Source organism: Calonectris borealis, chromosome W (genome assembly GCF_964195595.1).
Source record: "Calonectris borealis chromosome W, bCalBor7.hap1.2, whole genome shotgun sequence".
In the NCBI taxonomy this organism is placed as follows: domain Eukaryota; kingdom Metazoa; phylum Chordata; class Aves; order Procellariiformes; family Procellariidae; genus Calonectris; species Calonectris borealis.
In genome coordinates this window covers 21504642-21792999 of record NC_134351.1, presented here as the reverse complement: position 1 = coordinate 21792999, position 288358 = coordinate 21504642, and the positions used below count along the sequence as shown (strand labels likewise).

Here is a 288358-nt window from a genome sequence, read left to right as displayed (position 1 = left end):
TTGCAGAGGTGAAAGCCATCCAGCTGGCCTTGGACATTGCTGAACGAGAAAAATGGCCAGTACTCTATCTCTATACTGACTCATGGATGGTGGCAAATGCCCTGTGGGGGTGGTTGCAGCAGTGGAAGCAGAACAACTGGCAGCGCAGAGGTAAACCCATCTGGGCTGCCGCATTGTGGCAAGATATTGCTGCCTGGGTAGAGAACCTGGTTGTAAGAGTATGTCACGTAGATGCTCACGTACCCAAGAGTCGGGCCACTGAAGAACATCAAAACAACCAGCAGGTGGACCAGGCTGCTAAGATTGAAGTGGCTCAGGTGGATCTGGACTGGCAACATAAGGGTGAACTGTTTATAGCCCGGTGGGCCCATGACACCTCAGGCTATCAAAGAAGAGATGCAACATATAGATGGGCTCGTGATCGAGGGGTGGACTTGACCATGGACGCGATTGCACAGGTTATCCATGAATGTGAAACATGCGCTACAATCAAGCAAGCCAAGTGAGTAAAGCTTCTTTGGTATGGAGGACGATGGTTGAAATTTAAATATGGGGAGGCCTGGCAGATTGATTATATCACACTCCCACAAACCCCTCAAGGCAAGCGCTATGTGCTCACCATGGTGGAAGCAACCACTGGATGGCTAGAAACATATCCTGTGCCCCATGCCACCGCCAGGAATACCATCCTGGGCCTTGAAAAACAAGTCCTATGGCGACATGGCACCCCAGAAAGAATTGAGTCAGACAACGGGACTCATTTCCGAAACACCCTCCTAGACACTGGGGCCAAAGAGCATGGCATTGAGTGGGTATATCACATCCCCTATCATGCACCAGCCTCCGGGAAAATTGAACAATACAATCAGCTGCTAAAGACTACGCTGAGAGCAATGGGTGGTGGGACATTCAAGCATTGGGATACACATTTAGCAAAAGCCACCTGGTTAGTCAACACTAGGGGGTCTGTTAATCGAGCTGGCCCTGCCCAATCAAGACTCTTACGTACTGTAGATGGAGATAAAGTCCCTGTCGTGCACATAAGAAATATGCTGGGGAAGACAGTGTGGAAGACTCCTGCCTCTGGGAAGGGAAAACCCATCCGTGGGATTTCTTTTGCTCAAGGACCTGGGTGCACTTGGTGGGTGATGCGAAAGGATGGGCAAGTCCGGTGTGTACCTCAAGGGGATTTGATTTTGGGTGAAAATAGCCAATGAACTGAATTGTATCATGGTAATTGCTATATAATATTGTATGTCATCACTTCTGTGGTTACCATATGCCATATCAACAGTATTGCAGTAAGAATCACCCAGATTAATGAAGAATGAACTCTGATGAAACCGAGCAAAGTGCAATGATGATAGAACCGGACGAGCGCAGCAACAATGTAACCAGAACTGGCTTCAGGATGCAACAGCCCAACACCACACACCATCTCTCCTGCCCTGAAAGACTGTTATGACAGATGGAGCCCAAAGTCATGGACTAAATGAACTCAATGGACATTTTAGAGGGATGGCCCATAGACTAAGGGAATGATATCTGTGTGTATATATCAAAAGGCAGGAAAAGTGGTGATGATTAATTGGAATATATTGGGAAATGTGAGACCTGGGCATGACGTAAATGGTATAGAATAAGGGGTGGATACTGTCCTTGTTCCGGCTGAGACAGAGTTAACTTTGTTCCCAGTAGCTGGGGGGGTGGGGTGCTGTGTTTTGGGTTTGGTATGAGAAGAACGTTGAATGCCCATTGTTGCTTTGGTTGTTGCTGGGTGGTACTTGCACTGGGGACTTTTCGGCCTCCCATGCTCTGCCAAGTGCACAAGAAGCTGGGTGGGGGGAGCATAGCTTAGGCGGTTGACTGTGCTGGCCAATGGAGTATTCTATACCATGTGACGTCATGCTCAGTTTAAAAACTAGGGAGGGGGGGTGGGCTCTCCCCCCATTCACGACATGCGTTTGGCGAGTGGTGAGCAATTGCATTGTGCATTGCCTGCTTTGTGTATTCTGTTGTTGTTGTTCTCATTGTTATTATTACTGATCTACTTTGTTTTATTTCCACTATTAAACTGTTTTTATCTCAACCTGGGAGTTTTCCTACTCGTGCCCTCCCAATTCTCTCCCCTATCCTACTGGAGGTGGGGGGTGAGCGATCAGCTGTATGGTGTTTAGTTGTTGGCTGGGGTTAAACCACGACAGGACCTCATACTAAATGCTAGTGGCGTACAGCACTTATTTCTTCCCTTATAGATACAAAGTCAGACAGATACAATGTATTTTAAAAGAACCAGAACATCTTCTTCCAACAAGGGATAGTAAGAAAGGAGTAATGTTTAAACTCTAGAGTACTCTTTTGCCACTTTGTTCCTGCAGACACCCTTTAATAATTAAAATATTTCACTTAACTTGCTGGACTCCAGTTTTCTCTTTCTTTTTTTTTGTTTTGTTTGGTGCGGTTTTTTTTTTTCCCCCAGTTATATTTGAATTATGCAGACAAAATTGATGTTATCGATGTCTGATAACGATACACAAAATAATTGAATAATGTCAGTTATATGTGGTAACCCACAGGGCTGCATTGAAGATACTCTGGGGTGTAATTAATATTTGCCACAACTGAAAAAAAAAAAGAACCTTAGATTTTTAAGCTTTTTATTATGGTGAAATGGAAAGTAGAAAGTATGCGTTAGCCTTAACTACCGCTTAGACATGTAGGAGGTCCCCACAAAAAAAAAAAAAAAAAAAAGCTTGCCACAAAGTGATGGCCCTTAAAATGTCATGGTCATAATTGGTATGAGGAGTCCTCACCCTGTGAGAGTAAAGGACATTTTGGGATCTATTTTTGGATATTTTCCCCTGTTCTGTTCTCTCATTAAATGTGGGGAAAGAATCACAAAAGTTTAATTAAAAAATGTTCCTTATACTATAGGTTCCTTACCTATCAAATTTTCTACACATTTTCATCAGCCACTATTGCTCCTGAGTACGCAGGAGGGGAGAAATGTCGGGGGGGAAGCTATTTTGTCTATTTGGAGGGGGGAAATTAATACCAAAGAGAAAATTAACTTCACTGGTCTGATGACTTGTCTGTGTCACAAATTACAGTTTATCCAGCATAAGGCAGCCTCTTTGATTTATTATTTTTGTCTTTCAGTGTCTAAATCACTATAAATCAAAACACAATAAATCAAATCAAAGAAAAAATGTTTTAATGGCCACATGGGGAATCAGACTAGTTCAATTTTACTTCTTAGTTTATAATTTTATGTGAATATAACTTCTCCATATAGATAAGTAAATCTCCTAAAGCCGGGGACACAGTGTGAAAGCAGAGTTTCCTGTGAGCTGCTTGCATGCTTGCTTTCCCACCTGCAAAGCACGACTATGAGAACATAACAACAAACCTCCAGTGTCATCTGGAGGTTTGCAGAGGCAGGTTAATCTTGAAACCGTGTTAAAATGTTTCTACATATTCAGTGGTGGATAGGGGCTTCTAAAGCTAAGCTACGTTTTTGCCTGTACATGCAAAGGACTCATGAAGAAACTGCTTTGTTCCATCCTTTTCTAATTAGAAGATAATCCCTTTTGCCCCCTCACGTGGGTTTGCCAGCGACCGCCTTTTTATACGCTGAATATGGTTTTGCAATATGCTGTAGAGGATACTACTACGTGAATTATAAATCTTCAAGATTTAAAATCTAGTATGAAGATCAAAGAGAAGAGCTTTCCATTTGTTTGGGGTCTAATGAAGAAATATGGGTATGAGGCACAAGCTAGGGGCAGAGCCTTAACTGGCTTAAATTGTTAAAACTCTGTGGAAATGAATATGGATGTGCAATTTACACCAGCTGCAGCTTGCCCTTTATATAGATGTAGAAGGAGAAAAGACATAAACTTGAATCAAGCTATGCAAATAAGAAGTTAGCCCATTGAATTCAACTGAGCTACAGTGGTTTGTACTTGAGCATTTTATCTTACCCAAGTGTATTTGTAACAATCTTCCTTAATTTGCAATATCATAAAATTGGCTTTAAATAGACATTAAATCCTGAATGACAGTGGGACAAACAGGAAGAGGAAAAAATCTAGTGAATGAGATTAAAAGGTTTAAAAAACATCATTGCTTCTTTTGCTATCTCGATATTGTTAGCAAGAATTTTGTAATCATTCTATTACTTTAATCTTTTTCTTCACATGAAGCCCATCAAACTGCTTAGGAAAGGATAAGACATGAGCTCTATTTTCTGCAGTCAAGAAATATTGGCAATGGAGTTACAAAAAAAGGAAGGTATAAAGAAACCATCACTGACTGAATGAAGTATCTTGGAAGTTGATCAGTGGCCGAATATGATAGATGAACCGGTCTGCACCAAAAATGACCAGATATTGGTTTGTCCATTTGATATTGCAAGAATCACTTGACCTGGTTTTTCTTATGTAAAAAAATCTCAGACTGTAAAAATGTCTGGCTCAGCAGCAGCTCAGAGACAGGTCAAGAACAGGTGCTGGTGGGCGTTTGGTTTAGAAGTTCTACAGTTTGAGACACTCAAATCCAGCTCATGAGCACTTTTTTAGCAGCTGGACAAACACATAAAATCAAATTAAGTTACTGGCAGCTCTGTACTACCAGTGGTCACTCTGAAGTAACACACAGGTCCTAGAGCAGACCTGCACAATGCCTGGCCCATGGGCAGCCACACACTGATGTTCTCAGATCTCCGAGTGCTACACAGTGGATGTAAAGCTGTAAGAGCCTGCACGCCGCATCTCCATCCAGTGATACAGAACAATCTGTGGGAGGATGCAGCTGCAGCTCAGGGCTTGTGTGCCTGTTTTGCAATGGAAGGCGCTAGGATCTGCTAGGGAGAGGGTTGTGCTGTAAGATTAAAAAGGCTGAGTCTTCAGAGGATGCAGGAAAGGAAATGAGGGGAAAAAGGTGACCCTACTAGCTGCAACTTAATCTACATAAATCAAAGTCCCTTAATGAGCCGTTCTTGAGATTTGTGTTCTGTGTCTCTATAATATAGCAACAAGCAAAAATAGGAAAAGTCCTTCCTCCTGCGTATAAAACTATCTGCCTCCTAGGAACCATGTCTCTTTGCCCTGGACCCTGTCAGAGGATCTGAGAAAATGTGAATGTGGCCAGAGCTCTGTTGAAAACCTAGCAGAATTTGGGATATCAGGAAGGATGGAGGACTTGAAACACAAGTGCAATGTGAAAGCATGGTTATTGCATTTTACACACATCTGTTCCCTTGGGAATCCAGCTGGCTCATGGGGTTGTTTGGGGAGGGCACTGGTGACATGGAGATCCTGTAAATACATGCTGGGCCATCTTGGACAACCTCACAGTGGTCCTGAGCCAAAACTGTCTGGTTCGGCCAATGTGACAGCAGAGACCATCAAGGTCCGGTGCCCAGGGACGTTTGTTCCCTGGCACTGTTCTAAGTGACTAGTATGGATGCAGCTATAGTGCCTAGGCTGCATTTGGTTATAGGCAGGGGGTGAATTGCCAAACTGCTCAGACTGGGACAATGCAGAGAGTAAGTCAAGCAAAGAGGACCCTAGTGTGTAAAGGCACCACTAGGTTTAGATAGATGCTCAATATTTTTTGTTGAACTTTTGAGCTAACTTTTTTGTTAGCTTTTTGATTAATTCCTTTTAGTCTCATGTTCACCAAGCATCTTGGAGAAAAAGCAAGGGGCAATTTACAGTTTGCTCCCCAGGGAGGCTGTTTCCACTGGATTTGCTTTTTGAGGTGTAATTGCTCTCCTGGCTGATGTGGTATATTCCTGAACGTACAGTGCATGGCAGAAAATGATGCAAGAGTAGCAATAAGCAGCATACTAAAGCAACAACAACCAGCTGCAAAATAACAGAATGTCAAGTGATGCAACAAGTCTTCCTGATTAACTGGGCAGGTTACTAACTAGATTGTTAATTAGTGCAACCTCACATTTAGGCACCCATTCATGTAAGATTTTTCACAGCATTCTGCACTGCATAATCCTATTGAAGCTGTGAAAAGCAACAGGTGTTGAGTCTGTGTATGGTTGGCATATTAATTAGACCTGAGAAAAAAAATCCTTTAAAAAACCCACAGCTGTTAAGTATTTCAGTCCAAATAAACTCCAGTAAGAGGACTGAAGCTATATGTAAGGATAATTTATCATCATCCGATTCAAAATCCTTATGGCAGCAGAAACTATTTTTTTTAAGTCTTCATGGTCCTTTTTTTGAAACTGAAGAAGCCCATTAACATTTTCTTTGGGCACTGGCTGACAAAGGCTGGCTAACATTTTAATAGCAATGCTGTTATACATCATGGTATCCATACTGAAATATTTGAATTTCTGAGATGCTCAGCAGTCAGTGGATATCATTAGAACAGGCTTCAGTCTCTTACACGGCTGGTAGCAAGTAGCTTGCTATGAACATTCCTGGCAGTACGGAAAGGAGCAGAAAAAGGGACGGGATAGAAAAGATTTTTTATTTTTTATTTAATTTAAGCTGGTAGTAGTAAGATTTACTTACATATAGCATCCCAACTTAAGTACTGAAAAAATCTCCACCAAATACTGAGGGCAGAAGGAAGGTATGTTTGGCCTAATTTAAATGCTATGGGATAAACAGCGTAGAACGCAAAATACAAGAATTGTAAGTCTTCTCAGTGGTTGAGTGAGTCATAAAACCTCTGCTAGTATCACCCACAGAGTTAGGAATCTTGCACAAAAAATGGGCATTTAAACAGAGCAGCTTTTAAAAATGAGATAAAAATGAAAGTGCCAGGGGCAGGAATGCAGAAGTAGGGGAACAGTTTAAAAGGATGAAAAGAGAAAGGAACAAGGAAGCAGAAAAGCAAAGGACAGAACACCATGGTCAGAGGATCAAGGAAAAGAGGAATAATTACAGTAAACGAGAAAGCAAGTAGAAGAGTACAGAGAACATCTCAAGCGGTGAAAGGAGGCAATGACAACAAAAAAAGGATGTCTCTGGATCAGTACAGAAGAAGAAACTGGGCTTACCTGTGCGAGCTGGAAAGTGTGTGATGGCATCATCCAGGGCAGGAGAACATGAAAGAAGCTGAGATGCGGGAGAAGGGAAGGGAGCTTGGCAGGGTGTCCCTTCTGTCAGCAAGAAAAGGGGACGGGAGCCCCGGATTCTGTGTCTGTGTTTTGTGTACATTTACCACCTGAAGTGCACCCACACGCAAATGAAGGAGCAGGCAGCTTTTCCTGCTAAGAACTTGAAAATCAGGAATCAGGCCAAAAAAAGCATTAAAAGGCAGGAAAAAAAGCCAGTGCTGATTTTTCTTTTCTTTGTCTGTCTCATGATGCTTGAGCTGTAGGATTTGGCAATATTACTGAAGTAACACAAATCATAGAGCGTTTCTTAAAACCCTTGATATCCATGTAATTGACATTTCACTCACGTTCGTGTTGACATTTTGCATACTTCCTTTTTGCCTAACAGTGAACATTTTAAGTTTAAGCAATATTTGTGTCTATGCATTAAGAAATAAAATAGTTTCCCATATTCTTTTCAACAAGGCCCACAATATAAAAAGCTTCGAGCAAGAAACTCTATACATTTAATAACAGCTTAATCCTCTTTCTCAAAGTGCTTTAGAAGGAGGCAAATAGAGATAATTTAACAAATTCTACATATGTTCAGGAGCCAGCTAGCTAGAATGAAACACAGAGAAGAAAGGCTTTGTGAGATCATTGTAATTTTGCTCCACCCAAGCAAAGAAGGGGACCTGGGGCTACCATGCTGCTGCTCTGCACAAGGCTACAACATGTTGCGGTGGCATTCTGCAGTACTGTGGCTAACCTGAGTGGCATGGAAATATCTTCCAGCTGGCTTGGATGCTGGAAACTGCTTAGGATGACCCTTCAGGTGGACTACTACCTTGTTTCTTAGACAGGTGTCGTGGTTTAACCCCAGCCAGCAACTAAACCCCACGCAGCCGCTCACTCACCCCCCACCTCCGGTGGGATGGGGGAGAGAATCGGGAGGGCACAAGTAAAAAAACTCACGGGTTGAGATAAAAACAGTTTAATAATGGAAATAAAACAAAGTAGAACAGTAATAGTAACAATGAGAACAACAACAATGTCAGAATATACAAAGCAGGCAATGCACAATGCAACTGCTCACCACCCGCCGACCGCGTGTCCGAAAAACGTGAGAGTGCCCCCCCTAGTTTTTATACTGAGCATGACATCACATGGTATAGAATACCCTATTGGCCAGCTGGGTCAACCGCCCTGGCTAGGGTCACCCGCCCCAGCTTCCCCTGCACTTGGCAGAGCATGGGAGGCCGAGGGGGGGGGGGGGGGAAGTCCCCGGTGCAAGCACCACCCAGTAACAACCAAAGCATCAATGGGCCATCAACGCTCCTCTCATACCAGACCCAAAACACAGCACCCCCTCCAGCTACTGGGAAGAAAGTTAACTCTGTCCCAGCCAGAACCAGGACAGCAGGCTAAGTAGTCGAGGTGGAGGACTACGCTGCTATTCTGGGTGAATGGCTTCTGATAAATAAGTTAATTCTTTCAGAACTGGTTTGGGTGTCTCAGCCTGGCATATCCCCAGATCATCTACACATAAACGTTTAATTCTGGCAAAAGCTGTAGACCTGACTCAAAACCATGCCAACAAACTTGTCAACATGGGAGTTGGGAGACAGCAAATGATGTAAATGGAGGGAATAATGTAGACCATTCAATTCTAGAATTTCTCCCCAGTTTTTATTAAGTTTCAGAATATCATCTAAACTATTATTTAAATTAAATTTTAATCAGTATCCCCTATCTGCCCCCTTTTTATTACTGTAAACATGGTGTATTTAAAATATACACTTTGGATGCTAATACTTTTTAAACACAAGTGCTTTCCCTCTTCTCTTTGTGTTAAACCACAAGTAGAGGCAAAGAAGAGGAAGCGAAAATAGTGAGGGTCCTAATCTAGGAAAGCACTAAAAATATCATTAATTTAGCTTTAGCAATTTGGTTTTGTACCCAGAATTAATGGATATGTTCCACAAATTGTGCTCTGTTAGTGCCTTCCTTTCATACATTAAAAATAGGAATAAAATATTTTCCTGTCTCACAAGATAAGTCCATTCCTATTCACGGGAATCTGAGATATCATTGTGATGAATGCCACGAGAAACTAATAATTCTGGGTGCAGCATAGGCTTGGGAAGATTTGCACTAAATAAAGGAGCGGCCAGAAACTGAATGAACAGGGCTGAACAACTGCCTTTTCTGTTAACTCTCATCCAGCACTAAACGAGGCGGGGATCCTGTGGGAAAAAATACTGAGCCATCATGTAATTATAGACTGCAGACACATTTAAAGACGCATCCACACAAGGAGGCAGAACTGAGGCTGTGCAAATACAAACTCCTTTCTTGCACCTCCTAGCATTTGAGTGTTTCACTCTCTAGTGAAGCTACATGTAAAAGCCTTTCCATGTAGGATGGTCTGGGGCTGCTATGCAGAAGTCATAAGGGTACCCTTTTATGGGTCCATTAGTTTCCTCAGTTGTCTTATTTGACATAAAATACACACACACACAGAGACGCACACATGCGTACACACACACATGCTTATACCTGTATCTGTCATGAAGTAATGTAGTGGTAAGGGCTAGTCTAATTCACACAGTGAATCTAGGTTCCTCCACTGAATTTCCTTCCCCTTCCTAAAGCACTGATCTTCACAGTTGAGGTGGATTATGCAACAAGATCGCTCATAGAGGAGGGTTTTGTTACCACCGTGGGAGGAGTAGCCAAGGGATCTGCAATTATGTGGATCAAGAATATAAACCTCTTACACAGGAATGCACAAGAGATCAGCTGCATTCCTGCAGTCCAGAGCCTGTGGTAACAGCAGAGAAATGCTCTAAAGCTCCTGAATTAGAGAAGTCTTTTTTGCCCTCCCAGTTTTTGTTTTGCTTAGCCTGTTTACTGGGACAGCATAGAGGTACAACACAGATAGAAACCAGCTCTATTTATCTTAACTGGGGTGTTCAGGCTGAAATCTAATTTTTATGTCAATATTTTGATGTTTTCACTGCTGAATGTTTTAGCAGGCACAGCCAAATACTCCAGGATTATAGACTGAGTTTGGAGAGGGAAAAATATCAGGAGAGAGAACAGCTTTTCTTTTCTTTCTTTATGACTCTTAAAAGATAATAGATTAAATTACAGGTGAGAAACCCTTAAAATACAGTCTTTATTAAACTGCCTAAGTATAGATTTTCCTGTCTGGAAGTCTTTCTGCTTATATTTCACTTTCTGAATAGTAATTACTGACAAACAAATGCCACATTGTAGTTGTGCTGCCATCGCAGCAATAATAAAGTTGATTTTCACTCTGTCTGTTGCTCAGTGATAATTTTCAGAAGTTATTTTTCAGCTACTGCTGTTCTACTTTGGCAGAAGATGGTATAACCACATTTCTTGTGAGAAAGCACACTTTTATTCAGAAGAAAGAAAAAATTTGTATCCAGTGAAAGGCATTGGTAAAATAATGAAAAGAAAAAATATATGATACCAGTAATTTTTCAGTGTGTAGTACCTTATAAATACATTTCAACATCCTGTAACAATCACATTATATTTGATCTGTGAAAACAATGCACAGATTTTTAGCTTAAAGTATCTTATGATTATTTCTTATGATGATTTAATGTATCATAAGACCAATACAGTCAGTATAATCAGTAAGGAAACACAGTACCTACATCACATCAAGATTAAGAAAATGGAAAAGCTATTAAAAATATATAACCAAAAAATTTCACAAAGAATAAAATTCACATCTGTGCAGGGGGACAAAAGAGATTTGTGTTCTACTGAAGTCCTTTAATACAAGATAAAGTATATATGAAAGGAAAGTTCCTTTGTTGGAAATGCTATGTTACTGCAACACATAAAGTTCTACTATCAGTTAAAACTAAAACAAGACTCGGCATATATGTTGGAATTTAACACAAACTCTTTTTGAGATAATTAACTGTGTAAAGGATGAAAATATTTATTGTATTGTTAACTGACAAGTGGTTGTATATTTCTAAATGTCCGAGTTCCCTCTCAGTTCTTTGGCATATCACTAATTTGATGCAGATACCCTCTTGAATGCCCCTGAAAAATAAATAAACCACCAGCAGCTACATAGCCAAATAGCCAGACACATTCATTGTACTTTATATATAAGGTTATGTTTTAAATTTGGGTGCTGGTGCTGATATTTACATATAAAATTGGTATTTGGTACATGGCTGTATGTCAGTGTAGCTAACACTATTACAGTTGGACTGGCAGGTCAGCAATGTATTGTTTTCTCTGATGCCCACTTTTGATTCCTGTTTTCACAATAGGATGTTATCACCAAAGAAGGCATTTCTTTTCAGGATACTATCCTCCCCGGAGTGGCAGTCTCTGGTGTTTAATAGACCCAAACCAGAGTAAAACCTGTTCCCAGGGTTTGTTATCCTCTATATCCTTCATAGACCTGAACTGGCCTCATTGGGTATAGCTAATTGAAGAACTGTTTTACATGGACTGTCACAAATGTGGGAAGGAAGTGGAAAATGATAACCTTAATTTTAGCTCATATTCCCTGAATTTTAATTGCTCTGATAAATGGCAATATGAATGTCATGCAAAGCAACTGATGACAAAATCCTGAAATCCTATAAAAGGTTAACCGAACGTTGTACATTTAGAAGAGTGTAACTGATTAACTTGTAATCAGCTTGTCCTGCTTTCGGCTGGGATAGAGTTAATTTTCTTTCTAGTAGCTGGTATAGTGCTGTGTTTTGGATTTAGTATGAGAAGAATGTTGATAACACACTGATGTTTTAGTTGTTGCTGAGCAGTGCTTACCCTAGTGAAGGACTTTTCAGCTTCCCGTGCTCTGCCAGGTGCACAAGAAGATGGGAGGGGGCACAGCCAAAACAGCTAACCCAAACTGGCCAACGGGGTATTCCATACCATATGATGTCATGCTCAGTATATAAACTGGGGGGAGTTGGCCGGGGGGCAGCGATCGCTGCTCAGGGACTGGCTGGGCATCGGTTGGCGGGTGGTGAGCGGTTGCAGCACTTGTTTTTCCGGGGTTTTGCCCCCCCCACCCCCCGTTGTTTTCCTCTTCATTACAATTTATTACTGTTGTTGTTGTTGTTGTTGTCATTGTTACTATTATTACCATTATTACTATTATTATTATTACTACTACTACTATATTTCAAGTATTAAACTGTTCTTATCTCAACCCACGAGTTTTCTTACTTCTGCCCTTCCGATTCTCTCCCCCATCCCACTGGTGGGGGAGAGGGTGAGCGAGCAGCTGTGTGGTGCTTAGTTGCCAACTGGGATTAAACCACGACACCATTCCATCTTCTGATTTAAGTTATTCTGGCCCTACACTGAAGCTCTTTTTTAAACCAGATTAGCAAAGGACTTTTATAAATTGTGACTTCCTCAAGGATCCATTCCTTTATGGTCGTGTTTTTTGTTTGTTTGGGTGGGGTGGGTGTTTAAGCTTTAAAACTCTTTTTGGCACAATTGTTACTCAAGCATATTGTCTCTTCTGTAAGAAACCAAGTGAGCTCATTTTAAGAAAAGAAATTGCACATCAAGCTTCCATATTTTCAACCTAAATATATATATATATATAAAAAAATACATATACACACAAAACAGATTAAACACACACAGTGCTCCTGGGGAACAATTCTTCCAACTACTTCAAACCTTACTTGAGTCTTTGGTAGTTTTTCCTAAGATGCTCAGTAGAAGTAGAAAAATCTAAGCAAGATAAAGAATAGCAAAGTCCAGTACAAAGGCAGAGTACTATATTGCCTGAAAAAAATAGCTTCAGTAGCTGTATATGACAATTTCTCTAGGATGAACTTGAAAATGCAACTACCACAGCTTCAAACATCTCACGTCCATGGGTACACAGTACAGTAACCACCGCAGACTAACTATGTCTTATCGTGTATCTGAGAAAAGAACTACAGATAGCATCAACCTCTATGGATAAAGCAATAAGGCTAGAAGCATTCCTTCAACTGATTATTCCAGCGATGGCAATTTGCCTCATTTCTCAAATGGCAGAAAATCTCCCATCCTTGATTTACAGATGCTTAAGCACACTACACAATAAAGTTAAATCATTAGATGAAACCTAATAATATGGTTCTTATACCCTTGCATTCATCATTTGAAAATTTTTTCCCAAATCTTGTCCAGTTTGATCTCTATCAAAGGAAAATTAGCAGGATTTTTCTAGCCCACTCAAGATTCTCAATGGTAAGAGATTAAAATCAAAACAAGTCTCAGCACTACCCCTCCTCCTCTCTTTTGAATTACCAGCTATAATTTCTTCTCCCATGATAAAGTAAGGTAAGGTATTAGAGACTATGTGAAAAAAAAACTGCTGATGGAGAAAACTTGGAGTCAGCACAGCTGACAAGACCATATGTAGTTAGATTTTACCTTTCTGACTAATCGAAGTGCTTGTGTTCTTTCTACTTCATTACTCTGCTGTATGTCAATGCACCTAAAATAAGTTAAAAAACATGTTTTGTTTATAACAGGTAAGGTGAAAGTTAGTGTTGTTAACATCTCGCATTAATATTTATGCAATTGAATAAACAGAAGAATATTATGACTGTTTAAAAACTCTGCCTTTCAGCAAGCATACTCATTATGATTGGTCAATTAGCTTCATTTTATATTTTTTCCCAGTTATCTTCATTGTAATTAAATCACTAGAACGTTCTCAAATATACAGTGACAAGGCATAATGGCTTCAACAAATATTTTCTGAGCTAGCTGCATTTGTCATTTCACAAGAAACTAAACAAAGTATTTGTAATGTTTCACGTCAACAAGTTTTGTGTGTGTTCTCAGATCAGAAAAGTCCTTTTGCTCCAACAAAATTAAACAGCACACTAAAATTTACTATGTGTGTATATTTATAAACAGAAACACACACACATATATCAGTATATTAAATCCAACAAGATTTTAACAAAGGAAGCACTAGAAATTATAATATTTAGATCTACTCATGATGCTGATCTTCTTATCTCATTATTAGTTTGTCCTTTGGTGTTCTTCTGTTGTGTCATGGGTTATACTTAGATTACAAATTCTTGGGCGTGAACTACTTTTTTCCCCTGACTTTGTACTAGAGGCTCCGAAGCACTGTGATAATACAAAGAATCAGAACAACTCCCATAAAACAAATTAAGACATGAAAATTACTGAGGTTTCAACCTTCTAATAACACCACAGATTAATTTATGATTAATGGCATTTACGATTCAAAAACATCTATAATTTGTCTAATTTTTTAATTACTCATAGTATATCATATATTAGGACAGCATTTTATTTGGATTAGCTGGTGTGATGTATTATCCCTCTATTTTTCAAGAGGGACATTATTCATATTGAAGAAAAATTACTTTTATAAAGCTACATATCAAGAACGTAAGAGGATATGAAAACACCTTTTCTCACCTGTCTCAACCACAAAAAAACAAGTGATTTACAATTGTATAATTTACAACAAGGAAGGAAGGGAAAATTACCTGGCTATCAAGTAATCCACTTTCAACTTTAGCACCTTCTGGAGAATACTGGAGTCTCGAATGAGATAGCGGAGGGCTCGCAATCCTGCTGCTCGCACCTCTTTTGCTTCATTTAGTAAAGCTAACCGCAGGCTACAATGAAGACGACAAGGGGAACAAACAATTATTTAGCAGCAGGTAGACTTTACCATCTGACATGCAGCTACTACCTACTCATTTAAAATAAAAAGGTTGATTTTTAAAGAGAAATATTTTGCATTAATTTTCTGTCTTTGAGATATTCACCTGTACAGCCTAGAAGGCAAACCTTCACCCTGCCAGCAGATGTAGACAATATATTAATCTGAAAAAGCCACAAACCAATATTTTTTTTTTTAAAGAACAGTTTATACATCCCTGAAATGATATATGACCAAGACTTGTATACGACTTGTTATTAGACAAAACAGCTGAGCACAATATTAGTCCTGAAAAGGTATTCTGGATTAGTTACAATTTTCAAGAAAATTAACAGGTGGAAAGTATTTCCTCCTCTGCTAGACTGCCAATCCATAAGCATGAGTCCTCAAAACAATGTCTTGACACCTAACAGAGACAAATTTGCACCTTAAGTAATTATATGCACCACTCACTAAAGATGTCATAGCACCAATATGTTTACATGAAATATGAACGTCATAACTTAAGCAGCCCCACACAGCACAGTTTTCTACAGATTTAATTTCAACATATAACCAAAATGTATTTCTCTTTAGACAGATTTTGAAAGCATTTTGCTTGCACGGAGGCGAGCTTTCCTAAACATAACTGTCATCATAATGTATTTTCCTAAATTTACTAGCTAGGTAAAAAGAAAGGAGATTTTGAAGACCTCCAGAGATGGGGTTTGAAAGTATTAAGTGACACACTGTCCTTTTGAAGGCCCTCAAAAGATTTGCCCCTCTTGCTCGACTACACAGGAAGAAAGGAAAAAAAAGCCAACCCAACAACAACAAAAAAACCCCACAAAACACCAAAGGAACCCCAACTCTCAGCCACATATTTTAGTAGGATTGTTTTTGTGGACCTCTAAGAATGTAAATACTTCAGCCAGTGAGACTGAATTTCAACCTATAGAAATTGATTATTTTTTTTCTTTTCTTATTCTAGGATGGTCATGCATGGTAATCAGCTATTCCAAGGCCAAAATCTTCTGAATCTTTCTGCAGATCAGCCAGCCTGTGTAAAAGTGACTATAACAGGAACCTACTTCCAGGCAATGTCTAGACAAAGTAGAAAGGCTGCAATACTATATGCAAATAAAGATGAACTGATTATTAATTTCAGCACCAAGTAGGGAATTACTTTAGGAAGACCATCATTGCTGTAAGCTAGAGGCAAAGAAGAAACAGATTCTCAATATTGTGAGGTTAAGAAAAATTCTTCCTCTAAAAAAGCTGAACTAGGAGAGATTTATTTCCAAGTCATTCAAGAAAAGCAGACAGAAGGAAAGACAAGTAACTCTTCAACTGTGTCGAGTAGATAATAGGTATTCTTTAGATCACGAATCATGCTTTGTTTCTAGTGTTGCAGATTTGCAGAGATGGAAGTCTGAGGGATGAGCACATGAGACTCAGTTGTTCTTAGTGATATTTTTCTATTTGGACTTTTACCTCGCAATTTGCAATTGGTTTGGATATGCCAGTTTAAGACACTTCAGTGGAATTTCCTTTTCGGACAGAAGTTACCCATTACTCATGAAAACAGCATCGTTGCTATCCATGACGTTTCTTATTAGGACAGCCAAATACTGAATCTGGATTTCCCCCCCCCCCATCAAGTACATTACTTTTATATTTGAGAGGAAAACATCTCTTGAATGGCAGAACAAAACAATCTTTAGACAAATAGTTTCTCAAAAGCAATTAATGCTTTGAAAGCTTGTTCTACAACTCACAAGAGGAGGATATTCTTAATTTGTAGACAGAAGTTAATTTAGAATTGGCAACAGTGAAACCACAACAAAGGACAACATTATCATGAGATCCAACATCCAAAAGCAGAAGGGACCAAAAAGGGATGTGTCACTATCTTTAAATAGTGAGAACGCAATGAAAATATATAGCTAGCCAGAAAGACATAGCCCTAAAATAAAGGCCATAAAAATCCATAAAGGTCCAATGAAAGCAATGACATATAGACATGTACAAGGCTGAACAAACACCTCTCCATTAAAAACAAAAACTAAACAAAAAAACCCCACCAGTCAATGACTGAACTGCAAAAAACCGAGAGCATGTAGCACGAGCAAAAAGAGAAACCTGACCTCATAAAGCCTATTAAGATATGCTACAGCAGGCAGAAAAAAAATGTAGGAAACCTACACACGTGTGTCCGTATGTGTCTGCGTGTTCTGACTTCTCAGCTGTACCACAAGCAAAAAACTTGAAAATTTAATCAGACCTACTGGATAACCCAAAAGGAAAGGGAGAAGAAATGAAGCAAATAAGAGAAAGAAGCACTTTCTTCGTACTAAGTCATTGCTTTAGAGGTCTGCATGAAGATTCCTATCCTAAAGTCTTTTTTATTATACTAAATATGAGTTAGAATAAGAAGTGAAAATGATGGAAGAACTGGAGGAAATTCATCAGTAAGTATTGTCACTGGCCCACCAAGCTTCACATCTAAGTGTTTGGAAAGAACATTAACATGAACGATCTGCATATATTTGCTAGCACCATATTATAAACGGTAGCGGCCAAGATGGAGAAAAGGCGATAAACAGGTCCATACAAAAAGGATTCCAAAGCGCATCCAGAGGACTGTTTATCATCTTAAAATCACCTTAAAATAAAACTGGTTAGCCATGTGAAGCACCCAAAAGAGTTTACACAAACTGTATTCTGCTAATCTTTTGAAAGACTTGAAAGGAGTTATTACAATAGTGTATAAAAAGGCATAAGGTGTTGGTGAAGATTATATTAAGGGATATAAAGAGGTTATAGGGTGATGAAAAGGAGTTTCACAAATCAAAATCTGAAAAGATGAATTCAAAGAGCGGAGGTGAATGGAAGATTTTTTTGTCCTGATTTTTATCCAGTTAAGTACTAGGTTCACGATCTCCTTTTGTAGACACTATTCAATATACAATTAATGATTTGAAGAAAGGAATGGGGGGGGCGGAATACAGAGGGCAACATTGTTTATATTAACGAGAATAGGATGGGGTTATGAGAAACTTCAAGGGGACTTAAAAAGTATCTGTATGCATAGTTAACAAGATGGTGAAGAAAATTCAAGATTGTTAGATGTGAGTTAACGCACATCAAGACAAAAAAAAAGTGTTATAAACCCATACTACGTGATTCTAAAATAGCCATCGGATCAAGAAAATGATTTTTATGCGCACTCCACGTGCATCTGTGGCTGAAAGAGCCAAAAAGACATCATGATTGAGTACGAGAAAAAGTAAGTAAGCGCAATACTACCTGCCCCAGTATTTTAAGTGTCACTGCAGAAATGAAAAGAACTTCCTAAGACAGCATTAAGGCTGATAAATATTAAGACTGATAAAAAGTCTGGAAGAACTAACAAAGGATGGAATAAGAAAGAATATTCATTACCTATTACAGGATCATTTTTTTACCTTTTTCTAAAGCATCTCATCTACTCACTACAGAAAGATAACAATAGTTTTGACAAATCCCCGTTTGATCCAGTCAGGTAATTGTGAAAATTCTGAATTTTGCTTTTATGGCCAAAGCCTCTCGGCACATTACTAAAAGACCTCAAAAGTTTCTGAGGCCTACCAACGCTCCATTTTCTTCATGGCTCAAGGCTTCCTCTCAGCTGTCAATGGTATGGTGCTCTGGGAACCAGGAAGACCTATCTACACTGGGAATGACAACAAAATGTGTCACTATTATCTCCATCTGCTGGCAGGAAGAAACTATAATCAGGCACCTGGACTAACAAAATACTAAAAAGAGAATGAGTTCTAAAAACCAGATCTTTAACTTGAGAATAATTGCAATTATTGCAGGCTACTATTGCAGACAATTGCAGACTAAAGACAACTGTCTTAAGTTTGGGTAAATATCCTATCAAGGTTACTGATCCCAAAACCTAGAACTTTATAGAAAATCTATAATTATTCTTGAAATCATTGATTCCCTTATAGTTTAATGCTTTAAGGTTAGCCATTCATACTTCAGAAATGCAGAAAACTCACACAGTATTTTTTGCATCCAAATAACTTTTCTTGTTTTCAAAGAAAAACAAGTTTGTTCTGTAGAACAAAAAGATTTCCCTATGGAAATTAAGATAACGCTGAGAACATCATCAGAGCAAATTACAGAACTTGCATGTTATTTCCAAAGGAATATATGTACTTAGCCTACCTCAAGGTCATTTCCTAAATTAATTAATTAAAAAGTTCAGTATTTGCAAGTTACTCAGAGTAGCTATATAGCAAAATAACCTGCAAACAGAATACTACTGCAGAATGGCTATAACCCTGTAGGGCAAATTTTTTAAAATTGCTTGAAAAGTCTGTATTTCATAAAAACAATCCATCCTATAAATATTTCTGAAGAACCACCAACCAGCACAATTATGGTTGTTAATATCTGAGTATTTGGGTTGTATGCTTGAGCTTGAAAATTATCACTATAGCAGAATAATCTACACATATGCGTAAAAAATTTGCTTCTCATGTACATACACAGAGGAATCACTGGACTGACCAAAGTAACATCGCTAACCAAGATAATTTTCCTGCTATCTGTCTTAAATTTTTTGAGAAACCATTTTTGGCATTTTTTTAAGTAGGGGGCTATTTTTCTTCATGTGTCTCCCGAGAACAACATTTTTATCTGTTCCTTATCAATATCCTTAACTGTGTTTGGATTAGCAGATCTTTCTGCAAACTTTTTCCTATAAAAAAACCCAATAGCATTTGCATAACCTTTTAAGACTTGTATTTAAAAATATTTGGTAAAGAACACTGAATTTTGAAGTTATACTTTTAAGTGATGTTTAGTCCCATCATAAAATGCTATAATAGATTACATAAATAAGATCAGAAGACAATAACCTATTAAAGCTCACAGCAAGATACGGATTCACAAAAACACTTATTAGCATTTTTTAGCTATAGCAAGGAAAATCAGTTCTATTTAAGAAAACAACTTACAATATTTCCACAAGAAAAAGTACACAAGTTTTCCCAAAATTTTACTTAAAGAGTGACTAGCTTTTCTAAGCTTTCTTTCTTAAGTCAGATAACTAAATTGAAAGAACACTAAATCATATTAAACACTAGATCTTAGTTGTTTCTGCCACCAATGCTGAGCCTCAGGACAAATTTACCAACGTCTGTGCAAAAACACAGAAGTTCTGGAAAAAAGCATGTAGTTACTTTTGACTGTCAGAAACGGCAACTGTCGTGGTTTAACCTGGCAGGCAGCCAAATACCACGCAGCCACTCACTCACTCCCCCCGCCCCCCCAGTGGGACGGGGAGAGAATCGGAAGGGTAGGAGTGAGAAAAACTCGTGGGTTGAGATAAAGACAGTTTAATAGAACAGAAAAGGGAGAATAATGATAATAAATAATGATAGAATATACAAAATGAGTGATGCACAATGCAATTGCTCACCACCCGCGCTGACCGATAACCAAGTAGCAATCGGCCCTTCCTGGATCACGCCTACCGTTCATATACTGAGCATGACGTCACATGGTATGGAATACCCCATTAGCCAGCTGGGCTGGCTGTCCTGATTATGTTCCCTCCCATCTTGTGTACCTAGCTCAGTCAGTAGGCACGGGAGCTGTCCTTGGACTAGGAGGGCACTTAGCAACAACTGAAAACATCAGTGTGTTATCAACATTCTCCTTGTACTAAATCCAAAACACAGCACTAGGAAGAAATTTAACCCTATCCCAGCCGAAACTAGGACAGCAACAAAATATAGGAAAATTCCCCTTGAAAGTACATACACAGGGTGTTTTAGCAGCAAAGAAAGCAATGCTACAAAGATATATATTCACACCAAATTCACACCAAATGTTTATCTTTAAATCCTGCTTCTACATCAAAAGTATACTCTAAATTCTGTAAGAGAACATTTTTACTAAAAGTGCTTTCTGCGAGTACTGAAATATTTAGAGGTATTTTTTACATTTATGAGGAATATAATAAAGAAACCTACACTTTAACTTTGGAGAGTGTGCTGGTTTTGGCTGGGATAGAGTTAATTTTGTTCATAGTAGCTAGTATGGGGCTATGTTTTGGATTTGCGCTGGAAACAGCGTTGATAACACAGGGATGTTTTCATTATGGCTGAGCAGTGCTTACACAGAGTCAAGGCCTTTTCTGCCTCTCACACCACCCCACCAGCGAGGAGGCTGGGGGTGCACAAGAAGTTGGGAGGGGACACAGCCGGGACAGCTGACCCCAACTGACCAAAGGGATATCCCGTACCATATGACGTCATGCTCAGCATATAAAGCTGGGCGAAGAAGAAGGAAGGGGAGAACGTTCGGAGTGATGGCGTTTTGTCTTCCCAAGTAACCGTTACGCGTGATGGAGCCCTGCTTTCCTGGAGATGGCTGAACACCTGCCTGCCAATGGGAAGCAGTGAATGAATTCCTTGTTTTGCTTTGCTTGCGTGCGCGGCTTTTGCTTTACCTATTAAACTGTCTTTATCTCAACCCACGAGTTTTCTCACTTTTACCCTCCCGATTCTCTCCCCCATCCCACTGTGGGGGGAGTGAGCGAGCAGCTGTGTGGTGCTTAGTTGCCGGCTGGGGTTAAACCACGACAGTCCTTTGTGGCGCCCAACATGGGGCTCGAAGGGTTCAAGATAACGACAGGTTTGATTGGAATGCACTAGATCGAATTTATAGCTGTTATTGCTGTTTAGCTATTAATCGGCAGGCTCCTGTGCTTGCCATGGGGCTTGCTTGCCTTACTGTATATTAGAGTCTAGTGCTTTTTAGTGGCTGCTTTTTGCTTTCGCTGTACTGCTGTACTGCTGATCATCTTACTCTGCTGTGCCTGGGAACATTTTGATAACAGCAATGGCCATGCGCCTGGGCTGGCAGATGGCCAGGACATCGCTGCTGTCTCTGTGCTGCTGTACTGGACAGGCTGGAATCCAGTGTGAACTCAAGTCGAAGGGACTGTGACATGTGGATGAGTCCATGTGGGAGCAGGACACCCCGAAGCATCTGTGTGGTGCTTAGTTGCCAACTGGGATTAAACCACGACAGTCCGTTTTGACACCCAACGTGGGGCACAAAGGGTTGAGATAACGACACATGTGACCAGAGTGTGTTAAAATAAATTTGTTATAAGCATTTAATAGTCGCTGATCACAATGTTGTTTTATTGTTCGCATGGTTGTATTCTGTAAATCCTTACTTGCAGTATGTATTCCCTGCGGCGCTGTTTATCACTTCTGGGAGATGGGTCAGGATTATCACTTTGCTGTACTGTGTAACATCGGCTTCTGATACGATAATATTATTGGTAAAAAGACTGATTTGGTATCTGTATTTGGTATTGCTGTCATCTCTGTACCTCGGGCGCCATCTCTCGGAAACTATTAATAATGACACTCTTCACCTTTTCTCCACGGAGAACCAATCTATGGGGAAGACAGAGGGGGATGCTTTTCCCCGTTCTTTCACCTTCCCTTTCTCCTTCAGGCTAGTTACACCAGCTCTTGAGAATTTTAAATACCCTTGGGATGTTCAAGCCATCATCCTCCTATTGCTATGTCTCCTGAATGTGTTTCAGGTCTTGTTTAGGGTTAAACAACTATTTAAAAAAATTACCCAGAGATCTGCCCTGAGGCTCGATGGTCATGGGTGGCACGGCATGTGGGAGAATACGGGCAGGTACTTAGAGAACTTCTCATGGCCAATGGTCTGGAACTTCACTCCTGAACAACTACAGGATCCTGATGAAGTGACAGAATGCTTGAAAAAAATTGCCGTCGTTATTCCAAAGAGGCACAACTTATCGCACTGTGCTGGGCCCTGGCTAGTATCTACCAAACACTGCTTGGTATTATGCTGCGACGAGCGAGGGAAGGCAGGCAGTCGACTCAATGTGAGTGATAAGGCCAGCTTCAACTTTATTGTAAAACCCTACACATATTTATACACTAAGTTCTACCTTATGCATACTTGTCTCACAATCATTGGCTTAGCTCTAAAAATTACATTATCATATTCCTCCTACTTTCGGTTACTGTTATGTGGTCCGGGTTCCATCCTGTTTTTCTTATACTGTACTTTCTCAAAGTTGCTTATCTGCACAGAGCAAGGTCAGCATGACTTTCTTTTCTCCCTTGTCAGCATGACTCAGAATTTTCCCACCGCGGCCTAGTCTGGCTAACTTTCTCCAACAATTTCCCCTTTTTCTTTTTGGACCACCAATACATTGTGGTTCATTTTTACAACATTATTTAAAATACAGTGATATGCTATTTTTACTATAACTATAATTGTTAATAAAATACCAAGCCAGTGCTTGCGCAGTGCCTATGTTAGGCACTAGGGAAGCAAATACATTGGCTGTGGTTGACCATAATTCTATATTGTCGTTACAATCTGCTTGCAATTGATGTATAGACCTTTTGTGTCGATTTGTCGCTACTGTAGTTATATTGAGCCAACTTTGTCGGCTAACTGTGAGCAGAGTTAATTTACCTACATAACAAGGCCCTCCAAAGGCGTTCTTTGGAATGCCAGGCCATGCTCGATCCCCACAGATCAAAAAATATCCGGGGGGAAGAGCTTTGGCCATATCATTGTTCCACAAAGAGTTATTGGTTCCCTTCATACTCCGTCCATAGGCACTGAGTGTTTTGGAAGCGTTATAATTCCCACAATATTGGCCTATTTCGAATCCTTTCGTAAAAGGTGAAACAACAGTCCAACAGGTGGTATTAACAAAAGGGTTGTTATCATCAGTGCGGCTGCTTATGCCGATCAATGACTGAAAGGTCTGGGCCTGTGCGGCAAAGCGGCTAAAGCTGCCAAACACAAAACATGTCTGAGTAGTAACATTTTCAGTTGCATTTCCAATTTTTTCTGACCCCAAAAGGTCAATTTCTTGGGGGTCCCAAGGGAGAGTGTGATTTAGGGCTCTTATTAGTTGTACCGAGCAATTTGCTACAGTAACATTTATACAATTAACTGTTACAGACGTCCAATTATCAAAATCTCTGGCAATAATTTCAGGAAAACCTATCAGACATGTTTTAAAGGGCTCAGTTGCCGTAGCTGAACTCAGGCAAAAGTCTGTCGTCCCAGTTTTATTCGCCCACGCCACCCATAAGTTCGCACGGCTGGGCAACGGCATCGCTGGGATCAGTACGGGCAGAGCTGCATTGATCATCATCAGCAACAGCAGCTTTGGTCCAGCGGCTTGGAATCCACTTCGGCCCTGTGGGAGTAAGTACACACATATAACCTCTACCCATATACTTCACTTCTGCTGGACCTTTCCACAGTCCGGTTGCTGGATCTCTATACATAACAAAAACTGGCTTGTCATCCTTATTTTCTTTAGGATAACCATGCACCCATGCTGGTGGCTCTTTCTGATCTGCAAAAATACATAAATGATTTAGCACAAAAGAGTCTTAACAAGTCTTTCTTGTACATCTGAGATTTCCCTAATTTTTTGCAAATATTGTTTCAGCGTTTGATGCGCCCTTTCAATGATAGCTTGTCCCGTGGGTGAGTGCGGAATACCAGTAGTATGTCGCACTCCCCATGTTTGGAAAAAATGTTTCACTTTGGCGCTTGTGTATGCAGGGCCATTGTCAGTTTTTATCGTTTGTGGCACTCCCATGACTGCAAAACAACTAGTCAAATGTCGCATTACGTGGAGTGCTCATTCTCCTGTTTGTGCCGTGGCCCATATAAATTTGCTATAGGTGTCAATCGTAACATGTATATATCTCAGTCTGCCAAAGTCAGCAACGTGAGTCACATCCACTTGCCACAATTCTCTGGCCTCGAGTCCCCTGGGATTCACACCGATTCCGAGACCAGGCCCATGGTGGCTACACGTAGGACAGGCCCGCACAATCCCCTGTAAAATGTCCATAAAATATCCATAAATGTACACAAAATGTCCACTGCGTTCATTTAGTCCATGACTTTGGGCTCCATCTGTTACGGTGGTCACTCAGGTCAGCAGAGGTGGTGTGTTGCGTGGAGTTACTGGGCACCAAAGCCGGCTCAGGTCGGGTCACTGCTGCACTTGCGCTGCTTCTTGTAAAGTTTGTCCTCCGTTGGTTCAGGTGGTTCCTGCTGCTTGGGCATGGGCTTATCCACAGTCACAGACGCCTCGGGGTGTCCTGTCCCGCATGGACTCAGCCACAGGTCACAGTCCCTTTGATTCGAGTTCACGCTGCAGTTCCAGCCTGTCCAGCACAGCAGCACAGAAGCAGCAGCGATGCCCTGGCCATCTGCCGGCCCAGGCGCATCCCTATTGCTGTTATCAGAATGTTCCCAGGCACAGCACAGTAAGACGATAAGCAGTGCAGCAGTACAGCAAGCAGCAAGAGCAAAAAAGCAGCCACTAACGAGCACAAGACTCTAATACACATTAAGGCAAGCAAGCCCCATGGCAAGCACAAGAGCCTGCGAATTAATAGCTAAACAGCAGTAACAGCTATAAATTCAATCTAGCACATTCCAATCAAACGTGTCGTTATCTTGAATTGTAGTCTTTGGTTGCATTCCGGTAAATATCCATTCTAATACTCTCAGAGTCTCCCCCTTTTTCTTTTTGCACTGCATGAGTGCACCAATAAAATGTGTGGGGCCGTGCAAAACGGTTAAGTCCACAGGTAAGTCAGGGTCAATACGATCCACTGCTCGGTCAACGATGTGGGTACTGAGTTTTTGAATCACAATCGATAAGTCCTGGTAATATAAAAAGTCCTTGGAGACCACTGGATGATCGCCCCAACAACAACGCTCCATGAGATTGTCCATTGATAACTATGGGCCCTTTAATTCCTGTAGCAATTTTTCGCGGCCGGTCGTCAATTAGCGTGACATCTACTGCTGTTGCCAGATCCAGTCCGAGGCTCCCTGTCCTAGTTTCGGCACGGATAGGGTTAAATTTCTTCCTAGTGCTGTGTTTTGGATTTAGTATGAGGAGAATGTTGATAACACAGAGATGTTTTCAGTTGTTGCTAAGTGCCCTCCTAGTCCAAGGACAGCTCCCGTGCCTACTGACTGAGCTAGGTACACAAGATGGGAGGGAACATAATCAGGACAGCCAGCCCAGCTGGCCAATGGGGTATTCCATACCATGTGACGTCATGTGCAGTATATGAACGGTAGGCGTGATCCAGGAAGTACCGATCGCTACTTGGTTATCGGTCAGCGCGGGTGGTGAGCAATTGCATTGTGTATCACTCATTTTGTATATTCTATCATTATTTATTATCATTATTCTCCCTTTTCTGTTCTATTAAACTGTCTTTATCTCAACCCACGAGTTTTTCTCACTCCTACCCTTCCGATTCTCTCCCCGTCCCACTGGGGGGGCGGGGGGAGTGAGTGAGCGGCTGCGTGGTATTTGGCTGCCTGCCAGGTTAAACCACGACAGTCCTTTTTGGCGCCCAACGTGGGGCTCGAAGGGTTGAGATAACGATAGATCTGACCAAAGTGTGTTAAGGCAAAATTGTTATAAGCATCCATTATATTGATTGGTCACAATGTTGATGTATTGGCTGTCAAAGTTGTGGGGTTGTTGAGGGTTGAAGAACAATAAGTACCAATCGCTACCACAACAGTGCATCGGCCACAATACCGCACCAACCGAGATTCCCTGATCCCTATCCATGAGCTGATTCGTCGACTGGAGAGCCAAGGAGTGATCAGCAAGACTCGCTCACCCTTCAACAGTCCCATATGGCCAGTGCGAAAGTCCAATGGAGAGTGGAGACTAACAGTAGACTACCGTGGCCTGAACGAAGTCACGCCGCCACTGAGTGCTGCCGTGCCGGACATGCTAGAACTTCAATACGAACTGGAGTCAAAGGCAGCCAAGTGGTACGCCACAATTGACATTGCTAATGCCTTCTTCTCCATCCCTTTGGCAGCAGAGTGCAGGCCACAGTTTGCTTTCACTTGGAGGGGCGTCCAGTACACCTGGAACCGACTGCCCCAGGGGTGGAAACACAGCCCTACCATTTGCCATGGACTAATTCACACCGCACTGGAACAGGGTGAGGCTCCAGAACACCTGCAATACATTGTTGACATCATCGTGTGGGGCAACACAGCAGAAGAAGTTTTTGAGAAAGGGGAGAGAATAATTCAAATCCTTCTGAAAGCCGGTTTTGCTATAAAACAAAGTAAGGTCAAGGGACCTGCACAGGAGATCCAGTTCTTAGGAATAAAATGGCAAGACGGACGTCGTCAGATTCCAATGGATGTGATCAACAAAATAACAGCCATGTCCCCACCAACTAGCAAAAGGGAAACACAAGCTTTCTTAGGCGTTGTGGGCTTTTGGAGAATGCATGTTCCAGATTACAGCCTGATTGTAAGCCCTCTCTATCAAGTGACCAGGAAGAAGAACGACTTCAGATGGGGCCCTGAGCAACAACAAGCCTTTGAACAAATTAAACAGGAGATAGTTCATGCAGTAGCCCTTGGGCCAGTCCGGGCAGGACAAGATGTGAAGAATGTGCTCTACACCGCAGCCGGGGAGAATGGCCCTACCTGGAGCCTCTGGCAGAAAGCACCAGGGGAGACTCGAGGTCGACCCTTAGGGTTCTGGAGTCGGGGATACAGAGGATCGGAGGCCCGCTACACTCCAACTGAGAAGGAGATATTGGCAGCATATGAAGGGGTTCGAGCTGCTTCCGAAGTGGTTGGTACTGAAGCACAGCTCCTCCTGGCACCCCGACTGCCGGTGCTGGGCTGGATGTTCAAGGGGAGGGTCCCCTCTACACATCATGCAACCGATGCTACGTGGAGTAAGTGGGTCGCACTGATCACACAATGGGCCCGAATAGGAAACCCCAGTCGCCCAGGAATCTTGGAGGTGATCACGAACTGGCCAGAAGGCAATGATTTTGGAATATCCCCAGAGGAGGAGGTGACACGTGCTGAAGAAGCCCCACTGTATAATAAACTACCAGAAAACGAGAAGCAATATGCCTTGTTCACTGATGGGTCCTGTCGCCTTGTGGGAAAGCATCGGGGGTGGAAAGCTGCTGTATGGAGTCCTATACGGCAAGTTGCAGAAACTGCTGAAGGAGAAGGTGAATCGAACCGGTTTGCAGAGGTGAAAGCCATCCAGCTGGCCTTGGATATTGCTGAACGAGAAAAATGGCCAGTACTCTATCTCTATACTGACTCATGGATGGTGGCAAATGCCCTGTGGGGGTGGTTGCAGCAGTGGAAGCAGAACAACTGGCAGCGCAGAGGTAAACCCATCTGGGCTGCCGCATTGTGGCAAGATATTGCTGCCCGAGTAGAGAACCTGGTTGTAAAAGTACGTCACGTAGATGCTCACGTACCCAAGAGTCGGGCCACTGAAGAACACCAAAACAACCAGCAGGTGGACCAGGCTGCTAAGATTGAAGTGGCCCAGGTGGATTTGGACTGGCAACATAAGGGTGAATTATTTATAGCTCGGTGGGCCCATGATGCCTCAGGCCATCAAGGAAGAGATGCAACATATAGATGGGCTCGTGATCGAGGGGTGGACTTGACCATGGACGCTATTGCACAGGTTATCCATGAATGTGAAACGTGCGCTGCAATCAAACAAGCCAAGCGAGTAAAGCCTCTTTGGTATGGGGGACGATGGTTGAAATATAAATATGGGGAGGCCTGGCAGATTGATTATATCACACTCCCACAAACCCGACACGGTAAGCGCTATGTGCTCACCATGGTGGAAGCAACCACAGGATGGCTAGAAACATACCCTGTGCCCCATGCCACTGCCCGGAACACCATCCTGGGCCTTGAAAAGCAAGTCCTATGGCGACATGGCACCCCAGAAAGAATTGAGTCAGACAACGGGACTCATTTCCGAAACACCCTCATAGACACCTGGGCCAAAGAGCACGGCATTGAGTGGGTCTATCACATCCCCTACCACGCACCAGCCTCCGGGAAAATCGAACGATACAACGGGCTGCTAAAGACAACACTGAGGGCAATGGGTGGTGGGACATTCAAGCATTGGGACACACATTTAGCAAAAGCCACCTGGTTAGTCAACACTAGGGGGTCTGTTAATCGAGCTGGCCCTGCCCAATCAAGACTTTTACGTACTGTAGATGGAGATAAAGTCCCTGTCGTGCACATAAGAAATATGCTGGGGAAGACAGTCTGGGTTACTCCTGCCTCTGGCAAGGGAAAACCCATCCGTGGGATTGCTTTTGCTCAAGGACCTGGGTACACTTGGTGGGTGATGCGAAAGGATGGGCAAGTCCGGTGTGTACCTCAAGGGGATTTGATTTTGGGTGAAAATAGCCAATGAACTGAATTTTATGATGTCAATTGTTATATGATATTGTATATCATTATTTCTATGGTTGCTATCAATGGTGTAGCAGTGAAAATCACCCAGATTAATGAAGAATGAACTAACTCCGATGAAACCGAGCAAAGTGCAACGATGATAGAACTGAACGAGTGCAGCAGTACCGAAATGAGAACTGGCTTCAGGATGCAACAGCCCAACACCACACACCATCCTTCTGGCCCTGAAAGACTGTTATGGCAGATGGAGCCCAAAGTTGTGGACTAAAAGAACTCAATGGACATTTATATATATTTATGTATATATATGTATGTATATGTATTATATGTATATATGTAGGTATATGTATTATATATGTATATATATAAAAAAGATAGTGGTGATTAATTGAAAGGTATCGAAAAATGTGAGACCTAAGCATAACGTAAATGGTATGGAATAAGGGGTGGATACTGTCCTAGTTTCGGCAGGGATAGGGTTAAATTTCTTCCTAGTGCTGTGTTTTGGATTTAGTATGAGGAGAATGTTGATAACACACTGATGTTTTCAGTTGTTTCTAAGTGCCCTCCTAGTCCAAGGACAGCTCCCGTGCCTACTGACTGAGCTAGGTACACAAGGTGGGAGGGAACATAATCAGGACAGCCAGCCCAGCTGGCCAATGGGGTATTCCATACCATGTGACGTCATGTGCAGTATATGAACGGTAGGCGTGATCCAGGAAGTGCCGATCGCTACTTGGTTATCGGTCAGCGCGGGTGGTGAGCAATTGCATTGTGTATCACTCATTTTGTATATTCTATCATTATTTATTATCATTATTCTCCCTTTTCTGTTCTATTAAACTGTCTTTATCTCAACCCACGAGTTTTTCTCACTCCTACCCTTCCGATTCTCTCCCCATCCCACTGGGGGGGCGGGGGGAGTGAGTGAGCGGCTGCGTGGTATTTGGCTGTCTGCCAGGTTAAACCACGACACTCCCCCTGGTTGCTGGTCGAAGTTGGGTTGCTGGTCGAAGCTGGGCAATGGCGTCTGGTATCTCTGCACTGTCGTTTGGTTGGGGGCTGCCGTTGGCCTGAAGGTGACCGGAGCCGCGATTGGTGTCGGCGTGCTGCGGCTCTTGGCGCTCGGTTTCCCGTTTCCCGAACGCCGGCAGACCGTAGTATTATGATTATTCATTTGACAGTTCTGGCAGCTCCCGACATTGTCGACGCAGATGTCCTGGGTAGCCACATCGGAAGCAGTTATACTCTCGTCGGCCAGTCGTCTTACTTTGGTGGGCATCCGGAGGCTTCAGTGGGGCAAGAGCTGCAAACGCCTGTCCCTGCGCCTTGACTAATTTTTCCCCTAGTTCTCTGGTTGTTTCAACTAACATGGCTTGAGCTCCTACAGGAACTCTACTCATTCGCTCTAACATGACTTCTATGGTGGCGTCTAAGGGTAAGGTGACAAGGATGCCCTTCGTATAAGTATTACAATTCTCTAATACACACTGTCTCAGCAAAGGTCCTTTCATAAAATCTGCCATATCTGCGTGGTCAATAGCGTCTGTGACTCTATCTACAAAAGATGCAAAAGGCTCCTCTCTTCCTTGTTTAATTGACATATATGAGGGAGGAGCTGGTGTAGTTTTAACTTTCTGCAAGGCTTCTCGTGCTAATTTCATAGATTCTAACAACACGTCTGGGCCAGTTTGCATCTGCATTTCTACAGAGGCAAAAGGACCTATACCCATTAGTTGTTCTACAGTTACTCCAGCTAAACGATCATTTGGGGCTCGGGGCGAGTGCGCAGATATTTCACAAAGTCTTTGCCAGTGAGCTTGCCAAAGTAATTGTTGTGATTGCTTCAAAATAAGCCTCATTATGTTCTTAATATCTTCTGGACATAGCATTCCGCTACCCCAGATATAGTTTAGCATTTGCCTTGCAGGCTCACTATGCACTCCCGACTCATTAACTGTGTTTCGCAATTGATTTAATATTTTCCAATCTAGGGCCTGATGCACCCCAGTCATAGCCCCCGCGTTATCTACCTGGTAGATTACCGGGAAGGCTTGAGGGCTAATTTGATCTAATAAATCAAAATCTTTTTGTTCAACAGCTTCTCGTGCTATTTTGTCCCAACTAACCCGCACTAAACGCGGCTGTTGATGAGCTTGGGACGGGGGAGGGGGGTTGGGGTGGGGGTGGGGGGGTGGGGGGGGTGAGGGGTGGGGGGTGGGGGGTGGGACCTTTAGAAGACTTTCAGCTTGAGCAGTCTCCTGTCCGCTACTGTCTACCCTCTCATTTTCACTTGGACCCTCCCCCTCCCTTTCCCCCGGCGGTGCGGAGGGACAAGCCCTTTCTGTCGGCGGATCAGGAGGGGGACGAGAGGGTCGGCGAACAACGGGAACAGGAATTCCCGAAGGCGGAGGTGAAAAGTAGTCACCCCCTGCTGTGAGACGTCCAGCGGCAGGATCGGACTGCTCAAGCCGATCTGAGGCGGCTGTAGCTATTCGCCTTTCAGTTTTATATCTTTTTATACAATTAATAACATCTCTCCAAGATTTCATTAATTTTCTTGCTGATTTATCATCATCAATTACTAGATCCCACAAACAATCTCCATAAGAACGCCACTCGTCTACTTCAAACATACTTTCAGGGTCTTTAAAAAACCCTTTCGCTTTCCCTAACGCAATTAACCCAGCCAGGTCTTTTAATTGGCTTACTCCCCGCTCTTCTAAAAAGCATTTTAAAATATCGAAGGCTACCTCTACTTCCATTGCGCGCTTCTCTTGACCCTCTTAATTATCCGGTCGTTTGCAGCCTTTTCCCACGGGTAGCCTTCTATCGGACGGCGAACCCCTTTTAATCATCCTGGGTTCAAGCACGGATCAGGCACGCCGCGACAGCGTCTACTGATCTTCTGCTCCCTGGTCGCTGCTACCAGTGCTTCTCCGATCTCGCTGTCCGGTGGAAAACAGGGATGGGGGGTCCCTGTTCGGGCGCCACTTGCGACGAGCGAGGGAAGGCAGGCAGTCGACTCAATGTGAGTGATAAGGCCAGCTTCAACTTTATTGTAAAACCCTACACATATTTATACACTAAGTTCTACCTTATGCATACTTGTCTCACAATCATTGGCTTAGCTCTAAAAATTACATTATCATATTCCTCCTACTTTCGGTTACTGTTATGTGGTCCGGGTTCCATCCTGTTTTTCTTATACTGTACTTTCTCAAAGTTGCTTATCTGCACAGAGCAAGGTCAGCATGACTTTCTTTTCTCCCTTGTCAGCATGACTCAGAATTTTCCCACCGCGGCCTAGTCTGGCTAACTTTCTCCAACATTATGCAGCACCCTCAGGGAGAAGAGAAGGAAAACAAACCAACAGGCACTGCGGCTACTCCAACCGTGACGACAGGCACTGCGGCTGCTCCAACCCCCGTGACAGGCACTAAAGCTAAACCAGAGAACCAACCCGTGCTGGTATCAGTAGCCCCTTTCCCTGGTTTCGGCTGGGATAGAGTTAATTTTCTTCCTAGTAGCTGGTATAGTGCTGTGTTTTGGATTTAGTATGAGAAGAATGTTGGTAACACACTGATGTTTGAGTTGTTGCTAAGTAGTGCTTATGGTAGTCAAGGACTTTTCAGCTTCCCATGCTCTACCAGGTGCATAAGAAGCTGGCAGGGAGCATAGCCAGGACAGCTAACCCAAGCTAGCCAAAGGGATATTCCATTCCATATGTTGTCATGCTCAGTATATAAACTGCGGGGAGTTGTCCGGGGAGGGTCAATCGCTGCTCGGGGACTGGCTGAGCATTGGTGAGCAATTGCATTGTGCATCACTCATTTCGTATATTCTATCATCATTATTATTATTATTATTTTCCCTTCCTTTTCTGTTCTATTAAACTGTCTTTATCTCAACCCACGAATTTTACTTTTTTTTCGATTCTCTCCCCCATCCCACTGTGTGTAGGGGGGAGTGAGCAAGTGGCTGTGTGGTGTTTGGGTGCCTGATGGGTTAATCCACAACAGTCTTTTTTGGTGCCCAACGTGGGCCCCAAAGGGTTCAGATTACAACAGATCTGACCAAAGCGTGTTAAGGCAAATTTGTTATAAGCATTCATTATATTGGTTTAATAGTCGCTGGTCACAATGTTGATTTATTGGCTCTCAAAGTTGTTGGGCTGGGTCTCAATGATGGGTTATGTAATACCTTACTTGCAGTATATGTTCCCTGTTGTGCTGTTTATCACCGCTCGGAACTGGGTCAAGGTTATAATTTTGCTGCACTGTGTAACACTGTTTTATGATATGATAAAATTATTGTTCGTGAGTCTCAGCATTGCCTTGATCTCTGTACCTTGGGAGCCACCTCTCGAAACTGTTAATAATTACACTCTTTAACTTTTCTCCTCAAAGAAAAATGGGAGAGACAGAGGGGGACACGTTCCTCCACTGCATCACCTTCCCTTTCATATCTACAGCAATTCTTTTTTCTTCTGTCCTCTTCATGAAGCCCTCCACAACAGCTCTTGAGAATTTTGAATATCCTTGGGATGTTCAAACAAGCATGTTCATATTGCTATGTCTCCTGAATGTGGTTCAGGTCTTGTTTAGGGTTAAACAACTATTTAGGAATACTGTCCAGAGATCAACCCCAGCGACAGGCACTGCGGCTACTCAAACCTCAGCGACAGGCACTAAAGCTAAAGCAGAGGACGAACCCTTGCTGGTATCCGTTGCCCCTATAGAAAATAAGAAATGCACAAAAAAATGAGCTTGTTTAGTAAGGGATGAAGATGAACCAGGGCCATCACGAGAACAGGAGGAGGAGGAGGCAGAAGCCATAAATGAGACTGAAACCACCTGATCCCTATCCCTGAGTGAGCTGCAAGATATGCAGAAAGATTTCAGTCGTCCTCCAGGCAAGCAGATTGTCACCTGGCTGCTCTGATGCTGGGATAAGGGGGCCAGTAGCCTGGAATTAGAGGGTAGGGAAGCCAAGCCGTTGGGATCCCTTTCCAGGGAAGGGGGCATTGACAAAGCAATTGGACAAGGGGCACAAGTCCTCAGCCTCTGGAGGCGACTGCTGTCAGGCATGAAGGAAAGGTATCCCTTCAAGGAAGATGTTATATGCCACCCAGGCAAGTGGACCACCATGGAGAGAGGTATCCAGTACCTGAGGGAATTAGCCGTGCTGGAAGTGATTTATGATAACCTGAACAATGAGCAGTTATCCAAATAACTCCAGACAGAGAAGAAGAAACAGTGGATGAATTTGCTGGCCAACTCCGGCAATAGGAAGAAAGTCTCTCTTCCTCCCTACGGGCCTGCATTTCGGCTGTGGAGAAACTGCCGAACAAGATAGCCGAGAAACTGTCCCAAGAGTTCCATCAATTCAAGGAGGATGTCCTACTCCCCACCTATATGGACCAGTATCTCATCCCTTAGGAGTAAGCGTCCCTCTGCTCAAGAGAGGAGATATCGTGGGATAAACACCATGGGGCACCCTGTGATTTTACCTGAGTGACCATGGAGAGGACATGAAGAAGTGGGATGGAAAATCTACCTCGACCCTAAGAAGCACAGGGTACGTGAGTTGAAAGGAAAAACAACCACGAAAGGGGGTTCTTCCAGGAAAACTGCTGCTCCAGTCTGCAGTGAGCAGCTCCCCAGACAGAGTAGAAGGGCTGATTTCACTTCCGATCTTAATAAAAAGACTTCTGATTCGTGTCTACAAGAAGTGGGTAGTGAATACGATGACCAGGACTAGAGGGGCCCTGCCTCCAGCCAGGTGGAGGAAAGGGACAACCGGGTTTACTGGACTGTGTGGATTCGATGGCCTGGCACATCAGACCCACAGGAGTATAAGGCTCTCGTAGACACTGGTGCACAGTGTACCCTGATGCCATCAAGTTATAAAGGGGCACAACCCATTTGTATTTCTGGAGTGACAGGGGGATCCCAAGAGTTAACTGTATTGGAGGCTGACGTGAGCCTAACCGGGAATGAGTGGCAGAAGCACCCCATTGTGACTGGCCCAGACGCTCCGTGCATCCTTGGCATAGACTACCTCAGGAGAGGGTATTTCAAGGACCCAAAAGGGTACCGGTGGGCTTTTGGTAGAGCTGCCCTGGAGACGGAGGAAATTAAACAGCTGTCCACCTTGCCTGGTCTCTCATAGGACCCTTCTGTTGTGGGGTTGCTGAGGGTCGAGGAAAAACAGGTGCTGATCGCTACCACAACAGTGCACTGGCACAAGCCACCTTAGGCATTGTGAGTTTTTGGAGAACGCATATCCCAAATTACAGTCAGATCGTAAGCCCGCTCTGTCACGTGACCAGGAAGAAGAATGATTTCAAATGGGGCCCTGAGCAACAAAAAGCCTTTGAACAAATTAAATGGGAGACAGTTCAGGCAGTAGCCCTTGGGCCAGCCCGGGCAGGACAAGATGTAAAGAATGTGCTCTACACCGCAGCCGGGGAGAATGGCCCTACCTGGAGCCTCTGGCAGAAAGCACCAGGGGAGACTCGAGGTCGACCCTTAGGGTTCTGTAGTTGGGGATACAGAGGATCCGAGGCCCGCTACACTCCAACTGAGAAGGAGATATTGGCAGCTTATGAAGGGGTTTGATCTGCTTCGGAAGTGTTTGGTACTGAAGCACAGCTCCTCCTGGCACCCCGACTGCTGGTGCTGGGCTGGATGTTCAAAGGGAGGGTCCCCTCTACACATCATGCAATTAATGCTACGTGGAGTAAGTGGGTCGCACTGATCACACAACGGGCCCGAATAGGAAACCCCAGTCGCCCAGGAATCTTGGAAGTGAACACGAACTGGCCAGAAGGCAAAGAGGTGACGCATGCTGAAGAGGCCCCACTGTATAAGAAACTACCAGAAAATAAGAAGCAATATGCCCTGTTCACTGATGGGTCCTGTCGCCTTGTGGGAAAGCATCGGAGGTGGAAGGCTGCTCTATGGAGTCCTATACGACAAGTTGCAGAAACTGCTGAAGGAGAAGGTGAATCGAGCCAGTTTGCAGAGGTGTGAAAGCCATCCAGCTGGCCTTGGATATTGCTGAACGAGAAAAATGGCCAGTACTCTATCTCTATACTGACTCATGGATGGTGGCAAATGCCCTGTGGGGGTGGTTGCAGCAATGGAAGCAGAAAAACTGGCAGCGCAGAGGTAAACCCATCTGGGCTGCCGCATTGTGGCAAGATATTGCTGCCCGGGTAGAGAACCTGGTTGAAAAAGTACATCATGTAGATGCTCACGTACCCAAGAGTCAGGCCCCTGAAGAACATCAAAACAACCAGCAGGTGGACCAGGCGGCTAGGATTGAAGTGGATCAAGTGGATCTGGACTGGCAACATAAGGGTGAATTATTTATAGCTCGGTGGGCCCATGATGCCTCAGACCATCAAGGAAGAGATGCAACATATAGATGGGGTCGTGATCGACGGGTGGACTTAACCATGGACGTGATTGCACATGTTATCCATGAATGTGAAACATGCGCTGCCATCAAGCAAGCCAAGCGAGTAAAGCCTCTCTGGTATGGAGGACGATGGTTGAAATATAAATATGGGGAGGCCTGGCAGATTGATTATATCACACTCCCACAAACCCGCCAAGGCAAGCGCTATGTGCTCACCATGGTGGAAGCAACCGCCGGATGGCTGGAAACATATCCTGTGCCCCATGCCACCGCCAGGATCACCATATTGGGCCTTTAAAAGCAAGTCCTATGGCGACATGGCACCCCAGAAAGAATTGAGTCAGACAACGGGACTCATTTCCGAAACACCCTCATAGACACCTGGGCCAAAGAGCATGGCATTGAGTGGGTCTATCACATCCCCTATCATGCACCAGCCTCCGGGAAAATCGAACGATACAATGGACTGCTAAAGACTACACTGAGAGCAATGGGTGGTGGGACATTCAAGCATTGGGATACACATTTAGCAAAAGCCACCTGGTTAGTCAACACCAGGGGATCTGCCAATCGAGCTGGCCCTGCCCAATCCAAACCCTTATATACTGTAGATGGAGATAAAGTCCCTGTCGTGCACATAAGAAATATGCTGGGGAAGACAGTCTGGGTTACTCCTGCCTCTGGCAAGGGAAAACCCATTCGTGGGTTTGCTTTTGCTCAAGGACCTGGGTGCACTTGGTGGGTGGTGCGAAAGGATGGGGAAGTCAGGTGTGTACCTCAAGGGGATTTGATTTTGGGTGAAAATAGCCAATTGACTGAATTGTATGATGTTAATTGTTATATAATACTGTATGTCATCACTTCTATGGTTACTGTCAATGGTATTGTAGTAAGAATCACTCAGGTTAATGAAGAATGAACTCTGTTGAAACCGAGCAAAGTGCAGCGGTAATGGAACCAGAACTGGCTTCAGGATGCAACAGTCCAACACCACACACCATCTCTCCTGCCCTGAAAGACTGTTATGACAGATGGAGCCCAAAGTCATGGACTAAATGAACTCAATGGACATTTTAGAGGGATGGCCCATAGACTAAGGGAATGATATCTGTGTGTACATATCAAAAGACAGGAAAAGTGGTGTTGGTCAGTTGGAATGTATTGGGAAATGTGAGACCTGGGTATGATCTAGATGGTATGGAATAAGGGGTGGATACTGTCCTGGTTTCACCTGGGATAGAGTTAACTTTCTTCCCAATAGCTGGTACAGTGCTGTGTTTTGGATTTAGTATGAGAAGAATGTTGATAACACACTGATGTTTGAGTTGTTGCTAAGTAGTGCTTAGGCTGGTCAAGGACTTTTCATCTTCCCATGTTCTGCCAGGTGCACAAGAAGCTCGGAGGGGGCACAGCCAAGGCAGCTGACCCGAACTGGCCAACAGGGTATTCCATACCATATGACTTCATGCTCAATATATAAGCTGGGGGGAGTTGGTCGGGGAGGGGCGATCGCTGCTTGGGGACTGGCTTGGGATCGGTTGGCGGTGGTGAGCGGTTGCATCGCTTGTTTTTCCTGGGTTTTGTTCCTCTCTCTCTCTCTCTTTCTCCTTGTTTTCCTCTTCATTACAATTCATTATTATTGTTGTTGTTATTGTTGTCATTGTTACTATTATTTCTATTATTATTATTATTACTATATTTCAAGTATTAAACTGTTCTTATCTCAACCCACGAGTTTTCTTACTTCTGCCCTTCTGATTCTCTCCCCCATCCCACTGGTGGGGGAGAGGGTGAGCGAGCGGCTGTGTGGTGCTTAGTTGCCGACTGGGATTAAACCACGACACAGCTTTAGTGACTCTCTTGCTTTGACAATTAGGAAGTTCAAAATAGATTTTGGTCTTCGATGAAGCTCTTGCATAGAATTCTGCATCAGACATTATCATAGATGCAATTTGAAATGGAAATAAAATGCAAAAATATTAGTATTTTGTAGTACTTTGACTCAAGGATAAAGTTTTTTGTTGTAATTGAATATAGTTATTGTATTGTTTGAAATGTTTGACATACCATCACCAATATCATCGTAAATCTCTCCATCACTGTAAATTAGAAAAAGAGAAAAATAATGTATTTAAAAACTGAGACATCAGATATATATTACTAATTGCATGCAGATACAAAATAGTGTAGCAGTATGGTGCAGACATTCTATCAAGCAATTCATTTCCTAATTTGGAAAGTGCAACCTTTGTGGTAACAGAACAGTGTTGAGCAAGATGGTCAGGTCAAAGGATTTTCAGTGAAGGCTAGAGCTGGATACATTTCTTTGTAACGTGAAAGGCTTGCTTTATTAAAAGTTGGGGTTTTTTAATTAAGTTTTTAAGTAGCTGTTCTAACAAACTCATAGAGACATTTCCATAAAAAATTAAATACTTACTGAATTTTAAAAATCAAAACCAGAAAAGATGAGTAAAAAAAATCAGTATGGCCGTGAAATTCTTATTTATTTCTGTACTTGGCAATGCCATAATTGTTTTGGAGGAGCAGCTTTTTAGATAACGATTTTAGGTAATATCTATAAATGATACATGCTCCATGAGTAGTAATTTTCAAAATATGTCACTTAGATACATGAACAGCCCCATGGAAGCCATTAAGGCTATTTATATATATGTTAAGCATGTACATAATTGTTTGCAGGCCTGAATTCTAAAAATGACATCTGATTTGATATTTAAGGGTCTAACATAAAGCCCATTGAAGGAAATGGAAAGGCTTTGTCTGACAAGGGTTTTGGATTAGAACCTAAATGCTGAACTCCACACAATTATTTGGAGCAACACTGAGCCAAAACTGCTCAATCCCAATAAGACTGAAATAAAAATAAACCTAAAGAAAAAATGGTCCATTTTAGTTAAACATTTGAAAATGGCATCAATACACTTAATCACATTAACGTGCAGTTCAGTAATATATTCTAGACCAATAATACTTATGTAATTTTTCATGGTTTAAACCAGAGTTTATGGTTAAGCAATGAGGAATGGGGCCCTGGAAAATTTCCAGCATGGATATATGTGACTAATTCTTGAGAAATCTAAACTCCATTAAAATAACTCAATTTACAGGACTAGAATGACATACTAAAATAACAACATTTCACTTTTATTTAACAAACAGTTTAGAACAAAACTGAGTGTTAAAACAAACTTTTCAAAAAGATAACTTTGTACTTACTTCTCAACTAAATTGCTTCTCAGAACATAGCCATCTGTAAAATTGAAATATATATGTATTTAAGTTAAATTTAAATGTTCATGTTATTTCTTCTGTTGCTAGCATTAGTGAAATGCAGTTTTTCTCTTTTAGATATTTCAGACAGAAAGACATATAGATGGATAAAAATGTGCAATAGATATGTACTCATGGAAAATGTTGATATGTCTAATTTTAGTTTTAATTATTCTTATCCACTTTTTTAGTATAACATGGTGCCTTAGATAGAGAATCAGAATATTACAGTAGCTCCAGTCAGATGTCTAATGTGTCAGGTAATTTACATATTCATACAATGTCATTTCTCTTGTTTCATTGCAATAGTTTCCATTGTGTACAAAACCAGTGCTGAAAGGAGAAAATAGTAATACAAGTTATGCAAGATTAGGTTTTCATCTTATATTTTAGTTTCCTGGTTGCACGAGAGGGGTGTGAAACAATAGCTAATAACACAAAATATAGCACAGTTCACAAAATATAGCACAAAAATGTGGTATAATAATAACCACAAAATAATATTTATAATAATAAATAACATGAATATGTATAGTTACAGGGACAAAAATGTCTTTCAAGACATATACACCAGTTAATTATCATTAACTGTAACTGTTTAAATTTTTTTAACTGTATGATATTGATAAGAACTCTTTATATAAGATAATGGAAATACCTTAGAGAAGCTACTCACTGGAGAATTATTCTATTACTCTGTGTCGTGGTTTAACCCCAGCCAGCAAATAAACCCCACGCAGCCGCTCACTCACCCCCCACCTCTGGTGGGATGGGGGAGAGAATCGGGAGGGCACAAGTAGGAAAACTCCCGAGTTGAGATAAAAACAGTTTAATAACTGAAATAAAATGAAGTAGAACAGTAATAATAACAATGAGAACAACAACAATAACAGAATACACAAAGCAGGTGATGCACAATGCAACTGCTCACCGACCGCCGACCGCGTGTCACAAACGGGGGGCAAGCCCCCCCACCCCCCTGGTTTTTATACTGAGCATGATGTCACATGGTATAGAATACCCCATTGGCCAGCTGGATCAACCAACCCGGCTGTGCTCCCCGCCCCCACAGGTTCCCCTGCATGTGGCAGGGCATGGGAGGCATAAAAGAGAAACCAAAAGTGTCCCTGGTGCAAGCACCACCCAGCAACAATCAAAGCATCAATGGGCCATCAATGCTCCTCTCATACCAAATCCAAAACACAGCACACCCCCCAAGCTACTGGGAAGAAAGTTAACTCTATCCCAGCCGGAACCAGGACACTCTGTTGCATTACTAATGAAATCAGAGAAAACTACAAATATTCTTTGATATATTTAATCTCTTGAAAAAAATTACTTCCTTCACATGAACATTTATTTTCTGATACACAAGACATGAAAGTTTTTCATTGTTTTATTTTTAAATGCACAGTAATGTCCAGCTAAAGAATCTCAAATTTTTGTTAAGCCTTTTTTACAATCCAGTCCCTAGTTTTATTCAAACTGAAATTGCCCTTTACAAGATCAGTAACTTTACTAGTAGGGGAAAACTTCCCTTGTCAACTGGCATCTGTGCTGGTTTTGGCTGGGATAGAGTTAATTTTGGTCGTAGTAGCTAGTATGGGGCTATGTTTTGGATTTGTGCTGAAAAAAGTGTTGATAATATAGAGATGTTTTCATTATTGCTGAGCAGTGCTTACACAGAGTCAAGGCCTTTTCAGCTTCTCATGCTCTACCGACTGAGAAGGCTGGAGATACACAAGAAGCTGCAAGGGGACACAGCCAGGACAGCTGACCCAAACTGGCCAAAGGGATATTCCATACCATATGATGTCATGCTCAGTATATAAACTAGGGGAAAGCTGGCCGGGGGGCCGCTGCTCGGGGACAGGCTGGGCATCGGTCAGTTGGTGTTGAGCAATTGTTTTTCATTTGCATCACTTGTCTTTCTTGGGTTTTATTTCTCTCTCTTTGTGTTACCTTCCTTTTCATTACTACTTCTTCTTCTTCTTCTTCTTCTTCTTCTTCTTCTTCTTCTTATTATTATTATTATTATTATTATTATTATTATTATTATTATATTTTATTTCAATTATTAAACTGTTCTTATCTCAACCCATAAGTGTTCTCATTTTTACTCTTCCGATTCTGTCCCCCATCCCACTAGGGGGGAAGTGAGCAAGCGGCTGTGTGATGTTTAGCTGCCTGCCAGGTTAAACCAATGTGGGGCTCGAAGGGTTGAGATAATGACAGATCTGGTCCGAGCATGTTAAAAAAAATTTGTGATAAGCATTCATTACATCAGTTTAATAGCTGTTGGTCACAATGTTGATTCATTTGCTCTCAGAGTTGTTATGCTTGTTCTCAGAGTTGTGCTATGTAACACCATACTTGCCGTACGCACTCCCTGTGGTGATGTTTATCACCTCGAGGAGCTGGATTAAAGTAACCGCTTTGCTGTACTGTGTGACACTGGCTTATGGTATGATAAAATTATTGGTCAGGAGACTGTACTCAGCATTGCCGTCATCCCCATACTTCAGGAGCCATCTCTCGGAAACTATTAATAATTACACTTTTTACCTCTTCTCCTTGGAGAGCCAATTTACGGGGGAGACAGCTTCCTATACCTTCCCCTTCTCCTCCAGGCTGATTACAACAACTCTTGAGAATTTTGAATATCCTTGGGATGTTCAAACCAGCATGTTCCTATTGCTATGTCTCCTCAATGTGTTTCAGGCCTTGTTTAAGGTTAAACAACTATTTAAGAATACCACCAAGAGATCTTCCCCAAGGCTGGATAGTTATGAGTGGCAGGGTGTGTGGGATAGTATGGGCAAGTGCCTAGGACAGTGGTCACCTCCTGTGTTTTGGAGCTTCACCCCTGAACAAGTGCAGAATCCTGAAAAACTAGTAAAATATTTGGAAAACGTATCCTGTCACCCTGGCAATTCCAGAGAGACCCAGATCACTGCAATGTGCTGGGGCCTGGCCCATGCCTACCGAGACCTGTTCAACACTATTCAGAACCCTCAAGGGAAAGAGAAGGTCTCTGGATCTGACGACAAAGTGACAGGCACTGCAGCTACTCCAACCCCAGTGACAGGCAATGTGGCTACCGAAACCCCGGCGACAGGCACTGCAGCTTAACAAGAGAACCAACCCATGCTGGTATCAGTTGCCCCCATACACAAGAAGAAATACTGGAAGCGGAAGTCAGCTCGTTTAGAAAGGGATGAAGAAGATTCTCCTAGGAGGGAGCAGGAGGAAGAAGCATACTGTCCCACTAGCGAGGAGGCAGACTACTCTAAAGTAGGGCCATCACGAGAAAAGGAGGAGGAAAAGGAAGAATTCACGCAAGGAAGAACTCGGCGGGTGAGTTCCTCCTCTTCCTCAGAAGGAGAGGAAGAACTCAAAAACAAGACGGTAACCACCCGATCTCTATCCCTGAGTGAGCTGCGAGACATGCGAAAGGATTTCAGCCGTCGTCCAGGCGAGCACATTGTCACCTGGCTGCTCCGATGCTGGGATAACGGGGCCAGTAGCCTGGAATTAGAGGGTAGGGAAGCCAAGCAGATGGGATCCCTTGCTAGGGAAGGAGGCATTGACAAAGCAATTGGACAAGGGGCACAAGTCCTCAGCCTCTGGAGGCAACTCCCGTCAGGCATGAAGGAAAGGTATCCCTTCAAGGAAGATGTTATATGCCACCCAGGCAAGTGGAGCACCATGGAGAGAGGTATCCAGTACCTGAGGGAATTAGGCATGCTGGAGGTGATTTATGATGACCTGAACAACGAGCAGTTATCCAAATAACTCCAGATGAAGTCAAGTGCACCCGACCCATGTGGCGGAAGTTTGTACGGAGCGCACCAGCGTCACATGCAAACTCATTGGCAATAATGACCTGGAAAGACGGAGAGGAACAAACGGTGTATGAATAGGCTGGCCAACTCCGGCAACAGGAAGAAAGTCTCTATACCTCCCTCGTCCCGGCTGTGGAAAAACTGGTCCAGCAACTCAAAGAGGACAGATCCTACTCCCCACCTGTACGGACCATTATCTCAGCCATTAGGAGTAAGAGTTCCTGTGCTCAGGAGAGAGGATATAGTGGATACACACCCTGGGGCACCCTGTGGTTTTACCTGCATGACCACGGAGAGGACATGAGGAAGTGGGATGGAAAATCTACCTCGACCCTAGAGGCACGGGTACGTGAGTTGCAAGGGAAAAACATCGCAAAAGGGGGTTCTTCCAGGAAAACTGCTGCTCCAGTCTGCAGTGGGCAGTTCCCCAGAGAGAGTAGAAGGGCTGATCTTACTCCTGATCTTAATAAAGGGAGTTCTGATTCGTACTTACAAGAAGTGAGTAGTGAACACAATGACCAGGACTAGTGGGGCACTGCCTCCAGCCAGGTGGAGGAAAGGGACAACCGGGTTTACTGGACTGTGTGGATTCGATGGCCTGGCACATCAGACCCACAGGAGTATAAGGCTCTCGTAGACACCGGTGCACAGTGTACCCTGATGCCATCAAGCTATAAAGGGGCAGAACCCATCTGTATTTCTGGAGTGACAGGGGGATCCCAAGAGTTAACTGTATTGGAGGCCGAAGTGAGCCTAACCGGGAATGAGTGGCAGAAGCACCCCATTGTGACTGGCCCAGAGGCTCCGTGCATCCTTGGCATAGACTACCTCAGGAGAGTGTATTTCAAGGACCCAAAAGGGTACCGGTGGGCTTTTGGTATAGCTGCCCTGGAGACGGAGGAAATTAAACAGCTGTCTACCTTGCCCGGTCTCTCCGAGGACCCTTCTGTTGTGGGGTTGCTGAGGGTTGAGGAACAGCATGTACCAATCACCACCACAACAGTGCACCGGCGGCACTATCACACCAACTGAGACTCCCTGATTCCCATCCATAAGCTGATTCGTTGACTGGAGAGCCAAGGAGTGATCAGCAAGACTCGCTCACCCTTTAACAGTCCCATATGGCCAGTGCGAAAGTCCAATGGAGAGTGGAGACTAACAGTAGACTATCGTGGCCTGAAAGAAGTCACGCCGCCACTGAGTGCTGCCGTGCCGGACATGCTGGAACTCCAATACGAACTGGAGTCAAAGGCAGCCAAGTGGTATGCCACAATGGATATCGCTAATGCGTTCTTCTCAATCCGTTTGGCGGCAGAGTGCAGGCCACGGTTTGCTTTCACTTGGAGGGGCGTCCAGTACACCTGGAACCGACTGCCCCAGGGGTGGAAACACAGCCCTACCATTTGCCATGGACTGATCCACACTGCACTGGAACAGGGTGAGGCTCCAGAACACCTGCAATACATTGATGACATCATCGTGTGGGGCAACACAGCAGAAGAAGTTTTTGAGAAAGGGGAGAAAATAATTCAAATCCTTCTGAAGGCCGGCTTTGCCATAAAACAAAGTCAGGTCAAGGGACCTGCACAGGAGATCCAGTTTTTAGGAATAAAATGGCAAGATGGACGTCATCAGATCCCAACAGATGTGATCAATGAAATAACAACTATGTCTCCACCAACTAGTAAAAGGGAAACACAAGCTTTCTTAGGCGTTGTGGGTTTTTGGAGAATGCGTATTCCAAATTACAGGCTGATTGAAGCCCTCTCTATCAAGTGACCAGGAAGAAGAGTGATTTCAAATGGGGCCCTGAGCAACGACAAGGATATAGTTCAGGCAGTAGCCCTTGGGCCAGCCCAGGCAGGACAAGATGTAAGGAATGTGCTCTACACCGCAGCCAGGGAGAATGGCCCTACCTGGAGCCTCTGGCAGAAAGCACCAGGGGAGACTCGAGGTCGACCCTTAGGGTTCTGGAGTCGGGGATACAGAGGATCCGAGGCCAGCTACACTCCAATTGAGAAGGAGATATTGGCAGCATATGAAGGCGTTTGAGCTGCTTCGGAACTGGTTGGTACTGAAGCACAGCTCCTCCTGGCACCCCGACTGCCGGTGCTGGGCTGGATGTTCAAAGGGAGGGTCCCCTCTACACATCATGCAACCGATGCTACGTGGAGTAAGTGGGTCGCACTGATCACACAACGGGCCCGAATAGGAAGCCCCAGTCGCCCAGGAATCTTGGAAGTGATCACGAACTGGCCAGAAGGCAAAGATTTTGGAATATCCCCAGAGGAGGAGGTGACGCATGCTGAAGAGGCCCCACTGTATAATAAACTACCAGAAAACGAGAAGCAATATGCCCTGTTCACTGATGGGTCCTGTCGTCTTGTGGGAAAGCATCGGAGGTGGAAAGCTGCTGTATGGAGTCCTATACGACAAGTTGCAGAAACTGCTGAAGGAGAAGGTGAGTCGAGCCAGTTTGCAGAGGTGAAAGCCATCCAGCTGGCCTTGGATATTGCTGAATGAGAAAAATGGCCAGTACTTTATACTGACTCATGGATGGTGGCAAATGCCCTGTGGGGGTGGTTGCAGCAGTGGAAGCAGAACAACTGGCAGCGCAGAGGTAAACCCATCTGGGCTGCCGCACTGTGGCAAGATATTGCTGCCCGAGTAGAGAACCTGGTTGTAAAAGTACGTCACGTAGATGCTCACATACAAAAGAGTCAGGCCCCTGAAGAACACCAAAACAACCAGCAGGTGGACCAGGCTGCTAAGATTTAAGTGGCTCAGGTGGATCTGGACTGGCAACATAAGGGTGAACTGTGTATAGCCCGCTGGGCCCATGACACCTCGGGCCATCAAGGAAGAGATGCAACATATAGATGGGCTCGTGATCGAGGGGTGGACTTGACCATGGACGCTATTGCACAGGTTATCCATGAATGTGAAACATGCGATGCCATCAAGCAAGCCAAGTGAGTAAAGCCTCTCTGGTATGGAGGACAATGGTTGAAATATAAATATGGGGAGGCCTGGCAGATTGATTATATCACACTCCCACAAACCCGCCACGGCAAGCGCTATGTGCTCACCATGTTGGAAGCAACCACCGGATGGCTAGAAACATACCCTGTGCCCCATGCCACCGCCTGGAACACTATCCTGGGCCTTGAAAAGCAAGTCCTATGGCGACATGGCACCCCAGAAAGAATTGAGTCAGACAACGGGACTCATTTCCGAAACACCCTCATAGACACCTGGGCCAAAGAGCATGGCATTGAGTGGGTCTATCACATCCCCTATCATGCACCAGCCTCTGGGAAAATCGAATGATACAACGGGCTGCTAAAGACTACACTGAGAGCAATGGGTGGTGGGACATTCAAGCATTGGGATACACATTTAGCAAAAGCCACCTGGTTAGTCAACATCAGGGGATCTGTCACTCGAGGTGGCCCTGCCCAATCCAAGCCTTACGTACTGTAGAGGAGCATAAAGTCCCTGTCGTGCACATAAGAAATATGCTGGGGAAGACAGTCTGGGTTACTCCTGCCTCTGGCAAGGGAAAACCCATCCGTGGGATTGCTTTTGCTCAAGGACCTGGGTGCACTTGGTGAGTAATGCGAAAGGATGGGCAAGTCCAGTGTGTACCTCAAAGGGATTTGAGTTTGGGTGAAAATAGCCAATGAACTGAGTTTTATTATGTTAATTGCTATATGATATTGTTTATCATTATTTCTATGGTTGCTATCAATGGTATAGCAGTAAAAATCAGCCAGGTTAATGAAGAATGAACTGCAATGAAACCGAGCAAAGTGCAACGATGATAGAACCAGACGAGCGCATCAAGAATGGAACCAGAACTGGCTTCAGGATGCAACAATCCAACAGCACACACCATCTCTCCTGCCCTGAAAGACTGTTATGACAGATGGAGCCCAAAGTCACGGACTAAATGAACTCAATGGACATTTTAGAGGGATGGCCCATAGACTAAGGGAATGATATCTCTGTCTGTGTGTATATATATATATATATAAAAGACAAGAAAGGTGGTGGTGATTAATTGGAACGTTTTGGAAAATGTGAGACCTAGGCATGACATAAATAGTATAGAATAAGGGGTGGATACTGTCCTGGTTTCGGCTGGGATAGAGTTAAATTTCTTCCTAGTGCTGTGTTTTGGATTTAGTATGAGAAGAATGTTGATAACACACTGATGTTTTCAGTTGTTGCTAAGTACCCTGCTTGTCAAGGACATTCAGCTTCCATGCTCTGGAAGATGCTGGGAGGGAGCATAGCTGGGACAGCTGGCCCAGCTGGCCAACAGGGTATTCCATACCATGTGACATCATGCTCAGTATATGAATGGTAGGCGTGATCCAGGAAGTAGCGATCTCTACTTGGTTATCGGTCAGCGCGGGTGGTGAGCAATTGCATTGTGCATCACTCATTTTGTATATTCTATCATTATTTATTATCATTATTTTCTCTTTTCTGTTCTATTAAACTGTCTTTATCTCAACCCACGAGTTTTTCTCACTCTTACCCTTCCAATTCTCTCCTCGTCCCACTGTGGCGTCGGGGGGAGTGAGCGAGCGGCTGTGTGGTGTTTGGCTGCCTGCCGGGATTAACCACGACACTCCCTCACTACAAGGAAGACATTGAGGTTCTGTATCGCGTCCAGAGAAGGACAATGAAGCTGGTGATGGGTCTAGAGCACAAGTCTTATGAGGAGCGGCTGAGGGAACTGGGGTTGTTTAGTCTGGAGAAAAGGAGGCCGAGGGGAGACCTTATCACCCTCTACAACTACCTGAAAGGAGGTTGTAGCGAGGTGGGTGTTGGTCTCTTCTCCCAGGTAACAAGTGATAGGATGAGAGGAAATGGCCTCAAGTTGCTCCAGGGGAGGTTTAGATTGGATATCAGGAGAAATTACTTCACCAAAAGGGTTATCAAGCACTGGAACAGGCTGCCCAGGGAAGTGGTTGAGTCCCCATCCCTGGAAGTATTTAAAAGACGTGTAGATGAGGTGCTTAGGGACATGGTTTAGTGGTGGACTTGGTAGTGCTAGGTTATTGGTTGGACTCGATGATCTTAGAGGTCTTTTCCAACCTAAACGATTCTGTGATTCTATGAAAGCAAAATTTCTTTACTTACAGTCTTGGTGTACAAACACAGCGTGCTTGCAAGCCAGACTTGCATGATGGTCCTTCTACCACTGCAAAGGGTAGTCTATTTTCTTCTGATGGTCCCTAGCCCCTACATATGTTGGAGATACAGCCCTTGCCGACCCCACACTCTTTCAAATTTACTAATCCAGGGAAGAGGGTCCGAAATTACACATCCAAATTTCAGTTTCTAATTAATTTATTGATATTTGTGTGGCTTCCATAACAGGGAACAAGGCAGCAGGTCAGCACACTCCATCTTGATTACTTAGCAGCTCTGAAAGCTATGACGCATCGGGCCAACTGCTCTCTGACAGTGTAAAGGAGGCTTCAAGAGGACACAACTTAAATTTTCAGGCACTGAAGTCCATCTATATCCTAACGTTTAAGCAAAATGTATGAAAGTGAATTGAAGGTTTTTGTGTATTTCTAAAGGTGTCTGGGTCAGACCAAGGCAACAGTAAGAAGGAATTTGAGAAGGTAAATGAGAATCTGTTCCTTGTGTCACTTCTGAAATTTCAAATAATTTTGTAACAATAAAAATAAGTGATAGCAGAATATGTTCCTAATATCATCAGCCCTTGCTTAACAAGGTGGGAAGATATTTTAACATAATTCCTAATTTTGTTTAACTGTCGGTAGAGGCATGAAGCTATGGAAGTGCTTTGTAAGTTAACAATCAAATGGAAGAATTAACATGCAAAAAAGTAACAAAAACATCTTTAATTGTTGATTTTCAGTCTATCTGGCCTTCAAAAGGTAAAATTATAACTTTAAGTTATGAGGAACTAGAGCAACTAGAGCAAATATCCAAAACTGTCATGTACTTAACTAAAGTAGGATTCGAACTTTATTAATTAATGTGAAAATTGAGAGAGATCTATTCAGAGGTTTTCAGGGAGGATATTTTTATTCATTTTGCTCTTTTATGCTTAGCAAAGCAGTAGCTCCTGTCACTATTTGAAAGGCTTTGAAGACTGTGAGGAAAACAGTCAACATGAACTACTTTCTACTTTGTTATTAGCTGATTCAAAAAATGCAGCATTGAAAGCTGCTCTTTGGGAAGTGGCTACACTAGTGCAATCCATATTTTGAAAAACATGTGTTGTTATGCAAGAAATTCTTTCTCACACTGCAGGCCTGCCAGGAAGAAGGCTACACTCCGGACTGTAACAGATGAGTACAGAGGGGAAAACAGTAGAAGGAAAGTGACTGTATCCCCTTCAGAGGTTTATGGCATTGGACTGTCTTCTACGTAGGCCAGTGGTAAAATGTAAAGGTGAGCGGAAGGATGCTGCTACTTTGAGCATAGTCTATTCCTACACAAAGTGCATTTTCATTAGGAGATTTGAAAAGTATTGTAAAAGAAGCACATTAAGAAATCGAAACCAACAGTAGATGGTCCAGATTTCTCAAAAAAAAGCAAAAACTTCTGCCAATGCACACCCTGGCCAAGGGTTTCAAAGAAACACTGAAAAGCCTCACACAGCTCCCAAAACAGGCAGGCATGCCAACGAGGACATATGCCTTGGATCAGACTCCTAGGTAGTTTTCCCCCTAGCCTGTTGAAAAGATTATACTCAAGCTCTGACAATCCAAAGTAAGAATATTGTCATTGATTTTCCCTTGGCTGCGATCAATGGACAAGTGCTTCGCAGAGGTGCAGTAAGGATTTTACTATTTTACTAGATTATGTGGGGTCTCATAGCTATAATCTTTTTGGCAAATGGAGGGAGACAGAAGCAACAAAAACATCTGCTAATCTTAGTTGATGCAAAGCAAGATTTACATAAATAAGTTGTCCTTTCTCTCACATTTGGTATCTCTTCCCTATTGGAGTTATAAGTTTTTTAAGGCAAGCCGCTCTTAAAACAGAATAATAAAATAGCAACAATCTACATCTTGTCAACCACCAGGCAAGGAAAATGACAAGTATTAGGCTCTGCTCTAATATGACAGGGAAGAGGGTTTTTTACACATCCTGACTCAAGTTATGTGCTAAACAATCATTCTCTGACAATTTGTTTTGTACTACAGCTTTTTAATAAAACTTACATTTTCCTTCTTCATTCCTGCACAGGACCTTGGTATCATCTGTACTTTCTATAATTTCAAGAGACTCCCCTGGTTTAACTTGTAAGTCTTTAGATCCCCATCTTCTCTGGGGCAAATTCTGGACTGTGGTGGTAAAGAACTTTAATTTTACCGTCAAACTGCAGAAATAAAATAAAGAGATGCTAGATAAAAACCATCAATGTAAAGCTTATGATCAGGCATTTTTTATAATAATATATCCCCATTTATTACTAAATTTTTGAAAATTAGGCAAATAATTGTTTATGCTATGTAGTATGTGCCCATGCTTACCATTTGCACTTACAAATGCTCAGATCACTAATTTACAAGGAGTACTACCTTACCTTTCTGTCGTGGTTTAACCTGGCAGGCAGCCAAATACCACGCAGCTGCTCACTCACTCCCCCCACCCCCCCCCCGCAGTGGGACGGGGAAAGAATCGGAAGGGTAAGAGTGAGAAAAACTCGTGGGTTGAGATAAAGACAGTTTAATAGAACAGAAAAAGGGAAAATAATAATGATAATGATAAAATATACAAAATGAGTGATGCACAATGCAATTGCTCACCACCCGCGCTGACCGATAACCAAGTAGCAATCGGTACTTCCTGGATCACGCCTACCATTCATATACTGAGCATGACGTCACATGGTATGGAACACCCCATTAGCCAGCTGGGCTGGCTGTCCTGACTATGTTCCCTCCCATCTTGTGCACCTATCTCAGTCGGTAGAGCATGGGAGCTGTCCTTGACTAGCAGGGTACTTAGCAACAACTGAAAACATCAGTGTGTTATCAACATTCTTCTCATACTAAATCCAAAACACAGCACTAGGAAGAAATTTAACTCTATCCCAGCTGAAACCAGGACACTTTCAAAGGCAAAATAATGGATTATTTACAAATTAGGGTGCAAATTAGAGGACACCATACAGATATTTTAGTCTTTATATTTTATGTGAACAAAACTTACTCTGAACAAAACTTACTGTGCTGGTTTTGGCTGGGATAGAGTTAAATTTCTTCATAGTAGCTAGTATGGGGCTATGTTTTGGATTTGCGCTGGAAACAGCGTTGATAACACAGGGATGTTTTAGTTACTGTTGAGCAGTGCTTACACAGAGTCAAGGCCTTTTCTGCCTCTCACCACCCCACCAGCGAGGAGGCTGGGGGTGCACAAGAAGGTGGGAGGGGACACAGCTGGGACAGCTGACCCCAACTGACCAAAGGGATATTCCATACCAGATGACGTCATGCTCAGCATATAAAGCTGGGCGAAGAAGAAGGAAGGGGGGAATGTTCGGAGTGATGGTGTTTTGTCTTCCCAAGTAACCGTTACGCGTGATGGAGCCCTGCTTTCCTGGAGATGGCTGAACACCTGCCTGCCAATGGGAAGTAGTGAATGAATTCCTTGTTTTGCTTTGCTTGCGTGCGCAGCTTTTGCTTTAGCTATTATGGAAAATTATGTGATCCTTGAGTAGTGAATACATTGTGTTACAATCTACGGTAGTGTAGCTAAGTTGACAAGAAATTGCGGCAAGTACTGTAGCTATTTACCGTCTATAGTAACTGTGAGTTTTCTGTTTTGCACAATCTACTATGCAAAACATACACCAGCCAACCTTTTCAGAATAAGACTCTTTATTTATAATAATAGGTATTCACTGATATTTTAATCTTCTTGAGCTGAAGCAAGTTTTAGTGCATGTTGGCTAATGCAATAGCCTTTAATCTTTGTTTTAATTAGTCCATTTCCCACTGGGTTGCATCAAAGTATATTTTTAGGGTTTAATTTTAATGTACACTCAGGCACTTCTATAGCACTCTGGTCAATGCAATGTTGCCTAGAAGCTCATATGAATCACATGTATGTTAGTTTTTAGGCCATATTGCAATGCCAAAGTAGTGAAAAGAATTCTTACCCCAAGAACATACTTTGAATCACATCCAGCATATTTGTAGAAAGGAAGCAATTGTTCAACTCATCAAATCCATGGCTAGAAAAATCACAGTAGGAGATAAAAGGTTTAGAATGCAGTTCAGGCAACAGCCTCAAAAATTGTGAGAACTTGCTTTTTATTCCATGGCTGAGCTGATATTTATGAGTATGTGTTATCTTACAAAGACATTGAAGTGATAAAAATAAGCAGCAGCTCTTTTTATTTTTGAAGTCTTGTATGAAGTGTTTCTTTCCAAGTGTATCTGTTCATACTTAATGTCAAATAAAATGAACTAGTGGAAATGTCACATAGAAAAATCACAACTTCTTAAAAAATACATTAAATTGTTTTCTAGAGAGCTTGCAATGTATTTGTATCTCCTTGTCTGTAGCCAAATTGGTCACAATATTTGAAATTTGTTTGCTGGAACTGGGTAAGCAATGGGAAATTCTGTTTCCTTCCTTGGATGTGTTTTTGTGACTAGCATGACAGAGAGTAATGTATACAGAAAAAAGGATCGGGAATCAATATGAAAACTAAACAATAGGCTATTAATTACCTTTTCCAAACTGCTTTGTTGAAGGAGACATGCTGGGAAAAAAAAAAGATGCTCATTAAGTATTTATATCACATTAATAGGCTTTTGCATCATTTAAATAATTTAAAAAACTTTTAACACAAGGGCTCCAAGTAATCTCCAGACATTTTGAAGCTCTGCTGACACCAACAATACTCATGGACTAAATGTATTTTTACCACTGAATCAAAGTAAACTGGTTCAGAACTGAATGAGAAGATGGTGGTAAAAACACCAGTTGCTGATCTAACCTCTAGGCAAGATGGGGAGAAGACAATCTTTGCATTTTTCTTTTTGGCATATTATTCCTAAAATTTGGATTAATGGGACTAGATTTACCAGTTTATCTCAGTGACATTGTACTGGTGAGCAAAGTATATTTTAACTGAGGTATAGCAAACATATATCACTGGAGTGGCACAAAGATGATGGATTATTTTGGTGCTCTTCAACAAAAAAAAAATTTGATATATTTTAATTACTAGACTTATGCAACAAATACAGCTTGTTAACAGAGTATTTATATTATGCATGTGAAAAGAAAGGAGGTTGATGTTTTTGCAGAAAAGTATCATCCTGAGTTGCAATTTGATTCGTGATTCATTAGGCTGCTGTGAGAACATGTTAGTAGCATGTGATCAATGCTTTATTAGAATTAGTTAATGTGCACTGTGATTTCCTGGCAGACTCTTACAACAAATCTCCATTATCTTCTGCCCCATTGACTTTGGTTGTTTTTTCTCGTACACTTCTCTTTTTGTCATCTTTGGCCTTTAGCCTCTTCAAGATTCCCCAGGACCAGATATCATTCTTATCTTCATCCTGCGATACAGACCTTTGGAGTATGCATGCAATTATCACAATGTAAAATGTAACATTCTTTTTAAAAGGTCCAGTTTAAATTCTCCATTGATGCTCATAATTCTCATTAATGCCAACAATGTATATACCACAAGGTGAGGACATATAATGTCTAAAATCCTAAACTGAAATATGGTTTTTAGGTCATTTATAGATATTAGATGTATTTGTAGGTATAGATATTCATCTACTGGCTTTCTGCTTTCATGTTGTTACTCAGCAAGCTAGCATTTTAGTTTGTTATTTACATTTCAGAGCTATTCTGTCTAATTGGGGATTTGGGGATTTTAATGATTGCAGCTTCTTTTGCTGATATACCAAAATTAATTACAAAGCAAAACTTCTCCAAAATACCAAAGAACGTTTTTTTTAGCTTCATGAATCCATCCTTGCTGATTATTATGCCTAATTCAAAAATACTAAAAAACCAAAATGTAAACACTCTGATAAAGCAGCAAATTATTTAAATGATATAAAAACATACCTAGTAACAGCATCTTCATCATCAATCCCATCATAAATTTCTTGATCAGAAGAAGGAGGTGGGAACATCTCTTTAACAGATCAAACAGTGAATTAATGCATTTATATTTAATGCTGGCCTCTTAAGTATGTCAGATGTGTGTGCAGTTTGTGCAATATCCTTGCAAATGGAATCTTTCTTTAAACCAGCACAGCCTATTTATTAAAACAGTGATTTAGACTTATCCCAGTTGGGAATGTCATCCACAGCATTTAAACATGACACTGCCAATAACAAGAATGTGAATACTGAAAACAAATGCATTTACACTGTATTTGATGAAATTCTAAATGGATGGGTTTGGCCCATTCATTATGATGACTGATGACTTTTAAATTTTTGTGTGTGACTAGTGATGATTGAAGATGTCAGATCAACACTCCCAGCAAGTGCAATGTAAGCTCCCCATTTTGGTATCAGTTCTGACCTTTGAGCCCCACCTTCTTCAGTGCAGGGTTAGCTCAGTTTCCATGTCCAGTTCTAGCCACTGGTCAGAGTGATCACTGAAATCTGTACTTAGCTGGCAGCAGCTTCATTCAGCATTGCTAGGGGATGCTTCTGCCATGACTAGTATCTAAACTCTAAGCTGAGAAGATGAGCTGTGCTCTTGTAATCGACGGAGAATGCTAAATAAATATATGTGCTTTCAAAGGGGAAACTGGTTTTGAATGTGTGTTCTTGACAGTGTGGAACTGCTGCAGTCGTATTGGTTAGGACTCAAGTTTCGCTGAAACTGAAGTTCCCCTTAACTTTGTCAGCAAAATGCAACTTTAATTGGTAGTATTAGAACTTGTATTAGTATTGGTAGAAATGGATTTCTCCTGCACAAAACCTCTTGGTCATGTTAACATTTTGCCAATTATATCTGTGCTGTTTTGTGATTTACCTTCACACAAAAAAAATTAAGGATCTGTAATCTTCTAGCATGCTTCTGATTCACAGTATCTGAAGACAAAACTTCTTTCTCGCCCAAGTTCCCATAGGTGGAAAGAAAGTTAATTTGGCCACTATAGTTGTTTGTTGCCCGTTAGCTAACATTTAGCATGCTTATGGATAATTACTGCATTATTTGGAAGCTGCAGAGGTCTGGATTTGAAGGTAAGGAGTACACAGAAACAACTCCCCCACAAAAGTATATGTAGAACTTACTTCCAGCTCCACTTTGACCACCACTCTGACTGGAAAAGCAAACATGAGAGACATATTAGAAAAAAACAGTCATCCTTTGGAAAAAGAAACACTATGATCACCCATCACTTGTGGTTATTAGTTCTAAACCCTTTGGCTTTGGCACTCATCTACATTGCCAGCTGAGCACTACAAATTCTGCACTGAAAGCTCAGGCACATGCTTGTGTGTTCTATATGGGCAACAACTAAATGTGCCAGTTCTTTTTTTTCTCTCTGTCTTCACCACGCTCACACCGATTTCTTACAGCCAAATAGTAGTTGCATTCTCACTAATGCTAAAGAAAATGTGTCATCTAATTCATGAGTGAATTAGCTCTTAGATGAGGAGAGATTAACTTTTAGTAGATTCAGGTAAAGCAGGAAAGAATACTGTTTTTTCCTTGGAAATAATTCATTACAAAACAGAAGAGAGTATTTTAAAATATCATTCACAATAATTCAAAGGGGAATAAGAGAGTTATCAATAACATCTTTAGTTAATGTAAAACAAAAAAGGAACACAGTATCTTATAATTAATGAGCAGAACATTCAGTCCTAATTGTTAGCAATTGTTAGCAACTTCCAATAAAGTGTCATTTTCAAGGAAATGCAAACTGATGCCTACAGCTATAATGATTTACTATATTTAGAATATATTTTATATTCTTGTTGATATCTTTAAAATAAAGTACAAAATATGACTTAGGATCATAGGATAATTCAGATTGGAAGGTATCTCAGGAGGTCATGTAGTCGAATTTGATGGGAATAAAAATATAATCTGACTGAACACTAGACGGTGCATCTACACCCTTTAGATTCATCCCTTATGAGGGGATTTTCATGAGATGAAATGGTAAACAAATGAATTTGTTGCTCAACTAGCTTTTATTGGGTGATGCTTTAAACCTCTAACTGCATGTTTCTAACATTTCAAGGATTCCATAATAGCCCAGTGTTCTAATAGTAATTGAAAAAAACCTGATAGGTTCATAGTAACTGAGATTATTTCCAGGTCAAAGCCTTACTTAAACTTACACATCAAAACAAAATATTTGTTAAACTCTTGTGCCAACAAATCCTGAAATACAACAGCCCTAGACACTTATTAATTTTGGAATATTAACAATACTACCAATAATGAGATAATACTATTTGGTCAAGAGGCTTTTTTTAGTATGGCATTCTTATAGTGGTTTCAAAACATGTTGATGTATGTCAGACCTTCCAACAATTCATGCTCATGAACTGAACAGAATGCTATTAATCACTAGAGAAGGTAAAAATGTCAAAATATAGCTTAAAGGATTAAACGAATCTGAGCTGTTCATTCATCCTTCCAAGTTCCTTATACTGTTATTTTAATACGCAACAGTGTAAGTATTCTTGTTTGCTTCTGAATTCAAGAAATTTTCTAAATTCCTTGCATTGAGGTGGTTAATTGTAACGCTTGCCATAGTGAAAAGGATTGGCCAAAGATACTTCTGCAATGAAGTACCTAATGCTCAGATTACCTAAAACCCAGAACAACTAAAGCAACTCTTCTGGCTAGGTTACGATGATATGAGACCAATGTGCAGGGAGGGAAACTGATATTGAGCAACCTGCAAAAATATCAGATGCAAAACTATATTGGTTGCTTAAAGAATGCCAGCCTGAAGGCAGATCTTTCCAAGCACTGTTTCTGGAGCTCATGGGGATGTTCTAGCAGCTGCGGTCCCTTTATTCCAGCCAGGCCTCTAAGTTAAGGTGCTGGGAAGCACTAAAAAACAGGTTTAATGGCTGAGTGTTGCAAGATAGTTGTCCTACACATTGAAATCCTCTACACCTATATGCAGATCTCTTATCTGAATCCCGGGGTATGTGTTTCTGCACATCAGGACATGTAATGTAGAATGAGTACTGGTTTGATGCATCACATGACAGAAGCAGACTTTTATGTGAGGTCAGGTAACAAAGGTATCATAGTCACGTTGGGTCACGTGATAGCCTTGACTCTTGTCACAAGATCACTAGGATATTTCCCTGCCAGCAAGTTTGATACCCTGCTGGAGATGGCACTTCCCTAGCTGCAGATCTATTTGACATGAAAAATATGGCACACTGAAGTAGAGAGTATGCAATGTAGCACTTCATTGCAAATCCATGTGAGGCTGTGCCATAGAGGAGAAGCTTCTGATGAAGTCAAAAAAGTATAGCTCATGCCCATCTCATGGGATTTTATAGGCCTTATTTACAGGACTAAACACATTAGCCACGCTCTCTTCTGAAGGGCCATCCTAGTCATGCTTCCAGACGGCCCTTCTCTTCAAAGGGAAAGAAGTAGTAAGGCTCATAGTCTGAGAGCAATGAGGGTGATAAGGAGTTCCCCAGTGCAGTGAGTGTTTCCATTGCTTTTAGTGTCTTTTATTCTTGCATGTTAGAAAAGGCAGTATGTGACTTCAAAAGAAAGAACAAGAACAGAGAGGGAGGGAAGAGAATTGCACTTCCTGCAGGTGATTTGTGTCGTGGTTTAACCTGGCAGGCAGCCAAATACAACGCAGCCGCTCACTCACTCCCCCCGCCCCCCCAGTGGAATGGGGAGAGAATCAGAAGGGTAAGAGTGAGAAAAACTCGTGGGTTGAGATAAAGACAGTTTAATAGAACAGAAAAAGGGAAAATAATAATGATAATGATAAAATATACAAAATGAGTGATGCACAATGCAATTGCTCACCACCCACGCTGACCGATAACCAAGTAGCGATTGCTACTTCCTGGAACACGCCTACCATTCATATACTGAGCATGACGTCACATGGTATGGAATACCCCATTAGCCAGCTGGGCTGGCTGTCCTGATTATGGTCCCTCCCATCTTGTGTACCTAGCTCAGTCAGTAGGCACGGGAGCTGTCCTTGGACTAGGAGGGCACTTAGCAACAACTGAAAACATCAGTGTGTTATCAACATTCTCCTCATACTAAATCCAAAACACAGGACTAGGAAGAAATTTAACCCTATCCCTGCCGAAACCAGGATATTTGTAATCCTGCATGTTTTGCATTTTGTTCTCTTTTGTGTTGCGATGCTATAGTTCCCTATCCTGGTTTCGGCTGGGATAGAGTAAATTTTCTTCCTAGTAGCTGGTATAGTGCTGTGTTTTGGATTTAGTATGTGAATCGACTGCCCCAGGGGTGAAAACACAGCCCTACCATTTGCCACGGACTGATCCACACTGCACTGGAACAGGGTGAGGCTCCCGAACACCTGCAATACATTGATGACCTCATCGTGTGCGGCAGCACAGCAGAAGTTTTCGAGAAAGGGGAGACAATAATAATTCAAATCCTTCTGAAGGCCGGTTCTGCCATAAAACAAAGTAAGGTCAAGGGACCTGCACAGGAGATCCAGTTTTTAGGAATAAAATGGCAAGATGGACGACGTCAGATCCCAATGGATGTGATCAACAAAATAACAGCCATGTCCCCACCAACTAGCAAAAAGGAAAGACAAGCTTTCTTAGGCGTTGTGGGCTTTTGGAGAATGCATATTCCAAATTACAGTCAGATCGTAAGCCCTCTCTATCACGTGACCAGGAAGAAGAACGACTTCAGATGGGGCCCTGAGCAAAAACAACCCTTTGAACAAATTAAACGGGAGATAGTTCAGGCAGTAGCCCTTGGGCCAGCCCAGGCAGGACAAGATGTGAAGAATATGCTCTACACCGCAGCCAGGGAGAATGGTCCTACCTGGAGCCTCTGGCAGAAAGCACCAGGGGAGACTCGAGTTCGACCCTTAGGGTTCTGGAGTCAGGAATACAGAGGATCCGAGTCCCGCTACACTCCAACTGAGAAGGAGATATTGGCAGCATATGAAGGGGTTCGAGCTGCTTCGGAAGTGGTTGGTACTGAAGCACAGCTCCTCCTGGCACCCCGACTGCCGGTGCTGGGCTGGATGTTCAAAGGGAGGGTCCCCTCTACACATCATGCAATTAATGCTACGTGGAGTAAGTGGGTCGCACTGATCACACAACGGGACGGAATAGGAAACCCCAGTCGCCCAGGAATCTTGGAAGTGATCACGGGCTGGCCAGAAGGCTAAGATTTTGGAATATCCCCAGAGGAGGAGGTGACGCGTGCTGAAGAGGCCCCACTGTATAATAAACTACCAGAAAACGAGAAGCAATATGCCCCATTCACTGATGGGTCCTGTCGCCTTGTGGGAAAGCATCGGAGGTGGAAAGCTGCTGTATGGAGTCCTATACGACAAGTTGCAGAATCTGCTGAAGGAGAAGGTGAGTCGAGCCAGTTTGCAGAGGTGAAAGCCATCCAGCTGGCCTTGGACATTGCTGAACGAGAAAAATGGCCAGTACTCTATCTCTATACTGACTCATGGATGGTGGCAAATGCCCTGTGGGGGTGGTTGCAGCAGTGGAAGCAGAACAACTGGCAGCGCAGAGGTAAACCCATCTGGGCTGCCGCACTGTGGCAAGATATTGCTGCCTGGGTCGAGAACCTGGTTGTAAAAGTACGTCACGTAGATGCTCACGTACAAAAGAGTCAGGCCCCTGAAGAACACCAAAACAACCAGCAGGTGGACCAGGCTGCTAAGATTGAAGTGGCTCAGGTGGATCTGGACTGGCAACATAAGGGTGAACTGTGTATAGCCCGCTGGGCCCATGACACTTCGGGCCATCAAGGAAGAGATGCAACATATAGATGGGCTCGTGATCGAGGGGTGGACTTGACCATGGATGCTATTGCACAGGTTATCCATGAACGTGAAACATGTGCTGCAATTAAGCAAGCCAAGCGAGTAAAGCCTCTTTGGTATGGAGGACGATGGTTGAAATATAAATATGGGGAGGCCTGGCAGATTGATTATATCACACTCCCACAAACCCGCCACAGCAAACGCTATGTGCTCACCATCGTGGAAGCAACCGCCGGATGGCTGGAAACAGATCCTGTGCCCCATGCTACTGCCCGGAACACCATCCTGGGCCTTGAAAAGCAAGTCCTATGGTGACATGGCACCCCAGAAAGAATTGAGTCAGACAACGGGACTCATTTCTTCAACACCCTCATAGACACCTGGGCCAAAGAGCATGGCATTGAGTGGGTATATCACATCCCCTATCATGCACCAGCCTCCGGGAAAATCAAACAATACAATGGGCTGCTAAAGACTGCACTGAGGGCAATGGGTGGTGGGACGTTCGAACACTGGGATACACATTTAGCAAAAGCCACCTGGTTAGTCAACACTAGGGGATCTGTCACTCGAGCTGGTCCTGCCCAATCCAAACCCTTACATACTGTAGCTGGAGATAAAGTCCCTGTCGTGCACATAAGAAATATGCTGGGGAAGACAGTCTGGGTTACTCCTGCCTCTGGCAAGGGAAAACCCATCCATGGGATTGCTTTTGCTCAAGGACCTGGGTGCACTTGGTGGGTGGTGCGAAAGGATGGGGAAGTCCGGTGTGTACCTCAAGGGGATTTGATTTTGGGTGAAAATAGCCAATGAACTGAATTGTATGATGTTAATTGCTATATAGTACTATATGTCATATCAACAGTATTGCAGTAGGAATCACCCAGATTAATGAAGAATGAACTTTGATGAAACCGAGTTTAAGTGCAGCGATAATGGAACCAGAACTGGCTTCAGCATGCAACAGTCCAACACCACACACCATCTCTCCTGCCCTGAAAGCCTGTTATGACAGATGGAGCCCAAAGTCATGGACTAAATGAACTCAATGGACATTTTAGAGGGATGGCCCATAGACTGAGGGAATGATATCTGTGTGTATATATCAAAAGGCAGGAAAAGTGGTGGTGATTAATTGGAATGTATTGGAAAATGTGAGACCTGGGCATGATGCAGATGGTATGGAATAAGGGGTGGATACTGTCCTGGTTTTGGCTGGGATAGAGTTAATTTTCTTCCTGGTAGCTGGTATAGTGCTGTGTTTTGGATTTAGTATGAGAAGAATGTTGATAACACACTGATGTTTGAGTTGTTGCTAAGTAGTGCTTACACAGAGTCAAGGACTTTTCAGCTTCCCATGCTCTGCTAGGTGTTCAAGAAGCTGGGAGGGAGCATAGCCAGGACAGCTAACCCAACTGGCTAACGGGGTATTCCATACCATATGACGTCATGCTCAGTATATAAATAAGAGGTGTGGTCCAGGATGTAGCGATTGCTGCTTTGTTATCGGTCGGCGGGTGGTGAGCAATTGCATTGTGCATCACTCATTTTGTATATTCTATCATTATTATTATTATTATTGTTATTATTATTATTTTCCCTTCCTTTTCTGTTCTATTAAACTGTCTTTATCTCAACCCATGAATTTTACTTTTTTTTCCGATTCTCTCCCCCATCCCACAGTGAGACGGCGGGGAGTGAGCGAGTGGGTGTGTGGTGTTTGGCTGCGTGCTGGGTTAAACCACTAAGAGGCAAATGATTTCAATCTCATCCCCCTGTTTGACAGTCAGCTCATTCTTCCCTCCCTTGTTGTCAATACAAGCTCATGCCTGATGAAGGACTTGGAGGGGTCCCGTTAACTGTAGAGAAGAAGCACCAAAAGAAATCACAGATGTGGAAAAATGGAGTTCTTTCCCAAACATTCAGACAAAAGAGAAAATAACTGTAATGATGATTATTCATTTAATTGACGTTTAAAATAGTCTAGGCAAATAAACAGAAAGGCATCACTCCTGTCTCCAACTACCCAGTTTAAATTAATAATCCAGAATGAAAAGAGAGGGCTATGGAATAGCAGTAGAGCAGCTGAAGGAGTGACTGGCAAAATCACAGAAATACTAAAACCAACAGGCTCAACTATGGAGCCTTTCACAGGTTCACAAAACAGACATGTATTTAATTCCAGTGGGCAGCTCCACATAGTTCCAGCAGAACTACTAATATGAATAAATGTTCATTAACATAAAAAGTCTACCAAATAATGTTCTGTGCTTACAATTCTACTCTATAAATGATCCTACAAGTACTCACAAGAGATGATCACACTGTTTACTGGAATTCAGGATTCTCTTTGTGAGATGTTTATTATATATGATGGAGAAACCACTTTGGATTTTAATATCTGTGGCTTTAAGATATATGTGGTCTTGCAGAAGCATGTGGCTGTCGACAATTATAGACTAGCTCAGGAGCAGGGAGGTGATCGTGCCCCTGTACTCGGCACTGGTGAGGCCGCACCTCGAATACTGTGTTCAGTTTTGGGCCCCTCACTACAAGAAGGATATTGAGGCGCTGGAGCGTGTCCAGAGAAGGGCAACGAAGCTGGTGAAGGGCCTGGAGCACAAGTCTTATGAGGAGCGGCTGAGGGAACTGGGACTGTTTAGTCTGGAGAAGAGGAAGCTCAGGGGAGACCTCATCGCGCTCTACAACTACCTGAAAGGAGGTTGTAGCGAGGTGGGGGTCGGTCTCTTCTCCCAAGTAACTAGTGATAGGACGAGAGGAAATGGCCTCAAGTTGCGCCAAGGGAGGTTTAGGCTGGACATTAGGAGAAATTTCTTTACTGAAAGAGTGGTCAAGCCTTGGAACAGGCTGCCCAGGGAAGTGGTTGAGTCCCCATCCCTGGAAGTATTTAAAAGACGTGTAGACAAGGTGCTTAGGGACATGGTTTAGTGGGCATGGTGGTGTTGGGTTGACGGTTGGACTCGATGATCTTAGAGGTCTTTTCCAACCTTAATGATTCTATGATTCTATGATTCTATATCTATCTCTGTATAGGTGGCAAAGAAACGGGAAAGAAAATATGCACTAAAATACATACTGTAATGTCCGCAAGAGAGCGGTCTGCAACCTGAAAGCATTCAGTGCACTAATGCCTACATTTCACAGGAGTGGTCTGAAAAGTAGACTTGGGGCTTGAGAAACGCCAGCTAACCCACTATTATTAACTATTATTATTTTCCTTTAATATTTGCTCCTCAACTCATGTCAGTCTCTCCACAGCAGACCAAGGCCATGATGTGAGAGAACCACTGTGGCTTTACTGTGTACAGAGCATAATAGGAAGAAAAACAAAGCTGCCCACTATGTACAATGACACTGAAAGAAGCACAGCGGAGCATTGTGAACAGACATTAGTTAACAGAACATGACTGGCAGATTTGTAACCTGTGGGAGCATGCTGACCACCAGCTATATAAAAATTATATAAACCAGAAAGAACTGTCTCGTTATTTAGCCCCTAGGCTTTGACAGTGACTATAGCTCCCCCTACATGTGCCCTATTCCTTTCCTCCCCATTTAGGCTGGAAGCCTCTTGAGCCTGGAGACCAAGGCAAGGGCAATGTGTTGCAATTTAATGTTGAAATCTCTTAAGGGCTGGATACTGTTGTACCTGACTCCAGTGAAGCAAACAACACTAAGTATATGGGATCCAATTCCCACTTTTATTAAGGACTTTTGATGCTATTCTAGTGACGTAAATGCATTTTAAACAGAAAAGTGAAAGGAAATATTTTTAAGGCTTTTTTACATAGAAAGAATGTGAGAAGGGAATTTAATGAAAACTATATAAGCACTGAAAAAATGTCTTTGCCCTCAGTACAGAGCCTGAAGTCAAGCATATGCCAAACATAAAAGGGTAGTTTAAACCTTTATTCAGAATTTATCCAGGTGCTTGAACTACCTACCACAACAAATAGTTTTGTAGCCAGCTGAAAAGTGTATTTTGAACTCGACAATGCTAAATAATGCTTCTTACATGTCTTTGGTCAGACAAAACAAAAAGCTTACTTTGAACTTCTTCCTTATTTCCTGCTCTTTCTTTTTTTTTTTCTTTTTGTTCTTTCTTCTCTTGGTCCATTCTTCTCTTTTCTTCCTTGTCCCGTTTATTCTCTTTTCCCCTTGATGATCTGAAAGTGCATTGCCAGGACTGAATGTAGTAGTGAAGCAAATCACACTAGAGCTTTCTTACCCAAGGTTAACAAAGAACCACATGTGATGGAAAAAGACTTCTCCCAGTGAAATGAAAGCTACATATTCTAAACCATAGTGTGGCTGCAACAGATAAAGTAAGCAGCCCTTTCTCGTATATTACATACATAATTTAAAGTGTCTGTCCTCAAGAGGACAGTATGCCAGAAAAGGTTATCTGGAGGTAAGAGACTCTGCATGTGCATGCCCAAACATCTGAGCTAATTTTAGCAAGCAAGCTTGGAAACTGGTAGCAGTCTAGGTGTTGTGGCACTGGCTGCAGCTGCTATGTATTTACCCAGGCCATCAGTGGTTGATGCAGCCTGAACTGAAGCCTGAGCTACCACTGGACTGCTGTTTTAAACCTAATTGAAAGCTATTCCAGCAGTCTACAAAAATGGCAGTGAGTCTTCTGCACTACATCATAAATATGCCTAACATGCCAGGGTACATTACCTGCTGTGCCTCATGTACTGGATGGTACAGACATCTGGGCCCTGGGATGTAATTAGGACTATAGCTACAGTTCTGCAGTTTGCTGCCAACAGTTTGGCTGGAAAAGCTATGCTTTACAAACCCTATGGAACTGATTGAGTGAGGCTCCCTCCTCTTCCTTTTTTGGTACTCTTGCTAAACTGATATGCTCAAATTATATAAAAAAAGAAGATTGAATGAGGATCACTTGTTTTGGTTATATAGTTTTAAAATTATCTATGTTCAAAGGGAATTCAACAATAAATTATTGCTGAAAGTCGTTCTACATCTGAAATAAGGTATTTTTGTGTAGGAACTTTAGACTGTTATTTATTCCAAAGGAATTAGAGCTTCTCTTTGGGTTTTGTCATACAGTGAATCCCATATATTAGCAGGGCGAGAGACTCCTCAAAGTGAGGGGCTAAATGGCAGAAGAATGAGCAGAGCTCACATTCTGGCTCTGTAGCTGTGCTAGGGGACTCAGGCCATAAGAACTGTAAATCCAGCCTCTCATAGGAGTTCTAAGTACATTTATCTAGAAAGCAAGAAAAACAACCACAACAAAAGAATCTATCTGGGACCACAGTACCTAGGGGCTGAGCTTATTTTTCTTCCTAGGCTGTAATTCCAAACAGCGATTCAGAAATGTTCCTTAGATCAGAAATCAGACTTCTGTTATCTAGATCACAGTAACCGCACAATTTTATTGCAGTTTTTCCAGCCCACTTAGCAGATCTAAGTGCAAAATAACCTGCAAACAACCTGACTTTCTCTAGGTGAAATGAATGAACACAATAATGTCTGGCAGGGACTGCAGTGGAATCACACTATTGTGCCAGATGAAGCATCTGTGTTAGCAAGCTTTTGGTAATAAAGATACAATAGGTTATAGAGTTTAAAATTACTATGATTACCTGATGTCATTTATGTCTTCATACATCTCTCCATCACTTTCTTGGCCCTATAAGAAAAATTTCAGTTTTCAATGGCCTAGATACATTTGGAAAGACATGAAGAAAATGGACCTGCTATGTAAATTTCATACAAACTATATAAAAACATTTACAGCAAAATGTAAATACAAATTCATTTAATCTTCCCAAACCAAGTTACTACATTATTCAAACCCACTATTTCTTTTTTCTGACTTTGTTTTTACAATACCACAACTATAAAGTCCTAGATTATTACAATCACACTAGCACATTGCTTGATTCAAAGTGGATGTTTTAATTGCAATGTTAGTCCTGGAAAGCCTTTATCTGTGTTGATGATTGCACTGCCATGATGAAGGTGCCAGGGTTAGCAGTAGTTAAACTGGAACGCTAGGGATATAAATGGGACTCAGATTAGGGTCCCAGAGACTGTTTTAGTCCTAATACAGCCCGGTACTTAAAGACACTGAGACAAACCTGTGCTTAACTGAAACAAGTGGTTTATTACTAGAACAGAACAGGGCCCAAGTTTCTGGAAAAAATCAGTGAAATTAAATGTCAGTGGAAATAGAAGGGGTGGTTGGGTTTTTTTTAAACCAATTTTTGGTGTCTAGCCAGCTTTGATAATTAGTTCCAGTTTGCTCTGCTTACCCGGTTTTGTTTCTGTCCTTCACAATAAGTAAGTGCTTCTACAATTTACTGTCAATATACTGGCTTCATTCTGCAATTAATTTTCTAATGTGTTGAAGGGATTTTGCTAAATTTGTAAGTTTGTGCTAAAAAGGATAGGTTTATCATGGAGAATAACACTTACCCCCTCTGTATTTCCATGACCTATATGACCAAAAATAAAAACAGGGTATTAATTTTTTGCTGTACAGAAGCCAATTCATTCTAGTGTTGACTATTTATGAACTGCTAATAATACCGGTGATATTAACTAGAAATATGTGCAGGCTCCTGGCTTTTAATGAGGATATGAATGCAAAAATCAGAGCTTTTCCAGGTTGCTTTTGTAGTACACTGTAAACTAGAAATATCTGGTGTAAACACTTTCACTTCATCTGCTATTTTCTACAAAATAGCATATTTCACCATGTATTTTTAAAAGTGGAAAATTTGTTTTAAAGATTCCTTAGTGACATTGATGAACTTACCTATGCTATTTGTTTTCAAAAATGCCTATTTATACAAGGAAGTCATTGTTAAAACCTAATAAATCCAAACAGACCTCAAAGAACTTGTTTGCACCAGCCCCACAGCTGAATAAGGAGGCCAAAGGCTCTTCTGCTAAGCCAGCCTCTACCCTGGGCTGCAGGAGAAGAAACTCGGTGAATCTCCTGCTTCCTCCTTACTCTGCAGGTAGTTAGGTAAGAAAAGAGCTTGGGCTCAGTTTCAGCTCCACAGCCCACATATTGCTGTATGGTGGCAATGGCTAGCACACTAAATGATGCATACTGTGCCTGGCACAGACCAAGTTCTCCCAAGGAGAGACCAGAAGGCAGATTGAAATTCTGTGTATCACAATCTGATTCTCTGGCTGCTCCTGGTACAACATAGCGACTCACTGCCACTTATTGAAGGCAGACCACAAAGTGACATTAAAAGCACAATCAACAAATTATTTATTTATCAAGTATAAAACAATGCCTGCTTCACCAGAGCACACAATTTCAACTCTGAAAGAGCAGCATTCATTTTGGTTCAGATTTGAAAATCTGGTAATTTACAGTCCCAGTATATTTCTAACAAGAAAAAAGGGAGGGAGAGGAGAGATATTTAAAGCAGTTCCTGAGAGTCTGTCATATTAATTATAGAACAGTTAGTGTTATGAGACAACTGTCTTCACCCATAAAACTGCAGAACCAGCATAATTAGTTACACAAGTCACTCATGAATACAATGTGCTTTTGCTTATCTTATAAATACATTATGCTTACAGCTTCATATAGCTGCCATTAATTAAAATGTATGCATCTTACCCTGTGAAACAAATTCATCATCATCATAATTTTCTTCATTGTCTGGACTTCTGTAAATATGAAAAAGGGGACATGTGAAACCTATGAAGATGGTTTTATGATTGCATTTTCATTCACCATTGTTCTGGTGCTTTTTTTGGTTATTTTATACAATGGCTGGACAGTCTGTTCAGCCCTATATGCTACTTAAGTACCCACAAGATTCCCTAAATTGTTCTTCCTGACTGTAACTTGTTTTTTCACATGGGGATACCTTGATCTTGAGCATAAAAGGAGAAAATGAGCCAAAGGCACTCAGATACTATGGAGATGAGTGTGGTATGAAAAATATAATAGGCAGATGGGCTGGCTGAATGGAAAGAATCTGTTGGGTTTTTTAACCATCTTCGCAGGTGCAGGCTTCTTACACAATGCACAAGCAGAATGCCAGACTTTTGCACAATGTTAAATATAGCTCTAAGACTTGCTCCTTGACTTGTAGAGCTTAAAGTCTAAATAAGGGACAAGAGAAACAGTGGTATAAGGTTAGGCCAGGTAAAAGATCTCTGATGTTGTTAGATTTAAAAGTGCTGTCAAACTGAGAGAAGCAAAAAATTGAGAATATAACTAATAATAACATCAGGGACTTTTAACTTTATAATACCTTATAATAGTTGAAAGAAAACTAGGGCTGACAGTCCTCATCAGAGAAGTGTAATCAAAGAAAGGACTTGAAAGCAGAAAGTGATCTTTTAAAATTGGCTTGATGGAGAAAGCCCCGAGACAGGGTAAAAGAAAATGTGTCAGCACCCAGGCACGTGTTTTCAGCAGAGGGGAGAGTCCAGAGGGCACGCAGGAACGGGAGAGCAGAAGGACAATCTGGAGGTAAATTTTGCAGGTCCCTGAAGGCAAAGAGGAGAAACCTGACTCCCAAGGATTTGGTAAGGAGGATATCCAGGAGAGCTTCTGCAGGGGCCGCGGGAGCTGCTGCCGGCGCCCGGCGCTCCGGCCACTAGATGGGGCAGTGATGGCAGTTTCCCGGGGCCGCCCCGCGACGGGGCTGGGGGAATGTTTCCCACAGCTCCGAGCACAGCAGTAGAGTTAGATTGATGTTGTCACACCATCCGTACCAAAATACAGTATGCGTGCTGACACACACCTCTCTAATGTCTAATATATTCTCCCTGTCTGCCGTTTGCTGCTATTTTCAGTAACTGCTGGCCAGAGAGCAGCTCATTATTCAGGCTCAGCTTGTTTCCGGTCAGTTTTGACACTAGACCAAAGTGCTTTTAACTCTTTGTCGCTGGAAGGTTCCCCTTTTGTATGCAGCTTTTTGAAGAAGGATAAAGAAAGGAGCCCCATATGTAACAGAGGCTTTTCAATGTTATCACAACAGGCTATGATGTGGCCCCTGGTACACTTTCACAGTCAGCACTGAGCTCAGTACCTCTGGCTTGCAAAGCTGTTTCCCGGGGTATCAACTGATAGACCTGACCCTCATGGCCCTCTTCCCCCAGAAAAATGCAGGGGAAAGCTTCAGTTATTGATACAACTGATTTTCTACCAGAGTATGAAGCATTTGAACCCCTCTGGAGTATAAAACCCAGCAGGGTGTCTGTCTGTTTCCCCCCTCCCTTACCAACAGGGCAGAAAAAAGTGTTCTTATAGATAAGACAATTTAGGGAATCAACTGAACAGATGGAGGTTTCAAGCTAATAAAAACTAATTTCAAACAGGCCATGGACAGGGTAGGACAAGGAAAGTGTTGTGGAACCTCACTCCCCCAGAAACCTGGGAGACAGTCTTCACCTGCTACTGCATGAGCAAAGTAATAGGCAGAAAAAGGTGAGAAAATAAAGACCATGGGTTTTATGTTCACTTACATTGTTTCAGAGCTGGGCTTGATGTTTCTGGGAGGCAGGCTGGGAGCTGCTGGGGCCTGCAGGGATGGGTGAGAGGCTGGTGAAGGAGGTGGCAACTGCATAGCAGAGTGTGGTGGAGGTACAGGTGGGGAGAGTGATTCTGAGGAAGGTGCTATATGTTTTAAACCTTCATTTTTAGGGCCTGAAAAAAGCAGAACAGACTAAATATATCAAGCAAACAGCTGAAGAAGGAACCTCACTGTTTACATGAAGTATTAGGATAAAATATCAGTACTGCACACTCCCCAGAGCAAATATATTTTGTTGAACCTGTTTCTTAGATATATTTGGTGCCTTATCTTACCAGAGTAGAGAGGTTCTGCCTAGAAGACCTTACTGCCTATAGAAGACCTTGAAAATGTCTTTGCCAAGACATGAACAAGACACAAAAGCATCAGTTCGTCCAGTATATAAACTCTTGTGCTTTAAAACTAAATTGTCATTTAATTCTACAATTTGCTTGCAAAGACCAGCTGCAAAGTGTCACATGAGCACTGATGCAGTCTTGCTGGAGTTTTCCTTGCTCAGAGACAGAGTTTAAAGGGAAGGGATGAGAGATTAAAAGATATTTTGGCATTGATTAAGAGCTGTACAGATCTCTCTACATCTTCAAATACATTTGTAACGTAAGTTGTAAAAGGCTGGACTTAATTTTCTAGCAAGCCCATACTAGAAAAGTGGCAGTTTGAGAAGCTACACAGAAGCTACACCCTCAACAAACAGGTGCAGTCTTAAAAACAAAATGATGCAGTGCACCAGGCGCAGAAACCATAATTACATGAGTAGGCTGGTGTGTGTGGTGGTGCATTTCCCCCCCCCAGGCCACTTGTTGATCTCAGAAATTCCCATGAAACCTTGGCCTTGGTGTACTGAGTCTGGCGGTTGAGCGCACCTTGACCAATCAGAAACTCTGCATAGCTGAGGCTGAGAACGTACTCCTACTGCCTGGCCCAGGTGTCCAGTAGAACAACACTGAAACCTTGAGGATTTTTTTAGTAATTACCACCTGGGACTGTGGCCAGGATGGAAATTTACAGATGACTAAAGCCAACCATCCTGTGAACCTATAAACGGTGGTCCTAAGTGAGGCCCTTTGAGCTCTCCTGGACCGCAGCGGGCTGCACCCTGTATCTCCCTCTGAGTGGGACGCCTCTCGGAGCTTGCAACGTCTTGAGCCGGCAATATTCGGAGGCCCGTCGTCCGACGGGACCTGGGCTGAAACTCTTCACTCCTCGAGGCTCAACCCTCGCCCGTTGAGAAATGCCGAGACATTTTACGTGAATATTTCTTCACCAAACTCGAGGGGAATTTTTAACAGGTACCTTTTGTACATTTTTATATATATATTTCTGTCTGTGTGTGTGGACTAATAGTAAGCATAATCTGTAATTAAGTCGTGATTGTAGTAGAATCTACTAACACTTACTTTGTAAATATTAAATTAATGATTAAGTGCTGCTAAAGTTTGTTAATGATTAGTTAATGATTAAGTGCTGCTAAAACTGTGAATGAACCCTAGACTGCTGCTAAACACATATAATCCCTAAGATATAAACCCTTAGACATAACATGATTTTTCTTTATATGTTTCATCCATATAGTAAGTAATAGAGTGGACTTTGCCATCAAACTCTGTTAAGTCGCACCTTTATAGGTCTCTATTAAAATCACTTTCTGCTAATACCTTTGACGGTGATTCTTTAAGCGGCCTCTAAACCACTCATTCGTGACTGTGTGTGTGCTGCACTGAATTCATGCTCCGTGTACAAGCCGCAACCAAACAATAGTAACCATTGCTTTGAGAGTTCACATTCAAAGAAGTTATTCAACACAACCAAATGAAATGACTGCTTGGATGCCATGATGTTAAACCTAGAATTTTGTTTCAAGTATCATGAGTGGATTAAAAGCTACCCAGAAAGAATTGTCCCCCACTGCATGGAGGGAAGTCCAACAAAATCTAAGGAAGAAGAGAGCAGAAAGAAAAAACAAATTCACAGTTCAGTTAAACCAATAACAATCAAAAAGAACCCCCTTGTCTTCTGGAGATTTTCTTCAAGTTCACACCTGTATAGTTGTCCTGGTTTCGGCTGGGATGGAGTTGATTTTCTTCCTATTAACTGGTATAGTGCTGTGTTTTGGATGTAGTATGGGAATAGTGTTGGTGGCACACTGATGTTTTAGTTGTTGCTAAGTAATGTTTACTCTAGTCAAGGACTTTTCATTTTCCTGTGCCCTGCCAGGTGCGCAGGGGGCTGGGAGGGAGCGTGGCCGGGACGGCTGGCCCAGCTGGCCAATGGGCTATTCCATACCATGTGACGTCATGCTCAGCATATAAGGCTGGGCAAAGAAGAAGGAGGGGGGACGTTTGGAGTGATGGTGTTTGTCTTCCCAAGTAACTGTTACACATGATGGAGCCCTGCTTTCCTGGGGATGGCTGAACACCTGCCTGCCGATGGGAAGTAGTGAATGAATTCCTTGTTTTGCTTTGCTTGCATGCGTGGCTTTTGCTTTCCCTATTAAACTGTCTTTATCTCAACCCACGAGTTTTCTTGCTTTTACCCTTCTGATTCTCTCCCCCATCCCACTGTGGGGGGAGTGAGCGAGCGGCTGCGTGGTGCTCGGTGGCCGGCTGGGGTTAAACCACGACAATAGTGGAGATTAAAATCTTGTCAAGAAAAAATAAACTTCACCACATTGGAAAAAAGTGGCTTAAACACAGGACAATGACAAATATTTAGTAATGCTTAATATCCAGACTGAAAGATAGAAAAACTACTGAAAGAGCTTTGGGAGTCTGAAATTCTGTCCTTGGGATAGACAGGAAAAGGGGAATCGATAACTATTAGAAGGACCTCTCACGTGTCACACAGAAATCAAACCAAAATTACCAAGCCTTGACATTTTTCTGCTTACTAACAAAGAACTCAAAAATTTATGGATAAATTGGGCTTCATGGCTCCTTGGAGCAACTTGTCAACATACATGTCAACAACAGTACATTTGAAACTTGTTAAGTTCCTCCATTACTTAAACAGCAAAGTACTAAAAGTCCCAACACTGCTAATTACACAGGTGAATTCATTGGTATTTCTGCTAAGGAACATTCATCTTGCAAAATCAGACCCTTACAATTTAACATATGCTAAGATTAAAGTTGTATGGTATCACATATTTTAAAGCCAAAAGCATCATTTTATTCAAAAGTATAGCCCAAAAGTCAAGTGAAATAAATAACCTTTTGTTTAGTACTGAAGAGGCTATATCAGGGATAATGTGTGCCAGCTGGAGAGAGCCCAAAGGAGAACAGTGAGAATGATTAGAGGTTTAGAAAACATGAATTCCTGGAGATATTGAACAAATTGTGGTTGTTCAGGCAAAGATGATAAGGCTGAGGGAGAACAAAATAAATACCTAAGTCTCTGTCAGAGAAGAAAGGGATAATTTTTTTTTTTTTCATTTCTGTGGTGGAGAAGGCAAGAAGTAATGTGCTTGAAGGCCAGCAACATTTGTTAGGAGACACTTTCTAATAGTGAGAGTGGAATTTCCATGGCTTGAGGTCCATTTTGAATAAGTTGGATAAACTTATGGCAAGAATAAGCTCTAGCACAGTTGTTCTTACCCTGCACATAGGGATGGACCAGACAACTTTACATCCCTTCCAATTTGATGATGTCATCCTCTGTTGTCCTATATTTTACAAGACATCACATTTAAAATACTTGCCCCTATATTGAGCCCAACAGCTAGAGATCAACTAAAACATCCTTTTGGCTAAAACTTGTCTTCCAGAAAGATGTCCTACTTGTTTGAAGACAAGAAGAGAGAAAGAATGTACCACTACAGAGTTTGCTTGGTTAAGTTCGCTCACTGTTAAATTCTTTTTTTTTTTTTTTCTAAGTTCATCAGGCTTCAGCTTCTATTACTTTTATTTCTACCTTTGCTTACTGGATCAAAAGCCTTTCTATATCCACTGTTTTCTACCCATAAGGTATTGATACCACTGAACTTAGCCAATACCTCAGATTTCTTTTTGATAAGTTTAAAGACTCAACTTTTTTAGTCTCATCTCAAGGCATTGTTTTTTTCCATCTCAATTAATTTGTAGCTATTTCTGTAACCTCTCCAACTTTTCCAGCATTGTATAAAATCTGGCACTGGAATTCTACACAGCATGCAGTTGTCTGCCACATGCAGTGATGAAAATTACAAGTCATTCTTCATCTGGCCATATCTCTACTGATTGCATCCAGGGGGATTCAGTATATTCTCTAATTGTTATTCCTCCTGCTGTTTTGGAAGTGCAGACACCTGAATATCAAACTAAGGCCCATTAGCAAAAAGCTTTTTTTCCAAAACTTTGTAACTATATGAAGATTCCTTATGGGTAAAACTCCAAGAATTTAGGGTTACAGAGTGAAAACCACTATGCATTAGACTTTTCTGTCACATCATTGTCCTTACTCAATTGTAGAGTTGTTTATCCTCTCTGATGTCTAGATTTTTTCCCAGGGCATTACACTACCTCGTTTCACAGGTATGGTTTACATTTCTTCACTCTACACGTATATTTGCATTTGAGTAAAGACAAACTTTGTTTAAATGAGCCAAGATTACAAATGATTGTGCTCTCCTTGTATCTGAGTCTCTGAGGACTGCGTGTTCGCATTTAACTCTTCACAGTCTTTATTCATCCACAGACTTTATCAGCTATAATCTCTTATTGTTCCAAAATCCCTGATAAAGATGAATAGCACTGACAATCTAAGCATGTATCTGCAGCTGAATTCTTTCAAGCAGATTCTAACCAAAGAATGAAGCCAGACACACTGTTAATTGGTATTAATTATACTCTCCAATTTTTGTGTTTTAACAGTGAATCCTATATCAGTTTTTCCATGGTTATATTTATGTTGCCCTAATACAGGTTGTGTATATGCACAAAAATTGCACGCATAATTGCATACATGCATTATGCCATCATACAGCATTACTTCATTGTGATTAGTTTGTAGGACTAAGGTAAAAATTCTGCCCAAGTTCCTGTGCATAATACTTCTTTCATCTGATGTCTCTTGAGAGCCAAATCCAGGCAATAGGAAACTGAGCCAGGAAAGGACACCAGATGCATTTTAGATTAAGTGCTTATTTTTAAGTATAAGGGCTGAACAACCTATCCCTTTTAATCTATGTACATTGCTGGAATCTAACAATAACTAAATGATCATCATATTAATGGAAACATTGCCTTTTTATTTTCTAACTATAGAACTGACTCTTCCCTGCCTTACACTGACTGAGACTGCTGTGGGTGTAAAATGCTGTAATTCTAATACTGAAAATAATGGGATGAGTTAGATAGGAAGGTGACACTTAGTATTAAAAAGCTGTTATAATCAGGCTCGCAGAGCCAAAGCTATCATAATGTTTCAGTAGTGTTTTGTTTCCTATTTTAATCTTTTTGTGTCTCTGAGACACTTGGTACTCTGAGGACATGGAAAGGCTCTGTGCTGGTAGTGGAACTGAAGTCAGCTCCGGATACTCAGAAAGAAGAAATCAAATTGAAACTACATCCTGGCTTCACATGCACCCAAAGCACTCTCATCACAGGAAACAGTGTTAAGGACCATCACTGTGTGGTAGCTTTGACCACTAACACCTCAGTTTCCAAATAACCTCTTCTCTTTTCTTGGGACTCAGCTTTTTCACATGCTGTGCTGCACTGAAGAAACAGATGCAGAAACTGAAGCTCTTAGCAAAGAAATGGAAGAAACCTGTGCAGCTGTATAGCGGCTAAGAGAAACTTGCCATAGAAACTTTCCATAGAAAGTACCAAATATCACATTACGCTGCTGCTTGTAGTATTAAACTTCTTTAATCATCCTCAGAGCTTTAGCACTTACAGCAGAACTGTGCACAAAACACTGCAAACACTTCTCTTGTGTTCTTGGGGAACCTTCTCAAACAACTTCCATACATGCAGCGACCAAAAGGTCACCTGCATTTTTGGAGAATGTTTGTTTATCAGGAAGTTCAGGACACTGAAGTTGTCTTGATGTAAAACTTCTGACTTTGACCCTTGCCATTCCTGGCTTGTGAAAGAGAAATACTGATACCTCTTTGGTGGCTAACATAACATCTAGAGAAAGAACCCATCTTCCCTTCATGCCCAGATATTTTGTGTTCAACAACCTCAGAAGAAATCAACCTGAGTATAACAGTTTTCAATAATGTCCATGCCTCTCCTCTGTGAACTCAAAGAGAAACTAGTAAAAAACCCAAAATAAGTCCAGCTATTTGGAACCCATGTACTCTATGTGGTCACAAGCAAGTTTCAGGGCAGGATGAGAAAAAGATATCCATTCTCACCTTGCTAAAATCTTCAGTGGCTGTCCTGAGATGCTAATGCCAGAAATGGGTGACAGACTCTGACGGGAAATCCCAGCAGTCCTTACTGGAGGAATACATGCAACAAGCAGCACTGAGGTGGGATAGGAATCTGATGGGAACCAGTACTTTGGCCAGGACAAGTTCTCCCCAGTCCTTTTCAAAATTGTAAGATAAATTGGACTCATGTGCAAGGGTGATATGGGCTCCAGTACTGACAAAGCTGAAATGACACATCTCTATTTATCCCCTCCCTAAATACCATGGTGTCTCACTGCTTGGATGAGAGATTGGCACATAGATGAAGAACAGTGTCTAATTATCAACCTGAGCAGAACAGAAGCAGTCAAAGAAAAAAACATTTTTAAGCAGTCACACCTGCAGTTCAACATCCATTGGTTGAAGATACAAACTCTGCTGATCAATTCAACCTGTATTGCAATAGAATGTGATTACTTGGCACAAAGCTTTTAATTGGCAACAATGACAAATAATTTTGATAATCTCCCTTGAAGTAGGAAACTATCCCATCCTGGCAGAGGGTGGCCTGGCTTCAGCTATTCATATTTTTCTCACACCTTGGCTGGACTGCAGCAATAATGTATACCTGCTCTCAAAGTCACTAGAGCTTAAAAAATTCCAGTTAGCTCAGAACAGCTGTATTGTATCTTCTCAGCAACACAGTCTCTTTCAAATGCATTAGCCTGGCCTCCATTCTCTACACAGTCCAGACTTAACTGCAAAGACTTAACTCTTAATTATGCTTAATGTATCAGGCTTTAGCATCTAAGGTGTCCATTGCCTTGACCCAGAAATTTCTAGTCCAAGATTGCATACTAAACAAAACTGGAACTCAACAGCAATGCATACCACACTACCTTCCATTTCAAGTTCACTCTGATCGCACCTACTTTACCATAAATACATAGTAATAGACAGATGTAAGAAAATCCCTTCCATAACAAGGCAGTCTCTTGGACGTACAGGGGAAAAACTGTTTCTTCACTTCATATCCTAAAAAAGCAGACCATCTCCCTCTTTCTTTGGCCTAGAATATGGCCTTTGGCAAGACCTTATTCCCTTTAATGTAAAGAAAAACTGACAATGATCAGCTACTGCAAGGAGACTCCAAACATTCTACAGGAAAAAATGCCTGGAATTTTACATTTCTTAATGAATTTCTTTAGTTTTTATAAAAAAGGACTTCAGGATTTTTCAAGCAGTTACACTGTTGGTCAAAAGTTTTGCATTTTGAAAGAAGCATTCCTTTTATAAAACAAAATGCTTTTGAGCTACTCTGTAAATGCAACATCGATTTTCAGTTTTACTGCAAAACAAGTCACCATTTCTACATGCAAGATCTGGGAAGCTTTCTGGGTTTGCAGCAGCTGATCACCCACTTCCTACTTTATTCATAATTTGCAGGGAGCTGTTCTCTGCTCTGCTTCCCTAACCTGCATATTCATTTAGATACAAGCCATGGTTTCAGGTTTCACAATTATGCTGCTTTGGAGCTGCTCAAAGTAAGCAGGTACACTTGCAACGTTACTGAAGCTCAGGGCATTTGATTATGCTGTTGTCAGACATATCATAACAGCAGAGACACAAAGATTATTGGAGACACTGCTCACACCTTGAAAACAAAAAACACAGAATGTTTTTAAATTATTGCCCTCCTTGAATCCAGACCCCACTTTAAGGAATGCCCGGGTACAATCTTTTCTTCATTTTTTTTTCTTTTATTCTCCTCATCTCTCCTGACTCTACTTCCAGTTAGATGGTAAAGCTGCTTTTTCAGCTTTGTACAAAGGAAATCACCTCCAAAAAAAAGGGGGGAATTTTGGAGGAGGGGAAAATAGAGACTTAGCACAGGTCTCCATCCATTTTAAGACTACTTTGCTGATATTTGCTCATACATCATGAACAACATGATCAGAGCAGATGGAGAATTTGCCCTTTTTTAAGCAGAACTTCTCATTGATCTCAACTGTGAAATCTTGTTTCAAGAGAAGATGTACAGACTACCTCAGTGGTATTTCATATAACACTTGACACCTATTCAATGCCTTATATTCTCAAAATGACATGGAGATGACATATTAAGTCCCAGACCACATATCTGGTAGAGAGTTTTTCCCATTCTGTGTGAGAATGTAGAGAAAAACAGATGAAGGATAAACAACACCTGAAAGGGAGCATCTAAATCTACATTTAAGGCTGACAGCTGAAAAATATTAAGCGTGCATGTAATCTTACTCCCAAAAGAAAACCCACAGGCTTCATCCAAAGTACTGTAGTATGTAAAAGCTTGCAGGACTGAGCCTTCTGGTGACTAAATATGAGGTTAGATATTCAGAACACTTAATCTGGGCAGCGCTGAGTAGCATGAGGGAAGTGATTTCAAACTACAGATGTGTAATCATATGCAGATGCCTATCCTTATCTAAAGGGGAACACAAAATTAATTCCCCTTTGGACTATAGGTGAAACTTTTCATTATCTGATGAAAAGCCTTAACGATTACTTCTGTTTTTAGTAAGAAATATTTATAAACCTGAGCCAGTTAATTTTATATTGCATGGTATCATTTCATATGCAAGAAAAAAGAACAGCAATTGGAAGTATTCAGAGATGGAGGACATGTAAGGTAGCAATATGTCCTGGTTTCGGCTGGGATAGGGTTAAATTTCTTCCTAGTGCTGTGTTTTGGATTTAGTATGAGGAGAATGTTGATAACACACTGATGTTTTCAGTTGTTGCTAAGTGCCCTCCTAGTCCAAGGACAGCTCCCATGCCTACTTGACTGAGCTAGGTACACAAGATGGGAGGGAACATAATCAGGACAGCCAGCCCAGCTGGCCAATGGGGTATTCCATACCATGTGACGTCATGCTCAGTATATGAATGGTAGGCGTGTTCCAGGAAGTAGCGATCACTACTTGGTTATCGGTCAGCGTGGGTGGTGAGCAATTGCAGTGTGCATCACTAATTTTGTATATTCTATTATTATTATTATTATTATTATTATTATTATTATTATTATTATTATTTTCCCTTTTCTGTTCTATTAAACTGTCTTTATCTCAACCCACGAGTTTTTCTCACTCTTACCCTTCCGATTCTCTCCCCGTCCCACTGTGGGTGGGGGAAGTGAGCAAGCGGCTGTGTGGGGTTTGGCTGCCTGCCAGGTTAAACCACGACACAATAGTTTAAAATAAATCTTTGGTAAATCATTTATATTTGAAAGAGAAGGCAAAAGAAAATGCATACATGGATGCAAAGGCAAGCAAAAGAAAATATACTGAAAGAAATTTGCTTAAAATGTGACTATTTATTTCCCAAATCAACAAATTGATGAACAAATTGATGCTATCATACATAGCATGCAATTCTAGTTAAAAAATTAATCATAGGATTATAAACACTGATATATAAAACATCAGTTGCGTAACAAATTCCCACGCAACAAAGCCTTGCATTCAAATAGCGGGGGTTTGCACATTTTCTCTTCAGGATTTGCAAACAAGGAACATCATTGTTCCAAATGCACACATTTTAGGAGGGTACAGTTTTGGGTGGAAATAATGAGATCAGAAATGTTCATTAATAAAATGAACCTTTTAGGATAAAATTAATTGTTAGTATACTGTTTGAAAAGCTTCCTAAAATCTTTACTATGAAATGCTTAATATTTTTTTTGTCTCTATCTGTATTGAATATTTACTTTAGTATTTAATAATTAAGATCAAAACTTTCAGGAATGACTAGCTGTTTCCTGTAATGAACTATTCAGATGACTAACTTAATTAGTCAACTTATTAACTTATTCATTGTGACCCATGTAATGCAACCAAATTATGAAGATTCATTAAAAGTGTTTCTTCCTGTGAACCAAAATAGGTCTAGGAAATAAAAAGATGGAAATAATTGCTCCAATTTTGTATATATTGTCTCAAATTCAAACATCATGCATGCTGCATAGGTTTTACATCTGTGAGCTACTAAGGAAATATTATTTAAACAATACAGAGAAATTAAGACCTCCCAGCTTAAAGAGAAACTTCAGTACGTATCAAGCTTCAAATACACAAGTATATGCCAAACATTCTTGTAATTATGAGTAAACAGAGTACAAAGCATTTTTTTGAAGCTAGCTAAACACAAGACCTTTAGGGTTCAAGGTCTCCAATAATTGTACCAGCAATATGTCCAGAACTTCATGACCACAATAGTTTTGCATATCTGGGAAAAAAGTTTTTTCCCCCAGCTTTACCATAAAGCTGCCTATAAAGTAATGCGATACATTTCATTGCTACAATTAGTTGCAAAGTAGATTTTCAGCAGAATATGTACCAACTTAAAGAATGGGAAAATTTCAGCCTGTTCATATCATTCTTATTGAACTCTAAGTTAAAATTATTAATATAATTTGTATTCACATTATTTTCTGGGATATGGACAGGTTTCAAAATACTTGCGGCTTTGGTACAACAGAACTACTTGTGTACTGTGACCCATGTAATGCAACCAAATGATGAAGGTTCATCAAAAGCGTTTCTTCATTTGAATCAAAATAAGTGTAGAAAATAACAAGATTTCAAAAACTAAAACAAGAAAACATAATTAAGCAGAGGGAATTACTCAGTTCCATCAGTTTTACTGTTTTTCTCTCTAGCAATTTCCTTTCTGTCACCTTCCATGAGAAAGTCGTAGCTGTCTTTTTTTTTTTTTCTCCTTATAAATTCTCCTTTCTAAGTAGTGTTCTCAACACTCCTTCACAAAGACTCCTTTTTTATGTGGTATAATCCCAAAGACATTGTGTTAAGCCCATCCAGCACTGACCCTGCTGGAGGGTGTACACTGGATTCTAATACAGCATAACATGTCATGCATTTCATTCAGTCCTTTGCAGAAGTCCAGACCTATTCAGAGAATATATTAGGCATATACTTTGATTCAAACCAGAAGCGGCCTCAAAACAATTCAAATTACACGCCAACATGTATTTGGAATTGCTAGTAAGTGATCGTTTAGGTTTACTCAACAGAATTAATAGGTGCATTTGCATGGTTTATCTTCAGAATCTTAAATTCTGTATCTTAGATTCTGAAGTCTCAGCTCAGGAATAATTATAGCTGACTCAATGGGATTTAGCATAGTCAACTGCAGGGATGACTATAATTCATACATAGACTATAACAAGTATATACGTGAGAAAAATATATTTCTGTGCCTCTATACTGTGATATAAACAATCCATATCTTTTAATTTTACTACAATCAGATCATCTGGAAGGGAACAAGTGTGCCACATAAGGTCTAGCAAACAAAAATGGAGATATTTAGGGGAAGATCTATGAATGTGCCAATTGCAGAAGCTATGACTATTCACAACTGAGAACTGTCCTCTGGTGGATGGATACATTTCATTCCTTTTTAACTAAAAATATACATTAAGTTATTTGAAAGATATTGCAGACTATTGTAGCTAAGGAAATAATCAAGGGCAATGAGTTTAAATACTGATTTGCAATGTTTTTTTGTGTACTTTTGCTTCCTAATACACAACAACAGCAAGTTGTACCCAGAACAATCTTCTGCAGGGAAATGCTAAATGTTGGTTTCCCTCAAGACTTATTTTATCTATAACTTGGATTAGATTTATCTGTTTCCTTAGGCAGATAAATAACTTGTCTCATTCATATTTCTATCAGGATGGTTGTATTCATTTTTAAATTGCAGTGATTTATCTTTTTCAGTGCTGTAAGCCATACTATCAGTTTAATCTGTAGTCTTGTCCACATATTTTAGCAGAATTATATGGTGAATCCTTGATCAATTAAAGGCAATGCTTCAAAAACTTCAGTGTGGCAGGATTTCCTCCACAGTATTAATACTTTGCTGTGGAGGCTCTTAAAAAATATGAAAATTTTTCTCTCTGACTGAAGCAGAATGAAAGCATGTGTCCACTCTTTGTTTATTGAAAAATTTAGTCTTAAATGCATATTCTATAATTATGGTGCATTTAATTATAGCCAGAGAATGAAGATGTGAGCAAAAAGATTGAGGGAAAATTAATTGAACTGGTCTTTTGGAACTGACAGGTTGAGCTATTGAAAGATGGCCAATGAAATAATATTGAAATTACAAAAGAGTTCAAACCTCTTTTTTGAAACTGACCTTATGCCAATCCCATGAGTGAGACAATTCCTTTGGGGTCAGACCCACATAGGTGATGTTATTGCATTTGTACCAAACTATGTACATTGTCTGGGATTTCATATGCTGTGGTCTGATTTTCATGGTAAATGCACAACTTTGACTATATTTCAGCTGAGCATCTTTCTTCAGTTCTAGGATGTTGTGGTTTAACCCGGCAGGCAGCTAAACACCACACAGCTGCTCGCTCACTCCTCCCCACACACAGTGGGATGGGGGAGAGAATCGGAAAAAAAAAAGTAAAATTCGTGGGTTGAGATAAAGACAGTTTAATAGGACAGAAAAGGAAGGGAAAATAATAATAATAATAATGATAAAAGAATATACAAAATAAGTGATGCACAATGCAATTGCTCACCACCCGCCGACCGATGCCCAGCCAGTCCCCGAGCAGCGGTCGCCACCCCCCCAGCCAACTCCCCCAGTTTATATACTGACCATGACATCATATGGTATGGAATATCCCTTTGGCCAGTTGGGCTAGCTGTCCTGGCTGTGTCCCCTCCCAGCTTCTTGTGCACATGGCAGAGCATGGGAAGCTGAAAAGTCCTTGACTAGCATAAGCACTACTTAGCAACAACTCAAACATCAGTGTGTTATCAACATTCTTCTCATACTAAATCCAAAACACAGCACTATACCAGCTACTAGGAAGAAAATTAACTTTTTTAACCAGCTGAAACCAGGACATAGGAACTTCAAAAATTTATTCTCCTGTTTCTCAGAGGTGTAAAATATTTCAGTATAACGCTGATGAAAGAAGAATCCTTTGGGTTCTCTCACTTTCAGAGAAGGAGAGAGGAATATCCTTAGAGGAAAGCTGAAGAGCTTTTATATTGGTTTCCGCTAAAAACTACATACAACTACTCGTCCAGATTTTGTAGTTGCTTTCAAGCAGATCCAGCAAAGTTAAGTTCTTGGCAGACTGTCGCGAATGAGTGGTTTAGAGGCCACTTAAAGAATCACCGTCAAAGGTATTAGCAGAAAGTGATTTTAATAGAGATTTATAAAAGCATGACTTAACAGAGTTCAATGGCAAGGTTCACTCTATCACTTACTACATGGATGAAGCATACAAAGGAAAATCGTGTAATTGAGCTAGAATGATTTGTACAGAGACTGAGGATGAAAAGGGTAAGGGGGACCCTCCCGTTGAGTCACGAGGTTCAGAGAAGACCCCCTTGCTTTCTAAACTCCTTCTCAGAGAGGAGTCTAGGTGCAGCTGGATCTACCCCTAGTCTCAGACTTGGTCAACGGTTTATGTCTAAGGGATTATATGTGTCTAGCAGCAGTCTAAGGTTCATTCACAGTTTTAAGGTGGATCACAAGATTTTAGCAGCATTTAATCATTAACTAATTTAACATTTACAAAGTAAGTTAGTAGCGTCTACTACAATCACGACAATAACTTAATTACAGATTATGCTTACTATTAGTTCACACACACACAGACAGAAATATATATATAAATGTACAAAAGGTATACCTGTTAAAAATTCCCCTCGAGTGCAGTGAAGAAATATTCACGTAAAATGTTTTGGCATTTCTCAACGGGCGAAGGGTTGAGCCTCGAGGAGTGTTTCAGCTGAGGAGTGTTTCAGCCCAGATCCCGTGGCAGTCGGCGACGGTCCTCCGAATATCACAAACTTGAGAGTTCGCGAGCTCTGAGGGGCATCCCACTCAGAGGGAGATACAGGGTGCAGCCCGCTGCGGTCCAGGAGATCCTGCTCAAAGGTTCTCACTTAGGACCACCGTTTATAGGCTCACAAGATGGTTGGCTTTAGTCATCTGTAAATGTCCATCCTGGCCACAGTCCCAGGTGGTAATTACTAAAATTCTCAAGGTTTCGGTATTGTTCCACTTGAGCTACGACTCAGATAAAGGTATCAGGGGATGACACCTGGGCCAGGCAGTAGGAGTATGTTCCCAGCCTCAGCTATGCAGAGTTTCTGATACGGTCAAGGTGTGCTTAACCGCCAGACTCAGTACACCAAGGCCAAGGTTTCACGGGAATTTCTGAGATCAACAAGCGGCCCAGATCAACAAGCGGCCCAGGAGAAGGGGGGAAATGCACCACCACACAGACCTGCATGATCATAATTTCAACTTCACTTCCATAGTTTTCAGGTAAATGTATGGGGGACCAATAATAATAGACATCAACATCATGAAATCTAATAAAAGACTAGATAAAAAGCCTTGAAGGTCTTCAAATCCCCACAAATAGTGTCACTTCAGTACATTTTTGGTATCACTTAGAATTCAACATTTTAGCTATGTATGCCAAAATCCAGGCATTATGTTGCACATAATTATCATGCTATTCTGAAATTATAATTTTGACACTTCCTTGAGCTGTACAAGGTTTTATGGCATCACATCACTACACACAGCTACCCCCACCCCACCCTGAACTGCGTTGTTTGATATCATCACCTACTTTTAGTTTCATCTGTCTTAGAAAGAGATGATTTAGCTCAAGTTACAATTCTTTTTATCCTCTTACATCTTAATACTGAGCTGTTGTGTAACTTTATCCAATCTAGCACTGAGGTAAAAAAAGAAAACCTACATTGACCTTTTAAGTTCAGATTCTGCTGTAAACAGCAGTGACATCCTGTGATAAAAAAATCCCCTGTTCTTCATAACTTTGGAAGCTGCTGTTTCATCTTGCCGTCAAGAGCAACAATCGGCTGGTTCTAAGGGGCTTTGCAAAGACAGTTAAGACATTTACCATCCTCGGGAGTGGTGCTTGATTGTTAATTACTTTGCCAACAGTGTGTTGCAACAACTTTGACAATGCACCTCAAATTTTAATTCCTCCTTTCCCTCTGGTTGTCTTATCCAACTCAAATAGCCGTGTCACTGTGTGGATACACAATCCATTGCAGAATAGAACCTCAACAGGGACTGCAGACATGACCACAACCCAAATTATAAATCGTGAGAATTTTCTTACATGTATTCTTTTGTCCTTGATTTAGTACAGTTTCCTTTTGTTTCTCCCAGTACAGCTCAGAATCTTCTCCCTAGCTGGAGCCCCAGTGTTGATCATTCACGAGGTATTCAGAGGTATTTAGAGCACTAGGGACTCTCAGCCTTCAACTGACTTTATGTGGGTGGCCATCTGTACACACACAATCCCACTGAAGTCAGCCCAGGTGCAGTTCTCCTCTGAAAGCAACAGTATGGTTGTGGCCTCACATGTCAGCAAAAATTACTTTTCTTCTCTTCTTTTTTTCTAACAAATCCCTGTTTGCAATTTGAGTGTTTATTATTAAACTGTATCATTAGTATTATTTTCTAAATCTAGAAAGCACGTGCATCTCACTGATTCTGCGCTGATGTAAATATGATCTACTCTCAGGGAAAATCACTGGAGTGGGACATAACACAGGAATTTACCAGAGTGCCATGTATTCACAGGCCCAGACAGGAATTTCTTAAAACCTGCCTTCACTGGAAAATAGTAATGCATCAATAGTCAAACTTTCCTCAGCAACACACTTGTATCTACAGAAATTTTATCAAGAAAAGTTTTTCAGGACCAGGTGAAAATTTCTAAACCAAAGCAAGGCCAACACCAAAACAGCATCCCTTAGTATTCATGCTGGCATGGTGGACAGTTTAAATCCTTCTCCCACACATGAATAAGACTGCTGCATCTAAGGTGAGTACTTCAGCCTCTAATGTTTAAAGTTATTTCATGCCCAGTGAATACTTGATTATGAAAAAACAGTAAAACAGCTTTCATGGGAAAGGATAACAATCAAAAAAAAGGGGTGAATTGATACTTCTGAGAAAGCCAAGTTCAAACTCCTGGTTCAAATCAGGCAATACAAGGTTTTCTGCACTCCAGGCACATGCCCTAACACAAGTATAACAACCGCCATGAGTGGAGGTTTTCTCTTCTCAAAGGACAACACAAATCCTAACTTTTGCCCTAGTACAGATCAAAAACTCCAAAGGTTAGATTTCAGAAAGCCTTGTTGGATGAGAAAACCATTTCCATTTGCTCGTTCTTCTTTTTACTCAGCAGCTGAATCACAGCAGCAAATTAAGCAACTATGGCAAGCTGCTGTTTATCGAGACAAAGTAATGAGCAGGAAGAATTTGTGCTGTGGGGTGGCATCTTCCTGACATGACTTTGATTCTTGAAATGACAATTAAAAACAAAGAAAGCAGTTCAGCTGAACTGCCTTTCCAAAGCAGGTAGGTTTTGTCATTTAAGTTTAACGTTCCAAGAAACCCAGCAGCGATGAATAACTTTGCTGAGCTGAAAATGAGCTTGTTCAGGATTTACTCTAGAACACCTGGTCTCTCCACCAAAACTATTCTACATAGAGTTCTGGCCACAAAGAAATGAGCTGCATTAATTAAAGCCAAACAGAACATCAAGATCTACATGACAAGTCTACAAGGGAAGGCTGAAGTTCAGGGCCGGTATGAACAGCTTTAGTATTGATGTGGTTTCTAAATCTTTCAGTCTTGCCCTGACCCAAAGAGTGTGAAGTAGAGAAGACCACGGCTGACCCCTCAGTTCTACTTAGTTGGGTGTGTATTTTGCAACATGTTTGGAGAACAACCTGTGCCACCACACTGGGCAGCTCCATCCTTAGCCCCTGTTCCCACTACGACTCATTGCGCTGGTTTTGGCTGGGATAGAGTTAATTTTGTTCATAGTAGCTAGTATGGGGCTATGTTTTGGATTTGTGCTGGAAACACTGTTGATAACACAGGGATGTTTTAGTTACTGCTGAGCAGTGCTTACACAGAGTCAAGGCCTTTTCTGCTTCTCACACCGCCCCACCAGCGAGTAGGCTGGGGGTGCACAAGAAGTTGGGAGGGGACACAGCTGGGACAGCTGACCCCAACTGACCAAAGGGATATTCCATACCAGATGATGTCATGCTCAGCATATAAAGCTGGGGGAAGAAGGAGGAAGGAGGGGACATTCGGAGCGATGGCGTTTGTCTTCCCAAGTAACCCTTACGCGTGATGGAGCCCTGCTTTCCTGGAGATGGCTGAACACCTGCCTGCGAATGGGACGTAGTGAATGAATTCCTTGTTTTGCTTTGCTTGCGTGCGTGGCTTTTGCTTTACCTATTAAACTGTCTTTATCTCAACCCACGAGTTTTCTCACTTTTACCCTTCTGATTCTCTCCCCCATCCCACTGTGGGGGGAGCGAGCGAGCGGCTGTATGGTGCTTAGTTGCCGGCTGGGGTTAAACCATGACAGTCCTTTTTGGCGCCCAACGTGGGGCTCAAAGGGTTCAAGATAACGACAGATTTCATTGGAATGCGCTAGATCGAATTTATAGCTGTTATTGCTGTTTAGCTATTAATTGGCAGGCTCCTGTGCTTGCCATGGGGCTTGCTTGCCTTACTGTATATTAGAGTCTAGTGCTCGTTAGTGGCTGCTTTTTGCTTTTGCTGCTTGCTGTACTGCTGGACTGCTTATCATCTTACTGTGCTGTGCATGGGAACATTTTGATAACAGCAATGGCCATGCGCCTGGGCTGGCAGATGGCCAGGACATCGCTGCTGTTTCTGTGCTGCTGTACTGGACAGGCTGGAACTCCAGTGTGAACTCGAGTCAAAGGGACTGTGGCCTGTGGATGAGTCCACGCGGGAGCAGGACACCCCGAAGCATCTGTGGCCATGGATAAACCCATGCCAGAGCAGGTACACCTCGCAGCATCTGTGGCCGTAGTTATGTCCGTGCCGCAGCAGGTATACCTCTGAAGGGATTGTGGCCCAAGGATAAGTCCACACTGGAGAAGGTGCACCTCAAAGGGACTGTGGCTGTGAATAAGTCTATGCCACAGCAGGTATACCCCTGGAGAGACTGTGGCTCATAGATGAGGCTCCACTTGGAGCAGGTACTCCCCTAAGGGACTGCAGTCTGTGGATAAATCCAAGCCGGAGCAGGGGCAAGGGGAGGAGTTCATTGCAATGTTAAACCCTATGGTCTGGTCCAGAGGGACCAGGGGTGGAGATTGTAATGGATATACCTTTAATATGTTGTAACCTGGGACTTGAGTTGCATGTTATAGGAATTACTATAGCAGGAACCACCTGAACCAATGGAGGACAAGCCTTACAAGAAGCAGTGCAAGCGCAGCAGTGACCCAACCTGAGCTGGCTTTGGTGCCCAATAACTCCACACAACACACCACCTCTCCTGTCCTGAGTGACCACCATAACAGATGGAGCCCAAAGCCATGGACTAAATGAACTCAATGGACATTTTCTGGACATTTGTGGACATTTTACAGAGATTTCACAGGGGTGGTCCATAGACTAAGGGAATGATATCTGTGTATTATATCAAAGGATGGAAAGGGTGGTGGTGGGTAATGAGAATATATTGGATAGTGTGGGACCTGAGCATGACATAAATGGTATGGAATAAGGGGTGGAGAATGTGCTGGTTTGGGCTGGGATAGAGGTAATTTTCTCCATAGTAGCTAGTATGGGGCTATGTTTTGGATTTGTGCTGGAAACAGTGTTGATAATACAGGGATGTTTTCGTTATTGCTGAGCAGTGCTTACACAGAGTCAAGGCCTTTTCTACTTCTCACACCACCCCACAACCACCTGGGACAGCTGACCCCAACTGACCAAAGGGATATTCCATACCAGATGACGTCATGCTCAGCAATAAAAAGCTGGGGGAAGAAGAAGGAAGGGGGGGGACATTCGGCGTGATGGCGTTTGTCTTCCCAAGTAACCCTTACACATGATGGAGCCCTGCTTTCCTGGAGATGGCTGAACACCTGCCTGCCGATGGGAAGTAGTGAATGAATTCCTTGTTTTGCTTTGCTTGTGTGCGCAGCTTTTGCTTTACCTATTAAACTGTCGTTATCTCAACCCATGAGTTTTCTCCCTTTTACTCTTCTGATTCTCTCCCACATCCCACTGTGGGGGGAGTGAGTGAGCAGCTGTATGGTGCTTAGTTGCTGGCTGCTTGTGGCTGCACTAGTGCTGGTTAGTGACAACTGGAGGTCCTCCTTCAAGCAAAAGTTCTAGTATTATCATTACAGCCCTGTTAACAGTATTCATTTTAAATGTATAGGATAAATATTTCTAACCCTCAATTTCAAAAAGAGGATGAAAAAATACTTTGCTACTATAACTGCATGGGAACCAGAAAAATAAAATAAATAATTAAATAATTGAATAAACAATAAATAAACAAATAAAATCATTCCTCCATTAATTACTTAAAAATAAAATAAAAAACATATTTTTAAAATATTAATTACAGTTTGGGGTGTTTTCAGCCTTCGTCAGGACTCCTCAGAGTTCTAGCTAGCAAAGCTCTTAATGTTTTTGTGTAATCAAAATATTTGCTGGTGTCATTTGCTGAAAATGCTGCCTTTACATTTTGGGAAGTATTGTGGTTTAACCTGGCAGGCAGCCAAATACCACGCAGCCGCTCGCTCACTCCCCCTGCCCCCCCCAGTGGGACGGGGAGAGAATCGGAAGGGTAAGAGTAAGAAAAACTTGTGGGTTGAGATAAAGACAGTTTAAAAGAACAGAAAAAGGAAAAAAAAATGATTATAATAATAATAATCATGATGATAATGACAGAATATACAAAATGAGTAATGCACAATGCAATTGCTCACCACCCGCACTGACTGATAACCAAGTAGCGATCGGTACTTCCTGGATCACACCTACCATTCATATACTGAGCATGACGTCACATGGTATGGAATACCTCGTTGGCCAGCTGGGCTAGCTGTCCTGGCTATGCTCCGTCCCAACGCTTGTTTTGTTTTGGTTTGGTTTGGTTTGTTTTTTTTCTGTTTTTTTTGGTTTTTTTTTTAAGCTGAATGTCCTTGACTAGCAGGGTACTTAGCAACAACTGAAAACATCAGTGTGTTGTCAACACTCTTCTCATACTAAATCCAAAACACAGCACTAGGAAGAAATTTAACTCTATCCCAGCCGAAACCAGGACAGTATCCACCCCTTATTCTATACCATTTACATCATGCTTAGATCTAACATTTTCAAATATATTCCACCACCATCTTTCTTGTCTTTTTATATATATATATATATATATATATATGTACACACACAGATATCATTCCCTTAGTCTATGGGCCATGCCTCTAAAATGTCCACTGAGTTCATTTAGTCCACGACTTTGGGCTCCATCTGTCATAACAGTATTTCAGTGCAGGAGAGATGGTGTGTGGTGTTGGACTGTTGCATCCTGAAGCCAGTTCTGGTTCCATTATTGCTGCGCTCATCTGGTTCTATCGTCATTGCACTTTGCTCGGTTTCATTGCAGTTCATTCTTCATTAATCTGGCTGATTTTTACTGCTATACCATTGATAGCAACCATAGAAATAATGATATACAATATCATGTAACAATTAACATCATCCAATTCAGTTCATTGGCTATTTTCACCCAAAATCAAATCCCCTTGAGGTACACACCAGACTTCCCCATCCTTTTGCATTACCCAGAGGCTGGTGCATGATAGGGGATGTGATAGACCCACTCAATGCCGTGCTCTTTGGCCCAGGTGTTTATGAGGGTGTTTCGGAAATGAGTCCCGTTGTCCGACTCAATTCATTCTGGGGTGCCATGTCGCTATAAGACTTGCTTTTCAAGGCCCAGGATGGTGTTCCAGGTGGTGGCATGGGGCACGGGATATGTTTCTAATCATCTGGTGGTTGCTTCCACCATGGTGAGCACATAGCGCTTGCCGTGGTGGGTTTGTGGGAGTGTGATATAATCAATCTGCCAGGTCTCCCCATATTTGTATTTCAACCATCGTCCTCCATACCAGAGAGGCTTTACTCGCTTGGCTTGCTTGATGGCATCGCATGTTTCACATTCATGGATAACCTGTGCAATAGCGTCCATGGTCAAGTCCACCCCTCGATCACGAGCCCATCTATATGTTGCATCTCTTCCTTGATGGCCTGAGGTGTCATGGGCCAACCAAGCTATATATAATTCACCCTTATGTTGCCAGTCCAGATCCACCTGAGCCACTTCAATCTTAGCAGCCTGGTCCACCTGCTGGTTGTTTTGATGTTCTTCAGGGGCCTGACTCTTGGGTACGTGAGCATCTACGTGACATACTTTTACAACCAGGTTCTCTACCTGGGCAGCAATATCTTGCCACAATGCGGCAGCCCAGATGGGTTTACCTCTGCGCTGCCAGTTGTTCTGCTTCCACTGCTGCAACCACCCCCACAGGGCATTTGCCACCATCCATGAGTCAGTATAGAGATAGAGTACTGGCCACTTTTCTCGTTCAGCAATGTCCAAGGCCAGCTGGATGGCTTTCAACTCTGCAAACTGGCTCGATTCACCTTCTCCTTCAGCAGTTTCTGAGACCTAGCGTATAGGACTCCATACAGCAGCCTTCCACCTCCGATGCTTTCCCACAAGGCGACAGGACCCATCAGTGAACAGGGCATATTGCTTCTCATTTTCTGGTAGTTTATTAGACAGTGGGGCCTCTTCAGCACGCGTCACCTCTTTGCTTTCTGGCCAGTTTGTGATCACTTCCAAGATTCCTGGGTGACTGGGGTTTCCTATTTGAGCCCGTTGTGTGATCAGTGCGACCCACTTACTCCACGTAGCATCGGTTGCATGATGTGTAGAGGGGACCCTCCCTTTGAACATCCAGCCCAGCACCAGCAGTCGGGGTGCCAGGAGGAGCTGTGCTTCAGTACCAACCAGTTCCGAAGCAGCTCAAACGCCTTCATATGCTGCCAATATCTCCTTCTCAGTTGGAGTGTAGTGGGCCTCGGATCCTCTGTATCCCCAACTCCAGAACCCTAAGGGTCGACCTCGAGTCTCCCCTGGTGCTTTCTGCCAGAGGCTCCAGGTAGGGCCATTCTCCCCGGCTGCGATGTAGAGCACATTCTTTACATCTTGTCCTGCCTGGACTGTCCCAAGGGCTACTGCCTGAACTATCTCCCATTTAATTTGTTCAAAGGCTTGTTGTTGCTCAGGGCCCCATTTGAAGTCGTTCTTCTTCCTGGTCACGTGATAGAGAGGGCTTACAATCAGGCTGTAATCTGGAATATGCATTCTCCAAAAGCCCACAACGCTTAAGAAAGCTTGTGTTTCCTTTTTACTAGTTGGTGGGGACATGGCTGTTATTTTGTTGATCACATCCATTGGGATCTGATGACGTCCATCTTGCCATTTTATTCCTAAAAACTGGATCTCCTGTGCAGGTCCCTTGACCTTACTTTGTTTTATGGCAAAACCAGCCTTCAGTAAGATTTGAATTATTTTCTCCCCTTTCTCAAAAACTTCTTCTGCTGTGTTGCCCCATACAATGATGTCATCAATGTATTGCAGGTGTTCCGGAGCCTCACCCTGTTCCAGTGCAGTGTGGATCAGTCCATGGCAAATGGTAGGGCTGTGTTTCCACCCCTGGGGCAGTCGGTTCCAGGTGTACTGGACGCCCCTCTAAGTGAAAGCAAACTGGCCTGCACTCTGCCGCCAAAGGGATTGAGAAGAACGCATTAGCGATGTCAGTTGTGGCGTACCACTTGGCTGCCTTTGACTCCAGTTCGTATTGAAGTTCTAGCATGTCCGGCACAGCAGCACTCAGTGGTGGTGTGACTTCGTTCAGGCCACGGTAGTCTACTGTTAGTCTCCACTCTCCATTGGACTTTCGCACTGGCCATATGGGACTGTTAAAGGGTGAGCGAGTCTTGCTGATCACTCCTTGGCTCTCCAGTCGACGTATCAGCTTATGGATGGGGATCAGGGAGTCTCGGTTGGAGCGATATTGCCGCCGGTGCACCGTTGTGGTAGCGATTGGCACCTGCTGTTCTTCAACCCTCAGCAACCCCACAACAGAAGGGTCCTCCGAGAGACCAGGCAAGGTAGACAGCTGTTTAATTTCCTCCGTCTCCAGGGCAGCTATACCAAAAGCCCACCGGTACCCTTTTGGGTCCTTGAAATACCCTCTCCTGAGGTAGTCTATGCCAAGGATGCACGGAGTCTCTGGGCCAGTCACAATGGGGTGCTTCTGCCACTCATTCCCAGTTAGGCTCACTTCGGCCTCCAATACAGTTAACTCTTGGGATCCCCCTGTCACTCCAGAAATACAAATGGGTTCTGCCCCTTTATAGCTTGATGGCATCAGGGTACACTGTGCACCGGTGTCTACGAGAGTCTTATACTCCTGTGGGTCTGATGTGCCAGGCCATCGAATACACACAGTCCAGTAAACCCGGTTGTCCCTTTCCTCCACCTGGCTGGAGGCAGGGCCCCTCTAGTCCTGGTCATAGTATCCATCTCTCACTTCTTGCAAACTTGAGTCAAGAATTTCTTCATCACAATTACAATCCAAAGTAAGATCAGCCCTTCTACTCCCAGCTGAAACCAGGACACAAGCCTGGATATTCTTGCCTGGATCACAACCATCAGAAAGTTCAGAGGCTTGGTTCTTCACAAAAATAGTGAGGCAGAGCCTCAGGTTCTACTAACTGCCACGCTACTGAAATCACGCAAATTTAGCAGAAAACACTAAGTCAAGGAGATTCTTTTGGAGTCTGGATTCAGATCTGGGCATAAAATTGACGCAGCTCCATGTGGGAACAATTGATTCTGTAACTTTGCATAGTGTTCAGCTTTCTAAACAAACATTGAAATACAGCAACTTATAGGGTCACGTTGTGGTTAGTCATTGTGAAAGGCAAAAAAGAAAAGAAAAAAAAAAGTGTGGTTACTACAGGTTGTAGTATATCATTTTAGTGGCCCTCAAGCTGTGCCCAGGAAGTTACTTTTAAGAACAGGACACAGAACATCAACACCTCATTTATAGGAAGTCAGGACTTAAACGTCTGTTGAGAAAAACACTTAAACTCTCTGATACAAGTTATAGCTACATCTAAGTAGTTTTGAAAAACAAATCCAATATAGAAAGCATTCACCCTACACTCTATCGCTGAGGGAGGGAGAATATAATTTTAATTTCTGTCCTCTACGGAAGAGACACAAGCATAGGTTAAAGCTTTAAGGGGTTGTCTGATGCACAGGTCTCATGTTATTTTTGAACAGAAGAGGGGATTCCACCTGAAATGGATTGGGTACTAAATGGGTAAAAAAGCAAATACCCAAGAAAGCAAGAACAGAGAGGACTCACTGTCTCTTGGGCTGCTCTTCTGGAACCTTCCCAGGTCCACACTGGGGGGTCTGCTGGGCTTCTGCAGGGGCTGGCCCAGCTTGAATAGTGGGGGCAAGGCCTTCCACTTGGGGGTTCCTGAGCTCCTGTCCCCACCCTCTTTCTCTTGTGATCCACCTGATGGCCTATCTGAAGCAAGCGCTGTGTTTGTCTTATAGAACTTAGGAGAAGAAGAACCTGATTCTTCCTGGCTGATCTTGTTGAGAAAGATGTTCTTAGCAGCACTCGCTCCCTTTTCTTCAGTCTTTTTCTCCATGTTTTTGAGGGTGCCTTGAGATGAGCTGGACCAGTGGCCAGTAGGCTTCAGAGCTTCTGCAGCACAGTTACTATTTTCATCCATTTCCTTTGCTGCTTTAAATGAGTGTATATTTGGTCTAGGGCCTGATAGTCCTTTATCCAGAAAAACATTTTTATTAGAAGTGTCTTCATTGTGGGAGACCTCATGGTTTAGAGAAGGTTTCTGTGCAAGAGGTGGTTTAGAGAAAGGAGGCTTGGGCTCATTTTCTTGTGTTGCAGACATGGAGTTTTCCTTAACTCCAGTTACTTTTGAAAATGCTGGTTTTGCCTCACTCTCCTGTGGTGCAAAATTCAAATTTGGTTTTGTTCCCAGAGGCTTTTTTTCTTTCTCATGAGGAACAGAGTTAAGGAACTTGTTCCCTGCAGGTTTTGGATATAGAGGCTTTGGCTCTTCTTTTACCAAGTCACTGGTTTTGGTGGGGGGGTTAGTGCATCCAGCTTTTCCATCATTTTCTTTGTTATTTGCCTGAAGCTGAACCCCAAACCTTTGTACCACTGGTTTCAAATACGGGGGCTTTGGATCCTTCTCTGTCTTATCATCAATTGAAGGCTTGACCCCCAGAGGAGGCTTAGGATGAACAGGTTTGTGAAAGGTACTGGGTCCTGAAGGAGAAGTTGCATTTCCTTGACTTGCAAATTTCTCAAGTGCTGCTTTCCTGTCTGTAATCCCGTATGGATAGGTTGTCCTGGGACTTTGAAGGGTCGACTGTTACCAGAAACATCCTCTGTGGGGCTGTTATCCGTGTTAAATTTCACCATGAGTGACTTCACATCTGCCTTGCCATCCTATGAGCACAAAGAAGAGAAAAAGAAAGAGCAGCAATGAGAAAGTCTCAGTTGCAATGTTCATGCGTACTGTACTTTTAAGAGTTTCCCGGTCTAAGGCTTGTAGTACTGCTGATTGGCTGTGGAGATATTGTAGCACATCTTCCTGTAGGGTTAGAGATGCTGAGCATTTTGTTATATATCTTTGCTGTTGTTGCACAATCTTTTAAAATTTTCAGTGCAGGTACTGCCTTTAGAAAGTGGTCATGCAGCTCCTTTTGTGCATACTATAATTTCTGTTTATTTCTGGAATTGGGAACTGAACACCTGATAAATATAAGAAAATACATACTACTTCAAAATGAAGGTATCCCTAAAAATATATGAGTGTCCTGTGGTGAGAAGCATAGACTGTACTGGAACCTGGATTATGTACCAGACTAGTGTTATTCCTGCCAGCTCTTTGGAGAACTGCAAGTTCCTTTGTGAAAACAGAAATTCTTCTGGTTTGGGGTGTGTGTGTCAGTTTTTCTTTCCCTTCTCAGCAATTTTCTTCCCTGCTGCTCCCCCTGCCCTCGCTTTGTCCTTGTTTCTCTTCTCCATTTTGTATCTGAAAAAAACTGTGCATGTGTGAATAGAAAATGAAAATATGTGGAGTAAAGAAGAAATGAAAATCAATACACCCAGATACTGTCAAAGATATTTAACTTCTGGGATGTGGGGGGGGGAAGTTGAACAATTCCAAGTGGATAAAACCCAGCTTCATTCAAAAATGTTTTAATTGGTCAGCCCTACTCAATACCTTTCAGGACCAGTCTTTAATATGAACTGAGAGCAAAAGCTCTTGCTCAGTACATTTGAATTCAGTACAATTACACAGCACAGTGAAGGATCGGGGCAAAAGGGAGTAAGCTGGTCCCACTGCCCTGGGCTGGGGCCACCTTTGGGTCCCAGGAGCCCTCAACAGCAGGGACTCCTTTCCCAGCTGACAGTGGCAGCAGGGGTGCAGCTACAGCAGATACACTGGCGTATCTGATTCACAACTTGTCTTAAGTGGGATCTGTTTTCTGTCGAGAAGTTAAAATGTAAGATTAATGGTATAAAACAGGGATGTTATAACTAGGAAGGGCTCTGAATCATTTGTTTGGAAACAAAGGAGTATCACTACAAAGCACAATAAATAAGGGTCTGAAAAAATTTTAGAAGGAGGTAGAAGACAGCTAAGACAGCTTCATCGGGGGCCCAACTTAAATGCCTCTATGCAAACGCACGTAGCGTGGGGAATAAACAAGAGGAGTTAGAGACATGCGCACGCCTGCAGGGCTACAATCTTATTGGCATCACGGAGACGTGGTGGGATGGCTCCTATGACTGGAGTGTTGGAATGGAAGGATACAGGCTCTTTAGGAAGGACAGGCAGGGGAGACGAGGAGGGGGTGTCACCCTCTATGTCAATGACCAGCTGGAGTGCATGGAGCTCCGCCTGGGGATGGATGAGGACCCGACTGAGAGCTTATGGGTCAGGATTAAAGGGAGGGCAGGGACAGGTGACATTATGGTGGGGGTCTGCTACAGGCCACCCGACCAGGAAGACCGAGCGGATGAGGCCCTCTATAGACAGATAGGAGCAGCCTCATGTCCACAAGCCCTGGTCCTCACGGGGGACTTCAACCACCCCGATACCTGTTGGAGGGACAACACGGCAGGGCATAAGCAATCCGGGAGGTTCCTAGAATGCATCAATGATAACTTCCTTCTCCAAGTGGTAGAGGAGCCAACGAAGAGAGGTGCTATGCTGGACCTTGTTCTCACCAACGAGGATGGGCTGGTGGAGAATGTGAAGCTCAAGGACAGCCTTGGCTGCAGTCACCATGAAATGGTGGAGTTCAAGATCCTTAGGGCACCGAGGAGGGCACAAAGCAAGCTCACTACCCTGGACTTCAGGAGAGCAGACTTTGGCCTCTTCAGGGATCTGCTTGGTAGAGTGCCATGGGACAAAGCCCTGGAGGGAAGAGGGGCCCAAGAAAGCTGGTTAATATTCAAGGATCACCTCCTCCAAGTTCAGGAGCGATGCATCCCAACAAAGAGGAAGTCAGACAAAAACGCCAGGAGGCCTGCATGGATGAAAAAGGAGCTCCTGGACAAACTCAAACACAAAAAGGAAGCCTACAGAGGGTAGAAGCAAGGACAGGTAGCCTGGGAGGAATACAGAGAAATTGTCCGAGCAGCCAGGGATCAGGTTAGGAAAGCTAAAGCCCTGATAGAATTAAATCTGGCCAGGGACGTCAACACTTTGGCCACAACAACCCCATGCAATGCTATAGGCTTGGGGAAGAGTGTCTGGAAAGCTGCCCAGAGGAAAAGGACCTGGGGGTGCTGGTTGACAGCCAGCTGAACATGAGTCGGCAGTGTGCCCAGGTGGCCAAGAAGGCCAATAGCATCCTGGCCTGTATCAGAAATAGTGTGGCCAGCAGGAGTAGGGAGGTGATCATGCCCCTGTACTCGGCACTGGTGAGGCCGCACCTCGAATACTGTGTTCCGTTTTGGGCCCCTCACTACAAGAAGGACATGGAGGTGCTGGAGCGTGTCCAGAGAAGGGCAACAAAGCTGGTGAAGGGCCTGGAGCACAAGTCTTATGAGGAGCAGCTGAGGGAACTGGGGCTGTTTAGCCTGGAGAAGAGGAGGCTGAGGGGAGACCTCATCGCGCTCTACAACTACCTGAAAGGAGGTTGTAGCGAGGTGGGTGTTGGTCTCTTCTGCCAAGTAACTAGCGATAGGACGAGAGGAAATGGCCTCAAGTTGCGCCAAGGGAGGTTTAGATTGGACATTAGGAAAAATTTCTTTACTGAAAGAGTGGTCAGGCCTTGGAACAGGCTGCCCAGGGAAGTGGTGGAGTCACCATCCCTGGAAGTATTTAAAAGACGTGTAGATGAGGTGCTTAGGGACATGGTTTAGTGGGCATGGTGGTGTTGGGTTGACGGTTGGACTCGATGATCTTAGAGGTCTTTTCCAACCTTAATGATTCTATGATTCTATGAAAGGGGGCTTGTAAGAAAGATGGCGACAAACTTTTTAGCAGGGCCTGTTGCGACAGGACAAGGGGGAATGGTTTTAAACTAAAAGAGGGCGGATTCAGACTAGATATAAGGAAGAAATTTTTAACAATGAGGGTGGTGAAACACTGGAACAGGTTGCCCAGAGAGGTGGTAGATGCCCCATCCCTGGAAACATTCAAGGTCAGGTTGGATGGGGCTCTGAGCAACGTGATCTAGTTGAAGATGTCCCTGCTCATTGCAGGGGGGTTGGACTAGATGACCTTTAAAGGTCCCTTCCAACGCAACTATTCTATGATTCTATGATTCTATAAGAATGAACTGTTTCTTCACTCGGTACAGTTCAGCGGGTGTTCAGTTGGTTTTTTTTTTACTTCATTAACAAGAGCTTCTGAAATGGGGTTTGCTCCTTTTGCTTTCCATTTGATTGTATCACATTACATGAATTGCCTGTTATGTTGGAATAGTTTTACCTGTGACTTCTGCAACTTAAAGTTAACTTTCCCAGTCTTTCAGTATCACCAAGAAATTCAGTCTTTCCAAACTGTTTGTATTATTCTACAAAATTACTTACAATAAATGCAGCCAAAACAAGATAGACATATATGAAACTTATCCCCAGAGCACCAAGTTGTTATCTCTTTTGCTCATGTAGGGAAGGGAGGAAGTACACATTTATTATGGAGATTATTAGGTTTGAGATATTGCTACTGCTACTGCTGGTTGATGCACATACACTCACACAGAGACACAATTAAACTGCAGAGATATGTATATGTATCACTAATCATTCAAGATTTCTCCCACGATACCTCACAAAGCACTGATTTTATCCACTTAAACAGAAAGTTAAGCTAATTGCAGTGCCAGAGAGAATAACAGACTTCTGTCTCTGCTCTCTTTTGATTCTGTACTAATGCATGCTTTTTTTTTTAACTTCTGTAACAAAATCTAAACCATCAGAGATACTATAACTTTCCCTCAGTGTCTGAAGTCTTCAGAACTTGTAAATGACAATCTGATCAGCTGCTTGGTCAACACAGCAGCTCATTTCTTTTGAAAGTTATAGGAATAAATTGATTCTTCTGCTACCTCTTCCATTTGAAATTTAAGAAAACATACTGTGTCAAACTACAGTAATGTGAATGTTCTGGACAAGAGACATTCAGCATGTAGACCTTTTGGAAGTTGGAAATATGGTTTTGAAGAAACATTTTTTGTTATGATATATGGTTTCTGAGAAGTTTTCTACATCTTTGCAATAGCAAGATCAATTACATTCATACATGCTTTCAAATGCACTGAACCATTCACTACTGCCATGTTAGGGCTGTCAATGGATTTCTTTTAATAAATTTTTTTCCCAGTACCGTGAACAAACCTTGCCCTAGTCATGCAGATTTACAAGCTCTTCAAGAGTAAAAAGCATAGCTCCTGGGGATGTGGAAGGGTTTACAATCAGCAATGTAGCCTCTCATTTACTTACAGTGAGTAGTAAGTGGTAAAGGTAACACTCTAAGAATCAGAAGAGAGTAAGAAATCTTTCTGCTTCTCTTTAATGTATGTCCCCAATTCCTGCTTTAATGAGCTTACGTTATACTAGAAGCCATATTGTGGATTCTAATGCGCAACCTGACTGGCCAGGTAGACAGATGGGGAATTGGGAAAAAGAGAGAATCTTTTATTTGTGGCTCTGCTCATAGAGTAATCCCCACAGTTTCTGCGTTTCCCTTTCCAGAAGCAACAGCAGTTACCTATTCCATTAGCACGTACAATAGGTTGTAATTCATGAAATGGGAACTTGAAAAGATTCTGAAGTTAGATTAAGTTCACTCCACCCTTCCCCCCTAAAGTGCAAAGTGCCTGTTGGACAGAGGAGTCTCATGCAAGAAGTACTTGAGTAATTTTCTGAACTTTCTGTTTGCACTCTATTGGGAAACTCAGTGCAAAATATTTTGGCTTTTCAGCTTCTGATCTGAACTGGAAGCAGCACATAAGGTGCACAGTAACCTTGCATTGGATGGTTGCATTATTCAAATGTGTTTGCTCAAATCTAGAACAGTACCCTGTTTTTGGTTCCCATGCCATAGATTCATCAAGGCGATTTGTATATGCAGTACTTTCCCAGCCTCCCACTGCCTTCAACAAGGACCCACACAGATACCAAGATACACTTGTACAGAATTCTTCCACGACTAGATCTTAGTTACGCTTCAGAGTAAACAAGTGCAATTCTCCAATATAACTGCACGTTTCTGTACAGAAGCACAGTATAATGAGAACACAATAAATATAAAGATTCCAACTCTATTCTTTCTGAATTTACTGTGAATATTTCAGTCTCAACTAGCAGCCTGATTGAAAAACATTTGTTTTGTTTTGTTTTGTTTTGGCACAAATATACTCTCATTATTTACTTTCTAGTCTTGGTGAAGCCAAAAGATCATTTCACTTCAACTTCCCCTTGTGGTTGCTCTTTCTTCAGACAAATAACAACACTGGATCAATGAAAGGAACAGCAGATGTGTGTGCATACAATCTTTAGTTAAGCAAATGAAATATATGTAACTGTTGACTGTACAAGGAATTGTGCAATTCTTCAAAATACATGCAGATCTCATTTATAAAGGAAAAAAAACATCTTTTCACTTCTCACCTGTAACTTTTTCCTTTCTATTCCCAAGTGATAGGGTCTAAACAGGCATTTTAAAAACTCATAATCTTCTAACAGAATCAGATCTTGATGAATTTGCTAGAAAGTAATGAAAGAAAGATTATAAAGCCATCATTTTAAGAAGAAAAGTGTGTATACTCATGAATTCTGTGTCAGTGAAAGAACCACAGAAGCTGGTAACCACTAAAGGAATTGAGCTCTAACCCATGGACAGGATATAAGGAATAAAGAACTGGAAAGAAAAGGCAAGGAAAATGACATATGAAAGTTATAGAAAAATACAGATCTGAAAATTATTTGGCAACATAAAGGCCTGATTTAGCTTCTACTAAAGTTAATGGATTTCAGGGAGTTTAGCTGCTTGCACAAGAAGCTGGTGCCATTCTGAATTCATGATAGATTATTGCTTGACTATTTCCTTTTCAGACAGAGACACTTCAGAATTATCATTATGCAACACTTTTTGTTGTTTCCAGAAGAGATAAATAATTTCCAAGTTGCTTTTCTTCCCCTTGAGTCTAGTTATAATTACTAGTTAAAGAAGACTCCCTCTAATAGCGAGTGCAGCATTTGGAAAGTGGAGTTAAGATGTTGCAATACTCTGTACCTATGAATGTAGGTAGTGGAAGTATGAAAAGAAGGCAGAAAGACAGCATCTGCCCAAACAAAAAGACTTGCTGGTATAATGATTGGTATACAAGAGAAATGAGCCCTCATCAGATACTAAATAATGAAGCAGCAGGCTATTCTGCTCTCTGGGTTTTTTTTCGAAAGACAGACCTCTAGGATGGAGAGGATAGACAGAAATCTAAGGGATTCCCTGGTGAGAGACTGACAGCCTCTATGTTATCCTGAGATCGTTTTTTTCAAACATCTCTCTAACACCAGCAAGACAAAACCAGCACACTCATGAGGACATGCGATGATTGTCAAAATTAGACAAGACAGTGTTCCAGCCTGATCATGCTGTATTCTATATCTTTTCCATTGTGCATTCCTCTACACCTTTGTTGTCCCTCTCTTGTCACTTTTTCTCATCTTTTACCTAATTATAAGACCAACTACATCATATTGCAGGAACATGAGAGGACAATACAGTTCATCCGCTCCAGGTCAGTCTGAGACCAGGACTAGTGAAGGCATAGGGCTTGACCGGAACAGCCAGAGGACATCCCAGCTTGGTCCCAAACTATTGCTGTCACAGCCTATGCACCAGGCCAAAGCATCTATCCATGCATGGCCATCTCTTCATCCTATGTCCTGATAAGTTCAACACAAAGTTTCACTTTTCTTTTCTTGCTTCTTTTTGGTAACTGTCTACATCAAAATCAGAAAAACTATCTACCATTGGCAACTCAGTCTTCAACAACAGAAGCCTGGGAGCTTCAATTTTCCTCCAAGAACTTCTGCCCAATAAAACCAGATTAACTAATATCCTTTTCTGAAAAAGGATTTATATAATGGCTTTATATAAGCACAGAGTTTCATGATACTTAATACATCAGGCTTTTAAAATTATTTTTCTCATATGCTAATCAACAGCTTTCAGAATAATGTAAATTTTCTAGTGAGTCTGCCCAGAAATGAAGCAGACAGATCCCTCTTCACTCAGAACCCTATTTATATAATAGTGTATACAGTGACTGCCTTATGAGTGTCTTTGATTTGACTCTGGTCATTCCACTAATGTAACATCTCCAATTCTCAAGGAAGAAAAACTTGAGTTCCTGCCACTGAAAAGTTCCTACCATTATTTCTAGAATTTCAAGATCCCATATGATTTTAAAGGAAATTTTGTGCCGTTTTAAGCCACTGAGTACCATTCTGACTCACCGCTGGAAAGAAAAATATTTTCCATGACCCACTACAAACAAAATACATACACTGATATCTCAATCAGAGTATGATATATTAAAAAATACCCCACCCACAAACCAATCAGCCACAAATAATGCAAAAGGAATTACTAGAAAATAATTGCCTCTAAGTGATACCATTTCTGTTATTCTTCAAAATGCAAAGGTAAATTAGGACTGCTGTTAGTAAAATCTCAGGAAACCAAACACAAAACTTTGAGAGAGAAAAGTCCATTTAATCCGCTTGACATCTTTTCAGCTCCACAACTAATTGCAAGTAAAATCTACAATTAAAATTTCCAGTTATATGAGGTTTTATGTAATACCTTGTGCTGATTCTATTTTCTCCTGGAAGTTTGCATTTTTATTTCGAAGACAAACATGTACAATGATTTACCCGGATTCCCCAAAGCTTTCCAATATTTTGATACAGGCAGAAAAACTGGCTCCCTCAATGAGACAATCCATGGGTTTATCACCTTAACAGCCTGGTCTGTTTGCTAAGAGGAGTTCTGCTTCTCAGCAAGGGTTTGCATAAGAATGTTGCTTGTGGGTTTCATTATCATGATCAGTAGAGAAAACTGCTCTCCTCAGGATATTAGGCAAGAAGTGGTGGGGAAAAGGGAACTATAATGTGTTCAGACTGTTTGGTTGCTGCCATCAGCAGTAAGCACCATGTGATATCTAAAAGCAAAGTGAGCTCCAATATTGCATTTACCCCATATTGCAGAGTCCTGTGAAGCTATATTGGTGCATACAAGCTTGAGTCTTTACAGAATAATGGCTAATGAAATGTGTGTGTGTCCTAGTTTCGGCTGGGATAGGGTTAAATTTCTTCCTAGTGCTGTGTTTTGGATTTAGTACGAGGACAATGTTGATAACACACTGATGTTTTCAGTTGTTGCTAAGTGCCCTCCTAGTCCAAGGACAGCTCCCGTGCCTACTGATTGAGCTAGGTACACAAGATGGGAGGGAACATAATCAGGACAGCCAGCCCAGCTGGCCAATGGGGTATTCCATACCATGTGACGTCATGCTCAGTATATGAATGGTAGGCGTGATCCAGGAAGTACTGATCGCTACTTGGTTATCGGTCAGCGCGAGTGGTGAGCAATTGCATTGTGTATCACTCATTTTGTATATTCTATCACTATTATTATTATTATTTTCCCTCTTCTGTTCTATTAAACTGTCTTTATCTCAACCCACGAGTTTTTCTCACTCTTACCCTTCCGATTCTCTCCCCATCCCACTGAGGGGGGGGCGGGGGGAGTGAGTGAGCGGCTGCGTGGTATTTGGCTGCCTGCCAGATTAAACCACGACAGTGTGGTAATTACAAGCTTAAAAACAGGAGTGGACCTCTTGGGTCATCAAGTCTAGTCCCCTGCTACCATCGAGAATCACCGCATGCATTCCCACTCATCAGGTGTCAGCTAACATGTTTGCTTGCTCCCACCTTTGCCAATAGGATCTCAAGAGATTCAGCTGGCCAGTTTTTTAAAGCTTTTGCTTTTTTAAACTATGATCATACATTTCTTCTACCCTTTTGCCTCTGAGTTTATTAGACAAATCAAAGACTTCAAAGGATGATATGGGATAGGAAAACCGATATTGAGAAAATAAGCTTCTAAACCTGTGTTTGTGCTGAAGGTAAATCCAAACCACGAAGGCAGAACCCTCTACTAAATACAGCTCAGTGAAGTTGCTGGAGCTCTGCATGGGGATGAGATTGCAGAAGAAAAATTGTGTGTCTTTGAGCTTCATAAAAGATTCTTTGAATCTTCCTCATTGTTTATCACTTTTCCTTCTGCACAACTTAGTATTTTTTGAAACTTTTTTTGATGTCAAAATAAAGCATTGGGAGTGCTTGATATTTCCAGCTTAATTTTAAAAAAACTTCTATCTTAGCTAGTCCAGAAGCTTATTAGAGTGTTGGATGGAGCTTATTTGAGTTAAAAACACTGCCACATGCTTTATATTTGCCACTTGCCAATGATAACTATTTTTTTGTTACATAACACAATGTTTTTTTCTTAGTGGGAGAAATGCAGTTCTGAGCAGAATTCTTTATGCTATTCATTCTGCTATACACTGTATTTGATTTATAAAATCATATTTATTTGTGAAAATAAACAATCGTCACCAGTGATGAAGCATTTATCATTAATATTAAGGCAGATAAGACTTTGTGACTGTTGCTATTCTAGCTGGCGGTCTCCGCAACTGTTTTGCAGTGCTAACTGTAGCAATATAATCATTTTGCACTGGCAAACACTGCTCAAAAGGGTTTGCACTAGGCAAATCATGCAATGATCAAAGAATGAGCTCTTCTTTGCAACTCTGAATGCTAGACAGTTCCTGTCGTCTTCTCTTTAATCCAATACACAGAAATAAATATATCCCTAACAGATAGAATGCTGCTAAGAATATAAATTGCAACAAACACAATGAAAATAACAGTTTATGCTGTGAAATTGCTGTGAAAGTTGCCCATCTGCAATATCTACCACATGCTTCATTTTACGCTTGCAGGTGCAACAGCTACCCAGATCCTCTCTGTTTTTTCCACATAGTCCTGTGGAGGATGTTTGTGAGTGATTTGGGGGAATTAGCTATTTTTAGCCAAAGAAAGAATCTGAAGGAATTAATATTTTAAGGAAAAGGACCCGCAAGCCTGAAAACACCTTATAGCTATTTTGCCATTTTTTATTTTTCACAAAAACAACAGCAGCAGCAGCAACAAAATCACAAAATTATAATCAAGCAAGACAAGCATATCAATAATGATAATGCCTTTTCACATACAAGCATGCCATTCCAGACTCTGTGTAAACCAAAACCTGCATCTAAATCCTAGCATAACAATGGTTTGCTAGTATTCCCATGTGCAGCATTTATGACTGCAGCCCTAGGTATTTTTTTGTATCAGAGCATTTATTCAGCTTTCTGTTTCCACATACCTTCAGGAAAAATGGCTGCTTAAAAATTAAATTTGTCAAAAATAGAGGAAAGATAAAAGGGGAAAAAAAAAAGGCCTCACTGTCTTTCTCTGCCGTAAGTGCTAGTCCATCTTTTTAAGGTAGCTTACTTCTATTGATGTCCTGAGCTCTGAAATGGTTTGAGAGGTTGGGCACTCCCATCTGAACACCTCTGGCTTTCCAATTCAATGCTCAAAAATAATATCATAGTCAGGATCTTGTTACCACCACAGCAATGTTGGTACCATTGTTGGAGGAGGTGTAAACTGAAGTGGTGAAATGATACAAAGAAAAAAAATCTTTTTTCTTTCCATGTTGTTTTTAACCCGCTTCATTTCACTGATCTTAGTCTATTACATGATCCCAAAATAGGTGAGACAGCATAAAAGAATTAGCGGTGAATGAGGGTGGGAGAATGTCGTGGTTTAACCCGGCAGGGAGCCAAACACCACACAGCCGCTCGCTCACTCCCCCCGCCCACAGTGGGACGGGGAGAGAATCAGAAGGGTAAGAGTGAGAAAACTCGTGGGTTGAGATAAAGACAGTTTAATAGAACAGAAAAGGGAAAATAATAATAATAATAATAATAATAGAATATACAAAATGAGTGTACCTGCCGAGCAATGCCCAAAAAAACTGCGATCGCTACTTCCGGGAACGCCTACCATTCATATACTGAGCATGACATCACATAGTATGGAATACCCCGTTGGCCAGCTGGGCCAGCTGTCATAGAATCATAGAATCATAGAATCATTAAGGTTGGAAAAGACCTCTAAGATCATCGAGTCCAACCATCAACCCAACACACCATGCCCACTACACCATGTCCCTAAGCACCTCATCTACACGTCTTTTAAATACTTCCAGGGATGGTGACTCAACCACTTCCCTGGGCAGCCTGTTCCAAGGCTTGACCACTCTTTCAGTAAAGAAATTTCTCCCAATGTCCAATCTAAACCTCCCTTGGCGCAACTTGAGGCCATTTCCTCTCGTCCTATTGCTAGTTACTTGGCAGAAGAGACTGACCCCCACCTCACTACAACCTCCTTTCAGGTAGTTGTAGAGCACGATGAGGTCTCCCCTCAGCCTCCTCTTCTCCAGACTAAACAACCCCAGTTCCCTCAGCCGCTCCTCATAAGACTTGTTCTCTAGACCCTTCAGCAGCTTTGTTGCCCTTCTCTGGACACACTCCAGCACCTCCATGTCCTTCTTGTAGCGAGGGGCCCAAAACGGAACACAGTATTCAAGGTGCAGCCTCACCAGTGCCGAGTACAGGGGCATGATCACCTCCCTGCTCCTGCTGGCCACACTATTTCTGATACAGGCCAGGATGCCGTTGGCCTTCTTGGCCACCTGGGCACACTGCCCGCTTATGTTCAGTTGGCTGTCAACCAACACCCCCAGGTCCTTTTCCTCTGGGCAGCTTTCCAGCCACTCTTCCCCAAGCCTGTAGCGTTGCCTGGGGTTGTTGTGGCCCAAGTGCAGGACCCGGCACTTGGCATTGTTGAATCTCATACAGTTGGCCTCGGCCCATCGATCCAGCCTGTCCAGGTCCCTCTGCAGAGCCTTCCTAGCCTCCAGCAGATCAACACTCCTGCCCAACTTTTTGTCATCTGCAAACTTACTGAGGGAGCACTCGATCCCCTCATCCAGATCATTGATAAAGATATTGAACAGGACCGGTCCCAAAACTGAGCCCTGGGGAACACCGCTCGTGACCGGCCGCCAATTGGATTTAACTCCGTTCACCACAACTCTCTGGGCCCGGCCGTCCAGCCAGTTTTTTACCCAGCGAAGAGTGTACCTGTCTAGGCCGTGAGCCACCAGCTTCTCTAGGAGAATGCTGTGGGAGACAGTGTCAAAGGCTTTACTGAAGTCCAGGTAGACCACATCCACAGCCTTTCCCTCATCCACTAGGCGGGTCACCTGGTCATAGAAGGTGATCAGGTTGGTCAAGCAGGACCTGCCTTCCATGAACCCGTGCTGGCTGGGCCTGATCCCCTGGTTGTCCCGCACATGGCTTGTGAGCGCCCTCAGGACGAACCGCTCCATAATCTTCCCTGGCACCGAGGTCAGGCTGACAGGCCTGTAGTTCCCCGGATCCTCCTTCCGGCCCTTCTTGTAGATGGGCGTCACATTGGCAAGCCTCCAGTCATCCGGGACCTCCCCTGTTAACCAGGACTGCTGGTAAATGATGGAGAGTGGCTTGGCAAGCTCCTCCGCCAGCTCCCTCAGTACCCTCGGGTGGATCCCATCCGGCCCCATACACTTGTGAACGTCCAGGTGGCATAGCAGGTCGTTAACTGCTTCCTCTTGGATTATGGGGGGTTTATCCTGCTCGCCGTCCCTGTCTTCCAGGTCAGGGGGCTGAATACCCTGAGGATAACTGCTCTGACTATTAAAGACTGAGGCAAAGAAGGCATTAAGTACCTCAGCCTTATCCTCGTCCTCGGTGGCAATGTTCCCCCCCGCATCCAATAAGGGATGGAGATTCTCCTTGGCTCTCTTTTTGTCATTAATATATTTGTAAAAACATTTTTTGTTGTCTCTTATGACAGTGGCCAGATTGCATTCTGGCTGGGCTTTTGCCTTTCTAATTTCCTCTCTGCATGACCTAACGAGATCCCTATACTCTTCTTGAGTTGCCTGCCCCTTCTTCCAGAAGCAATAAACTCTCCTTTTTTTCCTGAGTCCCAGCCAGAGCTCCCCGTTCAGCCAGGCCGGTCGTCTTCCCTGCCAGTTCTTCTTATGACACATGGGGACAGCCTGCCCCTGTGCCTTTAAGACTTCCTTCTTGAAGAACCTCCAGCCTTCCTGGACCCCTTTGCCCTTCAGGACCATCTCCCAAGGGACTCTCTCGACCAGCATCCTGAGCAGGCCAAAGTCCGCCCTCCGGAAGTCCATGGTAGCGGTTTTGCTGGCCCCCTTCCTTACTTCACCAAGTATCGAGAATTCTACCATTTCATGGTCGCTAAGCCCAAGACGGCCTCCGACCACCACATCTCCCACCAGTTCTTCTTTGTTTGTGAACAGCAGGTCAAGCGAGGCACCTCCCCTAGTGGGCTCGCTTACCAGCTGTGTCAGGAAGTTATCCTCCACACACTCCAGGAACCTCCTCGACTGTTTCCTCTCTGCCGTGTGGTATTTCCAGCAGACGTCCGGAAAGTTGAAGTCCCCCACGAGAACAAGGGCTAGCGACTGGGAGACTTCTGCCAGCCTCTGGTAGAATATTTCGTCTGCCTCCTCATCCTGGCTAGGTGGTCTATAACAGACTCCCAGCAGGATATCTGCCTTGTTGGCCTTCCCCCTCATCCTTACCCACAAGCACATGACCTCAGCATCACTAACATTGAGCTCTAGACAATCGAAGCACTCCCTAACATACAGGGCTACCCCACCGCCTCTCCTTCCTCGCCTGTCCCTTCTGAAGAGCTTATAGCCATCCATTGCAGCACTCCAATCGTGACAGTCATCCCACCATGTTTCTGTGATGGCGACTAAGTCATAGCTATCCCGCTGCACAATGGCTTCCAGCTCCTCCTGTTTGCCGCCCATGCTGCGTGCATTGGTATAGATGCACTTGAGCTGGGCTATTGATTTCACCCCCAACATTGGCGTGCCGCCCCTAGGCTCTTCTCTAGTGAGCCTGGTTTTATCCCCTTCCCCCTTCGAACCTAGTTTAAAGCCCTCTCGATGAGCCCTGCCAACTCATAAGCAAGAATCCTTTTCCCCCTGTGAGACAGCTGAACTCCGTCTGTCACCAGCAGGCCCGGTGCCGTGTAAACTTCCCCATGATCAAAGCAGCCAAAATTTCACCGATGGCACCAGCCCCTAAGCCACGTGTTGATCCGATGAGTTTTCCTGTTCCCTTCAGTATTCTTCCCTGCCACCAAAGGGATTGAGGAAAACACTACCTGTGCTCCTGATCCTTCCACCAATCGCCCCAGTGCCCTGAAGTCCCTTTTGATCCCTTCGGGACTTCTCTCTGCAACCTCCTCACTGCCAGCCTGTATAACCAATAGCGGGTAGTAATCGGAAGCCTGTACCAGGGAGTTTCCTAGTAATGATGTCCTTAACCCGGGCCCCAGGGAGGCAGCAGACTTCCCTGTGGGATGGGTCTGGCCGGCATATTGGGCCCTCTGTCCCCCTCAGAAGGGAATCACCTATGACAATTACCCTCCTTTTTTTCTTAGCAGAGGCAGTCGTAATGCGTGGGGCTGACTGACTCACCCTGGGCAACCCCCTGGATGGGCCTTCATCTACATCCTCATTTGCCTGGTCCTCAAGTTCCAGGGCCCCGTATCATGTCCTGGCTATGCTCCCTCCCCTCTTGTGCACGGGAAGCTGAAGAGTCCTTGACTAGCAGGGTACTTAGCAACAACTGAAAACATCAGTGTGTTATCAACATTCTTCTCATACTAAATCCAAAACACAGCACTAGGAAGAAATTTAACTCTATCCCAGCCGAAACCAGGACAGAGAAGAAAAAGACAGAAATGATTGGCTGGGGCAGGTAATCCTTAAACCATGTATAAAAAAAAAAAAATACATGGGAGATGACCTTTGGACAAGTACATTAATATCATTAAAGCAAGTTTGACAATCTCCTTCCTAAGTCAGAACAGTGTTGCTCCATCTGTAATATACAATACATGCAAATATGAGGAGTGCTCAGCAAGAGAAAGTCAATGTTAGCACAGTTTTTCACTGAAGCTTCTCTTCCTGCCTCCTCCTCACTCTCATAGGCCTTTTGCCTCCTAGTGGCAGACTAGGAGCAGCAGAAGACAAATATTTCTCTATTGATAATATCTTTGTACATACTTGTGCTCAGAGAGTTACAGTCTACCTGGTTTCATGCCGCTCCTGGGGGATAACATTTCAAGTATTTGAACCTTGTCAGAGGGCAAAGCAAAGAGTTAACAAGCCTGCTTAGTGCTGCTGCACCACTCCCTGGAGTCAGGAGTTCTGGGGAAAAGTGCCACCCAGCCACCTTCCAGGACAGGCAGCCACGATCCTGTTATGGCATCACTTTGGAAAGTACCTGATTTTCAGTAAAAAAATGATATTCCTGAACACTGTCAGGAACTTCTGCCTGCAATTGCTACAGCATGCTATGAGAACTAATGTTTCTTGTAGGGGTAGTCTATATTATCTTTGTGTCTGCAGACAGGGCTAGCTAGACTTCCTGAAAAATGTGCTGTTGCATTTCCATCAGGTTGCCATTTGAAAGTGGTTTTAGTATTTCTGACAGAAGTTTGATGTGGTCATGAGCGAATTAACAGAATTCTCTCTCTGCGTGCACTGTCATTCATACGGGAACAACTGGGCTTTCCAGATATTATTTGTGGAGAGCTGACACGTAGGATTCCCTGAAAGCTCCTCAGCTCAACGCTGTGGCTCTTTTAAATTGTCGTAATTCCATCCTTATAATCTTATAACTGTTGAATATTATTACTATATTTATATTTGTCTGAACAAGGAGTGCAGAAATCTGTTTCCACTATTTAGATTTTTTTATACAAGAGAAAGGTAGAATTTGCAAATTCAAGAAAGAAGTAAAAAGACGATGGCAGAGTCTCCTTACCCTGATTATGCTTTGTGAAGGATGTATTTCTGTCACGAAGGAAAGCCCAGTGTACTCCTGAGTGTCACGGTCATGTGCATGCCTTGCGTATGAAATGTTAAGCTCCTGGTTTTCTGCTTGGGTGCATGCACTATAATAAATCACTCCTTCCAGAGCACAGTCCTTCCAGTGAACATCTAAAGCTGATGCAAAGCACCTGCAGTACAAAACAATCTTGCATGCAAAAAAGCCAAAAGTCTTTCTTTTTTGTGACTTGACTGTAGTAGTGCTCTCTTGGCTCAAATCTTAAGCAGTTCTTCTTTTAATACAAAGCTTGTATTCAGATATTAACTGTCATATTCCACCAAATTACTCATCTTCACTGCCCTGCACCCCCCCCATGCTCTGTCCCAAACGCAGTGCCCCCGGACTGCCCCTCATTGTCCCTGCCATGTCACAGGCTCTTCCCTTCCCCTTTTGCTGCAAAGCTCACTCACACGGGGGGGCTCAGACTAAGCAGCTTTTGAATTAGTCTTCTTTGCTCTACAAGCTGTGCAGCTTTTGCCGATGTTGGTGCGCCTGGGTTTTGCCCGCATGGGTTCAGCAGCAGGAGTACAGTGGGAATCAAAAGTGGTGTGGCAGCAGAAAACACTCCACACAGGCCAGACGGGAATGCTGGACCTTTACTAAACCCTCCACAGGCACCATAAAACCCTCTTGAAAGTGCAGGGTTCACCGTGGTGGTCAGCAGCCCTGACACACAAGCACAACCCCATGAAGTACAGGTTGGGAGGACTCACAGAGCTGCAGCACAATCACTCGACACCTCCTGCCTCTCTGAGGGCCACAACTTATCACCAGTAGTAGTTTGATTAGATGATTTAATGGGCTAAATTGCAGGTGATGTGCATGTAGCTGTGATGGCTGAGTTCGCATGGCCAACTCCTGGCTTGAGGGAAGGGGGATGTGGAGATGACCTGACCTAGTAGCTGGCCATCTTGATAAGTTAGGCAGGTTGGGAAGTTGCTAGAAGCTGTGGATGAGGGGAAATCAGTAGAGACTGGGGTGAGAGGGAGGATGGAGGAGCACAGCAGGGCTAACGGGAGCTGGGCAGGGGCAGTTCGTGTGGGGAAAGGAGCTCTGGCAGCCTTTTGCCTACCCTCACGAGGTTGTGCTCCCTCAGCACCCCTCCCCCATGCCCCTCAGCAGCGGGCGTGCCCTGCCTTCCCCCGCCATTGGCTCATGGGGCTCTGCCTCGCTCCATGCCTCCCTGCTGGGCCTCAGCCTGTCAGGGAGGGCACGAGGGCTGGCTGGAGCCAGTGCAAGCCTGGGAGTATGGAGGTGGCCATCTTAGTAGCTGCTGTGTCAGCAGCATCCTGTCACCCAGGGAGAGGGAAACAGAGGGAGCCTGCACTGGGGGAAGGGGAGATTGGGCGGGAAGCAAGGGAGGAAACAACTTTCTCAAGGAAGAAGTCACTTCAGTTTCCTCCCCCATATACCTTAGTGTAAATGGTTGGACGGGGGATTATCCACTGGCCTGGCTTCCCCCTCAGCATCCCCCCCCAGCTGCTGATACCAGGAGGAGGAGGAGGAAGTGGAAAAGCAAGAGGAACAGACAGCTTTAGCAAAACACCCCTGACTTCCCTTTCTCCTCAACACATCCTTCCCTGCCTCCGCCTGGGAAGCGAACAAATGTGCAAGAACATGCAAATATCTCACCAGAAGTTCTGCAAACCCCGTGGGAGGGAGAGGGGGGGTGTCTCTCTGGACACCCCATGCTTTCACACTCAAACTTAACACCCTCCCTTCCTGCCCTCTCGCATGTTAAACCCCCACCAGCTCTTCAAGTTTCATCTGCTTTTAATGCAGAGAAGCAAAACAGAAACTCATGTTTCCTAAAAAGCATCCCAGCTCCAGGCAAGGTCCTGCTCTCACTGTTTGCCCTTTTGCTCTAGCTCACTGGAGCACAGAGGGCTCACAGCTGATGTCTGTGCCTCTTCAGGTATCACCTAGCTCAGTTACCATGAGCTTTCTCTGGGAGGTGGGTAGCAAAGGGCTTTTACCCTTCAAAATCTCCTCCTTAAACCTCTGAAGAAAAGGTTTCAGATCAGAGCAATTTAGGCTCTGTTAATGACATGTGATTTCTTATCAACAGCTCTTCAGTCTTTTCCTTAGCATTGAATTAAAAAGTACAAGATCAGACCATTTGGTAGCTATTGCCCAAGTCATACCAGAGGTGGTCAGGCTGCTTTTGCTTTAAAAAGATGTTTGCTTAAAAATAAATAAATAAATAAAATCTCAAAAACAGATTTTCATGGTCAGTTTTGATAAGTCAAGCACTCCCTGAAAAAGTTAAGACAAAAATGTTTTTTAATGAAATGCAATTGACATCTTTCTGTACTTTATGTGCTCTCAGAAAAGTACCTGTCACAAGTAGGGCCAAATTTGAAAACATATGGAACAGAGAAAATGAAGGTTCAAATTAAATTCTTAGTTGCTGCGAATCTCTCACCATTCTGCCTCTGCATCCTTTCATGGTGCTTCTGTGATAATTAGTAGTATTTAGTATAACTGCAGCTATTAATAATTTTAGAGTCTCTTCTCATAGTCTTGGATTTTAACTTTTTAGTTACCATATTGTCCTGGTTTCAGCTGGGATAGAGTTAAATTTCTTCCTAGTGCTGTGTTTTGGATTTAGTATGAGAAGAATGTTGATAACACACTGATGTTTTCAGTTGTTGCTAAGTACCCTGCTAGTCCAAGGACAGCTCCCATGCCTACTGACTGAGCTAGGTACACAAGATGGGAGGGAACATAATCAGGACAGCCAGCCCAGCTGGCTAATGGGGTATTCCATACCATGTGACGTCATGCTCAGTATATGAATGGTAAGCATGATCCAGGCAGTAGCGATCATTACTTGGTTATCGGTCAGCGCAGGTGGTGAGCAATTGCATTGTGCATCACTCATTTTGTATATTCTATCATTATTTATTATTATTATTATTTTCCCTTTTCTGTTCTATTAAACTGTCTTTATCTCAACCCACGAGTTTTTCTCACTCTTACCCTTCCGATTCTCTCCCCATCCCACTGGGGGGGCGGGGGGAGTGAGTGAGCGGCTGCGTGGTATTTGGCTGCCTGCCAGGTTAAACCACGACAGTCCTTTTTGGCGCCCAACGTGGGGCTCGAAGGGTTGAGATAACGATAGATCTGACCAAAGCGTGTTAAGGCAAGATTGTTATAAGCATTCATTATATTGATTGGTCACAATGTTGATGTACTGGCTGTCAAAGTTGTGGGGCTGGCTCTCAATGTTGGGTCATGTAATACCTTGCTTGCAGTATGTGTTCCCTTTTGTGCTGTTTATCATTAGTCGGAACTGGGCCAAGATTATCATTTTGCTGCTGGTTTATGAGGTGATGAAATCATTGGTTGTAAGTCTAATCTGGAATCTGTACTCGGCACTGCCGTCATTTCTGTACCTCGGGAATCACCTCTTAGAAATTATTAGTAATTGCACTTTTTTCTCTTTGGAGAATGAATTTAAGGGGGAGACAGGATGGGACACTCTCTCCCACTTGTTCATCTTACCTTCCATATCGTCAGAAACCCCTTTTTCTTCTATCCTCTTCACGAAGATGTCCACAATATTCCCTGAGTATTTTGAATATCCTTGGGATGTTCAAACAAGCATGTTCATATTGCTATGTCTCCTGAATGTGGTTCAGGTCTTGTTTAGGGTTAAACAACTATTCAGGAATACTGTCCAGAGATCAACCCTCAGGAACAAGAAAAGAGGGAGGGCAAGAAGCGGTGCCTCATCGGGCAGGCGGAGCGGTGAGTCCCGGGGGCGGTGGGCAGCAGGAGATCAACCCCGGCAACAGACACGGTGGCTACTCAAAACCCCATGACAGGCACTGTGGCTACTTCAACCCCCGCAACAACCCCTGTGGCTACTCAAACCCCGGCAACAGTCACCGTAGCTTCTCCAACCCCTGCAACAGGCACTGCAGCCACTCAAACTCCGGCAACAGGCACTACAGTTACTCCAACCCCCATGACAAGCACTGCAGCTACCCAAACCCCAGCAACAGGCACTACAGCTGAACCAGAGGACCAACCCTTGCTGGTATCCGTTGCCCCTGTACAGAAGAGGAAATCTTGGAAGCGGAGGTCAGGTCGTTTAGAAAGGGATGATGGAAGAGCAGGGCCATCACGAGGAGGGGAGGAGGAAGAGGAAGAACTCGTAAATGAGACGGAAACCACCCGATCCCTATCCCTGAGTGAGCTGCGAGATATGCGGAAAGATTTCAGCCGTCGTCCAGGCGAGCATATTGTTACCTGGCTGCTCTGATGCTGGGATAATGGGGCCAGTAGCCTAGAATTGGAGGGGAAAGAAGCCAAACAGCTGGGATCCCTTGCTAGGGAAGGAGGCATTGACAAAGCAATTGGAAAAGGGACACAGGTCCTCAGCCTCTGGAGGCGACTGCTGTCAGGCGTGAAGGAAAGGTATCCCTTCAAGGAAGATGTTATATATTGCCCAAGCAAATGGACGACTATGGAGAGAGGTATCCAGTACCTGAGAGAACTAGGCGTGCTGGAGGTAGTTTATAGTGACCTGGATGATGACCGAACACCCAAAGATCCAGATGAAGTCCAGTGCACGCGACCCATGTGGCGGAAATTAGTACGGAGCGCACCAGCGTCACATGCCAATTCGTTGGCAGTACTGTGCTGGAAAAGGAAGAAGCACCAACGGTAGATGTCGTGGTTAGCAATCTCCGGGATTTCGAAGAAACTTTCTCCTCCTCCCTTGTCTCGGCTGTGGAGAAACTGTCCCGGGAGGTCCAGCAACTCAAAACCGATAGGTCCTATTCCCCACCTGTATAGACCAGTATCTCAGCCATTAAGAGTGAGCGTTCTTCTGCTCAAGAGAGAGGATATCGAAAGTACACACCACGGGGCACCCTGTGGTTTTACCTGCGTGACCACGGAGAGGACATGAGGCAGTGGGATGGAAAACCTACCTTGACCCTAGAGGCACGTGTATGTGAGTTGCAAGGAAAAATAATCACACAAGGGGGTTCTCCCAGGAAAAATGCTGCTCCAGTTTTCAGGAAAACCCTGTCTCACGACGGTCCAGTTTCCAGTGAACAGTACCCCAGACAGAGTAGAAGGGCTGATCTTACTTTGGATTGTAAATGTGATGAAGAAATTCTGGATTCACGTTTGCAAGAAGTGAGAGATGGATACTATGACCAGGACTAGAGGGGCCCTGCCTCCGGCCAGGTGGAGGAAAGGGACAACCGGGTTTACTGGACTGTGTGGATTCGATGGCCTGGCACATCAGACCCACAGGAGTATAAGGCTCTAGTAGACACTGGTGCACAGTGTACCCTGATGCCATCAAGCTATAAAGGGGCAGAACCCATCTGTATTTCTGGAGTGACAGGGGGATCCCAAGAGTTAACTGCATTGGAGGCCGAAGTGAGCCTAACTGGGAATGAGTGGCAGAAGCACCCCATTGTGACTGGCCCAGAGGCTCCGTGCATCCTTGGCATAGACTACCTCAGGAGAGGGTATTTCAAGGGCCCAAAAGGGTACCGGTGGGCTTTTGGTATAGCTGCCCTGGAGACGGAGGAAATTGAACAGCTGTCCACCTTGCCCGGTCTCTCAGAGGACCCTTCTGTTGTGGGGCTGCTGAGGGTTGAAGAACAGCAGGTGCCAATCGCTACCACAACGGTGCACCGGCGGCAATATTGCACCAACCGAGACTCCCTGATCCCCATCCATAAGCTGATACGTCGACTGGAGAGCCAAGGAGTGATCAGCAAGACTCGCTTGTAGCGAGTAGCCCTTGGGCCAGTCCGGGCAGGACAAGATGTGAAGAATGTGCTCTACACCGCAGCTGGGGAGAATGGTCCTACCTGGAGCCCCTGGCAGAAAGCACCAGGGGAGACTCAAGGTCGACCCTTAGGGTTCTGGAGTCGGGGATACAGAGGATCCGAGGCCCACTACACTCCAACTGAGAAGGAGATATTGGCAGCATATGAAGGGGTTCGAGCTGCTTCGGACGTGGTTGGTACTGAAGCACAGCTCCTCCTGGCACCCCGACTGCCGGTGCTGGGCTGGATGTTCAAAGGGAGGGTCCCCTCTACACATCATGCAACCGATGCTACGTGGAGTAAGTGGGTCACACTGATCACACAACGGGCCCAAATAGGAAACCCCAGTCGCCCAGGCATCCTGGAAGCGATCACGAACTGGCCAGAAGGCAAAGATTTTGGAATATCCCCAGAGGAGGAGGTGACGCGTGCTGAAGAGGCCCCACTGTATAATCAACTACCAGAAAATGAGAAGCAATATGCCCTGTTCACTGATGGGTCCTGTCGCCTTGTGGGAAAGCATCGGAGATGGAAAGCTGCTATATGGAGTCCTATACGACAAGTCGCAGAAACTGCTGAAGGAGAAGGTGAGTCGAGCCAGTTTGACAGAGGTGAAAGCCATCCAGCTGGCCTTGGACATTGCTGAACGAGAAAAATGGCCAGTACTTTATCCCTATACTGACTCATGGATGGTGGCAAATGCCCTGTGGGGGTGGTTGCAGCAGTGCAAGCAGAACAACTGGCAGCGCAGAGGTAAACCCATCTGGGCTGCCGCATTGTTGCAAGATATTGCTGCCCGGGTAGAGAACTTGACTGTAAAAGTACGTCACGTAGATGCTCACGTACCCAAGAGTCAGGCCCCTGAAGAACATCAAAACAACCAGCAGGTGGACCAGGCTGCTAAGATTGAAGTGGCCCAGGTGGATTTGGACTGGCAACATAAAGGTGAATTATTTATAGCCTGGTGGGCCCATGATGCCTCAGGCCACCAAGGGAGAGATGCAACATATAGATAGGCTCGTGATCGAGGGGTGGACTTGCCCATGGACACTATTGCACAGGTTATCCATGAATGTGAAACATGCGCTGCCATCAAGCAAGCCAAGCAAGTAAAGCCTCTTTGGTATGGAGGACGATGGCTGAAATATAAATATGGGGAGGCCTGGCAGATTGATTATATCACACTCCCACAAACCTGCCACGGCAAGCGCTATGTGCTCACCATAGTGGAAGCAACCACCGGATGGCTAGAAACATACCCTGTGCCCCATGCCACTGCCCGGAACACCATCCTGGGCCTTGAAAAGCAAGTTCTATGGTGAACATGGCACCCCAGAAAGAATTGAGTCAGACAACGGGACTCATTTCCGAAACAACCTCATAGACACCTGGGCCAAAGGGCATGGCATTGAGTGGGTATATCACATCCCCTATCATGCACCAGCCTCTGGGAAAATCGAACGATACAATGGACTGCTAAAGACTACACTGAGAGCAATGGGTGGTGGGACATTCAAGCATTGGCATACACATTTAGCAAAAGCCACCTGGTTAGTCAACACTAGGGGGTCTGTTAATCGAGCTGGCCCTGCCCAATCAAGACTCTTACGTACTGTAGATGGAGATAAAGTCCCTGTTGTGCACATAAGAAATATGCTGGGGAAGACAGTCTGGGTTACTCCTGCCTCTGGCAAGGGAAAACCCATCCGTGGGATTGCTTTTGCTCAAGGACCTGAGTGCACTTGGTGGGTGATGCTAAAGGATGGGGAAGTCCGGTGTGTACCTCAAGGGGATTTGATTTTGGGTGAAAATAGCCAATGAACTGAATTTTATGATGTCAGATGTTATATGATATTGTATATCATTATTTCTATGGTTGCTATCAATGGTATAGCAGTGAAAATCACCCAGATTAACGAAGAATGAACTAACTCCGATGAAACCGAGCAAGTGCAATGATAGAACTGGACGAGCGCAGCAGTACCGAAATGAGAGCTGGCTTCAGGATGCAACAGCCCAACACCACGCACCATCTCTCCGGCCCTGAAAGACTGTTATGACAGATGGAGCCCAAAGTCACGGACTAAATGAACTCAATGGACATTTTAAAGAGATAGTCCATAGACTAAGGGAATGATATCTGTGTGTGCGCATATATATATATATATATATATATATATATAAAAGAAAGAAAGTGATGATTAATTGAAATTTATCGAAAAATGTGAGACCTAAGCACAACGTAAATGGTATAGAATACGGGGTGGATACTGTCCCGGTTTCGGCTGGGATAGGGTTAAATTTCTTCCTAGTGCTGTGTTTTGGATTTAGTATGAATGTTGATAACACACTGATGTTTTCAGTTGTTGCTAAGTACCCTCCTAGTCCAAGGACAGCTCCCGTGCCTACTTGACTGAGCTAGGTACACAAGATGGGAGGGAACATAATCAGGACAGCCAGCCCAGCTGGCTAATGGGGTATTCCATACCATGTGACGTCATGCTCAGTATATGAATGGTAGGCGTGATCCAGGAAGTACCGATCGCTACTTGGTTATCGGTCAGCGCGGGTGGTGAGCAATTGCATTGTGCATCACTCATTCTGTATATTCTATCATTATTTATTATTATTATTATTTTCCCTTTTCTGTTCTATTAAACTGTCTTTATCTCAACCCACGAGTTTTTCTCACTCTTACCCTTCCGATTCTCTCCCCGTCCCACTGCGGGGGGGGCGGGGGGAGTGAGTGAGCGGCTGCGTGGTATTTGGCTGCCTGCCAGATTAAACTACGACACATATATGCTGTATTACAAGTATTTTTATATTCTGAAACATGAAGGGGGAAAAGTCAAGTTAAAAAAACTCAGTGCTTTACAGTTTAACCTGATCCACACAGCACTGGAACAGGTTATCTCAAAAAAAAAAATAAACCAAACAAACAAAAAACCAAAACCAACCAACCAACCAACCAACCAACCAAAAACCAGTTTAATAGAACAGAAAAGGAAGGGGAAATAATAATAATAATAATGATAATGATGATAATGATAGAATATACAAAATGAGTGATGCACAATGCCATTGCTCACCACTTGCGCTGACCGATAACCAAGTAGCGATCGCTACTTCCTGGACCACGCCCACCATTGATATACTGAGCATGACGTCACATGGTATGGAATACCCCATTGGCCAGCTGGGCCAGCTGTCCCGGCTATGCTCCCTCACAGCCTCTTGTGCACTTGGCAGAGCATGGGAAGCTTAAAAGTCCTTGACTAGCAGGGTACTTAGCAACAACTGAAAACATCAGTGTGTTATCAACATTCTTCTCATACTAAATCCAAAACACAGCACTAGGAAGAAATTTAACTCTATGCAGCCGAAACCAGGACATTTATATAGTAGAAATTTTATGTATGTTGCAATGAAACCTTCTTGGCTTATTTTGTCAGGTCAGTTTTCCCAGGCAGTCACACAGCTAAAGAGTGTATTTTTGTCTGTGTATCATTAACGGGTTTCAGAAAATAGATGGTTACTTTCTCATGCAAGTCCCGTTGATTCACTGAAGAGCTGGATAAGGAAGGAAAATTTTATTCTTTCCAGGCTGGAGCTGCTTTTCTTCTGCTCATGTGCCAGGAATAACACAAGAAGTGTCCAACAAGGAGCTATACTGTAGAGCTCACCAAACGCCATGTTCACCTCGGTGAGATACCATGTAACACTGATCTCTGATATCATTCTGTAATGTCTCTTTTTTGCAACTAATATAGTACTTTGCACTGGGGAGTGTTTACAAAAAATTCTATTACATCCTTAATCTTTTAATGACAAACTTCTCAACAGATGAAAAATGCACACAACAGGAACTAATTTTAGCAGGGCTTCACAATTTCAAGTACAGTTAATCCAGCATCAGATATTTTTGTCTATTTCTTATGAAGTTTTTTCAGTTTCTTGTCCTTTGCATTGAGAAGTTTCTTGAAAAATATTGCTGATTCTAGTAGATCCAGCTTATTTGCAAAGGCCAGAAATGGAAAGGTGCTAAGCACTTGCATGGATTTTGTCCTTCGGTAGCATTTAATGACTTCTCTATAGATTCTCGGCTCTCGAAGTTCATAAGCAGTGCAAACTCATACAGAGCAGTTGGTGAAAAGTGATGTGTACTATTAGCACTATGTGATGAAGGGGAAATTCAAATTCTAACTGCTCAGCAGTGGTAATTTGTGACCAAGGAATGATCTGGCATGGAGGGCAAGAAGGCCCAACTGCAAGAAGGGGTTAAACTGGCTGGAAGCAGGAATGCCAGAGACAGACTCCCTGCAAGGGAGTGAAGTTTCCCTTGGTGATGAGATAAGAAACAGCCTCAGCATTGTCTTGTAGACCATCCTGAAATGCAACCGCTCAGGGGCCACCTTTGGGCAGCAGATCTGGGCTGGGGCATGGACCCAGGGCTGGGCTGAGGTGCCCCATGCAACTGCTCTCGGGATTGCTGCTGGTGCAAGTGTATATAAGGAATCTGCTTGTGACTCATCTTTGCAGACTCCTTGTAGAACCGCTTATTGTGGTAGGACTCTGCCCAATGCATTGTTCATTAAATTTTTCTTTTATATTTAAGCACAAACATGTGTTTAATTTGCCTCAAGGGGTACCATAAAAATTTCCCAACAGTGAACTACTTCAAAATGAGACATAGCATTAAGGGTAGGACCAGATGATCTTTTGAGGTCCCTTCCAACCTGGGCTGTTCTATGATTCTGTCATAGCAGTGACTCTCAGTTTTGCTTGCAGTTGGTTCTGTTCAAATGCTACCTCCTCCTCACCTGAACTGCAGGATAAAGTTCCTCCATGCAAGTAATTAGTTTGCTTATCACACTGCTGAAGAGAGCCTTCACACAGGCAGCTACCACCCATCAGCTGATCAGCTATAGCTTGCAGGACTCTGCATCTGGACCACCAGCTCCCTGTTTCCCGGTCTGTTCCATGAGTTCAGTCAGTGCAGAGACTCTGAGTGCTGGCTGAGAGTGCAGGATCAAGGCCAAAGCAGAGTGAAACAGAACTCTGACAGGATACAGTTAGGGTTCTTTTTTGTAGAGCTAAAGATACGTTGTAAGAAGGTAGGGAACAGACTGGGATCCCAGTTTGTGTGTAGTATCAGGTAGGAGGATGAGGATGTAGAATAAGAGTCTGAGTTGTGGAAGGGAGGATGTATGTAGAAGAGCGGAGGAAGGAAGACAAGAACACACTTCATGCCCAGCTACTGCCACTGTGCAAACAGAGTTTAGGAATCCCCTATGTAGGCCTTGCATGCATTCTTTCTTGCTGCAGACCCATTCTACTTATTTATAAATCATCATTCATGCATTTGCCACACATCCTATGCACGGTTTCTGCAACTCCTCCTGTAAGTCAACAGTTTAACCATATCAGTGGAAAATTCACAATAGAAAAAATGAGCCTATGCTGTCATGGTGTTCAGTCACCTCGACTAGTTGTACTTTCTGAGAAAGTAACATGTTCTCAGTGTTGATGTGGGGCATGGGACACCTAACAATTACACTTTTAAACTGTTTCCCCAAAAGGCTGGAATCCTGTGTAATGACCTCTACTATTTTTCACTGCAGTTTGTAAAGGTGCCTCACCCACCGCTCCCCCACTCCCCCCAGGTGTGATGCTATGGAAGTTGAAGACCGTTCTATATCACGTGTCACTGAAAAAATACAAATTAAAAATATTCAAGGAAAGAAAAGGAAAGAAACTGAGAGAAAAGGAAAGAGGGACTGGGGCATGGGAGGAGAGGTGCTTTTCAATCTAGATCATTTTACTGGTTGAGGTTACAGGACAGAGCATTTGTACCAGCAATACAAAGAAACACAGGATTAGAGTAACTGCATGAGAGGAGTGCTTGGGTGAGGAGTCACTAAACCACTGTTGCAGTGGAGGAGAAGGAAGGTAGGAACACACCCTTTGAACATAGCTTCGGGACAGCTTGGTTGGTTAGAGAGGAACAAGCAAAATACAAACATAAATTAATTTCTGTGCTGCACATGGGCAGAATCATTCTTGTTCCCATCTCCCAGCCAGTGCCTTACTGCAAGGTCTCTCATATGAGCCTTTTGTTCTTTTTGATACTTTTCTTACCGGACCATCTGCCCAGGCACAGAACTGGTCAAACCTCAGAATTGCTTTCATGTAAACAATCTCACATTTTCTAGTGCGAATTTTCTAGTGTGACCAACACATTTTCAAGGATTGTCAGACATGAAATCAGGCATCTGGAAAAATGTTAAATCTGGAATGTTAAAGTTTAATTAAAAATAAAACCAGCCCTTTATATGATTTCTTAGTTTAGTAAAATTCCTGACATCAGTAACAAAGACAATAATATGGCCTAAATAACAACAGTGAAGAGCATGCTCCCACAGCATAAACATTTCAAAACACAAAATGACTTCAGAAATGTTCCTGTGGGAGTTTTAATCAAAGACAATAAAGTTTAAAAATGAAAACCCAGTTTAATCCAAACAACTTCAAAAAGAACGTTTCAACAAAAATTTTCTTAAGCCCTTCTGCCTAGGATTTGCGTAATGCCTAACACCCTTTCTATGGCCCAATCCTTTGGGCTTTTAAAAAAGTTTATTTTGACTATCAATGAATTCTGATCCCTGAACCTTAGCAGGTGATAGCAGGTTGGTCACAAAGCCTGCTGGCTTTAAAGTGACTGGTTAACCTGTGATATAAACCCATAAAACAAAAGAAATGGAAAGTTAGGTTAAATAAGAGTACATTTGTCTGTGCCTCTGATAAGCACAGCAGAAAACCAGGATCAGTTTTCCATCTGCTGAAAGAGTCCTTTTGGTTTAGCCAGCTTACGCAGAGAATGTACACAAGCCCCACATTCGGAAGCCTTGCTGGTACACTCACAGTTTCTTCTTTCAAAAAGAATACTACTTCTTTCCTGTCCTACCCTCCTGTCTTTTTCCAAGACTACCCTCTTTTCTGCTAACCTCACTTTTTCCCTTTTTATCCCATAATTGGCATGTGCTACCTAGGAAGCTTGAGAGATGAGTGGGCCATGTGTCCCATCTTCCGTCATACATCTGCCCTGCAGCCGGATGGATCTCACCTTTCAGCTGTAGGACAAAAGGGAACCCTAATTCATGCAGCACTTTCTCTGTACAATTATTGTGTGCATATTTTTTCTGTGGTGTCATTCCCAAGTGCTTGCACAATAGTGACCTCTAATGGAGGAGCCACTCCCGTTACAAATCATAGCCTCACAGAATAATTTAGGTAGGGAGGGACCTCTGGAAGTCATCTTGTCCAACTCTCTGCTCAGAGCAGGGCCAACGTCTGCCAGATTGCTCAGAGCATTCTTCAGTTGGGTTTTGACTGCATGCAAGGATGGAGATTCTGCAGTCCCTCGAGGCTGTCCCAATATTTGATTTCCCTCACTGTAAAAAAAAATAATAAAAAAAAAAATCTAATTGGGATTTCCCTTTTTGCATCTTGTTTCCGATGCCTCTTGTTTCCATTGCCTCTCATTCTATCCCTGTGCATCACTGAGATGAGTCTGGCACCCTCCCATTAGATATCTGAAGACAGCAATAAAGTCTCCACTTTGCCTTCTTATCTCCAGGCTGAACAGGCCCAGTTCTCTCTGCTTCTTGTCTGTCATGTGTCCTAGTCCCCTGATCACCTACTGTGAGTACAATGAATTGGGTTATTGCTGTTATGTCTGATCAGTGCCTGCCTGCTGCCTTGCTTCAGACGCAGAGAAGTTATGGCTGCTTTCTTAACTTCAATCATGCAAATTTAGTAGCTTACCAAGTCTATTATTTGCAGGCACTTGAATCTGCTAGTTATATGGTATGTTCAAATGAGAAGAGAAAACCTAATTCAGCAGGGTCTCTTTCAGTTTTGCTGTCTCCTCACAGAGGCTACAGGCCATGACAGATAAGGAGGCAGCACGTAAAAGCCTTTCTGCTGCAAGGGCTAAAGTGTATGAGGAAAATCATATTTTCTATTTTGATGTTGTGCAGGATCACACTGCCAAATTTGTTGCTGAGCAGTGGCTAGATGGAAGTGTAAGGCCAGTCAGCTGGGCATCCATTAAAGGGTGGGCCATTGTGCACATCATCAATTGCACAGGATACTTGTATTGTGAAGGTGTTGTGGTTTAACCCCAGCCGGCAACTAATTACCACACAGCTGCTCGCTCACTCCCCGCCCAGTGGATGGGGGACAGAATTGGAAGAGGGAAAGTGAGAACACATATGGGTTGAGATAAGAACAGTTTAATAACTGAAATAAAATAATATAATAATAATAATAAGAAGAAGAAGTAATGAAAAGGAAGATAACAAAAAGAGAGAGAAATAAAACCCAAGAAAGACAAGTGATGCAAATGAAAAACAATTGCTCACCACCAACTGACCGATGCCCAGCCTGTCCCCGAGCAGCGGCCCCCCGGCCAGCTTTCCCCTAGTTTATATAATGAGCATGACATCATATGGTATGGAATATCCCCTTGGCCAGTTTGGGTCACCTGTCCTGGCTGTGTCCCCTCGCAGCTTCTTGTGTATCTCCAGCCTTCTCAGTCGGTAGAGCATGAGAAGCTGAAAAGGCCTTGACTCTGTGTAAGCACTGGTCAGCAATAATGAAAACATCTCTATGTTATCAACACTGTTTTCAGCACAACTCCAAAACATAGCCCCATACTAGCTACTACAAACAAAATTAACTCTATCCCAGTCAAAACCAGCTCATTCTCCACCCCTTATTCCATACTATTTACGTCATGCTCAGGTCCCACACTATCCAATACAACCTCATTAACCACCACCCCACTTCCCATCCTTTGATATAATACACAGATATCATTCCCTTAGTCTATGGACCACCCCTGTAAAAAGTCCATAAAATGCCCATAAAAAGTCCACAAATATCCACAAAATGTCCACTGAGTTCATTTAGTCCATGACTTCGGGCTCCATATGTCATAGTAGTCCTTCAAGGGCAGGAGAGAAGGAATGTGGTGTTGGATTGTTGCATGCTGAGGCCAGTTCTGGTTCCATCACCGCTGCGCTTCTCTGGTTCTATCACTGCTGCACTTTGCAGGGTTTTCATCAGAATTCATTCTTCATTAATCTGGGTGATATTTACTGTAATACTGTTGATTTGGCATATAGCAACCATAGGAGTGATGACATACAGTATTATATACTAATTAACATCATACAATTCAGTTCATTGGCTATTTTCAACCAAAATCAAATCCCCTTGAGGTACAAATCGGACTTCCTCATCCTTTCGCATTACCCACCAAGAGCACCCAGGTCCTTGAGCAAAACCAATCCCACGGATGGGTTTTCCCTTGCCAGAGGCAGGAGTAACCCAGACTGTCTTCCCCAGCATATTTCTTATGTGCACGACAGGGACTTTATCTACATCTACAGTACGTAGGGGTTTTGATTGGGCAGGGCCAGCTCAATTGAAAGATCCCCTGGTGTTGACTAACCAGGTGGCTTTTGCTAAATGTGTATCCCAATGTTTGAATGTCCCACCACCCATTGCTCTCAGCGTAGTCTTTAGCAGTCCATTGTATCGTTCGATTTTCCCGGAGGCTGGTGCATGGTAGGGGATGTGATAGACCCACTTAATGCCATGCTCTTTGGCTCAGGTGTCTAGGAGGGTGTTTTGGAAATGAGTCCTGTTGTCTGACTCAATTCTTTCTGGGGTGCCATGTCGCCATAGGACTTGCTTTTCAAGGCCCAGGATGGTGTTCCGAGCAATGGCAAGGGTCACGGGATATGTATCCAGCCATCCAGTAGTTACTTCCACCATGGTGAGCACATAGCACTTGCTGTGGTGGGTTTGTGGGAGTGTGATATAATCAATCTGCCAGGCCTCCCCATATTTATATTTCATCCATCGTCCTCCATACCAAAGAGGCTTTACTCGCTTGGCTTGCTTGATTGCAGCGCATGTTTCACATTCATGGATAACCTGTGCAATAGCGTCCATGGTCAAGTCCACCACTCAATCACGAGCCCATCTATATGTCGCATTTCTTCCTTGATGGCCTGAGGCATCATGGGCCCACTGAGCTATAAATAATTCACCCTTATGTTGCCAGTCCAGATCCACCTGAGCCACTTGGATCTTAGCCGCCTGGTCCACCTGCTGGTTGTTTTGATGGTCTTCAGGGGCCTGACTCTTGGGTACGTGAGCATCTACGTGACGTACTTTTACAACCAACTTCTCTACCCGGGCAGCAATATCTTGCCACAGTGCGGCAGCCCAGATGGGTTTACCTCTGCGCTGCCAGTTGTTCTGCTTCCACTGCTGCAACCACCCCCACAGGGCATTTGCCACCATCCATGAGATAAAGTACTGGCCATTTTTCTCATTCAGCAATATCCAAGGCCAGCTGGATGGCTTTCACCTCTGCAAACTGGCTCGACTCACCTTCTCCTTCAGCAGTTTCTGCGACTTGTCGTATAGGACTCCATACAGCAGCTTTCCATCTCCGATGCTTTCCCACAAGGCGACAGGACCCATCAGTGAACAGGGCATATTGCTTCTCGTTTTCTGGTAGTTTATTATACAGTGGGGCCTCTTCAGCACGCGTCACCTCCTCCTCTGGGGATATTCCAAAATCTTTGCCTTCTGGCCAGTTCGTGGTCACCTCCAAGATTCCTGGGCGACTGGGGTTTCCTATTCCGTCCCGTTGTGTGATCAGTGCGTCCCACTTACTCCCCGTAGCATCGGTTGCATGATGTGTAGAGGGGATCCTCCCTTTGAATATCCAGCCTAGCACTGGCAGTCGGGGTGCCAGGAGGAGCTGTGCGTCAGTACCAACCACTTCCGAAGCAGCTCGAATCCCTTCATATGCTGCCAATATCTCCTTCTCAGTTGGAGTATAACGGGTCCTCGGATCCTCTGTATCCCAGACTCCAGAACCCTAAGGGTCGACCTCGAGTCTCCCCTGGTGCTTTCTGCCAGAGGCTCCAGGTAGGGCCATTCTCCCCGGCTGCGGTGTAGAGCACATTCCTTACATCTTGTCCTGCCCGGACTGGCCCAAGGGCTTCTGCCTGAACTATCTCCTGTTTAATTTGTTCAAAGGCTTGTCGCTGCTCAGGGCCCCATTTGAAATTGTTCTTCTTCCTGGTCACGTGATAGAGAGGGCTTACGATCTGACTGTAATTTGGAATATGCATTCTCCAAAAGCCCACAACGCCTAAGAAAGCTTGTGTTTCCTTTTTGCTAGTTGGTGGGGACATGGCTGTTATTTTGTTGATGTCGCGAATGAGTGGTTTAGAGGCCGCTTAAAGAATCACCATCAAAGAAATTAGCAGAAAGTGATTTTAATAGAGATTTATAAGGGTGCGACCTAACAGAATTCGATGGCAAGGTTCACTCTATTACTTATTACATGGGTGAAACATATAAAGGAAAATCATCTAAGGGTTTATATTTCAGGGACAGTCTAGGTTTCATTCCCAATTTAGCAACACTTAATTATCAACTAATCATTAACAAACTTTAACGCTTAATCATTAACTAATTCAATATTTGCAAAGTGAGTTAGTAAGTCTACTACAATCATAACTTAATTACAGATTATGCTTACTATTAGTTCACACACACAGAGAAACATATATATATATAGAAATATACAGAAGGTACCTGTTAAAAATTCCCCTCGATTTCAGTGAAGAAATATTCACGTCGAATGTCTAGGCATTCCCTCTCAACGGGCAAAAGGGTTGAGCTTCGAAAGGGACTCACCCAGGACCCAGTGGTCCTCCGAATATCGCAGGCCTGAAAGATTGAAACCTCTGAGAGGCGTCCCAATCAGAGGGAGATGCTGGGTGCAGCCCGCTGCGGTCCAGGAGAGCTCAAAGGGCCTCACTTAGGACCACCGTTTATAGGTTCGCAATATGGTTGGCTTTAGTCATCTGTAAATTTCCATCCTGGCCACAGTCCCAGGTGGTAATTACTAAAAAATTCTCAAGGTTTCAGTGTTGTTCTACTGGACACCTGGGCCAGGCAGTAGGAGTATGTTCCCAGCCTCAGCTATGCGGAGTTTCTGATACAGTCAAGGAGCGCTCAACTGCCAGACTTCAATACACCAAGGCCGAGGTTTCATGGAAATTTCTGAGATCAACAAGCGGCCCAGATAAACAAGTGGCCCAGGGAAAAAAGGGGGGGTATGAATGCACCACCACAGTTGATCACATCCATTGGGATCTGACGACGTCCGTACTGCTATTTTATACCTAAAAACTGGATCTCCTGTGCAGGTCCCTTGACCTTACTTTGTTTTATGGCAAAACCGGCCTTCAGAGGCATTTGGACTATTCTCTCCCATTTCTCAAAAACAACTTCTGCTGTGCTGCCCCATACAATGATGTCATCAATGTATTGCAGGTGTTCTGGAGCCTCACCCTGTTCCAGTGCAGTGTGGATCAGTCCATGGCAAATGGCAGGGCTGTGTTTCCACCCCTGGGGCAGTCGATTCAGGTGTACTGGACGCCCCTCCGAGTGAAAGCAAACTGGCCTGCACTCTGCCACCAAAGGGATTGAGAAGAACGCATTAGCGATGTCAATCGTGGCATACCACTTGGCTGCCTTTGACTCCAGTTCGTATTGGAGTTCTAGCATGTCCGGCACGGCAGCACTCAGTGGCAGCGTGACTTCGTTCAGGCCACGACAGTCTACTGTTAGTCTCCACTCTCCATTGGACTTTCGCACTGGCCATATGGGACTGTTAAAGGGTGAGCGAGTCCTGCTGATCACTCCTGGGCTCTCCAGTTGACGAATCAGCTTATGGATGGGAAGCAGGGAATCTCGGTTGGTGCGATATTGCCGCCGCTGCACTGTTGTGGTAGCGATCGGCATCTGTTGATCTTCAACCCTCAGCAACCCCACAACAGAAGGGTCCTATGAGAGACCAGGCAAGGTAGACAGCTGATTAATTTCCTCCGTCTCCAGGGCAGCTCTACCAAAAGCCCACCGGTACCCTTTTGGGTCCTTGAAATACCCTCTCCTGAGGTAGTCTATGCCAAGGATGCACGGAGCCTCTGGGCCAGTCACAATGGGGTGCTTCTGCCACTCATTCCCAGTTAGGCTCACTTTGGCCTCCAATACAGTTAACTCTTGGGATCCCCCTGTCACTCCAGAAATAAAAATGGGTTCTGCCCCTTTATAGCTTGATTGCATCAGGGTACACTGTGCACCGGTGTCTACGAGAGCCTTATACTCCTGTGGATCTGATGTGCCAGGCCATCGAATCCACACAGTCCAGTAAACCCGGTTGTCCCTTTTCTCCACCTGGCCGGAGGCAGGGCCCCTCTAGTCCTGGTCATAGTATCCGCTTCTCACTTCTTGCAAACGTGAGTTAAGAATTTCTTCATCGCATTTACAATCCAAAGTAAGATCAGTCCTTCTACTCTGTCTGGGGAACTGTTCACTGGAAACTGGACCGTCGTGAGACAGGGTTTTCCTGAAAACTGGAGCAGCATTTTTCCTGGGAGAACCCCCTTGTGTGATTGTTTTTCCTTGCAACTCACGTACACGTGCCTCTAGGATGAAGGTAGGTTTTCCATCCCACTGCCTCATGTCCTCTCCGTGGTCACGCAGGTGAAACCACAGGGTGCCCCGTGGTGTGTACTTTCTATATCCTCTCTCTTGAGGAGAAAAACGCTGACTTCTAATGACTGAGATACTGGTCCGTACAGGTGGAGAGTAGGACATATCCTCTTTGAGTTGCTGGACCTCCCGGGACAGTTTCTCCACAGCTGAGACAAGGGAGGAGGAGACAGTTTCTTCATATTCCCGGAGTCTGCCAACCATGTCATCCACCGTTGGTGCTTCTTCCTCTTTCCAGCACAGTACTGCCAACAAATTGGCATGTGATGCTGGTGCGCTCCGTAGCAACTTCCGCCACATGGGTCACATGCACTGGACTTCATCTGGATCTTTGGGCTTTTGGTCGTTGTCCAGGTCACTATAAACCACCTCCAGCACGCCTAATTCTCTCAGGTACTGGATACCTCTCTCCATAGTGGTCCATTTGCCTAGGTGATGTATAACATCTTCCTTGAAGGGATACCTTTCCTTCACGCCTGACAGCAGTCGCCTCCAGAGGCTGAGGACCTGTGTCCCTTTTCCAATTGCTTTCTCAATGCCCCCTTCCCTAGAAAGGGATCCCAGCTGTTTGGCTTCCTTCCGCTCTAATTCCAGGCTACTGGCCCCATTATCCCAGCATCAGAGCAGCCAGGTAACAATATGCTCGCCTGGACGACGGCTGAAATCTTTCCGCATATCTCGCAGCTCACTCAGGGATAGGGATCGGGTGGTTTCCGTCTCGTTTACGAGTTCTTCCTCTTCCTCCTCCCCTCCTCGTGATGGCCCTGCTTTTCCATCATCCCTTTCTAAACGACCTGACTTTCGCTTCCATGTTTTCTTCTTCTGTACAGTGGCGATGAATACCAGCAAGGGTTGGTCCTCTGGTTCAGCTGTAGTACCTGTTGCAGGGGTTGGAGTAGTCGCAGTGCCTGTCATTTTTTCATCAGATCCGGAGACCACCTCTTTCCCTTGAGGTTTCTGAATAGTGTTGAACAGGGCTCGGTAGGCATGGGCCAGGCCCCAGCACGTTGCAGTGATCTGGGTCTCTCTGGAATTGCCAGGGTGACAGCATACGTTTTCCAAATATTTTACTAGTTTTTCAGGATTCTGCACTTGTTCAGGGGTGAAGCTCCAAAACACAGGAGGTGACCACTGTCCTAGGCGCTTGCCCATACTATCCCACACACCCTGCCACTCATAACTATCCAGCCTCAGGGCAGATCTCTGGATGACATTCTTAAATAGTTGTTTAACCTTAAACAAGGCCTGAAACACATTCAGGAGCCATAGCAATAGGATCATGCTGGTTTGAACATCCCAAGGATATTCAAAATCCTCAAGAGCTATTGCAATCAGCCTGGAGGAGAAGGGGAAGGTGAAGGAAGGTGTCTCCCCCATAAATTGGCTCTCCGAGGAGAAGAGGTAAAAAGTGTAATTACTAATAGTTTCCAAAAGATAGCTCCCAAAGAACAGGAATGATGGCAGTGCTGAGTACAATCCCATGCCCAATATTTTATCGTACCATAAGCCAGTGTTACACAGTGTAGCAAAACGATGACCTTAATCCATCTCCCAGAGATGACAGTCCCCACAAAAATATGGACAAACAGCAGTATATACAGCCAGTAGGGTGCTACATACCAAAACTTCAAGTACAGATCCGAAAACTCTGAGAGCAAATAAACCAACATTGTGACCAGCAACTACTAAACTGATATAATGAATGCTTATAACAATTTGTTTTAACCTGTTCGGGTCAGATGTGTCATTATCTCAACCCTTCGAGCCCTACATTGGGCGCCTAAAAGGACTGTCATGGTTTAACCTGGCAGGCAGCCAAACACCACACAGCCGCTCACTCACTCCCCTCCCCGCCACAGTGGGACGGAGAGAGAATCAGAAGGGTAAGAGTGAGAAAATTAGTGGGTTGAGATAAAGACAGTTTAATAGAACAGAAAAGGAAGGGGAAATAATAATAAAAATGATAACGATAGAATATACAAAATGAGTGATGCACATGCAATTGCTCACCACCCGCACTGACCGATAACCAAGTAGCGATCGCTACTTCCTGGAACACGCCTACCATTCATATACTGAGCATGACGTCACATGGTATGGAATACCCCGTTGGCCAGCTGGGCCAGCTGTCCCGGCTATGTTCCCTCCCAGCCTCTTGTGCATGGGAAGCTGAAAAAGTCCTTGACCAGCAGGGTACTTAGCAACAACTGAAAACATCAGTGTGTTATCAACATTTTTCTCATACTAAATCCAAAACACAGCACTAGGAAGAAATTTAACTCTATCCCAGTCGAAACCAGGACAACTATCAGGAAACATTCACAATATACTTACTTGAGACAGGTGCGGAATTAATTACTACAAAAAGGTCTCATATCAATATAAATATTCAAATGTCTGTTATCAAAAGAAAAAGGATATTAGGGCATTAGGGCATATGTTGCTAATTCCCACCTTTGAGTGAATGTAGAGAAAGGCAGTAGCTTTAATAAACGGTGACCAAACAAATTTTTAAGGAAAGGTATCAAGGTGTGCGAGCTTTTCCTTGAAAGCAAAGTGGTTTTTTTCCCCAATTCCTCCAAACACCTTTGGTACTTTTAAAAAAGCATATAGCTTGGCAGCACTGGAGAAAGTGAGCTGGGAGCCCTGCATTAACTTGTGTAACTTACTGTTTGTTAAACTAGGAGAAGCTGACACATAAAATCCAACACTTTTCATGTTATAGGTCAGGTGGCAAAGAGAAAGATTAGGGTCATTTTGTGTCTTAGTGTGAAATAAATAGACATAGTATGTTCTGTATCAGCTTCACATTTACATTTGTTCATGAATGTGATTTATCTTCCTCTAATCTACATACCTAACACATTTTCCTATCTTAGCCTTTTTTTTTTTTTTTTTCCCTCAGGAAGAGGAAAAACCCTAAGGGATGAACGTCTTATGAAGATTCATCAAAGGTATTGTTGTTCTCAATTTTAGGGGTCTCTACAAGTCTGTGTTTTGTCCAAGTTGCAAAGTACAGGGGTGGGGAAGGTTGGAATTCATTCCACTCCTCTTAAATAGCCCAAACTGTTGCCTGATTTTAGCATGGATGGGCTGAGCGCAGACATGGCTGGATGTAGCATGTCCCGGCTTGCCAGTAGTTTTTCTTAATAATGTCATGGGGCTCTCATTAATGTGTTGCAGTAATATCATGGGCCTCTCAATTTGGCAGCAAGACACTGTAGGATAACTGGGATGCCAGAGCTTGGGATGTTCTGAGTGCAGTTTGGCCCTCTGTGCCAATCTGGAGGCATCACTGGGCATTATGTATGCACAGAGCATTGCTGTCATTGAGTACTCTAGACAATCCACTACTGTTCCACTGCTTGACTAGCTTTACCATTACAATGTTTTCCCTGTACAGTGAGCAGGAAAGCATTTTTGGATTTCTTTGGGACAGATGTTCATTTATATTTATAGCGTTTTTGAAAGTAGCCTAAAGATCAGGAAAAAAATATTTTTTCTCTCTAAGTGTTTCTCTACTGCTTATGCTTCACTTGGGCTTCACAGACAGAAAATTGTGCCTGGCTCACAAAGACAATAGCATCCTGAACATTTTATTAATATTAGACCTGCGAGTTGTGTTTTGCACAAAGCAATTTCAAAATCTGCTATGTTCCCAGTTGTCGTGGTTTAATCTGGCAGGCAGTCAAATACCACGCAGCCGCTCACTCACTCCCCCCGCCCCTGTCGTGGTTTAACCTGGCAGGCAGCCATATACCACGCAGCCGCTCACTCACTCCCCCCACGCCCCCAGTGGGACGGGGAGAGAATCAGAAGGGTAAGAGTGAGAAAAACTCGTGGGTTGAGATAAAGACAGTTTAATAGAACAGAAAAGGGAAAATAATAATGATAATGATAAAATATACAAAATGAGTGATGCACAATGCAATTGCTCACCACCTGCGCTGACCGATAACCAAGTAGCAATCGGTACTTCCTGGATCACGCCTACCATTCATATACTGAGCATGACGTCACATGGTATGGAATACCCCATTAGCCAGCTGGACTGGCTGTCCTGATTATGTTCCCTCCCATCTTGTGTACCTAGCTCAGTCAGTAGGCATGGGAGCTGTCCTTGGACTAGGAGGGCACTTAGCAACAACTGAAAACATCAGTGTGTTATCAACATTCTTCTCATAATAAATCCAAAACGCAGCACTAGGAAGAAATTTAACCCTATCCCAGCCGAAACCAGGACAGTATACACCCCTTATTCCATACCATTTACGTCGTGCTTAGGTCTCACATCTTTTTTTAATACATTTCAATTAACCACCACTATCTTTCTTTATATATACACACATATATATATATGCACGCACAGATATCATTCCCTTGGTCTATGGACTATCCCTCTAAAATGTCCACTGACTTCATTTAGTCCATGACTTTGGGCTCCATCTGTCATAACAGTCTTTCAGGGCCGAAGAGATGGTGTGCGGTGTTGGGCTGTTGCATCCTGAAGCCAGTTCTCATTTCGGTACTGCTGCACTCGTTCAGTTCTATCATCGTTGCACTTTGCTCGGTTTCATCGGAGTTAGTTCATTCTTCAATAATCTGGGTGATTTTCACTGCTATACCATTGATAGCAACCATAGAAATAATGATATAAAATATCATGTAACAGTTCACATCAAAATTCAGTTCACTGGCTATTTTCAACCAAAATCAAATCCCCTTGAGGTACACACCGGACTTCCCCATCCTTTCGCATCACCCACCAAGTCTACCCAGGTCCTTGAGCAAAAGCAATCCCACGGATGGGTTTTCCCTTGCCAGAGGCAGGAGTAACCCAGACTGTCTTCCCCAGCATATTTCTTATGTGCACGACAGGGACTTTATCTCCATCTACAGTACGTAAGAGTCTTCATTGGGCAGGGCCAGCTCGATTGGCAGATCCCCTGGTATTGACTAACCAGGTGGCTTTTGCTAAATGTGTATCCCAATGCTTGAATGTCCCACCACCCATTGCTCTCAGCGTAGTCTTTAGCAGTCCATTGTATCGTTCGATTTTCCCGGAGGCTGGTGCGTGGTAGGGGATGTGATATACCCACTCAATGCCATGCTCTTTGGCCCAGGTGTCTATGAGGGTGTTTCGGAAGTGAGTCCCGTTGTCTGACTCAATTCTTTCTGGGGTGCCATGTCGCCACAGGACTTGCTTTTCAAGGCCCAGGATGGTGTTCCGGGCAGTGGCATGAGGCACAGGGTATGTTTCTAGCCATCTGGTGGTTGATTCCACCATGGTGAGCACATAGCGCTTACCGTGTCGGGTTTGTGGGAGTGTGATATAATCAATCTGCCAGGCCTCCCCATATTTATATTTCAACCATCGTCCTCCATACCAAAGAAGCCTTACTCGCTTGGCTTGATTGATTGTAGCGCATGTTTCACATTCATGGATAACCTGTGCAATCGCGTCCATGGTTAAGTCCACCACTCAATCACGAGCCCATCTATATGTTGCATCTCTTCCTTGATGGCCTGATGCGCCATGGGCCCACCGAGCGATAAATAATTCACCTTTATGTTGCCAGTCCAAATCCACCTGGGCCACTTCAATCTTAGCAGCCTGGTCCACCTGCTGGTTGTTTTGATGTTCTTCAGTGGCCCGACTCTTGGGTATGTGAGCATCTACGTGACGTACTTTTACAACCAGGTTCTCTACTCGGGCAGCAATATCTTGCCACAATGCGGCAGCCCAGATGGGTTTACCTCTGCGCTGCCAGTTGTTCTGCTTGCACTGCTGCAACCACCCCCACAGGGCATTTGCCACCATCCATGAGTCAATATAGAGATAAAGTACTGGCCATTTTTCTCGTTCAGCAATGTCCAAGGCCAGCTGGATGGCTTTCACCTCTGCAAACTGGCTCGATTCACCTTCTCCTTCAGCAGTTTCTGCAACTCGGCGTATAGGACTCCATACAGCAGCCTTCCACCTCCGATGCTTTCCCACAAGGCGACAGGACCCATCAGTGAACAGGGCATATTGCTTCTCGTTTTCTGGTAGTTGATTATACAGTGGGGCCTCTTCAGCACGTGTCACCTCCTCCTCTGGGGATATTCCAAAATCTTTGCTTTCTGGCCAGTTCGTGATCACTTCCAAGATTCCTGGGCGAATGGGGTTTCCTATTTGGGCCTGTTGTGTGATCAGTGCAACCCACTTACTCCACGTAGCATCGGTTGCATGATGTGTAGAGGGGATCCTCCCTTTCAATATCCAGCCTAGCACTGGCAGTCGGGGTGCTAGGAGGAGCTGTGCTTCAGTACCAACCACTTTCGAAGCAGCTCGAATCCCTTCATATGCTGCCAATATCTCCTTCTCAGTTGGAATGTAGCGGGCCTCGGATCCTCTGTATCCCAGACTGCAAAACCCTAAGGGTCGACCTCAAGTCTCCCCTGGTGCTTTCTGCCAGAGGCTCCAGGTAGGGCCATTCTCCCCGGCTGCGGTGTAGAGCACATTCTTTACATCTTGTCCTGCCCGGACTGGCCCAAGGGCTACTGCCTGAACTATCTCCTGTTTAATTTGTTCAAAGGCTTGTCGCTGCTCAGGGCCCCATTTGGAATCGTTCTTCTTCCTGGTCACGTGATAGAGAGGGCTTACGATCTGACTGTAATTTGGAATATGCATTCTCCAAAAGCCCACAACGCCTAAGAAAGCTTGTGTTTCCTTTTTGCTAGTTGGTGGGGACATGGCTGTTATTTTGTTGATCACATCCATTGGGATCTGACGACGTCCATCTTGCCATTTTATTCCTAAAAACTGGATCTCCTGTGCAGGTCCCTTGACCTTACTTCGTTTTATGGCAAAACCGGCCTTCAGAAGGATTTGCATTATTTTCTTCCCTTTCTCAAAAACTTCTTCTGCTGTGCTGCCCCATACGATGATGTCATCAATGTATTGCAGGTGTTCTGGAGCCTCACCCTGTTCCAGTGCGGTGTGGATCAGTGCATGGCAAATGGTAGGGCTGTGTTTCCACCCCTGGGGCAGTCGGTTCCAGGTGTACTGGACGCCCCTCCAAGTGAAAGCAAACTGTGGCCTGCACTCTGCCGCCAAAGGGATTGAGAAGAACGCATTAGCAATGTCAATCGTGGCATACCACTTGGCTGCCTTTGATGCCAGTTCATATTGAAGTTCCAGCATGTCCGGCACGGCAGCACTCAGTGGTGGTGTGACTTCGTTCAGGCCACAATAGTCTACTGTTAGTCTCCACTCTCCATTAGACTTTCGCACTGGCCATATGGGACTGTTTAAAGGATGAGCGAGTCTTGCTGATCACTCCTGGGCTCTCCAGTCGACGAATCAGCTCATGGATGGGGATCAGAGAGTCTCGGTTGGTGCGATATTGCCGCCGCTGCACTGTTGTGGTAGCGATCGGCATCTGTTGATCTTCAACCCTCAGCAGCCCCACAACAGAAGGGTCCTATGAGAGACCAGGCAAGGTGGACAGCTGATTAATTTCCTCCGTCTCCAGGGCAGCTCTACCAAAAGCCCACCGGTACCCTTTTGGGTCCTTGAAATACCCTCTCCTGAGGTAGTCTATGCCAAGGATGCACGGAGCCTCTGGGCCAGTCACAATGGGGTGCTTCTGCCACTCATTCCCGGTTAGGCTCACTTCGGCCTCCAATGCAGTTAACTCTTGGGATCCCCCTGTCACTCCAGAAATACAGATGGGTTCTGCCCCTTTATAGCCTGATGGCATCAGGGTACACTGTGCACCGGTGTCTACGAGAGCCTTATACTCCTGTGGATCTGATGTGCCAGGCCATCGAATCCACACAGTCCAGTAAACCCGGTTGTCCCTTTCCTCCACCTGGCTGGAGGCAGGGCCCCTCTAGTTCTGGTCATAGTATCCGCTTCTCACTTCTTGCAAACGTGAGTTAAGAATTACTTCATCGCATTTACAATCCAAAGTAAGATCAGTCCTTCTACTCTGTCTGGGGAACTGTTCACTGGAAACTGGACCGTCGTGAGACAGGTTTTTCCTGAAAACTGGAGCAGCATTTTTCCTGAGAGAACCCCCTTGTGTGATTGTTTTTCCTTGCAACTCACGTACACGTGCCTCTAGGATGAAGGTAGGTTTTCCATCCCACTGCCTCATGTCCTCTCCGTGGTCACGCAGGTAAAACCACAGGGTGCCCCGTGGTGTGTACTTTCTATATCCTCTCTCTTGAGGAGAAAAACGCTGACTCCTAATGGCTGAGATACTGGTCCGTACAGGTGGAGAATAGGACATACCCTCTTCGAGTTGCTGGACCTTCCGGGACAGCTTCTCCACAGCCGAGACAAGGGAGGAGGAGATAGTTTGTTCGAAATCCCGAAGTCTGCTAACTAAGACATCCACCGTTGGTGCTTCTTCCTCTGCCCAGGACAGTACTGCCAATGAACTGGCATACGATGCTGGTGCGCTCCGTACCAACTTCCGCCACATGGGTCGCGTGCACTGGACGTCATCTGGATCTTTGGGTTCGGACATCGTCCAGGTCACTATAAACCACCTCCAGCACGCCTAATTCTCTCAGGTACTGGATACCTCTCTCCATAGTGGTCCACTTGCCTGGGCAATATATAACATCTTCCTTGAAGGGATACCTTTCCTTCACGCCTGACAGCAGTCGCCTCCAGAGGCTGAGGACCTGTGTCCCTTTTCCAATTGCTTTGTCAATGCCCCCTTCCCTAGCAAGGGATCCCAGCTGTTTGGCTTCTTTCCCCTCCAATTCTAGGCTACTGGCCCCATTATCCCAGCATCAGAGCAGCCAGGTAACAATATGCTCGCCTGGACGACGGCTGAAATCTTTCCGCATATCTCGCAGCTCACTCAGGGATAGGGATCGGGTGGTTTCCGTCTCATTTATGAGTTCTTCCTCTTCCTCCTCCCCTCCTCGTGATGGCCCTACTTTTCCATCATCCTTTTCTAAACGACCTGACTTCCGCTTCAAAGATTTCTTCTTCTGTACAGGGGCAACGGATACCAGCGACGGTTGGTCCTCTGGTTCAGCTGTAGTACCCGTCGCGAGGGTTTGGGTAGCTGCAGTGCCTGTCGCGGGAGTTGGAGTAATTGTAGTGACTGTTGCTGGGGTTTGAGTGGCTGCAGTGCTTGTCGCACTGGTTGGAGTAACTGCAGTGACTGTTGGCGGAGTTTGAGTAGCTGCAGTGCGTGTTGTGGGGGTTGAAGTAACTGTAGTGACTGATACCGGGGTCTGAGTAGCCATAGTGGTTGTCGTGGGGGTAGAAGTAGCCACAGTGCCTGTCGCAGGGGTTTGAGTAGCCACAGTGGTTGTTGTGCGGGTTGAAGTAGCTACAGTGCCTGTCGCGGAGGTTGGAGTATCCACCGTGTCTGTTGCCGGGGTTGATCTCTGGACAGTATTCCTGAATAGTTGTTTAACTCTAAACAAGGCCTGAACCACATTCAGGAGACATAGCAATATGATCATGCTTGTTTGAACATCCCAAGGATATTCAAAATTCTCAGGGAATATTGTGGACATCTTCATGAAGAGGATAGAAGAAAAAGGAATTTCTGAAGATATGGAAGGGAAGGTAAACAAGTGGGAGAAAGTGTCCCATCCTGTCTCCCCCCTAAATTCATCCTCTGAGGTGAAGACGTAAGAAGTGTAATTATTAATAGTTTCCAAATGATAGCTCCCGAAGAACAGGAATGATGGCAGTGCTGAGTACAGGCTCGTGACCAATAATTTTATCATAACATAAAGCCAGGTCACACAGTATAGCAAAGCAATGACCTTAATCCATTTCCCAGAGATGACCAATCCCACATAAAAACTGATAATCAGCAGTATAGACAGCCAGTAAGGTGCTATGTACCACAGCTCCAAAAACATATCCAACAACTCTGAGAGCAAATAAACCAACATTGTGAACATCGAGTACTAAACTGATATAATGAATGCTTATAACAAATTTGTTTTAACCCGTTCGGGTCAGATGTGTCGTTATCTCAACCCTTTGAGCCCCACGTTGGGCGCCAAAAAAGGACTGTTGTGGTTTAACCTGGCAGGCAGCCAAATACCACGCAGCCGCGCACTCAATCCCCCCACCCCCTGCAGTGGGACGGGGAGATAATCGGAAGGGTAAGAGTGAGAAAAACTCGTGGGTTGAGATAAAGACAGTTTAATAGAACAGAAAAAGGGAAAATAATAATAATAAATAATGATAGAATATACAAAATGAGTGATGCACAATGCAATTGCTCACCACCTGCACTGACCGATAACCAAGTAGCAATCGGTACTTCCTGGATCATGCCTACCGTTCATATACTGAGCATGACGTCACATGGTATGGAATACCCCATTAGCCAGCTGGGCTGGCTGTCCTGATTATGTTCCCTCCCATCTTGTGTACCTAGCTCAGTCAGTAGGCATGGGAGCTGTCCTTGGACTAGCAGGGTACTTAACAACAACTGAAAACATCAGTGTGTTATCAACATTCTTCTCATAATAAATCCAAAACACAGCACTAGGAAGAAATTTAACCCTATCCCAGCCGAAACCGGGACACCAGTTATGCAAGACACCTGGACCTGCTGGACTTCTGTGGCTATCTGAAGTCCAGTGACCTCAGTGATCTTTGCAGGAAGGTAGACGTCCCTTCACACAGGGTTCCTTGCAAGACTGGTCCTTCTGAGTGTAGTTAGACCTTCAGCCTGTCATATAATCAACTATTGTATGTTCCTGTCCAGAATCATTGCACAGGAACATGTGTCAACCACTGAGACACAAAAGTTGGCTGCAAAATATTGCACTTAAAGACAGGGACTTTTTTTTTCTTTTTTCTGGTGAAACTAATGATCTTAAAATGTATTGTGATGGCCTTATATCCCTCATATCCCTGTTTTTGCTCATGCCGGAGGAGAATTAGAGGCATCCCTGTGCTTGGAAAAACAGTGCTTTCTTTTTAAAAATGATCAGCTGCTCTTTACTTTCATTTACTTGTACATAGTTTTCAGAAAACACACCCCAAGGTGTGGGAAACCCACAGCTCTCCTGAGAGTGCCCTAAACACCAGACCAAAGGTGATTAATGGTTGGTGGCAGAACTTTCCAACTCTCTTGTTGATGGTGATTTGCTTTGCATTAAAGATGTGAGGATTCTTCAGTTCAGAGAACGGTAAAGCGTCTTTCTAGCCTAGTAATTACAACACTCACTTAGAAGTGGGTAGACCTAGTTTCGATGCACTGCTCCAAACACTGCTTAGGTTTTTTTTATTACATGACCAGAGGTACCTCTTTCCCACATGTCTGCTTTGGTCACTGAACCATTGAACCATTGGTATGAAGGTGATGCAGCAGTCCTTTCCAAATGGTCCTGCTAAATCTGATGAGATAGAGAAGATTACCTCATTTGTGAACCTGATGGAATGAGGCACAAGCACTCTTAAATGGGGATTCCAGCATACTGATGGAATGCTACAATTTTAAAATCTAATTAGGATCATTACAGAACATGGGCTGCACTAAACATGGCATTCTTAAACACACAAAGCTTTATGCTGCTCCTCATGGAGGTATCCAAACCCTTGGCTGTCTATCTTATAATGGATTTTTTTCCAGTCTAGGCCTTCCCTACAATAGAAGGGGAAAGACAAAGAGACATTCTTAGAAACCAGGTATCTGAGCTGGGCCACCTAACTTGGGCAAGTGAGTTATCACTAGGAAAGTTTATAAGAAAAAGCTCAGTTGACTGAAGGCTGATGTAGTGCTCTTCTGCGCTGTGCTAGATGTAGAAACCTCTCCTCTTTAGAGGAATTTCTCCATTTCTCATGTTTCGTGAAGATGTTGGCCCAAGTCCTGGTCAATGTTATATCTCTGTAAAATGGAGATACTGATCTGGTATAACTCCTTGGGTACCTCTGAATAGCTTTGTATTGTGCAGTGTGGACATTCCCTTAAGGCATGCAGAATTAGGTGGCAGATGAATATCAACTTTGAAAATTCTGCCTAAATGGTGGACCTAGGTGCCTAAATGATGGGCATAGGTGCTGAAGGGGAGGCACCTTTCAGGATTAGATTCACAGACTTGGTTGACAAGGGAAACATTCAAAATGCTCATAGTTAAATTGTACACAAAAATATCACAGTAGACAATCCTAGCAAGCATATCAAGAAACAAACATCCCTAGCTCTGAAATAATCCTTAATATATTTCTTACTCCTCTCTATCACTTTATATGCCTGAATCCTGTCTGAGGATAAGTGCCTTATTCCACTTTTGGCTGTGCATACTTAGGCCCTCTCTTTCAAAAGAATAATCCAAGGGGGCACTTCCTTCATTAAGGAACAGATGGAGAGGGGTGTGAGTCCCTTCCTAGCAGTTAGGAGTATGGGTTTCAGTGCCAGCTCCCAGAATTGCTATATAATGTATAGTGTAACCACTTGTGAATAGGAAGAAGCTTTTTCTGACCATCCATTAAAACAGACCACTTGACTAAATGTCCATATTTTTTGTGTGACAGAAATTTGGTCCTAAAGTTAATGTCTGGAAGCAGACAAAACCCTTTCCAAGAACCCTACAGAACTACAGCACTGACCCATGAATGAGTTATTTCAGGGCAAGTTATGGTACAATAGCTGTTCTCCAGGAATTGCCTGTGTGGAGACTTTTTGTCTATGGTCATATAAGGTGAATGACAGAGTTTGCCACAATTTAAATGCGAAGTTAGTAACATTGATGAGGCAATGTGAATGCCTCCCAAATTGAGGTACCTGGAAAATGTGGATTTAGGGTTATCTTTGTACTTTGGATCTTGTTCTGAGATACTGAAAAGAATCAGGGATTTCTGTACAGTGAACTTTTAAAATTACCTTCCTTGCTGTGCCACACCTCACTTTTTAATTGCTGTTTTAGCTCCGTCTGGATGTTTTGACTAAATAGAGCCCAGCAGTCCTCTTTGCTTTTCTGGATTATCTTTAACAAGATTTTTTTTTTTTTAACAAACAATATATCCAAATAGATCAACCAAATTCCTCAGTTGGCCATACCTCCATCAGAAGATTTATCTGAATTATCATGTCTCGAAAGTTCTTTTGCTTCTTATAGTAAATCTGAGAATTACCAGTATCACTGCAAGAAGACAGGCATGTTAAGTGCTATTTCTCTAGGTCAGAAATCAACACAGCTTGTCTTGTCTTGAAGTCAAAGGAAAAAGCAACCTTTCTCCTTTGCATTCATCAGCTTCAATCTCACATGAAGCTACACCTGCCACCAGCTATTAGTGTATTTCTAGTATTTTTTCATCTGGTATTATGTCTGTTTTGGTTTAAACTTGGCTCCATTATGATGGTTGGAAATGAAATAGTGAACTCTGTTTTTTGGTCTTCATTTGGATCTCGGGATTCCACAGGACCTAGCTCTGCTCCTTCCATCTCTTCCTGTATGCAGTAAAAGCAGGGCCAGCCTCAGCCAGATTATGCCCGATCTCATGTTCAAAAGGTTCATTGGCTTTTTTGTAGGAATAAGTTTGTCTTCCCAACCACTCCGACCTCTGTCTTCTGTAAAACTGCAAGAAAACACACTTTCCTACATTACTCCTCACTCCACCTTCTTCAGTTACTTGTTTTGCTCTCCTCCTAAATTTTTTTCCTGTCTTCTCATATTGCTGTAATATTAATTTCCAGCATCAAAGAATGTGATTTGCTTCCTTGGTGAGGCTTCTGGCTTGTCTGTGATGCAAAGATGAAAGCACTCCTTTCCCCATAGTGCTATATAACATTGTCAGGGAAATATAGTAAGCATATGAATTCATGGTTTGCATTACTTTTTGAATTGTCATTCATATTTGGATTCAGAGAAAACAACCTGGAGCTTTGAAAAGATTTAAACAAAAAAGTGAAACTGTTAATTGTTGCTTATTTTCAAACTGCATTTGGCAACAGCAGAAATCCTGTGTTCAACATATTTGCATATTTACATACTGTTTCTAAATAAACCCTTTTGTGAAAGCATCTAGACATTTGAATCATGCCAGAAAAGTAACTGTGTGTTCGCCTTGCAAATTTTAATGTAGGGTTTTGCAAATACAAAGGCTCCATGTATATTCGGGCTCCTGGATGACTAGCTCAAGTTAAAGAATCTCTGCAGCAACTGGAAATTAGCAGGCAACAGCACAGTGAGATGCTAGTTTGGTAGAACCATTGTGCCTATTCAGATCCCACTTATCCATGTGTAGATCCAGAGTAAGTCAAGTGACTTGAATTGAGTTATTGGTGTAAACAAACAAAATTCAGGGAAAGATTGCTTTATTTGGGCATATGTACCATAATAAAACTATACAAGCTACTCCAGGAGTTCTAAACTATTTCCCAGAGCAAAGGTGGCCTGAAAAGCTATTCAGATTTCACACTTTTCAACATTTATCTGTAAAATCACTTGCCTTGAAATTATTGATTTGGTTTATTAATAAAATTCTTATAAAAACAACTGCATATATAAAGGTTTGGAACTTTAAAGAAATTGTCTTTTTAAGGAAACAAATTCTAAAGATTAGTGAAAAAACCCCAACTATACTGAAAATTTACACATGACTTCCGGAGGGCGGACTTTGGCCTGCTCAGGACACTGGTAGAGAGGGTCCCTTGGGAGACAGTCCTGAAGGGCAAAGGGGTCCAGGAAGGCTGGACGTTCTTCAAGAAGGAAGTCTTAAAGGCGCAGGAGCGGGCTGTCCCCATGTGCCGCAAGAAGAACGGGCGGGGAAGACGACCGGCCTGGCTGAACGGGGAGCTCTGGCTGGGACTCAGGAAAAAAAGGAGAGTTTATCACTTGTGGAAGAAGGGGCAGGCAACTCAAGAAGAGTACAGGGATCGCGTTAGGTCGTGCAGAGAGGAAATTAGAAAGGCAAAAGCCCAGCTAGAACTCAACCTGGCCACTGTCGTGAGAGACAACAAAAAATGCTTTTACAAGTATATTAATGACAAAAGGAGAGCCAAGGAGAATCTCCATCCTCTATTGGATGCGGGGGGGAACTTTGCCACCAAGGATGAGGATAAGGCTGAGGTACTTAATGCCTTCTTTGCCTCAGTCTTTAGTAGTCAGAGTGGTTATCCTCAGGGTACTCAGCCCCCTGAGCTGGAAGACAAGGACGACGAGCAGGATAAACCCCCCATAATCCATGAAGAAGAAGTTAATGACCTGCTACGCCTCCTGGACGCTCACAAGTATATGGGGCCAGATCGGATCCACCCGAGGGTACTGAGGGAGCTGGCGGAGGAGCTTGCCGTGCCGCTCTCCATCATTTACCAGCAGTCCTGGTTAACTGGGGAGGTCCCGGACGACTGGAGGCTTGCCAATGAGACACCCATCTACAAGAAGGGCCGGAAGGAGGATCCGGGGAACTACAGGCCGGTCAGCCTGACCTCGGTGCCGGGGAAGATCATGGAGCGGTTGGTTTTGAGGGCGCTCACGAGCCATGTCCGGGACAACCAGGGGATCAGGCCCAGCCAGCACGGGTTCATGGAAGGCAGGTCCTGCTTGACCAACCTGATCACCTTCTATGACCAGGTGACCCGCCTAGTGGATGAGGGAAAGGGTGTGGATGTGGTCTACCTGGACTTCAGTAAAGCCTTTGACACTGTCTCCCACAGCATTCTCCTAGAGAAGCTGGCGGATCACGGCCTAGACAGGTGCACTCTTCGCTGGGTAAAAACCTGGCTGGACGGCCAAGCCCAGAGAGTTGTGGTCAACGGAGTTAAATCCAGTTGGCGGCCGGCCACGAGCGGTGTTCCCCAGGGCTCAGTACTGGGGCCGGTCCTGTTCAATATCTTTATCAATGATCTGGATGAGGGGATCGAGTGCACCCTCAGTAAGTTTGCAGACGACACCAAGTTGGGCGGGAGTGTTGATCTGCTGGAGGGTAGGAAGGCTCTGCAGAGGGACCTGGACAGGCTGGATCGATGGGCCGAGGCCAACTGTATGAGATTCAACAAGGCCAAGTGCCGGGTCCTGCACTTGGGCCACAACAACCCCAGGCAACGCTACAGGCTTGGGGAAGAGTGGCTGGAGAGCTGCCCAGAGGAAAAGGACCTGGGGGTGGTGGTTGACAGCCAGCTGAACATGAGCCAGCAGTGTGCCCAGGTGGCCAAGAAGGCCAACGGCATCCTGGCCTGTATCAGAAATAGTGTGGCCAGCAGGAGCAGGGAGGTGATCGTGCCCCTATACTCGGCACTAGTGAGGCCGCACCTCGAATACTGTGTTCAGTTCTGGGCCCCTCACTACAGGAAGGACATGGAGGTGCTGGAGCGTGTCCAGAGGAGGGCAACGAAGCTGGTGAAGGGCCTGGAGCACAAGCCTTATGAGGAGCGGCTGAGGGAACTGGGGTTGTTTAGTCTGGAGAAGAGGAGGCTCAGGGGAGACCTCATCGCGCTCTACAACTACCTGAAAGGAGGTTGTAGCGAGGTGGGTGTTGGTCTCTTCTGCCAAGTAACTAGCGATAGGACGAGAGGAAATGGCCTCAAGTTACGCCAAGGGAGGTTTAGATTGGACATCAGGAGAAATGTCTTTACTGAAAGAGTGGTCAGGCCTTGGAACAGGCTGCCCAGGGAAGTGGTTGAGTCCCCATCCCTGGAAGTATTTAAAAGACGTGTAGACAAGGTGCTTAGGGACATGGTTTAGTGGGCATGGTGGTGTTGGGTTGACGGTTGGACTCGATGATCTTAGAGGTCTTTTCCAACCTGTATGATTCTATGATTCTATGATTCTATGAATGCATAAATCTAGGGGAGGGGGGTTCCATTTTTTTTAAATACAATGTACTTCTGAATCAAAATAAGATAGTGCAATGGCTTTCTGGAAATCGAATTAAAGGGCTCGACTCATTCCCATTTCTTGCTTGGTGTCACATTGACACCTGAGTGCGGAATTCCTCTAGAGACACAAACTAATTTGTTGGCTTAGCTTTGAAGGAAACTGTTGTCTCTTCCTTAATTTTGAATGCCAGAATCAGTAAGACACATACAAACCAGTTCACATGATGAACGAGCTAAAAAACCTTAAAAAATTTCTTCATGCCCTCAAAAGCAGGAAGTCAGCTGCAAGGAACTGAATTGAAAACTATTAGAAATACGTTTAAAGTTTTACAGCCACATCTACTGCAGTTTTAGTACTAAATCTTATGCATCCATGCAATAAAAAGTAAATTAATAGAGCTCTGTACTTACCATAGTTTCAGGCTCTCTGTCTCTACAAGTCTGCTAAAGAGTATGCACTGTACTAGGGAGAGTCAGAAACGTTCTTTGTTCTTCACTGTGCACTTCCTTTTTTGAAATTGTATGTGGTCTATCCAGCCTTCACAGGAAAAGATATCAGCAAAATCCTTGTTCTGCATATTATCAGAGACCTAACAGAATTTTTAACAGCATTTGTTTGGGATACACTGCAGCACTGTGAAGGACAAATGACAGTGAATGAGCATTCATTCATTTTATGACCTCCAAGATTATGATGAAAAACAGCTCTATGCTGATGAGAAAATTATATAGTCATGTTTTCACTAATCTTTGACTGAATTAAAAAAGCAAATATATTTTGTTTTTGTCTTTTATATTTGGGGTTCCTGAATTTTCATGTATTCAGGCTTCACTACCAACCCCATGCACCTCTCCTTCTGGCTCAGATTTTCATGGATGTTTAAAATCTGAAGTCATTTTCTTCCTCTAATAAGCTGAACTATATTTTTATCCATTAACCTTTGACTATTCAGCTCTTCATAGCTGATGTTATCAGAAAAAATAGGGTTGTCCTGGTCCAGCAGGATATTAAATTAAAGTTCTGCACTCTGCAGACTCCCTATGCACAAAAAGTTGAAGGAAGAAAGGGCATATGGCCATAAACCTCACTGAGCTGGATCTAGCAAAGAAAGCTAAAACAGAGGTTCTTCAGCAAGCTGAATGAAAAGAGATGAAGGAAGGAAGGAGAGGAGTGAAGTACATGCTAAATGCAGGGGAAAAGGGGGGGCACTGATGTATTTTGGGTGATGTCCAACTACTAAATAAAAAAACAGTTGAGTAATCAAGCTTCTCTGTATAAAGTAGTGAGGGACAAATAAAAATGATAGTAAAGTAACAAAAATACCATATCTGTGTCACAAGCACGATTTAAACTGCATTCTGTGATGAAATCAGGATTTCCCCATAATCTCAGTAGTAGAGCACTGAAAGGATTGCTTCATTGCTGTAGGTAAGTTCCAAACCATTGGTTTTCAATTAAACTTTCAATGCAATATATCAATATAGTGATAATAGCAAATACAACTACAGATACCTATAGTGGCAATTAGCAAACATATTACCTATTTTCTAAAAATCAGAAAATTACTAGGGCAGCTACAGGCTTATTTGCTTGAGCACAACATTATGCAACTCTAAGAACAGATTTGAAAAAAACAATTTGAAAGAGAAAATATCAGGTATATGTAGCTACATTTAAGGTAGGTTTCATTAAAGATGGATTATGTCTGAATAACTTAATATCTGTTTTACAAAGTTTAACTGGCATTTTAGGCAAAGGTAATACAATTAACTTTATCTATCTAGATTTAAGCAGAGTATTTAATATAATGTCCTTTGATGAATTTTAAGTGATGAGAATAGGAGAGGATGTGATCTGTCAGAAACACTGCAAGGTAGAAAAGGAGCTGGCTAAAGCAACATCAGTTTAGAAGTGGAAGGGGAATTCCTGAGTTTAACTGGGATTACTAGCAGTGTTCTGCAGGCATAGGTCATGGGACTGATCCTGCTCATTACTTGGGTCAGGAATCTGGTTCAAGAGCTGATGTTATCTGAAGATGTACTAACTGAATGGTACTGCTAATACTGGGAAGAATCAGGTCATTACACAGGAAGAATGAGAAGACTGTGTATTGGAGTGATAGAAGTAAACCAAAGTTTAATAATAAAGTCATATACTTAGGGCTAAGAACAAGAATTTTTGCTTTGAGCCAGGGAGACAATGAAGGAGAACTGGTATCTGAATGCATTGACTGACTGTAAAACGAGTATGAGTCACTGACATGACATGGACATGTGAAAAGCTCATGTGATTTGAGGGCACAGTAGGCAAATGATTTTGAGGAGGTACAGGAAAAGACTTTGTGCAGAGCACTGATGAGAGCTAATTTAGAGTGTTGTGTGCAGTTCTAGTCAACTATGTTGAGTGACCATGAATTTAAACTGACACAGGTACAGGTGAAGTCTTCTAGGATGAGTAGGGAAAGGACTTCCTGGCTTATGAAAGGACACTAAAAGAGCTTGCCTTGTCTAGCTTAAGAAAGTGGAGATGAAAGGGGATATGATGAGGACTGTAAGTATCAAGGAAGAATGATTATTTATACTAAAACATAAAGGATTGAAATCAAATGGGTGTAAATAGGTTGTGAATACATTTGAAGTGGGAATTAGACAAAATTTTATATTCATTTATATTCGTTCATATTCAGTAATGATCTTCCAAAGAGGATAGAGGAGGAAGGAGATCACTAAGGTTTCCATATGCTACATAAGCAATTTATGAAAGAGATTTTAATGACGGGACAGAGAGGATTCTTATGTTAGGGAAAAAAATCTGTTTGTCAGATGGAGAATACTAACTGTACTGGAAAGATGCTTGGTCACCATGTCTGGTCACACTGAGGGTTAAATCTCAGGCTATGGTAGGTTTCCCTAGGCCAATCCTGGTTTTATTTTTTAACCAGGAATGTTTGCATGTGCAACTCTTGAGGAATTACTCTGTTAGGGATTTCCTGATATCTGATAGCTCTGCTCTTGATGAAGATTCCTGCTGCTCCCACAATGAGGCAGTAACATCAGATCTTCCACCGAGAGCAGCTTTATTCCAGGTGCACAGTGCAGTAAAGTACATAAGTGTTAGGTTTGGGGCTTTCTGAAATGTCCCAGGAAGACTGCAGGGATGCTAGGTGCATGTGTCCTCCGTCCATTGAGAAAATCCTATCTTTGCACTTGGGAATATTAATTTGTGGAAGCCTATTAATTAGCGGAAGCCTATTTCCACTTCTGTGGTGTGGAGGGAACTGTTCATGGTGGCAGGAACCAGTGAAAGGCATTTTGGTCTGCCTTTGTAGCACAGGGTGTGATTCACTTTCTTTGGTCATCAGTACACTTTCACTTTTCGAATGCTCTCCTACTGTAGGGGCCTGGAGAACAGTTCTCTCTCCTGCTTTCTTTTGTGATGTTTGGTCTTTGATACTAAAAGTCTTCAGGGCCATTTGTGGTGGGCAGGAGGCAGGGAAAGAAGGTTCCAGGGGACTCTTCCAGACCTGGACTGCATGTATGCAAGGGACTGATCTCATTGATCTGATGGCTTTTACCATTCCTGTGTTTCCAAACTGCTCAGTCCTCATATACCTTTGTTCTTAACTTGTTAAAAGCAATCTGTTTTCTTGTATCTTGCTTCCATGTAAATCTTCTGGTGTCTAGTAGAATAGCTGGGTTAACATTAATACCTTTTCCTCAACAGGGACACTAATTTCCTTTTGTTTACTCAAATTAGCTGCCTTTTTTCATGAAGTTTCTTTGAGAAGTATCCTTCCTCCCCACCCCAATCAAATTTTCTAGTAATTGTCCACTAGGTTCAAAAGTTACTGAGGAAGACTGACAGGTAGGTGCAATTACAGAACAATTGCCTCAGCCTTGTTTCCTTTGGAAGTTTTGCTAAAAATATGGATGGCAATATAGCAACTCTTCTATCCTTTTGTAATGTACCTCTGCTTTAATATAAAAATCTTTAACACATTGACATAGACAAGATACAATATCAGGCTATTCAGCAAATGTTTGGAGGAGCAAAAGTAATAAATCTAGTAAAGTTGCATGTAATTAAACATACTGGTGATTCAGGGCATGAATGAGATGTAAGATGTGGGGTTGGAAATAAATCCACAGGGGCATTTTGCTGAAGATCAATGACTCTCCCAGGTTCTTTACCATCAATCAGCTGAGCTTATATACATTATTCTGATATTCATGCTGGATTTGAATTCTTGAAAATCAGTTTGAAAACATATACCACAAAGAATTATGAAAAAAGCATTGACAAGGGGGCACCATTATGCCATTGACTAATAAAGATAAATAATTCATGTTCTAATGACAGCTGCAGACAAATAAAAGATGGACCACACCCACTGCATCAGTTCATCTCTGTTAAGATGTTTATTGGTATATTACTTTGTTTTGATTAGCAATCATTTAAGCTGCAGGTGCTTTTAAATCATGGCGTTCCATTGCTCTGGGGTAGCTAGCTGGCCAGCAGAAACTGTGATTTTTAGAATTGGTTTGGAATCCATTATTGTTTTCTAAAAAAGAGAAAAAATAATGAAGAAGTGATAGAAGATAGTAGCTATAACATATATATGTCAAAATTTAAGTGAAATAGTACTCTCATGGCTCACCAAGAACATGATTTCACTGTCTCTCAAACTGTAATGTAAAATAATTCTAATGAAGAATGAATCAAAATACATATTGTGATTTTCAGAAGACTTAAGTATCTGACTTCTGCTGGAAGAGTGAGTACTCAACATGTCTGATATATCAGGAACCAAAGTTAGGTTAATTTTTTTTAAAAGAGCTTTTACTATGCCATACATGAGGAAACATATCTGAATATGTATGTATCATGAATAATCATCATGGTATTTGCCATCATGGCTGAATAGAAACATGGCAATGATATATTGCAGGAATAAAATTAAGCTGCTCATAAGATTTTTTTTTTTTTTAAATAAGACCAACTGCACTAGATCAAGCAAAGGCTAGCTTGATACCCTGTTTTTAACAAGAGGACAATAGCACAGACCTGGAGAATGTCCAGGAGTAGGGAAACACATAGAAATACTTCCTCAGAATACTCTCCCATTCCGCTAAAATTGATGCTTCAGAGACTTCCTGAGCGAGCATGATTATCTACATGTTTGAGAACCTTCTATTAGTTTGTCTTGAGGTTTTCAAAATGCATATTTACTTTTGGTATGCCCACTGTGTGAAGGACCAGTCTTCAGTCTGTTTTGAATCAGCCATTTGCTAGTTTTAATTAATGTCCCCTACTTCTTATACTTGTCTTCCTCATATTACTCTTGGTTTTCCAGCTCTGTATCATATTCTTCTCTCAATTTTCTCTCCTCCACCTGAGGAATAACTTATGGAATAAGTAGCTTTGATAGCCTGGAGATGCGGTGCTGTAGGAAGCAGTTTGTAATTCTCTGATGTAGGACTAGATGGCCCATAAGCGCTATTATGTCTTGCTGGCCATGCTTTCTTCAGGGTGCTTCACAAGTAGAATATTAGACATAGCTGAACTCTACTGAAGATGAGAGAGGCCTGGCATAGAAGAAATCTTCTGATACATATCTTTGGCGCAGGTAGAGGTCATGTTGCAAGACTGACTTACCATCAGAATGTTTCAGTGGGGAAACATGCAAGATCCTTTCCCTATCTTGCCACCTCTTCTTGTGGCCTTGCAGAAGAGAAGGAACTTATGGTAACATGTTAAGCATAAAACCCAAATGCTTCCTCCTGGGCCTGAAAACTCTTACTGTCACATCCAGGTGGCATACAAGTTTCTTGTTTTCAGCAGGTGAAGAAAGTTGAGACCACCTTGCCATTTTATGGACCCAAGCATCCATCCTCAAAATCCTGCTTATTTTTTTGCTTTGCTTTGCAGTATTATATTAAAAATAAAAAACTGACAAACCCATGTTGCTAAACATTTTCTTAAACTATTTTTCCAAGCTAAAAGTATCAAAACTGCTATAAGAGTAGCTTTGTTGGATTTAAGCATACTACTTATCAAGTAAGAGAATTCAGACTCCCAAATGTCTTTATATTTCGTGTCTGGAAAATGTGTCTCTTTCCCTCTCCCCAAGGCATAATTTTTCTGATGGAGTCTGACTGGAGGTGAAATCTGGATTTTAAGAGATGGATTTTCAGTCTGTTCTTATCCAGAACTCCATTTTACTCTCGGAGTTCAGTGATATAATGTTACTCATCAAGACATTCAAATACAAATCTAACCATTCACAAATTAGAGCTACAAGGTGGCTGTTTTTAAAAGCTATATCAAGTCACAGATTTAAATGAAACATGTAAGCGGGCTTATCCATCACTTCTTCAACTGTATCACTGAAATGCCGCAAATATTGGCTGACCATTTATTCTAAACTGCAATAACACATTAGTACTTAAGAAAGGCTGCTTATCTGTTTTTGAGCAGCATAAGTATTTTGCTTCTCCACAGGGCCGTTTTTCAATGCTTTCTCCTTGGCATGGTCTGCCACCAGGTTCTGGTGTAGGATTATTACATTGGCGAGTTCGAGTGCTTTCTCCATTGATGCAGGTGGACCAGGCACTCCAACAGCTCCAGCCTCCATCAGTGACAACTGGTATTAAGACACCATACTAGGATTAGTCCAGCATCTCTCTGTCTTCTGTGCAGTGACAGAAAGATTAATTAGAGCTTTTTACTCAGCACTTTTAAGGGTAGACAAGGTGGACCATGATTCAATTCTTACGTTCTCAGTTATGGTGACTCTGCAGATCTTTGCACCCTCCAGCATACATCCCATCTGCACAGATTTAGCTTTTGAAAACGCCCTTGTCAGTGGCACTGCTTAAGGGCCCAGAAGTTTCAACATTTTTGTCACCCTAGGAAGCTGCCTGAACATCAAGTTCTAAGGCCCATTTTGGGCACCTGTGCTTTAAAAACTTGGCCACAGGGAATGAGTTTACTGCACAATAAATGTTTTACATTATCAGTTGGAGAACTGCATTCATCTCCCTCTTCCCCTTTGTGGACCAATCTGATATTAAGCTAGCACAGTAATTATGAAATGTGATCATGTGTTAGCAAACACAGTGCTTTTGCAGGAAATTGAAGACAAAATAGCTTATGATGTGGTGAGATTGCTTTTGCCTGAAATCAGTTTACCATTACTGCACCATGCTTCAATAATGCTCCTATTTACTTAAATGAATTTGGGGTGTCATTCCAAGACACAATGATGTATGTGGGACAATGAACTCTAAATTAGAGTGCCCTCTTTATGGAAAGAACCCAGTAACTTACAGTAACTTCCATACCATATACCCATGAGATTTAACAGCAGTAGGTATAAGGGAGTACTATGACATACTTCTGTCCTTATGAAGGCTCCTTTTGTCAGGATATTGTTCATAATAACAAATATGCTCATTTTAGTCTGTCTGGAGTATTTACTAAGCTTTAGTTAATGTAGATTTGGGAATCTGACAAGCAATTCCCTTAAAATAGCTTGAGCACATGCATGTACAGGCTCCATCCATTTTTGCACGGTTCACATTTGCACACACTGTATTCAGTAATGTAGTCTTCAATTGCTCTTTCCAAATTTTGCTTCTTTAAATACGCATTTCTCATCTTAACTGGAACAAGTGTATGTATTAGAGAAGGCTGTAGAAGAAAAAAGCCCATGCATAACAGACTTTTCCGTAGTTCTGAATCCTTTTGATATACATATCACTAGAGTAAGCATCTGAAGAAACTGTCAAGATGAAGAAAATACCTGAAAGTTCATTATAAACTTGGAGCCTCACCTCCATCTTAGAACAAAAGCTTTCAAACTGTAAGAACCACACCTTTGAAGAGGTTGTACTTACCCGTTGCTGTATCACTACAGGAACATCAACCAAAGACTTAGCCCACTGTATGTAATCCTCTATGTCAACCATTTTGGATCCTTGCAGTAACATTTCTTTTATTTTAACTGAAAAGTCAATCTTCCCTCCATCAACTAAGGAAATTACATCATCAATGACAGCATCATCCTTAAGCTCTGCTGCAGAAAGAAAGAAGGGATGAAGAAAAAAGTTTAATGCCCATACATTTTGAAGAACAGTTGTCCTTTTAGCACAACCAGTCCATCTCTGTAAAATGACTGTCACGGATGGAGTGAGTGCACTTCACTCATAAGAGAGAAGCAACAATATACTTTATTGATATAAAACAGTGAGTTAACAAAGTTCAATGGTAAATGCAACAGTGGTTTAACAAGATTCAATGGCAAGGTACACTTGATTATTTACTGCATAGAGGACAGGGTCAGATAAAACTGTCAGGGAGACCCTCCCGTTGAGTCATGAGGTTCAGAAAGGACCTCCTTGCTTTCTAAACTCCTTCTCAGACAGAAGTCTAGGTGTGGCTGGATCCAGTCCTAGTCCCAGACTTGGTCAACGGTTTATATCTAAAGGATTATATATGTGCAATCAATCCTTTAATTCACTTAGCTAAGATTTCAAAGTTTAGCATGCTATTAGTCACTTACTGAGGATCTGTTGAGGCAAGGAATCTCTCAACCTCAAGGAGTAACCTTGAGAGGCGTCCCTACTCTGGTCAACTGGGGAGGTCCCGGACGACTGGAGGCTTACCAATGTGACGCCCATATACAAGAAGGGCTGGAAGGAGGATCCGGGGAACTACAGGCCGGTCAGCCTGACCTCGGTGCCGGGGAAGATCATGGAGCGGTTCGTTTTGAGGGTGCTCACAAGGCATGTCCGGGACAACCAGGGGATCAGGCCCAGCCAGCACGGGTTCATGGAAGGCAGGTCCTGTTTGACCAACCTGATCTCCTTCTATGACCAGGTGACCCATCTAGTGGATGAGGGAAAGGCTGTGGATGTGGTCTACCTGGACTTCAGTAGAGCCTTTGACACTGTCTCCCACAGCATTCTCCTAGAGAAGCTGGCGGCTCATGGCTTAGACAGGTACATTCTTCGCTGGGTAAAAAACTGGCTGGACGGCCAAGCCCAGAGAGTTGTGGTGAACGGAGTTAAATCCAGTTGGCGGCCGGCCACGAGCGGTGTTCCCCAGGGCTCAGTACTGGGGCCGGTCCTGTTCAATATCTTTATCAATGATCTGGATGAGGGGATCGAGTGCTCCCTCAGTAAGTTTGCAGACGACACCAAGTTGGGCAGGAGTGTTGATCTGCTGGAGGGTAGGAAGGCTCTGCAGAGGGACCTGGACAGGCTGGATCGATGGGCCGAGGCCAACTGTATGAGATTCAACAAGGCCAAGTGCCGGGTCCTGCACTTGGGCCACAACAACCCCAGGCAACACTACAGGCTTGGGGAAGAGTGGCTGGAAAGCTGCCCGGAGGAAAAGGACCTGGGGGTGGTGGTTGACAGCCAGCTGAACATGAGCCGGCAGTGTGCCCAGGTGGCCAAGAAGGCCAACGGCATCCTGGCCTGTATTAGAAATAGTGTGGCCAGCAGGAGCAGGGAGGTGATCGTGCCCCTGTACTCAGCACTGGTGAGGCTGCACCTCAAATACTGTGTTCCGTTTTGGGCCCCTCACTACAAGAAGGACATGGAGGTGCTGGAGCGTGTCCAGAGGAGGGCAACGAAGCTGGTGAAGGGTCCGGAGCACAAGTCTTATGAGGAGCGGCTGAGGGAACTGGGGTTGTTTAGCCTGGAGAAGAGGAGGCTGAGGGGAGACCTCATCGCGCTCTACAACTACCTGAAAGGAGGTTGTAGCGAGGTGGGTGTTGGTCTCTTCTCCCAAGTAACTAGCGATAGGACGAGAGGAAATGGCCTCAAGTTGCGCCAAGGGTGGTTTAGGCTGGACATTAGGAAAAATTTCTTCACGGAAAGAGTGGTCAGGCCTTGGAACAGGCTGCCCAGGGAAGTGGTTGAGTCATCATCCCTGGAAGTATTTAAAAGACGTGTAGACAAGGTGCTTAGGGACATGGTGTAGTGGGCATGGTGGTGTTGGGTTGATGGTTGGACTCGATGATCTTAGAGGTCTTTTCCAACCTTAATGATTCTATGATTCTATGATTCTATGATTCTACTCAAGGGGAGATCCTGGTGTGCAGCCTGCTGCTGTGCAGGAGAGCTCAACGGGCCCTGGGCTGTCCACTATTTATAGAGTAAGATGATTGACTTATAGTCATATTTGCATACCAGCAAGACCTTTGGGTCACTGCTCCAGACAATATTTGGCTACTATGTTGCCATCCATCCCCAAAGTCCAGCATAAGCTGGATGCAGCCATCACAACCCCCACTGGTGGTTATTGCTTATGCTGGGGGGGGGAGCACACCGCCACACTGACAGTAGAGAGAAGAACCCTTCACTCACTGGTTGTGGTGGAATTCAATCTTTCTTTGCTCATACCTCTTATGTGGGAGGAAATCTATTTTGCAATTAAATCAGAAAACCCTATATCTGAAAGGAAAAGAAGGGGTAGGGCAAAGGGAGAGACATCATGGAGATCATAGCCATTTGATAACAAGCCAAAGATAATATGAGTAATGCTACTGTATGACCTGAGCTGAACTAGAAAAGGGCAGGAACTGGAATAGTAGGAGCTTGTGCTTCATAACTAAAACACAAGAACAGAGCACTACAAGACTGAAAATAATTGCCTCTTCTGTGTTCGGTAATAAATCTCCTTGCCTTTTGCAATTTTTAGGTCATGTGATAAAATACTCATCTCCAGACACACAAAGGAGCAGAGAGGAACAGTGACAGGCAGGGGAACACAAGTAGCCTAATCAGAGAAAGGGAGCCCCTGCCTTGACTCCTCCCAGGCCTGTCCCAGCAGAGCCATTACCTCCACAGGATGGGGCTGAGGATGAGTACTCTGGATGCAAAGAAGGGTGGTTTGGGATTGTACAAAACTTAAATACTTAGGGTATATTTAGGGGAGTACCATTGAAGAGGTAAGGGGGGGATCAACGTGGCTTTGGGAGGAACAAGCATGGGAAAATAGAGGGATAAAGGCAAAAAAGGGGCTGATTGCATGTAGAAAGGTGGCTGATCAGTGAGCTTCTCTGCCATGTACTGTCCTTGATCTTTGCAGTCTGTCCTGGCTTCTCATTAAATTCCATTTCTAACTATTTTCCTGGGTGAGGGTGAGGGGACTCTATTCTGCATGCATGCATGCATGTGTATGGAGATCTGTGTGCCAGCAACTGGAGTTGGACAATGGGTGATAGGGACTTGGTGTTTTTGGTGCCATTAACTGGAGTGAGAGAGGATACATATGTCAGTGTGATCACTAGCAAATATCAAGCAAGACTAGCAGATGAATAGGGTAAGTGGCTTGGGAGCCAAGTATCAAAGTGGCTGTAAGTCTGGCCTGGATATGTACATGTCTCTAGAGTGAGACAGCCAGAGGAGCTGGCTACTGGAGTGACCAGGGGTTCTAGGCCAAATACTGGAGAGACCCTGAGGTCCTGGGGTTGACTAAGACCTGTTTGCACGTATGTGGGAGCACATCTGCTCTAGATGACCCTGCTTGAGCAGGGGAGTTGGACAAGATGGCCTCCAGAGGACCTTCCAACCTCAACCATTCTGTGATTCTGTGACATTTCCCACTAATAGACTTTCAACCTGATCAGAGAGGAGAACAGGATGAAGCCATTGGTGCTGTTTGTGTTTGCCTGAGTGCTGTGTTTCTGTCTATATTGATTTGTGTGGCCAGACATGTGTATTATGTATATATGTGTTATATAAGTGTGTTTGTGTGTGTGCCTACTGGGAACACATGCTCAGCCTGGCTTGACCTGGGAGCGTGGAAGTATGTCAGCCTCACCTCTACTGGGCTACTGGATTTGTCCTTTCCCTAACAGCAATAATTATATTGATTATAAAAGGAGAAGAAATTGGTATCGTTTTTCCTTAAGGAAAAGATATAATGTAAAATAAGGATATACTTACAATTGTCCTTCACATTAATCTTTTCACATTTACCACCATTAATATTAACATTGGCATTTAAGTCTTTATATGCAATATTGGCATCTAAGTGATAGCCGAAGCATCTTTTCACATCTTCTACAGTGATACCTGGAAGTAGAAATAGGTGATTAGAGGGACAGAATGACCATAAATAATGTGATATTATTATTCTTGGAGGATAAATTTCAGGGCTATTGGAAATGTTTATGGCTTTCTTCCCATTTCTCCTCTGCTTTCTCCTCTTCCATGAAATGAATGTGAGGATGATTGCATTTGAAGTGCCTGCACAGAGGCAGGTGAGATCTACAGTGATCAGGAAAATACCAAAACCCTCCAAAAATTGATTTCTATTTTCCTTCATCTAGCTGAAAGTAGATGTCCCTCAAGGGACCACTCTTTCCATCTATTCTATGAGAATTTTGTCTTTCTCAGCTGCTTATCTTTCTGTGTGCTAAATTATTCAGTCCTCCCAGTCTCTGTCTCCCAACCTCAAACACATGGTTTCTCCACTCCTTTTCCCCATAAAGTTAATTAATGCCGCTAATCTCTTACAAGTACTCTATTCCCATGAGTTCCAATCCTCCTCTGTCCTCTACTACCTCCAACACCTCCTTTCTATTTATTAAACTCAAACATATCATCTGGAACTTTACCTTCATGTTCAGAAATAATTTTGCTTAAGACTGGTACTTAAAAAAACAGCACCACAATCTCCAGGTGCTGAACAGAATAATACTGGGATACATAAGTGACATCTTTGCCCCATGTCCCTTTGCATATTCTGAACATCTGATAGTAATATTGTTGTTGATGCTGCATGCAGCAGGTACTTATTTTCTGACCTCCAAAATCAGCATGAAAATTACCTTTTCTAACTTTATTCCAGAATGATCACTTTAATCCATTACAAAACCACATGTATCTGAACTGCACATGGGGAAGGATTAAGTTACTACTTTCCTATCTTAACTAGGGCAAGGAAAATTCCAGTGTGAATGTTAAAGTCTATAAAAACAGTTTCAACACACTTAAGTGAACCATGTGATTTCTAGAAAGTTCTTCAATTTATTTCTTATTTTATGCCACCACCATATTCTTAGAGTGATTGTACCACAAGAAGGTACCAACTAGCAAATTGGATTTAAGGTTTAGGCAGATGTTCTAGGCACTGGGATCTCTTGTGAATCATATCATACTGTGGTGGGTTGACCCTGGCTGGATGCCAGGTGCCCACCAAAGCCACTCTATCACTCCCCTCCTCAGCTGGACAGGGGAGAGAAAATATAACGAAAGGCTCGTGGGTCAAAATAAGGACAGGGAGAGATCATTCACCAATTACTGTCACGGGCAAAACAGACTTGACTTGGGGAAAATTAATTTAATTTATTACCAGTCAAATCAGAGTGGAATAACAAGAAATAAAAACAAATCTTAAAGACACCTTCCCCCCACCTCTCCCTTCTTCCCAGGCTCAACTTCACTCCCCATGTTCTCTACCTCCTCCCCCCGAGCGGCACAGGGGGATGGGGAATGGGGGTTGCAGTCAGTTCATCACACGTTGTCTCTGCTGCTCCTTCCTCCTCACACTCTTCCCCTACTCCAGCATGGGGTCCCTCCCACAGGAGACGGTCCTCCACAAACTTCCCCAGCATGGGTCCTTCCCCTGGGCTGCAGTTCTTCACAAACTGCTCCAGCATGGGTCCCTTCCACGAGGTGCAGTCCTTCAGGAACAGACTGCTCCAGCATGGGTCCCCCACAGGGTCACAAGTCCTGCCAGCAAACCTGCTCCAGCGTGGGCTCCTCTCTCCATGGAGTCACAGGTCCTGCCAGGAGCCTGCTCCAGCATGGGCTTCCCACAGGGTCACAGCCTCCTTTGGGCGCATCCACCTGCTCCGGCATGGGGTCCTCCATGGGCTGCAGGGGGACAGCCTGCCTCACCATGGTCTTCACTGTGGGCTGCAGGGGAATCTCTGCTCTGCTCCCTGGAGCACCTCCTCCCCCTCTTTCTTCACTGATCTTGGTGTCTGCAGAGTTGTTTCCCTCACATATTCTCGCCCCTCTCTCTGGCTGCAGTTGCTGTCACGCAGCAACTTTTTCCCCTTCTTAAATATGTTATCACAGAGGCGCTACCACCGTCGCCGATTGGCTCGGCCTTGGCCAGTGGCAGGTCCATCTTGGAGCCGGCTGGCATTGGCTCTATCGGACATGGGGGAAGCTTCTAGCAGCTTCTCACAGAAGCCACCCCTGTAGCCCCTCCGCTACCAAAACCTTGCCACGCAATCCCAATACACACACCAATTAGTATTGCTAATATTTTGAAGAGGTTTAAGATTTTTTTTCTCAGTTACAGAGTTAAAATACAGACTTCAAATAATGTTAGAAGTTACAAAGACTGACTGTCATCTCTGTTGAACTCATGTAATTCTGTAATGTCACTGGTGTGCCACAAGCAGCACACACTGAACTGTGCTCTTCTCAGTAGTGCTCCATATACATGAGTCTATCCTCATCCATCTCTTTGCATGACTGGGGACTTGGTGATAATCTGCATATCATAGCTAGGCCAACAGAATGCATACCTATTCAAGACATAGCGTTATCATCCAGCACATACACAGTTCATATTTTCCCCCCACAGTTCCAGAGACCACATAGTGAGTTCCATAATGTTCTAGGAATTTGAAATATTCCCCCTTATCATATTCAGCAGGCAAAAAGTTTAGATCATCAAGGAAACTATCTGTGAGACGGACATCACGACTCTGGATTTGGAATCTTCCCAGCTGAATCTTTCCTTTTACATGCAGAAAGGTTTGGTTCTGAATGCAGGGAGAAGAAAGCAGATGAGAGTGCCATTCTGGTATGCAGCACAGCAGGAAAATCTGTTCTATTATACTTATAAAGAAACTGTAGCACTTTTAAACATGGTATGCGATCTAGCATTTTGGAACAGGGACAAACTTGTTTAATTGAAATTAAAAGTTCTCCAATTTAAACTGAGGAAGCAGCAAGAGATTTAGATCATTTCAGTTCTTCCAGTTTTGCAGAACTCTCCCCTTACTAATTTCAGCAAGCCCTTTGTGATCTATTTGACAACAAGGTCTTCTCTTTAAGTACAATATCTACCAAAAGTGCCTTTCTGACTTTCATAACATAGAAAAGTAATTCCATGCGGCTTGCCAGATAACAGAAGCTGCCCACTGAGGTCAGCTGGAGTTTTGTCTTTGTTTATAGTCAGAGCAGAACTAAGTTCTCTCTTTTTTGGATCACTTCTCTGTTATTCTCAGACTGTCAGAAGGAAGGGCACAGCTCCAATTAAAAACAAAAAAATCCAAAATAACATCATAAAATGAAAATTAATCAGGAAAAAATCCCTTTGAGGCATGTGACCCATACATACATTCTAACTCTAGGTTTAGTGACTGATATTTTCATAAATTACACTGTGGATGGTTTTATATCATAATCTAAACTAGGACCTAGCTGCTGCCCGTAACACATGACATCTTGTGAAATAGTTGCACTTAAGGCTCTAAGCAAACACATGCCTTCCAAACCCTATTATCTGCAGTACTTATGCGACTCCCTTAACAGTAGTGCCTAATAGGAGGTACATAAAAGGGATTTAGCAACTGACCATCACATTAGCTGGCACCATTTAAGGGATCTTAAACTGCTCAGATGCTGCTTAGGACTGGCAGAAATCTTCAGGCATCTAAAGCTCTGTGAGGAAATTTTTGTAGGTGCAATCATTCCTGCCGTCCAGCATGTACAAAATCCCTTACTCTCCTGATGTCCCCAGGCTGCTCCTGGCTTTAACTTGCAGGTGAGCCCTGGAGGGTTCTTGACCAGGGACTGCCACTCCACTAACCTGCAGCAACGTGAGTTTACAGTGATAGACCTCTGCCAGTGACAGATCACGAATCATTTTCTGAACTGATCTCTGAGCAAGAATTTGAGGTCAAAACTCCTATTAGACTGCAAGCAGCCTGTAATATACTCTGAGCTACAGAACCTGATCTTTTGAGTCTGTGGAGATTAATACTTTTAGATTTAAATGGTCCATTTCCGTCCCAAGAAAACTCATACCAATACAAAGACAGTGCAGTATGTCAGTTTCTCTTTATAGTACAGACCTCTCTCTTCAGCATTATTTTAATGAATCAGTTATAAAAGTTATTTTAGTTTTCCCTTATATGCATTTGATCTCCTGAGCTCTGAAGGGGTCCTAGACAACAAGGCTGACAAGAAACTTGAATGACTGAATTAGTTGAGGCAGATCTATTCTTCCTTGCATGTGGTGCATTTCAGCACCATGGAGTTGATGCACCTTGTACATGATGGGATGATGCGATCACAGACTTTGGCGTATATGGTGGGAAAGGATATACGACCCAGTCAGTTAATTCCACTAGCTCCCAGCTGCTGGATTAGGCCATAGTGTCTAGTATCACTTTTTGTGCTCTCTCTCTCTTTGACCTCGCTAGATGCTAAGGCTACTTCTGTACTAGTAAATAAAATAGGATAGGGCCTTTCCTCTGTCTCAAAGAGCAGGTAGAGTGGTATGGCTTGTGTGCAACCCCAAAATAGACTTGCTTTCTCCAGACTGCCTACTGGGAACATTCCCTTCAAGCATGCTGCAGGGGACCACAGAATGGGCATTGCTTATGAGAGCTGGCACAGACCAAAATCTTGGCAGTGTGCTAGTAAAACTACAGATTATCGTATGCCAGTGCTAATGCCCATGCCTCTTAGCCCAGGCTAGTTTATTAGTACAGAAATACCTGAATGGCTGAGATCTGAGTCTACGTGTCTATTTTGCATGTCCAGTTTACCTAGTTTAGGCCTACTCAGTGGCAATATTTTATCCCAGGACTTGATCTAATTTGCCCACACTGCACTAGATCAGAGCTGCTCTTTAATCAAGATGAGATCAGAGATCTCTGGCCTTTTCTAATGTCAAGCCCCTGTTGAAGATGAGGGTGGTCGCTACTCAAGGGTAAACAGTGGGAAGATTAAGCTACATTTAGAATCATAGAATCATAGAATCATAGAATCATACAGGTTGGAAAAGACCTCTAAGATCATCGTGTCCAACCGTCAACCCAACACCACCATGCCCACTACACCATGTCCCTAAGCGCCTCATCTACACGTCTTTTCAATACCTCCAGGGATGGTGACTCCACCACTTCCCTGGGCAGCCTGTTCCAAGGCCTGACCACTCTTTCAGTAAAGAAATTTCTCCTAATGTTCAATCTAAACCTCCCTTGGCACAACTTGAGGCCATTTCCTCTCATCCTATCGCTAGTTACTTGGCAGAAGAGACCAACACCCACCTCACTACAACCTCCTTTCAGGTAGTTGTAGAGCGTGATGAGGTCTCCCCTCAGCCTCCTCTTCTCCAGGCTAAACAACCCCAGTTCCCTCAGCCGCTCCTCATAAGGCTTGTGCTCCAGGCCCTTCACCAGCTTCGTTGCCCTCCTCTGGACACGCTCCAGCACCTCCATGTCCTTCTTGTAGTGAGGGGCCCAAAACTGAACACAGTATTCGAGGTGCGGCCTCACCAGTGCCGAGTACAGGGGCACGATCACCTCCCTAGTCCTGCTGGCCACACTATTTCTGATACAGGCCAGGATGCCGTTGGCCTTCTTGGCCACCTGAGCACACTGCCGGCTCATGTTCAGCCGGCTGTCAACCAGCACCCCCAGGTCCTTTTCCTCTGGGCAGCTTTCCAGCCACTCTTCCCCAAGCCTGTAGTGTTGCCTGGGGTTGTGGCCGAAATGCAGGACCCGGCACTTGGCCTTGTTGAACCTCATACAGTTGGCCTCGGCCCATCGATCCAGCCTGTCCAGGTCCCTCTGCAGAGCCTTCCTACCCTCGAGCAGATCAACACTCCCGCCCAACTTGGTGTCGTCTGCAAACTTACTGAGGGAGCACTCGATCCCCTCGTCCAGATCATTGATAAAGATATTGAACAAGACCGGCTCCAGTACTGAGCCCTGGGGAACACCGCTCGTGGCCGGCCGCCAACTGGATTTAACTCCGTTGACCACAACTCTCTGGGCTCGGCCGTCCAGCCAGTTTTTTACCCAGCGAAGAGTGTACCTGTCTAGGCCGTGAGCCGCCAGCTTCTCTAGGAGAATGCTGTGGGAGACAGTGTCAAAGGCCTTACTGAAGTCCAAGTAGACCACATCCACTGCCTTTCCCTCATCCACTAGGCGGGTCACCTGGTCATAGAAGGAGATCAGGTTGGTCAAGCAGGACCTGCCTTTCATGAACCCGTGCTGGCTGGGCCTGATCCCCTGGTTGTCCCGGACATGGCTCGTGAGCACCCTCAAAACCAACCGCTCCATGATCTTCCCCGGCACCGAGGTCAGGCTGACCGGTCTGTAGTTCCCCGGATCCTCCCTCCGGCCCTTCTTGTAGATGGGAGTCACATTGGCGAGCCTCCAGTCGTCCGGGACCTCCCCAGTTAACCAGGACTGGTGGTAAATGATGGAGAGCGGCTCGGCAAGCTCCTCCGCCAGCTCCCTCAGTACCCTCGGGTGGATCCCATCCGGCCCCATAGACTTGTGAACGTCCAGGTGGCATAGCAGGTCATGAATTTCATCCTCTTGAATTATGGGGGGTTTATCCTGCTCGTCGTCCTTGTCTTCCAGCTCAGGGGGCTGAGTACCCTGAGGATAACCACTCTGACTACTAAAGACTGAGGCAAAGAAGGCGTTGAGTACCTCAGCCTTATCTTCGTCCTTGGTGGCAACGTTCCCCCCCGCATCCAATAGAGGATGGAGATTCTCCTTGGCTCTCCTTTTGTCATTAACATACTTATAAAAGCATTTTTTGTTGTCTCTCACGACAGTGGGCAGGTTGAGTTCTAGCCGGGCTTTTGCCTTTCTAATTTCCTCTCTGCACGACCTAATGAGATCCCTGTACTCTTCCTGAGTTGCCTGCCCCTTCTTCCACAAGTGATAAACTCTCCTTTTTTTCCTGAGTCCCAGCCAGAGCTCCCCATTCAGCCAGGCCGGTCGCCTTCCCCGCCCGTTCTTCTTGCGGCACATGGGGACAGCCCGCTCCTGCGCCTTTAAGACTTCCTTCTTGAAGAACGTCCAGCCTTCCTGGACCCCTTTGCCCTTCAGGACTGTCTCCCAAGGGACCCTCTCGACCAGTGTCCTGAGCAGGCCAAAGTCCGCCCTCCGGAAGTCCATGGTAGCGGTTTTGCTGGCCCCCCTCTTTACTTCACCAAGTATTGAAAATTCTACCATTTCATGGTCGCTAAGCCCAAGCCGGCCTCCGACCACCACATCTCCCACCAGCCCTTCTCTGTTCGTGAACAGCAGGTCAAGCGAGGCATCTCCCCTGGTGGGCTCGCTTACCAGCTGCGTCAGGAAGTTATCCTCCACACACTCCAGGAACCTCCTCGACTGTTTCCTCTCTGCCGTGTGGTATTTCCAGCAGACATCCAGAAAGTTGAAGTCCCCCACGAGAACAAGGGCTAGCGACTGGGAGACTCCTGCCAGCCTCTGGTAGAATATTTCATCTGCCTCCTTGTCCTGGCTAGGTGGTCTATAACAGACTCCCAGCAGGATATCTGCCTTGTTGGCCTTCCCCCTCATCCTTACCCACAAGCATTCGACCTCGTCATCACTACCATCGAGCTCTAGACAGTCGAAGCACTCCCTAACATACAGGGCTACCCCACCGCCTCTCCTTCCTCGCCTGTCCCTTCTGAAGAGCTTATAGCCATCCATTGCAGCACTCCAATCGTGCGACTCATCCCACCATGTTTCCGTGATGGCGACTAAGTCATAGCTACCCCGCTGCACAATGGCTTCCAGCTCCTCCTGTTTGCCGCCCATGCTGCGTGCATTGGTATAGATGCATTTGAGCTGGGCTGCCGATTTCTCCCCCGACATTGGCGTGCGGTCCCTAGGCTCTTCTCTAGAGAGCCTGGTTTTATCCCCGTCCCCCTTCGAATCTAGTTTAAAGCCCTCTCGATGAGCCCGGCCAACTCATAAGCGAGAATCCTTTTCCCCCTGTGAGACAGCTGAACTCCGTCCGTCGCCAGCAGGCCCGGTGTCGTGTAAACCTCCCCGTGGTCAAAGAAGCCAAAATTCTGCCGATGGCACCAGCCCCTGAGCCACGTGTTGATCCTATGAGTTTTCCTGTTCCTTTCGGTGTTCCGCCCTGCCACTAAAGGGAAAACACTACCTGTGCTCCCGATCCTCCCACCAGTCGCCCCAGCGCCCTGAAGTCCCTTTTGATCCCTTCTGGACTTTATCAAAAGCTTGATGCTAAAAAGCTGCTGCTGCCTGACTCAAGAGATATGCTGAGTCTTCCAAGAGGATGTCAGGATTCAGCATTCAGTTAAACACATCCTATTCTGCACAGAAGGACTTAGACTTACATCGTAAGTGAGAACACCCACGTTCCACGGCTTGCGGTAGTATGTCCGTGCGTTTCCATCACGTACCCTTTAACAAAGACCACTGAAAAAGTCATTGTCAAATGGGCTGGTCATTGGCTGCATCCCTAAAACATTGATTCTACAAGAGAAATACAAGAGAGGTTACACTTCAAAAAAGAAGGTGTCAGCACCCATAGCCTGTAGAGAATGGTATTATGACTGGAAAAGTCAGATTCTGTAGGAGATCATAGAATCATAGAGTAGTTTGGGTTGGAAGGGACCTTTAAAGGTCATCTAGTCCAACTCCCCTGCAATGAGCAGGGACATCTTCAGCTAGATCAGGTTGCTCAGAGTCCCGTCCAACCTGACCTTGAATGTTTCCAGGGATGGGGCATCTACCACCTCTCTGGGCAACCTGTTCCAGTGCTTCACCACCCTCATCGTAAAAAATTTCTTCCTTATATCTAGTCTGAATCTACCCTCTTTTAGTTTAAAACCATTCCCCCTTGTCCTATCGCTACAGGCCCTACTAAAAAGTTTGTCGCCATCTTTCTTATAAGCCCCCTTGAAGTACTGAAAGGCCGCAATAAGGTCTCCCCGAAGCCTTCTCTTCTCCAGGCTGAACAACCCCAACTCTCTCAGTCTTTCTTCATAGGAGAGGCGTTCCATCCCCCTGATCGTTTTTGTGGCCCTCCTCTGGACCCACTCCAACAGGTCCATGTCTTTCTTGTGCTGAGGACTCCAGAGCTGGACGCAGTACTCCACGTGGGGTCTCACCAGAGCAGAGCAGAGGGGCAGAATCACCTCCCTTGACCTGCTGGCCACGCTTCTTTTGATGCAGTCCAGGATTCGGTTGGCCTTCTGGGCTGCCAGAGCACATTGTCAGCTCATGTCCAGCTTTTCGTCCACCAGTACCCCCAAGTCCTTCTCGGCAGGGCTGCTCTCAATCCCTTCATCCCCCAGCCTGTATTGATACTGGGGGTTGCCCCGACCCAGGTGCAGGACCCTGCACTTGGCCTTGTTGAACCTCATGAGGTTCACACGGGCCCACTTCTTGAGCTTGTCCAGGTCCCTCTGGATGGCATCCCGTCCCTCAGGTGTGTCAACCGCACCACTCAGCTTGGTGTCATCTGCAAACTTGCTGAGGGTGCATTCGATCCCACTGTCTATGTCATTGATGAAGATATTAAACAGTACTGGTCCCAATACAGACCCCTGAGGGACACCACTCATCACTGATCTCCATCTGGACATTGAGCCATTGACCACTACCCTCTGGATGCGACCATCCAACCAATTCCTCATCCACCAAACAATCCAGCCATCAAATCCATACCTCTCCAGTTTAGAGAGAAGGATGTTGTGGGGGACCATGTCAAAGGCCTTACAGAAGTCCAGATAGACGACATCGGTAGCTCTTCCCATGTCCACTGATGTAGTCATTCCATCATAGAAGGCCACTAGGTTGGTCAGGCAGGACTTGCCCTTGGTGAAACCATGCTGGCTGTCTCGAATCACCTCCCTGTCCTCCATGTGCCTTAGCATAGCTTCCAGGAGGATCTGTTCCATGATCTTCCCAGGCACAGAGGTGAGTGACTGGCCTGTAGTTCCCCGGGTCTTCCTTTTTTCCCTTTTTAAAAATGGGGGTTACGTTTCCTCTTTTCCAGTCAGTGGGAACTTCACCGGACTGCCACGACTTCTCAAATATGATGGATAGTGGCTTAGCAACTTCATCTGCCAGTTCCTTCAGGACCCGTGGATGCATCTCATCGGGTCCCATGGACTTGTGCACCTTCAGGTTCCTTAGATGGTCTCGAACCTGGTCTTCTCCTACAGTGGGCGGCTCTTCATTCTCCCAGTCCCTGCCTTTGCCTTCTGCGGCTTGGGCGGTGAGGCTCGAGCACTTGCCAGTGAAGACCGAGGCAAAAAAGTCATTGAGTACCTCCGCCTTCTCCATATCCCGGGTAAGCAGGTCTCCCTGCTTTGTTCTGGAGAGGGCCCACATTTTCCCTAGTCTTCCTTTTATCCCCAACGTATGGAGACTATAGCTGTGGAACTGAATCTTGCTTCATCTGCAGCAGCTTGCCTCATCTCTTGTGCTCTTGTTCTCTCATCTGTGTAATGGAGATAATGATGATACATCTTTTGTAAAGCATTTTAAGGGCCATGTATGAGAAATAATAAACAAATAAAAGCTAGATGTTAAACATCAAACACAGTGAGAACCTTAGGAATGAAAGGAAGTAAAAACCATTTCTTCTTGAACAATGTGAGGAAGCATTCCTCATAGGTTTAAAAGGAACATCTCAACAGGTACTTTTATCCTGTTTTTTTTCATAACTCATATAGTTTGTATGCTGATAGGAACTTTGGTATCAAATGTGTACAAGATCCATCAAATCTGTAGAAGGAATATACAGATACTCCTAGCTTTGTCTCTTCTCCCAGGGAGTGACCTGGTGTAGTAATGGAATTCCCTGGAGCAGAGGAGAGGAAATCTGAACCATTACAAATCCAGAGAAGAGGGCACATTGGCTGTATAGCTCTATACAACTATGTACCAATGTATAAGAGATGCTTCAAAAAATAACCGCTCCTTGGGGGATTCTGTATTGGGTTTTTTGCCTTTCTAGATCTGTTTCATAGATTTGAATCTTTTCAGTATTTCCAATATTTATGTCTGATACATGTCCATATACCTAGCTGAGTGTAGAAAGTGGTTATCAATTCATCAGTCATCAGCGTCACTACTGCACATCTATACAAAATTTTCTCATGGAAGATTTTAGTAATGGATTATAATAGAAATGATAAAGAAGCTACTTCTAAAAATGCCCAAGTACCTGTCTGTCTTCCGCATGCAACAAAGACAGCATTTTTGCTCTTTTGCAGTGATACTATATCAAAATGAAAAGCAGGATGCATCCTTTTCATTTAAACACAAGGTGGCGCTGTAGTATACTTTTATTTTCACCTGTTCCAGTTTGGATAGCTGCCTTCTAACTCGATTTGTAGATACAAAATATGTCACACTTTCTTTTTGTTTGAAATGAAAGAAATCCAGAAGGGTCTGAGAATAGAAAGATTAATTCTCGACTTAGATTAATGAGGAAAACTCCTGTAAACAAGGAAGATCTGTGAAGTGGAGAATGCAATACTGGAAAAAAGCTGTAGGCAGAGTGTTGTTGCAGTAAGGCAGCCTGTTGTATAAATAATCAAGATACATTTTCTCCCTTTTAGACGTGCATGTTAGTAAAGTAATTGGGAATGACTGATTCTTTATGAAATATCACTTGAAACATATCTATATATCTATAAACTTTACATTTAAATAATAAGTATTGTAAGTATATTCATGTAACATCTATATATGATTCTGTGTATTAACATAATGATTGATTTACTTAGTATTCATGTCTGGATAAATATTTTATCCTCACCAAGTATACAAAATAAAACAGTAGTTAGGTGTTCTTCCAAAAGCTATGTAGCATTTTTGAATACAAATGCGTACACAATTCAGATTCCACTTTTGTGGAAAGTGTGCCCCAGTGTTTTCAGCTGGCTTTGGAGACAGTCTTAGACTCTTCACAAGGCCCAATACTGCTTTTTCCTTCATTACATATCCTTGCCCTGCAGTCCTGCCAACTTCAGACACATCAATGCTGTGGTTACAGCATGGTGATTGTTGGTTGGATTCACAGTTATCTTCATCAGAAAAGTCTCCACAGTCATTATCTACATTACACACAAGTTGTCGCTTTATACATTGACCTAATCAAAGAATAAAACATTGAATGAATCCATTTTTTTCCAAGATGCACTTTAAATGACGCCCCCATCTACTCTTTATTGACATCTTCCTCTTTGTATATTTCTATTATTGTCACAAGGAATTAGAGTCCTACACCCTGCCTCCTTCATATGAAAACAAAATCATACTACTAAATTTGCTTATTAGTTTACTGGGATGGCTAAGAAAAGTAAGTGACAGGAGAACTGCTGCAATTTGCAGAAAGTAGTTATTTCCTGTAATTGTTTCTATATTCATCCTTGAATATTAGGGGTTTTTTTAAAATTTGTATTAAGAGAACACAAGAAAATATTAATTCGATATCAACAAAGAGTTTAAATTGTTGCTATTTGGACTATATTTTTTGGACACTGTTATTATGAACTATAGCGATTTGTGTTCTAAAGCAGCAGCGAAATAGTAATTCTCATGAGGTTGGGTATCACAGGTTTTACAAAGATTGATTTTTTTCTACAGGATTTAAAGATTCGGGGTAAATTTAGCCCTGGCATAATAAAACAACACTTGTTGATATCAACTACCTCACCTGTAAGTGCCACACAATGGCTGTGAACTAGTTGTTAAACACATACTTTCTGATTTTTCTTTCTCTACTTGGACTTCACAGTATTTGAGATAAAGACAATACTGACAATGGCTTGGGACTCAAAATTTACCTTTTCTGTTTTGACTAGTTTTATTACCATTAACTTATCCTATTTTATTTTGATTTATGATGAATCTTGAACATTAATTCATGTGCCATGCATGTATTGCTTTACAAATTTACATCTTTCTTTGGATCTAGAGGCATTCTGGTCTTCAGCTAGCATCTATCATACCGCTCTGGTCAATAAACCTCCCTATCCATTTTCTTAAAATTCCTTCAGTCCTAGTTTTTCCCAGTGATTTTTCAAAAAACACAGTGATTCTGGAGCAGATGGAGCAGGTATACTAGAAGAAAGGACACTCATAGTATGGTCAGCTTTTAACCATGGAGTAGAAAATACAGGAAAGGAATTTAAACTAGATGAAAATTATTATGGGAGATGAGAGGAATGTACCCCTTCTCAAGCATTCTTCATGCTGTGGTTTTGGCCTTGTGGCTTTGTAACCCACCTATCTACACACTGGGGACTCTCCTTAAACCCTAGCAATAAGGCACTGCTTCAGGAAATCATCCCCAACTAGAAAAGCACTGAAGCATATCTCTCCTTTTGTGCATCCATTTTGTCTTCAATGGAAACTGATTGAGCTTCTTCACTGAACTAAGCAAAACATGATTTGCTGAGTTATTGCATAACTCACTATATCATGAAAACAAAACCTACCAGAATTGCATTGAAAGTCAATACCACAGTCTGGTTCTGGTTCTTCAGGACAGTCTCGGCTGGTTTTACAGCTTGTGCATTTCCTAAAGTCTCCAGGCATGGTGTTCCACCAAACTGTCTGAATCTTTCAATACGTCTAGAGCGAAACTTGAAAGATAAATAACACTATTAACATCATTGCTTAGAAAGAAAAGAGAAGAACTACCAGAACTGAAGGATTTCCAGCTGAACTTCAAAATGAAGCATCTTTGGTGAAATTTTTGGTTGAAAATCCATAGGCACAGCTCATGGTGTAAAATAAGTGTGCAGGAACATTGAATTAACAATAATGTCTTAGCAAGTATGTAGAGATGCTTATTTTTCACTATTTTGTTTATTTTGCTATTTTAATTATTTTCAATCCAGGGAGGACATGCATCATTGTATTGGGTCTGGCTGAGATGGAGTTAGTTTTCCCCATAGTAGCCCTCGTAGTGCTGTGCTTTGTATTGGTAGCTAGAAAGGTGTTGATAACACAACAGTGTTTTGGCTACTGCTGAGCTGGCACAGCATCAAGGCTGTCTCTCCAACATTCCCCCCCTCACCCCCAAAGGCCAGTAGGCTAGGGGTGGGCAAGATCTTGGGAGGGGACATAGCCAGGACAGCTGACCCAAACTAACCAAAGGGATATTCCATACCGTATGATGTCTGCTCAGCAATAAAAGCTAAGAGAAAGGAGGAGGAAGGGGGGCATTCATTATTACGACGTTTGTCTTCCAGAGCAACCACTATGCGTACTGAAGCCCTACTTCCCAGGAAGTGGCTGGACATCGCTTGCTGATGGGAAGTAGAGAATAAATCTTTTGTTTTCCTTTGCTTCCATGCAAAGCCCTTGCTTTTGCTTTTATTAAACTGCCTTTATCTTGACCCACGAGGTTTTTTTCCATCTTATTTTCTCTGCCCCCCCCCGTCCTGCTGAGGAGGGGAGTGATAGAGCGGCTTGGTGGGCACCTGGTGTCCAGCCAAGGTCAACCCACCACGGTCCTTTTTGGCGCCCAACATGGGGCATGAGGAATTCGAGATGAGGATAGTAATTGGGAGAGGTAACGGGCAAAACATGGACTGAACACAGCTAGAGAGCAAAGAGTGGAATGATAGTGGGGAATTTTGGTTGTTCTAATTGTGGTGAAGAGACGAGGGGTGGATTGTGTGTAAATCGTCCACTTTCATGGACCCCTCGCCTCTGTGAATCATATATTTAAGAATTATCATTAAAATACACATTCATCACACAATCTTCACAAACTTCACTTACATCAACAAAAAGAATTCCCCACACCAAAATCAAAATAACATCACCACAACACCAATGAAAGTCCACCCCTCGTCCCTTCACAATTACAACAACCAAAATTCCCCATGATCATTCCGCTCTTTGCTCTCTTGTTCAGTCCATGTTTTGCCCGTTACCTCTCCCAATTACTATCTCTGCTCCCTGGAGCACCTCCTCCCCCTCCTTCTTCACTGACCTTGGTGTCTGCAGAGTTGTTTCACATATTCTCACTCCTGTCTTCCGGCTGCTGCTGCTGTTGCTCAGGGTTTTTTTCTTCCCCTTCTTAAATATGTTATCACAGAGGCGCTACCACCATCGCTGATGGGCTCAGCTTTGGCCAGTGGCAAGTCCATCTTGGAGCCGGCTGGCATTGGCTCTATCCGACATGGGGGAAGCTTCTAGCAGCTTCTCACAGAAGCCACCCCTGTAGCCCCTCCGCTACCAAAACCTTGCCACGCAAACACAATACAATCATACATATTTTATATGCTTTCAAGTCTTTCATTTTTTTGAAGTCTCATAAGAAGAACTCCCCTAAGAAAAGAAAAATCTGTTTTTGACAAAAAGATTGCTTTTTATTTAAAAAGGGAATAGGTATTAAAAAGTAATGTTCTTAATAGAAACATCCACATGGCCAAAAAAGGTAATTTATTTTGACAAAACATTTTGAATGAGAACACTTGACCAGTTTTATACATCTGGATGTAGTATTCTCTTACTATTAAGGCTTCAGGTCTGAAATGATTATGGGTTTCATCAAATCACAAACATACAATATTAAGAGTTGCAATCTGATATTTTCCTATAACCAAAAGTCAGACAGATATTGTCCCTTTGGTTGTTGCTTTGGAACAAAGACTTCCAGCTATAGCTTACCCTTTGATCAGTGCATGGGTCGCAGGGCTCCCATGCGCTCCAGGTGCTCGCTCAGATTACAGTCAATCGGAGATAGAGCATTCAGTTATCTTGTCCCCCTGTCAAAAGCTTTTTTTGAAAAGCTATCAAACAAAACATTCCAATACAGTCCTGGGCATTACACTAAAATCACATCTGAGTTTGTATTTAAACCATAGACCAATATTTTGGAAGCATCTTCAAGCTGTTTTCTGCTTCACTTTCATAGCAGTACTTGGTACTTAGATGTATAAACAGCTGCCTAATCTTAAATTCTTTGCTGGTTTAAAATTATGTTAAAAAAAAAAACTTGAAGACTTAATAAGTCAGATCTTTTTTCCCTTTTTTAGATCTTTGTGCATACTCACACTCTTCTGGTGGGTCATGTTATTGAAGAGAATGAAACAATAATACACAGAGAACACCTGCAGTTCCCCTATTCAGAGAGCAGCTGTGTTCTCCATACTTAAAGCTGAAGACAAAGGCACAGCAGCACATCTCGACTAGGCATAGGACTTCAATACACGTCTTTGTGATTTTTGAGCTTATTAACTTTAATGGGGTTGCCCTTAAGCCTAAATAAAGATTTAAATGTTTTCCTGAGTTGAAAGAAGGCTCATAAATAAAGGTATTATTTGCCAATAGGCTAACTTATATAGTTGGAAAAACCAGACAAGAATTTAGGTAAGTATTCTTCAGCTTGCTGAATCGAATATTTTGCTAGTTAGGCCTATATTTTCTAGAGTCACTCTTCATTTTGGTGCCAAGTTTTAAATACCATGAAACTCCTGGCTCTCAGAAAGTGAAAGGCTATCACAGTAGCCTTTCGATAGATCGACTTTCTTGAAAGCACCCACAGTTAGACATTAAAAACTGATGCACTGTAGGATGACTTGTTAATTTTAAAAAACAAGGCAAATAGTTTACTGGTAACCTTATCTTCACAGGTAACAATGCTGCAAAGCAGAGGAATGGAGGAGCATTGAAGTCTAACTTGCCTGGTTTGCTCTCTGTAATTTATTCTGATTTGGCCTTACATGCTGAGTATTCATCCATTGCGAGGCAATTCTCTCTCAGCCACCTCTCCAGGTTAATGCTGCTGCCTCTGCTCTACAATGGGACCTTCTTTGCTGAGCCCAGCCAGTTGGCAGATCTGCAGCTCCTGTAGTGTAATGTATGGGCTTTCGATGCAGGCAGGGCCTTGCCCTCCACTCTTTGACCCCCTTCCCTTATACAAATATGTCAGGAGACCAAACAAATGTAACCTGATTCCACAAAATTGAGAAATCTGCAGTTTGGACAAGGAAGGTATACTACTCAGTTCAGCTTTCTGGTACTATTTATTGTATGTTCAGGTTACGTACATAGTAAGTTTTTACTGAGATGCTAAATCGACCTATGTCTCTTTCCAGCTATTGAATCTTAAACAGCTTGGGGATCACAGGGTTGTTATGCAACTCTTTATACACTCAGCTGACCCTGACTGGCTCTAATGCCTCAGACTTTCCACTGTCACACACACCAGCAGTAAACATGCACCACAGCTGCTGCTGGAAATATCTGTATCGCGCACTCCCACTGTCTTGCCTGCTGCTCCTAAACAACTCTCTTCCCAGAAGTCTCCTGACCTCAAGCTAGGGCCTGTAGTAAATGGATCTTTGGCTGAGGATGTTGCTTTTAACAGGTGGGATTCTAAAAAAAGGAAACAGCAAAAAGCACGAATATGCCCGATATCTACAGACAGTAGAAATGAGATAAAGAATTAAGAATACTCTCCATACAATAGGGACCTCCCAAACTCTTAACGGGTAGGGAAGTGTGAAGCTTTGCTGTGTGCCTGGTACCAGGAATTGGGGTACCTAGTACAGGATGCAGATCCAACCTTGTGAAAATTCCATTTCACACAGAATTCTCTTTCACCAGTTTTGTGCTGGACTCTGAGCATCTAAATCAATAACTCACTGGTTGTTGGCTGCTGAAAGGGCTGGAAATTTGGGAGATGGCATTGAATACCTGCCTGGTTTTTACACTTCTCCCTGAGCATCCTCTAATGGTCACTATCAGGAATAGGCTAATGGATCAGCTGTCTCTTTACTCTGACCCAGAAAGATTGTGATTAGACTCATCATGGTACTCTTAATCTGAGCCCTTTCTTCTACTTTCATATACTCACTTAGTGGCCAGCTTTCTTCCTCCAGTGCTGTTGAGGTTTACAGATCCCAAAATACTCTTCAAGGTGTGTGAATTTCAAATATTGACTAAGCATGCATGCTTACATACATCAGAATGACACTTCAGCCTAGGGAACCGATACAGATTTTTGAAATTATAATTCCACCTGAAGTTGTGCTGCAGTCACACTTACCCTGTGTTATATTAAGATTTATAACTCAAAAATAAGAAAAAAAAGAAAAAGAAAGAAGTATACCACATCTCTTAGAAATTTCTACAGAAAATGCTAAGTCCTAGAAAGTAATTATATAGAAGATGGAGGCAACATGCAGAAGTTGCTTCAGGGGAACTGCTATCTGAATATTAAAAAAAAAAAACAAACAAACACACTTCACCATGAGAACAATTAAATATTGGAATAGGTTACCCAGGGAAACAGTAGTGTCCCTTACTGGAAACATTCAAGACCGCTTGACAGGACCCCTGATTAACCTAATCTAAGGCCCTGATTTCAACAGATCATTGTACCAGATGTCCAGCGGTCCCTTCCAACCTAGACTCTTCCATGATTCTACACTTCTATGAAATTCTGGAAAGTTGTAATATATTTGATGTTGGATGTAGCCCAGCTGCCCTCCAGCCTCTTCAAAAACAATTCCTTCACCTGTAATTAGCTCATCTTAAAAATACTTCAGCAATACAATTTACTGTAACTTCATAATAAGCAGACAATGTTTTGAGAAGTTGCTGTACAGTATTAAATATTTTTCCACAACTCAGCATGACAGTAACATCAATGGAGGCAAATGGATGAGAATCAGCTTCTTCCTTCCTGTATCTGCATATACGATGATGGCATATATGACTTTTCTATCTCCTTACGGATGTAGGACTGTAAGCCTCTGAGTAACATCATCTCTTCTGGCATCTTGGGTTGAAGATTGACAGGTTGTCCTTAAAGATAGTGGGAACCCTCAGACCTTAAAGATATATTGAGACACCTAATAGGATTTCTAAAGCCAGCTGGATATCTTAATCCTAGCAATTATCAGGTATTTAGGTACTGTAGAAGTTTACATTGAAATGCATTTCTGAACTTTTAAATTATTACCTTAAAAATGCAGCCAAAACCCCTTGGAGACTGTAAGAATAGACCATGAAGAACAGTGTCTATGAGGATTCTCCCAAAGATTCCTATAAGCCATTATTTTGAGTCTAAAATAAAAAAGCCAGGCAGGAAACGCTGAGTTGAAGTTTTCAATGCAAATGGAAGTCTTGGCAACAACTGTCTGCAAACCAGAGGTGAGGGTGGTCTTTGAGCTGACTTTGAGGGGGTACAGGTTTGAAGTTTTTTTGTTGGTGGTGTTTTTTGGGTTGGTTTTTGTTTTGGTTTTTTGTTTTGTTTTGGTTTGGTTTTTTTTAAAAACACATAAAAGGTTTTTACCTAACTAAGCAACTTCTGCAAGAATATTTATTCTGAGTGCTGTTGTGGTGGGTTGACCATGGCTGGACACCAGGTGCTCACCAAGCCACTCTATCACTCCCCTCCTCAGCTGAACAGGGGTGAGAAAAATATAACAAAAGGCTCATGGGTCAAGATCACTCAGCAATTACCATGATGGGCAAAACAGACTCGACTTGGGGAAATTAATTTATTACTAATCAAATCAGAGTGGAATAACAAGAAATAAAAACAAATCTTAAAGACACCTTCCCCCCACCCCTCCCTTCTTCCCAGGCTCAACTTCACTCCCCATGTTCTCTACCTCCTCCCCCCGAGCGGCACAGGGGGATGGGGAATGGGGGTTGCAGTCAGTTCATCACACGTTGTCTCTGCTGCTCCTTCCTCCTCACACTCTTCCCCTACTCCAGCATGGGGTCCCTCCCACAGGAGACGGTCCTCCACAAACTTCCCCAGCATGGGTCCTTCCCCTGGGCTGCAGTTCTTCATGAATTGCTCCAGCATGGGTCCTTTCTACAGGGTGCAGTCCTTCAGGAACAGACTGCTCCAGCATGGGTCCCCCACAGGGTCACAAGTCCTGCCAGCAAACCTGCTCCAGCATGGGCTCCTCTCTCCACGGGGTCACAGGTCCTGCCAGGAGCCTGCTCCAGCGCAGGCTTCCCACAGGGTCACGGCCTCCTTTGGGCGCATCCACCTGCTCCAGCGTGGGATCCTCCATGGGCTGCAGGGGGACAGCCTGCCTCGCCATGGTCTTCACCGTGGGCTGCAGGGGAATCTCTGCTCCGGCACCTGGAGCACCTCCTCCCCCTCCTTCTTCACTTACCTTGGTGTCTACAGAGTTGTTTCCCTCACATATTCTCACCCCTCTCTCTGGCTACAGTTACACAGTTTTTTTTTTCCCCTTCTTAAATATGTTATCACAGAGGCGCTACCACCATCACTGATTGGCTCAGCCTTGGTCAATGGCAGGTACGTCTTGGAGCCGGCTGGCATTGGCTCTATCGGACATGGGACAAGCTTCTAGCAGCTTCTCACAGAAGCCACCCCTGTAGCCCCCCTGCTACCAAAACCTTGCCACGCAAACCCCTGGCTCCCATCCAGGTTGGGGCACAAGGTTCACATGATTTGCTGCAGATCCAGCTTTTAGGTTTTGGATTTACTTAAGGTTAGAGAAGAAAAAAAAATTAAAATTAGAAAAGCTCATTGCAAATGTGTCTCAAACTCTAACACACCAACACCGCATCCACTATCCATATTGATCTGGAAATTCAAAGGGACTCACAACATTGTTTAGAAAAAACAAAGATATTGGGAATATTGACAGGCTTGTCACCTCCATGTTAAACCCAGGGAGAAAGGGTTACTGAAAAATCATGCTGAAACAGGAAATGTTAAGTCACGCAATTTAAATAGGAGAGGAGGTGAAAGCAGTTCAGCTACTGAAGAATGTCACTGAAGGTGGCAATTGGCAGCAAGAACTTCAGAGTCAAGCGTAGAAATCAAAATACCTTCTCTGCTATCCATTATTGGGGAGGTTTGAGAGATGGAAGAGTGCTCTTTGGAAAAGAAAAGCCATTTCACAATCAGTACACAAAATTGCTTGCACCTTGTCTTGGATTGCACAATACACTCCGAACAGGTATTTATAGCGTAAAGTGATTGACTTGTAGTCAAACCACCCTTTGGTGTATGTGCAGCTGTAGCAGTTTTAGTTTTTTCTAGTCCCAGCTCAGGCTGGTACTGTTAGCTCCTGGTAAGACATGGCCTAGACTCCTTGGCTCCTGAGAAGATATGGCCTCACCCAATTCTCGAGGTTTGCACAGCAAGGCTGATTTCAGTCAGGCCTACTTGTCAGTTATGCCTGAACCAGAGTATGTTCACTCAGAGTAGGTGCATCCATCACACATACTGCAATTTAAGTCTTAAAGCAGATGGATCCCAATTTATTCTTAGTGTACATATATCTATTATGAGACTCACATTGGTCAGCACTAAGTGGTGTAAGATTCTCATAAGTGAGATATAGACTAGGCAGCTCTATTTCTGATAGCATAGCTATTCAGTTGTTTTGACATGATGTTTTTGTAGGGGCTAAGCCTTTAGTTCTCCTTCTAGAAATACTTACAGTGAAAAACAAAGGCTATGTTTCCAAAAAATTAGTAACAGGCCATCTAGGAGACTTGAAATAGTAATATAAGTACTGTCAGCATAAAATTGTACATCTTCAGAAACAGATTGTGATTAGATTCTATTTTCACACTCAGCATGCAATAGAGAACAGCTGCCTGAGCTCCACCTCCCTGCAAGAACATGGCTTCAACTACTATCAGTCACCTTTATTGTACCACATACTTATTGTGCCACATACATGCAAAAATCAATGAAGTAGATAAATCATTTCTATTTGACTCCTTGAAATACAGCAAGAAGTAGTTTCCTTTTTCATTGGATATCTGAGCAAGCTACCATTGGAATTGTCTGCATTGGAGGTTTATGCTCTGTGTTGGAGAAACAAAACAGTATAGACATCTGCAGAAGACCAAGGACACTTACCTTCTGCTTTCTGCCAGAAGTGAGGCAGCCACCTCTTAACTGCATAGTCTGGATATAAGCTGCAGGATAACATGCATGCTTCTCATTTTGTAGCTAAATAGAGAAGAATTACCATAACTGAATTTGTAATTTCTTTTTGTTCCTTTTTTTTTATTTATTACCAAGAGAACAAACAAAAAGCAGTGCTTACTGAAGAATGCCAATTACTGGCCAAAACTGACTTATGGTAAGCACTCTAAAGTCCACTTTTCAGAAAATTCTACTTTCCTGCATGGAGACTAGGAAATAGCGTAAAATAGTTTCAAGATTGAAAACAAACCATTTTGTTTACTAGTACCTTTTAAATATGGGAAAAACATTTTCTATTTAATTAGAGAGCAGTTAACTGCCTAGTAAAAGCTGTCATAGCAGTGACTTATGTAAGGAACAAATAGTTCCTAAAGCAGAGCTGTTTACAAGAGCAAATTCAGTATCTAACATCTTTGGAATCCTCATTTAGAATATTGGAGGAATAAAGGCCCAATATTCCTTTTTCTTTCTCTCTTCTCCCTGCCAATATAAAAGAACAACACACTTTGTTGTTTTGAAGGAGCCTAAAACTCTTCTAGCTTTCACTCTCACCAAAACCCAAACCACAAGCTAGCTCTTTAGAAGGGCATTCTTATTCAGCAGTTTGCTGTAATCCAGATTTAAGGCATCATGTGTTGGACACAGTCACAAGACAGAAGTAGCTCATAAATAGCCTACTGTTTAGCACCACAGTTCATAGTTCTTTGAGAAACTAAATCAGGGTAAACAGCTATTCAAACTAAGCTAGCAGACCAGCAAGCATCTTTGACCACCCTGTAAAAGGTCCTACTAACCAGCTCTTAGCGATCATCCTGACAGCTATTGCAAAACTCCAACATGTTAATTTTAGCTTGACCAGCAAATGGTCATTTAGATACTTAGCTCAATTGCTGGTAAACATATTCCTTCTCTCAAGCACTGAAACAGTTGTTTTTTTAGTTTTAGATTAGATGGTATCTTTGAATACTAAATTACATGTTGCTATGCAGCTAAAAAAAAAAAATAAATCAGTGATTCTCTGAAGCACTGTAAGACCTATATTTCAAGCTGGATACCAACTCCCTTTCAATGAGTTGTTTTCCCTCCCTTAACCATCCCAATTCAAATGGTACTGAAAGAAGTAAGCAAGCATCCATTCTATTTATTCAGTGATACATCAGGCTGACAGTTACAGGTCTGTCTCCAGTACTAAAGGCTAGTCTAAAAAAAAAAACTTTCCAATCAATTTATTCTTGTTAGCCATCTGCATTAACGGAATTGTAAAATTTGTTTTCAACATGAGTTAAATGTTTTCCCCATTCTAATTTAGTTTTCCCAGCATCAGTTTAGACCTTTTGCAGAGTTGGAATAGACAAGTTGAATGAATGAAACTTCTGAATGCAATGCAATTTAAGTACCCAGCTTCCATGGTCCTGCAGAAGGGAGCAAGAAAGCATCTTTAGTAGTAGCAAACTCAGGCTGAGCAGCTAATGGAATGAGCCCCTAGTGACATTTTATTAAGGCAGCTAGAGATTTTATATTTTGCTGTGGGGCAGCTCATGTTGAACAGGCCTGATGCAAGAAGCTACAGAAAGACTTAAGACCATGCTATCAGACAGCTATGGTAAGAACCTGTGAGACAGAAAGTTTTTAGGAGGCTCTGAACTCCTAGTGTCAACTAGACCATAAGATTGAGTTATGGAGGACAGAATCAACAGACACACTGATGTTAGCTTGCTATGAAGAGTTGTTTCTTTTTAATGTCATTAGGTAACATCACTTAAGATACTACAGTTTTATGTAAGTGTAACATCCATAAGTTTCTACATTTCCAGTTTGAGACAAATACTTAAATTCATAGCTTTTTTTGTATTACAGAAAGTGCAAGAGAAGTTTATATACAAGACTAATTGCATGACTGGATGAATTTGGTACTAAGGCTGTCTTCAAGTTGACTTTCTTAGCTCTCCAGTTCAGCAACCGCTTAGGCATTTGATTTAACAATACAATGCTAAGTATACACTTGAAATAAACAGAAAAACCTCTGACACATCAGCCATCACCACTGGCCAAGAATGTAGCTGTTACAGTCAGTTATAACCAATTGATTTAGAGATCTGTTAGTAAAGAAGTTCTTTAGAAAAGGCACTGTTTTCAAGAGATTGAGGACTACCTCACATTAATGGAACAGAGGTGGTACATCTGTTCACAAGGAATCTAGGCATGGAGTAAAGCCACGATTGTCTTTCTACTGTCTAACATGCTGGAAACATGCCACATTACACCACGTGACAACTCAAACTGAGCAACATCAGGGACATTCACTGATATACACATGCAAGAAGCCTATCTGCTTGTTCCATTTGTCTGCCAAGCCACCTTAATAAAAAAAGCAATCCTAGTAGTTTTCCCTCCCTGAAAAATGCCAGATTAGCACCAGTTAGTGTCCATGACTACCTCAATGTTCTGCAAGAAGTGTTTCAGCTTATCTGACCCTACAGTGTAGACCTCTAGTACTCAGGACCCCAGCAGTTCTGTTAAAGACCCCACAGTTAGTCCCTTTATTACACGTTTATGGCAGAGTGCTACTTTTACCATTAGTTAAATGGACAAGTATTGGATTTCACCCCCCCACCACCATACAGTTTACATCTTTGTGGTTCAGAGACCAAGTCTCATGTCCAGTCACCAATTAGGAGTAGTGTCCACTCAACTTTACAATTGGCTGCTGTTGTGATAACATGCAACTGACCTAGTTGTTTAAGGTGTGGAGTTTTAGCTACTAGAATCATAGAATCATTAAGGTTGGAAAAGACCTCTAAGATCATCAAGTCCAACCGTCAACCCAACACCACCATGCCCACTACACCATGTCCCTAAGCGCCTCATCTATACATCTTTTAAATACTTCCAGGGATGGTGACCCAACCACTTCCCTGGGCAGCCTGTTCCAAGGCCTGACCACTCTTTCAGTAAAGACATTTTTCCTAATGTCCAATCTAAACCTCCCCTGGCACAACTTGAGGCCATTTCCTCTCGTCCTATCGCTAGTTACTTGGGAGAAGAGACCAACACCCACCATGCTACAACCTCCCTTCAGGTAGTTGTAGAGCACGATGAGGTCTCCCCTCAGCCTCCTCTTCTCCAGGCTAAACAGTCCCAGTTCCCTCAGCCACTCCTCATAAGACTTGTGCTCCAGGCCCTTCACCAGCTTCGTTGCCCTCCTCTGGACACACTCCAGCACCTCCATGTCCTTCTTGTAGTGAGGGGCCCAAAACTGAACACAGTATTCGAGGTGCAGCCTCACCAGTGCCGAGTACAGGGGCACGATCACCTCCCTGCTCCTGCTGGCCACACTATTTCTGATAGAGGCCAGGATGCCGTTGGCCTTCTTGGCCACCTGGGCACACTGCTGGCTCATGTTCAGCCGGCTGTCAACCAGTACCCCCAGGTCCTTTTCCTCTGGGCAGCTTTCCAGACACTCTTCCCCAAGCCTGTAGCGTTGCGTGGGGTTGTTGTTCAATTCCTTTATGTGAAGGCAGCATTTCTTCCCCAGGTACATTCAAGTTCCTATATTTTAGGACAGTAAGTGCTACAGAAAGAAGAATTATGGTGACCATATTTACAAGATGCACAACTTAGTGTTACTAAGCTCTTCTGTGGAAGATTGCAAAGAACTAAAGTAAAATTAACATCCACCAATTTGAATTTGGGTCCTCAGCATGAGTCCAACTTTCCATTTGCTTTGCCCTGAATTATTGTCTTCACAGCATGTTCTTTGAGGGTTCATGTTTCAATCCACCTGGATATGTTTTAGATTACAGACATCATGGAACAGCAGCAAAAGTGGTAGACAGCAAAATGAAACAAGTAGAAAAGTCATGTTGAGAAGAGGTCCAGTTATTCCATTTGTCCTTTTCTGATTATGCCTAGCATGATGAAAAGGACTTAAGGTTAGGATGGCTATAAGTTATGGTTTTATTGCTTAAACTAGCTTAGAGCCACTAAGAGAACAAAAACTAAAGCAATAATAGCAACACTTGTCTTCTGTTAGAAGCTAGACAGTATTTCAGGGGAAGACTTAGAGGTGTGGCAGAAGAATAGATTTGCTAGTTTGACAGTTCATGTTCTCTAGTCAACGGTAAAAGAGTTTGAGTTACATTAGTTTCTAGTGACAAAAGCTCCAATTCACCCAGAGTACAAACCCACAATACTTAGGAGATTAAACTTCAGAAAGCTGTATAGGGGACCGTGTGCTAACACTCTCCTAAAGAGATATCTGAAAGATTTTAGTCAGCCCCTCTGAGTTTTTCAGCACGTTTACTCATTAACTTTCTTCAAGGAAGGGAAATCTAGACCTATTGTGGCCTTGAAGATTTAAGTCCATGGAAGAATAAAAATATTTATTTCTAAGAAAGTGAAGCCAGCTAAGGCTTAGCCAGAATGCAACTATATACAAGTCTGAATAGAGGTACTCTAGCAGAAGTGTTCTTTTAGGGACTGTTTGCCATACTTCAGAGGAGCATTAAAGTTAAGCCAGTGTAGTTTTTTAGCCAGCTCTTTGCCAAAAGGTTTTCCAAATCAATTCCAGAGAATGAAGTAGGTTGTCTTATTAGTGGAAGACTTACCTGATCTATGCAAATGGGTTGCCAAAAGGATCACCAAAAGGACCAGAAGGTGGTTTCTGAGATTCCTTCTAAGAGAGAGAGATCATAGGCTGTTAGTGGATTTCCAGGTTTCATCAGGTTTATTCCGCATGTTTGTATCAGATAGTTCCAAACACCTTCTGGAAAGAGAATACTGCAGAGTGCCTGCTAGATACACATTAACTGTACTGCTTTAACAAGAGAAAAGGGCTCCAAATCCATGTTAGCAGTTATCCTAGTCTGAGGCAAGGTATCTTTCAGAAAAGCCATGTAATGCTTACTGAACACTCATTTGGAGCTGAGCCAGTATAGTCATAATGAGGTCTGTTTTAGCCAACTGCTAGATGTCTTAAGTCAGCATTCCGAACTGATCCAGAGTTTCCACCAAGGGCTTCAAGTGCTGTGTCCTAAAGGGAGCGATGTGGTAAAGCCACTTCCTCCCCCAGGGGGTACTGAACATGGGAGCCTCCCATTTGTTCAGCTAGAGGGCTGCACAGTGCACACTCAGTCTACTCTGCAGAGAGGTAAGCATAGCCAGAGTAGAAGACTTCTGCAGCTACATTATTTTAGTCTTTTGTAGAAGCTCCCAATACAGGGCTGAAGAACTTCATGGTAGGGCTTGCAGCTTGGGGAACTGGTTACAGACTCCCAAGGGGGGGGGGGGTGTTTGGTTTTTTTACTACTTACAGATGAGGCACTGAAAAGGTCTGTTTTAGCTTGACTTTCAAACAGGCCATCAGCTGGCAGCACAGTTTTTCGGGGAACAGGCTTTGGTGGTTCTAGGGAAGAGAGAGACATACTGCTATATCACTAAACAGCTTTAACAAGTACTCAGCTCTGTATAGCAACATCAAAGCTCATCTAATTAGGTACACAAAAAACCACACAGAAGTTGCTTTGAGTGGCCTCACAATTTTATCTCCTGCTTGTCCCTCAGTACACTTAAGCTAGATGGGACTTCTAACACTGTACAGACCTAGTTTACCTCAGTCTAGTCAAGTAGTTTAGGCACTAGGTATCAGTGTTTGGTCACTGACATTGGTCAATTCTTTAACATTATTAGGGGAGATAGTCCTCCAACCCTGTTTCAGTAACCATTAAATCAAATTTTTAGTTCTATCAGAAGAGAATAGTGATCGGCCATCCCACTGCCTGAGCAGCTATCCAAGGAGAAAAAAAGATTTTTCAGTCATTTTGGCAGACAGCTTGCTAGCTTCCATGTCATCATAATCTGTACTATCTTGAGGAATGCCTACTTTATACTAAAATAATTGCTGAAAGATCCAGAAGCACCTGAAAGGCGTTGCTGCTCTCCTCTCCTTGCTGGAACTGCGGGTGGCTTTGTCAGCTGGAAGTCTTTGAACATTTCCTTGACATCCTTCATCTCTCTATCACCAAGTGGATCCAGAGCAATAAAAGCATCACACTCTCTCTTGGATAGCTCCTTCTGAGGTGCAGTTCTAGGTGGTGGCCGAGGTGGGCTAGTTGTTGTTGACATGGAGGGCAGTACAGATGAGGTCTGAGCAGGTAGTGTTGAAGATGGGAACACACTACTCTGGAAGGGTTTTACAGCACTGGATGGCTGTGCCCATGAAGTAGATGGAACTTGTGCTGGCTGTGCCCAGAGACCAGAGGTCTGAGAGGCTGCTAGACCAAAAGATGCAGGCTGGCTCCAGCTTGGCACTGCTTGAGTACCAAAGGCAAGGGGTTGAGTAAATCCTGTAGGCTGAGCAGGCATCATAGACACAGGAAAGACTGATGCCACCTGAGTGAAGGCAGATGTCTGTGCACTCCATGGTGATGAAGTTACTGGCAAGCCACCTGGGGGGAGATTGTTGTTACACAGCACTTCAGTGATCTGAAGACCTCAAGTAGGAGTGTATCAATTCCACCAAGGGTACCAGCAAAACATTTTTCATGTGCTGTTTGCAAAAGACTGTTGATTTGCACTTAAAATGAAGTCGGGGGGGGGGGGGGGGAGAGAAGGGGGTTAACATTTTTTACTTGGCTCCATTTTGGTCCTGAAAGAACAGAATTGAGGTTGATAGAACAGGAATAGGAACATACATTTATCACTTCTGTGCTGGGACTAAGTATTTACCATATAGTTACTTCTGTGTAAGTGATTACTAACACTCTGCAGCAGTGCTACCCTGGCCTCCCAAGTTGTGCTTGGCACACTTGAACCTCGTGTACCTGAAACAGCAAGCTGCTGTCAAAGTTTAAACAAAAAACCCTGTTCCAGTTAAGGATACAAAGTTTAGGGCTCTATTCACAGAATTTAATAGTTTAGGGCAGACAGCACATGGGTTAAATGGCAGGGCACTGCACATGAAGTAAAGGACAACTAGAACCCCTGTATTGGCGTTAACAGATTGTCCTGGTTTTGGCTGGGATGGAGTTGATTTTCTTCCTATTAACTGGTATAGTGCTGTGTTTTGGATGTAGTGTGAGAATAATGTTGATGACACGCTGATGTTTTGGTTGTTGCTAGGTATTGTTTACGCTAGTCAAGGACTTTTCATCTTCCCATGCACTGCCAGATGTGCAGGGGGCTGGGAGGGAGTGTGGCCAGGGCGGCTGGCCCAGCTGGCCAATAGGCTATTCCATACCATATGACGTCATGCTCAGCATATAAGGCTGGGTGAAGAAGAAGGAGGGGGGCGTTCGGAGTGATGGCGTGTGTCTTCCCAAGTAACCGTTACGCGTGATGGAGCCCTACTTTCCTGGCGATGGCTGAACACCTGCCTGCCGATGGGAAGTGGTGAATGAATTCCTTGTTTTGCTTTGCTTGCGTGCGCGGCTTTTGCTTTCCCTATTAAACTGTCTTTATCTCAACCCACGAGTTTTCTCACTTTTACCCTTCTGATTCTCTCCCCCATCCCACCCGGCGGGGGTGGTGAGCGAGCGGCTGCGTGGTATTTGGCTGCTGCCAGGTTAAACCACGACACAGATATCTTAGACTGGAGCAAGAGCTTCACTTTGTGAACTAACCTAGACCAGCCAATGGAGGTGCTGTGGTAGGACTTGTTTTGAAGAGGTCCAGTGGATTAGTTGGCACAGGTCTTGTCTGTGCCACTGAGGTCAAGCTGAGGCTCTCTGTAGTTGGCACAAACAAGTCTGAACTAAATAAGTCATTCGATGCAGTCTAGAAAGAAAAAGGCTGTTGTGAGATAGCATGGCAGAACACATGCTAGCTTGATCAAGACCCACAAGTTCAGAGCTACAAGCTTTTATTTCAGCTACAGCAGAGCAGAGAACTTTGATACATCCTTTAGAAACCAAGAGTTTCAAACCTCACCATTTTGTTCACACCTACTGAGATGCATGGCATTAAGTAGGTATAATATACAGTAGTTACAAGTCAACAGCAGAAGAATAAGACTTAAAGTGACTGAATTATTTGCTAGCATAATGAGCTCCCCCCCCCCGAACATTCCTGCTCAGTCTGCAGTGGCCCCTGCAGTCATGGCAAGGTCAGCAACTGAGTTTTGCATCATTTCAGTGCAAGACAAATGCAGCTGACCCAGACCCACCCTGTGTCAATCAGGCAAGTCATTGAAATTGCCCTCAGTAGGCAGGTACTGCAAAACTACATAGGTTTCTGTAAGCTAGTAGTAGTACCTCATTGTTATAAAACCGCAGGCTGATGGGCATGCAACTATCATAACAGGTTCTGACATTATATCAAGTGTCAATATACATAGAAGTATACTTACCAGACCTTTACAGAAGTATGGCAGCATTAAGGAAGAAAGTATATAATTTAGTGATCATAGCTACTATGAAGCATTCATGAATGTTAGAATGTATCATGGCTGCAGAGAGGTTAGAGTAAGCATGGCAGGTGAAAGTAGATGTGTTGTGAAGCTGTTTAGCCAGTTACACAGTATGAAGAAAGAAAAGCTTCCTTCACCCAGCTTCTTTAAGTAACAGCATGCATAATCACTATTAATTACTTGAACACTGTTCACCTTGACAGACCTCCTTCCTCTTCCTGGCTTGGTACTTTGTGGTGGTGGGCTAATTGTTATAGACTCACGTGACATGAGCTGGATATTACTTTCAGAATCCAGCTTTACTCCATTCTGCAGAGATACTCCTTTGGAAGGACCTTCCACAAACAGGTTTGATGGGGCTTTAAGAAAGCCATTCTGGTCTCTCTCTGGTACCCCATCTGGAGTTCTTGCTGCAGGCAACTTACTCTCAAATGGCCACTGGTTTGTTAGTGCTTCTTGTTTGCCAGTTCTATTAGAAATCTGGTCAAACTGTTTACCAAAGTAGTCAATATCACCATTTGAAGCACCATTACCCACCGGTGTCAAGGTACTCAGACTTTCCTTCTTCTGATCAGCAGATTTTAGAGAATCAAGTAAAGGCAGTGCAGGTTGGTCTGGCTGTGCAAAAGGATCATCACTGAAAGGGTCTGGATTAGGTGTGGGAAAGAAGCTGAGATTGGTAGAGAAAGAACTCTCAGGCAAGAAGGGTGGCTGTGGCTTTGGTTGTGGAAGAGAGGTTGTGATGCCATTCAAGAAGAGATCCTCTTTTAAAAAAGTCTGTTTGGTCTCAATTTCAGAGTTTAGATCCACTAACAGAATCTCTTTAGTTTCCTATTTGTTCAGAAAGAAAAAAATAAAGTTAGCTTTATGTATTACTTGCTGCATAGTACACAAGCTCAAGGAAAATAACTGCAAAAGGAGAAATCCTGGTATCCAACACATCATACTAATAAGTATTCAACGTCACAGTGAAGTTACACTAAAGCTTCATCTTATAAACCATTAAGGCAAGCACCACGAGCTGTGGTCAAGTCACAGCTATTTAGTGTCAGAAGCTCAATGTTAAAAGCACCTGTTTTAAGATCCCTTCATTAAATATCAGATGCTTGTTCTACAGCCTAGAGACTATAGAGTCATTAAGCACTAATTGTACCTAAGTTTTCACTTGAGTCAAGCAGCCCTGGTTGAATTCTAGTCTTTTGTTTTGACAAGTTGTAAAGTCACACTGCTTTAGTATGACTTCAAGTTGCAGTCTCAGTTTTAGAGTAAGATTAGAGAGCTATTTGAAGGTGTAAGTAGTGAACATGCCATCTCTCCACCAAGCTGGCAGTAGAAGGGTAAGACTTGGTCACTAGCTGAACTGACACCTATTGCAGCACCAACTGTATCATGGCTGATGGTGGCTTATAGTGCTAGAATAAACCAGTAGGATTTTTGGGGTCACACTGAGCTATGATAAGCTAAATGCATACTTTTGTGGAGTTAGGCCACATCTTGAGCTAGGGCCACCCATCTAGAATGACCAGGAGTCCACTCTGAGGGACTTAAGTATTTGCTTGTCCATAAAGCAAGCTTCAGCTTTAAGGGTCTTTAGTTGAATTTCTGTAATAGCTCTCATAACAGCAGAGGCATTTACTGCTAGTACATATTTCTAAAGGCAACTGACTAACAATACAGGATTATCTCTTGTCACGCAGTCTCAAGTGAACTCTGCTGGATAAGAATGACATTAGCTACTCTAGTTAGTAAGTAGATACTATTATAGCCTTAAGACACTTGTACACTGAAGATACCTAAACAGATGTCTCAGTGAAACCAGAAACTAGGACTAACAAAGTAAAAAAACCAAACCAGATCTATTACTAGGACAAAGTTTACTCTAAAAGAACAAACCAAGACAACTAAGCTAGATTCTACTTACTGTGGGACTGCTCACATCAGGAGGCGTTGACATATCCCCAAAGAGGTCCATCTGGTCAACTCCCTTGAAGCCAGAAATATTGAAAGAATCAGTATCCGTTACAGTTCTTGGAAGAGCAAGAATCAAGTATTATGTAGATCTATTGCAAACACATCTATAAATACTGCATTTCTGTGGTGGGTTGACCCTGGCTGGACACCAGGTGCCCACCAAAGCCACTCTATCACTCCCCCTCCTCAGCTGGACAGGGGAGAGACAATATAACAAAAGGCTCATGGGTTGAGATAAGGACAAGGGGGATCACTCAGCAATTACTGTCACGGGCAAAACAGACTTGACTTGGGGAAAATTAATTTATTGCCAATCAAATCAGAGAAGGGTAATGAGAAAAAAGAACAAATCTTAAAACACCTTCCCCCCACCCCTCCCTTCTTCCCAGGCTCAACTTCATTCCCCATGTTCTCTACCTCCTCCCCCTGAGCGGCACAGGGGGACGGGGAATGGGGGTTGCGGTCAGTTCATCACACATTGCCTCTGCTGCTGCTCCTTCCTCCTCAGGGGGAGGACTCCTCACACTCTTCCCCTGCTACAGCATGGGGTCCCTCCCACGGGAGACAGTCCTCCATGAACTTCTCCAACGTGAATCCTTCCCACAGGGCTGCAGTTCTTCATGAATTGCTCCAACATGGGTCCCTTCCACAGGGTGCAGTCCTTCAGGAACAGACTGCTCCAGCATGGGTCCCCCACAGGATCACAAGTCCTGCCAGCAAACCTGCTCCAGCATGGGCTCCTCTCTCCATGGGTCCACAGGTCCTGCCAGGAGCCTGCTCCAGCATGGGCTTCCCACAGGGTCACAGCCTCCTTCAGGCATCCACCTGCTCTGGCATAAGGTCCTCCATGGGCTGCAGGTGGATATCTGCTCCACCATTAACCTCCACAGGCTGCAGGGGGACAGCCTGCCTCACCATGGTCTTCACCACGGGCTGCAGGGGAATCTCTGCTCTGGTGCCTGGAGCACCTCCTCCCCCTCCTTCTTCACTGACCTTGGTGTCTGCAGAGTTGTTTTTCCTCATATATTCACACTCCTCTCTATTCCAAGCTGCAGGTTGTTGTGCAGTTTTTTCTTCCCCTTCTTAAATATGTTATCACAGAGGCGCTACCACCGTCACCGATTGGCTCGGCCTTGGCCAGCGGTGGGTCTGTCTTGGAGCCGGCTGGCACTGGCTCTATCGGACATAGGGGAAGCTTCTAGCAGCTTCCCACAGATGCCACCCCTGTAGCCCACCCCCCCCCCCCCACTGAAACCTTGCCACGCAAACCCTATACATTCCACTCCTCGCCTCTGTGAATCACATATTTAAGCATTATCGTTAAAATCCACATTCATCACAGAATCTTCACAAACTTCACTCACATCAACAAAAGAATTCCCCACACCAAAATCAAAGTAACATCATCACAACACCGAACAAAAGTGGACAGTTTACACACACTCCACCCCTCGTCCCTTCACCACAATTACAACATAAATTCCCCACAATCATTCCACCCTTCACTCTCTAGCTGTGTTCAGTCCATGTTTTGCCTGTTACCTCTCCCAATTACTATCTTTATCTCTAATTCCTCATGCCCCACATTGGGCACCAAAAAGGACTGTGGTGGGTTGACCCTGGCTGGATGCCAGGTGCCCACCAAAGCTGCTCTATCACTCCTTCTCCTCAGCTAAACAGGGGAGATAATATGACGAAAGTCTTGTGGCTCGAGATAAGGACAGGGAGAGATCACTCAGCAATTACTGTCACAGCCAAAACAGACTTGACTTGGGGAAAAATAATTTATTTTATCACCAATCAAATGAGAGTAGGCTAATGAGAAATAAGAACAAATCTTAAAACACCTTCCCCCCACCCTCCCTTCTTCCCAGGCTCAACTTCACTCCTCATGTTCTCTACCTCCTCCCCCCGAGCGGCACAGGGGGACAGGGAATGGGGGTTGCAGTCAGTTCATCACACGTTGTCTCTGCTGCTCCTTCCTCCTCACGCTCTTCCCCTACTCCAGCATGGGGTCCCTCCCACAGGAGACAGTCCTCCATGAACTTCTCCAACAGGAATCCTTCCCACGGGCTGCAGTTCTTCACAAACTGCTCCAGCATGGGTCCCTTCCACGAGGTGCAATCCTTCAGGAACAGACTGCTCCAGCATGGGTCCCCCACAGGGTCACAAGTCCTGCCAGCAAACCTGCTCCAGCGTGGGCTCCTCTCTCCATGGGTCCACAGGTCCTGCCAGGAGCCTGCTCCAGCATGGGCTTCCCACAGGGTCACAGCCTCCTTTGGGCATCTCCTTCTCTCACATATTCTCACCCCTCTCTTCCAGTTGCTGTTGCGCAGCATTTTTTCCCCCCTTCTTAAATATGTTATCACAGAGGTGCTACCAACGTCTCCGATTGGCTCGGCCTTGGCCAGCGGCGGGTCCGTCTTAGAGCCAATGCCAGCCGGCTTCATCGGACATGGGGGAAGCTTCTAGCAGCTTCTCACAGAAGCCGCCCCTGTAGCCCCCTGCTACGAAACCTTGCCACACAAACCCAATACAATTTCCTACACAATGTGGTGACAGTCAGTTATGAACTCCTTAATGGCATCAGCATAAAGCTCTAAAATTTAACCTACCATTTTCAGTTTGTCAGCTTGATCAGCAGGTAGTGCTTCGCTACCATTCTGTAATAGATGGACAACAGTGTCAATGACAATTAGAATATCAAAACTTGCCTTAAGCAAGGGACTTGCAGGCTTGAAAAAAGCAAGTAATGGAAAAAGGAAGTATGAGGAAGATCACTATTTAATATTAGTTCTGGAGACCCCTTTTACTCCCATTTCCAATGCAATTGGGCATCTGATGTTGCCTCCATAATGCTAGCAGAAAGTGAAAGCTAGTTGTATCGCAGCAGCATACCTAATCAAGTGAGGCTGAGTTAGAATGACTTACCTCAGTCTTACTTGCTTTTCACTCTAAAGAAGAGAAGGCTTTTAGTACCTAGATATCACATAGAATATCTAAAGCCTCTTGCTTTGGAAAGCTTACCAGATCTAGGAGGTAATCAAACTGCTAGTACAACTACCAACCAATAGCCTCAAATGATCCTGGCTCTAGACAGACCTCAGTGTCAAGTCTCACAAGAGCCCAAAAACCAAGCCAAAGTTGAAACAAGCTTTATTTCCATGCAGACTAATGCAGTTTCTATTATTTTACTTGCCTTTTTCTTGTCTTCCTCTTCCTTCTTCTTCATATTATATATTAGCTGGAAGAGGTCCTTAAGATCAACAACTAGAGGCTCAGCCTGAAAAAGAACATAGATTTTAGGCCATGTACTACTTCACAGCTTGCTTCAGTAGAAGTCCAGGGAGCAGCAAGCCAAACTTTCCTAAATGGTGCAACAGTAAGGTTGAGATACCAGGAAAAGCAAGAGTTTAAATGACTGTCCAGTCTCTGCATAAGAGAGCTTATGCAGAATCCAAGGGTAATGGGACACAAGCAGCTTAGAACTGTTGTTAACTCCCCAGGGAAAGTGACTGTACTTGTACTAAGCCTGCCTTTTTTTTTTTTTGCTAAAAGCATGTAGCACAAGATTTCATAAGTACATGGCAAGTCCTAATCATATTTCCTCAAGAGTGTAAAGGGTATCCAAACCCTCTGGTAGTCTCATGAGAAGAAAAGCAATTTGCATCTCTCTGTTTTCTACCAACTCCCACACTGAACCTGGAGAAAGCTTCTATAGCTAGTATTACATTTATTTTAAACACTATGCAAACGGTAGATCAGTGATGCAAGCATAAGGTAAGATTATCACCACCTCAAATGTGTGGAGCAGACACCAGCTTTAAGTGATATCTGTATCAGGATAGAAATTTAGTGTGAATTAGAAAGGCACTGTATTCCCTGTCCACCTATTAACAAGAATGTTTTGAGTAGTTGCTGAGATGGTAGCAGGTTCAGCTACACTGGTTTGGATCTTTTGCTTGAGGCACATAGCAGCTGTGTCGGTATCTAGGAGTAGGACAAGTCCTCCTGTTCAGGCACTACCTTTAGCTCAAGCAGAGAATCTATTGAACAGATCTCACTGTTTACATGTGAGCATCATCCTCTCCTAATCAAGGGTTTTAGACATGCAACTGCAGGAAGAGCCATTTCAAGAGTTATCACCTTTGACAAACAGTACAGCTGCAGCAGTCTAGAGCTGCTGAAGTCCTTACTTATCAGCTAGATAAGTTTGTGTTAAAATCAACTAGCAGCAAGTCAAGAGCTTTCTACAGCTTGGCTAAGCTTATAGGCTGGCAAGCAGCACCCATGGTGAAAAGACCTGCCATTCATTGGCCCCAGAAACTCTGTTGCAGAAGACAAAGCATCGTGAGAACTAGACTAGTGCAGTTCTAACATCTTTCCTGCTAATTCTGAGTGAAGCTCTGGATATCCGATTCAAGAATTAGCATTCTCACTGACAGCAACAGGCCACTGTACAGGAAAGCCCATGATAACAGCTCCATTCATCTCACTAATGACTTCCATGGTGCATGGACATGTTAAGCAAGATTAATCATAGTAAGCAAGGCTACTTGAGTGTTTTTATTCTGGACTACAGAGAAGTTAAACAAGATAAAAGCAACTTGTATACAGTCAGTTCCTACTGCCCTTCTCTAGGAGAAGAACCAAACCATCTGTGCTGATGCACCCCTACACCTCATAGGGCTACCAGCAAAACACTATACCCTTATCAGATATTAAGTGTTTACACAATAGCATTACTCATAGCAAGTGAAAAAAGGCCTCTGGTCCATACCTGTTGTGCTGTTTTTATTGCAAAAAATTGGTGCTGGCCTTCTCCTCCACAAATATAGCCAAAGGCACGATTATCTGTTACATCCCGAGCAATAAAGGAGACTTTGTTTACTGGATGCTCATGCTCTATGACCTGGGGGGGGGGAAATATTAGTTTAAATTGCAGGAGACATAATAGCTGCTCTGCTCTATAGTTAGAATTAAGATTGTTAGAAGGCTCCAGTTCAAGACTCAGATTTATCAGGCTTTGACTAACCACAATAGGATGTAGCTATCTTTTTGGCAGGAGGCTTCAGCTTTACAACCCATTCCACAAGCCAATTCTTATATGCAGAAGGGGAGCATGATGCTATTAATGAATCTAGTTCAGATAGGCCTAACTTCCAAGTGCATCACTTGCTTTAAGAATCACATTAAAAGAACAAGTCATATCTTACCCCAGTTTTCTCATCTATTATCTTGATACCAGAGAGGGAGATGTTCACCCAGATCTTCTGTTTGTGTTGACCTTGGGAGCGGGCTGCCACTGCCATTCCCTGAAGAGGATTAATATCAAAGTATTGATGAGACTTCTGTTAGATTGAGCTTTAACTTGTTTCCTTACATTTCTCATGAGCCCATGGCTGTGACTGTACTAGTGCTAATCTAGTTATTCCTATGCAACTGTACAATTAGAGCAGCATTCTTCTTGCAACATATGCCTGACTAGGTTAGAAGTGATACCTCAGAACTAGATTGTGTTTTCTCTGTAAATGTTTAGGAGCTTTAAAGCTTCCTATCTTAGTTCACAAAACTGCTGCAGTAGCAGCATCCTTACCAGCTTTCGTAGCCTGATTGAAACTGTGTGAGGGTTCTGCTCTCCAGAAGTAATAATCTTTGTTGCTGCAGGGTCTTATTTATTCTTTGGCTTATCCATATCTCTTGGTGTCACCATTGTCATAGGATGCCAATTTGTGCTTTAAGTTCTTATATTAAATTGCACAAAGTTCCCCCCTCCCCACCCAAAACCCAAGCTCACTATTTGCGATCAAGTTCATGCTATTAGCATCCATACTGAATGCCAACAAGAGACCCAAACGAGTATTCCCAAGCCATTAGAGAAACACTGTCCTTTGAGCAAGGGGTTACAACTTTAGAAGTAATGTCCATCTAGGATGGTGCTGTTATTACTATGTTACCATTAAGCTGTATTTTAAGTTATGCCAAAGCAACCATTTGATCAGCTTTCTGAAGGCTACCAAGATGATGTTCCTTACATTGCCAACTCAAGCTTTTACCTTCAGCTTCATCATTGAATCCTGACTCATTTTGTCACCTCTTGCCTCTGGGACATCATCAATGCCAATGAGTTTAGCTTTGTATCTTACACCATCACCTTTGAATCTGGCCAAGAGAGATTCATCTGTCTTTTCTGGCCCTGGAGACAGAGAAAGGTTTGTGGGTTGTTTTTTTTTTGGTTTTTATTTTTTTGTTTTGTTGGTTTTTTGTTGTTGTTTTTTTGTTTGTTTTTGTTGTTTTGTGTGGGGTTTGTTTTTGTTCTTTAAAGAGAGAAATGTCTATGTTGTGGCTTTGAGAGCTTTTTTTTTATATTAAAAAATACATCATATTAGTACATATTAAAACTGTCCCTTGAGTATAACTGAATAACAACTTTAGTCCTTCCAATAGTGCATGCACTGCAAGTTAGTTACTCCTTTAAGGTTACAGTGTTCTTACAAAATCTGGCCTCAGTTCAAAGAGCGGAGCCCAATGCTTAATATTTGGGAACTTCAAGAACAATTGTTTGCCACATAAAAGACTAAAATATTTACAGGCAACAGCCAAGTAGATATAAGTGCTAAGCAACAACACCAAGCAAAGTGGTACTTCCCATAGCCATACAGGATGTTCAATAAGCCTTTCAGATGTTAGCCTCTAGTTCTGGTGTAGTCGGATCTCTTCTTGGCATGCAAGAATCACCTAGTCCCTGTGCTAGAACTTTCTACCAGCACCATCATTTCTACAAGTTCTAGTACCCCCATCCCTGTAATCATTTGGTATTTTAGCTATATTTGCTATTTCTACTGTTCCCACTACTTCTCAAAACTGCTTGGTTTTCTTCTCTGCATGCTCAACATACTCAGAGTGGGTGCCTAGGTACGTACCTCTGTTTGAGGTAATTACGTTTACATGACCTAATCTATCAAAAAATCTATTATCTGATCTACAATAATTCTCATTAAATGAGTTTTCTAGCTTCTCTGGACTAGAATCTATATCTGTGTCCAGCATGTCACTCCCTCTCTAGAGGGAGGGGAAGAAGTGAGTTCAGGTTCAGACTGACAGCTACCAGGATGGTCTTGAGAGCTTCAGAACTTAAAGCTAGGAAAAAACCTTTCAAGCTAAAAGCCTACCTTCTGGTTAGATTTATTTTACTAGCTTATTTATTCACTCTTCCAGTCAGCTTCAAACTTCAGAATTATTTCAACTATGGTGTGAGAGTGATCTTAGTTTTAGGCAAGTGCAAAAGATTAAGGAGACTGACTAGAGGAAGTGTTCAAGAAGTAAGTATTCCTTACCTTTCTTTTTTTCCTTCTTTGAAGGTTGTGCTTTCAGTGGAGCCTGTTGATCAGGCTGGTTGTTGATAGTAGTAGTTTCAGCTTCAGTAGACATGATGAGATAGTGGTCAGCTATGCTTGCTGTAGTTTTTAAAAATCCAAATAACAATCAGTAGGCAGGCATAATATTTTACCTTGAATAATAAGTATTCTCATTAGACCTGTTAGTCCATTTTTTTTTCCTGCTGAACACTGAAGCCCACTAATGCCTGAAGACATGCTCTCTAGGACCTGAGCTTTAGGACATTCTGCCCAGCTCCATACTGGAAAGAAGAAACAGCAACCTCAAGGCACTGAGTCCTGCCTGTCAGTGATCCTGCTTCCCCAGTTTAGCTGGCAGAGCTACACCCAGCTCTGGTGTTACACAGCCACAGTAAGTATCTGACTCTGAAGCAAAGTTAAGGGGCAATAACAAACAAATAGCCTCAGAAAGAGCAAATATACACAAGCAAGACCTCACTTTGGCAACTGTAAAGTGGTAGAACTCCAGATGAACAGTTGTCATCTTTACACTCTAGTCATCCCTCCATTATTGCCATCTGCCTCCATCCCATAGAGGCCAGACCACTTATTTGTATAGACCCAGACAGCCACAAAACCCCAAGGTGGAGGAAAATGGTGTGGTGGGTTGACCTTGGCTGGACACCAGGTACCTACCAAGCCACTTATCACTCCCCTTCCTCAGCTGGACAGGGGGAGAAAAATACTGCAAAAGGCTCATGGGTTGAGATAAGGACAAGGGGGATCACTCAGCAATTACTGTCACGGGCAAAACAGACTTGACTTGGGGAAAATTAATTTATTGCCAATCAAATCAGAGAAGGGTAATGAGAAAAAAGAACAAATCTTAAAACACCTTCCCCCCACCCCTCCCTTCTTCCCAGGCTCAACTTCACTCTGGACTTCTTTACCTTCCCACCGCCCCCCCAAGCGGCACAGGGGGACGGGGAATGGGGGTTGCGGTCAGTTCATCACACATTGCCTCTGCTGCTGCTCCTTCCTCCTCAGGGGGAGGACTCCTCACACTCTTCCCCTGCTACAGCATGGGGTCCCTCCCACGGGAGACAGTCCTCCATGAACTTCTCCAACGTGAATCCTTCCCACAGGGCTGCAGTTCTTCATGAATTGCTCCAACATGGGTCCCTTCCACAGGGTGCAGTCCTTCAGGAACAGACTGCTCCAGCATGGGTCCCCCACAGGATCACAAGTCCTGCCAGCAAACCTGCTCCAGCATGGGCTCCTCTCTCCATGGGTCCACAGGTCCTGCCAGGAGCCTGCTCCAGCATGGGCTTCCCACAGGGTCACAGCCTCCTTCAGGCATCCACCTGCTCTGGCATAAGGTCCTCCATGGGCTGCAGGTGGATATCTGCTCCACCATTAACCTCCACAGGCTGCAGGGGGACAGCCTGCCTCACCATGGTCTTCACCACGGGCTGCAGGGGAATCTCTGCTCTGGTGCCTGGAGCACCTCCTCCCCCTCCTTCTTCACTGACCTTGGTGTCTGCAGAGTTGTTTTTCCTCATATATTCACACTCCTCTCTATTCCAAGCTGCAGGTTGTTGTGCAGTTTTTTCTTCCCCTTCTTAAATATGTTATCACAGAGGCGCTACCACCGTCACCAATTGGCTCGGCCTTGGCCAGCGGTGGGTCTGTCTTGGAGCCGGCTGGCACTGGCTCTATCGGACATAGGGGAAGCTTCTAGCAGCTTCCCACAGATGCCACCCCTGTAGCCCACCCCCCCCCCCACTGAAACCTTGCCACGCAAACCCTATACATTCCACTCCTCGCCTCTGTGAATCACATATTTAAGCATTATCGTTAAAATCCACATTCATCACAGAATCTTCACAAACTTCACTCACATCAACAAAAGAATTCCCCACACCAAAATCAAAGTAACATCATCACAACACCGAACAAAAGTGGACAGTTTACACACACTCCACCCCTCGTCCCTTCACCACAATTACAACATAAATTCTCCACAATCATTCCACCCTTCACTCTCTAGCTGTGTTCAGTCCATGTTTTGCCTGTTACCTCTCCCAATTACTATCTTTATCTCTAATTCCTCATGCCCCACATTGGGCACCAAAAAGGACTGTGGTGGGTTGACCCTGGCTGGATGCCAGGTGCCCACCAAAGCTGCTCTATCACTCCCTCTCCTCAGCTAAACAGGGGAGATAATATGACGAAAGTCTTGTGGCTCGAGATAAGGACAGGGAGAGATCACTCAGCAATTACTGTCACAGCCAAAACAGACTTGACTTGGGGAAAAATAATTTATTTTATTACCAATCAAATGAGAGTAGGCTAATGAGAAATAAGAACAAATCTTAAAACACCTTCCCCCCACCCTCCCTTCTTCCCAGGCTCAACTTCACTCCCAATTACTCTACCTTCTCCCCCTGAGCAGCACAGGGGAACAGGGAATGGGATACTGTGGAGAAGCTCAGACTTGTGTGTAAGATGGGGGTATTTTTCATAGAATCATTAAGGTTGGAAAAAGACCTCTAAGATCATCAAGTCCAACCATCAACCCAACACTACCATGCCCACTAAACTATGTCCCTAAGCACCTCGTCTACATGTCTTTTAAATACCTCCAGGGATGGTGACTCAACCACTTCCCTGGGCAGCCTGTTCCAATGCTTGACCACTCTTTCAGTAAAGAATTTTTTCCTAATGTCCAATCTAAACCTCCCTTGGCACAACTGGAGGCTGTTACCTCTCGTCCTATCGCTAGTTACTTGGCAGAAGAGACCAACGCCCACCTCGCTACAACCTCCTTTCAGGTAGTTGTAGAGCACGATGAGGTCTCCCCTCAGCCTCCTCTTCTCCAGACTAAACAACCCCAGTTCCCTCAGCCACTCCTCATAAGACTTAAGACCTGTTCTCCAGGCCCTTCACCAGCTTCGTTGCCCTTCTCTGGACATGCTCCAGCACCTCCATGTCCTTCTTGTAGTGAGGGGCCCAAAACGGAACACAGTATTCGAGGTGCGGCCTCACCAGGGCTGAGTACAGGGGCACGATCACTTCCCTACTCCTGCTGGCCACGCTATTTCTGATACAGGCCAGGATGCCATTGGCCTTCTTGGCCACCTGGGCACACTGCTGGCTCATGTTCAGCCAGCTGTCAACCAGTCAACCACCACCCCCAGGTCCTTTTCCTCCGGGCAGCTTTCCAGCCACTCTTCCCCAAGCCTGTAACGTTGCCTGGGGTTGTTGTGGCCGAAGTGCAGGACCTGGCACTTGGCCTTGTTGAACCTCATACAGTTGGCCTCGGCCCATCGATCCAGCCTGTCCAGGTCCCTCTGCAGAGCCTTCCTACCCTCGAGCAGATCAACACTCCCGCCCAACTTGGTGTCGTCTGCAAACTTACTGAGGGAGCACTCGATCCCCTCATCCAGATCATTGATAAAGATATTAAACAAAACTGGCCCCAGTACTGAGCCCTGGGGAACACCGCTCGTGACCGGCCGCCAACTGGATTTAACTCCGTTCACCACAACTCTCTGGGCTCGGCCATCCAGCCAGTTTTTTACCCAGCAAAGAGTGTACCTGTCTAGGCCGTGAGCCGCCAGCTTCTCTAGGAGAATGCTGTGGGAGACAGTGTCAAAGGCTCTACTGAAGTCCAGGTAGACCACATCCACAGCCTTTCCCTCATCCACCAGGCAGGTCACCTGGTCATAGAAGGTGATCAGGTTGGCCAAGCAGGACCTGCCTTCCATGAACCCGTGCTGGCTGGGCCTGATCCCCTGGTTGTCCCGGACATGCCTTGTGAGCACCCTCAAAACAAACCACTCCATAATCTTCCCTGGCACCGAGGTCAGGCTGACCGGCCTGTAGTTCCCCAGATCCTCCTTCCAGGCCTTCTTGTAGATGGGCGTCACATTGGCAAGCCTCCAGTCATCCGGGACCTCCCCTGTTAACCAGGACTGCTGGTAAATGATGGAGAGTGGCTTGGCAAGCTCCTCCGCCAGCTCCCTCAGTACCCTCGGGTGGATCCCATCCGGCCCCATAGACTTGTGAACGTCCAGGTGGCATAGCAGGTCGTTAACTGCTTCTTCATGGATTATGGGGGGTTTATCCTGCTCTCCGTCCCTGTCTTCCAGCTCAGGGGGCTGAGTACCCTGAGGATAACTGCTCTGACTATTAAAGACTGAGGCAAAGAAGGCATTAAGTACCTCAGCCTTATCCTCGTCCTCGGAGGCAACGTTCCCCCCCGCATCCAATAAGGGATGGAAATTCTCCTTGGCTCTCTCTTTGTCATTAATATATTTGTAAAAACATTTTTTGTTGTCTCTTATGACAGTGGCCAGGTTGAGTTCTAGCCGTGCTTTTGCCTTTCTAATTTCCTCTCTGCATGACCTAACGAGATCCCTGTACTCTTCTTGTGTTGCCTGCCCCTTCTTCCAAAGGTGATAAACTCTCCTTTTTTTCCCCCGAGTCCCAGCCAGAGCTCCCCATTCAGCCAGGCCGGTCATCTTCCCTGCCCGTTCTTCTTACAGCACATAGGGACAGCCTGCCCCTGCACCTTTAAGACTTCCTTCTTGAAGAATGTCTAGCCTTCCTGGACCCCTGGTTGTTAAGCCCAAGACGGCCTCCAACCACCACATCTCCCACCAGTCCTTCTCTGTTTGTGAACAGCAGGTCAAGCGAGGTACCTCCCGTGGTCGGCTCACTCACCAGCTGCGTCAGGAAGTTATCCTCCACACACTCCAGGAACCTCCTCGACTGTTTCCTCTCTGCCGTGCGGTATTTCCAGCAGACGTCCAGAAAGTTGAAGTCCCCCACGAAAACAAGGTTTGCAAGGGTTCAGCCATTCTCAGTGTTAACAATTCAGTTTGAGAAAGTTAATGATGGCTTTCTGGCCAGTTGACAGGACAAACTCTCCTATCGAGGTCTGGCACAGCTCATCTCACCTGGTGAGAGCTCACAGTACATGACCGTTATTTATCATACCTTTGGAGAACTCAGCATCTTTGAGAATCATACCTCTGGAGCAAGAGAATTAGCTGCTAAACTAAGAATGCAAGAATAGATAAAGACTACTGTCCTAGTTTCGGCAGGGATAGGGTTAAATTTCTTCCTAGTGCTGTGTTTTGGATTTAGTATGAGGAGAATGTTGATAACACACTGATGTTTTCAGTTGTTGCTAAGTGCCCTCCTAGTCCAAGGACAGCTCCCATGCCTACTGACTGAGCTAGGTACACAAGATGGGAGGGAACATAATCAGGACAGCCAGCCCAGCTGGCTGATGGGGTATTCCATACCATGTGACGTCATGCTCAGTATATGAAGGGTAGGCGTGATCCAGGAAGGGCCGATCGCTACTTGGTTATCGGTCAGCGCAGGTGGTGAGCAATTGCATTGTGCATCACTCATTTTGTATATTCTATCATTATTTATTATCATTATTTTCCCTTTTCTGTTCTATTAAACTGTCTTTATCTCAACCCACGAGTTTTTCTCACTCTTACCCTTCCGATTCTCTCCCCGTCCCACTGCGGGGGGCGGGGGGAGTGAGTGAGCGGCTGCGTGGTATTTGGCTGCCTGCCAGGTTAAACCACGACAGTCCTTTTTGGCGCCCAACGTGGGGCTCGAAGGGTTGAGATAACGATAGATCTGACCAAAGTGTGTTAAGGCAAAATTGTTATAAGCATCCATTATATTGATTGGTCACAATGTTGATGTATTGGCTGTCAAAGATGTGGGGCTGGCTCTCAATGTTGGGTCATGTAATACCTTGCTTGCAGTATATGTTCCCGTTTGTGCTGTTTATCATTATTCGGAACTGGGCCAAGATTATCATTTTGTTGCTGTTTTATGAGGTGATAAAATCGTTGGTCATAAAGTCTAATCTGGTATCTGTACTCGGCACTGCCGTCATTTCTGTACCTCGGGAACCACCTCTTAGAAATTATTGGTAATTGCACTTGCTTCTCCTCGGAGAATGAATTTAAGGGGGAGACGGGATGGGACACTCTCTCCCACTTGTTCATCTTCCCTTCCATATCGTCAGAAACTCCTTTTTCCTCTATCCTCTTCACAAAGATGTCCACAATATTCCCTGAGAATTTTGAATATCCTTGGGATGTTCAAACAAGCATGTTCATATTGCTATGTCTCCTGACTGTGGTTCAGGCCTTGTTTAGGGTTAAACAACTATTCAGGAATACTGTCCAGAGATCAACCCTCAGGAACAAGAAAAGAGGGAGGGCAAGCAGCGGTGCCTCATCGGGGCGGGCGGAGCGGCGAGTCTCGGGGGCGGCTACAGACACGGTGGCTCCTCAAAACCCCACGACAGGCACTGCGGCTACTCCAACCCCCATGACAACCCCTGTGGCTACTCAAACCCCGGCAACAGTCACCGTAGCTTCTCCAACCCCTGCGACAAGCACTGCAGCCACTCAAACCCTAGCAACAGTCACTACAATTACTCCAACCCCCACGACAGGCACTGCAGCTACCCAAACCCCAGCAACAGGCACTACAGCTGAACCAGAGGACCAACCCTTGCTGGTATCCGTTGCCCCTGTACAGAAGAGGAAATCTTGGAAGCGGAGATCAGGTCGTTTAGAAAGGGATAATGGAAGAGCAGGGACATCACAAGGAGAGGAGGAGGAAGAGGAAGAACTCATAAACGAGACGGAAACCACCCGATCCCCATCCCTGAGTGAGCTGCGAGATATGCGGAAAGATTTCAGCCGTCGTCCAGGCGAGCATATTGTTACCTGGCTACTCCGATGCTGGGATAATGGGACCAGTAGCCTGGAATTAGAGGGGAAGGAGGCCAAACAGCTGGGATCCCTTGCTAGGGAAGCGGGTATTGACAAAGCAATCGGAAAAGGGACACAGGTCCTCAGCCTCTGGAGGCGACTGCTGTCAGGCGTAAAGGAAAGGTATCCCTTCAAGGAAGATGTTATGTATCGCCTAGGCAAATGGACCACTATGGAGAGAGGTATCCAGTACCTGAGAGAACTAGGCGTGCTGGAGGTGGTTTATAGTGACCTAGATGACCCCCGAACACCCAAAGATCCAGATGACGTCCAGTGCACCCGACCCATGTGGCGGAAGTTGTTACGGAGCGCACCAGCATCGTATGCCAGTTCGTTGGCAGTACTGTGCTGGAAAGAGGAAGAAGCACCAACGGTGGATGACGTGGTTAACAGACTTCGGGATTTCGAAGAAACTGTCTCCTCCTCCCTTGTCTCGGCTGTAGAGAAACTATCCCGAGAGGTCCAGCAACTCAAAGACGATAGGTCCTATTCTCCACCTGTACGGACCAGTATCTCAGCCATTAGGAGTCAGCGTTTTTCTCCTCAAGAGAGAGGATATCGAAAGTACACACCACGGGGCACCCTGTGGTTTTACCTGCGTGACCACGGAGAGGACATGAGGCAGTGGGATGGAAAACCTACCTTCATCCTAGAGGCACGTGTACGTGAGTTGCAAGGAAAAACAATGACACAAGGGGGCTCTCTCAGGAAAAATGCTGCTCCAGTTTTCAGGAAAACCCTGTCTCACGACGGGCCAGTTTCCAGTGAACAGTTCCCCAGAGTAGAAGGGCTGATCTTACTTTGGATTGGGATTGTAATGAAGGAATTCTTGACTCACGTTTGCAAGAAGTGAGAAGCGGATACTATGACCAGAACTAGAGGGGCCCTGCCTCCAGCCAGGTGGAGGAAAGGGACAACCGGGTTTACTGGACTGTGCGGATTCCATGGCCTGGCACATCAGACCCACAGGAGTATAAGGCTCTCGTAGACACTGGTGCACAGTGTACCCTGATGCCATCAAGCTATAAAGGGGCAGAACCCATTTGTATTTCTGGAGTGACAGGGGGATCCCAAAAGCTAACTGTATTGGAGGCCGAAGTGAGCCTAACTGGGAATGAGTATCAGAAGCACCCCATTGTGACTGGCCCAGAGGCTCCGTGCATCCTTGGCATAGACTACCTCGGGAGAGGGTGTTTCAAGGACCCAAAAGGGTACCGGTGGGCTTTTGGTATAGCTGCCCTGGAGACGGAGGAAATTAAACAGCTGTCCACCTTGCCCGGTCTCTCAGAGGACCCTTCTGTTGTGGGGTTGCTGAGGGTTGAAGAACAACAAGTACCAATCGCTACCACAACAGTGCATCGGCCACAATACCGCACCAACCGAGATTCCCTGTTCCCTATCCATGAACTGATTCGTCGATTGGAGAGCCAAGGAGTGATCAGCAAGACTCGCTCACCCTTTAACAGTCCCATATGGCCAGTGCGAAAGTCCAATGGAGAGTGGAGACTAACAGTAGACTACCGTGGCCTGAATGAAGTCACGCCGCCACTGAGTGCTGCCGTGCCGGATGTGCTAGAACTTCAATACGAACTGGAGTCAAAGGCAGCCAAGTGGTACGCCACAATTGACATCATTGCTAATGCCTTCTTCTCCATCCCTTTGGCAGCAGAGTGCAGGCCACAGTTTGCTTTCACTTGGAGGGGCGTCCAGTACACCTGGAACCGACTGCCCCAGGGGTGGAAACACAGCCCTGCCATTTGCCGTGGACTGATCCACACTGCACTGGAACAGGGTGAGGCTCCAGAACACCTGCAGTACATTGATGACATCATCGTGTGGGGCAACACAGCAGAAGAAGTTTTTGAGAAAGGGGAGAGAATAATTCAAATCCTTCTGAAAGCCGGTTTTGCCATAAAACAAAGTAAGGTCAAGGGACCTGAACAGGAGATCCAGTTTCTAGGAATAAAATGGCAAGACGGACGTCGTCAGATTCCAATGGATGTGATCAACAAAATAACAGCCATGTCCCCACCAACTAGCAAAAGGGAAACACAAGCTTTCTTAGGCGTTGTGGGTTTTCGGAGAATGCATATTCCAGATTACAGCCTGATTGTAAGCCCTCTCTATCAAGTGACCGGGAAGAAGAACGACTTCAGATGGGGCCCTGAGCAGCGACAAGCCTTTGACCAAATTAAACGGGAGATAGTTCAGGCAGTAGTCCTTGGGCCAGTCCGGGCAGGACAAGATGTAAAGAATGTGCTCTACACCGCAGCCAGGGAGAATGGCCCTACCTGGAGCCTCTGGCAGAAAGCACCAGGGGAGACTCGAGGTCGACCCTTAGGGTTCTGGAGTCGGGGATACAGAGGATCCGAGGCCAGCTACACTCCAATTGAGAAGGAGATATTGGCAGCATATGAAGGGGTTCAAGCTGCTTCGGAAGGGGTTGGTACTGAAGCACAGCTCCTCCTGGCACCCCGACTGCCGGTGCTGGGCTGGATGTTCAAAGGGAGGGTCCCCTCTACACATCATGCAACCGATGCTGCGTGGAGTAAGTGGGTCGCACTGATCACACAACGGGCCCGAATAGGAAACCCCAGTCGCCCAGGAATCTTGGAAGTGATCACGAACTGGCCAGAAGGCAAAGATTTTGGAATATCCCCAGAGGAGGAGGTGACATGTGCTGAAGAAGCCCCACTGTCTAATAAACTACCAGAAAACAAGAAGCAATATGCCCTGTTCACCGATGGGTCCTGTCGCCTTGTGGGAAAGCATCGGAGATGGAAAGCTGCGGTATGGAGTCCTATACGACAAGTTGCAGAAACTGCTGAAGGAGAAGGTGAATCGAACCAGTTTGCAGAGGTAAAAGCCATCCAGCTGGCCTTGGACATTGCCGAACGAGAAAAATGGCCAGTAGTTTATCTCTATACTGACTCATGGATGGTGGCAAATGCCCTGTGGGGGTGGTTGCAGCAGTGGAAGTAGAACAACTGGCAGAGCAGAGGTAAACCCATCTGGGCTGCCACATTGTGGCACAATATTGCTGCCCGGGTAGAGAACCTGGTTGTAAAAGTACGTCACGTAGATGCTCATGTACCCAAGAGTCGGGCCCCTGAAGACCATCAAAACATCCAGCAGGTGGACCAGGCTGCTAAGATCGAAGCGGCCCAGGTGGATTTGGACTGGCAACATAAGGGTGAATTATTTATAGCTCGGTGGGCCCATGACGCGTCAGGCCATCAAGGAAGAGATGCAACATATAGATGGGGTCGTGATCGAGGGGTGGACTTAACCATGGACGCTATTGCACAGGTTATCCATGAATGTGAAACGTGCGCTGCAATCAAGCAAGCCAAGCGAGTAAGGCCTCTCTGGTATGGAGGACGATGGTTGAAATATAAATATGGGGAGGCCTGGCAGATTGATTATATCACACTCCCACAAACCCGCCAAGGCAAGCGCTATGTGCTCACCATGGTGGAAGCAACCACCGGATGGCTAGAAACATACCCTGTGCCCCATGCCACTGCCCGGAACACCATCCTGGGCCTTGAAAAGCAAGTCCTGTGGTGACATGGCACCCCAGAAAGAATTGAGTCAGACAACGGGACTCATTTCCGAAACACCCTCCTAGACACCTGGGCCAAAGGGCACGGCATTGAGTGGGTCTATCACATCCCCTACCACGCACCAGCCTCCGGGAAAATCGAACGATACAATGGACTGCTAAAGACAACACTGAGGGCAATGGGTGGTGGGACATTCAAGCATTAGGACACACATTTAGCAAAAGCCACCTGGTTAGTCAACACTAGGGGGTCTGTTAATCGAGCTGGCCCTGCCCAATCAAGACTCTTACGTACTGTAGATAGAGATAAAGTCCCTGTCGTGCACATAAGAAATATGCTGGGGAAGACAGTCTGGGTTACTCCTGCCTCTGGCAAGGGAAAACCCATCCGTGGGATTGCTTTTGCTCAAGGACCTGGGTACACTTGGTGGGTGATGCGAAAGGATGGGGAAGTCCAGTGTGTACCTCAAGGGGATTTGATTTTGGGTGAAAATAGCCAATGAACTGAATTGTATGATGTTAATTGTTATATGATATTGTATATCATTATTTCTATGGTTGCTATCAATGGTATAGCAGTGAAAATCACCCAGATTAATGAAGAATGAAATAACTCCGATGAAACCGAGCAAAGTGCAACGATGATAGAACTGAAAGAGTTCAGCAGTACTGAAATGAGAACTGGCTTCAGGATGCAACAGCCCAACACCACACACCATCTTTCTGGCCCTGAAAGACTGTTATGACAGATGGAGCCCAAAGTTGTGGACTAAATGAACTCAATGGACATTTATATTTATTTATGTATATGTATGTTTATGTATTATATATGTATATATAAAAAAGATAGTGGTGATTAATTGAAAGGTATCGAAAAATGTGAGACCTAAGCACGACGTAAATGGTATGGAATAAGGGGTGGATACTGTCCTGGTTTCGGCAGGGAGAGGGTTAAATTTCTTCCTAGTGCTGTGTTTTGGATTTAGTATGAGGAGAATGTTGATAACACACTGATGTTTTCAGTCGTTGCTAAGTGCCCTCCTAGTCCAAGGACTGCTCCCATGCCTACTGACTGAGCTAGGTACACAAGATGGGAGGGAACATAATCAGGACAGCCAGCCCAGCTGGCTAATGGGGTATTCCATACCATGTGACGTCATGCTCAGTATATGAAGGGTAGGCGTGATCCAGGAAGTACCGATCGCTACTTGGTTATCGGTCAGCGCGGGTGGTGAGCAATTGCATTGTGCATCACTCATTTTGTATATTCTATCATTATTTATCATTATTATTTTCCCTTTTTCTGTTCTGTTAAACTGTCTTTATCTCAACCCACGAGTTTTTCTCACTCTTACCCTTCCGATTCTCTCCCCCTCCCACGGGGGGGGGCAGGGGGAGTGAGTGAGTGGCTGCCTTGTATTTGGCTGCCTGCTAGGTTAAACCACGACAAGTACCTTAATACAAGTTCATATTTTAAATAACTACTTCTTGACATCTTAGTTAAGCCACTAGACTAGCACAAAATCCCCTCAGGCTTTACTTGAAGATTTCACTAGCACAGGGAGCAACATTATGTAGCAGTAATCTAGTCTGCTTGGGGTACAAGAGTCTCAGCCACAACTAAATTTGGATTCTATGCTTTAGACCCAAGTTTAAGCTGTGCTGCAGTGCAAGGTATTTGTCACACTGAAGTTAGGCTTTTCTTAATGGAAAGTGCTGGTGTGGCCTACATGCAAGTAACTAAAGTGAAGTTAAAATCCTCTGTTTGCAGTTCTTGCTCTTGCTTGGAGGCTTCCTTTTGCAGTACTCAGTCCTTTAGCCAGGCTGCAAGAGTAAAGCAACAAGAGACTAGAACTGTTCTATTGCACTTAGAATTCTGAGTTCATCTGAAAAGAGCCAACCAGCAGTGTGGCGCGGTTAGAGATGCATGTGCTTTCATGCAGGGACAGTCATGCCTTCAGTTATGCTGGCATAGTGAAGAGCAAGATCATTCCCACAGCAACTATGTCAGCAGACTGTTGAGTGATGCCTTTTGAATCTTCTCCAGGTAGATAAGTCCATTGCTATCACCACAGTTGAATTACTTGCTATGCAATTGTATGGCCCATTTTAACTACTATGCTAAATACACTATTTCAAAAGTCTCAGACTAGAGATTTCTGGATGTTGCTATCCTGGGAGAAGTGCCCTAAACTCTTTCCTGTATCGGTAGCTACACACCACATTTTGCTCACCCACTTTTCAATTTACTCCAGAAAGGGCTTGTTAAGAGGCCACTAATAGCATCTCTCTCCTTTCCTATAGAGACTATCTTGTGAAGAATGAGTACTGATCACTCCTTAGAATCATAGAATCATACAGGTTGGAAAAGACCTCTAAGATCATCGTGTCCAACCGTCAACCCAACACACCATGCCCACTACACCATGTCCCTAAGCGCCTCATCTACACGTCTTTTAAATACCTCCAGGGATGGTGACTCCACCACTTCCCTGGGCAGCCTGTTCCAAGGCCTGACCACTCTTTCAGTAAAGAAATTTCTCCTAATGTCCCGTCTAAACCTCCCTTGGCGCAACTTGAGGCCATTTCCTCTTGTCCTATCGCTAGTTACTTGGCAGAAGAGACCAACACCCACCTCGCTACAACCTCCTTTCAGGTAGTTGTAGAGCGCGATGAGGTCTCCCCTCAGCCTCCTCTTCTCCAGGCTAAACAGTCCCAGTTCCCTCAGCCGCTCCTCATAAGGCTTGTGCTCCAGGCCCTTCACCAGCTTCGTTGCCCTCCTCTGGACACGCTCCAGCACCTCCATGTCCTTCTTGTAGTGAGGGGCCCAAAACTGAACACAGTATTCGAGGTGCGGCCTCACCAGTGCCGAGTACAGGGGCACGATCACCTCCCTAGTCCTGCTGGCCACACTATTTTTGATACAGGCCAGGATGCCATTGGCCTTCTTGGCCACCTGAGCACACTGCCGGCTCATGTTCAGCCGGCTGTCAACCAGCACCCCCAGGTCCTTTTCCTCTGGGCAGCTTTCCAGCCACTCTTCCCCAAGCCTGTAGTGTTGCCTGGGGTTGTTGTGGCCCAAGTGCAGGACCCGGCACTTGGCCTTGTTGAATCTCATACAGTTGGCCTCGGCCCATCGATCCAGCCTGTCCAGGTCCCTCTGCAGAGCCTTCCTACCCTCGAGCAGATCAACACTCCCGCCCAACTTGGTGTCATCTGCAAACTTACTGAGGGAGCACTCGATCCCCTCATCCAGATCATTGATGAAGATATTGAACAGGACCGGCCCCAGTACTGAGCCCTGGGGAACACCTGGGGAACACCTGGGGAACACCATTTCAGACCCTCCACACATAAACCTTGAAGTACAAGCTGTTACCTACTATCTCAAGTCAAGCAACTCTCCATTAAAGCATTGTACTTAATTTTCACTCATCTACCCTGGGAAAGTCAGTCTTAAGACTTTGGGCATACCGTGCTCTTAGGTGTCTTCTCAGAACTCCCTACAAGGAGAGCTGTTGGAAGTGACAAGACATCCTTGAAATACGTGTTTCTTCACAAGAATTGAAGCACATGCCAAACAGTTTTATTGAGCAACATTTAGTTTCCCTTAAGAGATGCTGTTGTGGTTTAAACTAGCAGGCAGCCAAATACCACGCAGCCACTCACTCACTCCCCCCGCCCCCCCAGTGGGACGGGGAGAGAATCAGAAGGGTAAGAGTGAGAAAAACTCGTGGGTTGAGATAAAGACAGTTTAATAGAACAGAAAAGGGAGAATAATAATAAATAATGATAGAATATACAAAATGAGTGATGCACAATGCAATTGCTCACCACCCGCACTGACCGATAACCAAGAAGCGATCGCTACTTCCTGGATCACGCCTACCCTTCATATACTGAGCATGACGTCACATGGTATGGAATACCCCATTGGCCAGCTGGGCTGGCTGTCCTGATTATGTTCCCTCCCACCTTGTGTACCTAGCTCAGTCAGTAGGCACGGGAGCTGTCCTTGGACTAGGAGGGCACTTAGCAACAACTGAAAACATCAGTGTGTTATCAACATTCTCCTCATACTAAATCCAAAACACAGCACTAGGAAGAAATTTAACCCTATCCCAGCCAAAACCAGGACAGATGCTTTCACAATTACCCCTTATTTGAGCAAGGGGTGGCAACACAGTAGCTACCCTTAATGATTAGGTTTTTCTCCTGTGCACAGAGAATTGAGAATCTTCATTAAGGCTATATTCTGTCACAGGATTTAAAGACTGAACAATAATCTTCACCCAACAGACAGGCTTTTTCCCCCCTCAGCAGACAAAGATAATTGCCTTAATGATGAAAGTCTGTCTGAGAAAACATCAGGGACACTGAAAAAAGTCAGAGGCAAGAAAGATAAAATAACCATCTGGTCAGCACTCTAATACTTGGTCCTTTTCACAGCCCATGCTCCTCCTTTGTCCCTTGATACTGCAAGTACATGATTCACCTTAAAGAATTATTGCATGTAAATATTAAACTAAAATTAGAATCTGAGAGGCCAGGAGAAGACAAAAGAAGTTTTTACCAGCAAGTGCAATATAGCCTGTTAAGATGATGTAGTAACCAGAAGGACAGCAATAGTTCAAGTGCTGAACATGCTTCCAGGGCAGGTTGTTCCCTCCCTACTTCTTGAAGAGTTAGTCAGATTCTTTGGGTTAGAAGCTTGTATCAGGACCTCCACAATGTATCCTTAAAAATATCTCTAGCCATCAAGTTCTTGACAGAAAAGCTGTTTTCAGAAGGCTGGTAAACAAGTTGTGCACTTGAGTGAACTCAAGACTTGATTTTTGCAGGCTGAAGAAAAAGACTAAAGGCTAACAGCATGTCATTCTTTAACCCTAGCCAGGAAATAAACACCACAGAGCTGCTCACTCACTCCCCCCACCTCCAGTGGGATGGGTGAGAGAATCAGGAGACTAAACGTAAGAAAACTCGTGGGTTGAAATAAAGACAATTTAATAATTAGAATAAAATAAAATAATAGTAGTAATAACACTAATAGTAAAATATACAAAGCAAGTGACACACAATGCAATTGCTCACCAGCCACCAACCGATGCCCAGCCAGTCCCCATGCAGCAATCATTGCTCCACGGGCAACTCCCCCAGCTTGTATACTGAGCATGAAGTCATATGGTATGGAATATGCCGTTGGCCATTTTGGGTTAGCTGTCCTGGCTATGCTCTCTCCCAGCTTGTTGTGCAACTGGCAGAACATGGGAAGCTGAGAAGTCCTAGACTAGCAGGGTACTTAGCAACAACTAAAAACATCAGTGTGTTATCAGCATTCTCCTCATACTAAAACCAAAACACAGCACTAGGAAGAAATTTAACCCTATCCCAGCCAAAACCGGGACAGTATCCACCCCTTATTCTGTACCATCTACATCATGCCCAGGTATCACGTTTTCTGGTAGTTTATTATACAGTGGGGCCTCTTCAGCACACGTCACCTCCTCCTCTGGGGATATTCCAAAATCTTTGCCTTCTGGCCAGTTCGTGATTACCTCCAAGATTCCTGGGCGACTGGGGTTTCCTATTCGGGCCCGTTGTGTGATCAGTGCGACCCACTTACTCCACGTAGCATCGGTTGCATGATGTGTAGAGGGGACCCTCCCTTTGAACATCCAGCCCAGCACCGGCAGTCGGGGTGCCAGGAGGAGCTGTGCTTCAGTACCAACCACGTCCGAAGCAGCTCGAACCCCTTCATATGCTGCCAATATCTCCTTCTCAGTTGGAGTGTAGCGGGCCTCGGATCCTCTGTATCCCCAACTCCAGAACCCTAAGGGTCTACCTCGAGTCTCCCCTGGTGCTTTCTGCCAGAGGGTCCAGGTAGGACCATTCTCCCCAGCTGCGGTGTAGAGCACCTTCTTTACATCTTGTCCTGCCTGGACTGGCCCAAGGGCTACTGCCTGAACTATCTCCCATTTAATTTGGTCAAAGGCTTGTCGTTGCTCAGGGCCCCATCTGAAGCCGTTGCTTCTTCCTGGTCACTTGATAGAGGGGGCTTACGATCTGACTGTAATCTGGAATATGCATTCTCCGAAAACCCACAACGCCTAAGAAAGCTTGTGTTTCCCTTTTGCTAGTTGGTGGGGACATGGCTGTTATTTTGTTGATCACATCCATTGGGATCTGACGACGTCCATCCTGCCATTTTATTCCTAAAAACTGGATCTCCTGTGCAGGTCCCTTGACCTTACTTTGTTTTATGGCGAAACCGGCCTTCAGAAGGTTTTCAATTATTTTCTCCCCTTTCTCAAGAACTACTTCTGCTGTGCTGCCCCATACGATGATGTCATCAATGTATTGCAGGTGTTCTAGAGCCTCACCCTGTTCCAGTGCAGTGTGGATCAGTCCACAGCAAATGGCAGGGCTGTGTTTCCACCCCTGGGGCAGTCGATTCCAGGTGTACTGGACGCCCCTCCAAGTGAAAGCAAACTGTGGCCTGCACTCTGCCGCCAAAGGGATGGAGAAGAACGCATTAGCGATATCCATTGTGGTGTACCACTTGGCTGCCTTTGACTCCAGTTCGTATTGGACTTCTAGCATGTCCAGCACAGCAGCACTCAGCGGCGGTGTGACTTCGTTCAGGCCACGGTAGTCTACTGTTAGTCTCCACTCTCCATTGGACTTTCGCACTGGCCATATGGGACTGTTGAAGGGTGAGCGAGTCTTGCTGATCACTCCTTGGCTCTCCAGTCGACGAATCAGCTCATGGATGGGGATCAGGGAGTCTCGGTTGGTGCAATATTGCCGCCGGTGCACCGTTGTGGTAGCGATCGGCACCTGTTGGTCTTCAGCCTTCAGCAACCCCACAACAGAAGGGTCCTCTGAGAGACCAGGCAAGGTGGACAGCTGTTTAATTTCCTCCGTCTCCAGGGCAGCTATACCAAAAGCCCACCGGTACCCTTTTGGGTCCTTAAAATACCCTCTCCTGAGGTACTCTATGCCAAGGATGCACGGAGCCTCTGGGCCAGTCACAATGGGGTGCTTCTGCCACTCATTCCCGGTTAGGCTCACTTCGGCCTCCAATACAGTTAACTCTTGGGATCCCCCTGTCACTCCAGAAATACAAATGGGTTCTGCCCCTTCATAGCTTGATGGCATCAGGGTACACCGTGCACCGGTGTCTACGAGAGCCTTATACTCCTGTGGGTCTGATGTGCCAGGCCATCGAATCCACACAGTCCAGTAAACCCGGTTGTCCCTTTCCTCCACCTGGCTGGAGGCAGGGCCCCTCTAGTCCTGGTCATCGTATTCGCTGTCCACTTCTTGTAGACACGAATCAGAAGTCCCTTTATTAAGGTCAGAAGTGGAATCAGCCCTTCTACTCTGTCTGGGGAACTGCTCACTGGAGACTGGAGCAGCAGTTTTCCTGGAAGAACCCCCTTTTGTGGTTGTTTTTCCTTGCAACTCACGTACCTGTGCCTCTAGGGTTGTGGTAGGTTTTCCATCCCACTTCCTCATGTCCTCTCCATAGTCACGCAGGTAAAACGACAGGGTGCCCCAGGATGTGTACCCACGATGTCTCCTCTCTTGAGCAGAGGGACACTTGGTCCTAATGGCTGAGACACTGGTCCGTACAGGTGGAGAGCAGGACATATCCTCTTTGGGTTGCTGGACCTCCCGAGACAGTTTCTCCACAGCAGAGACAAAGGCCCGTAGGGAGGAAGAGAGACTTTCTTCATATTGCCAGAGTTGGCCAGACAATTCATCCACCGTTTGTTCCTCTCCATCTCTCCAGCTCATTATTGCCAATGAGTTTGCATACGACACTGGTGCGCTCCGTACAAACTTCCGCCACACGGGTCGGATGCATTTGACTTCATCTGGGTCTTTGGATAACTGCTTGTTGTCCAGGTCATCATAAATCACCTCCAGCACAGCTAATTCCCTCAGGTACTGGATACCTCTCTCCATGGTGGTCCACTTGCCTGGGTGACATATAACATCTTCCTTGAAGGGATACCTTTCCTTCACGCCTGACAGGAGTCGCCTCCAGAAGCTGAGGACTTGTGCCCCTTGTCCAATTGCTTTGTCAGTGCCCCCTTCCCTAGAAAGGGATCCCAGGTGCTTGGCTTCCCTACCCTCTAATTCCAGGCTACTGGCCCCCTTATCCCAGCATCAGAGCAGACAGGTGACAATGTGCTTGCCTGGACAACGACTGAAATGTTTTTGCATGTCTCGCAGCTCACTCAGGGATAGGGATCGGGTGGTTGCTATCCCATTTACGGGTTCTGCCTCTTCCTCCTCCTGTTCCCATGATGGCCCTGGTTCATCTTCATCCCTTACTAAACAAGCTGATAATTTTCTTGTGCATTTCCTCTTTTGTATAGGGGCAACTGATACCAGCACAGGTTGTTTCTCTGTCGCTGGAGTAGCTACAGTGCCTGTCACTGGGGTTTGAGTAGCCGCTGTGCCTGCTGTTTTGTCATCAGCTGCAGAGACGTTTCCTTCCCCTTGGGGGTTCTGAATAGTGTTAAACAGGGCTCGGTAGGCATGAGCCAGGCCCCAGCACATTGTAGTAATTTGTGTCTCCCTAGAATGGCCAGGGTGACAGCATACTTCTTCCAAATATTCTACTAATTTCTCAGGGTTCTGCACTTGTTCAGGGGTGAAGTTCCAGAACACTGGGGGTGCCCACCGTCCTAGGCATTTGCCTATGCTATCCCACTCGCCCTGCCACTCATAACTATCCAGCCTTGGGGCAGATCTCTGGATGACATTCTTAAATTGCTTACTAACCTTGGACAAGACCACAACAATATTCCCAAGGAGCACCAATAGATGTATCTTAACTACCCAGGGATGTTCAAGGTACTGACAAGTTATTGTAATTAAGGAGGAATCATCATAGAGGAAGGTAGTGAAGGTGCCATTCTCTATTTCCTCCGTAAAAAACCTCTCAGAGGAAAAGGTATAATTGCTAATGGTCTCCATGAGGTGGTACCCGAAATACAGTAGTGGCTTCATTACAAATCCCAAATAACCCCCAATGCCAGCATTTTAGTAACAAATCTCCCAGGCAAAACATCACTAATCACGGCAGAGCACAGCAGACTACAAAACCCAACTCCAATCTTTAACAGGTACAGCAAAAACAAGAGCATGGTGCAGATCAGATAAATTAATATCGAGAACAGATGAATCAATATTGTGACCAGCAACTGTTAACAGATATAAATTCCTTCATACGCTCTAGTTAATCTGTTGTTATCTCAAACCCTTCGGGCCCCATGTTGAGTACCAAAAAAGGACTGTTGTGGTTTAACCCTAGCCAGCAACTAAACACCACACAGCCACTCACTCACTCCTCCCCATGCACAGTGGGATGGGGGAGAGAATTGGGAGAGTACAAGTGAGAAAACTCATGGGTTGAGATTAAAACAGTTTATAATTGAAATAAAGTAAAATAGTAGTAATAATAGTAATAGAATATAGAAAGCACGTGACACACAATGCAACTGCTCACCACCCACCAACCAATGCCCAGCCAGTCCCCAAGCAGCAATCACTGCTCCCCAGCCCCCTCCCCCAGTTTATATACTGAGCATTACATCACATGGTATGGAATACCCTGTTGGCCATTTTGGCTTAGCTGTCTTGGCTATGCTCCCTCCCAGCTTCTTGTGCACCTGGCAGAGCATGGGAAGCTGTAAAGTCCTTGACTAGCATAAGCACTGCTCAGCAACAGCTGAAAACAGTGTGTTATCAACATTCTTCTCACACTAAATCCAAAACACAGCACTATACCAGCTACTAGGAAGAAAATTAACCCTATCCCAGCCAAAACCAGGACACAGCAATACACACAATGACTAGCAAGCATCAAAGCTGCTAAGCCAGATACATTTACTAATAATGGACAATCTTGACTAGCAGGATTCCACCCACATTAGAAGTGTAGTAGTGCATTTGTGTGAGCCCCTGTATGACTGACATTTGCATCTAACAAATCCTTATGTGCATAACCGGCTATCACATTTTCTGCCTAGTTCCTGCTGCAATGATAGTGCTCCAAGTAGCCTTGATAAGCACTAGGCAAGCATTAATCAATCAGAAACATTAATGTGCTTTTCAGACTTTTACCTTTTAAACAGGGTCATTCATCCTGAGGCATCAAATAAAATATCATAGGTCTTGTTTTATTACTAGAACATCCATTGCTCTAGCATCTGACAGTGTCAGAGTTCAAGTTAAATATACCTCCTGTAACATGACACAAGATTACTATGATTTAGATGGAACATTCCAGCTGCTTGCTCTGATGCAAGCACTACCATTAGTTTGTCTCCTCCATGAAAATAATCAAATTAGTCTGTTAAGAACTAGCATAGTCAATGACTAATACACATGAAATATTAGCCTTACCTACAGGTAGGGTTATACCTGATATATATTGTTCACACTAATACATAACAAGTACCTGCTTGAAGACAGTCATGGAGGAGTTCATAGACAGCTTGGTAACTGTTCCCCTCCAGTTTATGCCATGTCTGGAATGCAAGAACAGCATCACCTGCCAGAAAGTTGACTAAATACAGGCTCTTATTCTGCCAATTCTAACCAAAGCCCCTGTGGTTAGTCTTCTAAGAGAGTCAACTGAAAAGCATGTTGACCTACCTTACCTGACAAGTGAGGCTATCTATCATTCCCTCAATCAGCAATGTCTAGATTAATGATACCCCCACCACTCACTCAAGCAATTCCTTGATAGCAGGGAAACCAAGATCAGTGTTTTTAACCTAAGTTAAAAAACCTATTCAGCTGTCTTGTTTAGGCCATAGGTAGTTAGAAACCCAATTTGTGGTCAAGAGATAATTTGCTTGGTATCATGGCCTTGGTTAAGCTAGACACTTGGCCTGTTGACCAGAATATTTCCAGATTAGCAGGATTTTACTTTGGGGAGCTGCCCCTACTTCTTTCATGCAACTTCCTTTAAGCCCTGTTTGATGTCCTCTCACCTAGAAGAGGTGAATACTTTGCAGAGGTATTATGGCAACCTTATGCCAAGGGCTTCCTCTACCAACAGGAATACCCTTTTGGAATAAGCTACAGCTGTACTTACATATTGAAGAATAGGGCACATGGTCCAGCTGTCTTGATCATATAAAGCCAGTAATGAGAAACAGGGAAGGGTGACATTCATCTACTTAGCAGGATAGAAGTGTAGTAATAGACACCTCAGGGAATACCTCCTTCATGCTGCTCCCTTCCCCCAGTACCTACTATGAAGTAAATAGAGATTTTATTACTCTAATTAGTCATGTCAGCTACAGTTGTTGGCATATACTATTGCTGGTACAGGACCATGCCTGTGAACCACTACCCAGACATCTTACCATTTCAGTCTATCTACCAACTGCTATTTCATCAGTTGAACAGAAAAGTGTTCTCATCATAAGTGCATCAGTCTTCTCTGAGCTGTTTGGTTTTTAGCAAGAACATAGAAATTTAAACCAAGTTCCCAGAAATGCTTTCTGCACACTTCTATCACTGGAATTACAGCCAAGTGAACATCACTAAGTTCACAGCTGGAACTGAACAGATCACTTAGTTCAAGTGGTACAATTGGACCAGTACTTTTTACCATTGTACTATGCTTTTGAGCACATTATTACTGATGAGATGATTAGTTACTTCTCAACCCAGCTACCACAGTAGCTCTATTTTGTGTTTCCCACACACTTATCATGGGAATCAATACAGCTGTTGCAGAACTATTAGAACAGAGGTCTCAAGAGAAGTCATGACTAGTTTAAACAAGCTAGTATGATATAAATTAGCAACTATTGCCCTCTGCTTACTTTTAAGGAATAAGTGAAATGCTCTTCATATGCTATTGCTATCTGGTTCCCTGAAGACTTCATCTCAAGCCGAAGGGAACTAGCACTATCATAGTCTGTTTGATAGACAAGAGTTGTTCTTCAACCAGGCACTTCAGTGTCCAAAGGTAATGTCCAGACACCTAGCTAGTCTATCTCAACTTTGAGTTGTTCCAGGAATAACACAGCATCTTGCAACAAGTCCTGGTAGCAGTCTTTCCAACCTCTGTGTTCAGCATTTAGCATACCAACATATTAGTTCATTTCTCAGATTAAGAAACCCATTCACTCTTAGCACCAGTAATACCAGCATCTTAACTCCAGATTCTTCTTTTACAAAGAAATTGATAGATACTCTAGTATGCTCTTTTTTGTTAGAGAGCTATTCAGTTTGTAACACAAGCTAATACTTACATTATCCACTAGAAGTTTCTTCATATCTGTCTTTCAGAAAGACAGCATGCTTTGCAACTTGCTAAGGGACCACTCCTCTATACCACTCACACCAGTCTCCAGTGCTGAAGCCCTATAAGTCAGTGGCTCCTGAGCCAGAGTTCAGTTGTCTGTTGTAGCTATTGCTATTGCTCAGGAAAGTATCACCTGCCTACTCACAGGATGAGTGATCTCAGGCCATGTGCCTGCAGTGCCTACCACTCAGTCTTCTGTCAATAGTACTTGTTGAGACTCACTGGATATACCAAGCAACCTGGAAGCAAAGCAGTTGTTAATCAAGGCAGCTAGTGTTTACTCAGATGCAAACTAGAGTTTCAACTAGTGTCGTGGTTTAACCCCAGCCAGCAAAAATAAACCCCACGCAGCCGCTCGATCACCCCCCCCCCCCCGGTGGGATGGGGGAGAGAATTGGGAGGGCACAAGTAGGAAAGCTCCCGGGTTGAGATAAAAACAGTTTAATAATTGAAATAAAATGAAGTAGAACAGTAATAATAACAGTGAGAACAACAACGATAACAGAATACACAAAGCAGGCAATGCACAACACAACTGCTCACCGACCGCGTGTCACGAACGGGGGGCGAGCCCCCCACACACACCTGGTTTTTATACTGAGCATGATGTCACATGGTATAGAATACCCCATTGGCCAGCTGGGTCCACCACCCCGGCTGTGCTCCCCCCATCCCGGTGCAAGCATCACCCAGCAACAGCCAAAGCATCAATGGGCCATCAACGCTCCTTTCACACCGAACCCAAAACACAGCACACCCCCCAAGCTACTGGGAAGAAAGTTAACCCTGTCCCAGCTGGAACCAGGACAACTAGACAACAGCTCAAACACTTAACTTCCAATTGTACTCTTAACTCCCTCCTGCCAAGGAGGACAGTTTCTATTCTTCTTAATAGTTGGTACAGCAAAAGACTCTTGCCAATAGCCATACTTTTCACCCCCCTTCCTCAGAGCAGGAACTTGACACATAATGAAGCTGTTATAATAGGTTATTTCAGCTGCATGCTCTTAACTGTCCAGTGCTGGCAGAGTTATCCCTCTTTGCAGTTTGGGTGTGTGCAAGCTATACTGAGAGAGATTGCAGATGTTCTGCATAGCCTATGCTGAACTGTAAGTATTCTCTACATGTTCACAAACACATCCGCATGAGAAACAGGATTTTTCTGTATTATTTTTGAGTTCACCAAACTTAACACAAGAGTCATTACCACAGTGTCAAGGTACTGCAGTTTGCTTATCCAGAAGGTGCTTACCCAGCCTGATGATACCATGAGCAGCCAGAAACCTGTCCTTAAACATTTGTTTCAACATTATTTGAAGAATCCTCTACCTAGCCCACAACTACTTGCTACTCCTCCCCCCTGAGTTTTTATACTGAGCATGACATAACATGGTACAGAATACCCCATTGGCCAGCTGAGTCGCCCGCCCTGACTATGTTCCCCCACCACAGCTTCCCCTGCACTTGACAAGGCACAGGAGGCCAAAAACCCAGCAACAACCAAAGCATCAATGGGCCATCAACGCTCCTCTCATACCAAACCCAAAAACACAGCACACAGCCCCCCAGACACCAGAAAGAAAGTTAAATCTGTCACAGCTGGAACCAGGACAGTATCCATCCCTTATTCCATACCATCTACATCATGCCCAGATCTCACATTTTCCACTACATTCCAATTAGTCACCACCACTTCTCTTCTCTTTTGATATACACCCACAGATATCATTACATTAGTCTATGGGCTGTCCCTCTAAAATGTCCGTTGAGTTCATTTAGTCCGTGACTTTGGGCTCCATCTGTCATAACAGTCTTTCAGGGCAGAAGAGATGGTGTGTGGTATTGTGCTGTTGCATCCTGAAGCCAGTTCTGGTTCCATTATCGCTGCGCTCGTCCAGTTCTATCATCATTGCACTTTGCTCAGTTTCATCAGAGTTAGTTCATTCTTTGTTAATCTGGGTGATTTTTACTGCTATACCATTGATAGCAACCACAGAAATAATGATATACAATATGATATAACATTTATCATGCAACTCAGTTCATTGGCTATTTCCACCCAAAATCAAATCCCCTTGAGGTACACAACAGACTTCCCCATCCTTTCGCATCACCCACCAAGTGCACCCAGGTCCTTGAGCAAAAGCAATCCCACAAATGGGTTTTCCCTTGCCAGAGGCAGGAGTAACCCAGACCGTCTTCCCCAGCATATTTCTCATATGCACGACAGGGACTTTATCCCCCTCCACAGGACGTAAGGGTTTGGATTGGGCAGGGCCAGCTCAAGTGACAGATCCCCTAGTGTTGACTAACCAGGTGGCCGTTGCTAAATGTGTATCCCAATGCTTGAATGTCCCACCACCCATTGCCCTCAGTGTAGTCTTTAACAGCCCGTTGTATCGTTCGATTTTCCCGGAGGCTGGTGCATGGTAGGGGATGCGATAGACCCACTCAATGCCATGCTCTTTGGCTCCGGTGTCTATGTGGGTGTTTCGGCAGTGAGTCCCGTTGTCTGACTCAATTCTTTCTGGGGTGCCATGTCGCCATAGGACTTGCTTTTCAAGGCCCAGGATGGTGTTCCGGGCGGTGGCATGGGGCACAGGGTATGTTTCTAGCCAGCCGGTGGTTGCTTCCACCATGGTGAGCACATAGCGCTTGCCCTGGCGGGTTTGTGGGAGTGTGATATAATCAATCTGCCAGGCCTCCCCATATTTGTATTTCAACCATCATCCTCCATACCAGAGAGGCTTTACTCGCTTGGCTTGTTTGATTGCAGCGCACGTTTCACATTCATGGATAACCTGTGCAATAGCGTCCATGGTTAAGTCCACCCCTCGATCACGAGCCCATCTATATGTTGCATCTCTTCCTTGATGGCCTGAGGTGTCATGGGCCCACTGAGCTATAAATAATTCACCCTTATGTTGCCAGTCCAGATCCACCTGAGCCACTTCAGTCTTAGCAGCCTGGTCCACCTGCTGGTTGTTTTGATGTTCTTCAGTGGCCTGACTCTTGGGTATGTGAGCATCTACGTGACGTACTTTTACAACCAGGTTCTCTACCCGGGCAGCAATATCTTGCCACAATGGGGCAGCCCAGATGGGTTTACCTCTGCGCTGCCAGTTGTTCTGCTTCCACTGCTGCAACCACCCCCACAGGGCATTTGCCACCATCCATGAGTCAGTATAGAGATAAAGTACTGGCCATTTTTCTCGTTCGGCAATGTCCAAGGCCAGCTGGATGGCTTTCACCTCTGCAAACTGGCTCGATTCACCTTCTCCTTCAGCAGTTTCTGCGACTTGTCGTATAGGACTCCATAGAGCAGCTTTCCACCTCCGATGCTTTCCCACAAGGCGACAGGACTCATCAGTGAACAGGGCATATTGCTTCTCGTTTTCTGGTAGTTTATTAGACAGTGGGGCTTCTTCAGCACGTGTCACCACCTCCTCTGGGGATATTCCAAAATCTTTGCCTTCTGGCCAGTTCGTGATCACCTCCAAGATTCCTGGGCGACTGGGGTTTCCTATTCGGGCCCGTTGTGTGATCAGTGCGACCCACTTACTCCACGTAGCATCGGTTGCATGATGTGTAGAGGGGACCCTCCCTTTGAACATCCAGCCCAGCACCGGCAGTCGGGGTGCCAGGAGGAGCTGTGCTTCAGTACCAACCACTTCTGAAGCAGCTCGAATCCCTTCATAAGCTGCCAATATCTCCTTCTCAGTTGGAGTGTAGCGGGCCTCGGATCCTCTGTATCCCCGACTCCAGAACCCTAAGGGTCTACCTCGAGTCTCCCCTGGTGCTTTCTGCCAGAGGCTCCAGGTAGGACCATTCTCCCCAGCTGCGGTGTAGAGCACCTTCTTTACATCCTGTCCTGCCTGGACTGGCCCAAGGGCTACTGCCTGAACTATCTCCCATTTAATTTGGTCAAAGGCTTGTTGTTGCTCAGGGCCCCATTTGAAGTCGTTCTTCTTCCTGGTCACGTGATAGAGAGGGCTTACGATCTGACTGTAATTTGGAATATGCATTCTCCAAAAGCCCACAACACCTAAGGCAGCCTGTGTTTCCTTTTTGCTAGTTGGTGGGGACATGGCTGTTATTTTGTTGATCACATCCATTGGGATCTGACGACGTCCATCTTGCCATTTTATTCCTAACAACTGGATCTCCTGTGCAGGTCCCTTGACCTTACTTTGTTTCATGGCAAAACCAGCCTTCAGGAGGATTTGGATTATTCTCTCCCTTTTCTCAAGAACTACTTCTGCTGTGCTGCCCCATACGATGATGTCAATATATTGCAGGTGTTCTGGAGCCTCACCCTGTTCCAGTGCAGTGTGGATCAGTCCATGGCAAATGGTAGGGCTGTGTTTCCACCCCTGGGGCAGTCAGTTCCAGGTGTACTGGACGCCCCTCCAAGTAAAAGCAAACTGTGGCCTGCACTCTGCCGCCAAAGGGATTGAGAAGAACGCATTAGCGATATCATTTGTGGCGTACCACTTGGCTGCCTTTGACTCCAGTTCGTATTGAAGTTCTAGCATGTCCGGCACGGCAGCACTCAGTGGCGGCGAGACTTCGTTCAGGCCGCGATAGTCTACTGTTAGTCTCCACTCTCCATTGGACTTTCGCACTGGCCATATGGGACTGTTGAAGGGTGAGCGAGTCTTGCTGATCACTCCTTGGCTCTTCAGTCGACAATTCAGCTCATGGATGGGGATCAGGGAGTCTCGGTTGGTGCAATATTGCCACCGGTGCACTGTTGTGGTAGCGATCGGCACCTGTTGTTCTTCAACCCTCAGCAACCCCACAACAGAAGGGTCCTCTGAGAGACCAGGCAAGTTGGACAGCTGTTTAATTTCCTCCGTCTCCAGGGCAGCTATACCAAAAGCCCACCGGTACCCTTTTGGGTCCTTGAAATACCCTCTCCTGAGGTACTCTATGCCAAGGATGCACGGAGCCTCTGGGCCAGTCACAATGGGGTGCTTCTGCCACTCATTCCCGGTTAGGCTCACTTCGGCCTCCAATACAGTTAACTCTTGGGATCCCCCTGTCACTCCAGAAATACAAATGGGTTCTGCCCCTTCATAGCTTGATGGCATCAGGGTACACTGTGCACCGGTGTCTACGAGAGCCTTATACTCCTGTGGGTCTGATGTGCCAGGCCATCGAATCCACACAGTCCAGTAAACCCGGTTGTCCCTTTCCTCCACCTGGCTGGAGGCAGGGCCCCTCTTGTCCTGGTCATCGTATTCACTACCCACTTCTTGTAGACACGAATCAGAAGTCCCTTAAGATCAGAAGTGGAATCAGCCCTTCTCCTCTGCCTGGGGAGCTGCTCACTGGAGACTGGAGCAGCAGTTTTCCTGGAAGAAGCCCCTTTTGTGGTTGTTTTTCCTTGCAACTCATGTACCCGTGCCTGTAGGACTGAGGTAGGTTTTCCATCTCACTTCCTCATGTCCTCTCCGTGGTCACGCAGGTAAAACCACAGGGTGCCCCATGGTGTGTACCCACGATGTCTCCTCTCTTGAGCAGAGGGACACTTGCTCCTAATGGCTGAGACACTGGTCCATACAGGTGGAGAGTAAGACATATCCTCTTTGAGTTGCTTGACTTCCTGAGACAGTTTTTCAAGGGCAGAGACAGGCCCGTAGGGAGGAAGAGAGACTTTCTTAGTATTGCCAGAGTTGGCCAGACAATTCATCCACTGTTTGTTCCTCTCCATCTCTCCAGCTCATTATTGCCAATGAGTTTGCATACGACACTGGTGCGCTCCGTACAAACTTCCGCCACACGGGTCGGGTGCATTTGACTTCATCTGGGTCTTTGGATAACTGCTTGTTGTCCAGGTCATCATAAACCACCTCCAGCACAGCTAATTCCCTCAGGTACTGGATACCTCTCTCCATGGTGGTCCACTTGCCTGGGTGGCATATAACATCTTCCTTTGAAGGGATACCTTTCCTTCACACCTGACAGGAGTCGCCTCCAGAGGCTGAGGACTTGTGCCCCTCGTCCAATTGCTTTGTCAATGCCCCCTTCCCTAGAAAGGGATCCCAGCTGTTTGGCTTCCCTACCCTCTAATTCCAGGCTACTGGCCCCCTTATCCCAGCATCAGAGCAGCCAGGTGATAATGTGCTCGCCTGGACAACGGCTGAAGTCTTTTCACATATCTCGCAGCTCACCCAGGGATAGGGATCGGGTGGTCACCATCTCATTTATGGGTTCTGCCTCCTCCTCCTCCTCCTGTTCTCATGATGGCCCTGGTTCATTTTCATCCCTTACTAAAGGAGCTGGTTTTCTTTTGTATTTCCTCTTTTGTATAGGGGTGATGATACCAGCACAGGTTGGTTCTCTGTCACAGGGGGTGGAGTAGCTGCCGTGCCTGCCACGGGGGTTGGGGTAGTCGCAGTGCCTGTTGTTTTGTCATCAGATCCAGAGACCTTTTCTTCCCCTTGAGGGTTCTGAGTAGTGTTAAACAGGGCTCGGTAGGCCTGGGCCAGGCCCCAGCACATTGCAGTGATTTGTGTCTCCCTAGAATGGCCAGGGTGACAGCATACTTCTTCCAAATATTCTACTAAATTTTTCAGGGTTCTGCACTTGTTCAGGGGTGAAGTTCCAGAACACTGGGGGTGCCCACCGTCCTAGGCATTTGCCCATGCTATCCCACTCGCCCTGCCACTCATAACTATCCAGCCTTGGGGCAGATCTCTCGATTATATTCTTCAATTGCTTACTAACCTTGGATAAAACCAAAACAGTATTCCCAAGGAGCACCAATAGGTGTATCTTAACTACCCAGGGATGTTCAAGGTACTGACAAGTTATCTTAACTAAGGAGATGACATCATAGAGGAAGGTAGTGAGGGTGCCATTCTCTATTTCCTCCATAAAAACCTCTCAGAGGCAGGGGTGTAATTGCTAATGGTCTCCATGAGGTGGTACCCGAAATACAGTAGTGGCTTCATTACAAATCCCAAATAACCCCCAATGCCAGCGTTTTAGTAACAAATCTCCCAGGCAAAACATCATAATCACTGCAGAGCACAGCAGACTGCAAAACCCAACACTAATCTTTAACAGGTACAACAAAAACAGGAGCATGGTGCAGATCAGATAAATTAATATTGAGTACAGATGAATCAATATTGTGACCAGCAACTGTTAACAGATATAAATTCCATAATACCCTCTGGTTAATCTGTTGTTATCTCAACCCTTCATGCCCCATGTTGGGTGCCAAAAAGGGCTGTCGTATTTTAACCCCAGCCAGCAACTAAACCCCACGCAGCCGCTCGCTCACCCTTCCCCTCCAGTAGGAGGGGGGAGAGAATCAGGAGGGCACAAGTAGGAAAACTCACGGGTTGAGATAAAAACAGTTTAATAATGGAAATAAAACAAAGTAGAACAGTAATACTAACAACAATGGTAACAACAGCAGTAAGAGAAGTACAAAGCAGGCAATGCACAATGCAACTGCTCGCCACATGTGATGAATGGTGGTGGCAGGGGGCTAGTTTTTATACTGAGCATGATGTCACATGGTATGGAATACCCCATTGGCCAGCTGGGTCCACCACCCTGGCTGTGCTCCCCCCTCCCAGTGCAAGCACCACCCAGCAACAACCAAAGCATCAATGGGCCATCAATGCTCCTCTCATACCAAACCCAAAACACAGCACCTCCCCCTAGCTACTGGGAAGAAAGTTAACTCTGTCCCAGCCGGAACCAGGACACTAGCCCTGTAGTGTCTGAGCTTTGAGGTGACATGCACCAGCTATGAAGCTTTATTAGAAGCTTTTAAAAACCCCACAGATAGTTGGGAGTAAGGGTCTGCAGGGCATTTTAGCTGAGACACTTCATCCTCAAGCACTTCATAGCATATGCAAGACATCCTTTCAGCAGAGAGGAAATTGGAATGGTCTGTGTCCCAATCAACCAGGGCTGAGAAGATGTTTATACAAGCTGAGTGCTGAATAAAGCAAGCTAATCCTGTTGAAACTGGTACCTCTTGTTTATTGACTAGGCCTGCCACTATGCTTCTGCTTCATCCAGCTTCTTTATAACCCTGAGACCCTTGAACCCAGATACAGCCTCAAAACCAGGTTCCTAAAGTCAGTTTGTTTTGTCAGTTATGTTACTTAGACACCTTATTCTATTTGATCCTTCTAACATAACCCCAAGTTGTATTTCTGTGGAGTCCATGCTGAGGCAGGGGAGTAGTGGCTTTTTCTTGGGTGTGTTTCACAGCAGAAGCTCATTAAGACCTCTTAGCATTCCTACTCCAAAATTTCCCAGGGATGGGGGTGGGTGTGTGTGTCTCAGTTCTACTAATAATCCCTTAGTCTACATGCAAGAACTAGGATTTTTCTCCCAAATCCTTGCAGATTACAAGGTACCTTCATGCTATTTCTTCATCATTTCTTTTGACACAATCTAGCCAGCAAGCAGGATTTGTACCATCAGTACTGTTTCCAGAGGAAGCTGGCTTTCTCTGGATGTGGAATTTATTGCTTTATTGTCCAAGCAACTTCTTGCTTCTGAAGTGCTCACATATTGCTAGCCTTGCTGAATAAAGTCCACAAGCATTCCGAAGAACTGGGTTAACTCAGCAGGCCACACAAACATCCTAGCAGTATAAAGGTCACCAGGAGAGAAGAACAATAGGAGAGAAAAAATCTGCAGGTTTGGCAACAATACTCAGTGACTACCGCATATTATGTGCTTTTATTTACTTCATATCTCAAGCTGTCATTTTTATCCTAAACATCCTATCCAGACACCAGCCCTTGACTCCCCCTTCCTTGACATTAAGTACATTTATTTGCTTTTGCACAGAGACAAAATCTAACAGCTCTTTTTGCCACCCTTTGCATATATCATATTCACCTGTTTAGAGTGCTTCTTTTCATGTCTACTCATGAAGTAAAGGCCTTAAGCAAGAAGTATATCCATAGCTGCTACTGGTCTGTAGTGTCCTATAATAGGGTCATGCAGGCACTTTTACAACTAATACTCTTCTCAATGAGAAAATGGGTTGCATACTGCAGATTTATAGAGATACTTAGAAACACACCAGAAGGCACACATTAGAATGGATAACCATTTCTACTTTCACAAGAGGAAGCTAATGCCAGATTTTTGGCATTTGGCCCATCCTTCCAACTGATAGCACTGAGCACAACTGCTGGTGCTCAGCCAATAGCTTTTTTTGAAGTAAAAGCACAATAGATGACTAGTATCATAAGTCACAGGACTATCAGAGTAGTGCTCATCATTCTCCCAGTCTCCTGTCGGCAGTGACAAGCACAAAAGACCCTCAGCAGAACCATCTCTTTATTTAAGACTTGGAGCACCTGGCATTCACTCCACTTTACCCTGAGCCTTCCTAAACTAGCAAGCTTCATGACTTCGAGTAAAGCCTCTGTTTTGATGGTTCACCTGACATTCATTTAGCACTCACATACTCCTTACTATTTCTACCACTTGTTTCTCCTCCTCCAAATGCAAACTCTAGTGAGTTACTATTAATAGAAATTTCTGCTTTAGACTTGACCATGTCCTCAGACCATTCAGGAAATTTTGGAAGCCCAATTATGCCTCAAGAGCAATTGTGTTGGATGTGACTGCAGTGATTCTTTAAATATACATGATGGATTACTCCCTCAGACAATCCCCTTCTCAGCTGAAAAGATTTCCTTTGGTATTCACCCCTCTGATTAGCCACCTACTGCCTCACCCACCTCCTGGAAGGTCTTATCATCACCTAATAGAAACTGATCTGAAGACCTACTAGCATTATAACTGCCAACAGGTCACTATCAGACACCAGGACATGTTTTCAATTTATCAGTGCCTGTTAAGTCTTCACAGCCAGCTAGAATACATAGCTTCATAATTACTTTTCTCTAATTGAATCTACATCTCTATTTTGCTTATCTACACAGGAGTTCCCATCCCTAAGCATACCTATGCCCATTCCTTAGCATACAATGGGCAAATCTAAGCCTACATGCTCTCAGATTTGGTCCATTTTGGACAGTCTTGTTTATGGAAGTTACAGAAGACTTCTGAGGTAAAAATATAGCCTTTTAAGGCAAACTAGCTTCATTAAGAAAAGACAGAAACAATTCCTTCCCTCTCCCCCCCCAAAGTTAATCCTACCTTACTAGTGGATTTACATGCTTCCCTAGTAAGTGCTCAAGTAACCAGCCTCAACTTATCCAAGGGGTAGCAACTCTGCTACTGAGAAGTCTAGCTGTATTAGCAACACCTCCATTTATCTTACATCTCAGAGCACAGGCACTACCCCAACATAAGTGTTATCATATGATGATCATTAGACTTTAAGTCTCATCAAATAAGAAGTTATTTTTTCTGAAAAGATAGAAGACTCATTTCTATTAGTCCTGGACATCTTTAACTATACTTATTTACTACAGACACAAGTAGCATCCTGAGATTCACCAGCAGATAGAGGGGTGCCCAGCAAGGATGTTCTATCTAAAACAAAAACCCACCCCTGCTTCACAGCATCCTAACCCTTTCCTCCTCTCTGCTACTAGAGAGATTCTTTCATCTCAGTTATTTATGTGAAATTTTGTGGTTATATACATGTTTTCTCGTGTCTTAATCCCCTCCTCTCCACGCACACAAAAGTGAAAACGCATGTTTAATTTGCTTTGCGCTCAAGCTTCCTCAGGATGCCGGCCCTGCTAGAGCCCAGAGCAGAATGCAGGCAGCTTCCACCCCGTCTCAGCCGGGACACGCTGACCCGCAGCCCGGCTCGGGCAGCGCCGAACTCCCCCCACCGCCCCCGCACGCTGCGGCGCGGCCAAGCTCAAGCGCTCCCGGCACCCTCCCCTCACCCCTCCGCGCTGCCAGCGCCGCAATCTCGCCAGCTTTCAGTGGAAAAGCGCAGCCCCACCGGCACCTTTTGCCCAGGGCTGCGGTAAGATGCAAGTAGACAAGACAGGCTGAGCCTCGGCCCGGCCGCCCCCTCTTTGTTAGTGCCCACCACCCGCGGCCCGGCCGCTCCAGGTGGCCAGTGGCCCGGGCAGCCCCGCCACAAGCACCGTCTGTCACGTCCTTGGGGGGCGGAAGAAGCTCTCCCTTTTCCCCCGGTGACAGCCCCCGCATGCTTTGCGGGAGCCGAGCCCCGCTCGCAAAGCTACTTACAGGCTAGATCCGTACCGCTCCGTGCATGATCCGACGACTGCAGCCAGTAGCCTAGCTGGGCCCGGGGGCCCGGTTAAATATTCAGTTGTACTCTCGCCTTCAGATTAGTTAGCCACTCACAGCGAGAGATATGGTTTTAATCAGATGCTGGCAGCTGAGGACTACCCAGGAATGTGCTATGATGATTTTGCTGCTTGGTTTTGGCTACTCCCCCTCAACGTGTCGGTGCTCACAAGCTTAACCCCTTGCGAGCCGCCGCTCCGGCCCCTGCTGCGGGTGGGAGGGAGCTGGGGCCCGGGACAGCCCCCTCCCGGGAGGGGGTCGGAGCCCCCCGGAGGACACGCCGGGAGGGGAGGGGAGTGGGGTGGGAGACCGGGGGCGGTCACGTGTGGCGCCCACAGTTTGCAGGGCACAGGTATTTATGCTTCTTAGGCAGCGATGGGCCCTAAACGCTATTCTAGAAAATGGGTCCCCTCATGTGTCTGTATAAACGCGGGTGCGGTGATGGTGTTAAAAAGTCCAAGTCTAAACCAACAGCTTTTTTTTTTTTTTTTTGCAAAACCACCAAAACCAAAATACTACCCTCTCCCCTCCAAATCTGTGGCTAGCTGAACCAAAATATTGGGTCAGTGCAATTCAGTTTCTGAGTCACATCCAGACCTGACCTTTGCACTTCCCACTCATCTTTATTCAAACCAGTTTCCCAGTGCAGTACAGCTGTTTTCCAACTTGTATGAAAGAGCCTCTGATAAAAAAAATCACATTTTTGTCCTTGTAGCAGAGCTGCTTTTTTTTTTTTTTCAAGGCTGTAAATTTAGCCTAACATTTATTTTCTCAAAACAGTGCAAAATATTTCTGTTCAAAACTGTGATGTTGCCCTCTACAGCAATACCCAATTTAAAAAGAGAAAAAAGCAATATTTTCCCTGCAGTTTTAATACATTTGTTTGATATTTCTAAGTGTTTTGGAAGAGGGAAATATTTAATACAAAATGATTTTACTACCGGGGAGTTCAGGGCTCAAAACTGGTAGATGCATTTGGTCATCATCCACATACAAAGCTACCAAATGATACGATACTTTCCTTGATATGGTGTGGTACTCTTTTTATGACCGACCACTCAGGCCTGGAATAGCAAAAGTGGTAGGAGCCCTATGCCTGAGGTGACTAAAAGCTAGTAGTTGCGTCTCACTTGTCTGTATCTGTCTTTCATTTCAGAAGTGATAATTTTAACCAAAAAGGACTCATGAGGGACATGTTTTTATACACTAGCCTAGTGTTCACAGAAGGAAGTGCATGCTACATAAGTAAAGAGGCATTTGCTACAATTAACAGGTTGCTGGTTACGCACATGTCGGTATTTGCAGGATTAGATCTGAATTCTTTGGGACGCTGTTGTATTCCTGTTTAACAATGTTGGGTTTGTACAGCTTGCACTGCACTGTACATTGTTTTGAACACCTTGCGCTTAGAGACCTACCAGCAGGACTGGAGCTTCTTGGTGCTGGGGCAGTATATATTTTAAAGAATAATACTTTGCTCAGCATGCTTTGTGGAAGTGAGTTACACAGACTGCCTAACATGAAGCATGAGATTGTGCCTAGTTTAAACATGGTGCAGTAGCAAAGCAACTTCTATAAAGCAGCCCAGCCTGGTGCTGGCATAAGCAGGATTAACATTTGTGCTTTGCCTAACACAAAACCTAGGCACATTTCACTGAAATACCTTGACTAGTCGCACTTATGGTTACAAATGTGATTTATACTATTTGTTGTTAAATTTGGAAGAGATGAAAATGCTTTTCATTTGCCAAAAGAGAGCAGTTTAAGAGCCCTTTTGAGGAGCAATGAAATTACATCTACTACAGAAACACCAAGAGGTCCTTCACTATCTACCAGCACTTGGGACATTACTAATAATCTCACAGAAAAACTTTTTTACTGATAAATGGTTAATAACTGGAAAAAATTACAGTTTTCTTAGAGAATAAAATGTCTCAAGCCTTGAAGGACTGCACTATCTATTTTGTAATTCAACTTAGAACAGCTCCCCTGATGTCCCACATTATTGAGCTAAATGCTAAAATTCAGAACTGTTACATTAAACATATGTAATAGGATTGCCTTCTGAACGTGGGAGGAATCCAGGCAGAAAGCCTCACAGGAATTCAGTTATTTCATCTATACTGCACTGCAGGACTTAAAGGGCATGCTTTACACTTTATGAAAAGTAAAAGGATGTTTATTTTGCTACAGTAAAAACAAAATCAAATGGACAATGGCTGTTATGACTTTAAGCCTGACTATTAAAAGATTATAGCAGACGCAGTGCTATGTTTTCCAGGATGATGACTTTTTTTTCTCATATTTGTTGTGTCTGATCTTACTATTGCTGGCATAGGTTCAGTCCCTACACAAGGTTTTTTTGTTTTAAGTTAACCGCTTATTATACAGAACAGTATCAGTCTCAGCACTTCCCAAACACAAGCCATTTTTCAGCAGGTCTAAAATTATCTTGAAGTTGCAGCTGGAAACCTTCACCTCAGTGAGTTTTTCTATCACTTTTCCAGACATTAACTCTGCCCAAACCACAGTATATCATTAGGATCACTGGGATTCCAGTCTGGGTGGAAACTGGGGTAGCAGCGTGAAATAAAAACACCAAAGTGCAGAGACCTTCGGAAGACATCAACTTTAACTTTAGAAACATGAGTGCCTTGAAAGCGGTATCAATAACAGTTTGTGAAAAATCTGCTCGCAGCAAAGCAATGTGGTAGCTAATCCTGAGATGGCTTGCTCAAGAATGCATGGTTTATTATTAAAGTAATCTTTTAAGATTTTATTGGAATGTGCTTCCACAGCGGTGTCGCTGCCTTTGTGGGCTTTACTATGTGTGTGTCATCTTGTCCATAATTAAACTTTTCACTGATAGACCTGGGACTTTTTTTTTGTTAAACCTCCCACTTTGAATGCTGGAATTTCATTTGAACTTTAAATACTGCTTTGGAATTTGCCATAAGGTAAACTGTCTACTCCTGGAAGCTTCCCTACACTGCTACAGATGTTGTAGACACACAATAAGTGACTGAATGTAAGAGGACTTGCAAACTTGTGTCTTAGTGTTAAAAAAAAGGCCGACAGGAATGAAGTAGTTGTTCAGATGCTCAGGTTGTCCCTAGAGAATTCTCACTTTGGAATATATGGGAATGAAAATTAATGGAAAACTGGCCTAGAAAGTACTTTTTCAGTGAAGCTTCACTGCTGTCAACTGAGAGACAGCAAAACATGTCAAAGGAAACATGAAGGAAGAATTTGTACTTCAGCCTTTGGACTTCTTGGCCAAGTTTCTCATGTGACTTGGACTTGCTGACCACTTCTTTTTATAAATTCAGTTAAAGATAAAGTCCACTGAATATCTGAAGCAAAAAGCATCCTTGCTATTTTAAAAATCTTAAATTACAATCTATAGTTCATTTTAGTATAGCTCTAGGCATATCTCTGGGAAATGCAGTCCACAGGTAACAGCCTTGGTACCCAAATGCTGGATCATCAACAGACCTCAAACCTGTCTTGAAAATAGTTTCTCCTAGAATCAAGAATAGACTTGAATAATTATTTAATCCAAGGCATATTTGTTGAGGCCCAAGTTTGGGCATCTCAGGCTTAGACTGCCACAGGGATTTAAATTGGTAATATGTTCAGCCATTTAGAAGTGATTAAGAGAAGTGTAAGAGCTATTGCCCCTCAGCCAAGGTACAACAGCACTCTCGGTCTGTGCCTTAACCAGCTGCAATTCAAGGTAAAACCAATTATTTTAAATTGCCTTCAGTGGTATTTGCTAACAATTTAAGCTAACCTCTCTCTCAGCTGATGACTGCTAATATTTAGCTGAGAAAGGATGACTTCCCATAATACTTTACCCTTTGTCGTGCTTCAGGCAGGGATATTTTGGGAGGAGATGGTGAATTTTAGGACTGGAAGCTCATGCACTGCCATTATAGCTCTGTGGCTCTCCAGCCCCGAGGTTCTACCCGTCCAATGTGGTCACCAGCACAATGCAGGCTTCCAAAACAAGAGAGACATTGTGGGGCTGTTCAGCATTTTTTCATATCTCTTCTCATCTGCAGCCATAGTTTGCCTCAGGCCTGTCTGTGGATGTGTGCCAGCATGGAGGGTAGGCATGCTCTTACGTCACACAACGTGGTCACGGTGTGCAGCTTACACAGTGCCTCTGTTCCTAGCACGGCTGTGCTCGGCTCAATGGCCAGCAGATTTTAGTTGAAGCAGCAGTGACAGTTCCGTCACTGAAACCCAGTGCTTGGTCACTGGTATGGTCAATCAGGACCATGAATTCATCTGAGCAAAAAATATGCTGGTAGGCAATATCATCTAATTTGAAAGAGTACACTGCCCCCACTCACGTTAAATAAATAAACACAATATTTTGTTTGGCAGCCCTCAAGATGAAGAAAGGCCAATATCCAAGCCATGTTCTCTGACTGTGAGGCTACTCTGTAAAAGGTGGGAGGCGACCACTCTCTGTCTTGAAGGAAGAGTGGCCAGTATCTGTGGCCCAGATGACAGTGCATGTGCATACAGGAAGGGATTTTGGCCGTGGTGCACTTCTTCCCTGGAGAGATGCTACGTCCAGAAGAGAGGAAGAATTTCAGATGCATCCCTCTTGCCAGTGTTTCATGTTGGCTGGCTGTAGCTCCCTCTGTTTGTGCGCATTTGTATTGGGTCTGTCTGGGATGGAGTTAGTTTTCCCCATAGCAGCCCTCATAGTGCTGTGCTTTGTATTGGTAGCTAGAAAGGCATTGATAACACAACAGTGTTTTGGCTACTGCTGAGCTGGCACAGCATCAAGGCTGTCTCTCCAACATTCCCCCCCTCACCCCCAAAGGCCAGTAGGCTAGGGGTGGGCAAGATCTTGGGAGGGGACATAGCCAGGACAGCTGACCCAAACTAACCAAAGGGATATTCCATACCGTATGATGTCTGCTCAGCAATAAAAGCTAAGAGAAAGGAGGAGGAAGGGGGGCATTCATTATTACGACGTTTGTCTTCCAGAGCAACCACTATGCGTACTGAAGCCCTACTTCCCAGGAAGTGGCTGGACATCGCTTGCTGATGGGAAGTAGAGAATAAATCTTTTGTTTTACCTTTGCTTCCACATGTGCCTTTGCTTTTGCTTTTATTAAACTGCCTTTATCTTGACCTACGAGTTCTTTTCCATCTTATTTTCTCCCCCCCGCCGTCCTGCTGAGGAGGGGAGTGATAGAGCGGCTTGGTGGGCACCTGGCAGCCAGCCAAGGTCAACCCACCACAGCGTTATATGTTCTGGCTCTGTTTTTTGAGTCCACAGCTGGCACCTGAGTTTTGGGCTTCATAATATTTAGCATCCAAACATGTGAGCCTCTTCTGGGGTCTGGCCCATCATTCCTAACCTGTACAGATTGTTAACTGGAGTTTGACAGTTGACCTGCTTAGCTGTGTTTGCAAATTCTGCTAAAAATGCCTTGATGTTTTAGGCGTCTAAATAGCTTTATAAACCTAGTCTTACTCCTTTCAGTTAATTGAAACCTGTCTTTGGCATGCTGTACAATTCCCTGCCTATATGTATCAACATGAAATCTTGTCCTTAACCCTTGTGATATGTAAAGTGAACTTTGCATAAATTACATGTTGTAGATGATTTAGATCTAAGCAAATCCAGAAGAATGTATTAAAACCCACAGAGTCTTATTTGATGTAGCATAATCAGGTGTAGACATCCTTGCTAATATGGTTTCTATTGGTTTTTCAAAGATTGGCTCTGTAGTTATAAAGTAGATTGAGCAGAAGGGAATCTGAGATAATATAACTTTATCTGCAATTCTAAGAATTAAGCCTCACCTTTGAATTTGGCCAAGTAAATGAGTATGCAAATAAGGAGCCCAAAAAGTATAAACTAGTGCCTGAAAGGTGTCAGGTACATCTACTTGAGATTGTGACATTAGCTTTGTGTTTAGCTCAGAAATAGTCAGAGCCAGGAAACAACACTGTTGGGATCAGTCATCCAGAAGAAGAAACACACACGGTTCTTTCTTCTACTGTCTGTAGAGAAGCTGCTTTGGTTACAGCCTTTCTGTGTTCATGTACTTTCAGAAATCTTCCTCAAATGGTGTTTACTATGTAGATTAAGTCATCCTGATTCAGTTAGTGCATCCTAGAGCAGTATATTGCTCTGAAGGGCCAGCCCTGGCATATTTATGTAACAAGACTCAAAAGGAAGTATAAATACTTTCCAAAAACATTTTTGGATGAAAATATGCAATGTAGTAGTCCTGTAGGGAGTTTTGATTTAAACAGTTTGTTTATCTGCTCATCTTCTTCCTCTTATCCCATGTACCTTGTACTTCTAAGTTAGAAACACATACTATAACATAGTGGAATAAATTTTGGTTATTTTCTGTGGAGCTCCAATTCCATCCGAACATAGAACATAACATTTGTATTTTTTTATTCACAGAGCTCTTCATAGGTAAATTGCTTTTATTGTCTGAACTTTCGATAGAGTAGGGTTCAGAGGTGTAGTTTACGCTACAGAGTAACTTCATATTCAAAGTGCAGACACATCTCACATCAATGACAAGTGCACATTTGGAGACCATCTTCACTGACCCATCTCTTCCCTTGTATGTGTCATTTCATTTATTCTAAAATTTACAAAATTTTGTTAATAATATTTTGGTCAAGTTGACCCATCCTTACTGCCACCTAGAAATTTTTATATTTCACTCGGAGTTAATATCTTTGTTTTTAGTTTACAGAAAAGGACATAGAGGATCATTATGCAAACTCCTATTACATGTTCCTGACCTATACCAGAAAACTGAGGCTCAGCTTTGTCATGCTTTGCCTATAAGGGAAAACCAGTGATCCTTGTTGTTCTTTTAATTGATATTAATTTTACAGGAGCCCATCTGGGCCCTGAAAATCCAGGCTCGACAATACCGGGTATAGAAGACAAGAAACAGAAATAGTTCAATACGATCGCTGTCAAATATGCAGGCTCCACAGCCTCATTTCACCAGGTCACCTCATTCTCCCCATTTTGTAGGTTGAAAGTCTGAAAAGAACAGGCCTTTTATGACTTGTCTTCAGGGCACTGAGCTTTAACAGCCTAAGATGATTCCTGTTTCATTTGAGATGTTTTCATCTTAGACACCTGAGGTCTTGGAGCTTTGACACTCACTTTGTGGCTTTGACCATGTCAGTTTGCCTTTGCTTTACTCAGACTGGTAGGAAAGTTGGGGCAAAGCCATTTTGTGAATTCAAATTAATAAAGTTTGTAGGGTACTTGTAAGATCAGCATCAGGATATGACTCTTACTTCTTGGACTTTGCTCATTCCTCTAGAATTCCTGTTTGCTAAAGGTTTTTTTCATAAAAAGCTTCCTCTTGCTGCTTTTCAAAACGATTATGATTTGACAAATCTGAGAATACTAAAATTTGATCACCTCTCCCCAGCTGTAGCATTCCAGCAGCCTGGAAGATAAGAACACACTGTTGTTATTAGGAGACAAATGGTTTGTAAAATGGATTCAGGATTTTCCTAGTAAATGCAAGTTACTAGACTACTGCTTTATGAAATAAATTTGGATTTCTGATAAACAGTGTAAAATATTAGAGAAACATGGAACAAATTCATCTACATAAATCTGACTATAAAAATGTATGAGGTTTAACACAATTTGCTTGTGCTTGGGAAAATGATTACCGCATATACTGTAGCTCACGCTGAGGAAGTGATGCTATAGACCATAAACTACTATATCGATGATCTCTGTACAGTGCATGGCACTAAATACTCAGAATACAGCTTTGTTTTGTATAACTTGGCCTAGAGGTAAATACAAAGATCATGGTAGGCTTATTTTCTGTACTAATAGCCACAGAATTCCTCACAAAAAAGTTTACTGGCAAGAAGCCTCACTTAACCCCCTTCCCATACTTGCTTCAATTTGAGCTGACAGAAGTTATATTTTTAAGAGGGGGCATCTATCCAAGTTCTGTCACATCCTATCATGCAGCAGTATATAAAACTGATTTGCTAGTATGAGAGGCCCTCTTTTTCTTTAGGGCACCTTTGTTTAAAATATAAATTACTGAAATAGCCTGGGAACAATCCCTGTGTTATAAGTGTTTGGTAAAAATGTGTCTTCTTTTTATTTTAGTTTTCTGTTAGGAATGTTCCTTTAAGGGTTACTATAGCAATGCAAGCTGCTATTGAGACTGTAAACATTAATGATGACTTGGAAGTTGACACCCTGCAAAAACATTTCAGTCATTCTAAGTAAGACTTCCAACAGCACTGCCATAATATGCAACTCCTACTGAGAACAGCAGGATTCAGAGTTTTTTAAGAAAATAGTCTATATACTAGACAGCAAAACTGCAATGAATGGAAAATAATATACTCTAATTTTGCAACAAACCAAAATTCCCATTTCAGCATATTCTGATACCATATTCATTATATTTTGGGAGGTCTGTCAGGCCACTTTTAAAGCAACATTTGCCTGCCAAGTCCAAATTGGCTCTACAGCTCTCTGGAATCAAACTTTTGTTGCTATTGTTGTTGCCTTTCTTTTGCAAATGCAATAAAAATATGTGCTAGGTTACATGTGACCATGGATATAATTTATCATGTAGGAAGCACAGAAACAAACCAACCACCAACCCAAACAGATGCTCATAGGATATTTTGAGAGGGCAAAATCCAAATTTGGGCTTCACTCCAAATTTGGGAGCTTTAAAATAGAAAAGGAAAATCACAGGTTTGTGTCTTAAACACATTTTCTGATAGGTTTTCACAAATACGCTTTGTAAGATAGGCTGAAGAATGCTGTCTTCAGTTGCTACTTACAGGGAAGGACACTTTAGTATAATATCAATACCTATATCTGTATTTAATGTTCGCTAATGCACAGCTCCTTCTGGAAGCAACAGAAGAGTAGTTAACAAAGCTGAGACAAAAGGCTAATAATTTTAGGGACTCATGGCTATTTAATTTTCTCTTCCTAATGAAATATAATATTTGGACTTATTTTGCAGCTTATTTTAGGTATCTAGCACAAGTTGAAATTTATTTAACTAACAATTGTCAAATCAAAAAGGCACAACCCAAGACAAATTCACAAAATTTTCATCTCCCAAGAGCATTGCTTTTGCAGAGGCCAAAGATACTGGTGGTGAGCTGGATCTTTCCTGCCCTCTTCCAGTGGCACACTGGAGTCTTTGTGGCTTTTGGTCTTTCACACCATAGGTCATAGGCTTGTTACAGAGTGTTCGGAAGTATTTTGTGGTTTGTGGGGACCCTTCTGGACTAACGAACTCTTTTACATTGTTGTCTGTGACTGTAGGAGCCTGGACTTATGGTCCTCTCCAGTATTGTGATTCCGGAAACTTTGTTTTTATTTGCAACAGAGTTGATCTCAAGGGTGGATTGTGTTCCCCTGCTAAGGTTGCTATGTGTGGACTCTTGTAAATACAGCAGCCATTAATTTTCTGACTTTCTCTGGTGTTGCACTGCCCTTTCACAAGACTCCACATAGGGGCTGCGCTGGGGAAGATCTATATCTTGATCTATAAGTCTTGAGAATGGTCTAACTCATGGCATGGCCACTTCAGCTTTTGAGAATCCCCAAATCTGGAAGGTACAAACTGTTTAGCCTTGGTTATGGGCTAAAAAATTGGACAATTTCAGATTTTAAATAAATCTATTTTTTAACCCATTTTCAGGGACAAAAATATAAAATTTAAAAATTCAAATTACAAAAGTAAAGAAATATAAAAATTTTGAAAAAAACAAATAAATGTTTATCTTCCACTGGTTTCTTACATTGAGCTGTCATCTGACATCAGGCCATCTGTACCGAGCCATGTACAAATACCCATGGTCCCTGCTCTCAAGATCTCACAAAGCCAATAGCCTAGTGGACCAGAGCACGGGAGGTGACCAAGGGCACAAAGAGTCTGCTGCAACAGTGTCCCATGCAGAACTCACATTGTTTTAGTGACAGGACAGACTAAGCTGCTTCCATCTGCTCATTTTTAAGCATGTCCATCTTCTACAAGGATGGAATTTCTCCATAATTTGTAGAAATCTGATAATCAGAATTTGAAAACACACAGGAAGGTAACTTGGAATCTACTGATATAGTTCCTATAAGGTACGTTGTTTAAGTATGCAGGCTGACACAGTGGTGATGATGCACATTAATGTTCCTAATGGTTGTTAGAAGGGCCACAGTAGGAATGGCTCTGTTACCTGACTGAGATATGAACTATGTCTTCAGCTGATCCTACTAGTCCCCATTTTGAACCTATATAGCCTGTGCTGGAGGGAGATCTTCCCCCATTGCCCATACACATCTTGTTGTGTACTGCTCCAAAGCAGGCAGCAACTGTATACCATAATGCCCTGTCTTCATCTCTCCCATGTTTCTTCCTCCTCTTTTCAACCTTCTCTAAGTATGTCCTTAAATGTTTCACAATACATTCAAGCAATCTGGATACAGGACAGCACTAGCTCTTAGAAGTATCTAGCTACTTACCACTTAAATCATTAGAGACTACACTGACCACACGGTCTGTTTTGAGCTTGGAAAACACCTTCCATGTCTTAGCTTCCATGCTCCTCTCATAAGTATCATAGGCTTCGTGTATTATCCTTAACAAAAAGCACCAGTAGAAAAAGATGTTTTGAAACACAAATTGTTTAGTATTGCTATGTGTCCTGGTTTCGGCTGGGATAGGGTTAAATTTCTTCCTAGTGCTGTGTTTTGGATTTAGTATGAGGAGAATGTTGATAACACACTGATGTTTTCAGTTGTTGCTAAGTGCCCTCCTAGTCCAAGGACAGCTCCCATGCCTACTGACTGAGCTAGGTACACAAGATGGGAGGGAACATAATCAGGACAGCCAGTCCAGCTGGCTAATGGGGTATTCCATACCATGTGACGTCATGCTCAGTATATGAAGGGTAGGCGTGATCCAGGAAGTAGCGATCGCTACTTGGTTATCGGTCAGCGCAGGTGGTGAGCAATTGCATTGTGCATCACTCATTTTGTATATTTTATCATTATCATTATTATTTTCCCTTTTTCTGTTCTATTACACTGTCTTTATCTCAACCCACGAGTTTTTCTCACTCTTACCCTTCCAATTCCCTCCCCGTCCCGCTGGGGGTGGGGGGAGTGAGTGAGCAGCTGCATGGTATTTGGCTGCCTGCCAGGTTAAATCACGACACTATGCTTTTTAATTTTTGTTGTTGGTTGAGAGCTCTTCTCCTGTTGTTGACTGGAAAATTAATTTAACTTCTACAGGAAAAAAGTGGCCAGATAATAGTAAACTAGTAATATAAATTATGGGGAATGCATGCATCTATTTCCTTCTAGGAACAGAGTACTCTCTGAAAGACACCTGCCAAAAGCTAGCAGGTCTCTCTAGCACAGTTGTGCATTGGTGTGTTAGACATTTTTCTGTAGATTTTCAGCATATTGAGGATATAGTTTGGGATTCAGTGGGGACATTGCATGGAAATACCCTCTGTACCTATTCACATTTCTACCTAACTATTTACCGGTGATAGGTGCTGTGCTGGTGATGTTGCAATTCCAAACTTCTGTGATATCAAACAAATGCAAAACTGTTGCAGCCTGGCCAGACCCCAGGGTCTAGTCCTGTGTTCTTGTTGGTATCACCCTGCATGGCCCAAGTCAGCTGCAGAGTGCGGGGACCAATAATGAAAAAGATAAAGCCCTCAGTGATAGCTGCCAGAAACCTGCCAGGGTGCTGAGTGCACCAACCAGCACTGTAAATTCTTCCTCCCATCCTAGGAAGCTGTGTTCAAGATCAGCCTTGATACGGCACAGCCATGTAACCTTGGATCAAGCTGCTGTGAAAACAGTTGATTGTCAGAAGTCTTATCTGGGGGGGGCCCTCGGCTCGGGAGCTGTGTTCGGGATCAGGTCCTTGCTCTTGGTCCTCTCCTGAGCTATGCTGCAGGTGTGCTGGGCCTGCCCTTGTGCTCTCCTGATTCTCACCTTGCCTTGCCAGTCTGACTTTTTGGCTTGACCTCAGACCTGACTTATCCCTACAGACATGTCCAGCAGTCAATGGGCTGCCACTGGACCTGCTCTGTTCATCTTGTTTGGGCACTGTGGGAATGGGCCCCTGCCGTGAGGCCACGCTCCTGCCTGCCTTGCTATCCCCTCGGCTCCCAGCTTGCCCTGCCGTGCAGAGCAGCCCCACTGTTGTATCTCCCTGACAAAACAGTAGGGATGTTTAAAAGTGTTATGATATTTGGATTCGCATATGTGGATCATGATTTTTTTTTTTTGGCATTAGTTTCACTAACAATTCAAAATATGGCTCCCATCGCAACTCCCTAGCTACCTACTTACCATTTTATTTTGGTAGGGACTAGACAGTTGAGCAAAGATTGAGAACTCTTGTTGTAGGTAGGATAAAATGCTTCAAAAAGCCCTGTCATCTACTGCCATCCATCATCAGCAAAGTACCTCAGTATCCTGACAACAGGTCCTTAACAGTACAGCTAAGTGTGAGCAAATCCAAGAGTAGGACTCCAACATCTCAGTATAATACTACTATAATAAGACCAGACCAGACAGAATATGTGGTACAAATTATGGACAACAAAAATAGCATACAAATGTTGTTCAGATAGGAAAGAAAAATTTCAGTTAGTATAAGGCCAACAGCAGAGGGAAAAAAGAATTAGGAGGCACAGAGAAGGCTAAAATCTGCAATACTTATGACAAGATTTGAAAAGCCATGGAAATGTGATGACAGAGGACAATACAAGACACGGGTTGTCAGAGCTGTTGTTAAGTAAGTGATACAATAACCTAATTGTATCCCTGCAAACTAGAGTGATATAAACTGCATCCATGTCATAGGATAGCTAAATGAGCTCAAAACGGACCTGCAATTGAATTTGCCTGACATTCAAATTCAGCAAAAGTTGCAGCTTGCATGCATATTTCCATCTGGAAGGTTTGTGGTGGCCAAGGATGCTGGGGCAAGCTGAACACTGAACCTGAACTACACTGCAGGTGTGCTGGGGCAGCACACTGAGTCAGCTGGTGAAAGATCCTTCTTGAAAGCTGCAATTGCTGCCTGTCAGCTGTGTAGTCTGTATGTCAAATACTGTGACTGGTCTCAGTCTAATTCCTAGTAGATACTCCCAAAATTTCTATCATCAGAACTATTACTAGTGAGCTGTAGTTCCAGAAGAGACAACACCACAGGAGGACCATGATGACAGCATAGCTCTCCCTGGCAAGGGGTAATGTACACTTGCAGGTTGTGCTAAAGGAGCTGAATGTATCTGCTCTGTAGATAATGTACTCTCTGCTGTTTGCTGCTATCATCTTGACACTTGCAGAAGCATGAAGTCCAAGCAAAAGAAAATTGTGTTTCAAAGAGTATTGGAAGACTTCATTTTATTTGCTTTCTTCTTGCATGAAGTGACAAAACTGCACCAGTTCCCTTCCAACTTTCTGAAAGGAACATCCAAGTTCAGTGCAGTAAAAATATCCTGGAACCCAATCATCAACCTCTGAAAACAGGAGTTTGTAACTGAAATGGGGAACTGGGAACAGAAGTTGACAGGGGCTCCTCTGTTTTATATATACAGCACAAAGTCCAGAAGTATAAACAGAAAGTAAGAGAGGGAAGTGTGTTATCTATCTAGATTGCAATTTTACACAGTGGATCTGCCTCAGGAGCAGCCCATCTCTTGCTCTCCTGTTTACCCTTCACTTGGTTGTCAGGGTGGTAAAGCAGGGTCCTTCACTACATGGGGTAGGTGATCTCGCAGCTGCTGTAGCCCATGTCGTAAGTAAAGGGAAAAGAGGAACGGGGAGTAAAGTGCCCTTCCATTTACTACCTCTACCTATTTCTTTCCAGTCTACTGACTTGAGAGAAGCATTTACACTCCTCCACTGCTGTCCAAGTCTCTAATAATCAATTCAGCCAAGGGTACAAGACAAACTCTGGGGCCCCATGGCTTGTCTGCATGGAGAAGTGAAAGTCAAGTAAGACTCTGTATGTTGATTTTCTGCTAAATCAGTACATAGTTGTGATGAGTGATATACTTGAATTCTTTTCAAAACCAACACCAAAAAAGTATTGCAATACCAAAAAGTATTGTGAAACCATTAAACTAGCTATAATTGGGGTGAGGGGAGGCTGTGGGTAGGGGCAAGGAGGCTTTTTTCCATTATTTCACTTATTCCACATTATTTCCATGTTCTCAAATCATCCGATTTTGTTTTGGGACCAGAATTTGCCCTGTGGGACTCCACTATCTGTTTCTCTGGTTTCTGGGGCCCCCACCCAGACCTCCTCAGCATACCTCCCTCCTTTTCCTACCCCTTCTTCTGGGGGCCATGGATGGTATGTGCATGGCAGAACTTCTCTGTTGGGGAGCTGGAGGACCTCTGCCAGATAAGGCAATGGAGATGCGTTACCTCCTGCTAGACCTTTCCTACCACATTGCTAGAGTGGAGGAGCCACATACAAGGTCCCCCTTGAATGTCCCCCTGCCCCAGTGAGGAGAGACCTCAGAATTCAGTCCAAGCCAGTTAGATCCCACTCTTACATGTGCAACTTTATGAACGTTACTGACCCTGGGAAGTGCAGAGTGACTCACACACCACTTCCAGGACTGAGACTAAATTTGGTTCATGGAGAAGTGAAAATGGAGTAAGATAACTATGACACAGGGATATTTGTTTGTTAACAGTTCAACATTACAGCTGCGGCAATATGGGGAACTGAGTGTTCCGAATTTCTGAATTATCTTGCTTGTGAATATTTTTCTTTTCTTTCCAGGAGAGTTGACTTAGACAATATTGATTGTAGACTGGCTATTTTCAGTGTGTTGCAACTCCTGTGTACTGCTGCTTTTCTGTATGGCACAAGGTGCATTACTAACAGGAAAAAGGATCCAAAGAATGTAACTGTATGCTTGGAAACTCATATTACTTGAAGTGACGTGATTAAGTGCAAGTATGCATGTGTTCATGTGTATGTAGAGAACTAGAGTGCACCTGCACATATAATGAAGACAAATTAGTATAGATATACAAGGAAGGTGTATTTGATAGTTAGTAGAATTTAAATGAGGGCCAGTGATCTCAAATGGAAACTTGCATTCGCATAATAGGAAAGCAATTCTTCTAATGTATATAATTAGTGACTGAAATTCAATAGCTAATGAGATGAAGTAGATTAATTTTTTTTGTAATAAACCAAGATAAATTATAATCAGTGTGTTTCATTTAATTGCATCAGTAGCTGTACTTATGACTTTTAATTTGGTATTTTATACTAATTTGTTAACTGGGTTATTCATCCTATGCATCATCTATTAGGGCGATCTTTCATTTGTATGGCAATGAAGATCTAATCTGCATTCAGTTAATAACACATACAGAGAAGTAATTGACATTCTGTAAGGAAATCCTGCTATAATCTGATGTAATTGGAAAACAACACAGAAGTTGCATAAAAGGAACTCATAAAAATGAATCAGCATATGCTATGGCACCTAAGGAAAAAAACCCTACAGATTAAAAGTGAATGGGGTTTGGACAGATGTGGTTATACATTTGTGACTAACTATGGTAGCTATGGTAGTTGTCAGGGCAAAAAAAAATCTCCACTTCTTTGCCAGCATGCCAGTGACCCTCGATGTGTAAGCACAAGTTATACTTACAGATGAGTCCTGCGCCAAAGCTTCTGTTGTTCAGAGACATGGTTTAACTGTCTCCCTACAAAATCTTTGCAATTAAAGATCAAAGAAAAATTGGCGCACATGTTGGCAACAGAAGGGTTAAAGCCATCCACAGCCTGGGAAGAAGAGGGGGACTTAACGCATTTTGTGGCAGGTCTGATTCTGCTGGAGGGTGTGCCTAAATGAGCTGTATTCCCTAGAGTAAGGGTGGACCGGTTTATCCATCACAGGTGCAGTAAAGCAGCATTAGCACATTACCTACTTACCTGTGGCTAGTTCTGGGCTCTGTGTGCCTGTGGAAGCTGCTGGAAGCTTCTGCACAGCTTGTGGAGCTTTGCAATAGATGTTGCTATGATATGAAGGCTGCAAATCTTTGGGTTTTCTTGGAAAGTTGGAGATCTTTTGGAGATTTCCTCTTTTCTCTCTGTATAGGATGATAAATCCATCTGCTTAGACTAGATATTGCAGCAAATCCACCTGTTTTTGCAGAGGGAGCTCTGTGGATACAATGTAATGGGCCTCTGTCTTGGGCAGCAGAGCTGTAGGGATATTGCTGCCTCATGGGCTTCAGTTTGCAAAAATTAGTCTTAATCTCCCCATGGCAGGGAACTCTGTGGCTGGTCTGCGGTTATAAGTGTCAGCGCCCACGCAGCACCCCTCTGTGGGCAATGACAGGTAGGAAAATGTCTTAAGTAACAGCAGCACAGTGGGTACCTGCAGCTGCACCCTGTCCTACATGTCTCTGTTGATGTCAGGCCTATGTTGAAAAAGACAGTAATTAATATTTTTAAGACTGTCATTATCTCTGCTGTATAAGGAGGCAGGTATCACATGGCACAGACAGCATTCTCATTGTGGGCATTTCTGAAGTACTATTAAAGAATTATCTGCAAGTGCCATGCAGCTATGATCGTGCCAGTCATCAGCTGAGTGGCGTTCAAAAGTAGGTGGCAGAAAATCTTTGTGAGGTAAGTGTAGAAATAAATCCTGATGAATGCAACTGGGTGGATCAGATAATACTTGGGATTATTCTAAAGCTTTCAGTTATGTGTCTCTACAGCTAGATAAAATGTGTCATCTAGAGTGTAGCTATGTCTCATGTGCTATGTCTCTTGAGGTTGTGCAAGCACTTACTTTGTGCACTACTCATTTCCTTTCTTGTATATTTAAAGACAGTAATTTTTATTTTTATAGTAGTATTTGTAGTAAAGGAAATAAAAATATTGCATGGAGAAACACAAAGCTGTTAAGCAAAAGCCATCTCTATCTATGGGAGATGGAAGCTGGATTGTATGTGCTTCTCTTTTACAAATGCCTGTGCTGATACATTTTTTTGTTGGGATATTGCAATAAAAAGTAACAGGGAAATGAGAGCACTGTAGGATAATCTGAAATGGAAGAATTACTACTTGAGCGGGCACAACTGAGCCTGGTAAAGCCTGTGGACTATCACCCGTTCCTCCTATTCCAAGTAGGGTTGAATGATGCTGCAATGAGGTGACTCAGAAATATCAAAAGAGACCTTATGTCCCTCGGAACAATGTTAAAGGGATCAGGAGCACAGGTGGTGTTCTCCTCTATCCTCCCATTCAGAGAAGGGGGTTTGAGAAAAAGGAGACGAATTGAACAGGTGAATGACTGGCTGTGTAGCTGGTGCCATGCTCAAGGTCTCAGCTTCTATGATCTTGGGCATACCTTCGAGAAACCAGGCCTGTTGACAGCTGATGGGGCTTAACTGACCAAGTGGGGCAAGAGTGTCCTGGGTAACAAGCTGGCTGGGTAACAGAGCTTTAAACTAGATTTAGCGGGGGAAGGGGATGGAGTTCTAAGCACTAGAGAAGAGCCAGGGGCTGCTGAGGCATTAGGAAGCAACAGGGAAGCATCTGTGAATTGCCTCAAGGGAATTAGGGTGAACTCCTCTAAAAAGGGGATGTGGCCAATAGCCCAGCTGAAGTGCCTCTATACCAATGCACACAGCATGGGAAACAAACAGGAGGAGCTGGTAGCCGCTGCCCAGATGGAAAACTATGACCTGATTGCTATCACAGAAACTTGGTGGGATGAATTGCACGATTGGAGTGCTGTGATTGACGGCTATAAGCTATTCAGAAGGGACAGGCAAGGAAGGAGAGGTGGGGGAGTTGCCCTCTATGCCAAAACCAGGACTGATTGCACAGAGCTATCTTTGAAGAACAGCAATGCACAGGTTGAGAGCTTATAGGTGAAAATTAGAGACCAAACCAACAAAGGAAGCTTTGTGGTTGGTGTCTACTACAGGCCACCCGATCAAGGAGAGGAGGTGGATGAAGAGTTCTTTCTTCAACTGCAGGAAGCATCATGCTCGCAGGCCCTGATCCTGATAGGGGACTTCAACCACCCGGACATCTGCTGGAAAAGCAGCACAGTGAACTGCAAGCAGTCCAGGAAACTACTGGAGTGCATTGAAGACAACTTCCTAGTACAGGTGATGGAGAGCCTGACCAGAGGAGAGGCACTGCTGGACCTGTTGCTCACTAATGCGGAAGAACTTATCGGCGAGGTCAAGATTGGAGGTAGCCTGGGCTGCAGTGATCATGCCCTGGTAGAATTCTCAATCTTGAGGGGTACAAGATGGGTAAAAAGTAGAGTCAGGACCCTAAACCTCAGAAGGGCAAACTTTCGGCTATTTATGGTGCTAGTGTGTGGGATCCCTTGGGAAACTGCCCTCAGAGGCAAAGGAGCGAATGAGAGCTGGGAGATATTTAAAGGCATTTTTTCTTAGGGCGCAAGAGCTCTCAATCCCGACGTGCAAGAAGTCAGGCAGGGGAGGCAGGAGGCCACCTTGGCTAAGTCAAGACCTCTTAGCCAAACTAAAACACAAAAACAAAATGCATAGGCAGTGGAGGCAGGGATACACATCCTGGGGAGATTATAGGGATATGGCCCGGGAGTGCAGGGAGGGGATCGGGAAAGCCAAGGCACAGCTGGAGCTGAACTTGGCTAGGGACGTGAAAAATAACAAGAAGGGTTTCTTCAGGTACATAGGACAACAAAGGAAGATGAAAGAAACTGTACCCCCCTGATGAGCGAAACGGGAGACCTGGCTACAACCGACATGGAGAAGGCTGAGGTACTCAACAACTTTTTTGCCTCGGTCTTCACTGGCAAGTGCTCTAGCCATGCTGCCCAACTCGCAGAATCCAAAGGCAGGGACTGGGAGAATGAAGTACTGCCCACTGTAGGAGAAGATCAGGTTCGAGACCATCTAAGGAACCTGAAGGTGCACAAGTCCATGGGACCTGATGAGATGCATCCGAGGGTCCTGAGGGAACTGGCGGATGAAGTTGCTAAGCCACTATCCATCATATTTGAAAAGTCATGGCAGACTGGTGAAGTTCCCACTGACTGGAAAAGGGGAAACATAACCCCCATTTTTAAAAAGGGAAAAAAAGAAGACCCTGGGAACTACCGACTTGTCAGTCTCACCTCTGTGCCTGGGAAGATCATGGAGCAGATCCTCCTGGAAACTATGCTAAGGCACATGGAGAACAGAGAGGTGATTGGTGACAGCCAGCATGGCTTCACTAAGGGCAAATCATGCCTGACAAATGTGGTGGCCTTCTACGATGGGGTTACAGCATTGGTGGATAAGGGAAGAGCGACTGACGTCATCTACCTGGACTTGTGCAAAGCATTTCATACTGTCCCGCACAACATCCTTGTCTCTAAAATGGAGAGACATGGATTTGACGGGTGGACCACTCGGTGGATAAGGAATTGGCTGGATGGTCGCACTCAAAGAGTTGCGGTCAACAGCTCAATGTCTGGGTGGAGACCAGTGACGAGTGGTGTCACTCAGGGGTCCGTATTGGGACCAGTATTAACATCTTTGTTGGGGACATGGACAGTGGGATTGAGTGCACCCTCAGCAAGTTTGCAGATGACACCAAGCTGAGTGGTGTGGTTGATACTCTAGAGGGAAGGGATGCCATCCAGAGGGACCTTGACAGGCTAGAGAGGTGGGCCCGTGCGAACCTCATGAGGTTCAACAAGGCCAAGTGCAAGATCCTGCACCTGTGTCAGGCCAATCCCAAACATGGATATAGGCTAGGCAATGAGTGGATTGAGAGCAGCCCTGCAGAGAAAGACTTGGGGGTATTGGTGGATGAAAAACTGAATATGAGCCAGCAAAGTGCGCTCGCAGCCCAGAAAGCCAATCGCATCCTGGGCTGCATCAGAAGTGTGGCTAGCGGGTCGAGGGAGGTGATTCTCCCCCTCTACTCCGCTCTCGTGAGACCCCAGCTGGAGTACTGTGTTCAGCTCTGGGGCCCTGTCCTGGTTTCGGCTGGGATAGAGTTAAATTTCTTCCTAGTGCTGTGTTTTGGATAGCTACTTGGTTATCAGTCAGCGCGGGTGGTGAGCAATTGCATTGTGCATCACTCATTTTGTATATTCTATCATTATCATTATTATTATTTTCCCTTTTCTGTTCTATTAAACTGTCTTTATCTCAACCCACGAGTTTTCTCACTCTTACCCTTACGATTCTCTCCCCGTCCCACTGGGGGTGGGGGAAGTGAGTGAGTGGCTGCGTGGTATTTGGCTGCCTGCCAGGTTAAACCACAACAGTCCTTTTTGGCGCCCAACGTGGGGCTCGAAGGGTTAAGATAATGACACATCTGACCTGAACGGGTTAAAACAAATTTGTTATAAGCATTCATTATATCAGTTTAGTACTCGCTGGTCACAATGTTGGTTTATTTGCTCTCAGAGTTGTTGGATCTGTTCTTGGAGTTTTGGTATGTAGCACCTTACTGGCTGTCTATACTGCTGATTATCAGTATTTATGTGGGGTTTATCATCTCTGGGAAATGGATTAAGGTCATTGCTTTGCTGTGTGACACTGGGTTATGTTATGATAAAATTATTGGTCAGGAGACTGTACTCAGCACTGCCATCATTCCTGTTCTTTGGGAGCGATCTTTTGGAAACTATTAGTAATTACACTTTTTACCTCTTCTCCTTGGAGAGCCAATATACAGGGGAGACACCTTCCTTCACCTTCCCCTTCTCCTCCAGGCTGATTACAATAGCTCTTGAGAATTTTGAATATCCTTGGGATGTTCAAACCAGCATGTTCCTATTCCTATGTCGCCTCAATGTGTTTCAGGCCTTGTTTAACGTTAAACAACTATTTAAGAATAGCACCCAGAGATCTTCCCTGAGGCTGGATAGTTATGAGTGGCAGGGTGTGTGGGATAGTATGGGCAAGTGCCTAGGACAGTGGTCACCTCCAATGTTTTGGAACTTCACTCCTGAACAAGTGCAGAATCCTGAAAAACTAGTAAAATATTTGGAAAAAGTATGCTGTCACCCTGGCAATTCCAGAGAGACCCAGAAAATTCTGCAAAGTGCTGGAGCCTGGCCCATGCCTACCGAGCCCTGTTCAACACTATTCAGAACCCTCAAGGGGGACAGAAGGTCTCCGGATCTGATGACAAAACGACGGGCTCTGCAGCTACTCCAAACCCTGCGACGAGCACTGCGGCTACTCCAACCCCTGCAACAGGTACTACAGCTGAACCAGGGTAAGGTGGACAGCTGTTTAATTTCCTCCATCTCCAGGGCAGCTATACCAAAAGCCCACCGGTACCCTTTTGGGTCCTTGAAATACCCTCTCCTGAGGTAGTCTATGCCAAGGACGCATGGAGCCTCTGGGCCAGTCACAATGGGGTGCTTCTGCCACTTGTTCCTGGTTAGGCTCACTTTGGCCTCCAATATAGTTAACTCTTGGGATCCCCCTGTCACTCCAGGAGTACAAATGGGTTCTGCCCCTTTATAGCTTGATGGCATCAGGGTGCACTGTGCACCAGTATCTACGAGAGCCTTATACTCCTGTGGCTCTGATGTGCCAGGCCGTCAAATCCACACAGTCCAGTAAACCCGGTTGTCCCTTTCCTCCACCTGGCTGGAGGCAGGGCCCCTCTAGTCCTGGTCATATCCATTTCTCACTTCTTGCAAACACGAGTCAAGAATTCCTTCGTTACAATCCAAAGTAAGATCAGGCCTTCTACTCTGTCTGGGGAACTGTTCACTGGAAACTGGACCATCATGAGACAGGTTTTTCCTGAAAACTGGAGCAGCAATTTTCCTGGGAGAACCCCCTTGTGTCATTGTTTTTCCTTGCAACTCACGTACACGTGCCTCTAGGGTCAAGGTAGGTTTTCCATCCCACTGCCTCATGTCCTCTCCGTGGTCACGCAGGTAAAACCACAGGGTGCCCCGTGGTGTGTACTTTCGATATCCTCTCTCTTGAGGAGAAAAACGCTGACTCCTAATGGCTGAGATACTGGTCCGTACAGGTGGAGAATAGGACATATCCTCTTTGAGTTGCTGGACCTCCCGGGACAGTTTCTCCACAGCTGAGACAAGGGAGGAGGAGACAGTTTCTTCATGTTCCCGGAGTCTGCCAACCACGTCATCCACCGTTGGTGCTTCTTCCTCTTTCTAGGTCAGTACTGCCAACGAACTGGCATGCGACGCTGGTGTGCTCCGTACCAACTTCCGCCACATGGGTCAGGTGCACTGGACTTCATCTGGACCTTTGGGCATTTGGTCGTTGTCCAGGTCACTATAAACCACCTCCAGCACGCCTAATTCTCTCAGGTACTGGATACCTCTCTCCATAGGTCCATTTGCCTCGGCGATATATAACATCTTCCTTGAAGGGATACCTTTCCTTCACGCCTGACAGCAGTTGCCTCCAGAGGCTGAGGGCCTGTGTCCCTTTTCCAATTGCTTTGTCAATGCCCCCTTCCCTAGCAAGGGATCCCAGCTGCTTGGCTTCCTTCCCCTCTAATTCCAGGCTACTGGTCCCATTATCCCAGCATCGGAGCAGCCAGGTGACAATATGCTCGCCTGGACAACGGGTGAAATCTTTCCGCATATCTCACAACTCACTCAGGGATGGGGATCGGGTGGTTTCCATCTTGTTTATGAGTTCTTCCTCTTCCTCCTCCCCTCCTCGTGATGACCCTGCTTTTTCATCATCCCTTTCTAAACGACCTGACCTCCGCTTCCAAGATTTCTTCTCCTGTACAGGGGCAACGGATACCAGCAAGTGTTGGTCCTCTGGTTCAGCTGTAGTGCCTGTTGCTGGGGTTTGGGTAGCTGCAGTGCCTGTCGTGGGGGTTGGAGTAATTGTAGTGACTGTTGCTAGGGTTTGAGTGGCTGCAGTACCTGTCGCGGGGGTTGGCGTACCCGCGGTGTCTGTTGCCAGGATTTGAGTAGCCACAGTGGTTGTCGTGGGGGTTGAAGTAGCCGCAGTGCCTGTCGTGGGGGTTTGAGCAGCCACCGTGTCTGCTGCCGGGGTTGATCTCCCGCCGCCCCTGGGACCCGCCGCTCCGCCCGCCCCAATGAGGCACCGCTGTTTGCCCTCCCTCTTTTCTTGTTCCTGAGGGTTGATCTCTGGACATTATTCCTGAAAAATTGTTTAACCCTAAACAAGGCCTGAACCACATTCAGGAGACATAGCAATATGAACATGCTTGTTTGAACATCCCAAGGATATTCAAAATTCTCAGGGAATATTGTGGACATCTTCGTGAAGAGGATAGAAGGGAGTTTCTGACGATATGGAAGGTAAGATGAACAAGTGGGAGAAAGTGTCCCATCCTGTCTCCCCCTTAAATTCATTCTCCGAGGAGAAAAAAGTGTAATTACTAATAATTTCTAAGAGGTGGTTCCCAAGGTACAGAGGTGACGGCAGTGCTGAGTACAGACACCAGATTAGACTTATGACCAATGATTTTATCACCTCATAAAACAGCAGCAAAATTATAATCTTGGCCCAGTTCCGAATAATTATAAACAGCACAAAAGGGAACATATACTGCAAGCAAGGTATTACATAACCCAACACTGAGAGCTAATAAATCAACACTGTGAACAATAAAAATAATGAATGCTTATAACAATTTTGCCTTAACAGGCTTTGGTCAGATCTATCGTTATCTCAACCCTTCGAGCCCCACGTTGGGCACCAAAAAGGAGTGTTGTGGTTTAACCTAGCAGGCAGCCAAATACCGCGCAGCCGCTCGCTCACTACCCCCCGCAAACTGTCGTGGTTTAACCCCAGCCAGCAAATAAACCCCATGCAGCTGCTCGCTCACCCCCCATAGCCAGTAGGATCAGGGAGAGAATCGGGAGGGCACAAGTAGGAAAGCTCCCGGGTTGAGATAAACACAGTTTAATAATTGAAATAAAACGAAGTAGAACAGTAATGATAACAATGAGAACAACAACAACAACAGAATATACAAAGCAGGCAATGCACAACGCAACTGCTCATGACCGCATGTCACGATTGGGGGGGGCGAGCCCTCCCACACACCTGGTTTTTATACTGAGCATGATGTCACATGGTATAGAATACCCCATTGGCCAGCTGGGTCCACCACCCCGGCTGTGCTCCCCCCTCCCGGTGCAAGCACCACCCAGCAACAACCAAAGCATCAATGGGCCATCAACGCTCCCTTCGTACCAAGCCCAAAACACAACACAGCCCCCGAGCTACTGGGAAGAAAGTTAACTCTGTCCCAGCCGGAACCAGGACACCACCCCAGTGGGACGGGGAGAGAATTGGAAGGGTAAGAGTGAGAAAAACTCGTGGGTTGAGATAAAGACAGTTTAATAGAACAGAAAAAGGAAAATAATAATAATAATGATAGAATATACAAAATGAGTGATGCACAATGCAATTGCTCACCACCCGCGCTGACCGATAACCAAGTAACGATCTCTACTTCCTGGAACATGCCTACCATTCATATACTGAGCATGATGTCACATGGTTTGGAATACCCCGTTGGCCAGCTGGGCCAGCTGTCCTGGCTGTGCTCCCTCCCAGTCTAGCAGAGGATAGTTGTCCTTGACACGGTACTTAGCAACAACTGAAAACATCAGTGTGTTATCAACATTCTTCTCATACTAAATCCAAAACACAGCACTAGGAAGAAATTTAACTCTATCCCAGCCGAAACCAGGATAACCCTAGAGGTACGGGTACATGAGCTGCAAGGAAAAACAATCACACAAGGGGGTTCTCCCAGGAAAAATGCTGCTCCAGTTTTCAGGAAAAACCTGTGTCATGACAGTCCAGTTTCCAGTGAACAGTTCCCCAGAGAGAGTAGAAGGGCTGATCTTACTTTGGATTGTAAATGTGATGAAGATATTCTGGATTCACGTTTGCAAGAAGTGAGAGATGGATACTATGACCAGAACTGGAGGGGCCCTGCCTCCGGCCAGGTGGAGGAAAGGGACAACCGGGTTTACTGGACTGTGTGGATTCAACGGCCTGGCACATCAGAGCCACAGGAGTATAAGGCTCTCGTAGACACTGGTGCACAGTGTACCCTGATGCCATCAAGCTATAAAGCGGCAGAACCCATTTGTACTCCTGGAGTGACAGGGGGATCCCAAGAGTTAACTGTATTGGAGGCCGAAGTGAGCCTAACTGGGAATGAGTGGCAGAAGCACCCCATTGTGACTGGCCCAGAGGCTCCGTGCATCCTTGGCATAGACGACCTCAGGAGAGGGTATTTCAAGGACCCAAAAGGGTACCGGTGGGCTTTTGGTGGAGCTGCCCTGGAGACGGAGGGAATTAAACAGCTGTCCACCTTGCCTGGTCCCTCAGAGGACCCTTCTGTTGTGGGGTTGTTGAGGGTTGAAGATCAACAGGTACCAATCGCTACCACACCAGTGCACCGGTGGCAATATCGCACCAACCGAGACTCCCTGATTCCCATCCATAGCTGATTCGTCGACTGGAGAGCCAAGGAGTGATCAGCAAGACTCGCTCACCCTTTAACAGTCCCATATGGCCAGTGCGAAAGTCTAATGGAGAGTGGAGACTAACAGTAGACTACCGTGGCCTGAAAGAAGTCACACTGCCACTGAGTGCTGCTGTGCCGGACATGCTAGAACTCCAATATGAACTGGAGTCAAAGGCAGCCAAGTGGTACGCCACAATGGATATCGCTAATGCGTTCTTCTCAATCCCTTTGGCGGCAGAGTGCAGGCCACAGTTTGCTTTCACTTGGAAGGGCGTCCAGTACACCTGGAACTGACTGCCCCAGGGGTGGAAACACAGCCCTACCATTTGCCATGGACTGATCCACACTGCACTGGAACAGGGTGAGGCTCCAGAACACCTGCAATACATGGATGACATCATCGTGTGGGGCAACACAGCAGAAGAAGTTTTTGAGAAAGGGAAGAAAATAGTCCAAATCCTTCTAAAGGCTGGTTTTGCCATGAAACAAAGTAAGGTCGAGGGACCTGCACAGGAGATCCAGTTGTTAGGAATAAAATGGCAAGATGGACGTCGTCAGATCCCAATGGATGTGATCAACAAAATAACAGCCATGTCTCCACCAACTAACAAAAAGGAAACGCAAGCTTTCTTAGGCGTTGTGGTCTTTTGGAGAATGCATATTCCAGATTACAGCCTGATTGTAAGCCCCCTCTATCAAGTGACCAGGAAGAAGAACGATTTCAAATGGGGCCCTGAGCAACAACAAGCCTTTGAACAAATTAAACGGGAGATAGTTCAGGCAGAAGCCCTTGGGCCAGTCCAGGCAGGACAAGATGTAAAGAAGGTGCTCTACACCGCAGTCGGGGAGAATGGCCCTACCTGGAGCCTCTGGCAGAAAGCACCAGGGGAGACTCGAGGTCGACCCTTAGGGTTCTGGAGTCGGGGATACAGAGGATCCGAGGCCCGCTACACTCCAACTGAGAAGGAGATATTGGCAGCATATGAAGGGGTTTGAGCTGCTTCGGAACTGGTTGGTACTGAAGCACAGCTCCTCCTGGCACCCCGACTGCCGGTGCTGGGCTGGATGTTCAAAGGGAGGGTCCCCTCTACACATCATGCAACCGATGCTACGTGGAGTAAGTGGGTTGCACTGATCACACAACGGGCCCGAATAGGAAACCCCAGTCGCCCAGGAATCTTGGAAGTGGTCACAAACTGGCCAGAAGGCAAAGATTTTGGAATATCCCCACAGGAGGAGGTGACACATGCTGAAGAGGCCCCACTGTATAATAAACTACCAGAAAACGAGAAGCAATATGCCCTGTTCACTGATGGGTCCTGTCGCCTTGTGGGAAAGCATCGGAGGTGGAAAGCTGCTGTATGGAGTCCAATATGCCAGGTTGCAAAAACTGCTGAAGGAGAAGGTGAGTTGAGCCAGTTTGCAGAGGTGAAAGCCATCCAGCTGGCCTTGGACATTGCTGAACGAGAAAAATGGCCAGTGCTTTATCTCTATACTGACTCATGGATGGTGGCAAATGCCCTGTGGGGGTGGTTGCAGCAGTGGAAGCAGAACAACTGGCAGCGCAGAGGTAAACCCATCTGGGCTGCCGCATTGTGGCAAGATATTGCTGCCTGGGTAGAGAACCTGGTTGTAAAAGTACGTCACGTAGATGCTCACATACCCAAGAGTTGGGCCACTGAGGAACATCAAAACAACCAGCAGGTGGACCAGGCTGCTAAAATTGAAGTGGCTCAGGTGGATCTGGACTGGCAACATAAGGGTGAATTATATATAGCCTGGTGGGCCCATGACACCTCAGGCCATCAAGGAAGAGATGCAACATATAGATGGGCTCGTGATCGAGGGGTGGACTTGACCATGGACGCTCTTGCACAGGTTATCCATGAATGTGAAACATGCACTGCCATCAAGCAAGCCAAGCAAGTAAAGCCTCTTTGGTATGGAGGACAATGGTTGAAATATAAATATGGGGAGGCCTGGCAGATTGATTATATCACACTCCCACAAACCCACCATGGCAAGCGCTATGTGCTCACCATGGTGGAAGCAACCACCGGATGGCTGGAAACAGATCCTGTGCCCCATGCCACCGCCAGGAACACCATCCTGGGCCTTGAAAAGCAAGTCTTATGGCGACATGGCACCCCAGAAAGAATTGAGTCAGACAGTGGGACTCACTTCCGAAACAACCTCATAGACACCTGGGCCAAAGAGCATGGCATTGAGTGGGTATATCACATCCCCTATCATGCACCAGCCTCTGGCAAAATCGAACGATACAATGGGCTGCTAAAGACTACACTGAGAGCAATGGGTGATGGGACATTCAAGCATTGGGATACACATTTAGCAAAGGCCACCTGGTTAGTCAACACCAGGGGATCTTTCAATCGAGCTGGCCCTGCCCAATCAAAACTCTTACGTATTGTAGAGGGGGATAAAGTCCCTGCCGTGCACATAAGAAATATGCTGGGGAAGACAGTCTGGGTTACTCCTGCCTCTGGCAAGGGAAAACCCATTCATGGGATTGCTTTTGCTCAAGGACCTGGGTGCTCTTGGTGGGTAATGCGAAAGGATGGGGAAGTCCGGTGTGTACCTCAAGGGGATTTGATTTTGGGTGAAAATAGCCAATGAACTCAATTGTATGATGTTATTTTTTATATGATATTGTATATCATTATTTCTGTGGTTTCTGTCAATGGTATAGCAGTAAAAATCACCCAGATTAATGAAGAATGAACTCCAATGAAACTGAGCAAAGTGTAACGATGATAGAACTGGACGAGCGCAGCAATACTGAAATGAGAACTGGCTTCAGGATGCAACAGCCCAACACCATACACCATCTCTCTGGCCCTGAAAGACTGTTATGACAGATGGAGCCCAAAGTCATGGACTAAATGAATTCAATGGACATTTTAGAGGGATGGCCCATAGACTAAGGGAATGATATCTCTGTGTGTGTGTATATATATGTGTGTTTATATATATATATAAAGACAAGAAAGGTGGTGGTGATTAATTGGAATGTATTAGAAAATGTGAAACCTAGGCATGACGTAAATGGTATAGAATAAGGGGTGGATACTGTCCTGGTTTTGGCTGGGATAGGGTTAAATTTCTTCCTAGTGCTGTGTTTTGGATTTAGTATGAGAATAATGTTGATAACACACTGATGTTTTAGTTGTTGTTAAGTAGTGCTTACTCTAGTCAAGGAGTTTCAGCTTCCCATGCTCTGCCAAGTGCACAAGAGGCTGGGAGGAAGCATAGCCAGGACAGCTAGCCCAGCTGGCCAATGGGGTATTCCATACCATGTGACGTCATGCTCAGTATATGAATGGTAGGCGTGTTCCAGGAAGTAGCAATCGCTACTCGGTTATTGATCAGCGTGCATGGTGAGCAATTTCTTTGTGCTTCGCTCATTTTGTATATTCTATCATTATCATTATTATTATTATTATTTTCCCTTTTTTCTGTTCTATTAAACTGTCTTTATCTCAACCCACGAGTTTTTCTCACTCTTACCCTTCCGATTCTCTCCCCGTCCCACTGCGGGGGGGCAGGGGGAGTGAGTGAGCGGCTGCGTGGTATTTGGCTGCCTGCCAGGTTAAACCACGACAGGCCCCCAGCATAAAAAAACATGGACCTGCTCGAGCTGGTCCCGAGGTGGGCCATGAAGATGATCAGGGGGCTGGAGCACCTCCACTATGAGGATAGGCTGAGAGAGTTGGGGTTGTTTAGCCTAGAGAAGAGAAGGCTCCGGGTAGACCTTATAGCAGCCTTCCAGTACTTAATGGAGGCTTACAGGAAAGATGGGGAGGGACTCTTTCTCAGGGAGTGTAGTGATAGAATGAGGGGTAATGGTTTTAAACTAAAAGAGGGTAGATTTAGATTACATATTAGGAAGAATTTCTTTTTTGTGAGGGTGGTGAGGCACTGGAACAGGTTGCCCAGCGAAGTTGTGGATGCCCCTTCCCTGGAAGTGTTCAAGGCCAGGTTGGATGGGGCTTTGAGCAACCTGGTCTAGTTGAAGATGTCCCTGCTCATTGCAGGGGGGTTGGACTAGATGACCTTTAAATGTCCCTTCCAACCCAAACCATTCTGATTCTATGAAGTGGTATTGGAGCAGTTACCAAAGAAGATGTATTGCACATATTCTGTGGGACACAATGATAAATTCTTCCTTTTAAAAATGTATTTAACTGAATCTGTACTGTTGGCCTTTTGTGTCATCCCAATCACTGCATCAGAAAAATCTTCTCAAAGTGCATTGACTAGCTCAGCAAACCACATGGTAGTTTTGAGAAGACTCCAGCTCTTTCCCTTCCTTTGTTGAAGATGTCTTTGCATAAGATCTCTCTTTTTACTCTTTTCCTCCTTACTGTGTATCATCTGCAGCAGTTCTGTCAGACAGAAACATTTGGCTAAGTGGATTGAATTTAAGCAGGATTAAAATGACCTTTAATTGCTTTCTGAGCCCTCTCTGTATCTCACACTCTCGTCCAAACAGTGACGTTATAGTGCTGAAAAATTGTCTTTTCTATAATAAGTGCAAATAAATACTAACATGCTGCCACTTGTTGAGTCCTCTAGAGAGCAGCTCTTCCTAAAAAGGGCAAGGAATGGGTCCGAAGCGAGAAGTGTGTCATTGCCTTAACACAGATGTTTATTGCACATCTGCAGAAAAGGAGGGGGCGGGAATAGAAGGGAAAGAAATTGCTGAACTAATCCAAGAATAGCTTGCCCAATATCAGAGGAAGATGATAACATGAGACAGATTTCTCATATTTCCTTATTTGCTATTGTGCAAAAATAACCAAGTGTGATATAGCCTTTGTACTGACCTCACAGAGAAATTCCTTTAAAAAAATTTCCATTCACTCTCCATTCCACATAGTGCTTGGAAAATAGATATTGTTTGGATCGGACATCTCTGGGCTCTGTTCAAAATGCCTTAAGCTTTTACTTAATTAATGTTGTTGTTTTCCAAGGAAGTGAGGTCCTGTGCAGGTAATTAGGCCATGTAATAGTTATGTGAAAGATAAAAGCATTCTACTGAAAATCAAATTTAGCTCCACAATGTAAATTTTACAAGCAAACGAGTTTAGCTGAGGGCAACATTTCTTTATATACCCATGGGCCAAATTCTTTGCTGAGTCATAGTGCAATCATAATCAAAGCAAATTACAAGCTGGAATGAAAATCACTGTGGATACTAAATCTCAGATTTGACTCGGACTGTGGTATTATATGTCAAGGAGTCTACCCAAGCTTATTTCAACCTTTGTAAATTAGGCATGACCTGATGCAGATACAGATTCAGTATTTAATGGACTTTCCAATACTCAGCACTTCCAGCAGTGCTTCTCTTTTTTTTGTAAGGATTTTAATCCATTTTCTGTAAACTCCTTTAATTCTTCATTATTTTATTTTTGTTTTAGAACATTAAGGGCAAAGGGGTCCAGGAAGGATGGACATTCTTCAAGAAGGAAGTCTTAAAGGTGCAGGAGCGGGCTGTCCCCATGTGTCGTAAGAAGAACGGGCAGGGAAGACGACTGGCCTGGCTGAATGGGAAGCTCTTGCTGGGACTCAGGAAAAAAAGGAGAGTTTACCACCTTTGGAAGAAGGGGCAGGCAACACAAGAAGAGTACAGGGATCTCGTTAGGTCATGCAGAGAGAAAATCAGAAAGGCAAAAGCCCAGCTACAACTCAATCTGGCCACTGTCATAAGAGATAACAAAAAATGTTTTTACAAATATATTAATGACAAAAAGAGCCAAGGAGAATCTCCATCCTTTATTGGATGCGGGGGGGAACATTGCCACCGAGGACGAGGAAAAGGCTGAGGTACTTAATGCCTTCTTTGCCTCAGTCTTTAATAGTCAGACCAGTTATCCTCAGGGTATTCAGCCCCCTGAGCTGGAAGACAGGGACGGCGAGCAGGATAAACCCCCCATAATCCATGAAGAAGCAGTTAACGACCTGCTACGCCACCTGGACACTCACAAGTCTATGGGGCCGGATGGGATCCACCCGAGGGTACTGAGGGAGCTGGCAGAGGAGCTTGCCAAGCCACTCTCCATCATTTACCAGCAGTCCTGGTTAACAGGGGAGGTCCCGGACGACTGGAGGCTTGCCAATGAGACACCCATCTACAACAAGGGCCGGAAGGAGGATCCGGGGAACTACAGGCCTGTCAGCCTGACCTCGGTACCAGGGAATATTATGGAGCAGTTCGTCTTGAGGGTGCTCACAAGCCATGTGCAGGACAACCAGGGGATCAGGCCCAGCCAGCACGGGTTCATGGAAGGCAGGTCCTGCTTGGCCAACCTGATCTCCTTCTATGACCAGGTGACCCGCCTAGTGGATGAGGGAAAGGCTGTGGATGTGGTCTACCTGGACTTCAGTAGAGCCTTTGACACTGTCTCCCACAGCATTCTCCTAGAGAAGCTGGTGGCTCATGGCTTAGACACGTGTACTCTTTGCTGGGTAGAAAAACTGGCTGAACGGCCAAGCCCAGAGAGTTGTGGTGAACGGAGTTAAATCCAGTTGGCGGCTGGTCACGAGCGGTGTTCCCCAGGGCTCAGTTTTGGGGCCGGTCTTGTTCAATATCTTTATCAATGATCTGGATGAGGGGATCGAGTGCTCCCTCAGTAAGTTTGCAGACGACACCAAGTTGGGCGGGAGTGTTGATCTGCTCGACGGTAGGAGGGCTCTGCAGAGGGACCTGGACAGGCTGGATCGATGGGCTGAGGCCAACTGTATGAGGTTCAACAAGGCCAAGTGCCGGGTCCTGCACTTGGGCCACAACAACCCCATGCAACGCTACAGGCTTGGGGAAGAGTGGCTGGAAAGCTGCCCGGAGGAAAAGGACCTGGGGGTGCTGGTTGACAGCCAGCTGAACATAAGCGGGCAGTGTGCCCAGGTGGCCAAGAAGGCCAACGGCATCCTGGCCTGTATCAGAAATAGTGTGGCCAGCAGGAGTAGGGAAGTGATCGTGCCCCTGTACTCGGCACTGGTGAGGCTGCACCTCGAATACTGTGTTCCGTTTTGGGCCCCTCACTACAGGAAGGACATGGAGGTGCTGGAGCATGTCCAGAGGAGGGCAACGAAGCTGGTGAAGGGTCTGGAGAACAGGTCTTATGAGGAGCAGCTGAGGGAACTGGGACTGTTTAGTCTGGAGAAGAGGAGGCTGAGGGGAGACCTCATCGCGCTCTACAACTACCTGAAAGGAGGTTGTAGCGAGGTGGGTGTTGGTCTCTTCTCCCAAGTAACTAGCGATAGGACGAGAGGAAATGGCCTCCAGTTGCGCCAAGGGAGGTTTAGATTGGACATTAGGAGAAATTTCTTTACTGAAAGAGTGGTCAGGCCTTGGAACAGGCTGCCCAGGGAAGTGGTTGAGTCACCATCCCTGGAAGTATTTAAAAGACGTGTAGATGAGGCGCTTAGGGACATGGTTTAGTGGGCATGGTGGTGTTGGGTTGACGGTTGGACTCGATGATCTTAGAGGTCTTTTCCAACCTTAATGATTCTATGATTCTGTGATTCTATGATTAAGTGGCTGTGTGTGTGTTGTCTGTATTTGGAATAAAAGAGAACCAAACAAAAAATGATTTGGGGACCACAGTAGAGGGGTTTATATGCAACACTATGATCCATAAAAATCGGCGTAAAGACTCTTTCTTTGTGCCTTCAGTGCCATGGGGTTTAAAGGAAATAGCTTTAATGGGCAGCTGCAAACAATTACTAAACTTTTTAATGGAACTCTACAATGTTATGAATCTGCTCTGCTTCTTCAAAAGTGCTGATTTTTTTATTCTTTGGAAATAATCCCCTCACTCTTCTTACAATTAAATCCTGTGTACCCAATACAGCTCAGAGATCAAACTCACATTGTTTCTTTCTGCAAGGCTAGGGTTTTCAGAAGCCACTGCTACATTCAGATTTTGTCTTAGAGGCAAAGAAAGAAGGAAAGCAAGAAACTTTTTCCCCATATATTTTCATTTCTGCTCTCCAAAACACATTTCCTATTTTTCCCCATTTGCTTCAGTGTTCAGAATTTCAAAGCAGTGGAAACTGGCTGCTGGAGTGGGAAAGAGGGAGAGTTGTGTACTTTCAGTAGGAAAATTTCTATTTGTACAAACAACATGGTACTTTCCACCTGAAAGGAACTGATTGAGAAACACTGTCTCTATAAGGTCTTCTGATCCATGGTCAGGACTGAGTTCATAGAATGATTTGCTAAAAACATTTAACCCCTTAGAAAAGTTTGTAAAACCCAGGATTTGGGAAATGGATCAGGTAAAAACAAATCAAAACAAAATATAAAGGTCAGCATAAAATGTCAAGAGATAAAAGTGTTTTGGGGGAACATGAACAGCAGTAGTCTGATTCCTCACAGAGCCATTAATGACTTTGTGAAAGAGAAGAGAGGAACTCACTGCATTTACATGTCTGTAAATATTACACTAGTCTATTTATTACTCAGTGGCCTAAAGTCACATTATATAGACTACTGAAGGTCAGCACTTACAAAGACTCCTAGTCACTTGTTAACTATTTGCTTTTCTTTCATTGCTACAGTAAAAGACTAACTTAGACTACTGATTAGGCACAAGGGTCTGATAGACCAGAAATGACCGTGCCACTAGGGACAGCAAATTGCAAAATGCAGACAGAGGAAGGAACGGGAAATAGAAGAAATAAGGCAACCTCTTAGTGATTTCTCTTTCTCCTCCCAAACCTCCTCCTACAGCTGAGCTAGAAAACTTCCCAACTTCTTCTAGGTGCAGATCTCTCGTAGACTTTTTCTTTCCTAGCTCTCCCATAGACATTTTTCAAAACTACTAGGTTTTATTTCAATGCAGAAACAAAAGCCTTCAAACATGTATCAAAACCTCATCTTTTTCATGAAGCATAGACCTTTGCATTACAGCTAGTCACGCAACACAAAACTATTGGCCAGTATATCACATGAATACTGAAGTATGGAACTAAAAGCCACCAAACGTGATCACATAAAGCACCAGCAGTCCTTAGATAGTGAGGATTTTGTGCTTCAGCTGATGTGGGTTCACCATTAAATGGTGATTGACAATGAAGGCCTCTGTATCCTCTTATAAAAATTAATGTAATGATAAGCAAAAATACCTGAGGAAGGTAAGACAGTAAAGGGGTGGGTTTCATCACATGCTCATTTGTGACAAAACAGGTCATAAACACAACGTATATGACTATTTTCATAGAAAAACGACTTCCTACATCTGCCTTATGTCACAGTCCCTTCGTTTTCCGCTGGTGGAAAATAATGACCATCCACCAGAGTTGCTTGAAACACCGAAAAGCTCCTCTCTAGTGAAGGTCAAGGAAGATATAGGTATCTCTCCAGCAGTTTGTGCCATCGGGTCATTAGTTAATTGGCCATTTGCACCAGCTTGTGGTAACTATATATGCAGTGTTAACTATTGTCCTGAGTTCCTATTGTTCTGAAAAATGTATGCCACTGCTTTTAGTTCCAGTATCCAATTAGAGTTAAAGAGTGTGCTCATAGAAGAGAATATAACTTAATTACAAAAGCTAAAAAGCTCACTTAAGTTCCTGAGTATCAGCCGTCCTCAACCAGGGGCAGAATAGCAGTCCCAGGGTGGCATTCAGACAAGGCAAATAGGTCTGAAAGCCCTGGTGCTTCCGGGCTACTTCAGGAATCTTGATGAATTTGTCTCCCCAGTGCTCGTCTGTGTAAACTTGCTTCTTCCCCTGGAGGTAGCTTGAATATCTCTAACACAGTAGAAACGTGTGATGTGCCTTTACAGTAAGTAAGTGAGTTGGGGCTAAAATCCTCTAGGAGAACTTAATGCCACTTTTCTTCAGGGCATAGTTAATTGTGCTTGGTTGCAGGAAAGAGCCTCCCTTCACCTGGAATTGCCTTGGTATTCCCATCCCCCAAATTAGATGCCTACAGTCTGTCTTCAGAAAAGGAACACAGCTCTTTTTTTTTTTTTTTCTTATAAAAACACCTCCAGAAGAGGAGATAACATCAGCTATTCCCCCTGTAACTAGGGAGGGCTTTCACCCAGGTGCTAGACATCCAGGTACTAGCTCCTCTGATTGACAGGCATCAGACTCACGTCTCTTGTTGTTGCAGGAATGTGTTTTGAATAGAGGACAAGGGACTGTTTAGTGGACAGAAATGGAGAGATCAGGTTTCATAGAATCATAGAATAGTTTGGATTGGAAGGGACCTTTAAAGGTCATCTAGTCCAACCCCCCTGCTGTGGGCAGGGACATCTTCAACTAGATCAGGTTGCTCAGAGCCCCGTCCAACCTGACCTTGAATGTTTCCAGGGATGGGGCATCTACCACCTCTCTGGGCAACCTGTTCCAGTGTTTCACCACCCTCATCGTAAAAAATTTCTTCCTTATATCTAGTCTGAATCTACCCTCTTTTAGTTTAAAACCATTCCCCCTTGTCCTATCGCTACAGGCCCTACTAAAAAGTTTGTCCCCATCTTTCTTATAAGCCCCCTTTAAGTCCTGAAAGGCTGTGATAAGGTCTCCCCGAAGCCTTCTCTTCTCCAGGCTGAACAACCCCAACTCTCTCAGCCTTTCTTCATAGGAGAGGTGTTCCATCCCCCTGATCATTTTCGTGGCCCTCCTCTGGACCCGCTCCAACAGGTCCATGTCTTTCTTGTGCTGAGGGTTCCAGAGCTACATGCAGTACTCCAGGTGGGGTCTCACCAGAGCAGAGTAGAGGGGCAGAATCACCTCCCTCGACCTGCTGGCCACGCTTCTTTTGATGCAGCCCAGGATTCAGTTGGCCTTCTGGGCTGCGAGTGCACATTGTTGGCTCACGTCCAGTTTTTCATCCACCAGTACCCCCAAGTCCTTCTCGGCAGGGCTGCTCTCAATCCCTTCATCCCCCAGCCTGTATTGATACTGGGGGTTGCCCCGACCCAGGTGCAGGACCCTGCACTTGGCCTTGTTGAACCTCATGAGGTTCACATGGGCCCACTTCTTGAGCCTGTCCAGGTCCCTCTGGATGACATCCCGTCCCTCAGGCATGTCAACTGCACCACTCAGCTTGGTGTCATCTGCAAATTTGCTGAGGGTGCATTCGATCCCACTATGTCATTGATGAAGATATTAAACAGTACTGGTCCCAATACAGACCCCTGAGGGACACCACTCATCACTGATCTCCATCCGGACATTGAGCCATTGACCACTACCCTCTGGATGCGACCATCCAACCAATTCCTCATCCACCAAACAGTCCACCCATCAAATCCATACCTCTCCAATTTAAAGAGAAGGATGTTGTGGGGGACCATGTCAAAGGCCTTACAGAAGTCCAGATAGATGACATCGGTAGCTCTTCCCATGTCCACTGATGTAGTCACTCCATCGTAGAAGGCCACTAGGTTGGTCAGGCAGGACATGCCCTTGGTGAAGCCATGCCGGCTGTCTCGAATCACCTCCCTGTCCTCCATGTGCCTTAGCATAGCTTCCAGGAGGATCTGTTCCATGATCTTCCCAGGCACAGAGGTGAGGCTGACTGGCCTGTAGTTCCCAGAGTCCTCCTTTCTACCCATTTTAAAAATGGGTGCAATGTTTCCCTTTTTCCAGTCACTGGGGACTTCACCTGACTGCCATGACTTTTCAAATATCACAGAGAGTGGCTTGGCAACTACATCAGCCAATTCCCTCAGGACTCTGGGATGCATCTCGTTGGGTCCCATAGACTTATGTATGTTCAGGTTCCTCAGGTGGTCTCGAACCTGATCTTCTCTTACAGTGGGAGGGACTTTGCTCCCCCAGTCCCTGCCTTGCGGTCCATCCACTTGAGAGGTGTGGGAAGAGAGATTGCCAGTGAAGGCTGAGGCAAAAAAGTTGTTGAGTACCTCAGCCTTCTCCTCGTCCGTTGTTACCAGTTTGCCAGTCTTGTTCATCAGCAGGGGTACGCTTTCTTTGACCTTCCTTTTCTGACTGACATACCTGTAGAAGCCCTTCTTATTATTCTTTGCATCCCTTGCCAAGTTCAGCTCCAGCCATGCCTTGGCCTTCCTGACCCCATCCCTACACAACCGGGCAACGTCCCTATACTCTTCCCAGGAGACCTGTCCCTGCTTCCACTGCCTGTGCATTTCCTTCTTGCCCTTTAGTTTGACCAGCAGGTCTTGACTCATCCATGCCGGTCTCTTGCCTTCCTTTCCTGATTTCTTACACCTGGGGATCCAATGAAACTCTTTCTTATACCTGGGGATCCAATGAAACTCTTCCACTTGCCACAGAAAAATGAAATTCCAGGGAGCAGTGGGGGCACTTGAGTCTCTGGGTTGGCAGAAAGGGTATCTATCTGCTGTGGAAAATGTGGGTTTGACATTTCTATTTCCCAAGTTCAGAGAAGAAATCTGGAGCCAGGTTCCTGCCTGAGCGCTCTAACCACTGAGCCTTTGGCTGAAAGTGAATCTCTGTCCCACCTCTTTCCATCTATGTTTTATGCAGACTCCGATTTTCTGCTGTGTTCACATCATGCCTAGGTTAGGGTAGGTGCATGCAAGACTACCGAGTTTCTAGGCTCAAGGGGAAGATAAGTGCTGAATGAGTCAGACTGGTCAAGAAATGTTTCTAGGCCTGCTGAAGAGCAGAACTTTAATTTCCTGGAGTGCATCAGTGTGAAAAAAATGGATCAGTTACAGATTTTAGGTGGTTCTTCATTTGGCAGCAGCTAAGTATGGATTTTGAGGAAACTGGTTTTGGCACTGGAGCTTCTCTCTGCAGAGAAGATAGTGCAAAGCAGATTTCTTACACACTAGCTAATGGCTCTACTCTGACTTCCCAGATAGATACAGCTGGCACATAGTAAGCTGCCTCAAACTTATACAGGGCAGCCACGGTCTCTCTGGGGTTTCCCAAATAGGTCACTGTTCATGGGCACAGCAGAATGTGCACAGCAAGTCCCACCTTTTGTGAAGACACTTGCAAAGCCACAGAAAAGGGAAGGGCAAGTGGGGCTTTTTAGAGTTGTTGGCAAGTATGACTGATTCCTGCCAAACTTCTCTTATTGCTGCCCTTGTCTTGGAGATCAGGCTCTTGTCAGTGGTCTAGTGAGTACACAGAAGGTCTGGTACCTCCTGAAAGACAGGCTTGTATGCAGGGCAACTGCTTGGGTGTGAGAGGTAACTCAGATGTCAGATGTGCTGCTTGTTTGCAGCCTAGTTGATCTGCACAATCTGTGTGCATGTGTCCAGATCTTACACGTCAGACAGCTGAGGCAATATAAATAATCTGCAGATTCTGCCAGTCAATCTGCCAGCTGCAGAGATAAGGCAGTTGAAGTTCACTTTGGAACAAAGGTACTACAAAGCTACAAATGTTTGCAGTTGTCATGAACTAACAATCTTGTCTTTGGCGAGGCTTGAGTTCACTTCAGTGCACAGTTCCACACCATTTCCCATTCAAGTTATTCCATGGAGAAATACACTACTGAGATATTTTAAGACTGGCTGCTAGGCTTTAACTACTAAAAAACCCCAAGAATTAGAACATAGTATAATGTAGCTCATTCTTTCCAATTAGGTTTGTCATTAGAAGGATACAATTTATGACTTTGGGATCAATTCTGTGGTTTTGGACTGAGCAATTTCCCCCTGAAAGTAAAAGGATGAATTCTGAACTCAACTTGGAATATTTCAGCTCTATTGTCTGTTAGGATAAATAAACATTAATTTAAGGTTACATGGATGCATGTGCCAAACTGCCTGAATCTCTATGTACAATACAAGCTACTTCAATTTTCACGATTTAAAAAAAAAAATCTCTTTCTCTATTGTTTGCAACTTTAAATGTGCCCTTGTCAGACACAATTATTCCTGATTCAGCAAAAATAAATTATTTCTAACAAGTGATCAGACTAGCAAACAATCCGTTTACATCAGACAGTTTATATTTACAGAAAATGCCTTAAAAGAACTCTTCCAAAAGCAAATGTATTCTGCAGAAAGGAAACAGCAGAAGCATCCTGTATTTCTCTGCAGTTCAGCAGTACTCATTGCCAACACCAACATCATATACTTTCAAAGCTATGTTTTTCTTATTCTTACTCTGTGCCTTTTGAGGTTACATCGGGCAAACCAGCTTGGTATCAAAGTCCTCCATACACGTTGGTGATATGAATTTGGATGTTTTTTATTCCTTGTTTGTCCTTGGAAAAGCAATTGCAAAACCTTTATCAAACTATCACTCTTACATGTAAAGAAAGGGACATAATAAACCCTCTTTTTTGTCTTTTCAGGAACTGAGGAGAACACGATAACATTCAGGTAGTAGAATAACACACAGAAGTAGCTAATGGCTGAGAAGTGACAATAAAATGTTTCTCCCATGTGTGTGCTGCTTGTTTTGGTTAGAACATATTTTGAAATATGCTTTAAAGATCCCTCAAGGATGGATTTGTTTTTGATGTTGCAAGGATCATCCATGGCTGCCCCTTGCACAAGAACCTGATGTATTATTGATGATGGGAAATCCTTGCTTCTGAGAAAGTCTTGAAAGGACATTTAAAGTGTTTGGGTTGGGGTTTTTTTTTGGTGAAATTAGAGTTTAGGTCATATGACCTGTGGAACATCTCTAGCAGAAAAGGCAGGCTTCAGAAAAGAGATGAGATTGCCTCATTTGCAATGGCATTTTTCCATTGTTTTGCTGGTTTAATTCTGTTGAAATCATCCATATGACATTCAAGTAACAAAATAGCTAATCAGATTGGGTAATCGTAAGAGATCAAGATTTATATTATATGCAAGTAAAATTAACACTAGTGATGAGATGGAAAAGGCCAGATGGGGAACTCTAAAATTAGAATTCAACAGTATTTTATGTGAGTTTGGTGGGATTATTCTCGATTATTCTCGAGGCAGAATACTGTGGCCATTATAACTAATGCCTATTCAAATTATTTAGGTGTTTATTTCATTTGGGTTATGAATTAACTTATTTCATTTTGGCTGCCATCTCAGAAATTAAAAACAATTTTCCTTGCATTGATTCTTCAGTCATGTCACACTGTAATAGATCTACTTCCACATGCTATTTAACAGTAACTACTAAAGGAATAAGGTTTTAAAAAGATTCTTTCAAAATTATACCTGTGATATCAGGCTACTGTTTTGAGGAAAAAGAGAAAATGCATTAAGCCTAACTCCAGTTGACTTTACAAACTGCTACAACTCCATTTACTTCAATAGACTTGTTCTGGATTAATACCACTCTAACCTGGAGGGTGTTAGGGGCCTTGACTAACTTGAAGTTTTGTTGATCACCAAAATTCATTGTCCCTTGAGGCAAATATTAACCTTGCCTTCATCCTGCACCAATATTTACTTTGCAAATCAATAAACCTTGATGTTTAATCACTCCAGTTAAAGTCAATGTCTGTTTAATATCTCATACTACATACCATTACTGCCGAGAGTAAATTTAAAATCTCCTTTTTATTGAAATGTTGTGTGAGGTGTCTTTCTGTGATGTTAAATATTTGGAGAGCTTATTTAGCTCTCCAAGTGTGTGCTACAGCTTTACAAGTAGGCTTCATTAGTAATATTAGTATTACTCTGCAGCTTTATTTTTCTAGAATTGATGGAACATGATGTAAAGATACATACAGAGGACTCTTGCTGTGGTATAGCGATGGCCAGGTTTGACAGATCCAGGTGGCTGCCTGAGGGGCATTTGCTAAGGCTAACCTCAACTTAGCATCTGTAGCCTCCGTAGGCTTTCACTGAGCATCTCAGATGTAACTATGTCAGCTTTGCTCTTGCTCCATACAGAGGGCACTGTGGTAGCTTGGTGTATCAGGCTATCCTTAGCCTTTGCAAATGCTCCCTCCTTGCAGACACCCCAGTCCATCATGGATATCAATTCTGGCACCACTATCAACTAAACTAGGGCCCAAGCCTGCAAAACATTCACGTACTTGCATCACCTGTGTAAGCAGCAGTATTCAACCATCATCCAGGTTGCCCTTTAATATGTGCATTAAAAAAAAAGGTTAAAAAAAAAAGAACTAAGAAGGCAGCTCCTATCCAGGGCAGTCACAATTTAGGTTAATAGCAGGGCATAACAGATATATGCAACAGGAAATGGGGCATTTATAGGAATATGAAAGAAATATGAAAGAAATATGAAAGAAAACTGGTTGGAGAGTTGCATAGAAATGTAAACATACACTAGCCATTAGAGTCCATTCTGCTTTAACTCTTTATCTCCTTCCGGATATGTTTATCATTCTCTTTAGAACAGAACAAAAAAGCTAACTCAATGCTGTATCATTTCACATTTTATATAGGCGACCACCATTTGGTATTGTATGGATGGGAACAAAAAGCTGTCAACATAAAATGTATTTTAATGCAATGTATTGTACCCATAGATATAATGAATATTTGTTCAAAGACCGATAAGGCTGGAATTGGTTTATTTCCTGACAGTACAAATGGAAACTTTTGGGGCCACACTTGTAGTGTGAATCAGCTCCATTTCATTCAGCCACTGATTTCAATCATATTTGTTGTAAGTTCTGCCCTTCTGAAAATGGTATTTTTATTCAAGCTGAATAGGAGAAGTCATAGTCCCCTTGGAATCAGGCACAAAGTCTTCATCTTTCAAATCCCAAATGCTATTTGAAAGGAGACAAGTATAATTATTTCCATTTTACAGATGGGAAAACAGAGGGAGATAAATTAGATTACCTAAAGTCTCACAGCACATCACTGAGAGCATTTTCTGCCTTCCACATATAGACCCAAAACCTGGCATAGTCACAGAACATTACTGTAATCATCTTGCTGTTTGAGACACCAGCCTTGTTTTTCTCAGGTCTTCAACCAGTTTCTCTCCTATTTTTGAATCATTTCTACTCAGATGTGAATGATTTGTGTCATAAAGGCGACCCAAGGTGTCTGTTTCACCATCAAGTCAGTGAGAAGCACTGTAAAACGTGAAACAAATACCATGCTTTTGGGTAATCTGAAAAACAACCTTGATCTTCTTTTTACTTTTGTCTCTTTTTTATTATCTCTTTTTTAATTCTCTTCTTTCTTTCTTTCTTTTTCTTTCTTTCTTTCTTTCTTTCTTTCTTTCTTTTTGGCTCACTCTCCCCCCTTCATTCTCTTTTTTCTCTCTTGCTCTCTCTTCTTTTTCCTCTCTCTCTCTCTCTTTCTCTCTCTTGAGGCTAGCATAAGTACAGCTATTAAAAATAATACAAGATTTGTTTTTCTAAATATTTAAACAGGGATTCTTTCCAGTAGACAGGAGGAAGAACACTGCCTACAGGGCATGTTGTGCCAGCTCACCTAAGACATTCCTTGTGATTTTTCAGCAGCCAGCATAATGATGTGGTTGAATAACATTACATGAAATAAGACAAATATCACTGTCCTGCACGCCTTTGGCTGAGTCACAGAATCCTTTTCATGACAGCGAAAGCATTTAATAAAATTCTTTTTACTCCTTTAAAATAATGCGTGAGGCAGGTGACTATTTCTTCTTCTGGTAGTTACTTCTTATGGTAGCAGTTTATTAATTCTTAAGGATTCTATGTAAAAAGTTCCAAAACTTTTTTGCAGAATTTCCAAACAGATATAAAAGCAGCAAAACAACAAGGTGCAAACTGCCATTTTGAGAGGGAATGACTACAGATATCAATGCAAATTTTTTTTATGTGAGAACAAAGTACTAATGGTTTCTTCCTTACTGAAATACCTGTTTAAGTCTTTCAGTAGCTGTACTTCTCTACTGTTAAGTTATACCACTACAGGTGAACAAAAGAAAATCCTGGGAACTTTTGAGGCCTGGGTCTTCTAACACCAATGCATAATTAAATAACAATGTTCCCTTGTGGACATATATGGACTTATCCATAAATCAGAAGATTTTAGAGCATCCAGCCAGCATTCCAGCTTTAAACTCTTGGTTACCTCTATTGCCTTAGTACCATGCTAAACTGGGACTTCACACTGCTGTGAGAGACATCTCTTGGGGTAATGCTTGTGTCCTGTCCTTGCCAGGAAGGAAGAGGAGCAGAGCACTTGCTCTCCCTGTGTGTCTTGCGGGGCGATGGGAGAGCGCGGTGTGCTGGCCAAGGGGGTGGCCAGGTGCTGCCAGGCTGAACAGCTCTCCCTCACGCCATCTCCCTCATGGTGGGGAGCTCTGCTAGCTCCCAGGCTGCTCTCACTCTTTGCTCTGCAGGCACAAGATGGAAATGCCTTACCCTTTCTGCTCTCAGTGTGCTATGATTCAAGATTTATTCTGGCTCATCAGTAATGGTGAAGTCTCCTTCTTTGTTTTATGAGATCTATGGATTTTTTTAGACATTTGAGACCTGTTGTAATAACATTCCTCTTGCTGAAACCAATGGTAACCTTTCTGTCAACTTAACTGAGAGGAGGCTTGAGCCAGTGGCTTCCTTCCCGCACTTCTGTTTCATTATCTTGACGAGTTACTTTTGCTCCTACTGACAAATGTTCCAGGTCACTGTAGTAACATCAAAACCTTTTTCAGCACTGGGTAGTACCAGTATCTGCTGTCATTTTAAATGACAATGTCATAATATTCAATAGTGCCGAAAGTGAAACTTAGTTGCCTTTTCTTTCCTCTCATCTTCCGCTGATTGAATGACTAAAGTGCCAAGACCTGTAAGTGTTGCAACATCCTGGTGTTGCTGCCTTGCTGCCAGCCTAAATCCGGCCTGTTTGCCAGTGGTGAAGAAGGCTAAAGGTGATTTTGGTGACTCAATCAGAGGTGGATTGGATTGTGGAAGTGATGAGGAGTGAGAATGATGGCTGTGGCTCAAGCACCAAGCCTGGGATGGAGCTGAATTTTTATTTTGCTGTAATTAGCGCCAGGGGGGTGGAATTAGACAACGTTGCCCATCTTAGCACCATTATGAGTTCTTTCCAGCTCCTCCAGAACCCTGTGGAATTTCGGTATCGATTTCTGTGGTGTGTTTTCATATGTCAATGAGTGTCTCCAAAACTAACTAAAGAGGAGTCAGGCCAGGGAAGTGGAGGAGGAAAAGACAAGCAAGAGAACCAGCTGAATATTCCTGCCAAGTTTTACTAAAGCTGTGTGGCTGGCTCTGTTATTCAGGTCCCATGGCATTTGCTGGTGGGCTGTAATAGACTACAGGGGTTTAATTATTAGCACCAGGGCATATGGTTGCTGGATGACCAGCTGGGAAATGTAAATGAAGAACTACAAATATATCAATTAGTATATTTTTCTCACGATGGGACTCTCTGACAGATATGGCATGTATTGCGGGCTGGAATCAGAATAGGCTGTGGTGTCCTCAGTAAGAGAAAGACAAAGAAAGAGAAAAGAATCAGAAAGTGGTGGCCCTAACATTTGGTGCTCAGTGTTCAGGTTCCGCAAAAATAGTTGTGCTGTAAGGGAGGGAGGTACTGAATATCAGAAAATATATCTGACCTCTGCCTGTTTCCACTGCCACCATCCAAAGTGAAGGGTTGGCAGGCCCACAGTGGTGGTGGCTGGAAGAAGTAAGTGTCAGGCAACTGGCAGGAGTCTGGCAGCGGGAGAGCATACAGGGGCTGGAAGGAGCCAGGGGACAGAGGGGCCTGGCAGGACTGTGGGCTGCACCTGGGAAAGGAACTGTGAGGGAGGTTGAGCTCTGAAAGCAGCATCACAGTCCCATCCTCTCTCACCACATTCCCTGCATAAGCAGGCAGCAGCCTGCTCCTTTCTCCTCTGTCCCGGTCTCCTGTGCGCAAAGCTTTTCTTGGCTGGATATGCTCCTGCGTGGTTAGTGCTCTCAGGCCACCTGGGCTCTGGGGATGGGTTTCTGGTGCATAGGCTTTTCCTGGCCCCTGTCACAAGGTAATTATATCTTGACACTGGTGCCTTGACTTATTGCCTTGGTCTGCAAAGTCCTGATAGTATTTAACAGCTGAAACACAACACATTCAGATTTGTTTAGGTAGATCTGAGCAGATCTTTTTGGATAGGTGTAGTACTTTTCCTATGGCTGGGAAAATATAGTTTCCTTTTATTATCTTAGTATACTTTATCTTTTAAAAGCACAAGCATGCAGGCAGAAGGATATCATGGGCAGGTGCTGGGGAAGGGGCTTCAGGTTTTGAAAGCCTCTGCAATAATATTGATCCCTTCCAGACCCTTTTTCTCATCTGAACTCCTCACATACCTCCTGTACCTCCATGCCCACTCTCCCTTGCCGCCTGGATGTGTCTTGCTGCTGCAGCAAAATTAAAAACTGTCACCACTGGGATAAAGACAAATTGTGAGTAGTTCAGGCTCAGCCAAATTTGGGTACTGTGATTGACTGTGACCCCTAAGTGGGGCAAGGAAGTATGACACTGCACTTGAAACTGGATTGAGAGCAGTGGCTACATCCTATGGAAATCAAAGACTCCAGGGTGGGATTTGCATGACTGCATGAGGATGAACCTTTCTAACCTGCCTCCTATGCAGGTGCGATTCCAGCCCGGTGCCTGGAGGGACATGGCTTTCCTTGTTGTCGCCCTATGAAGTTCTGGGTCTCCAGGCAGATGTACAACCAGCCATCAGCCTCCCCTCCTGGGTCTGCCAGCTTGTCCTGCTATCTGGGCCCCTTCAGCCACAGGTCCTCCTGCCCTGAGCCCCCTCCAGCAAGGTTTGTTAGTGCGGTCCTGGTTCTCTGCACTTCAAAATGATCCCCCATTTAGAATCATCACGTGGCGATGTAACATACTGGTAGCTGCATGAGGTGTATGTAACTCCATGTGCTTTTGTTTCCAAGATCACACCAGTAGTGCTAAATAGGCTCAAGAAATAAGCAAATATAATCCCTGATAGGTCCTTGCTGTTCTGCAGTATTACACATAGAGTTTTCCTTTGCGGCCTGATCATTTAATCTTTCTGTCACCCTTTTCCCTATTAGTGCTGATCAAGCAAAACCACTTGGACTGTCAGCGAGAGGAAGCCAACATTATTTACATTAAATTTTGACCAAGTGAACACCCTGATAAACCAAGTCACAGAGGACACAGATCATGCTTGTTTTTTCTTGCGGGCTCTCTGCTTTGTTGTGAAGGACATTTACAAATGTACTGTTCTTTCTACACATACATGACTTTCTAAACACCACAGACAAGTTCGAATGAATGTCTGCAATTATCTTAAGAGGAAATATTTAGTACCAGACAGAGGAGATGGTGGAGATTTAAATGCTACTTCTTAGTAGCCCATTGGTTATTAATAACTGCTATGGCTTATTCCAAATAACTACAAGTAGCAACAGCAAAGGTGATACAGGCTTCCCAGAATGGCAACAGCATTTGCTGAAGGAATAACTGGCATTGTTGTGATAAAATTAAGCCTTGTAGATTTTGCATTTAAATGCCTTGTCAAGCTCTTCTCTCTACACAGATAATTGCTCTATACATGTCCTGTGCTAATACTCAAATGTATCTTAATTACCTTTTTGCATCATATGCATATTTAGTTTTAAAAAAAAGAAGAATATTTCATCTTTCACTCCTTCAAATTAGCAGCACAGACCCACATTTTCATCTCTGTTGAGCAAAACTGAGAGCATGGACCATAGAAAGGCCAGTGCCAACCACATAACCTTGGATCTGCTTGAAGTCCCAGACACAGTAGCAACCTAGAGCAGAGCTGAGCTAGCTGTAGGTCTCAGCTGGCCATTTACTAACAGACCCCTGATGGACAGGAAGTACAGAATAATGTATTTAGCATACATACCCTCTTTCCCACCTCTTAGGAGGGGCTATTGGAGAGGGCTAACTTTATGACCAGGCTAAAAAAATCAGAACTGGGCTTAAGGAAAATATCTTCCATGTTGAAGGTTTTGTCACAGGATGCAGGACCCCGTGGTGAGTTGTGACAAACTGCTCCATAAATTATGTGATGCGACATTCACACTGGAGCAGTAATGGGGAACTCTCTTCTTTTTTCCTGCCTTGTCTCGGTACTGGGAAAGACTTTGGCTTTGGACATGGCTTTAGGTGAAGCCACAGGGAAAATCCCAAATGCCAGTAAGAGCTGGGACAGCATGATATCCTGGGGGTTTTCATCTTGAGGCAGTCCTTGAATCCCAGGGCTGTCACAGGCCATAATCTGTGACTCTTCATGATTTACCAGTGGTTAGGGAGATCTCTGGTTACTGGCTTTCTTATCAGACAAAATACAATAAAAAAAACTAACCCATTCCTTCAAAGAATGGCATGCAGGACTTTTTAAATAAACAAGTTTTTTAAAGTGAGAGGCCAGCTAAAACCACATCCAGAAATCTGAAATACAGAGCTTTGTGTATGCAGCCTGTGTGCATGAAAGAAATGTTCTAAGTCTTTTCTGTAATTACATGAGAATAACTTTATTTTGATCTCTTCACAGAAAACTGCCTGTTAAAGGATGATCTGAAATATGCTTATTGCTGTACATGGGTGAGTAGACAGCTGGGCTAAAAACCCATGTCATTAAGCTTCTCTCCTTTATGCACATCACTAGAACATCATAAATCCAAACAATTTGGGACTGCATCACCATTTGGATAAGTGAAAGGTTTTTTGTGGCAATGATTGCTAGTGGAATGTGGATTGTTCAAATATACTATTGAGGTTTTCTTTTTCTTCTGAAAACAAGTATTCTGACAAAATACAGAACACATAAAACAATAATTTCAAAGTTATTCCTTAAACTTTTCTAAGCAAAGTGGTTCTGAAGTGGTAATGGCAGCAGGAGCAGCAGAACCAGCTGCAAATCAGTGTTATGCTCACTCATTGGGATTAACAAGGTCAGAGCAATCAGGTACCATTGTTTTGTCCCCGAATTTAATACCTGAATACTCCCTGCATTTGTTTTTCTTGATTTTGCAAAACTTTTTCTACATTGCAGCCCTTGCGGATCAGTGACACAGAAGAGGTATTCTTTCTAAACCCTACATTTCTGCTGCAACAGGAGTTGCAATTGTGTCTTCTCAGGACTTTTTAGAAAGCACCACATGACAGTAAAACCTGAGGGTTGTCGTATATATGTAGAACCTCTATATGTTGGTTTAGTAATTCCCAGACAGTTCTCAAAGGAGAAATACTAATCAGTTTCTTAGGAGAACAAACATCTAATACACGTAGAAAGCAGGCTGTGATTTCAGAAGATGAAGTCTTTGGCAATTATACTAGTTTAATTATACCAGTTAATGCGTCACTCCTTCAGATGTTCCAACACAACGGTTTGTGCAGCTGCTGATGAATCAGACTAAGGAGATCATCAGCTTCAGAAAACATAGTTTTTGGGAGTGTTTTTAAAAATGGGATCTGTTTATAAGCTGGTTCACAGTGCCTTACGACATTGCTGCACAAACAGCTGTGCCAGCACAACTGAGGAGAGTGGCACAGAGTGGGAATGAGTAATGGGTGGGAAGAATAAGAGTATCTTACATTGGTATTGCTGCCAAAGACTTTGTCTTTTAACAGATAAAACTTTGACTTTGTCCTTTACAGCCACATAGTAAATTGTATAAGGCACTGCAAGGTAGTATGCAGGATGTAAAGATCTAACAAACAAAAGCTATTAGACAGTAAATTTACTGGTTTTCCTTATTCTGCCTCCTCCAGTTTGTTGCTGTTGTGAGTATTCAAATACATGGTTTCAACATCACTTTATACCTTTGTACTTTAGCACAAATACTTACATCCCCCACTGATCTTTGTCCAGAGCTGGTGTCTTATTCTTGACAGCATGTCCCAGACATGTTGTATTTGCCATTATAGACTGCTAAGAGCTTGCAAAGGTCTCATTTTTTCCCAGTCCCCCAGCATCTTGGTGACAGGCATAGCCAGCAGCATTCCAGCCTCTGGGGTAACAGGTCAACATAGTCACTGGTGACAACAGAAATCTGTAGCCTGCATTCGAAGTGGAGCAGGTATTAGGATCAGCCCATAAAATATCCCCAGATTTTGTGTAAGCCATTCAGTCTACAAGGTATTATTTCCTCCCTAAAACACAACTTGGTGGACCAAGCATTACTTCAATGAAAACTGTCTCAAGTAAGCAAGCCTAGAGGTGTGACACTAACATAGTGGTGTGATAGTGGCACAGATTTGGAAATCCAGTTTACTATTGCAGATACATGTAGTCCTGCATTAATCAGCTGCTTTTACACACACACATGCAAACACACAAAATACACACACACTTCACTCTTTCTGTATTTGCAGTCTAATTGGCTTGAGTGAAAGAAATTATGCCATATATGGCTTATGGTAACTACATAAGTGGTAACTACATCAGCTACTGAACATGTCTAATAACTGCCACTCCCAAATGTAGATCTTGCTGAACCCTCCTGGGTCGTTAACCCTGCCTTGCCTTTCAGCATGTGTGCAGAGACACAGAATATCCTAGCACCCACATATCCTCCTCATTGCTTTTCTCTCTTCTCTCTTTGGCCTAATGTTAGATATTGAATTTTATGTGGGTTATATACACAGAATGAATATTCTAGGTCAGGAAGTTTCCCCTTCTAAATAAACAAATGCATTGTAATTCCTTTCTTTATTTCTTTCTGTCAGTAGAAAAAGTAAGCATCATTTGGTTTCAGCATGGGGGATCAGAGGCTGCAGTATTAAAATGATCATTTGTTTCTCAATTTGCTCAAGTCTCTCGTCTTCAACATGTAAAGAAATTAGCAGAACTGCACCTGCTTTCCAGAATGTTTTCACCCAAGAGTAGTATATGAAGAGAGAAATAACAAATTGCCACTACAAAAAGGAGATGGAAAAATCAAAGCTGGGGTTGAAGCCTTTAAAAAAATATTAGAACATTTCCTTAACCAAAATAAATGTGAGCATTTTCTTTCCAATGCTGGATGCATTCATAATATATAGTTAAATTACAGGCATATGGTGTTTGCTGCATTCTCTTAGATATTTCCACTATGCTCTGAATGAAATGTCAAGCTCTATAATGAATTGGTTTGTTCTTTAGATAGTGTTGGACATGCTCGTGTTCCCCTGAACTCAATGTGTGTGGGAGGCTCAACTTCTCAGGTGGTGTTTAACTTCTTGCAAGATGGGGGCCCCAGTTTCTGCTTTAGATGAAGTGTGTGAGCAACTTTTAAAATATATTTTTAGTTTTATGCAAAACATTCGTTCTGTGAGTCCGGTTATGTGTCAGCCTGATTCCCACACACCTCAAACACAAATTACCAGGGCAGCAAATACATGTTCAAATTCCAAATATGCTTTAGTGCAGCACAATGGTTAAGAATTTTTTTTTTTAAGCTAGTTATTATAGTATTAGGTAGATCACTCTGGCTACATTCCCAGAATTTAACAGTGGGGGCCTTGTGGAATGCTAAACGATGTGTATAACAGCATTCAGGCTCTCCATGAGCCAATCCGTCAAAACATTTGCTGCTTTGAAAATGTGTTCTTCAAAAAAATGGGCATATGGAACTTATTAGACTATTTGGTGGAGTTCAGGCAGCAGAGTCCAAGAGAAGCATAAAAACATTTGAGGACACAATTCTACCTTAAAGTAATAGGATCTCTAAACTGTTCTTTTGCAATTGATCAAATACATACAAAATACAGGCGAGAAACATCCTGAATGGAGATGTTTGACATTCCAAACAGTCAGAAGATCCTAAGTAAAGAACTTTTAATAGTAGTAAAAAAGTAGTGGTTTGATTGCAGCAATGGCTGGTATGTTTGGTTCTGTTTCCTCGGCGGAGTGTATTGATTCTTGGCTCTTTAACAGTTTAAGTTCAAGTTGTATCGAGGAGTTCTGACTCATGGTTTCACTGCAGTGGATTTCTGTGTCTCTGGTGCATTGGCAGTGAGGATCAATCAGTCTCCTTGGAGATGAAAAAAGACAGTGCTGCAGAAGAGAGAAACAAATGAGCTGCCATTTTCCAGCACCTGCTTGTACCTTCTTCGAGGTGACTCCTCGTCCCTGTCGCACAGGGAGCACAGAACAACTGCAGAGTGAGCAGATCTTCCCCTCACAGTGTTTAACAATAAGGCAAACTGCAAAAATTACTCAGATTAAATTTTGGCTTTGGCAGCCACGGCAAGAGATAGCACTGGGTTTTGCTGCTCCAGGGATGGACTTAGAGCAGACTATTACATGGAGTCATTCTTTGGGGAGACAATTAGAGGAGGGTGGAGTAATCTGTGCCAACCCTATACTCTGTTCCTTCCTCCCATCTACTCTGTCACCCCTCTGAGTATGCAACTGTGGCCTGTGCAGGCTCTTCTTTACGCCACACTGCTGGCCTTGATCACTACTGCAAAGAATTAAAAGGACACCCTGTTCTTGTGTAGCCTCTTTCATACAATTGTGTGTTACAGGCCAACATAGTATTTATAGACTTCTGACCAACTTTTTCTGTCCTGTAAAAAGACTGAAATCTAAGGTTTGGGGCTTTATTTTGTTGATGTATCTGTACTCAAGGATAGTTCTCTTTTTGTGTGGCTGTAGTGCAAGGAGACAAAATGTGATACTGAGCTATTTTTCTGGACAAATAAGCTTTAAAACAGATTTGTTAATTTAAAGTAAGGTTGGTGCCATTTGCTGCTATAGTGTAGAGTGGTCTTTGATATCCTAGTGTTTGAACCAAGAACAGAATTGCATAGCAGGCTTTGACAGTTGTGGCGCTGTTATACAGAATCTCACATTTACTGTTCTTAACAGGCAAGCAAGTTTGTAATCATTGCAGGAGGGATGGACAATAACCCCATGGCATAGAAGTACTGTGCTATCAAGTGATGCCGAAGTTATTTGCCACCAATATTGTTGAGATATCTGCAATATGAGTCACATGCCCCATCTTGCACTTCTTGCCTTGGCTTGATCCAGTTCTGACTTGCATTGCTTGTCCCTGCTGTGCCCCTGTTTTCACTCTCCTGCATTGCTTGGAGAGGGAAGGGGCTGGAGATGGGCTGCTCTCTCACTTCCTATGCTCCAGCAGGCAACATGCCTTTCATTCCCATGTGTCGCGAATGAGTGGTTTAGAGGCCGCTCAAAGAATCACTGTCGAAGGTATTAGCAGAAAGTGATTTTAATAGAAATTTATAAAAGCGCGACTTAGCAGAGTTCGATGGCAAGGTTCACTCTATCACTTACTACATGGATGAAGCATATAAAGGAAAAGAGCATGGGAAGCTGAAAAGTCCTTGGCTAGGGTAACCACTACTTAGCAACAACTCAAACATCAGCGTGTTACCAACATTCTTCTCATACTAAATCCAAAACACAGCACTATACCAGCTATTAGCAAGAAAATTAACTCTATCCCAGCCAAAGTCAGGGTATCGTGTTAGAACTGAGTTGGGATGATTTATACAGAGGCCGAGAACGAAAAGGTTAAGGGAGACCCTCCCGTTGAGTCACGAGGTTCAGAGAAGACCCGGCTGGACCTAATCTTAGTCTCAGACTTGGTCAATGGTATATGTCTAAAGATTATGTGTTTAGCAGCAGTCTAAGGTTCATTCACAACCTTAAGATAGATCATAAGATTTTAGCAGACTATATTTGCTAGCAGGTACTTCCATCAATTCACACACGCATGCACACAGATGCAAAGATGGATAAATATACAGAGATATACCTGTTAAAAATCCCCCTCGAGTTCAGTGAAATACTCACGTAAAATGTCTTGGCATTTCTCAACGGGCGAAGGGTTGAGCCTCGAGGAGTATTGCAGCCCAGGTCCTGTGCCAGCTGGCGACGGTCCTCCGAATATCGCAAACTCAAGAGTTTGCAAACTCTGAGGAGCATTCATTTCAGAGGGAGATGCTGGGCGCAGCCCACTGCCGTCCAGGAGAGCTCAAAGGGTCTCACTTAGGACCACCATTTATAGGTGCGCAAGACGATTGACTTTAGTCATCTGTAAATTTCCATCCTGGCCACGGTCAAAGGCGGTACTGACTAAAATTCTGAAGGTTTCAGTGTTGTTACAACTGAGCTACAACTCAGATAAGATGGCGCCTGGGCCAGGCAGTGGGAGTACATTCCCAGCCTCAGCCATGCAGAGTTTCTGATATGGTCAAGGAGCACTCAACCGTCAGACTCAGTACACCAAGGCCAAAGTTTCATGGGAATTTCTGAGATCAACGAGTGGCCCAGGAGAAGCAGGGGGGGTGAATGCACCACCACACCTTGCAACCAGGCCAAGCTGCTGCCCATGTGGTGCCCCCAAGGATCCGTGGGGAAGGATCCTGGCATTCTCAGTGCTGCTTTTTTTCAACCTCTACAATTGAGTAAAGCATCCCAGAAAATGGGTCTCAGCCCTGAGACATTGTAATGGCTGGGGAACAGGGAGTAAGGAGGGAGAGTGAAACATCTCTGCCTTCAATCACAGCCCCCTGGAAACCTCACTGACCCTTGTCCAACAAGCTTAATATGATACTCGGCAATATCATGAGACTTTGTTATCATTACTACCAGGAATTCAAATGGCAGTGCCCCTATCTACTCTGAAGAAATGCTGTATTGTTTTGTTATGCAAAGGTCCTTGAAAT

At 44.0% G+C, this 288358-nt stretch overlaps 2 protein-coding genes and 1 long non-coding RNA gene across 4 annotated transcripts; all 3 read right to left on the bottom strand.

Moving 5' to 3' along the window:
• Positions 1-11294: 11294 nt before the first annotated feature.
• Positions 11295-14752, bottom strand: LOC142074801 (uncharacterized). 2 transcript variants are annotated; one of them, XR_012670711.1, is made up of 3 exons: positions 14626-14752; positions 13523-13586; positions 11295-12829 (listed from the first exon to the last, which is right to left on the bottom strand). It is a non-coding gene; the product is annotated as an uncharacterized LOC142074801 (long non-coding RNA). The 2 variants fall into 2 exon arrangements; XR_012670710.1 differs by lacking the exon at positions 11295-12829 and adding an exon at positions 12859-13179.
• Positions 14753-52935: 38183 nt separating this feature from the next.
• Positions 52936-174205, bottom strand: LOC142075013 (FYN-binding protein 1-like). The gene is given in 18 exon segments (XM_075136004.1): positions 52936-52955; positions 53458-53489; positions 54170-54310; positions 54821-54890; positions 56009-56037; positions 58074-58132; positions 62469-62582; positions 64792-64830; positions 64832-64910; positions 66360-66406; positions 67195-67214; positions 68363-68412; positions 70225-70405; positions 95022-96017; positions 96020-96143; positions 156492-156670; positions 160554-160682; positions 174106-174205. Coding segments are annotated over 18 exon segments (2409 nt in total).
• A 12224-nt stretch (positions 174206-186429) lies between these two features.
• LOC142074750 (disabled homolog 2-like) lies at positions 186430-200446 on the bottom strand. The gene is given in 14 exon segments (XM_075135612.1): positions 186430-186475; positions 187175-187242; positions 187880-187991; positions 188396-188453; positions 188456-189013; positions 190187-190340; positions 191167-191802; positions 192893-192955; positions 195558-195605; positions 196115-196225; positions 197723-197854; positions 198159-198257; positions 198999-199138; positions 200280-200446. Coding segments are annotated over 13 exon segments (2268 nt in total). The 5' UTR covers positions 200374-200446; the 3' UTR covers positions 186430-186475; positions 187175-187179.
• Between the last annotated feature and the right edge of the window lie 87912 nt (positions 200447-288358).